Genomic DNA, 288,358 nt, shown 5'->3' on the forward strand with positions numbered 1-288,358 from the left:
TGAGTGACACACCCCACCACCGACCCCGGCCAAAAAGTGTTGCTTTTCCTCATACTTTCACACCCTATCTCGTTCGACTATAGAAAACAAAGTTTTTTGGAATTTCGGAAAACACATTTCCGAATTTCAGAGCCGTTCCCTAAGAGAAGTATCGATACTAGCAGCATTGAATGAACTTTTACTGCGTAGTAAAGGGATAATAACCCAAACATTATGACACATAATACTTAAAATATCGTAGCAAGTAGATATTCTTACCCCACTTTGATTGTTAATGAAAGCACAGACAGGAGAGGTGATTCAGCCAAGGTCACACAGTAAGTGGAGTTTTATACCATTCCTTGTCTAAATCAAGATATTAGACCGCCCCCCCCCCCACACACACACCAATTTTCTTCACACTTGTGCTAAACACTTGTGGAGGTGCTTTCTATTCCACCTCCACCACCATCTTTTGTTTTTTGTACTATAATCAGCCACGGAAAATGTCTGACTTTACATTTCAGCACAAATCACTTCTGAGCATTTTTTACTTCCTTAAGCAATCTTCAGCCCCCCCCCCCCAATCTTGGCAATGATGCACAGCTGTTTAAATGCTAAAGCGAACGAGGTCAGTGATTTCTGTGTCCTTCTGTTGGGGTGGTTTTTTTTTTATATTGTGATATCTAACCACACCAGAATTACTGTTTTCTAAAAGCAAAATTAGGTTTCTGGGGAGGTAGAAGGGAAATGATGCCAAAAAAAGGAAGGGGCGCTTTTAGCAAACTTTTTAAAATGAAGCCTTGAGGCTATGTGATTAAAAAAAAAATAGAGCGGGGCACATTCCCTAGCCTTTGAGCCAAAGATTTCTGCCTTGGAGTACTTTAACCCCTCAAGATGTGGACCATCTGGAGACAGACAGGCAGACGTGTACTACAGGCAGGAATCTTTCTTGGGCATGAAAACAAGGTGAATTTCTACTACATTGTCCCAAAGTAGCTTTCTGGAGAGGGAGAGAAGAGGTAGTCCTCCCAGAATCCATATCCTACAGGGGAAAAAGTCATCCCAAATTCAGTATGTATTATGGTTAAGGCAAATAATTCTACTTATTTATTTATTTATTTACTTTTGTTGCCCTTGTATTGTTGTAGTTGTTATTGGTGTCCTCATTGTGGATAGGACAGGGGTACAACTTCACACAGTTCCCACCACCAGAACTCCACATCCCATCCCTTCCTCTGATAGCTTCCCTATTCTTTAACCCTGTGGTAGTATGGACCCAAGATCATTGTGGGATGCAAAAGGTTGAAGGTCTGGCTTCTGTAATTGCTTCCCCAATGAACATGGGTGTTGACAGGTCAGTCCATACTCCCAGCCTGTCTCTCACTTTCCCTAGTGGCTATGTCACTAGTGTGATTTTTTTTAGGAAAGAGAACTGAAATTACAAATTGCCCTTGGATACCATGGATTCTACTATGCTACTATGTTTTTGTGTATATATACATATATATTTAATATATACACAAATATATATATGTTATGTTCCTTATATAATCATATGTGCATTCCTCATTATATTATATTGTAACTCTAAATAAACTTGAAAATTTTTATTTCCTCACTTTGCAGATGCAAAACAGGACACTTAGGAAAAAGAAGAAAATTGGAGGCATCACAATTCCTGGTTTTAGTGTATATTACAAAGCAATAGTAGTTAAAACAGTGTGGTATTGGAACAAAAATGGATATATAGACCAATGGAAAAGGATAGCAGGCCCAGGACTATACCTACATATGTATAGGCACACTATGTATGATAAAGGGGCCAAAATTGTCCAATGGGGAAAAGAAATCTCTTTCACAATTGGTGTTGGGTAATTTGGACAACCACATGCAGAGAAATGAAACTAGACCACCAGCTATAACACTATGCACCAAAATTAACTCAAGATTGATCAAATATATGAATTTTAGACCTGCAACTATAAAATACATAGAAGAACAGGTCAGTAAAACATTTCAGGACCTTAACATTAGAGATATATTTGGAGACTCCACCCCACGGGCATGGGAAACAAAAATAAAAATGAACAATGGGAGGACTATATCAAACAAAAAATCCCTTACATAGCAAAAGAAAAGTCCATAAGTAAACAGAAAACTCAGCAAATGGCAAAAGATATTTGCACACTACACTTCAGACACAGAGTTAATACCAAACATTACAAAGAACTCCTACAGATTAACAAAAAGAAAAATAACAACCCCATGGGGTCTACAGTTAACAATATTTATATACTTTTCCCATATTTGGGAGCTACTCTCTGCCCTGATCCAGCTTTCTAGTCCTATTTCCAGCTCTAATAGCACCTCTTCAGACAATACCTTTAGCCCGCCTGTATGTTAGCTGTTCATCCCAGGCAAAGATTAGTAAAGTCATGAGCCCCTTGGAATATACCTAAAAAAGGCTTCCTATCTTTTTCCAAAATGGAGACCCCCAAATCTCATCTGCTGTACTCTTACCTTTATGTTCCTGATTATTAAACATTTTTAATTTTTTTATACTTATTAATTTTCCCTTTTGTTGCCCTTTTTGTTTTTCATTGTTGTCATAGTTATTATTGTTGTTGTTATTGATGTCATTCTTGTTGGATAGTGCAGAGAGAAATGGAGAGAGGAGGGGAAGATAGAGAAGGGGAGAGAAAGATAGGCACCTGCAGACCTGCTTCACAGCTTGTGAAGCAAACTCCCCAAGGAGTCAGGGCTCAAACCAGGATCCTTATGCCGCTCCTTGTGCTTCACGCCACGTGAGTTTGACCTGCTGCGCTACCATCAGACTCCTGATTATTAAACGATTTGTTCTGCTTTATATCTTTATGCTTTTCAACCACCAAGTTGCAGTTGCTACGATGATGCCAACCTGATATCCCTGGGCACATAACCTCACCAGTGTGTCCTGGAACACCACCTTTCTAGAGCCCTACTCCACTAGGGAATGATAGAAACAGGCTGGGAGTATGGATCGAATTACCAATGCCTATGTCCAGCAGAGAAACAATTACAGAAGCCAAACCTTCCACCTTCTGCACCCCATAATGATCCTGGGTCCATACTCCAAGAGCAATAAAGAATATGGGACCTTCCAGTGGAGGGAATGGGATACAGAACTCTGGTGGTGAGGCTTATATGGAATCGTACCCCTCTTATCCTACAATATTGTCAATCATTATTAAATCAATAAAAATAGACACAAAAAGGAAAAAGAACAATCCAATTAAAAACTGGGCAAAAGATATAAATAGATGGTTCTCTAAAGAGATACACATGGTCTACAGACATATGTGGAAATACTCTAATTCATTCATCATCAGAGAAATGAAAATCAAAACCACATTGAGATTTCACCTCACATCTGTGAGTATGGACTCCATCAAAAAAATAAGAGAAGATAAGTGTTGGAGAAGACATGGAAAGAAAGGAACTCTACCACATTGCTGTTGGGAACGTAAACTAGTACAACTACTATGGAGAACACTATGGAGAATCCTTAAACAAATACAAATGGAAATCCCATACAACCCAGCAATTCTTCTACTAGGCATATACTCAAAGGATATAATAACAGTGATTCAAAGGTTATATGCACCCTCATGTTTATAGCAGCTTTATTTATATAATAACAAAAACCTGGAAACAAAATACCTTTCGACAGATGATTGGATAAAAGAAAGTTATGGGACATATACTCAATAGAGTATTATGCAGCAGTAATAAGGGATGGTATTGTGTCCTTTGGGAAAAAGTGGATGGAATTGGGGAAGATTATGCTCAATGAAGCAATTAAGGAGGTGAAAGACAACTATAGAATGGTTTCACTCATATAGACAATTGAATGTACAAATGGAGGGGAAAAAGTCACCCTGTTTTCAAGATTGTGGGAGAACTATAGTGATTATCTATAGGGATGGGGATAGGGACACAGACCTTTGGTGATGGGAGTGGTGATAAAGAAAGAAAGAAAGAAAGAAAGAAAGAAAGAAAGAAAGAAAGAAAGAAAGAGATACTGAATTGAAAGTGTAGAAACTAAGAAAATTGGGCATTGAAATTAGAGATAGTTGAGTTTAATCCTACTATCTACATAACCACAAATACAGAAATGAGCAAGTTTGTCTTTCCTCATCTGCTAAACATAATATGGTAATAAAAGTACATGACAGAGAGAGAGAGAAAGAGACAGAGAGAGACAGAGAGAGAGTATCATGCCTAAGGTCACATAGTTAAATAAATAGTACTTGTAGGATTTGAACTTGTTTGTATGACTATACAATATGTTTATACATATTGCAAATACAACCTAAACAAAACCAAATTTTTCCAATCTTTTCCCCAACGTTAGTTCTTCCTCTTGGTTTTCACAGTCTAAAACACCTGTGTTTACCAAAACGCTCAGGCTAAGAACACTGAATTTTACTTATTTTTCTAATTAATTTTATTTGAGGGATACAGTTTACTGTAGTTATTGACAAAGGATGCAGTTTATCATTTCCCCATGATGTTTGTCTGTGAAACACTCTCACCCCCAACTTAGGTTATTTTTCACCATCATGCATCAGGGACCCAGTGCCCTCTCTACCCCCCTCACATCTTCTCCTCCCAAGAGTCCTTTGCTTTGATGCAATATACTATATCCGATCTAAGTTTTACCTTGTGTTTTTCCATTTTCTCCTTGTTTCCGGAGTGACATCATCCAGTACATGCTCTTCTGTTTTTGATTTGTCACATTTTATGTGATTCATTTAAGATCCATTCAAGATGATGCAAAGAAGATGACTATCATATTTAACGGCTGAGTAGTATTTCATTATGTATATAACACAACTTTCTTGACCATTGGGCATCTGAGTTGCTTCCAAGTCTGGGCTGTTACAAATTGTTCTGCTATGATCATAGGAGGACACAAATCTCTTCAGACAGATCTTTTTGCTTCTTTTGGATAAACACTCAAAAAAATTGTTGGATCGTAGGATAGGTCTATTTCTTGTGTTCTGATAAATCTACAGACTGTTTTCCCCAAGAAATCTTCAGACCAATTTACAGTCCCGCTGGCAGTGTAGAAAGAATCCTGAATTTTAATTTTCTTACTCTCACCACTTCCACTGTCTCAAACGCACATGCCTCTACTTATTTTTCACAAGTAATCTCTTTGCATTATTGCTTCAGAGAGAGAGGGGTAATGGAGCCTCATATTGCTTCCTGTTAGACTATTACACTATCTTCCTAACTGATCTTTCTGCTTCTATTCTTGTTTTCTGATTTATCTAAGATGTACATTTATGAAAACAATGTTATGTCATACAAAGATGGATAATACTTCATTTGTCTTGAGGTCAATCTGCCTGCTGATTCAACCTTCAAATCATAGACTCAAATACATAAGTGAAAAGTGACTAGTAAAACCAAGAGACTGAAACTATGGCCCTAAATGAACATATCTACTTAACATGGTTCAACTGGGTTAGAAGAAAACTCCCCCATACCCTTGTGTCTGTAGGAATTGCGTTGCAGAAGCAGTATTTTACAATTGTTTCATTGAGAAATGATAAACATCTGAAACTCATACCCCCAACCCCTTTTCCATCTCCAGTTTTTGGGGGTGTGGGGACAAACAACTACCTACCTATTACAAGCTACCTACCTATTACAAGGAGTTGGAGGGAATCTCAACATGATCAAAGCCATATGATCTAATTGGCCTAAAGGCTCCACCCTCTTTGCCCCAAATTCATGCCAGTTTTCAAGAAACAGTCAAGAAAAAAGTTTTCAGTCCAGTGGTCCAGGAGGTGGCATAGTGATAAAACTTTGGACTCTCAAGCACATGGTCCCAAGTTCGATCCCCGGCAGCAGCATATGTGCCAGAGTGATGTCTGGCTCTTTCTCTCTCCTCTTGTCTTTCTCATAAATAAATAAAATCTTTAAAAAAAAAGAAAAAAGTTTTCAGTCCCTTCTACCCACATAAATATTCCCTGAGTCTGAGCATTTGCTCCTGCATATGTTGTACTCTGGACTATGGTAAAAAAAATCTTTGCCGTGTCACTGCTGTGACAGTGTCTGGCGTTCTGTGAAGCCAGGCAGTGGGCCTTCATTCTGCTTTACTAGGAAAATCCCAGTAATTATGACATGCAACGTCGGAGACTGTCAGTTACAAGTTTATGGACTTCTAAATTGAAACAAATTTCACAAGCTTCATTTCTGTTTTAAGGGTTTAGAGGCACTGAGATCCAGAACTTCTCACTGCCAGAGGGGTACCATTTAAAGTTTGTTACTCAGAATGGGAAACCTTCATTGGCAACATCACTGTCATCTAGGAGTATGCTAGAAATTCAGGATCATGGACACCATTCCAGAACAGCTGAACCAGAGTATTCCAGGTTAATTGTAAACACTTTAATGTTTTATATGCACTGACTGAAAGCAAAGTATGTTTTTGACCTGGGTCACTTTGAGCATTGTAATATCTGTGCTCAACCAGCTGCACCACTGACCAGCCACTTTACCTTTTTAATAGTTTAGTAGTTCTCCACTAAGTATATATACCACCATTTCTTTTTGGCTACTGTAAATAGTGCAGTTACGAATATAGGTGTATTGGTAATCTTTTAAATTCGTGTTTTGATATTCTTCAAGCAAATGTCTATGAGTGGTATTGTTGGATCACATAACATTTCTATTTTCATTTTTTAAAGGAATTTCCATGTAGTTTTATTTAGGGTTTCACATATTGACATTCTCTCTATAAATGTATAAGAGTTCCTTTTCTCCATATCCTTGCCAACATTTTCCCTTCTTTTTGATGTAAACCATTTTTATGGCTGTGAGGAGATATCTTCTTGTGGCTTTCATTTGCATTTACCTAATAAGGGAGTTTGAGCATTTTTCATAATGCTTGTGGGATTATTTATCTCTCATTTATAATATAGTACAATTTACCTTTTGCCAAACTTGCAAATAACTATCAGAAAACAACTCCTTAAGTTGGAGACCCCCTTTATTATAAAATAAGTAATCTTAGATAACCGGGAGGTAGTGTACTAGATAAAGTGTTGCTTTCAAACTTGAGATATCCAGTTCAGTCTCCAGCAAGGCACATGCAAGAATGATACCCTAATTTATTCTCTTTATCTCTCTCTCAAATTAATAAATATTTTAAAAGGAAATCAATTTATATTTTGAATATGAAAGTTATGGATTCAAGTTCTTATATTATCTTTTTTCATTACAAAAATATAGTAAAAATTCACAAGTGACATGGAACTCCTCTCTTTTCTATATAACCAAGACAATAAAAATACATCCACAAAAAGACTTCTGTGTAAATATTCATAGCAGCATAATCCAAAGTTACCAGAGAGTAAGAAGAAACCAAATATTCATTAGATGAAGAATGGATTCCTAAGTGTGGGGTATCCATTCAGTTGTGTAAATGAATGAGATGTCAATGCATGGTTCAATATGGGTGAACTTTGAAAATATTAATTAAGCTAAGTGGAAGAAAGCAATCACAAATTGGCATATATCACATAACTCATTAACATGAACTGTCCAGAATAGGCTATCTATAGAACTAGGTAGTTGTCTGGGGCTAGTAAATTGAAACAGAAGTTGACTGAACATAAGACTGAGGTTAACATTTTGGGATGGGGAATAGAAAAAAAATAGGTCACATGGATAGTGTGCTTCCTTGCAATATGTGTGACCCAAGTTTGAGCACAGTGCCATGGTACTGAAGGAAGCTTTGGTGCTGATATATTTTTAATTATTATTTTTAAATATTTTAATTTATTATTGGACAGAGACAGAAAGAAATTGAGAGGAGATAGAGAGGGAAAGAGACAGAGAGACACCTGCAGCTTTGCTTCACTACTTGTGAAGCTTTCCTCCTGTAGGTGGGGATTAGGGGCTTGAACCCAGGTCATTGAACACTGTAATGTGTGCACTTAAGCAGGTGTAGCCCCGCCTGGCCCCCTTTTTGAATTATTATTATTATTCTCTCTCTCTCTGCTTTCTATACCTCCATCTTAAATTTATTTGGAGGTTGATTGAGTGTTTTAAAACTGGGTTGTTCTAATCAAAGCTGCTTGGTACTGGAACATGAATAGACACACTGACCAGTGGAGTAGAATTGAAATGAAAAAATGCTTGAAGTCTTTGATTATCAGAGAAATGCAAATAAAGACAACAATGAGATACCACTTCACTCCTGTGAGAATGTCATACATCAGAAAAGGTAGCAACAAATGCTGGAGAGGTTGTGGGGTCCAAGGAACCCTCCTGCACTGCTGGTGGGAATGTAAATTGGTCCAACCTCTGTGGAGAACACTCTGGAGAACTCTCACAAGGCTAGAAATGGGCCTACCCTATGATCCTGCAATTCCTCTCCTGGGATATCCTAAGGAACCCAACACAACCATTCAAAAAGATCTCTGTACACATATGTTCTTAGCAACACAATTTATAATAGCCAAAACCTGGAAGCAACCCAGGTGTCCAACAACAGATGAGTGGCTGAGCAAGTTGTGGTCTATATACACAATGCAATACTACCCAGCTATTAAAAAAGGCAACTTCACCATTTTCAGCCCATCTTGGATGGAGCTTGAAGAAATTATGTTAAGTGAAATAAGTCAGAAACAGAAGGATGTATATGGGATGATCTCACTCAGGCGGAAGTTGAAAAACAAGATTAGAAGAGAAAACACAAGTAGAACCTGAACTAAAGTAAAAGACTTTGGGGGGGGAGAGTAAGGTCCAAAAAGGATGACAGAGGACCTAGTGGGGGTTGTATTGTTATGTGGAAAACTGAGAAATGTTACGCATGTACAAACTACTGTATTTACTGTTAAATGTAAAACATTAATCCCCCAATAAAGAAATTTAAAAAACTGGGTTGTTCTTATAGTTACAGAACTTTAAATATTTGGTGAGCACCACTGAAGTAAGTACATGTACATTTACAGTGGGTAAATTTTGTGTAAGTAAATTTTACATCAATACAACTAGTAAAAATGGAAAATGTTAACATACTCTTCTAATATAGCCTCTAAAAAGGTTGAAGTTGCTAACTCTCTAAGAAAATATTTCGGGTTCACTGTGTGGCTTACACATAAACATATCCCTGGCATATTGCCACATATGACGTATGTGCAGCATGGTTTGATCATCACAATTTTGACATGTTCTAAGCATGTGTTTTTCTTAATATCTACACACAAGAAAGATGCACTTAGCTCACTAACAGTATCCCAGAAATCATACTGTCAAGGAGAATACTGAACGAAAAGAAAGCTTTAAAATGGTAAAAAATGATACAAAAATGGACTAGCATCAAGGTATTTTTTCTAACTTTTTAAGTGGTCATCCTTATTATTTACCTTGATGACATTTTAAAAATAATACAAGGTAGATTAAATGACATTATAATGGCAGCAGTTTCTTTCTATGTAACAAAATGTGTAAATGTATCAAGTAATGCTTTAACTTTTATTGATTAAATATATGTTTCTATTTTACTAGTTGTTGTTGTTGCTATTATTATTATTTTGCACGCAGGGTTATCACTGAGGCTTGGTGCTGGTACTATGAATCCACTGCTCCTGCTGGCCTTTTTTTTTTTTTTTTTTGCATTTTATCAGATAGAAACAGTACGAAATTGAGAGAAGAGAGGGAGATAGAAAGGGAGAAAGATAGACACTTACAGACCTTCTTTGCACTTGTGAAGCATTCCCCAGGTAGGTTAGGAGCTGGGGACTCAAACCTGGATTCTTTTGCGGGCACTTGTGCTTAGTACTATGTGCACTTAACAAGGTTCACATTCCTCTGGCCCCCTCAATTACTATTTATATAGAATCATATTCCCTCTCAAAACTAAACCTATATGAGAAGCTAAAATATGATAAGTGCCAAATATAAACTTTTATTGGAATATTTTATTTACATTTTATATTTAAAGAGAATCAATACAAATTGAAACATATTTACAGCATTTTGAATCAGTTTACAAGAATGTAATGGTTTCATCCATTCTTCATTCTGCAAACAAAAATACATGTCTATTCTGCTTTTTGCCTAAACTTATTGAAATTTGCACTGGGAACAAAACACCGAAATCAAAGATAAGCCACACAGAATACATATAAAGTGCATTTTAAATAGCTCTATTTAACTTTGGTGGATGAAGCTTCAAACTTTATATTAAGGCACCTGGAAATCATCTCCCCCACCCCATTCATTTTTGAAAGCCAAAAAAATGCATTCATGAAAGTTATCGTTATCTGAGCAGCATTTTAGTTTACCTAATAAAATTTTAGCCCATTCAGGAAAAATGTAAACTCAGTTTTCAACGTCATCATTGGAAATTTTTTTTTCCTATAGACTAATTTCTGTAGACTAATTCATACACAAAGATCCACTGCCAGTTTTTGTGTAACTTGATCACTATAATTTCAAATAGTATGGCAATTTATATATTCTGCTTTTGAAAATTATACAAGTTTGAGAAATAGTTACATAGCATTTTTGTAACGAATTTTTTTTTTACCTATAGCCTTGTATCAAATTGGTGTATCAAATGATATACCAACCAATTAAGTCCACTGCATATTCTCTGATAACCTTATGCTTAAAACCCACACGAAATGCATGTAGCCTCATTTGAAAAAAACAAGAGTTAAAATGAGTATTTTGCTTCAATCTTAGTCTAAGAACTTAATGTAGCTTAAACAAACACTTCATGAAGTACTAGTCTAAGTCTGCATTGTTTGTACATTAAAATTCCAGATCAGTATAAGCACCTGGAGAAACCCCTGACACATATAGAGCCCAAGCTAAAGCAGTAGTATTTTTAATTAAGATATTCTAATAAAATAATCTGATTGCAGCCACTCCACATTTTAAAAGCAACAAATCTTTATAAAAAAGTTATTATCATGAAAAACATGACTACTCAGAGACAATTTTCAATTCTTAATGTTAAAAATGTTATCGCTAATGAGAGGAAACTTGCTTATGAAAACCATTACAATGAATTTGTGGAGAAAAGTTGTAGTAGGCTTTATATATATATATATGAATATATATATATATTTAAGCCATTATCTATAGCAATAATATTAGTCATCCCAGCACTTTCAGTTTGATTCTTATTTTATTACATTTATCCAGTTTAATAGTAAACTAAGCCCTGATTGGCATTTCTGTTATTACTAAATTTTCAAGTTTTCTATTGACACAGATTTATGTTTTGATTTCACGGACAGCAGTTTCTTGATCAGGAGTTTCGTCTTCTTCAAAGGTTGGGTTATCAACATGAGGAACAACATCCACGGCCAGGGAATTTGCTTCATGGTTTACCAGCTGTAAATTCTCATCTTTAAAAAAAGAAATGGAAATTTTAGAATGATTTCAACCCTCTCTTTTTTAGAACAGAAACCAACAGTTATGTCCAAGAAGACTTTTGGGTCTAATTCTCCTTATTACACTTATTCCCCATACCTTCAATAATTACATGGTTTATTCTGTGTTTTACAGAAAGTACATATGGCATTATTATACTGATTGTCATTACTCTTTCAATCACATATGCTCACCTATAGCTAGATTCTAGTTTCATAATCCCAAAAGTCATGCATTTGGTTTCTTCTCTATCTTAAAAATAATAGCTCTGATAACTAGCTTCAAGTTTAAATTACCTGGGAACATATAAAATTATGCTTTTCGGAGAACAGTCTGGAGAACTCTCAGAAGGCTAGAAATAGACCTGCCCTATGACCCTGCAATTCCTCTCCTGGGGATATATCCTAAGGAACTCAACACATCCATCCAAAAAGATCTGTGTACACATATGTTCTTGGCAGCACAATTTGTAATAGCCAAAACCTGAAAGCAACCCAGGTGTCCAACAACAGATGAGTGGCTGAGAAAGTTGTGGTATATATACACAATGGAATACTACTCAGCTGTAAAAAATGGTGACTTCACCGTTTTTAGCCGATCTTGGATGGACCTTGAAAAAATCATGTTGAGTGAAATAAGTCAGAAACAGAAGGATGAATATGGGATTATCTCACTCTCAGGCAGAAGTTGAAAAACAAGATCATAAAAGAAAACACAAGTAGAACCTGAAATGGAATTGGCATATTACACCCAATTAAAAGACTCTGGGGTGGGTGGGTGAGGAGAATACAGGTCCATGGAGGATGATAAATGACATAGTGGGGGTTTTCTTGTTAAATGGGAAAGTGGGGAATGTTATGCATGTACAAACTATTGTATTTACTGTTGAATGTAAAACATTAATTCCCCAATAAATAAATAAATTTTAAAAAATTATGCTTTTCACACAGATAGAAAGGAAGATAAGCACACTGACTAAAAATACAACTAGGAAGTCTAGTGACTCAAGGTGAGCATAATTATATTAAAATGAAATATAAAGGGCAAGGAAAATAGCTCACTTGGATATTGTACTACTTTCCCATATGTACAACCTAGGTTTGAACCTTGCACCGTCGTATTGAAAGAAGCTTCAGTGCTTTGATCTTTTTTTCTCTCCCCCTCTGTCATTCCCTCCTCTCTCCATTTCTCTCTGTCCTATCTAACAATGACAACATCAACAACAACAATAATAATAACTACAACAACAACAAAACAACAAGGGCAACAAAAGGGAAAATAAATTTAAAAAATTAAGTATCCTTCAAGTCCTTAAATATTTACTACCTGGCCCTTAATAGAAAAAAAAAAGGTTTGCCAAGTCCCTATCCTAGAACATATTGTAGTGCCAAAAATCAAGTGCTAATAAAAACTGATGAGGCATGTAAAAGAAAACAGAAGCCTCCTTGAGGGAGTTCCCAGGGACCGAATCTAGGCCCATTTAAGCAATGAATAAATGATGAGAATGGTACTACAGAACAGAAGAAATCTTTGATCTCACAATATTATAAATAAATGACGGAATAAATGAAGAAAAAGGGTTTTTCCTTAAAATAGAAGCTTGATTAATATGGAAAGATGGAAATAGAGAATCACCATTTGGCATACATTTCGGTAATAATTATGCAAGTGAGAAGCGTCAGTGATTTAGCTCTAAAATTAGTGGGTAAAGCATGATGAGAAAGAATATATGAGTTTCCAAGTATCTCTCCCCCCCCCTGCAGAAGACAATGATTGTGGAGGGATAAGTAGTAACTTTAAAAGGAAAGCTTGAGAGGGCTGTTGGTGGCACATTTGGTAGAGCACACACTTTTCCATATGGATGACCCAGATTCAAGTTCACTGTCCCCATCTGGGCAGTTAACTTCATGAGCAATAGAGCAGTAGTATAGGTTTCTCTCTTATTTTCTCTATCCTTCCCCACTTCCCCTTCCCTTGCCCCTCTCCTCCTCTCCACTTCTCTTCTGAAGAAGACACGAATAACAGGGAAGATAGTTCATATTCATTAATAAGAAGAATACTGATAAAATATATTGGTCCAGAGAGGTACAGCCCTGACTAAAAACAAACAAACAAACAAAATCACAGTTTTGGTTCAAAAAAATAACTATAACCATCAAAAGACATTTATACATTTAATGCAATCGCTTACTAATATTCTACTCACAATGACCATATCCACAGATAAAAAGAAAGCGTTCAATGGGGTGGGGGTAGATACTATAATAGCTATGCAAACAGACTCTCATCCCTGAGGCTCCATCAAGTCCCAGGTTCAATCCCCCGTTCAACAAGATCCAAATGGTATTTATAGTCAATTTTTTTTTTGTTATGGACCCCTCTGTGGCCCCTATAGGACCTTGCCCTTAATGTGGATTAACAATGGTAGAGAATGTTCCGTTCTCCTACCATCTGAAGAAGATGGGTCTTAAAATTAGTCCTGGAATGTTCCTAGCCGTGACCAAAGAATGCAAGCTGAGACCTACAGGGATGCAGAGGTTACACAGGCTCCTGTGCTGACTATGGGCCCCAGATCAAACTGATGGGGTTTATAGTCAATAAAATTTAGATACTTTTCCCTTATTTGGGAGCTACTCTCTTCCCTGATCCAGCTTTCTAGTCCTTTTTTCCAGCTATGACACCATCTCCCTAGACAATAACTTAGTCACCTGCATGTTAGATGTCAAGTTCAGACAAAAACTAGTAAGGTCATGGGCCCCTTGGAATATACTTAAAATAGATCTACTAGCTTTTTCCAAAACGGAGACCCCAAATCTTCACCTGCAATATTCTTGCCTTTAGGTTCATGATTAGTCAACAATTTGTTCTGCTTTATAGCTTAACTCTTTTTCAGCCACCAGGCTCCAGATGCTACCATAATGCCAACCGGACTTCCCTGGGCAGGTGAACCCACCAAGGTGCCCTGAAGCCCCACCTCCCCAGATCCCTGCCCCACAAGGGAAAGAGAGTGACAGGCTGGGAGTATGGATCCACCTGCCAAAGACCATGTTCAGTGGAGAAGCAATTCCAGAAGCCAGACCTTCCACCTTCTACACCCCATAATGACCCTGGGTCCATACTCCCAGAGGGATAAAGAATAGGAAAGCAATACAGAGGACCTAGTGGGGGTTGTACTGTAATGTGATAAACTGAGAAATGTTATGCATGTACAAACTATTGTATTTACTGTCAACTGTAAAACATAATCCCCCAGTAAATAAATTTAAAAAAACGGGACCGGGTGGTGGCACACCTGGTTGAGCACAGTGCACAAAGACCCGGGTTCGTGCCCCCCAGTTTGCAAGTGGTGAAGCATAGATGCAGGTGTCTCTCTTTCTCTCTCCCTCTCTATGTCCCCTACCCTCTTGATTTCTGACTGTCTCTATCCAATAAATAAAGATAATAAAAAAATTTAAAAAAAGAAATAAAAAAGAATAGGAAAGCTATCAGGGGAGGGGATGGGATATGGAGTTCTGGTGGTGGGAATTGCGTGGAGCTGTACCCCTTTTATCCTATGATTTTTGTCAGTGTTTCCTTTTTATAAATTAAAAAAAATTTTAAAAGAAGTTACATACAAAAAAAATGAAACTGTAACACTATCTCATACCATGACCTACAGTTAATTCTAAGTGGATGGAAGGTGTGAATGCAAATCCAAAATCACAAAATATATCAAAGAAAAGATTGATAAAACATGTTATGATTTTGCCTTCTGTGATGGATGTATTTGGAGACTTAACTGTAATAGTAAGGGAAGGAAAACAAAAATAAACAGTGGAACTACACTAAACTAAAATACACACAAATACACAGCAAAAGAAACTATCTGCAAAAAAGTAAGGCATCCTACCAGAAGAGAGAAAATAGTTGTACAACATAACTCTGACAAAATACTAATATCCAAAATGTACAAAGAACTCATACAACTCAAAAAAAGTGACCCCAATCAAAAATGGGGAAAAGTGCCAAACAGTGACTTCACTACAGAAAAGAAACAGATGGCTAATAAGCACAGGAAAAATACTCATTTCACTTTCTATCAGGCAAATTCAAATCAAGACAATGAGATACTACCTCATATCTTTGAGAATAGAGTACATAAACAATCCTGAAATAAAAAATGTTGATGAATGCCTGGAGAAAAGGGGACTTACACACACTTTTAGTGGGGATGCAAACTGGCCTAGGCCCTATATAATATGGGGATTTACAATATTTAAAAATATACTTGCCATATGATCAGCAATTTCAATCCCAGGTATATATATATTCATAGAACATAAATACACTGGTCTAAAAAGATACATGCATGATTGTATTCATGGTAGCACTATTTCCCAAAGTCAAGATTTAAAATCAATGCAAGTAACCAATCAAACATGAGTAGAGAAGCAAAACTGTGGGACATAAAGTAAATAGAATGCTGTTCAATTATAAGAAAATATGATATCTTTACTTTTGAATATAACATGGATAGAGAATTGGAGGAGATAATTTAAGACTGAAAGAAAAATACTAGATGATCTCACCCAAACGGTACTACATGAAAGAAAAATCAAGACAGCTGGAAAAGATAAACAAAAATTAATCTTTAATCTCTAACTATAGGTTTGAAATCATCAGGGAAGAGGTTCTAACAATCTGTGATGGTTAACTCTTAGATGATGAGCAAAGTGTGGTACTACATATTTTGCAGAAAACTGAAATTCCAGCCCGAATACACAACAGTCTTATAAACCAAATCACCGCAATAAATTTTTCCATTGATATTTCTCAGAAATACAACAAAATCTTGAAATTCACATAGAGCCACAAAACATTCTAGATAATCAAAGTACTACTGAGAAAGGAGAACAAAGCTGGAAGACTTACATTTCCTGATTTCTGAATTATAATACAAAGCTATAGTAATCTAAACAGCATGGGACTGGCAAAATAGATATGAACACTGACCAGGGCCTGGGCAGTGGTGTACCTGGTTGAGCACACAAAGACTCAACCCCCACATCCCCACCTGCAGGGGGGGGGAAGCTTCACAAGTGGTGAAACAGTGCTTCAGATGTCTCTCTACCGCCTCCTTCTCTCTCAATTTCTCTGTTTCTGTCCAGAATAAATTAAACTAATATAAAGTTTATTTAAACAAAGAAACACTGACCAATGGAATACAATTAAGAGCCAACAATAAACCAATGCATTTACATCGAGTTGACTACTATTTAAATAGGAAGCCAAGAATACTTTTGTGGAAGATAGTCTTTTTCAATAAACAGTGCTAGAAAAATGTGTAGCCTATTCACAATAGAATGAATCTGAATCCCTATAATACACCACTCATCAAAAAAATAACTTAATCAATTAAGGACTTTATTATAAGACTTGAAATCATAACAAATGTAGAAGAAAACCTGGGGATGGAACTTTGAGACTGCTCTTAGCAATGTGGGCTTTTATTTTGGTTTTGTTTTAATAATAGGAAAGCAAAAGTATAACCAAACAAAACAAAACATCAATAAGCAGGACTACATCTAAATATAAGCATATGCACAACAAATGAAGCATCATGGGTCCAGACATAACTCACCCATTAGAGCTTACACTTTACCATGTGTGAAGAGCTGCATTCAAACCCCTGGTACCACATGGGAGCATCATGCATTCGAGATGCTGTAGTCAATCTCAGCTACAGACAGACTATGACCCACATAGTCAACGACTGCCACCTCTCCAGATTCAAAGGAGGTCTCGAAACTTTACATCAGGCTCAACCTGACGCTGTTGACTGGCTACTGAAGAAGGGCAAACGCTAGAAGAAGAAGTCAATCTCTCTCTCTCTCTGTCTCTCTGTATCAATCTTGAATTAAAAGAGGAAAAAATAGAAAGACTCCTCTGAATAGCAGAATTTCACTGGTTCAAAGCTCTAGCATGCCAAAACAGACCATCAAATATAAACTACGGAATAGGAAGCTTTGAAAGCCATATAATAAATATTTGGTTAATACTATATATATGGAACTCATACAAATTGGTAGCAAATAAATAGTGCCATTAAAATTAGGAAAGGAACTGAACAGATATTTTGATCAAAGAAGATATACAAATGTCCAACAAGTACATAAAAGATGCTCAACACACTATAACAGTGGAAATTCCCTAGGCCTTTGGACTCCAATATACTAGAACTTAAACCAAGGCAGCACTAATGGAAAAGTACATACCCTACTGAGTGAGCTATCTTCCAGCCTCAACTGCATGTCATATTCTACTACATTTTATTTTATTGTGGTAGACAGATAACGTTTTTATGGTTATAAATTGAAGGTTTCTGGCAACTATAAAATGAAAAGGTCTGCTGGGTCCATTTTTCAGCAGTATGTGCCTAATTCATGCCTATGTGTCATATTTAATTAAAGCATATCCTTTTTTGTATATGATTTTTTTATTTATTTAAAAAGGAGACACTAAAAAAACCATAGGATAGAGGGGTACAACTCCACACAGTTCCCACCACCAGATCTACGTATCCTATCCCCTTGCCAGAGAGCTTTCCTATTCTTTAACCCTCTGGGAGTATGGACCCAAGGTCATTGTGGAATGCAGAAGGTGGAAGGTCTGGCTTCTGTAATTGCTTCCCTGCTGAACATGGGGGTTGATTGGTGGATCCATACTCTCAGCCTGCCTCTCTCTTTCCCTAGTAGGGTGGGGCTCTGGGGACTCAAAGCTCCAGGACACATTGATGGGGTTGTCTGTCCAGGGAAGTCTGGTCAGCATCATGCTAGCATCTGGAACTTGGTGGCTGGAAAGAGAGTTAACATACAAAGCCAAACAAATTGTTGAACTATTATGCACCTAAAGGCTGGACTAGTGCAAATGAAGTATTGGGGGGTTCCTCCATTTTGTAGATAGCTAGTAGGCATACACTTTAATGATGAATCTGATTAAGAATATTCCGAAGTATATGAGGAGAAAAAAGCAAGTATCTGAGTCTTTTGTTAACAGTGCAAAATGCACCAGCATCTGATAAAATTGCAATAATAAATGATTAATGCCAAGATAAGAATAAATAAAATTCAATAAAGACCTTTGCATGTCTTTTTTTTTTTTTTTAAGATGCTTGAGGGATACTGGTCCTGAAATGATGGCAGCCTAGAACATTTATAGTTTGACCATGGATTTCTAGCTCAAGACAGACAGAGACTCAGAGATTATACAGGCTCCTGTGCTAAATATGAATATATATAGGCCCTATGTCAGATCGATAGGGATTAACAGTTAATAGTAGTTATATACTTTCCTCATATTTGGGAGCTACTGTCTGCCCTAATCCAGCTTTCCAGCTCTATTCTCAACTCTGACACCATCTTCTCAGACAATATTTTTAGTCCACCTGTATGTTTAGTTGTTGTTTTCGCCGGGCTATGTTGTTTTCGCCGGGCTGGCTTCACGGCAGGTAACAGATGACCAGGGACTCATGGTTGAGCTGTAGGCAGTATCTCTTTATTCATGCAGGACGCAGCACAATCTAAGCCGAGCTAAGCTAAACTAACTAAAAACTACAATCTTGTCCTTATAAATATACTAGCCTAGTAGGGTAGGAACAGGATGCGACGCAGAGAGGGTGGAGAGAAAAGTGACTGGTGAAAATCTGGGTATGACAAGGAGAGGGGGAAGAGCAAAAACATATCATGAACCAGTGGGGATTGAACCAATGCCCTGGAGGGAGGGTGGTGCTTGTTAACAGCGGTTATGTAAATAGAATGAAGTGGTTATGTAAATAGAATAGTGTTAAGCAGGGGGGATTTAAACCAAATGAAACAGAAGGGGTTTTTAAAAGCATACCAACATTCAGTTATCAAACTCAGGGAATAAAATTAGTAAAATCAAGGGCCCCTTGGAACATACCTAAAATAGACTTCCTAATTTCATCTGCTCTATTCCTACCTAGGCTCCAGTTTATGAGACAGTTTGTCAGGTTTTATATCTTTTTCAATGTATTTGTTTTTTTTAAATTTTTTATTTATAAAAAAGAAACACTGACAAAAACATAGGATAAGAGGGGTACAACTCCACACAATTCCCACCACCAGAGCTCTGTATCCTCTTCCCTCCCCTGATAGCTTTCCTATTCTTTATCCCTCTGGGAGTATGGAGTGCAGAAAGTGGAAGGTCTGGCTTCTGTAGTTGCTTCCCCTGCTGAAAATAGGTATTGACTGGTTGATTCATACTCCCAGCCTGTCTCTCTCTTTCCCTAGTGGGGTGGGGTTCTGGGGAAGGGGGGCTCCAGGACACATTGGTGGGGTTGTCTGCCCAGGGAAGGCCCGTTGGCATCACGTTAGTATCTGGAACCTGGTGGCTAAAAAGAGAGTTAACATATAGAGCCAAACAGATTGTTGACTAATTATGAACCTAAAGGCTCAAATAGTTCAGATGAAGAGTTGGGTGGTGTGTGTCACCATTTTTTAGTTAATTAGTAGGTCTATTTTAGTTATATTCCAAAGAGCCTATGACTATGCTAGTTTTTTTTTTCTTTTTTTTCTGAGGCTGACATCTGATATGCATGTGGATCCAAGTTATTGTCTGGGAAGATGATGTGATGGCTGGAAAAAGGACCAAAAAGCTAGATTAGGGAAGAGAGTAGCTCCCAAATATGGGAAAGGTGTATAAATGTTGTTGATTGTAAACCCCATCGATTTGATCTGATCTGGGGCCCGTATTCAGCTTAGGAGAGTATATCTTACCACATTTCAGCCCCCAAATTCCAGACGCTACTATGATTCCATCCTGAATTCCCTGGGAAGACGACTTTACCAATGTGTCCTGAAGTCTCACCTCTCCAGAGCCCTAGCCCACTAAAGACAGAAACAGGTTGGGGGGGTATGGATTAGTATTCCCATTGCAAAAGCAATTACAGAAGCCAGAACTTCTACCTTCTGCAATCCTTAGGAATTTTGGTCCATACACCTAGAGCTATAAATAATAGGGAAGTTTCCAATGGAGGGGATGGGACACTGAACTCTGGTAGTAGAAACTATAAGGAATTGGACCCCTGTCATCTTAAAGTCTTGTTAATCATTATTAGTGTGGTGAGGGTGACTTTTAAAAAAAATATTTATTTATTTATTTCATTTTGTTGCCCTTGTTTTTTATTGTTGTTGTTATTGCTGTCATCGTTGTTGGATAGGACAGAGAGAAATGGAGAAAGGAGGGGAAGACAGAGAGGGGGAGAGAAAGACAGACACCTGCCGACATGCTTCACCGCCTGTGAAGCGACTCCCCTGCAGGTGGGGAGACGGGGGCTCGAACTGGGATCCTTATGCTGGTCTTTGTGCTTTGCACCACGTTGCGCATAACCCGCTGCGCTACCACCTGACTCCCTGGGGGTTAGTTTCTAACCTGGGTCAAACACATGAAAAGTCATGAGTACTACACAGGTGATCTATCCAGCTCTCTGTTGCATTTCTATACATTAAAAATAAGTTACAGGAAAGGGAAACCCATAAAATGACCCATTTATATTTGCACCCAAATATCTTGGAGTAAATCTAAAAAGGAGGTGAAATACCTATATAATAAAAGGTATATGTTATTTTTAATAGAAATAGAGGCACAGAGACATGCAAGGATGTGTCATGTTCATGTATTACAATAATACATATTGTAGGGGACCAGGTGGGAGTGTACCTGGTTAAGCGTACATATTACAGTGTAGAAGAACTCAGGTTCAAACTCCTGGTCCCCATATGTAGGGGCAAAGCTTCATGAGTGGTGAAGCAGGGCTGCAGGTGTCTCTTTGTCTCTTTCTCTCTCTCCCTCCTACCCTCCTCTCAATTTCTCTCTGTCTCTACCCAACAATAAATAAATAAATAAATAAATATAATTCTTAAGTTTGTTAAAACAAAAAAACTTGAAATTAAAAAATTATTGTTTAAAAGGCCATCTTACATGAATCACTTTATAGATTCAGTGCCACCCCTAGTAAAAGCTCAATGACATTCTTCAAAAACAGAACAAAAAATTAACATTTGTGTCTGTGGAGTCATAAGAGATCATTAATAGCCAAAGTAATTCTGAAAACAAAAAGAAAAGAAAAAATATGTAAGTATCACATTCTCTGGCTTTAAACTATACTACATAGGAATAGTGCTAAAACAGTATGTTATAGGAACAAAAACATGTATTCGGGAGTTGGGAGGTAGCACAGAGGGTTAAGCGTACATGGAGCGAAGCACGAGGACCGGCGTAAGGATATCAGTTCGAGCCCCCATCTCCCCACCTGCAGGGGAGTCGTTTCACACGCGGTGAAGCAGGTCTGCAGGTGTCTGTCTTTCTCTCCCCCTCTCTGTCTTCCCCTCCTCTCTCCATTTCTCTCTGTCCTATCCAACAATGATACATCAATAACTACAGCAACAATAAAAAATAAGAGCAACAAAAGGGAAAATAAAGATTAAAAAAATTAAAAAAAAAACATGTACTCAGACCAACAGAACAAAATAGAGAGCTCAGAAACAAGTGAATGGATGTATATGATCAACTAATCGATGACATTAGAGCCAAGACCATTTTATAAGTAAAGGAAAGCTTCTTTCACATATTGTGTTGGGAAGATAGGACAACCATAAGGAAAATAATGAAAGTCAATCATCACTTAACAGCACACACAAAAAATAACTCAAATGGGCTAAGGACTTGGAGGTTAGATACAAAAGCATAAACTATAAGAGGATCAGAAGACAGCATAATAGTTATGCAAAAGATGTTCACGCCTGAGGCTCTGAAGCTTCAAATTCATTCTTTGGCACAACTATAAGCCAGAGTTGAGAAGTGCTCTGATAAAAAAGAAAAATACATAGAGGAAAACACAGGTCCTCTCCAGGATCTTAACATCAGAGACATATTTGGAAAGTTACGACATTGGCAAAGGAAACTGAAACAAAGAGAAATAAATGAAAGTACATCATGGAAGGAAATTTTTACAAGCATAAAATAAAACACCTCAAAAAAGCAGGGTACCAAAGTAAAAACCCTGTGGTGAGGGGTAGGCATGCAGCTTCCTGGGCTGGTGGGGGGTGGGAGTGGGGGGGGTGGGATGGGACACAGTCTTGGTGGTGGGAATGGTGTTTATGTACACTCCTAGTAAAGTGTAGTCATATAAATCACTAGTTAATTAATATGAGAGGGGAAAATTAATTGTATGTCTCAAAGTTTTTAAAACACAGACTGAGTCTTTTTAATATATAGGCTGTGTATTTGATATGCGGACTCTCTCAAAAGCCTAGACCAAGTAGACCAGAAGCAACCGGTGGCACAGCTATATACAAGATACTGGATACTATACAGCAAACCCTAACAAAAGGACTTTTCAAAGTTAACCCAATTACCAAATAATGTGATGATAACAATAACCATCCATTGTCTTTTTGAACCCTAAGACAGCAGGAACCTCACATCTCCACTAGAGAGCCTATATTTCCCCCAGTGCTGGAACCTTAGGATAGGGCCCACTTTCCCGCATGCCTCTCCCAATCCTTATCAAATAATATTGCATCTGCCAATCGCAACCTAATCAACGCAACGATTGCCACCTCAACATGCTTCAGCTCAGACTGTGTCCAGAGACTTCACGTGTGGAATGACAACCCTTCAGCTTCATTACTCGGGTGAGACCTTTCCTTTCATAGTATTCTCTAATTCCATCCCAGGTGCTTCACTTTCTAACAAAGTCCCAAAACCTAGATATAGACCAGGTTCTGTGAGAGAAAGCATATGTTCACACGTATCCATAAACTAGTGCAAAATATATACCTGAAAGCAGAAGTACAACTAGAATTTGCAGTGAGTACCCCCTAAACACTTCCTCTCCACTATTCCAACCTTTGGGTCCATGATTGCTCAACAATTTGTTTGGCTTTGTATGTTAACTCTCTTTTCAGCTACCAGGTTCCAGATGCCATCAGGATGCCTGCCAGGCTTCCCTGGACTGAAGACCCCACCAATGTGTCCTGGAGCTCCACTTCCCCAGAGACCCACCCTACTAGGGAAAGAGAGAGGCAGACTGGGAGTATGGACCGACCAGTCAACGTCCATGTTCAGCAGGGAAGCAATTACAGAAGCCAGACCTTCCACCTTCTGCAAACCACAACGACCCTGGGTCCATGCTCCCAGAATGATAGAGAATGGGAAAGCTATCAGAGGAGGGGATGGGATATGGAGATTGGGTGGTGGAAATTGTGTGGAGTTGTACCTCTCCTATCCTATGGTTTTGTTAATTTATCCTTTCTTAAATAAAAAATAAATTAAAAAACACCTCAAAAGTGGAAGAAAATATTTGTATGTCACACATCTACATCTTACATGGGATTGAGATTTTAAAAATATCAGGAAAAGCATACTGCTCAGTAACAAAAGTCAAGCACCCACTAAAAATGATCAGAAATCTGAAGAGATAATTCTCCAAATAAGATATAAGATGGCCCAGAGGTAAATTAAAAAATGTTCCACATCACTAATAACGGTGACATGCAAATTAAAAACATAATAAGATGCCACCACAAACTGACAAGGATGGCTTACATAAAAAACATTGGAAAGTGAAAGTGTTGGCAAGGATGTAGAAAAAAAAAGAAAGAATTCTCTTACACCGTTGGAAGGAAATCAAACTAGTACAAACCCTATGAAAAACAGTATGGGTAGTCCTTAAAAAAGAAAAGTGGACCAGGTTCCAGATGCTACCATAATGTCAAACGGACTTCCCAGGGCAGATGATACCACCATGTGTCCTGGAGCCCCAGCTACCCCGATCCCAGCTCCACTAGGGAAAGAGAGAGAAAGGCTGGGAGTATGGATCCACCTGTCAATACCCATGTTCAGTGGGGAAGCAATTACAGAAGCCAGACCTTTCATCTTCTGCATCCCACAATGACCTTGGGTCCATACTCCCAGAGGGTTAAAGAATAGGAAAGCTATCAGGGAAGGGAATACAATATGGAGTTCCAGTGGCGGGAATTGTGTGGCATTGTACCCTTTTTATCCTATGGACTTGACAGTGTTTCCATTTTACAAATAAAAACTTAAAAAAAAAGTGGAAATACCAGTATACCAGCATACCACTCCTAGGCATATGTCCAAAGGACATGATAACATTAATTCAAAGGGACAGATACAACCCTATAAAAACAACCGCACTATTCATAATAGCCAAGTAGTGGAAGCAGCCTGAAAAGTCCACTAGCAGATGACTGGATAAAGACATTATAGATTGGAGTAGGGAACTAAAGTAAAATCTTTAGGTTGAGGGTGAGGGTGGATGTTCAGCTTCATGGGGCGTTGGGTGGGGGGAGGGAGGATGGAATGGGACACAGTCTTTTGGTGGTGGGAATGGTGTTCACGTACACTCCTATTAATTTGTAGTCAGATAAATCACTATTTAATTAATATGAGAGGGAAAATTGATTGAATGTCTCAAACTTTTTAAATCACAGACTGAGTCTTTTTAATACATAGGCTGAGTCTTTGATATGTTGACTCTCTTAAAAGCTTAGACCAGGGAGAACAGAAGCAACCGGTGGCACAGCTATATACAAATAATGTCAGAGGACATAAATTATGGCGATGTTGTGTATGATACAGCAAATCCTAACAAAGGGATATTTCAAAATTAACTCAATTGCCAAATAATGTGATTATAGCAATAACTATCTATTGTCTTCTTAAACCCTAAGACAGCAGCAACCTCCCGCTTCCTCTGTAGAGCCTATATTTCCCCCAGTCCTGGAAACTCTAGGGTGGGGCTCACCTTCCTGCATGTTTCTCTCAATTCATACCAAACGATATTTCATGCACCAATCCCAACCTAGTTAACACAACGAGTACCACCTCAGCATGCTGCACTTCAGACTGTGTCCAGATACGTCAGGCATGGAATGTCAACCCTTCACCCTCATTACTTGGGTGAGACCTTTCCTTTCATAGTATTCTCTAATTCCATTCCAGGTGGTTCACTTCCAAACAAAGTCACAAAACCTAGATATAGACCAGGTTCCGTAAGATAGAGCATATGTTCACATGTATCCATAAATTAAGGCAAAATATAAACCTGAAAGCAAAAGTACACAATAGTAGTTCACAATAGTAGTAAGTCAGTATAAAGTCTTAATGAAATAGTGTCTACTTAGACTTAGATTCCCTCCTCACCTACTTCCTATTATACTTCCCTCAGTCACTCCAAAGCTAACCTTATCAAAGTAAGGACTACAAAAGCTAAATAAGGACAAGAGAATGACATACTTTAATGATGACTCTTTAGTCACTATCAGACCACCCTGTCAGCTGGGGCCCAGGTCTGGGAATCATGAGATTCTCAAACAGACATGATGGGCCTAGACCTCGAATAAATCCCTCTCTCCATTATTATTGGTCATCTCTATCAGGAACAACACAATAGCTCCCTCTGTGAGCCCTCATGGGACCTTGCCCTCAATGTGGATCAAAAATCGCAGAGAAATAGTCCATCCTCCCTTTGGAGGATGGACAACATACTCTGTGTTCCACCTGAGGAAGATGGGTCCTGAAATTGGAGCAGCTTAGAACCTTTCTACTCATGACCACAGAATGTGAGCTCAGATTTACAGGGATGAAGAGGTCACATGGACTCCTAAGCTGAAAATAGGCCCCAGATCACATCAAATCGATGAGGTTTACAGTCAACAATAGTTATATATCTTTCCCATATTTGGGAGCTATTCTCTTTCTGGATCCAGCTTTCTGGCCCTTTTTGTAGCCATGACATCATCTCCCCAGACAATAACTTGGATCCATCTGCATATCAGATTTCAGGCTCAGGGAAAAAAAAAAGCTAGTATAGCCACAGGCCCTTTGGAATATAACTAAAATATGCCTACTAGCTATCTACAAAATGGAGACCCCCCCAACTCTTCATCTGCACTATTCTAGCCTTTAGATCCATGATTGGTCAACAATTTGTTTGGCTTTGTATGTTAACTCTCTTTTCAGCCACCAGGTTCCAGATGCTAGCAGGATGCCAACCAGACTTCCCTGGACAGACAACCCCATCAATGTGTCCTGGAGCTCCGCTTCTCAGAGCCCCACCCTACTAGGGAAAGAGAGAGGCAGGCTGGGAGTATGGATCAACCAGTCAACACCCATGTTCAGCGGGGAAGCAATTACAGAAGCCAGACCTTCCACCTTCTGCATCCCACAATGACCTTTCCCACAATGACCTTGGGTCCATACTCCCAGAGGGTTAAAGAATAGGAAAGCTATCAGGGGAGGGGATAGGATACAGTGTTCTGGTGGTAGGAACTGTGTGAAGGTGTACCCCTCTTTTCCTATGGTTTTGCCAGTTTTTCCTTTTTATAAATAAAAAATTTGAAAAAACAAACAAAAAAGAAAATAAGAGTTCTTAAAACAAATATAAATATCTATGATCCAGCAATACTACTCCTAGGCATATATCCAAAGCATAAGAAAATACTAATCTTTTTCTTCTATGAACAATTCTCCCCCTGATGGATTTTATCTGTTTCATCTATATTGAAATATGCATTCATTTTGTTGAGTACAGGCACATCCTGCATTGTGTCACTGTTTCTCAAATAAAATTGGAATGTGTTAATGGATACACAGGGAATCATTGCTAAAAGCAGGAGTATTCACCTTATTCTCATCTTGGATGGAGCTTGAAGGAATCATGTCAAGTGAGTTAAGTCAGAAAGAGAAGGATGAATATGGGATGATCTCACTCACAGACAGAAATTGAAAATCAAGATCAGAAGGGAAAATACAAAGAAGAACTTGGACTGGAGTTTGTGTATTGCACCTACTTAAAAGACTCTGGGGTGGGTGGGGAGAGGGTTCAGGTCCTGGAACATGATGGCCAAAGAGGACCTAATGGGGGTCGTACTGTTATGTGGAAAACTGGGAAATGTTGAGCATGTACAAACTATTGTATTTTACTGTAGATTATATACCATTAATCTCCCAACAGAGAATTTTTAAATTTATTTTCCCTTTTGTTGCCCATGTTGTTTTTTATTGTTGTTATAGTTATTATTGTTGTTATTGATGTCTTCGTTGTTGGATAGGACAGAGAGAAATGGAGAGAGGAGGGGAAGACAGGGGGGAAGAGAAAGATAGACACCTGTAGACCTGCTTCACCGCCTATGAAGTGACTCCCCTGCAGGTGGGGAGCTGGAGCTAGAACCAGGATCTTTACGCCTGTCCTTGAGCTTCGCACCACGTGTGTTTAACCCATTGCACTACTGCTGGACTCCTCAGAGAGTTCTTTTTAAAGCAGGAGTACTCAGCCACTTGTATGAAACACAACAGATCACTTGTGGAACACTCCTTGATCTCTGCCCCAGTGTAGTGCTTACTTGCTGATGGTACATGTTCCTCCAAAGGGGGTTCATCTGCTCCCTGGACTGAGGCATATCCAGATGATGCTGTCTCACTACGATTATCTTCTTCATGAAGAGAGGCACTATTGGGTATCTCGTTAGACACAGGGACTTGTAAAGACATGGATCCATCTTCAACATCCACCTTTGGAAAGCATTTGAATAAATCAGTGGAATTTCAGAGTGGATACTCTCTTGAAATATCATGGGAAACTTTCTGCATAGGGAACTTACTAGAGTGATGCTTCTTAACCATTTGAACCTATGAACCTGTTTGGTGATGACCAAAAATGTGTGCTGATTCTAATCCAAACAGTAGGAGTAACTAAGTCTAAATCTACCAATGATGTTACAGGTGAAGGATGTTACAGGATGATTGCCTTCTCATCTAACATGCTTATTTGGATTATATCCCCTTCCTTCCTTCCTTCCTTCCTTCCTTCCTTCCTTCCTTCCTTCCTTCCTTCCTTCCTTCTTTCTTCCTTTCTTCTTTCTTTCTCTTTTTTTTTGCCACCAGGGTTATGTCTGGGGTTTGGTGCCTACAGCTCATAGCAGCTTTTTTTTTTTCCTAGAGCACTGCTCAGCTCTGGCTGATGGTGGTTGAGGGGATTGAAACTGGGTCTTGGGAGCCTCAGGCATGACAGTCTCTTTGCATAACCATTACATTATCTACCCTCCACAGTTTTTAAAATTTGTTATGACAGAGAAAAATCAAGAGGGGAAGGGGAGAGAGAGAGAGAGAGATAGAGAGAAAGAGAGACTTGCACCATGGCTTCATAGCCCTTGAAGCTTGCCTTCTGTAGGTGGGGACCAAGGGCTTAAACTTTGATTCCTGCACATGGTAACATATGAACAATAATCCAGATGTGCCATTGCCTGTCCCTCCCCCAAGCATTTTGTAATACAATGCCTGGAACTCAAAAAGCATCCCATAATATTCCCTTGGGTAATTGAGAATCACTGTCATCTATAAATCTCCTTCAATCAGGGATATTTTGTTGAGTTTCACTTTGTGTTGTATGAATTGTTAATATGCAGTTTTTTTTAATTTACCAAATAGAATTTAACATTTATTATATTTTCTCAAACTATTCATGCTTTAGTAGCTATGTAATAGTAAGAAAGTAAAAAAGAAAAAAAAACTAAGGAGTAGTGTAATGGTCATCATTATATATTCTAACCAAACAATAAACACATTTGAGGAAAAGGAGGAAAAAAAAAACTAGAGACATCTAGCTGTCACTATGATATTAATATGCCCAATTTTCAGTATGAATTATAAGTCTATGACATTATATGGGTAAAAAAAAGTAAGGATGTTACATCCCTGAAGGCACAATTACATAAATAATACACTGTTAAAGTCCCTTCATATAAATAGGTTGGCAATGTTTACCTCAATTCCCAAAGCTTTGAGTATGTCACATTTGCACATGGGGCAAGTCCTATGTTCTAACAGCCATGGATCAACACATGCCTTGTGGAAAATATGGCTAATGAAGAAGAAAACACACACATAATAATCAGCTGGAAAACAGTAACAGTTTACCCAATATCTTAACAAGTGACATAGTGATTATACATAGCCTTTCAGTAGGTACCTTCTTTTCCTCTAAAGACCGTTATGACAAAAATGCTAAAAAGGAAGTCACAATAACAAAGTTTAGAAATTCCATAATATAATACTTAAAATGTGTAAGATTTATTACTCTTGAGTCAAAAATATGCTTAAGTACTCATTACTTGAAATAATGATTTAAGACGCCACCTGACCTAAGACTTTCTTTGGTCAGTATCTTAGATCTAAATTATCTTGTAATTCTCACATTATAAAAATGGTAGTTTTTCTCAACAATATGGTACTTACTATATAATACTGACACTTTAGACAATGTGATATATTCCATGTATACCACTGTCTAATAGCTAAAATAATAACTTTCAAGAGAAGAATAAAAAGCTAAAGATGTCTGATAGGCAATCATAAATTGACTTTATTTTATTCTTTGTAGGAATGTTAGAATTAAATTAAATTAAATTAAATAATCTACTGCTATGTGTATATAACTGTCATGCTAGGTAGAGTTTCCGTTTTAAATGAAACTGGATTCTAAAGTATACCAGATTATGGAAGCTTTCTTTATTTGCCTTATATATATTGCAACAATATTAAATCACTCTTTCTCCTATAGTTAGATAAAAATCTAATAGTTAATTCTTTATAACAACTATGAAACAGACAAAATAAGCTCCTCTTATTACAGGCATTATGTAAATTAACTATTTTAAATATATAAGTATATATGTTTATTTAATGAGAAAGAAAGAGCTGAGCAGCACTCCTAACTAGAATTTGCAATACTAGGAATCAAACCCAGGGCTATCTGTATGAAAGTCCTGTACTCTATATGCTGAGCCACATCCTCAGCCTAAATCAGCTATTCTTATTGATTTAAATGAAAATCAAACTCAGAGTCAGGAGTTGACTCAGTGACTAAAGTAGATCTCTTACCAGGTGGAAGGCTCTGGACACCTGATACTACAAGATAATACCACAGATAATGGAAGAGTACTTTGGTGTCTCTCCATCTCTCTTGGTCTCTATTTCCTATTTTCTCCTGTACGTCTCAAAACACAGAATAAAAATTGCAATGGGGAGGCTGCTCAGCATTATCACGCATGTGCAAGGTCCTGGTTACACCCTAGCACTGCTTTTAATAAGAAGAAAATCAAACTTACTTGCAGGTCAATATGCGTACCAAATCATTTGGTTTATACAGTTCAATACACACAGCACAACTATCTCCATCAGGGCCAATTTCCTATGAGTAAATAATTATTGTTATTATCGTAGCTAAGAAAAGGTATATTAAACTATAGAGCAAAGTCAAGTCAAACATCTGCATTTAAATTCCACTGAATGGACCAGCAACATATTACTAAATGATTATATGTCCATGTGCAATTTAAATATTTACACATAAATACATTCTTATTAAAAGCCAACGTAATCTATTGCTATGTGCATATAATTGTCATGCTTATTAAAAAGTTAAACTCATAGAAATAAAAAAGAGACAGAATAAATGAGACTGCCAGGGGCTAGATGGGCAGGTCTAAGAGAAATTGGGAAATACTAATTAAAAGATAGAAATGTTGAGTTTTAAGATAAATGAGATCTGAAGATATAACATAAAACATGGTAACTGTAGGTGACCACTACTATACAAGTGAAATTTGAAAATAAAATTATGTTGACTTCAAGAAGATATGAGACATTCAATCAAAAGGGGAACAGCACAAAGAGAAACCCGCACAACTGATTTGAACAGTTTCTACTGGTGTTAGAATTCACAAAAAATGCCATCTGTACAAGTTCTATGATTTAGAATCATAGCTATGATTTAACATTTAAAAATTAAGATGAATACAATATTCTCTTTTTTTTAGTGTACAATTTTACAAGTTTTGGCAAGCATATGGTCACTTAATTCCCTCTGTAACCAGAATTTCTATTACTCTAACAAATTCCTCTTTACCTCTTTGTAATAAACTATCTGGAAATTACTGATATGTTACTGATAGAACAGTTTGGGGCTTTTGAAGAATATATATGCATTCCTGGTTGCAAAATTAATTATTTGGAATTATGAATTAGATTAAAATGTTTAATAACTTCCTTTAAATATGTGTATAATGTTTAAACTATACTGGGAAACTTTCATTAAAATCTACCACATCTATGGAAAAAAACTGTGATTATGAATAAAGAATAGTGAACTTTTCAATAAAGGAGATGGATACAGAACTCTGATGCGTGGAATTATATGGACATGTACCACTCTTATCCTGCAATCTTATTAATTATTATTAAATCACTAATAAAATTAGAGAAGGAAAGAGAGAAAAAGAAAGAAAGGGAGAAAGAAAGAAAGAAAGAAAGAAAGAAAGAAAGAAAGAAAGAAAGAAAGAAAGAAAGAGTGAAAGAAGGGGAAATGAAGAAAGGAAAAAAGGGAGGAAGGTAAGGAAAAATATGCCTGCCAGGTCTGGTGGATTGATTATGTAGGCACTGAGCCACAGCAGTAAGTCTGATATCAATAAAAAGAAACAACAAAATAATTTTAAAAGAGAAATAGTTAGCTATCCTGGAAAATGTATTTTAGACTACAATGAACTTCTAGATTGTTTTCTAAACTGGTTCTATAGTACATTCTCACCAACAAGAGGCACAAGAGTTCCAGATTCTCACATTTTATCTTCTAGTATTATCAGCTGTAATTGTTTTAGTCACTCTAATAAATGTGGTATGTCACTCTAGTATTAATTACTATGGTTTTAATTAATCATTAAACTATTTCCTTAATGATTAATGATGTTGAGCAGCTTTTTAAATGTTTTCCTGGACATCTATATATTTTCTTTAGAAAAAAAATGTCGGTTTCACTTATTTTTCACTAAGTTTTCTTATGCTGGCTTTTGACTTGTTTTTTTAAAGAATACATTCTGAATACAGTCCTTTATCAGGTAGGTGATTTGTAAATAACATCTCCCAGTCTATGATTTGTCTTTTCATTCCTTTAAAAGCATTCTTCACAACAGAAGCCAGATCTTCCACCTTCTGCACCCCATAATGATCCTGGGTCCATACTCCCAGAGGGACAAAGAATAGGAAAGCTTTTAAGGGAGGGGACTGGATACGGAGTTCTGGTGGTGGGAATTATATGGAATTGTACCCCTCTTATCCTATGGTCTTGTCAATACTTCCATTTTATATATAAATTAATTAATAAAAAATGTTCAAGAACCTGGGTTTGACACCCCAGGCCCACCTGCAGGGGGAAAGCTTTGCGAATAGTGAAGCAGTATTGCAGCTATAACTCTTGTCTCTCTCCCGCTCTATTTCTTCCTACCCTCTCAATTTCTGGCAATTTCCAATAAAGAAAGGTAATTAAAAAATTAAAATTATTACCATAATAATTCTCCTAAGCATCTATTGGCATGCAATTTTTACTTTTAAAAGTTACTATTCTGATGCAACTTAAAGTCAAATTTCTCACTTGTACATTTATACAATTTCTCATCTCCCTATGACAAATGTCTGCAAAACACTTGGATATCTTCTACCAACATGCACTATATATATATATATATATAGTCCACAATTTTCTAAGCCATTTGTCTTTGGTTGGGCATCTGGGTTGCTTCCAGCTTTGGGCTATTACAAATTGTGTATATAGGTCTCTTTGGATAGGTATCTCTGTCTCCTTGGATATATCCCCAAGAGAGGAATTCTTTGATCATAGGGCAGATCCATTCCTAACATTCTGATAAATCTCCAGACTTTTTACCACAGGGGATGGGCCAATTTGCATTCCCACCAGCAGTGTATAAACATTCTTTTTCCACCCTCCACACCCTCTCAAATACTTATTTCCGTCCTTTCTGATGTATGACATTCTCACCAGTATAAATTAAATATAAGTATTATCTTTATTTTCATTTCTCTAATAATCAGTGACCTTGAGCACTTTTTCATATGCCTGTCGGATCTCTGGAGAGCTACTTAGGTGAAGATTCTGTGCAAGTCCTTTCTCTATTTTTTCATTGGGTTATTCATTTTTTATTGCTGATTTTGGCAGTTCTTTAACTCTCCGTTTATTTAGTTCTTTGATTTCTTTCTCTTTCACTAATGTTTTATAATTTTCAGCATACCAATCTTGTATATATTATATAAATTTTATACTGATTTTAATGGCTTGGGCAATACTGTAAATGGTGTTTTTTTCTTTTAATAAGCTCTGTAGCTATTTTTGATGCATGTTTTACATACCAATGATAGTTTTCAACTTTTCTAAATCTGAAAATAGAAGTTCAAGTAAGTTGTACTGAACCGCTGTATTCTTTTGCTAGTTTGCTGAAACAAATTACTGTAACTTAGTGGCTTAAAATATCACAAATTTACTATTTTATTGTTTTGAAAATGAGAAGTCTAATAGTAAGGTGGTAGCATATTAAGAAGTCTGATAGTATGGTGTTGCATTTCTTCTGGCAGATTTCAAGGATGGGGGTATGAATCATTTTCCCAAACTTTCCAGTTTCTAGAGTCTACAGACATTCCCAAATTCATGACCCGTTTCCCACATCATGCCAACCTCATGATTCCATTGTCGCATCTCTGACTGTATTATACTCAAATCTCCCTTCCCTTCCTTTTTTCCCCTTTTGTTATTTATTTTATTAGTGATTTAATAATGATTGACAAGATTGTGGGATAAGAGAGGTACAATTCCACACAATTCCCACCACCAGAGTTTCATATTCCCTCCCCTCCATTGGAAGTTTCCCTATTCTTTATCCCTCTGGGAGTATAAACCAAAGATCCTATGGGGTGCAGAAGGTGAAAGGTCCAGTTTCTGTAATTGCTTCTCTGCTGGACATGGGTGTTGACAGCTTGATCCATACCCTCCCCACTCTGTTTCTATCTTTCCCTAGTAGGATAGATCTGGGGAGGTGACCTTACACTACAAGTACATTTAGGAATCACTTAGATAATTTAAGATTATTCTCATCTCAAAATCCTTAATTGCATACGCAAAGTCTTTTTTTTTTTTGCCATATAAGGTAACAAGCACAAATTCTAGGATAGATATATTGGGAGTCATTATTCAATCTACTTTCACCATCAAATATTGACAGATTTTCAAAAGTCAACACAATTAAAACATTTTAAAATGAGACTTTGAGGGGCTGGGTGGTGGCTCTCCAGGCTGAGCAAACACATAACCACGACCCAAGACCTGGATTTAAGTCCCCAGTGCCCAGCTGCAGAAGGAAGCTTCACAGTGGTGATGCAGTTTGCAGGTGTCTTTCTTTCTCCCCTACCCTGTTTATCTCCGTCTAGTCATAATAAATAAAAATAATTTTAGAAACATTTAAAAATAAATAGAGTATTTTAAAATACAGTTTTAACAATGGCCTGGCTGTACTTTTTTAAAACTTATTTTCTTTTTATTGCCTCTAGGACTTGGTGCCTCCGGATTGTCATTTTTCTTTTTCCTCTTGCTTTCTCTTTCTTCTTTCTTTCTTTTCTTCCTTACTTCCTTGCATAGGACAAAAAGAAATTGAGAGAGAAGGGGGAAACAGAGAGGAATAGAGATACCGACAGACCTGCTTTACCACTCATGAAGTTTCCCCCCTGCAAGTGGGGAATAGATGCTCAAACCCAGATACTTGTGCATGGTAACATGTGTGCTCAACTGAGTACACCACTGCCCAGCTCCTGGTTGGAGAGCTTTAAAACAAGTATTATTTAGGGCCACTTGGTTGAACACACAAGTTACAGCCCCTGCAGGTATGTACGTGTGTGTGTGTGTGTGTGTGTGTGTGTGTGTGTGTGTGTTTGTGTGTGTGTTTGGAGTGGGGGGTGGCTTCACAAGTGGTGAGGCACTGCTACAGATGTCTCTCTCTCATCTTTATTTTCCCTCCCCCATTCATTATCTCTGTGTGCTATTAAAATAAGCAAGTTTTAGGAGTCAGGCGGTAGTGTAGTGGGTTAAGCGCACGTGGTGTTAAGTGCAAGGCCCAGCGTAAGGATCCCGGTTCAAGCCCCCGGACTCCCCCACCTGCAGGGGAGTCACTTCACAGGTGGTGAAGCAGGCCTGCAGGTGTCTATCTTTCTCTCCCCCTCTCTGTCTTCCCCTCCTCTCTCCATTTCTCTCTGTTATATCCAACAATGACAACAACAATAAAAAGCAACAAGGGCAACATAAGGGAATAAATAAATATTTTTAATAATTGGGAGTCGGGCAGTAGCATAGGGGGTTAAGCACATGTGTCACAAAGCACAAGGACCTGCGTAAGGATCCCGGTTCGAGCCCCCAGCTCCCCATCTGCAGAGGAGTCACTTTACAGGCGGTGAAGCAGGTCTACAGGTGCCTGTCTTTCTCTTCCCCCTCTGTCTTCCCCTCCTCTCTCTATTTCTCTCTGTCCTAACAATGAGAACATCAATAACAACAACAATAATAACTACAACAACAATAAACTACAAGGGCAAGGGAAAAATAAATTTAAAAAATAAAATAAATAAAATTAGTATATATACTGGAGATGATTATACTAAGTTAAAAAATCAACAAGGTGAAAGACAACTACCAGATGTCACTCATATGTGAAATGTGAAAAACCCAAACACATGAACTTGCAAAAAACAAAACAAGAAGAAGTAGACAAACCCTAAGATTTTGTGAGAAACTATGGTAGCCTATGGTGGGAGGGATGGGACACAGAACTGTGGGAGTGAATGTGGTGTGGAACTATATACCTGTAATCTTATAGTCTTGTAAATCACTATTTAATCAATAATTTATTGTATTGTATTATTCTTTTTACTAGAGTACTACTCAGCTCTGGCTATGGTGGTACAGGGATTAAATTTGAGAACTTGGAACCTCAGGCATAAAAACCTTTTTGCAAAATCATTATTGTATCCTCCTGCCCCAAATAAAAATTTTCAGTAAAATAAAAGTATTTTTACATCATAAATGTACCTTATCTCCTTGTTTCAGTGTACGCAGTTTAAGTCTTCCAATAGCTTTTTTAGCATCTGCCTTTAGTTGTCTCTGTAATAAAATAGCAGATATTAGAAAAAGTATTTCTATAGAAATACGATGAAAAGTAGAGATTAATAAATGTTTTCAATATATCTGGTAAATTTCAGTGTATTAATTTTTAAAAAGATAACATTTAACTAACAGTAATAAATGTCCCATTCTTCCATCAGGCAGAAATTCTCTAATATTGAACTTCCTTACTTTCTATGTTTCCTTACCTTATTATCACCTCTTTTTTTTTTTTTGGGGGGGTCCATCTCCAGGGCTTCACTTCAGTGGGATGATTTTTTTCAAAGAGGAAGGCAGTAAAAGACACCACAACACTGAAGCTTCCTCCAGAGTTGTGGGGTACAGATTCAAATCTGGGCTACTGGCATCAAGGCAAAGCAGATGCACTACTCAGATAAGCTATTTTGGTGACCCTCCCTACCTTCTTAAGTGGTAACTTTTGGCACTATGGTGAAGGGATATATCCCTACAACAAATGAATTCAAATGATAGAATTTCAAAGTAATATTATTTTCAAGCTTAGAGGACCTTAAGTTACAGCACTCCCAATTTAATTTTGAATCATACCTTGTCTGGTAGTAGATGTCTTAGATTCAAAATCTGATTTTGTCACATATAAAATCAATAATCCTAGACAAGTCAGAAAATCCTTGAGCTTATTTACCTGTCTTAATGAGAATAATAACAACCCAGAGTGTTGTTTGCCTTATAAAGAAGGCAAATTCTAGAACAGTACACCCTTTTATTTCTTTATTTTTGTTTCACTGAATATATGCTTAGGTGAGTCTGCTTATGCAAAGGCAAGCCTACAACTAAAAGGAGTGACTAAAATATTATCTATAGTTGAGTCAAAAGTGAAGCTTCGGTACAAGAGCAAATCAAAAAGAGGTGAGAGAAAAATGACAAAGAAACAAATCAATGAGAGATGATCTATAGAGAGCAAAAAAAAATCCTAAGTAGTATAAAATTTTATACATCAATTTGAAGTTGGTTTTGATGCTGTAAATAAATTTTCCCTTTCCTTTCAGTAAAATCTAACACATACACAACTTCCCTGAGTCACGATAATATGTGAAAATTGAAGAAGAGTCTGAGTTTCACACCTGGGTGATTGTTGTGTGGAACAGAGAGATAGTATGTGCAGTATGACAAGGTGATATGCAATTTTGCTATTTTGAACTGTAGAATGAACAAACTTAGAAATTCAATAATAAGCAAGCATTCCAAACCAGAGGCCATTGTGAGAATAGGAACAGCTTCCTCATTGCCCCTCTTTATTCCCACAAGGAGACTCCCCAGCTGTCATCTAAATTATGTGGAAAATAGAATGTGACTAAAGTATGCAGCACAATGTCTGGCAAATAGCAGACATTAACGAAGTGTTTCTTTCCCTTGTTTCCACCAAGGTTACTACTGGGGGTTCACTGGCCTGTATGAGGATTCATACAGGGAAGCCATTTTTTCATACCGGGAAGCCATTTTTTCATTTATTTCTGAGAGAGCTGCAGCACTGCTTAATCACTCATGAGGCTTCCCCCACCCTGTCCTCCCATAGGTGGGTACAGGATTTTGAACCTGTGTTATCACACATGGTAATATGTGTGTTCTACAGGGCATGCCAATACCTGACCCCTGTAAAATGTTTATTAAATGGAGATATGAAGTAACATTTATCAAAAATCATAATGAGTTCCTACAACATGTTTATACATATCTGTATCAAATATATTTTCAAAGAGAATAACCCATGCATATAAGCATGTGAAGTAATTCCTGAATGTCCAAACTTGGGTCTAATTATAAGATAGCACTTTGTGGAAAATAGTAGCTCTATGTCAAGGAGAATACTTGCCAAGCTATTTCTTTAAGGTCACAGGAAATGGAGAAACTTCTCAGATTGTAACCTGTGCAGCAAATGTAGCTTAACAGAAGCAGTTAATAGGGGAGTCGGGCAGTAGCACAACGGATTAAGTGCAGGTGGCACAAAGCGCAAGGACCGGCTTAAGGATCCTGGTTCCAGTCCCCTGGCTCCCCACCTGCAGGGGAGCCACTTCACAGGCAGTGAAACAGGTCTGTAGGTGTCTATCTTTCTCTCCCCCTCTCTGTCTTCCCCTCGTCTCTCCATTTTCTCCTTCCTATCCAGTAATGATGACAACAATAAAATAGTAGGGGAAAAAAAGCAGTTAATAGGAAGGTCTAGTTCTTAGAAGGAAATAGGTGCTGATCATGAATCTTTCATTTGTGCCTTAAGACTCACTTGAGAGCTAACTCTGCTCTATTGCGATATATCATTTTGAGCAAAAATATTCTTCTTTCTATTTTGCTCTTCGCATCATAGTGACAGGAAAAAACAATGAAACCAGGATCTTTAGAACTTTTTAAATATTTTACTTTATTTATTTTAATGAGATATATAGAGAGATAAAGAGAGGGGAGAGAGCGAAAGGGAGGAGGGGAGAGGGAGAGGGAGAGAGAAAGAGAATGGAGCACTGCTCAGCCATGGCTTATGGTGATTCTGGGGGTTGAACTTGAGATCTTGGAACCTCAGGCATGAGAACCTTTTGCATAACTGTTATGTTCTCTCCTCATCACTGGAAGAGTTCTCAAGAGCTCACCTAGTCTGATACCTACTCTGACAGGTTAGAAAACCAATGCACTATACAGCACTACCAGTATCAACTTGGGTCTTCCTCCACCAACTGTTCATTGGGTCCTCAACACTCAACTCAATCTTTTCCCCTCATGTCCTTGGTTTTGCTGCAACAAACCACATCTAGTCCAAGTTTCACCATGTTTTGTCTTTCATTCCTGTTCCTGAGGTTCCACATGTCAATGAGATCATCTTGTCCTCATCCCTTTCCTGCTAACTGATCTCATTTAGCATTATTTATTCAAATTCTTCCAAGACAAAGCAAAGGAGATGACGGACATTTTTCATAGTTGAGTAGCATTCCACTGTGCATTTATTCTACAACTTTGTTAACCATTCATCTGCCACTGAACTGAAATCTATCATTAAGTATTATTTTCCTGGTATCAAGGTAGTTATCTTTCTTTACTGTGGCTTGGATCAAGAAGCTAGTACTAGTACTTCTTTACATCTATATAGCTATTTAACAATTTTAAAATGAATACTTGTTTTGTTTTATTGAGATAGCCTTAGTTGACAACACCATGTAAGTTTTAGGAGTGTGAGTGTACAATGGTGATGAAAAACCTAAGTTGATGGTGGGATTGGTGTGGGGACACCTAGCATGGAAGGATGAGAAATTGTACCATGTGAGAGCAACTGACTTGTAAATTATTATTTCCATAAAAACATAATTTTAGAAAAGAAATTATTTGCAATATACTTCTGAAAGTAGAACTAATAGTATTTAGTTTCTGCCTTGGAAGAAAGCTAGAAGGAAGTGAAAGAAAGGAAGGAAGAAAGAAAGAAAAAAAAAAGAAAGAAGGAAGGGGCTGGGGGGGTAGTGCAGCAGGTTAAGTGCACATGGCACAAAGCATTAAGGACCAGTGCTAGGATCCTGGTTATAGAGTCCCTGGCTTCCCACCAGCGGGGGTGGGGGGGTTGGGGGACCGCTTCGCAAGTGGTGAAGCAGGTCTGCAGGTGTCTACCTTTCTCTTCCCTTCTCTGTCTTCCCCTTCTTCCTCTATTTATCTCTGTCCTATTCAACAATAACAAGGGAAACAAAATGGGGGAAAAATGGAGGCAAAAAAAAGAGGAAAGGACAAACTTTTTGCTGAAAACTAAACTACCTATTTATTTATAGTGTTAACATATTATTTTTCCCTTTTGGTTTGTAGTCATTACTTTTTCAGGCATGTACCTTCCCCTCAGGTTAGGCTACTTTTCAAATATTTGAATGTTAAATTGAAAATTAAATACAACTTAATTCTCAAAAAATGTTTTAGAAGTACTGATTCACATGACTTCAGATATTTTTATTATCTATCACCTCACTGAATCTTCAAAGAAGCCTCTGAAGAAGCTAACACTCCTGTTTTGGAAAACAAAACAACAACAACAAAAAAGCAAATTGTCCAAAAGAGCATGCAGCCTTCAAATTACAGAGCTGCTACTAGAACTCTGGACTTCCCATCCCATGATTCTATTAGAACACATCCATACATCATTTAGCTAACTTTTGAAGACATGCCAACTTCTGGCTACTATGGTCTGTTAAATTGTGATCAGTTCTAACTGAGGATGATTATGCTAAGTGAAATAAGTAAGAAACAAATGACAACTTCTAGATGGTTTCATTCATATGTGTACTATAGATAACAAACTTGTAACTAGACTGTCTTTTGTCTGTTTGTCTTCTCCAAGCCTCACCACTCCAAGATGACTCTCAAATAGAAAAAGAGAGCCAGACACAGAGAGATAGAGCAAAACAGGTGAAGATACCACAGTACCACAGTTTTCAAAGTGCAATGGGACATGGGATCCAGGCTTGAACCTGGGTCACATGCATAGCAAAGCAAGTACCCTTCACAAAGGAGATATTTTGCTGGCCTCCAGACTGTCTGTTCTACTGTGAGAACTAAGGTGGTTATCAAAGATAAAGGGGGACATTTAAACTTCGATGGCGGGTGTGACTATTTGTAAAGGCATATATGGGTGTGAAACTAGACTCCTGAAATCTTATAGATATGGAAACCAATGTTGAATCACTGATAATTGGGAAATAATTTCAAAAATTGTGGGTAGTTCTTACAGTGGACAGCCAGTATGACTACAGGGCCCTGGCTCTGGTTTACACTTCCAAATGTCACTATTTTCTTTTTTACTTAGATTATGAAAATGCAAATGACAAAAATATATAGCCAATGGAAGAAAATAGGAATAGAGAAAACATAGCTGATAAGTTTTTGACAGTCATTTTGCACACTGTCTTTAGAGCACTTCTGATTTAGGTTTAAGTAACAAGCTCTACAACACAACCAGGGAAATGTACTTACAAAGAAGTATATTTACATCTAAGTCTATATACTTATTTCTTCATCCAAAGTATTCATGTCAGCACAGTATAATTTGACTGCTTTATTTTTAACCAGAGCACTGCTTAGCTCTTGCTTATGATGGAGACAGGCAAGGATTAAATCTGGGACTTCAGAGCCTCAGACATGAAAGTTTCTTGCATAACTACTATGTTATCTCCCAACTCACCACAATATAAAAACTTGAGTCTCCAGGGGTGGTGTTTATCAAGCTATTATGAATGCATACTAAATTTCTTTGATAATATTTTAGACCAAAGCAAATTAATGAGAGTTAGTACTGAAGGCAAATTTTTAAATCTATGCCGTTAAGAATGGTAGAATTTGGGGCTGGGGAGACAACATAACGCTTATGCAAAAAGACTTCCATGCCTAAGGCTCTGAGGTCCCAGGTTCAATTTTTTTTTTTGCCTCCAAGGTTATTGCTGGGGCTCGGTGCCTGCACTATGAATTCACTGCTCCAGGAGGCTATTTTTTTCCCTTTTGTTGCCCTTTTTGTTTTATCGTTATGGTTATTATCTTTTGTTTTTAAATATTTTATTTATTTATGAGAAAGATAGTAGGAGAGAGAAAGAACCAGACATCACTCTGGCACATGTGCTGCCAGGGATCAAACTCAGGACCTCATACTTGAGAGTCCAAAGCTTTATCACTGCACCACCTCTTGGACCACTAGTTATGGTTATTATTATTATTGTTATTTATTTCATTGTTGGATAGGACAGAGAGAAATCGAGAGAGGAGGGAAAGACAGAGAAGGGAGAGAAAGATAAACACCTGTAGAGCTGCTTCACTGCTTGTGAAGCCACCCCCCCACAGGTGGGGAGCCTGGGGCTCGAACCAGGATTCTTGAGCCTGTCCTTGTGCTTTGCACCATGTGCGCTTAACCTGCTGCACTACTGCCCGACCAGCCCCCCAGATTCAAACTTTGGTAACCTCATAAATCAAAGCTAAGCAGTGCTCTGGCAAAATAAATAAATAAATAAATAAATAAATAAATAAATAAATAAACTCCAATAGTTCCTGGTAGTAGTTTAAAGAATAATTTTTGAATTTAGACAATAAAATTTTTTCATGATTGTTTTCATTTCAAGTCACAGTTATACACATTAAAATGCTCCATCTACTAGGATTATAAAAGAAGGGAATAAAGAACCTGTACTGTGCCTCTACCAAGCATTTTACATGTTTTATTTTGTATAATCATTAACAGCCTTATGGAATAGACATTCTAATATACAAGTTTTATAGACAAGAAAAGGTTTAGAAGCTGGACTAAAGTCCAGGCCGATAGTTTCTTGCAGAGTTGTGATTCAATCCAAGATTCTCTCTGGCTTGAAAGCCCATGATCTCTCCACTAGAGTACACTGCCTCCATTGTGTAACAGCAAAGAAGCCTTAAAAGGCTTCACATTCTTTGTGAAAAAGATAGATAAAAGAAATAAGAAAACAAAAAGAGGAAAAAAAAAACATCTCAAAGTCAGCTATTGTCCAGTCTTAAAATCCTTCCTAAATTGGTTGTTTACTATGTGAAGGATTATTTTTTAATTTTAGTTTTTTTTATTATCTTTATTTATTGGATAGAGATAGCCAGAAATTAAGGCCGGCGGGGGCATAGAGAGAGAGGAAGACACCTGCAGCCTTGCTTCATCACTCGCAAAGTTTTCCCCCTGCAGGTGGGGACCAGAGGCTCAAACCTGGATCCTTGTGCATAGTAACATGTGCACTCAACCAGGTGTGCCACTGCCTGGCCCCGAAGGATTCTTTTAAACAAATGTATCAACAGACTCTCTCCTCATCTTTCTCAGGGCTAAGCAATATCTGGTGTAACAGTATTAGCAGTATAACTGAAGATCAGTCTAAAGACGTTTGGTCAGTGACTGCTGGGAAATTGTGCAGATGCAGTCACATCTGCCATGTTCTCCCCTCAGGCTATTGCTAGTTCCCGCGAGAGTTGGGACATTCTTGAAACGCCTGTTCCGCCATGTTGTCCCCTCAGGCTATTGCCAGTTCCTGTGACAGTTGGGATATTCTCGGAGTGCCTTTCCCAACCAATCCTGTCCCAGCTTGTCACTCCTGGTTTTTGCCCTATAAAGACCTTCTTCTTCCGTCCCTCACTCTCTTGCCTGCTTTTCACTTCGGTGATTAGATGCAGGGAAGGTTGCTGCATGAGGTGGCCATTTTGGCTAGCTCCACATGGCCCAAACCACTGCGATCTCACTCAACTCTGAGGTGCCAGCGCAAATAAAGAATTGTGTTCCCTCTCCGCTCCAGATTTCCTCTCTCCTCTGTGTTGCAGCACAAGTAACCAACATTTAACAGAAGTGATTACTTTATTCAAAAGTTGGATTAACTCTAATCACTGAAGAATCCCAATTATATAGCTACCTTTTTACTTGTTTGTTCTGGCTCTGAGTAGGACTTTATTTAGACTGAAGAAAAATCCAAGTGAATTCATAACCTAAATTACAAAGTCAGATTTTTAAATTATAGTGAAATCAAAGATATTTTAGCAAGTTCATCTGTATCTTCAGCTTCAGTTAAGAGAAATAAGTGTCTCAGTCTGTCTGGTGATTTGCCTTGATTTTGGTCCTAAATTATTCAGCTTTTAGTTTAACTGAAACCAATATGAATAGCACTATGTATGTAGTCAAACCAAATGAAGGAAAGGGCTCAGAGCATGCGTGCGAGTGTGTGTGTACACACACACACACACACACACACACACACACACAATGGATGGTAGATAGTAAACCAGGTTTTTCTATATTTAAGTCAATGCTTTATTTATTTTAAAATATTTATTTATTAATAAGAAAGAATTAGAGCACTACTCTGGCAAATATGGTACCAACGATTGAACTCAGGATCTCATGCTTGCAAGTCTTATATACTACACTTTGTCACCTCATGCATTTTTTATCTTATTTTATTTTGAGTCACTGTGGAGCCACCATCTTGTGCTTACATGATTTCATAGCTCACAGGCAGACTTGTGTTGACAGAAAGAAATCAGAAGAAACACAGCACTGGAACTTCCCCCAGTGCAAGAGCACTCCCATATAGTGCTGGGGCTCAGATCTGGTCAGTGGGCAAAGAATATGCTCTATGCAGTGATCTTTCTGTTTTTCTATCAGTCACTCTTTAAAAATAACAGTTTTAAAACAAAAACCTGGTTTATAATATCTAAAAAAGGAATCCTTGAAATTGAGAATTATATTAATGGTTCTATATTCCTGTGAGCAAAATCAATATCTGAGATACCTAGCTGTTTAGATCTGAGAAAGGAAATAAAACTATTTTTCCAATAAAAATATGTGCACAGGGCTGAGGAGATAGCAATATTATTTACAAATAAGTTTCTTTTTTTTTTTTTTTACCAGAGCACTGCTCAGCTCTGGCTTATGGTAGTGCAGGGGATTGAACCTTGGACTTTAGAGCCTCAGGCATGAGAGTCTCTTTGCATAACCATTATGCTATCTACCCCTGCCCCACAAATAAGTTTCATGCCTGAGGATCCAAGATCCCAGGTTCAACCATCATAAGCCAGATCTGAACAGTGCTTTTGTGTAAAAAACAAACAAACAAAACCCCCCCACAACCTATTAATCAAAGTATTACTAAAGAAAAGAGGTGGTGAAGGCTATAAAACAGCTTCTCATAAGTCTAGGTAATTATATTGATGGGGATAAATAAGAATAGAAATCACTCCCATGAAAGTGATCTCTGTGAGCAGTATAAGGAAGTGTACTATAAGAGCAATGAAGAGAGCGGGAAATTTGACCCAGTTCATAGGTTATACCTCAAGATACATCATCCTTTCAAACACAGACAATTAGTTCTTTCAAATTAATGATACAGAGGGTCCCGAGAGATAGCTCACTCTGTAGGGTGAGAGCCTTGTCACACCTTCAGTTTAGTTCAAGACCTGGCACACATGGGAATACCATGGTGCCCGGGAAAGTCCAGTGTTATGATATCTCTCCTTCTCCCTGTACTTTATCACTGTCTCTAATTGAAATAAAAAGAATTCAAAATGTGACCCAGGAGTGGTAGAATCACATGTGTACAACTTTTGGGGTGATATAGTTATAAAATTAAAGTGAATGAATATACAAGCATTCTGAGAACCAGTATAAGAATTTTGTCTTGTTTAATGAGAAAGTTAGAGAAAGAATTTATATAAACCTAAGTCCAGGGCAGAGGGAGATAGCATAATGATTATGCAAAAAGACTTTAAATCTGCCTCAGGCACCATAGGTCCCAGGTTCAACCCCACCATATTCTAGAACTTAGCAGTGCTCTGGTGGGAAAAGATGTTTAATCTGTTTTTATATTAAAGTCATAAATATGGTTCAGTGCTAGACTGTGATTATCAACGGTAGGCAGCAATGGGTGCATACCTACCAGCACAAATATGTATATATTGACAATGCTACAGTATGCAGATACCTGATAAGTATTCTAGTTAGTTCCATGTGCTAGCCAAGAGAACAATAGAACTAGAGATATTTCAGATAACTTTCCCCATGTATTAAGATCGAGGACATAATTTCAGATATAAATGTAGCTTAGTATTTCCTTATCTGAGAATACATTGAAGGCTATCTCTTTGGCTCAAAGCACAGGGACAGATCTCTGCTCAGGGAGCCCAAGGCTCGGATGGGGAAGTTTTTCATTCTTTGTATTTTAGATAGAGATAAGGAAAGAGAGATAGAGACATAGAAAGGAGAGATAGCACAACACTTTACCACCCACAGAGCTTTCATCAGTGCTGTGCTTTCTCATGTGATACTGGGGCTTGAATTCAAGGTCAAACACATAGTAATACATATACTCTACTAGGTAGGTATCTACTGACCTTTGGAGAACAATTCGAGGACCATGTTTCTAGGGTTGATAAAGGATTAACTGTAGTTCACTGGAGACTTGCAAGGAGTTAGCAACTACTAATATGCCATGTTACCTCTTTCTTCTCAATCCACTCCCTTCCATTAATCAAGTTTTTTTAAAAAAACAAATCAGTTATTTGGGCTTCTCCAGTTAAGAGTATTATTTATATATAAGGTATAGTAAGAGCAACATAAGCATGCCTAATACTTTAAAACATCAAGGTGTGTCCAAACAGCTCATTTGGATAAAATACTGCTGCTTTGTATTGTGTGTGATTCAGGTTTGAGCCAGCCTCTACCACACTGAAGGAAGCTTCAATGTTGTGGTTTCTTTCCCTCTTTCTCTACCTTTCCATCTCTATTTGAAAAAGTCAGCCTGCAGCTGTGAAGACCCAGAGATTACAAAAAAATAAATAAAAATGAAATTGATTAATTAAAGCTAAAATGGTCCCAAAGAAGAAATAATTCTAGTCTGTAAGATCATTCTAAACAACTGTATATTGATATACCAATTTAATTATCTGTTTACTCCCTTTATCTATGGCCAGTTGAACTTTGTGATGAATTTACACAGAACTGCTTAATGCAATAATAAAGTAAGTCTGATTCTTTTTCAGGTTAATGACTCCACTGGCATTGCATCTTGGGGAGGTTTTATTTATTTATTTATTTATTTATTCCCCCCCTTTTGCCTCCAGAGTTATTGCTGGGTCTCCTTGCACCATGAATCCACTGCTCCTGGAGGCTATTTTTTTCCCTTTTATTGCCCTTGTTGTTTTATCGTTGTGTGGTTATTATTATTGTTGTTATTGTCATTGGATAGGACAGAGAGAAATGGTGAGAGGAGGGAAAGACAGAAAGGAGGAGAGAAAGATAGAGACCTGCAGACCCACTTCACTGCTTGTGAAGTGACCCCCTGCAGGTGGGGAGCCAGGGGCTCGAACTGGGATCCTTATACTGGGCCTTGCACTTCGCGCCATGTGTGCTTAACCTGCTGCTCTGCAGCCTGACCCCCTTGTGGAGGTTTTAATTAAATTTTCCAACAGGTTTAACATTGTGACTTATATAAGATGATTGACTCTTTCTAATAACACCAATAATAATACCATTTCATAATATAATTATGATACAGTTTGGTTAAAAATAAGTCAGGAAGCACCACAGAAAGTGTTTATTAAACCTTCCTAGAGGGGTTTGCTTTTGCCCACATGCCAGATAGTGTCATGGAAAAGTGTTGTTATCAGTGGTAGTGATTTTTAGGTTTCCATTTAGCTGACAATAAAGCCTATTATTTGTTTCAATTTTCTTTATGATATAATTAGAGATTTTCATTGATTGCCATACAGGATGTCTACTACCTTCCCATGGAAACACATGGGTATCAAAACAGACCATGCTGTGTCAGAGTTTATGTTCTTTTACAGTGTTAACATTTTTGAACATTATATGTCAGTGTGACTAGATTGCCAAAGTTTTATCATCTGTCTAAATGTATTCCTATTGTTTTCCTTCCCCTTGGAAGATGATTCCTTCCAATCTGCATATTTTAGTGAGCACATTTTTTTTCTTCTAGAAAGTTAATCTTCATTAAGAACTGGGGTTTGGGAGATAGCTCACTTAGTAGATTGTACACTTTTAAAAGACCTGGGTTCTCTTGCTATGCCTCTGGCTACCACACTACAGCACCACATGGAGGAGAAACTTCATGATAAGTAGAGCAGTGCTGTGGTGACTATCCTTCTCTCTTTGTCTCTCTATTGTTCTCTATTTGTTACCCTCTACCTAAAAAACAAACAAACAAACAAAATAAATCACCCCAAAACAGAGTCTATCAGAAGCAGTGAAGTCATGAAGGAACAAAGCCCAATGAAGACCCACTGGAAAAAAAAGATGTAAATAAAAATAAAATAATGAGAATAAGTATTGATAAATTCAGCATATTTATTTATACCTAGGTCAGTTCCTATTTCACCTAGACTCCTCTTTTACTTCACTAGCCAGTATTTAAGCCATTATATGCCTTGTTGACATTGAGTGTTAATTGGTTGAGTATAGTTAGGATAGTACACTCTACCCAAAATTGCTGGGTCTCCTATGCTAAAGTTAAGTATATAGTAGTCATCACTCCTCAAATTCAGGTTAGCGTGAACATGTCACAATACTTTCTCTAACCTTCTTTTTCTCAAGTTAGAACTGTTCCCAGTGGGAACACAAATCTACTACATAGTGTTTATGTTCCTTTCAGGCAACCATTTTTTAAATATTTTAGAGATTTATTTTCATGAGAGAGACAATAGGATGGAGAGAGGGAGAGGGGACAGAGACAGCCCAGAGTCTCCTCAACTCTGGCAAATGTTGGTGCTAGGGATCAATCCTGTGATCTCTGAGGCCTCAGGCAAGAAAGTCTGGTGCATTGTCTCTATGGCCCCAGACAACCCATTTATACTTTTCATAATGTTTAAATATTTTCCACCCACAAAACTGGGGATGGGTGTTCTTGTCTATCATACCATGATGTAGCAGCCATGCAGCTATTTAGTATTGCCCATTATACTTAGGCGTTTTGATTACCAAAATGTATGAGTATGCAATTATCAGTTTTCCTGGCATCATATATTATGTGGCATAACAGTTCAAAGGGAAAACATTTCCGATTATTCTAGTGAAGGTAAATTTCCATATAATACCATATCTACTGTAAAATGGGGGCAGTGCAGTTAAATATTTAGTGACAGTTATAACCATCATATGCATGGAGTTCTGTCTTTTAAAAAATAAACAGGAAGCCATGAAAACTAAGTGATCTTCTGGAATGCTCAGAGATTTACCAGCAAGTGAGACTGTAAATCATACATTCAGCTAAAGAGCTGTCACCAAAGGATAAGCAGATATAGAACATTAAGTCTTGAAAGAAGCCCTCTCAAAAACCTTCCCTCAAAGACGAAAGATTTTAATGTTTTTTTGACCATTTGTACAGAGAACAGTCTGTACATATCATAAATGATGAAAATTGCTTAAATGAATAAGCCAATGAAGTCTGTGTAATACCAACAGTTCTTTGAATCTGTATTACATGCTGACATAGTTCAAAACTATGTTAATAGGTTTGTTATGGTACATAGAATGCAGAAATACATATTCGCCACAAATATATGCAAACCAAAAACTCGTCATTGTGACTATAACCTTTGAATAGTTAGTCATATTGGATTCCAATTTCTTTCCAGCCACAGACATAAAAACTGCAAAATATACAAACATCAAATATTGACACAGTGTGACACTGCTGAAAGACCTGGCACAGGAATTTTAAACATCCTTTAAGCCACAGCTAGTAACAGGCTGAACCAGCCACTAATGTGATAAGCAACTTCTCTGAGGATAGAAGTCAATTAACTTTAAGCATTGAGATAATCCTCACTCATTACCATTAGCTGGTTCTGATGTTCATGAGGATTTCATAATACGATTTCAATTTTTCATCTGTTCCTAAAGTCAATTAACTTATTGTCATATTAAAATCCTCACTGCTGCCCCCTTGTTACCCTAGTGAAAGGGGGTCCTCTTTAATTGCTGAAGAAAGAGCACATGATGGGACTAGAAATTCATGGTCTTTGAATGGACTTCTCAGGAAATATAAAAACATTCTTTCCCCTAATATATCATGAGTTTAAGGCATCAAATCTCTACTAAATATTTGGGAGAAGTAGCACACCACTCTATCATTACTCTGAGAAAGCTAGAATGCTTTGGGGGGTGAGGGGTGCATAAAGAAATGGCAGTGGTGGTTTGAATAGCAATGGAAGTAAAGGAAGTGGTAAAAAGTAATCAGATCAAAGATCAGGAATGAAAGTAGAACTGACAGGATTTGCTGGCGAAATGTATGTGGGAAGTTGAGAGGGGGACAAAAGAGAAATGAATAAATGCACTGCATGCTTTCTAGCCTGGAATCAAGAGAATTCTTTAGAAAATGGTAACAGGAAGTCTGGAAAGACTCTATAACAGTTATGCAAAAGACATTCATGACTAAGGTCTGAGGTCCCAGGTTTAATTCCCAGCACCACTATATGCCAGAACTGAGGAGTGGTCTGGTTAAAAAAAAAGGAAATAATAATACATATTCATGTGTCCACAGTAACCGAAAACAAGGTAGAGAATATGAATGTAGACATAGGTACAGATAGCTGGGTAGATATAGTGGGAGCTTACTCTTCATTTCTTCAAATTTTTTCATTGGAATAAAATTCAAAATACATGTTGACAGTCAAATTGGAGGATGTGTTAGAGGTTTAAGGAGAAAAGGAATACATAATTAATCACCCAGGAAAACAGAGGAGGAAATGGCGAAGAAAACAACACAATTGTTGGGTGGCATTAAGGGTTTACTCTGAGTTGTAGTCACAAACGCATGCATGAAAGACCAGGGTTCAAGTTCCCATTCTCCACCTGTAGGCAGGAAACTTCATGGGCAGTGGAGTAGTGCTGAAGGTGTCTCTCCTCTCTGTCTCTTTCTCCCCTTCTCTTCCTATTTCTGTACTCACTCTATAATCAACAAATGTAAAAAATGGTGGCTGAGAGTGGTGGAGTCATCCTAGTGCAAAGCACTGAGATCCAACTATAACCTTGGTGGCAAACACACACACACACACATACACACACACACACACACACACACACACACACACACATAGCCATGGGTGGGTTTTTATAAGAAGTTTAACATACAGAAGGAACAAGCGGACTGAAAACATATCCCTGGGAGTGAATGACCACAGAAATTAAGCTAGGTAAGGAGAGATATTGAGGGGGAAAGGGGTAGGGGGTGAGGAGCAGTTAAAGGGTGCTAGAATCAATACCTCATAACCACAGAAAAGTTTTCTGTTCAGTGATACTTGAGTAATTTTGCTCTTATCATCTCTATACTTTTGACTTTTTATATATAAGCACTAAAATATGGCAGACGTAGTGAATCATCACCGTTTGGAGCACAACACTAAATTGTGTTTGATTAGATCTTTAATTCTACTTTTTCACGCTATTAAGCTTGATCTCTTTACAGCACTGTCACCACATGCAAACACCATACATGTACAGGTACTCACAAACATGTAAAATTGCAGGGGTCACTTTTTGGTGAATTTTTTGCAACTTTATAATTTCTGATTTTCTATATTAAGAAATGCTTTTGAATTTTTGAAAAGGTGTTGCATACCCATCTCTTATTAAATTCTGGCTTTGCTCTCTAATGAAATGTTAGAAGACTTACCCAGGGGAGTCAGGCATTAGCGCAGCGGGTTAAGCGCATGTGGCGCAAAGTACAAGGACCGGCATAAGGCACCGGCATAAGCAGCTCCCCACCTGCAGGGGAGTCGCTTCACAGGCGGTGAAGTAGGTCTGCAGGTGTCTATCTTTCTCTTCCCTTCTCTGTCTTCCCCTCCTCTCTCCATTTCTCTCTGTCCTGTCTAACAACAATGACATCAATAACAACAACAACTATAACGACAATAAAAAAGGGCAACAAAAGGGAAAATAAATAAATATTAAAAAAATTTAAAAAAAAAAGAAGACTTACCCAGGCGGGATTAAGACTGTAGACAAACTGGAAAAAATAAAAGACTTGAGAGGATAGAAGCTGACTTACTTTTTAAAGCTACCTGCTTTGTATAACCTGTGCCTGGATCATTGTCGAGAAAATGAAGTGTGCTAAAATGAATAACAGTGAACCTACTACAGTTACAATAGTTAAATAGTTAACTATTTTTTAATTCAAAGAAAAGGCCATTACATACCTGTTTCCTGCTTTGAGCTCTTGCATTCCGTAATCTTCGTGCAGAATAAAAAATAAAATAGCCAACTGTTGCTGCAGTGATGATAAAAAAGGACACCGAAACAAAGAAAATAGAATAGTGATTCACCCAAGGGCCATGCTTTTTTCCTACTTCAATGACCATTGTGACTTGTATGCCTCTTTGAATAGATTGAAGAATTTTTGTGCCTCTCAGGTTTCCAATCATGATTGCGACAATATCTTTTGCACCTGCAAAAGAGAAGGAATCCAGTGCTTAAGCAAGCATTCTTAGTTTAAAGATTCAACTATTATTAATTTGTATTTATATATAAGTTATATGAGATATAAATATTCAAGAGGTTTAGTTACTTATTTTTATTTATATTTTATTCTGGAAACAAGGTGTATACCTCTCCTCTTACTAAGTTAACTACTTACAGTTCAATAATGTGTTCTGGGTTCAGAACACATTGAGGGGTGTGTGTGTCACAACAACTCTCCACGATTTATGATGTTCTTCTGTGTGTTGCTGCTTTTTTGTGGTGCCACTGGAAACTGAAGATTCATGCATATGCCACCCCCTCAATTTTGTATCTTATATGAAGACTTTCTATCCTTTTTTTGAGATTTCTTTTTTTTATTATTGCTGTAGCTATATATTTTTGTTATATTGTTTTTTGTTTTTTTTATTTCTTTATTGGGGAATTAATGTTTCACATTCGACAGTAAATACAATAGTTTGTACATGCATTAACATTTCCCAGTTTTCCATATAATAATACAACCCCCATTAGGTCCTCTGTCATCCTTTTTGGACCTGTATTCTCCCCCCACCCACCCACCCCAGAATCTTTTGCTTTGATGCAACATGCCAATTCCAGTTCAGGTTCTACTTGTGTTTTCTCTTCTGATCTTGTTTTTCAACTTTTGCCTGAGAGTGAGATCATCCCATATATATGAAGACTTTCTTAAAGACAAATAGTGCCCTAGGCACTAAGGAATGGAGCTTACTTACTGGGGAATCTGAAATTTTATAAATATTTAAATATATATTTATCTATTCATAAGGTTGTTGATTGAGCACATTACTAAAATGTATAAGGATCTATATATCTGTATCAGTAATTTGAGACAGAAATGTTTACAGCTACAAATATGCAGTTAATATCTGTTCCTGTGCCATTTTTCTGTATCCATGAAAGCAATATTAATTTTTTTCAGGGTCCCCTAAGTATTTGATCAGATAAGCAACATAAGCACCAAGAACTGATTGGGAAGCATGTTTCTATACGGCATTAACTAAGGGCAATTCCAAAATTAGACTAAGCTTATTAATAAATGTCTTTGATACCTCCTTTTCCACCCCCAACTATATAAATCTTGGAGAAAGGTTAAGGACAGACATTATCTTTTCCAGTGTTGCGAAAATGTGAGTTTACTCATACCATTCCAATCCTTATCAAGGTTTATATTCCTTCTAGTTTATATAACTCGAGACCAGTAATCTTAAGCAAAGGAATAGAGTTCTTTGAATGTTAAGAGATTTCCAATCAGAGAAGCCACCCACTAATACCAGGGTAAGGTACTTAACTAGATTAATGTTCAAACTCCAATCTGAAATAAATATAAGAACATACATAGTCTATAAAAGACCATTTAAACAAAGAATCACAATATTAAACTAGCATTTACACTTTCAATGATCAAATTAGTATAAACTTTAAATGATGATATATGATAGAACTATCCAAGTAATTCTTCAAATTTATGATCCACAGTGGTAAGAGTCTTTAAAAGATAAAGAATTTCTCTTTACTTCAAGCTATTAATTAACAAATATATCCATCTATATATTATTATAATTTATTCATGCTCCTGAATCCATCAACTAGAGTAATACAGTTTACTAAGTTGTTTGACTACCATACGGTAACTTAACATTTTGACAGATAGCTAATGAGCTAAATGCCTTTGCAACTTTACTGATTCATTTGCTATTTGCTAAATTTGGAGATGTTAACAACTCACTCTTCTTATTTAGTTAGGAGAAAAGCTCAAGATAATGGGAAATGAAGGCCTCTGAAATGCCTTTTCTCTCTCTCTCTTTGCCTCTACCAGTACATCACAAAAACATTCCTGTTAAGTCTACAGAACTAGTTAATATATTTTTTTCTACAAGTCATTTGTAATGAGCACTCTGCATTAGGAAGTTTTAAATATATGAACTAGCATATATTCCTAACATTGTAACCTGTAGAATTTTTGAGAGCACACATAATACAAAAAATCAGATTTGGGGATATATTTTAATTTCCAAAATTTTGTTTTAAATTAAAGGTATATGTTTTAAAGGTTTCTTCTATTAATACAATGTTTTTTAATTTTTTATTTATAAAATGGAGATATTAAGAAGACCATAGGATAAGAGGAATACAATTCCACATAGTCCCTCCCACACACTTGAAAGCTCTCCTATTCTTTATCTCTCCGGGAGTATGGACCCAGGATTATTATGGGGTGCAGAAGGTCTGGCTTCTGTAATGGATTCCCCACTGAACATGGGCATTGGCAGGCTGATTCATACTCCCAGCCTGTCTCTATCTTTCCCTAGTGGGGCAGGGCTCTGGGGAGGTAGAGTTCCAAGACACATGGGTGGGACCATCTGCTCAAGGAAGTCAGGTTGGCATCATGGTAGCATCTGGAACCTGGTGGTTGAAAAAGTTTTGTTCTTTCAGAAGATACGATATAGGAGATAGGAACATACTAACTAGTTGACAAATGTACATTATCTACACATAAAGAAACTCTATTTTAATATCCATAATTCATATTAATATGTATGTATATAATATATTATCCAACTATCTAGTGCATTCAGTTCCCAATCATATAAAATATTTTTCCTAAACATTGTTATCTATTTACCCTTTCCCACAGTCTCAGATTTTTAAAAAAAAATACAACCTCTTTCCTCCATTGTTTTTGATCACAGGGAATCATGTCACAACCCTTCTGGTGCCTTGGTTTAGCAATCTCAGACTGGTTGAATCTCCACTATTAACCTAGTTAGCAGTATAGATCCTAGTTCCTTGATGTCTCCCACTGTTACACCCTTTTCATTCTTGCTGCTTTTAAAATACAGATTCACATTGTTCCCTTGACTGAATTATTTTTATTGGGGGGTTAATGTTTTATACTCAAAATTGACTAAATTATTTTAACAACCTCCTAACTGATCATTCTATTTATAATTGTACCCCTTTCCTTAAAGTCTAATTAGAATTTACCATCTAGAGGGCTCCAAGATAAACATAAGCAAAAACCAGCAGGATGATGGGTTTTGGAACTGAAAGAACACAAGCTGGATGGCAAATTGATAGACCCCAAAAGGGTCAAAGCTTTAAAGGGGAAAGAACCCCCAAAAAAGGTGTTTGTAGATGGATTGATTCCAGATACTTCAGAAGAACAAATTAAAGAATATTTTGGAGCCTTTGGTGAGATTGAAAATATTGAACTTCCTATGGATACAAAAACAAATGAAAGAAGAGGATTTTGTTTCATCACATACACAGTGAAGAAACTGTTAGAAAGCAGATACCATCAGATCGGTTCTGGGAAGTATGAAATCAAAGTTGCACAACCCAAAGAAGTATACAGGCAGCAACAGCAACAACAACAAAAAAGGAAGGGGTGCTGCAGCTGGTGGATGAGGTGGCACCCTGTTTCCAGCCCCCCATTTTGTTTTGTTAGATGTATTCTATGCTCTGAGGCTTCATTTCCCTGTTAATCTGGGGTTTCTGTCATGACAGTCTCCATGATAGAGTCAGTTCACAGTGTTGATTAGCAGAAGCACTCCTGTAGACCACCAGCCTTCTCTATTGCATTTAAAGGGGAATTTTGAATTTGTGGCTGTTTTGTGGAGTTACATTAAACTGCACAATCATGTTGACTTGTTTTATGGATGGAAGGAACCTTGTTTCTGTCTGTGGAGAATGTTAAATTTGCTTGGTAAAAGCTTTGGCTAACCATGCCACCATGATTTCAAATTGCTCTCTTGATGGAAATAATCCAGATGTTCACAGGGAAAAGGTGCTGTTAAACTAGAAGGAACTATGGTTTAGGAGTATCGAGTTACAACACAAGGATTTGGGCAGATAAATGTAAGGCAGAATTTTGAGTAAAAGGTGAATTTTAAAGGTTTAAAGTGGCAGAATAAATTAGGGTTAGTATTTTATCACAGCAAGCAATAAATAATTTTCTTCTAAGGCAGTTTTAGAAGATAAGCGTTTTGACATGTATAAGTTCTTGGGAAAAATAGTTTTAGAGATTTCATTTTAGTGCAAGAGCATTAGTTATGCATATCCATGTTGTGATATAGGAAAAGGTATGATTGCAGTCTAAATGGCTTATCTATTAAATATGACTTGAGTTTTGTTGCAACAGATAACTACTGATGCATTTTTAAAGTGATTGTTTCTAAATTTTGGAGTACTTACTGGGTAAATTCATGTAAGGTGTTTCATGTCTGCTGTAGTTAACAGATGTACATTTTTTTCTCATCCCCCCATGATTCCATGTTAAACTATTAGAATTGTTGGCATACATGTTCATGTGTAGAATAGCTAACTTCAAGTGAGTTTTTTATATTGGTGACCAACCCTTTTTATTTTTGTTTGGTTTCTACACCTTTGTCCCAATGTTTGTACTTGCTGGATTGTCAAATTACAAGGCTCTTGGCCTTCTTTTGCTCCATTTGCTCTTTGCCCTAGGGCAGGTACCAGTGTTAGTCATTAGGAAGGGTTCTGTTTATTCATAAACATAGCCTCTGCAACAGAGGGGAGATTCTTAGGTTATGTTGTCATACTCATAGATGTAGAGCCATAGGGCAATGAATCTTGTAAATTCAAAATTATGATTAAGGTGGCAAATTGACATTCTGTCCTTTCTCTGATCAAAAGTAAATAAAGACTGTTTAAACAAACAAACAAACAACAACAACAACAAAAAGAATTTACCAGATAGGCTGGGTAGTGGCACACCCAGTTGAGCACATGTGTTACCAAGTGTAAGGACCCAGGTTCAAGCCCCTAGTCTTTATGTTCAGGGAGAAAACTTAGCATGTGCTGAAGAAGTGTTGCATGTATCTCTCTCTTTCTCTATCTTCGCCTTCCCCCAGATTTCTCTCTGTCTCTATAAAAAAAAAATTAGAAAAATAAATTTAAAAAAGAATTTACCTTCCTAACTGTTTTCTGTCATCACATGGTTGGATCGTGCCTCCACCTTTGCTTAAAAGCCTTTAGCAGTTCTTTTTTATTATAATTCATTTTTTAAAATTCTTATTATCTTTATTTATTGGCTAGAGAAAGCCAGAAATCAAGGGAAATGGTGGCTATAGAGAGGAAGACAGACACCTGCAGCCCTGCTTCACTACTTGTAAAGCTTTCCCCCTGCAGGTGGGGACTGAGGGCTCAAACCCAGATCCTTGCACATTGTAATATGTGCACTTAACCAGGTGCACCACAACCCTCCCCCCTTTTTTTAACCCAACAAAATCTTGTCCTCTTGGTCTAGCATTAAAAGGCTTTTACGATCCCAGTAGACTTTGTGAGTTTGATATATATCCTTCACTACACCCTTACTTTTTGAACACTAATACCAAGCCACATGGGGCTGACTGGCTGTTGTTTTTCCAATTTCCATAAATATCTTTTTGTTTATTCTGTTCCATAAACCTAACATGTCCAGCATGCCTACAGTGTTTCACATCTGCTTAACACCCCCATCTTTCTGCCTCCTAGATTATTTCTCCAATTCCAAGTGAGAAGGTCAATAATCTGTTCCCCTCACTTGTCTCTTAGCCATTTTCATTCCACTTAAAGATATTATTTTTATTAGTGATTGAATATGGTTTACAAAATTATAAGATTGCAGAGGTATAGTTTCACATCCCCACCACAAACCACCATCATAGTTCTCATGAAGTCTTAGAAAGTTTGGGAAAACAGTATAGAGAACTTAACAAATAAAAATGGAAATCATGACAATGTACATTTGTCAACTAGTAGTATGTTCTTATCTCTAATATCATATCTTTGGAAATATATTTCAAAGAACAAGTCATTATTAGAAATGTATTAACAATTTGAATGCACCATTAAAATTCAATCTGATTACCAATTTGAAGTCTTAAGTGCTTAGACTGAAGGAGCATATACTTGTTCGTTGAAATACTGTCTCCAAGAAGCTTAGACCAGGGAGAACAGAAGCAACTGGTGGCATTACTTTATAAGATACAGCTATATATAAATAGTATAAAAGGACATAAACTATGGTGAGGTCTTGTATGATACAGCAAACCCTAACAATGGGATTTTCAAAGTTAACCCAATTACCAAATAGTTTGTTTATAGCAGTAACTATGTAATGCCTTCTTAAACCCTAAGACAGTAAGAAACTTCCCTTTACTCTATAAAGCCCATACATCTCCCAGTCCTGGAATCTCTAGGGTGGGGCTCACTTTGCTGCATGCTTCTCTCAGTTCATACCAACCGATACTGCATCTTCGGATCCCAACCTAATCAATACAACCAGTACCTCCTTAGCATGCTTCACTTCAGACTGTGTCCAAAGATGTCAGGCATGGAATGTCAACCCTTCAGCTTCACTACTCTGGTAAGACCTTTTTTAGCTCATAGGACTCCTTAACTCCATTTCAAGTGGCCTACTTCTTAACAAAACCTCAAAACCTAGTATAAGCCAGGACCCATGAGATAGGGTATAAGTATATGTATCCATAAGTTAGGGAAAAAATTTATAACTTAAAGCAAAAGTGAACAAGAATTTGAAGTGAGTCAGTAAGTGAAGTAAGATAAAAAGACACTTTAAAGGACCTAAGGTACAAAAAGAATGATAGAGGACCTAGTAGGGGTTGTATTGTTATATGGAAAACTGGGAAATGTTATGCATCTAAAGGCTATTGTATTTACTGTCGAATTTAAAACATTAATTCCCCAATAAAGAAATTAATATATATATATAAATAAATGTTCTCAATTAAAAAAAATAAAGTACCTAAGGAAATAGTTTCTACTTAGACCTAGATATCCTTCTTACCTACCTCATATTAAACATCCCCAAATCACTCCAAAGCTAACCTTGTCAGACAAAATAAGGACTACACAAGCTGAATAAGGGCAAGAGACTGGCATACTTTAATGATGACTCTTTAGTCACTACCAGGCCATCCCATTACCTGGAACCCTTGTCAGGGAGCCCTGGGGTTCCCACACAGACATGATGGCCTAGACTTCTAACAGATCCTCACGCCACTGTCACAGGTCATCTCCACCAGGAACAACATAATTGACCCCTCTGTGGGTCCCTATAGGACCTTGCCCTCAATGTGGATCAATAATGGTAGGGAATGCCCCATTCTCCAAAGGGAGGTAGGACAACACACTCTACCTACTACAAGAGGAAGATGGATCCCAAATTTAGTGCAGCCTGGAATATTCCTAGTCGTGACCACAGAATGCAAGCTCAGACCTACAGGGATGTAGAGGTTACACAGGCTCCTGTGCTGAATAAGGGCTTCAGATCAACTTGGTAGGGTTTGCAGTTAACAATGTTTATATACTTTCCTCATTTTTGAGAGCTACTCTCTTCCCTGATGAGGATTTCTAGTCCTTTTTCTATGACTACCATCACCCCAGAAAGTAACTTGGGTCCACCTGCATAGTAGATGTCAGGATCAGGCAAAAACTAGTAAAGTCATGGGCCCCTTGGAATATACACAAAACAGACCCACTAGCATTTTTCAGAACAGAGATCTCAAATCTTCACCTGCAATATTTGTCTTTAGGTTCATGATTAGTCAAGAAATTGTTCTGCATTGTATCTTAATTCTTTTTCAGCCACCAGATTCCAGATGATACCATGATGCCAACCTGACTTCCTTGGGCAGAGGACCCCACCATGTGTCTTGGAGCCCCACGTCCCCAGGTCCCTGCCCCACTAGGGAAAGAGAAAGACAAGGAGTATGGATCGACCTGCCAACGCCCATGTTCAGAGGAGAAGCAATTACAGAAACCAGACATTCCACCTTCTGCACCCTACAATGATCCTGGGTCCATACTCCCAGAGGGATTAAAAAAAAAAGAATAAGGAGGTTATCAAGGGAGGGGACAGTATATGGAGCTCGGGGGGTGAGAACTGTGTGGAAATGCACCCCTCTTACCCTAAAGACTTGTCAATATTTCCATTTTATAAATTAAAAAACCCAAAACTTTAATTCCCCCCCCAAAAAAATGGAAATCCCTTATGATCCAGCAATATCACTCCTAGGCACAAATCTAAAGGACATAAAAACACTAATTTAAAGGGATATATGCACCTCTATGTTCATAGCTAAATTATTTAGAATAGCCAAATATCCAAAGAGTGGAAACAATCTAAATGTCCATTGGCAGATTACTGAATAAAGAAGTTATGGGATATATATTCAATGAAATACTACTGTGCAATTAAAAAGGTGATATTTACTTCAGAACAAAATGGATGGAACTGGAAGTGACTGTACTTAATTTTTTTTAATTTTATTTTACATTTATTTATTTATTTATCCCCTTTGTTGTCCTTGTTGTTTTATTGTTGTAGTTATTATTGATGTCATCGTTGTTGGATAGGACAGAGAGAAATGGAGAGAGGAGGGGAAGACAGAGAGAGGGAGAGAAAGACAGACACCTGCAGACCTGCTTCACCACCTGTGAAGCGACTCCCCTGCAGGTAGGGAGCCGGGGGCTCAAACCAGGATCCTTCCTCTGGTCCTTGTGCTTTGCGCCACGTGCGCTTAACCCGCTGTGCTACCGCCCGACTCCCTGTACTTAATTTTTTAATAATTTTTATTTATAAAAAGGAAACAATGGCAAAAACCATAGGATGGGAGTAGGGTGGTAGTGCAGTGGGTTAAGCACACTTGGCGCCAAGCCCAAGGAGCGGCATAAGCCTGTTGTTAAAATTTTGACATAAACCCCCAATTCCCCACCTGCAGGGGAGTCACTTCACAGGGCTGAAGCAGGTCTACAGGTGTCTGACTTTCTTTCCCCTCTCTATCTTCCCATCCTCTCTCCATTTCTCTCTGCCCTGTCTAACAACAATGACGTCAATAACAATAACTACAACAATAAAAAAAACATAGGATAAGAGAGATACAACTCCACACAATTCCCACCACCAGAACTCCATATCCCATCCCCTTCCCTGATAGCTTTCCTATTCTTTATCCCTCTGGGAGCATGGACCAAGGGATGTTATGGGGTACAGAAGATGGAAGGTCTGGCTTCTGTAATTGCATCCCCAATGAACATGAGCATTAACAGGTTGATCCATACTCCTAGCCTGTCTCTCTCATTCCTTAGTGGGGCAGAGTTCTGAGGAAGTGGGACTCCAGGACACATTTGTGGGGTTGTCTGTCCAGGGAAATTTGTTTGTCATCATGGTAGCATCCAGAACCTAGGGGCAGAAAGAAGAGTTAACATATAAAGCCAAACAACTTGTTGACTAATCATGAACCTAAAGGCAGGATTAATGCAGAAGAAGATTTGGGGGTATCCATTTCATAGATAGTAGTCCTATTTTAGTTATATTCCAAAGGGCCCATGACTATACTAGTTTTTTTTTTTTCTGAGCCTGACATGTGATATGCAAGTGGACCCCAGTTATTGTATGGGGAGATGATGTCATGGAAGGAAAAGAAACAGAAAGCTGGATCAGGGAAGAGAGTAGTTCCCAAACATGGGAAAGGTGTATAAATATTGTTGACTGTATACCCCATTGATTGATATAATCTGGGGCCCATATTCATCTTAGGAGCCTATGTGACTCTGTATCCCTGTAGATTTGAGCTCACATTCTGTGGTTATGAGTAGGAATGTTCCAAGCTGCCCCATTTCAGAACCCATCTTCCTCAGGTGGAAGATAGAGTATGCTGTCAAGCCTCCCTTCGTAGGATGGCACATTGTTGTAGATCCAAGTTGAGGGCAAGATCCTATGGAGGCCCACAGAGGGATCTATTGTGTTGTTCCTGATAGAGATAACCAGTAACAATGGAGAGAGGGATTTATTTGAGGTCTAGGCCCCTCTTGTCTTGTTTGGGAATCTCGGGACTCCCCAACTAGAGGCCAGCTGATGGGGTGGCCTAATAGTAACTAAAGAGTCGTCTTTAAAGTATGCCAGTCTCTTGCTCTTATTCAGCTTTTGCAGTCCTTACTTTGATAAAGTTAGTTTTGGAGTGACTGAGGGAATTGTAATAGGAAGTAGGTGAGGAGGGTTATCTAAATCTAAGTAGACACTGTTTCATCAGGAACTTTATGGTGTCTTTTTAGGTGTTTCTACTTGCTTGCTGCATATACTGACTCACTGCAGACAGTTGTGCACTTTTGCTTTCAGGTATATATTTTGCTCTAATTTATGGATATATGGGAATATATGCCCTACTTCATGGGACCTGGTCTACATCTAGGTTTTGGGACTTTGTTGGGAAGTGAACCACCTGAAATGGAATTAGAGAATCCTATGAAAGGAAAGGTCTCACCCGAGTAAGGAGGCTGAAGGATTGACATTCCATGCCTGAGGTCTCTGGACACAGTCTTGTCGTTTTTGTTGGGCTGGCTTCGTGGGCGAGAGACAGAGATGACCAGAGACTCATAGCTGAGCTGAGAATGCAGTTCAATCTTTATTCATGAGTGGGGATGCGGTTCAACAAACTAATCTAATCTAATCGCAACCCAATTCTGTCCTGCATCGCTCTCCTCCAGCGGAAGAGTCAGAACAAGGGAAATATGTATGATAGGGGGTGGGGAGAAGGAAGAAGTGCGAATCAGCGAGGACTAAACCAAATGTCCCAGAGGAAGGGGGAGCGAGGGCCAAACCAACGTCCCGGAGGCAGGAGGAGTGAGGATTAAACCAATGTAACAGAATGACCATGTAAATAGACCACAACGTCAAGCAATGTAACAGAAGGGGTTTTAGAAGCAGAATTTAGAAGCATACCAACAATCCCCCCTTTTCTTTTTAACTAATAGCCATAGTATCAGGAGTGTAGGGTGAACAGAAACCTGTATCGTAGAGGCATTTTCAAAAAGACATGGAGGAACAAGTAAGAGAGCAGCAAGAACCAGTGTGATGCCAAGGGAAGGCCTGAGGGGGGCGTTTCTTGCCTCTGTGGGCAAGGCCTATCAGGCTAAAGAACATTTCCTGCCTCTGTGGGCATCTCTTGTCTCTAGGGGTGCTTCATGCCTCAACAGATGTTTCCTGCCTCTGTGGACATTTCTTGCCTCTGGGGGCATTTCATGCCTCAATGGGTGTTTCTTGCCTCTGTGGGCATCTCTTGCCTCTGGGGGAGTTTCATGCCTCAACGGGCGTTACCTAGCAAGAAGGGGGGGGGTGTGCCCTATAGAGTCCCAAGGCAGCTGGCTGCAGTCAGTCTTTGAGAAACCCAGCAGCGTAAAGGGAAGCTGTTGTAGAGTTGTGTACTAGTAAGTCCGATAGAAGTGCCAGTCCAAAGTAGATGACCATGGAAGAAATGTCATGGGGTGAAATGATGCATGTCTATCTCCATCAGGAAGTTCAGCAACTGGAATTCTGCTTTTCTGTAGAGAGTGAGCTGGAACCGCTAAAACATGACAGGCAAAGCAGAAGCAGGAAAGGCAGACAGGCAGTAAGAAAGTTATGTCCTTGGAGTCTGTGAATCAGGTTCTTCAGATGGCTTCAGGTGACATCACTGGTTTCCGGGGGGTGCATTGTCTGGCAGTGGCCTCTTGCCCAACTTCACCTCTAGGAAGTGCAGGGGTGCGATCACTGTACCAATGTCTGCATATTCTAGCTCCTCTGTCATCAGAGCCGAGCTGGGGATCTCGGCCAGGGGGCCCAGTCCCAGCAGGGAGCCCTCGGTCACCGGGGGGTCCAGAATCTGCCCAGACATCATAGCAGGAGGGCGGGCAGGCCAGCCATGTAGAAGGTGCGGGCCGAGGCGCCCCGTGGTGGGGGCCATGGTGGGCCGCAGCCCTGCCTGCCACCCTGTTCCTGGTGGCTGAACAGCACGGAGAGAGCCCGCGCCCAGTGCCCTGCACCCTGCGGCGGTGAGCAGGATCCGGAGGGTGGGTGGCAGGTGGAAACCAAAGTGTGGCTCAGAACGAAATGTTCCAGAGACAGAGAAACTGTCTCAGGAAGAAAGGGTGGAGGCTTTTGGAAACCTCTTCATAAGTAGAAAGCCAGGCCATGGAGGCTTTACTTATCTGGTCTCCTTTGGTCTGCTGCATGTGTGCAGAGCTGAGATTCTAGTCCCTGTTTGGGCACCATTTTGTAATTTTTGCCGGGCTGGCTTCGCGGGCGGGAGACAGAGATGACCAGAGACTCATGGCTGAACTGAGAATGCAGTTCAATCTTTATTCATGAGCGGGGATGTGGTTCAACAAACTAATCTAATCACAACCCAATTCTGTCCTGCATCTCTCTCCTCCAGCGGAAGAGTCAGGAACAAAGGAAATTTGTATGATGGGGGCGGGGAGAAGGAAGAAGCATGAACCAGCAAGGACTAAACCAAATGTCCCAGAGGCAGGGGGAGTGAGGACCAAACCAATGTCCTGGAAGCAGGGGGAGTGAGGATTAAACCAATGTAACAGAATGACCATGTAAATAGACCACAACATCAAGCAATGTAACAGAAGGGGTTTTAGAAGCAGAATTTAGAAGCATACCAACACAGTCTGAAGTAACGCATGCTGAGGTGGTATTTGTGTTGATTAGGTTGAGATCAGCAGATGCAATATCATTTGGTATGAATTGATAGAAGCATTCAGGAAAGTGAGCCCCACCCTAGAGGTTCCAGGACTGGGGGAAATATAGGCTCTATAGAGGAAGCGGGAGGTTCCTGCTGTCTTAATGTTTAAGAAGACAATAGATAGTTATTGCTGTAATCAAATTATTTGGCAACTGGGTGTTAACTTTGAAAATCCCTTTGTTAGGATTTGTTGTACCATATACAACATCACCATAATTTATATCCTTTGACATTATTTGTATATAGCTGTGTCTTTTTAATATTTATTTCCTTTTGTTGCCCTTGTTTTTTTATTTAAAGTTTTTTTAATTTATTCAATTATTCCCTTTTGTTGCCCTTGTTGTTTTACTGTTGTATTTATTATTGATGTCATTGTTGTTGAATAGGACAGAATGAAATGGAGAGAGGAGGGGACGACAGAAAGGGGGAGAGAAAGATAGACACCTGCAGACCTGCTTCACTGCCTATGAAGCGACTCCACTGCAGGTGGGGAGTTGGGGGCTCGAACTGGGATCCTTATGCTGGTTCTTGAGCTTCGTGCCCTGTGAAGCGACTCCCCTACAGGTGGGGAGCCCGGGGCCTGAACCGGAATCCTTCCACGGATATTTGTGCTTTGCGCCATGTGCCCTTAACCTGATTCCCGCCCTTGTTGTTTCATTGTTGTAGTTATTGATGTCGTTGTTGTTGTATAGGACCGAGAAAAATGGAGAGAGGAGAGGAAGACAGAGAAGGGGAGAGAAAAATAGACACCTGCAGACCTGCTTCACTGCCTATGAAGCGACTCCACTGCAGGTGGGGAGCTGGGGGCTCGAACTGGGATCCTTATGCTGGTTCTTGAGCTTCGTGCCCTATGCACTTAACCCTCTGGGCTACCGCCCGACTCCCCTATAACTGTGTCTTATAGAGGATAATTTCTGGAACCATCCGTTCCACCCCGGTTCCATGGCTGCCAGTTCTTAGCAACATCGCCCTGCCAGATATTTGTCGGGATGCGGCATCATCTAAGTTCATTTCCCACGTCAATATACGCGGATATCTTCGCCCACCCTGTCCAACGCTTGACGACTCGTCACCCAATCTGGTCCCCTATGCCTACACTGAACTTCTCTGTTCCAGTCTCTTGGAAACAGAGCTGGCAGTCAGCTGAGGTAAAGAACAAACACCTCATCAAAGACCCCTGCAAGCGTCAACCCGGCTTTGACCTAGCACGTTATGATCGGGCCCTCCTCAATCGCTATCGAACAGGCCATGGCCGGTGCGCCGCTATGTTCCATCGCTGGGGAGCCAGAGACGACCCGAACTGCCCCTGCGGCTCCAGACACTATGACCCACATAGTCAACGACTGCCACCTCTCCAGATTCAAAGGAGGTCTCGAAACTTTACATCAGGCTCAACCTGATGCTGTTGACTGGCTACGGAAGAAGGGCAAACGCTAGAAGAAGAAGAATAGAGTAATGCCACCAGTTGCTTCTGTTCTCCCTGGTCTAAGCTTTTAAGAGAGTCAACAATTCAAAGACTCAGACTATGGTCTGTGCATTAAAAAGTTTGAGACATTGAATCAAATTTTCCCCTCATATTAACTGGAACTGAAAGTGACTGTACTTCATTTTTATTTGCACTTAAAGTGGCATACTCTTTCCTTTAAATTATAATAATTTAAGGGCAGAGACTATCTTTTAATTAATTACATTAAAATTTTCCTTTATCTGATATTGTCAAGAAATTATGTGTTCCATGTAAGTAAAATTTCCAAGTAATAAAAAATTTCACACAAATAATTTAAATTGATTAAAAAAAAAAAACAAGAGCACTGCTCAGCTCTGGCTGGTGGTGGTATGGGAGAGTATACCTGGGACTTTGGAGCCTCGGGCACAAATCTGCATACCCATTATGCTATCTACCTTACCTCATAGATATTTTTAAGAGTAATAATATATACCACTGTATTTTAATAATTAGCATATATGACAGTGGATCATCTTTGTACATCATTATCTAATGTAGTAATAAGATTATTGCCCCCAAATTATTATTTTTTTACCAGAGCCATAGATATCTGGAGCTGGATAGAAATTAGAAGTCATTCAGTGTGACTCATCTTTGAAATGTCAGTGTACTACTCTTTGGTAGGAGGGAGGTTCTCAATTAACTTACTGCTTCTAGCAGCATCCTTATTCTACTTTTATCCTTCTAATCTCCTGTCATACTCTGAAAAGTCAACCATGGATCTAAGGAAATAATAAAACAGGCTCTTTTTAAGTTAAAATTTTAAACATTATTTTATTGGTGATTTACAAAATTACAAAATAACAGGGGTACAATTCCACATTGTTTCCACCACCAGAGTTCTGTGTCCCCATTTCCTCCAGTGATTTCCTTCAGGGAACTGCAGTGATTATCCCAAGTTCACAGATATGGATTGACATATGTCTGTCTGTCTGTCTGTCTGCCTGCCTGCCTGTCTGCCTGCCTGTCTGTCTATCTATCTACTTATCTATATTTTTGCCCATTTTTTCTATGGTCCTGTCTTCTCTTTCTTTTTAAGACACACCTATACCTAATTACTACTTCTAAATGTCTTTCCTTTTTTGTCTTCTCTCTCAGGGACCTGATAGAATTGGGTTTCAGAGCCCTCTGGTAATCTTTCCCTAACATTTCTCCCCTCTGGGAGTATGGAGCAAAATTCTTTTTTGTGGTGCAGAAGGTGGGAGTTCTGGCTTCTGTAACTGCTTCTATGGAGAGCAATTTGAAGGCTCCAGTGCAAGTACCCTGTGACATTTGTATTGGTTGCTTAGTGACATTTTTGTTTGCTTACTGAATCTGGGCTATTCTTTGGATACTTAAGTTGCCAGGTAAGTTTTATCTATAAACCAGACCTTTTCTATACATGTGCTATACATGTGTTAGCATACTTAGTCATCACATCAACCTAAAAAGGAAGGTATTTCTACTATCCCCACTAAAGGTAAGGTTTCTTAACTTGTCTAGGATAAAAGAAGCAGTAAGTACAGAATTTGGATCAGACACTTTGACACTAGTAGCTCTGATCTTCATCAGTTCTACACTTGTTTTATCGTCAATGAAACTTAAAGCTAGTTTGATTGTAAAGGTGCTGGGCAGTGGTATACCCAGTAGAGAGCACATATTATCATAAGCAAGGACCTTGGTTCAAGTGCCCAGTTTGCACATGCTGCAGGAAGCTTCACAAGCTGTGATGCTGTGCTTCAGATGCCTTTTTCTCTCCCTCTCTACCTCCCCGTTCTCTCTCAATTTCTCTGTCTCTATGAGAAAGAAAAAAGTAAGGAAAGAAAAAGGAAGTGGCTGGGTAGTGGAGCACCTGGTTGAGCACATATGTTACAATGCACAAGGACCCAGGTTTGAGACCTGGGTCCCCACTGCAGGGGGAAGCTTTTCAAGTTGTGAAGCAGTGCTGCAAGTGTCTCTCTCCCTATCTCCCTCTCCTCTCTCAATTTCTGACGGTGTCTATACAACAAATAAAGATAATTTAAAGAAGAAGAAGAAGGAGGAGGAGGAGGAGGAGGAGAAGAAGAAGAAGAAGAGGCAGAAGAAGAAGAAGAAGAAGAAGAAGAAGAAGAAGAAGAAGAAGAAGAAGAAGAAGAAGAAGAAGAAGAAGAAGAAGAAGAAGAAGGAGAAGAAGAAGAAGAAGAAGAAGGAGAAGAAGGAGGAGGAGAAGAAGAAGAAGAGAGGAAAATGGAAAATGGCTGCTTGGAGTGGTGCATTTGTTCTTTAGCCACCATGACCCAGTGACAACCCGGGTGGCAGAAATAAATAAATAAATAAGTAGATAGATAGATAGATAGATAGATAGATAGATAGATAGATAGATGAAATCAGGGGAGGGCAGAGTGGTAATATTTTTTTCTGCCAGAGTTATCAGTAGGACTCAGTGCTTGCACAAGGGCTTCACTGTTCTCAGTGGTCTTTTTTAATTTCTTTTTGATTATTTTTTGATAGAGACAAAAACAAAGTCAGAGGGAGAGAGAGACACCTGCAGCACTGCTCGACTACTCATAAAGTTTCCTCCTGAAGATGGGAAACAAGGGCTTGAATGGGGTTCTCAGGTATGGTAATGTGAGTGGTAAAGGTTTAACAACTGGCTCTCAGGATGAAGTCGGGCAAGGGGAGAAAACTTTGATTTGATGTGCCAGTTCCTCAGTTCCTATCCTCCCACAGCCATATGAATGTGAAGCTGATAAAATATGGGAATAATTACTTGACTTTAGCAGACCATTCAACATATCAGAGCCAAAACTAAAGTAAAAATAATGAACAATTCCGAACTTATAACTCAATTACCTTGTTTATTTATTTCACATAATCTTACCTATGCTGAAAAAAAAACACTGTTTATATACAAAATTAAATTAAATTAGTTTTTATACATGCTACTCTGTTGAAACTCACAGAAAGAGAAATGCACCCTTGTGGCCCAAGAGGTGACACAGCACATAAGGTGTTGGATCCTCAAGCATAAGGTCTGAGTTCAATTCTTGACATGGGATATGCCCAACTAACACTGTGCTTTCCCCCTTTCCATTCCTCACAAATAAATACTTAAATTTTTTTCTTGCCCTTAATAACAACAACAACAACAACGACAAAAAACCATCTTGCGTCTTTCTACATGTAACTAGATTTCACCATATAGAAAAGTTAATATAAAATACATCAAATATTTAGAAGTTTGATTAGAAACTGTCAGATACTTAGAGGAAAACACAGGCAGAACTCTCTTCCCTATAAGTTTTTGCAACATCTTCACCAATTCAAATTGCAAAGAAAACAAAAGTACAATAGACCAATGGGACTATATCAGAAAAGCTTCTGCATAGCAAAGCGAATCACTACCATAACAAAGAGACTCTCCATGGAGTTGGAGGAAAATCATTATGTGTCATACACTGGACAGATGATTAATAATCAAAATACACTATGAACTCACCAAACTCAACAATAAAAAGATTAACAACCCCATTGAAAAATGGGCTGTATCTTCTACAAAGAGAAGATCCAAAGGACCAAATATTATGAAGTGATCTTTTATGCAATACTGTGGTCAGAATTTAAAGGTATTATGTTGAGTGAAACAAGCCAGAAAGAGAAAAAAGAATGTAGAAGGATCTCACTTATAGGTGGAACTTAAGAACAAAGAACAGAAAGGAAAACATAAGGTTTGGACTAGGTGTGGTATATTGCACCAAAGCAAAGGACTCTGGGGTAGGAGAGTAAGGGATGAAGGGACATTGCGACTCTGCTGTGTCTCCTAGACAGTAATAAAGGGGAGATGAGAGGTTGTGCCTATGTGTTAAAGACCATACTGTAAACCATTAACCTCCCAATTCAAAAATAAATAAATAAATAAATAAACATACATCTTGAGCAAGACTTTTTTGTTTTTGTGCAAAAGAATTTTTTCCAGTCATGTGTTGTTAATCAAGTCTTTTTCTGCCTTAACTTTTCTTTCTAATTTATTATTACTGATTTAACATTGGCTTACAGAATTATAAGATTTTAGGAGTAACACAGCATCTACCATCAAAATTATATGCCTTCCTCCTCTTATAACCATCATAGTTCTCACACAGTGTGAGTTTGGATTCTACTGATTTTTTTTTTGCATTTTTGTTTATCTATCAAGTTAAAATTAGTGACTTTGATAGTTATCCTTTTAAAACATCACAAAACATATCCTGTATATAAAGTTAGCTATTGGGGGTCAGGCGGTAGCACAGTGAATTAAGCGCACATGTGGCATGAAATGTTCCCAACACATTAGCCATTCACAACTAAGAAGAATATAAACTTTGAGAAATAAACTGTACATATCCAATCACTGTCCAAAATAATACTGGGTTAATTTACATATTATTATATATTAATAAATATATATATTTATATGTAATAGAAAATTTCTAGTGATAATGTGGGGAAACAGAACACTGGTGCATTGCTGGGGCAATTATGAGCTGATGCAGTCCCTACAGAAAACAACCTTAAAGATTAAAACTGGATTTCTTTGTCTAGTTTCAATATCAAACTCTTATCAGATGTCTAATATGAAAATATCTCCCCAGAAGCAACCGGTAGCACAGCTATATACAAATAATGTCAAAGGACAAATTATGGTGACGTTGTGTATGATACAGCAAATCCTAACAAAGGGATTTTTCAAAGTTAACCCAACTGCCAAATAATGTGATTATAGCAATAACTATCGTCTTTTAAAACCCTAAGACAGCAGGAACCTCCCACTTCCTCAATAGAGCCTATATTTCCCCCAGTCCTGGAACCTCTAGGGCGGGGCTCACTTTCCTGCATACTTCTCTCAGTTCATGCCAAATGATATTGCATCCGCTGATGCCAACCTAGTCAACACAACAAGTACCACCTCAGTATGCTGAACTTCAGACTGTGTCCAGAGATGTCAGGCATGAAATGCCAACCCTTCACCCGCATTGATCAGGTGAGACCTTTCATTTCATAGTATTTTCTAATTCCATTCCAGGTGGTTCACTTCCTAACAAAGTCCCAAAACCTAGATATAGACCAGGTACCATGAGATAGAGCATATGTTCACATGTTTCCATAAATTAGGGCAAAATATATACCTGAGAGCAAAAATACACAATAGTCTGCAGAGAGTCAGTATAAAGTTCTTAGTGAAATAGTATCTAATTAAACTTAGATAACCTCCTCACCTACTTCCTGTTACAGTTATCTCATTCACTCCAAAGCTAACGTTACCAAAGCAAGGACTGCAAAATTTAAATAAGGGCAAGAGACTGGCACACTTTAATGATGACTCTTTAGTCACTATGAGGCCACCCCATCCTCTGGGGCCCTATTCAGAGAGTCCTGAGATTTCCGAATAGACATGATGGGCCTAGACCTCCAATAAATCCCTCTCGCCTTGTTATTGATCCTCTCTATCAGGAACAACAAAATAGACCCCTTTGTGGGCCCCCATAGGACCTTGCCCTCAACTTGGATCCACAACGGCAGAGAATGTTCTCCATGCTCCAAAGGGTTGATGGACAACATACTCTATCTATGTTACACCTGAGGAAGATGGGTCGATATTGGGGCAGCTTGGAATGTTCCTACTCATGACCACAAAACGTGAGCTCAGATCCACAGGGATGCAGTGGTCACATAGGCTACTAAGCTAAATATGGGCCCCAGACCAAATCAAATAGATGGGGTATACAGTCAACAATATTTATACACCTTTTCCATATTAGGGAGCTACTCTCTTCCCTGATCCAGCTTTCTGGTCCTTTTCCAGCCATGGCATCATCTCCCCAGACAATAACATGGATCTACCTGTATATCAGATTTCAGGCTCAGGCAAAATAATAATAATAATAATAATAATAATAATAATAATAATAATAGACACAGGCCCTTTGGAATATAACTAAAATATGCTTACTAGCTATCTACAAAAGAGAGATCCTCAAATTTTCATCTGCACTATATACAGCCTTTAGGTTCATGATTAGTCAACAATTTGTTTTGCTTTGTATGTTAACTCTCTTTTCAGCCACCAGGTTCCAGATGCTACCATGATGCCAACCAGACTTCCCTAAATAGACAACCCCACAAATGTGTCCTGGAGCTCCACTTCCCCAGAGCCACGCCCCACTAGGGAGAGAGTCAGGCTGAAAGTATGGATCGACCTGTCAATGCCCATGCTCAGCGAGGAAGCAATTACAGAAGTCAAACCTTCCACTTTCTGAACCCCATAATGATCCTGGGTCCAAGCTCCCAAAGGGATAAAGAATAGGAAATCAATCAGGGGAGGGGATGGGATACGGAGTTCTGGTGGTGGGAATTATGTGGAGTTGTACCCCTCTTATCCTATGGTTTTGTCAATGTTTCCTTTTTTAAAAAAAAATATTTATTTTATTTATTTATTCCCTTTTGTTGCCCTTGTTGTTTTATTGTTGTAGTTATTATTGTTGTTGTCACTGTTGGATAGGACAGAGAGAAATGGAGAGAGGAGGGGAAGACAGAGAGGAGGAGAGAAAGATAGACACCTGCAGACCAGCTTCACCGCCTGTGAAGCGACTCCCCTGCAGGTGGGGAGCCGGGGTTCGAACCGGGATCCTTATGCTGGTCCTTGCGCTTTGCGCCACCTGCGCTTAACCCACTGCGCTACAGCCCGACTCCCTAATGTTTCCTTTTTATAAATAAAAGAAAAGAAAAAGAAAATGAAACTCAGGTATACTGTTGGTGGGAAATCAAACTAGACAACAGTACAGAGCGTACTTAAACAAGTAAAAATAGATATACCTTGTGATTCAACAGTACCACACCTATGTGTATATCCAAAAGACATGCAAACATTCATTTGAAGTGATATATGCATCCTGGTGTTCAATGAACTCAACCTAAATGCTTATTGACAGATAACTGCATAAAAGAGTTGTATCTTTTGTGATAAAATGGATAGAATCGGAGGTGACTATGCTATGGTAAATAACAGAAGTACAACTGCTGGATAGTTTCACTCATTTGTGGAATAGAGGTAACTAAAGCAAACACATTTGCAAAAAATAGTAACCAAACTGTTTATAAGGCTCAGTGAGAACTTTGGAAATTATCAGAGGGGAGGGAAGGCACAGGAACTTTGGTGGAGGATGTAGTGATGTAGAGGTATATATGGGTGAAACTATACCAGTGAAATCTTAAAATGCTGCAAACCAATGTTAAATTCCTAATAGTAAAATATTTTATAAAAAATTAAATGAAAATGGGGATATCTTAACAACCTGCAGTGCCACTCTTAGATATATATCTAAAAAACATATTTGAAGGGACATAGACATCCATTTTCATAGCCCAAATATCAACCTTAATTTCCATCAATATATGACTAGATAAAGAAGTTACAGGATATATATATCTGTATTATACATACACTCAATGGACTACTACTACTCAGGCATTAAAATTATGACGTTGTGTCATTCAGGACAAAATGGTTGTAAGTGAAAGTAGTTGTGCAAATTTTCACTAAAGATGTGGATGATAACTGCCAGATGGTCTCACTCACATGTGGTATATACATAACTAAAGCCAACAATGAAAGACCAACAAATGAAAAGACAATTTTGTGAGAACTGTGGTAGCTATCTGAAGGAATTGGGCCAGGGGCAGGCAAGGCCAAAGGTAGGTAGAGGATATAATGCACAAGAACGTCATTAGTGTGATGAGTTATACACACACACATACTTACAGGTGTGAAACTATATTCCTAAGTGTTTATAGTACTGTAACCAATGTTAGTATTTTGAAAAAAAAAAAGAAAACTCAACTTCTTTCAATGTCCACTCATTTGCAAATTAACAAGTTGTAGTTATTATAATATTTATGAACTTGGTGGTATTATTTATTTTAAAATTGGCAACATGCACAGACTAGAGTCTGGGCCAGTGATGAAGCAACATAGCAATAAAAAATATATTGAAGTGGTTATCAGAAGACTGGGTTGCAAGTTTTGCCTGAATGAGGCAGAGCTGTACAAGATTTAGAAGTTTCTTTAATCAAGTCTGGCAAAGGAATATGACTATGATTATTCTATCTTTATGGAATTTACTAATCAATAATTAACTTTATCCTATTTTCCATAAAAAATCACAATACAGGTCCAAGAAGGATTCAGAGGACCTAGTGGGGGTTGTATTGTTATATGGGAAACTGGGGAATGTTATGCATGTACAAACTATTGTACTTACTGTTAAATGTAAAACACTAATTCCCCAATAATAAAAAAAAAGAACCAGAAAAAAAAAAAAAACACATATAGTTCAAGTTGTTTTTTTTTTTTTTTAGGAACATCATAAGTTTTTCCACAGGTTGAACCATTTCTAGGTATCTATTTGAATAATATGAATTGTACTAATTTGAAGAGCTATAGGTCCCCTTATATTCATTGTATTAACAGCACAATTCACAATAGCCAAGACCTTGAATAAACCCTAAGTCTCCACCAATAGGTGATTAGCTAAATAATATACTGTATAGGAATTTCTAGGTCATAGGGAAGGTTCATTTCTAGCCTTCTGTGAGTTCTCCAGAGTGCTCTCCATGGAGGTTGGGCCAATGTCCATTCCCATCATCAGTGTTAAAGGGATCCTTTGCCACCACGACCTCTGCAGCATTTGTTGTTACTGTCCTTTCTGTTGTATGACATTATCATAGGAGTGAAGTGGTATGTCACTGTTGTCTTTTTTGCATTTTTCTGGGACTCAGTGACTTGGAGCATTATTTCCATATGTCTGTTGGCTATTAGGATCACTTCTGTCCATATCCTCTCCCCACTTGTGGATGGGTTTGTTTGTTTTGTTGCTGAGTTTGTTGAGTTTTTGTATATTTTGGTTATTAACCTTTTGTCTAATGTATAGATTAAAAAGATCTCCCATTCCAGAAGGAGCTTCTCTATTTGGGTCACGGTTTCTTTAGGCATGCAGAAGCTTTTCAATTTTATATAGTTCCGTTGGCCAAAAACTATACTATAAAACATTAGCCTCACATAAAAAGTGAAAAAAAAGGATATTGCATAGGTTTATAATGCAAGATTTTGCTATGAAGAAATTTTGTTGTTTGCAACAACATGAATGGAGCTTGAGATAGTTGAGGTAAAATAACTAGGTTAAAAAGAAAAATATGAACTCTGATGACAGAACAATTATTATTTCAGGATCTGAATTTAAGCTAGAACTGTGTTTCATAGGTAATTGTGAATTTACTTACACCACTGTACTTCCTGTACTGTTAGATAAAATCACTATTAAAAACTATAAAACTTATTGTTAAATGACATATTGTTATATGACTTATAAAAATAAATTAAAGGTAGATTTTTTTACAGTGGGTTGTAACTGCCAGATGAATGTCTAAAGTTGATTAGCAGAGTAGGTTGTCATTTTTATAATTCTGGCAAAGAAGCACCACTTTATATTTGATATTATAGGAAATAAACATTAATGACTATTACAGCAAATAGACATTAGTACAGCTTAACTGTCAATTAAAGCAATGACTCTTACTGTTACAAATCATCTTTTGGAGGTATACGGTGACTGAGAAGATGACCAAAATCACCTTTTGTAATCATCATTCTTTCTTAAATATTTTTGTTTGTCTTTTACTTGTTTTTATTAGGGAAATGAAACATAGGCCATACAAGCATACATTCTATAGGAAACTGTCATTCTTCCTGGCCTGTACTCTCCAGATATGTGGTAATATAGTAGAATCCTCACTTAACACTGCAGATAGGTTCTTGGAAACTGTGGCTTTGAGTTTAATGACCTGTGATGAAACCAGGTGCTTGAATAATGTAGTTTTGTTTAATGAAGGCCAGATAGTCTTTCTTTGTCATTAACGTTACAGCAAGATAACAGTGAATGAAATGACTCCATTTGAGGATCTACTGCTGTGCTGCATTAGAGAATAGGTTGATTTAATATAGTAACAAAAATAATTTATTTTGCAGATGGAAAGCTCAAGAGACAACATATAAAACAGTAAAACAGTAATGAATCAGAAGCAGTACTGGCCAAAAGGCCACTGATGGATAATTTTTGGATGGCATGCTAAACTCATAGATAAGTGATTTGTATACTTATTATTGAAGATATATGAAGTCCAATATTTTGGTAGTACATATACTAAAACTGGAAAAGATTAGCACAGCCCCTGTGCAAGGACGTCATGCAAATGTGTGAACTGTACCATAAAAAAAAAAAAAAAAACAATTAGTCTTCCCCGGATTATTCTGAGCTCCACTAATAGTATATTTATTGAATTACTAAGAACACTGGGGTTAGGTCAGTATTTATCCAAGTTTTGAGTCTTAAGTCCCTGTCACATTCTTTAAAGTTATTGAAGAAGCCAAAGTACATTCATCTATATGTGCTACTTTTATTGATATTTACCATTTTACCATATTAGATAGTAACTAAGGTGTTCCGGAACATTAGGTACAATGTAGATTTTTTTTGTCATCTCCAGGGCTTTACTACTCACGGATGACTTTTTCAGATAGTGACAGACAGAGAGGCAGAAAGGAAGAAAGGAAAAGGAAAAGATGGGGCTGGGAAGTAGAGCAGTGGGTTAAGTGCATGTGGTGCAAAGTGCAAGGGCCGGCATAAGGATCCTGGTTCAAGTCTCCAGGTCCCCACCTACGGGGGGAATCGATTCACGAGTGGTGAAGCAGGTCTGTAGGTGTTTATCTTTCTCTCCCCCTCTCTCTCTCCCCTCCTCTCTCGATTTCTCTCTGTCCTACCCAACAACGACAGCTATAACAACAATAAGAACTACAACAAGGGCAACAAAATGGGAAAAATGGCCTCCAGGAGCAGTGCATTCGTAGTGCAGGCATGGAACCCCAGCGATAACCCTGGAGGCAAAAAAAAAGAAAAGAAAAGAAAACAGAAAATAGAAAAGAAAAAAGAAAAAGGAAAAAGGAAAAGAAACCACAGAACTGAACTGAAGCTTCCTTCAGTGATGTGGGGTTGGCTCAAACCTGGGTTGCTCACATGACCAAGTAGCACACTATGCAAATAAGCTATCTTGCTGCCCTAATGGAAGGAAGAATTTGAAACCATGTCCACACACTATTTATTTATTTATTTATTTATTTATTTATTTATTTATTTATTTAGAGGCAGAGACAAAGTGGGTAAGAGAGACCACAGCACCAAAGCTGCCTTCAATGCCATGAGGGCAGGGCTCAAATCTGGGTTGCACATATGGCTTACTTGGATAGTGCACTATCCAAGTAAGCCATTTTGCTGATCCATCCACACACTATTTATAGTTGGCTAAAGAAACTCCATGTATGTACTTTGCGTACTGAATGAATTTTTATTCTATGCACTGGATTTGCGTGCATTAGTCATTTCAGAAGGACTAGATTAAATTAGATGGACCTTACAAATCATGCCTGTATTGCAAGATAATACAATATAAAAAAATTTTCATTTTCAAATATAATCAGTGTCATAAGGAAGTCTAAGTATTAGGACATGGTTATGTTCGCCCTATAATTTTCCAAAATCCAAAACTCTTTTTTTTTTTTGCACACTTAATTACTGGTAATTGCTTTCCTTGAAAGAACTGCCTCAGTTCGTTCCTGAGAAAAGATTTTCAGTATATCTAGACCTAAGTAAGCATTGTTTCTCAGTAGTTATTTCAAGTTAAAAAGGAGTTGTTTGAAGAATGGAGCTAGTTCATTTCACATCCCATACATACACATGTGTTTCTTTCAGACAACTATCATACTTTGATATGCTGCAGTAATGCATTATGCCCTACACTTCACATGGGTTATACAAATAAAGCTGTGTATTACTGGCAGGGGAGAGATTTAATAAAATTACGATAATCCTTACTGATTCATCAAGGACATTTTAAAAGTGAAAATGACATTTCTTTTTACTGCAAATGCATGGGGGGGTAGAATATACTGATAATATAATGTCACGCTTCTGTCATAATTTTTCACCACTGCTTTTACACTATTCATGTGTTAACATAGTTAATCCTGCAAATATTGTCTATATATTATTATGAAAACAGTTTTGAGCCTACAAATCAATAAGAGTGTCTGGGGGGATTGATGGTCTCAGATCATATTTTGAAAACTACCGAGCTACTCTGATCATCCTCAGGTGTTAATTTATAAGAGAATTACTTGGGAAGCTTGATAAAACACTGAACTTCCCGGGCCCCATTTCCTGATTTGCTTTGTTTGAGCTGCAGCTTGAGAATCTTCAGGTTTAGCAAGTCTGGTTGGTTAATTTTCTGCATGTGGTCTGTGGCCCACAAGTTTTAGAAATATTGGGCTAGAGTTTGATTATAATTTGACTAATGTTATGGTCAGGGAGTTTCACAATAATGGTTCAGGCACTTAGGCTAGAAAAATGTTAGTTTCTTTTTACCATTCATACAAATAAACAGAAAAATAACAAATACATATCAAATAAAACTTCTTTCAATAGAATCATTTTTGTTCTTTTTAAAAAATATTTTCTTTTTATTTACTTATTTTCCCTTTTGTTGCCCTTGTTTATTTTTTATTGTTGTTGTAGTTATTATTGTTGTATTTATTAATGTCGTTGTTAGATAGGACAGAGAGAAATGGAGAGAGAAGGGGAAGACAGAGAGGGGGAAAGAAAGATAGACACCTGCAGACCTGCTTCACCACCTGTGAAGCAACTCCCCTGCAGGTGGGGAGCTGGGGGCTCGAACCGGAATCCTTAAGTTGGTCCTTGTGCTTTGCGCCACCTGCGCTTAACCCGCTGCGCTACCGCCCGACTCCCAATTGTTCTGTTTTTTTAATAAGTACTTTATGTAGGAAAATTTGAAAACTAGGAAACAGGAGCAAGTCTATTCTTTTCTTGTTATAAAGTATCTTCATTGCCACTATCATCTATCACCTAATTCCCTGTAAAAACCTCTGTTATTATTTTTACTTTTTTAAGGGGTTTAGTCCTTTTGTATGCAATAAAGAAGAGAGAGAGAGGAAGAGAGAGAGAGAGAGAGAGAGAGAGAGAGAGAGAGAGGGAGAGGGAGAAGGAGGAGGAGGAGGAGGAGGAGGAGGAGGAGGGAAACAGATATGCCAGAGCATCATCAGGAATAGAATCAGTAATATCAGACATGTAAGTTGAGCCATTTCACCAGGCCAGACAAGCTCTTCTGTTCCTCTCTTATTTCTATTTGGAGAATAAATTTAAGTCTTTATGTCTATGCAATACCACTGAGTTACCTCTCTGGCTTGATTATTTTTTAAAGATCCATTCATTTATTTATGAGAAAGACAACCAGAGGGTAACACTGGCACAGGCATTGCTGGTGATTGAACTCTTGAACCTCATACTTCAGTGTACCTCCTGGGACACAGATTTATTTTATTATGCATTTTTAAAACAGAGAAGTGGCATCAAAGAAAGCACTGCTCCACCACTCTTGGAATTCCCTTGGTGCCTTTCATGATTCTTCCATGTATTAATATTACCAGTGATGGAACCCTGGGCTCTACACATATGCACTTCATTTGCTGGGACATCTTCTGGCACCTGGCACCTGTCACAAGCTTTTAATTGTTTCCCAAGCTACCTGGTTTGTCCCTCCAGTCCATTCCCGTCATGGCTACCAAATGAATTTTCCTGAAATAAGAAAATGGGAAAGATTCTTACTGAGGCCCATTTCAACTACAGAATAAAACTCAACCACTTTTTAGAAGATCCTGACACAGGGGGTCAGGTGGTAGCTCAGCAGGTTAAGCACACATAGTGCGAAGCACAAGGACTGGTATAAGGATCCCAGTTTGAGCCCCTGGCTCCCCACCTGCAGGGGGGTCGCCTCATAAGCAGTGAAGTAGGTCTGCAGATGTATGTCTTTCTATCCTCCTCTCTGTGTCCACTCCTCTCCCAATTTCTCTCGGTCCTATCCAACAACATCAATGATAATAAGGGGAACAAAAAGGGGGAAAAATGGCCTCCAGAAGTAGTGGATTCATACTGCAGGCACTGAGCCCCAGCAATAACCCTGGAGGCAAAAAGAAGAAGGAGCAGGAGGAAAAGGAGGAGGAGGAGGAGAAGAAGATGATGATTCTGACACATAGTAGACACATATCCAGCATTTCCACTGTCTAGTGAAGATTTCCCTTGAAATTATCTTGTTTATCAGTTTCACTTAACTATAAACTCATTCAGGTTACGGACTAAGTCTTTCATCACTGTATCTATAATGTCTACTAGAGTGCCAGGCATGTAGCACACTTTATTTAACAACAAATGTCTAATAAATGTAACTTTAAAGTGCTAAAGTTAGTGATGAGTTGAATCTTGATTCAATCTGAAAAGAAATTCACCCTTAAAGATGACTGTAGTGGACAGTCCAAGGTGTAGCTCTTCTCTACATTTTAAGATGGTAGATATTTTTTAAAGTTTTTATATAAAAACAGTGATATTAACAAAACCGTAGGATAAGAGGGGTACAACTCCACACAATTCCCACAACCAGATCTCCGTATCCCATCCCCTCCCATGATAGCTTCCCTATTCTTTATCCCTATGGGAGTATGGACCCAAGTTCATTGTGGGATGCAGTAGATGGAAGGTCTGGCTCTCTTCAATAAATGGTGCTGGGAAAACTGGGTCGAAACATGCAGAAGAATGAAACTGAACCACCTCAACTCACCAGAAACAAACATCAACTCCAAATGGATCAAGGACATGGATATTAGACAAGAAACTATCAAATACTTAGAGGAAAAACATTGGTTGAACATGTTCCCACCTAAACCTCAAGGACATCTTTGATGAAACAAACCCAATTGCAAGGAAGACTAAAGCAGAAACAAATCAATGGGACTATATCAAATTGAAAAGCTTCTGCACAGCCAAAGAAACTATCACATAAACAATGAGACCCCTCACAGAATAGGAGAATGTCTTCACATGTCATACATCAGACAAGAGACTAATCACCAAAATATATAAAGAGTTCAGCAAACTTAGCAACAAAAAAGCAAATGACCCCATCCAAAAATGGGCAAAGGATACAAACAGAACATTCACTACAGAAGAGATCCAAAAGGCTAACAAACACATGAAAAATTGCTCCAGGTCGCTGATTGTCAGAGAAATGCAAATAAAGATGGTAGATCTTGACAAGCCATGTCTATCCACAGTAAGGACAAATCATACAGACACAGACAAGAAGGTAAATATTAATCTTACTCTATAAGCCTGGGGTTTAGTGTTAACGTGAACTGCCACATTCCTGATCCCATTGTAGTGACCATGCTGCCAAAGCAGCACTAATAACAGCAATAATCCCTTTCCAGCACTGGCCTTAACTACACTTCCCTTTCATGCTGAATTTTAGGAGCTAAGACAGATGCTATTTCAGCCCCAAGCCCAGATGAGAACTCAGTTATCCTGGGTCATCAGGAGACTAGGTGGTTTGGGCATTTCTGAGGAATTTCAGAGGGCACAGAGTGAACTCTGGAGGCAGTTGGAATGTTGGAATAGGTCGAATTTGTACAACATAAAATTTGCGCCAATACTGAAGAAGAGTAATAAATATAATAATGCTGTTGTGGGGCTAGGAGTACACACTTTACCATGCTTGTGGACCTGGGTTCAAATCCCTGGCACCACACTGGAGCACTATGCACAGCACCAGAGGAAGCTTCATAAATAGTGGAGTGGTGTCTCTCCTTCTCTCTTCCTATCTGAAATGAAAAGGTAGAAAACAGTCTGCCTAGAATGGTGTAATCATATAAATCTGAATTACTGGCACTATAAAAATATGTTTAAAGCTAATGCAGAAATTATAGTAGATATGTTATTTAATTGATAGGTCATTATGTAATTATATCAATTTTATGTTATTTTATTTTTTTAATCTTTATTTATTAGATAGACACAGCCAGAAACGGAGAGGGAAGGGGGTGACGGGGGAGAGAGAGACAAAGAGACACCTGCAGCCCTGCTTCACCACTTGTGAAGCTTTCCCCTGCAGGTGGAGACCGGGGGCTCAAATCTGGGTCCTTAAACACTGTAGCATGTGCGCTCAACCCGGTCCCATGTTAGCCTTTTCTATGGTCACTGTTTTTATTTTGTAATACTAATGTTTACAGACATCAAGCTAATCAATTAGTGCTATTTATTAATGTACTCCAAAAAATGCTAATCAGCAAACTTTACTGCACCAAGGAATTCAACCCTTTGGGATAATAAATTGTGCAATATTCAGAGATGTTCAGAACCTGATAATGATATTTTATGGTTAAAGGTGAAGCAATTACTGTAATAAGATATACATGTAGGAAATTAAATTATTATATTTTAAAATAGATACTTGTGGAAGCCAGGCAACTTGTCACCATGCATAATAACCCAAGTTCAAGCCCCAAACTCCCACCTACAGGGGGAAAGATTCACAAGTGGTGAAGTAGTGCTGTCAGCCTACTTGCCTGCCTTTCTTCTCAACTTCTTTTTCCCTATAAAATAAAATAAGTATATATATTTAAAATATATACTAGTTCAGTGGTAAAAAGGGGGATGTAAATAGGAGATTTCGGTCTTTCAGGAAAAGAAAACACACAAAAATTATGCACATTAAAATTATAGAGAAGCATCTGTCTTCTTATAATGGGAAACCTTGGGAAAGAGAATGCCACTGACTAAACTGTTTATAAGCCCCAGAGTAGGTCATAACTTAGAATGGAACTGGTATATGGCCTCTAACATTAGCCATTTTACTCTCAATCTTCAGGCCAGGTGAAACCAGTACATGAACACATAAGAATGGACATGCACTCTTTACCCTAAATTTTGTGGCACTGTACACAGTCCTATTTTGTAGACCCGAAAGTCCTACCTAAACTACTGTTTGATTGCTAGACTAAAATATTATTTAGGGTTGGGAGATAGGTCAACAAGTATAATGCACACTTTGCAATGCAAAAAAGGCCCTGAGATACTATACAACTGTTAAAAAGAAGTCATCTCTTTAGTCACATTGTGTACATAACTTAAAGGCATAATGTTGACTGAGATAAGCCAGAAAGAGAAGGATGAATACCAGATGATATCATTCATAGGTGGAACTTAAGAAGAAAGGTCAATAAGGAAAAACGCAAAGTGAAACGTGGACTGGGAGTGGTGTATTGCACCAAAGCAAAGGACTCAAAGGGTAAGAATGGAAAGTAATGGGTCAGAATCACTGGAGTCCTGGCACACGATGGTGAAAGAGGATGGGGGTTGGGGGTAAACATGTCTTGCAGACACCTACTACGAAGAAATGAAATATTGTACTTGTTAACAGCTGTACTGTGAGCTATTAGACCCCTCCCCCAATAAGACAGAGGGGGAAAAAGATTTAATTGGAAAAAATGAAAAGCGTGAAATTGTATAGCTTTTGGGAGGAAAGGACGATATCATTATTTATCTTTAGCTACTACTCCTAACACAATATCCAGCAGTGTTGGTAATAATGCAGTGTTTAAACTGTGAAATAGGAACTTCTTTTTTCACACATTTTCCCCAGGGATAGACTGCATTAAGGAAGTCAGATGAGAAATTGCATTTATCATTAAGTTAGGAGGCACATTAGGTAACAGGGCATTCATTTTGACTTGGCTCTTAGAACCAAGGGTACAAATGTTACAGAAATAAAATTAATCAGTATTCTATTAGATATACAAATCAGAAGGGGAAATAATTAGGTATGCTTTGGTAGAAATGTTGGCATCATTTAAAATAAAAACTCGTACAGATGAACATTGTACTAAGTGAAATAATTAAATTCTCTCCTGTATGATTTACTGCTAGAACTAACTTCTAACGTTCACACACTAATTATAAAAATAAGTTAAGAAGGTGAATAACTCCAGCCAACATGACTATACTTGTAAGTTATATTAATCTGTTCTAAAAGGAACCATATTGTCACAAAGCAGTATAACTAAAGGCTTCTTATCACAGCTGAAAACATTCTGTTTTTATCACTAGGAGGTAACATTACTGCCTTAGTCACTCCTTGACATTGATAATACTGATACAGTGAAAATAGGAGCCAGTCAAAACAGAGTTATTACATGCAACACAATCAGTGATGTGCAATGTACATTTCACATGCTAAGAATTTTGAAAGAAAAAAGTATTTATGGCTCACTTTAGCAAATAAAGTACAGGACAAATGGAAAAATTGTTCCCTTTTTTCAAAATTTTTTATTATTATCTCTATTTGATAGAGACAGCCAGAAATCGAGAGGGAGGGAAGATACAGAGAGCGAAAAAGACAGAGAGACACCTGCAACACTGCTTCACCCTGCAGGTGGGGACCAGAGGCTTGAACCTGGGTCTTTGTGAACTGTAATGTGTGCGCTTAACCAGGTGTGCCACCACCCGGCTCTGCAACATCGATTCTTTAGCATATCAGAGACTCCGAGATACTCTATTGATAATAAGAACTTCTGGTCTACGGCCATACCACCCTGAACACCCCAGATCTCCTCTGATAATAAGAACTGCTGGTCTTCAAGGAAACTGAAGGAGAAAATGTAAGTAGACATTCCTTTAATGAACCAGGCTCTGTACTAAGGGCTATATTTACATATTATATAGCTTAACCCTCACAATAACCCTAGGAGGTAGATAAAATTATAATACTTCTAAAGTAAGGACTACAAAAGCTGGATAAGGGCAAGAGACTGGCACATACTAATGATGGCTCTTTTGGTCACTTCCAGGCCACTCTGTTGTATGCTTTACATTGGTTTGTTCTAGCCCTCCCCCCCCCAAGAGAATTGGATGAGTCCTGTTAATTTCGCGGGCCTGCTTGGCCCTGCCCAAAGGAACCCAGAGAGAGGGTTCCTGAGTCCGAGAGTGACAGAGTGACAGAGTGACAGAGTGACAGAGTTCCAGAGTTCCAGAGTTGGAGAGTTCCTGAGTTCGAGTGTAAGAGAGTGCTTGCGCCGCCGACGCAATGAGACAGCCGAGTTCTGTTTGGTGATTAGTTTGTCTTAGTTTGTGAATCGTTGTTCCTGAATAAAGAAATACAGCTTCCCTGCCCAGCCGTTGTCTCCGCGTCTCTGTTCACCACCGTGAAGCTAACCCACCCGGCCAGAGCCTCCGAAATTTTAACAACAAATGGCGCCCACGTGGACCTGACCTGCACATCTCTCAGATAAGTAAAGACAATTTGGCTACCTATGCACGATGGCCTTCTCTTCTGCTTGTGAAGAGATCTCCAAAGGCCTCTGCTCTTTCTTCACGAGACTGTTTTTCTGTTTCTGGAACATTTATCTCTGGACCACTCTGTGGTGACCACTCTGTGGTTTCCACTCACTCTGGCGAACTCAGAACAGCCAGCGGGAAGAGCCAGCGGGTGGGAGGCGAGGCGCGGAGCTGCTGTTTCCACCTGGTTAAACAGCCAGCCAGCCGGCTGCGCCCAGACAACCCCGCACACTGCGCCCGCAGCCCCGCAGCCCCGCAGCCCACAGCCCCGCAGCCCGCAGGAGGCCTACGCCAGCACACAAAAGCCCCAGGAGCCCAATGCCAACATGCTGGAGCCCTATGCCAACACACAAGAGCCCGACGCCAACACGCAAGAGCCTGAGGCCAGCCCACAGGAGCCGGCTCTCCACCGCGTGGCGCAGGGCACTGGACGCGTGATCCCTCCACACTGCTCGGCCACTGCGAACAGGGCAGCAGACATGGCAGGGCCATGGGGCAGGGCCGCGGTGGCCTATCATGGCCGCCACCCCTGGGCACCTAGGCCCACGCCTTCTGCAAAGCTGGCCTGCCTGCCCTCTTTCTATGAATTCTGGAACCATCCCGGGCCTCCCAGACCCCCGGGCTCCCTGCCGAAACTGGGCACACGAGATCTCCAGCCGCCGGTCCGGTCTGAAGGCAGACAAGCTGGAGTACGCAGAGACTTGTGCAGAGATCGCAACCTGCAATTCCTAGAAGTGGAGCTGCTCGGGAATGGAGCTGTACGGGAAGCCACCTCCGGATGGTGAACCCCCCCCCCCCAACAACTAAGACAGTACAGACTTAAATTCGTGTTTAAAATGACATGTCTTCGTAACAAAGGTTTCTCTCCTTGTGTATTAATGACCATGTTTATGTGTATGTTTAAAGTTTGGTAAACAGTAGCTTTAAGGCTAAATTCTTACTAGTCAAAGTTAAATGAAAAAGGTTTTCAATATAATCCTCATAAAGATAAAAACTAACTTACATTTAAAGTCTGAGGTAAAATTTAGTTAACAATCAATATATTTTAACTAAGTTGGTCTAAACAAAAGGTTAAATAGACTTGTTGATATGTAAAACACTACCTTCTCTATTAGAAATGGTAGATCACACAATGGCTATGCTAATTATTCTCATGCCTGAGGTTTCCTCTCCGGCCCACACCTAGGGTGTGTCTCCATCTTGAATGGGTGTAACAAAAGGTTAAAAGACGTTGTTGATATGTAAAAGTCTCAAATTCCTTCTCTATTAGAAACGTTGGATCGTGCAGTAGACATGCTAATAACAAGTTTTGTTTCATAGTAAGTAAGTTGCAGCCAGCTGCCTGTGGGACCCTAGGCCGTTCCCCGCCCCCATGCAATTGCCCGTTGAGGCAAGTAGCCCCCCAGAGGCAAGAAATGTTTTTTTTTCAGATATGGCCCCTTCAGGCCTTCCCTTGGCAACATGCTGGTTTTTGTTATATATGTTTCTGTTCACCCCACACCCTTGATACTATAGTCATTTAGTTAAAAAGAAAAGGGGGAATTGTCGTATGCTTTACATTGGTTTGTTCTAGCCCTCCCCCCCCCCCAAGAGAATTGGATGAGTCCTGTTAATTTCGCGGGCCTGCTTGGCCCCGCCCAAAGGAACCCAGAGAGAGGGTTCCTGAGTCCGAGAGTGACAGAGTTCCTGAGTTCGAGAGTTGCAGAGTTACAGAGTAAGAGAGAGTTCCACAGTGGAAGAGTTTCAGAGGGTTCCCCAGTACGAGAGTTCCAGAGTTCCAGAGTTGGAGAGTTCCCGAGTTACAGAGTAAGAGAGAGTGTTTGTGCCGCCGCAAAGAGACAGCAGAGTTCTGTTTGTTTAGTTGGTCTTAGTTTATGAATCGTTGTTCCTGAATAAAGAAATACAGCTTCCCTGCCCAGCCGTTGTCTCCGCGTCTCTGTTACCCGCCCGTGAAGCTAACCCGCCCGGCTAGAGCCTCCAAAATTTTAACAACACCACTCCATCATCCAAGGCCTGAGCCAGGGAATCCTGGGATTCTCACATAGATACGATGGGCCTAGACCTCTAACAGATCCCTCTCTACACCATTACTGGTCATCTATGACAGGAACAACATCATAAACCCTCTTGTGGGCCTCTACAGGACCTTGCCCTTAAAGTAGAATAACAGTGGTAGAAATTGCCACACTCTCCGAAGAGGGGCTTGTTGGTCTGCTTCTAAATTCTGCTTCTAAGGTTTAATCTCTACTGGTTCTGGGACTGGCAGAGGCTGGGTCAACATACTCTGCCACAAGATCAGGAAGACTGATCTTGAAATGAGTGCAGCCTAGAATGTTTCCAGCTATGCCATGGAATGTGAGCTCAGAATGAAAGGGATTCAGAGGTTCTACAGGCTCCTGTGCTAAATATTAACAGACATGTGTCCTGGGTCAGACCGATGGGGTTTACAGGTAATGATATTTATATACATTTCCCATATTTGAAAGCTACTCTCTTCCCTGATACAGCTTTCTGGTCCTATTCCCAACTATTAAACAATCTTCCCAGACAATAATTTTAGTCAACCTGCATGTTAGCTGTCCAACCCAGGCAAAAATTAGGAAAGCCATAGGGCCATAGGAATATAGCTAAAATGGACTTTATTTAGCTTCTTCCAACATGTAAAACCCAAATCTCATCTGCTATATTCTTACCTTTAGATTCATGATTATTAAACATTTTGGTCTACTTTATATCTTTTTTTAAATTTCTTTATTGGGGAATTAATGTTTTACATTTGACAGCAAATACAATAGTTTGCACATGCATAACATTTCCCAGTTTTCCATATAACAATACAAATCCCACTAGGTCCTCTGTCATCCTTTTTGGACCCGTACTCTCGCCCCCTGCCCACCCACCCCAGAGTCTTTTACTTTGGTGCAATACAACAACTCCAGTTCAGGTACTATGTGTGTTTTCTCTTCTGATCTTGTTTTTCAACTTCTGCCAGAGGTGAGATCATCCCATATTCATCCTTCTGTTTCTGACTTGTTTCCCTTAACATGATTTGTTCAAGCTCCATCCAAGATGGGCTGAAAATGGTGAAGTCACCATTTTTAATAGCAGAGTAGTATTCCATTGTATATATATACAACAACTTGCTCAGCCACTCATCGCTTGTTGGACACCTGGGTTTCCAGGTTTGGGCTATTGCAAGTTGTGCTACCAAGAACATATGTGTGCACAGATCTTTTTGGATGGGTGTATTGGGTTCCTTAGAATATATTCCCCAGGAGATGAATTACAGGATCATAGGGTAGGCCCATTTCTAGCCTTCTGAGAGTTCTCCAGACTGTTCTCCACAGAGGTTGGACCAACTTACACTCCAACCAGCAGTGTAGGAGGGTTCCTTTTACCCCACAACCTCTCCAGCATTTATTGCTGTTACCTTTTCTGATGTATGACATTCTCACAGGAGTGAAGTCTATCTCATTGTTGTCTTTATTTGCATTTCTCTGACAATCAAAGACTTGGAGCATTTTTTCATGTGTTTCTTGGCTTTTGGATCTCTTCTGTGGTGAATATTCTGTCCATGCCCTCTCCCCATTTTTGGATGGGGTTATTTATTTTCTTCTTGTTGAGTTTGGCAAGCTCTTCATATATTTTGGTTATTAGACTCTTGTCTGATGTATGGCATGTCAAGATCTTCTCCCATTCTGTGAGGGCTCTCTTTGTTTGGGTAGTGGTTTCTTTTGCTGTGCAGAAGCTTTTTAATTTGATGTAGTCCCATAGGTTTATACTTGCCTTAGTCTTCTTTGTAATTGGATTCATTTCATTGAAGATGTCTTTAAAATTTATGCAGAAAGGAGTTCTGCCAATATTTTCCTCTAAGTATCTGACACTTTCTGGTCTAACATCCAAGTCCTTGATCCACTTGGAATTTACCTTTCTATATAGTGAAATAGTGGTTCAGTTTCATTCTTCTGTATGTTTCAACTCATTTTTTCCAACACCATTTTTTGAAAAGACTGCTTTCCCCATTTAATAGTCTGGGCACCTTTGTCAAAGATTAGATGTCCATAGGTGTGGGGACTGACTTCTGAGCTTTCAATTCTATTCCACTGGTCAGTGTGTCTATTCATGATCCATTACCAAGGACTTTTGATTACAATGACCCTATAATACAATTTGACATCTGGGACTGTGATGCCTCCAGTTCTGTTCTTTCTTCTCAACATTATTTTGGCAATTCCAGGTCTTTTCTGGTTCCAGATAAACATTTTAGCATTTGTTCTATTCTCCTAAAATTGTGGTTGTGATCTTGATGGATATAGCATTAAATTTGTAGAGGGCGCTGGGTAGTATACGCATTTTGATGATGTTTAGATCCCTCATATCTTTATTGATTTTCTGCCTGGATGATCAGTCAAGTTGTGAGAGTGGGGTGTTGAAGTCCCCGACTATGACTGTGCTGTTAATATATTGCTGTAGCTCTTTCAGTAGGTGTTTGATGTATTTAGATGGCTTCTCATTGGGTGCATAGATGTTAATAATTGTTAAATCCTCTTGATTGACTGATCCTCTGAGCATTAAGTAATGTCCATCCCTATGTTTTTAAATTTTATTTATTTTAAAGTCTATTGTGTCAGATAGGAGAATAACTGTTCCTGATCTTTTTTGTGGGCTATTGGCTTGTATGATATTTTCCATCCTTTCACTTTGAGTCTGTGTTTGTCTTGTTGAGTTAGGTGGATTTCCTGTAGACAGCATATTGTTGGGTTATGTTTTATGATCCATCTTCCTACTCTGTCCCTTTTGTAGGAGAATTCAGACCACTGACATTTATTAATATCAAAGACTGAAGATATTTTAACATCATTCTCATAGATTTTTAGAGTATTCTGATATATGGCATATTTATGGTGGTCTCATTCTTTATAGGAGACCATTCAGAAGTTCTTTCAGGGCAGGCTTGGTGATAGTTGGTTCTTTCAACTGTTGCTTGTCTGAGAAGGTTTTTATGCCTCCATCTAGACTGAATGACAGTCTAGCAGGGTAAGTAGTCTTCATTGAAAGCATTTTTCATTGAGCACTGGATAGATATCTTGCCATTTTCTTCTGGCCTGTAGGGTTTGTGTGGAGAAGTCTGCTGCTAATCTTATGGGTTTTCCTCTGTAGGTAACTCTTTGTTTTTCTCTTATATCCTTCAGGATCCTTTCTTTATCCTTATTCTTTTCCATTCTCAATATGATGACTCTTGGTGTTGTTAAGTATGAGTTAATTCTGTTTGGAACCCTGGGGGCTTCTTGAACCTTTATGTCTTTGATGTTGTCTGGACTAGAGAAGTTCTCAGCTATTATGCCCTGAAGATTGCTTTCTTCCCCTCCCTCTCTTTCTTCCTCCAGTAAGCCAATAATGCGTATATTATTTCTTTTTAAGTCATCCCACAGGTCTCTGTTATTGTTTTCAGTATCTCTTGATCTCTTTTTGTGATCTCTTACTTCTTATTTAGTTGTCTCTAATTCATCCTTGGTCATGCTACTTCTGGATTCAGCCTAATTATTCTATTCTCTCTCCACTTTACTGTTTTCTTGAGTTCATCTATTTTAATACCCTGTTCTGATACTGTTTTAGCTTGTTCAGCTAGCTGTGTTCTTAGCTCAGCTATTTCAGCTTTCATCTCTCTAATAACCTTGAGATAATTAGTGTTTTCTTCCAGAGTCTCATTTGTTGTTTCTGCATTTCTGATGACAATCCTTTCAAACTCTTTACTCACTCTTGTGATTATTTCCTTAACTGGTGTTTGGATGTTGGCCTCATTATTTTGTGCTTGAACCTTTGGGGGGGCTTTTAGCTGGAATCTTGTCCTGGTTCATTTCTCCAATATTTCTTCTTGTTGGTTTCACCATTATGCATAGTATGTTATGAGGTCCCTCTCTCAGTACTTTTCAAATTAGTGATCACTCTTGCTTGGATAGACTTGTGTCTAAGTAAGGTACTTAAAGGGTTCACAGTTGTGGAAACTGACATTTGTTTCAATAGTATTTTAATCCCCGAGTTGTAGCACAGTGGCTGATAAAGCCTCTTTTGTTCTTCTTCTTCCCTGTAGGCTATGGGAGCCTGAGGGCTTTTAAAATATAAGTAGTCTTGTTAGCTTAATCTTTCACTCCTGACCAAGAGATAAAGCAGGGTAGGGGAGATATAATACAATGGTTATGCAAAGAGACTCTCATACCCCAAGGATTCAAAGCTCCAGGCTCAATTCAGCTTCTCTGCCAAGCTGGGCAGCACTGCTGGGCCCTGTGAGTTTCTAAACAAGTCCCATTTATAGTCTGTAGGTTCTGAGGTATTCACTATGTTCTCATAAGGACAACAACATGGAAAGGCATCCACCACACAGCCCCACTGCTAGGCCACCAGCCACTGGGATGTAGCTCTTCTACTGAGTATCCTGGTCAGTTCTCTGTCCTTGGTGTCTGCACAGGGTCTCCCTCCTGCTGCTCCAGCCTCTGAGGGCAGTAGCAATGGAGACTTACAGTTGCATTTGGTGAGTCTTCAGGGAATCCTCTCCTCCCTTCAGCAGTCTTTTTGTTGGTAAAACAGACTGGAGGTCATGCCTCAACTGGTAAACTGCCATATTGTTACCAGCCACTTAATCTCTCCTTAGGCTCCTCTCTTTCCATGAGCAACACGTGTTTGCACTCACTGGTGATTTGGTGGGTTCCTAAAGTTGTGCTAGTCCTGCCATGTTGTGGTCCAAGATGATGTCCTTTGGTATTCCTACTTTATATCTTAATGCTTTTCTGCCACCAAACTGAAGATGCTACCATGACGCCAACCTAACTTCCCTGAGGATACCACCTCACCAATGTGTCCTGAAGTCCACATCCTCACAGCCCTACTCCACTAGGGAAAGATAGAAACAGGCTGGGCATATGGATCAACCTGACAATGTTCATATCCAGAAAAGAACCACCTTCTGCACCCCATAAAGATCTTTGGTCCATAATCCCACATGCGTAAAGAATAGGGAAGCTATCAGGGGAGGGGACAGGATATGGAACTCTGGTGGTGGGAATTGTATGGAATTGTACCCCTGTTATCTCACAATCTTATTGATCATTATTATATCACTAAGAAAATAAATTTTAAAAATTATCATACTTCAATCTGTACATGGAAAAAAAAACCCTAACTCTGAAAGAAATTAATTTGAGTAAGGTCATAAATCAATACATAACAGAGTTGGGAAACAAATTAAAAAAAAAAACATCTAATTCCTCAGTTCCAGCAAAAGGTCTGTATCTGTTTCTATTGTAAGACCATCACATTTTGATTTTATGGTTTAGTCGCTGCTTAAAATGGAAAATTTACCCAGGGGAGAAGGAGGACAAGATAGTTATTTCAGTTTGTTCTTGATTATGTGATTTTCCCTGCATGTCTTGGAAAATGGTCAGAAAAAGGTAACAATTTGGGCGTCACATTTTGTCTGCCTTTACATTTAACATAATTATATATTTTAAAATGTGGCAGTGAGCAGCTGTGAATCCCAAAGGAGAACTATTATATTTACTAATAAGATAGTTAGCAAAGTATCCATGGAAACAGTCCAAGGAATGTATCTCAGTAGTAAAGCACATGTTTCACCTATATGAAGCTCTAAGTTTGATCCCTAAAACCAAAAAGATTCAAGAAAACTAAAATTCCCTAAATATTTATGTTATGGCACGCTAAACATTTTAATATATCACAGAAAATGGACACTATTAGCCTGCTTTTTGTGAATAAGATAAATGAAATCAAGGAAAAGGATTTACTCAAGATCACATATTTACTAATAAGTAGGGCTGGAACTCAAGCCAAAGAACTCAAGGACACCTGTTCTTTCACTATAATAAGTTGTCTCCTGTTTTCATATGGAACACATTCAACTTTGGCAGAGTAGATTGAAATAAAAATAGAGCAATCAGGAAGCTTTCCTTACCATAGAATGGTAATAAGTAAGTTTCTAGTTACATTACCCAACGTAAGCCAATTTCCTTGTCTTGCTTATCAGTTCAACCAGAAAGCATGAGCCAGATAGGAACAGCAAAAATAGTGGGAGATCAGAGCTGGCTCAGACAAGGGAAATGACTGGAGCTTCTAGGCTTACCAGTTCCCATCTCTCTTATACACACTGTCCTCTTGAAAAACTGAAAAGATGGTGGTTAAAGTGTTTGGAACACCCTAATCACTTGAAGTATTTGGGAACCGTATTAAATATAGGTTGCTTGTAGTTTCATGAATGAAAACATTGCTCAACAGAATCAAATTTTTTTAGCCCTGATCTAGAGCTGTTTGATGAAATCATCTGAAAGTAAAATGATTCACTGACTCTAAAATCTATTAATGTCTAACTAAGTCACAAGTCAAAGTTAACATATAGTATAAAACATTTCAGAAAGTTTATATATGCTATCAAAAAATAAGTCAAATTCTTTTGAGATCATCATAAATTAATAAAACAACATGTAGCATTCTTAAGGTGAAACATATGGAAAGGGCAAAGCAGAGCTTTGGTCAACATCATAAAAGAGTAAATATGAAGAGAGAACTCTGAATCAGGCTGGTTGAGATGACTATCATAATCTATATTTAATAGGGCTGTCATTATGAATAACAACCACAACAGACTTACTATTTTTGTGTTTCATTCTTTCCTCCTCTTTCTCCACCTCTTCCTCCTTCCGCTTCTTCCCCTTCTCCTTCTTCTCCCCCTTCTTCTTCTCCCATGTCTTCTTTTCTTCTCCTTCTTCTTCTTCTTCCTCTTCTTCTTCTTCTACTTCTTCTCCTCCTCCTCCTCCTCCTCCTCCTTCTTCTTCTTCTTCTCCTTCTTCTTCTTCTTCTTCTTCTTCTTCTTCTTCTTCTTCTTCTTCTTCTTCTACTTCCTTCTCCTTCTTCTCCTTCTCCTCCTCCTTCTTCTTCTCCTTCTTCTTCTCCTTCTCCTTCCTCTTCTTCTCCTTCTTCTTCTCCTCCTTCTTCTTCTCCTCCTCCTCCTCCTTCTTCCTCCTCTTCTCCTTCTTCCACTTCTCCTCCTCCTCCTCCTCCTCCTCCTCCTCCTCCTCCTCCTCCTCCTCCTTCTCCTTTTTCCAGAACATGCTCAGCTCTGGTTTATGGTGGTACAGTGACTAAACCTGGGGACTCGGAGTCTACAGCATGAAATTCCTTTGCATAACCATTATACTGCCGCTTCTTAGGTTTGTATTTTGAATTTTAATCCACAAATTCGTGGTATTGAACTATAAACAACATATTTACCATAGTGATGCTGATAAATCGTCTTTAGGTTTCCAAATGAACACACAGATCACCAAATAAGAGCATACTTTGGGGAATAAAAACTGCAAAGAAAATATAAATTATTATTTAAACCAGTGTATAACAAATCTTTTCAGAAAAATATGTCTGAACCCTCATACCTATGTATATCTAATTTTTGATAAAGGGTTCCAAATTTTTAATGGAGGAAGGAGGGCCTCTTCAATAACTGGTGCTGGAAAAACTCGGTAGAAACCTGCAGAAGAATGAAATTGAACCACTTCATTTCACCAGAAACAAAGTCAACTCCAAATGGATCTGCAGTGGGGGTTGGGGGCTTAAACCCTTATCCTTGTGCATAATAACATATGCCCTCAACCATGTGTGCCACCACCCAGCCCTCTCCTGTCTTTATTCTAATAAAATGACTCCTTTCCAAGAATGGCAAATGCTAGCATCATCATATGAATAGTGTTTCAAAGACTGGCAATATATTGGATTCTTTATACTAATAGACTAAATTTAGCACTAACATAAAAGTATCACATAAGACTATTGAAAGGGGCTAGTAAGGGAAAGCAGGTCTCTGGTGCAAAAGAAAAAAATGTCAGAAAGAGAAGGATGAATATGGGATGATTTCACTCTTGGGAAGAACTTAAGAAACAACAACAGAAAGAGGAAAAACAAAGTAAAACTTGGACTGGTTTGGTGTATTGCACCAAAACAAAGAACTCTGGGGAAGGAGGACAGGGAGAGGGGTGAGAGGAGAACAGGTTAAAGAAGAATTCAAACAGTGATGTAGCTGGTAAAGAGAAGATAAATATTCCATATTATTTAGAAAAAAGTCATCCTTTCAAATACTTTAATATACCAGAATTATTTTACATATGAAGAAACCAGTTAATGAGCAACAAATAAAAATTAGTAAAAGTCTCAAAATATGGAAACTCAGAAGAACACTACTTAACAGCTACTGAGTCAAAGAGAAAATCAAGAAAGAAATTAAAATGTACATAGACTCTAGTGAAAAAAAAAAAGACACAAGCTATGAAAATATTTGGGACACAGCTAAAGTAGCACTAGGAGGGAAATGATGGTTCTTCGAAAGCATAAACAAAATTGACAAACCCTTGGACAGACTCACTGAAAAAAAAGATAGAATACTCAAATAAAAATAAATAGGATTGTAAATGAAAGAGAAGATATCAGGACGCCATAGAAATCCAAAATATCATGCATGAACAGATATATGCCACCAAGCTAAAACCTGGAAAAAACGGAAGAGTTCATAGAAACACATAACCTTCCAAAATTAATCAAGAACTTAAAAACATGAACAGGTCAATCACAGCTAAAGAAATTAAAACAGCTAATCAAGAACCTTCCAAATAGAAGCTCAGGACCAGGTGGTTTTACAAATGAATTCTACAAAAACTTCAAGGAAGAGTGAATACCTATACTTATTAAGCTCTTCCAAAAGATTGAGACACAGGAATACCCTCTTCCACTTTCTATGAAAATAACATCACCCTGATATCAAAAGCAGACAAAACAAAAAAAGAAAACGACATAAAAATATCTTTGATGGACATGGATGCTAAAATTACTGAACAAAATCCTAGCCAACCAGATACAGAATTATATTAAAAAGACTGTTCATCACGATCAAGTGTGATTTATCCCAGGAATGCAAGGCTGGTTCAACATCTGTAAAGTAATCAATGTGATTTACCACATCAGTAAAAGCAAAACAAAAAACCACAGTTACCTCAATGGATGCAAAGAAAGCCTTTGACAAAATCTAACATCCCTCCATGATCAAAATACTACAAAATATGTGAATAGATGGAAAATTTATTAAGATAGGGGTGGCCATTTACAACAAACCCACAGCCAACATCATACTCAAAACTGAGAAGCTGAAAGCATCCCTACTCACATCAGGGACTGGACAGGGCTGCCCACTATCCATCACTACTCAATAGTACTGGAAGTTCTTGCCATAGCAATCAGGCAAGAGAAAGGATTTTTTATTACTTTTTTCTTTCTTTTTTTATTTATAAAAAGAAAACATTGACAAAAACATAGGATAATAGGGCTACAACTCCATACAATTCCCACCACCAGAACTCCATATCTCATCCCCTCCCCCTATAGCTTTCCTATTCCTTATCCCTCAGGGAGTATGGACCCAGGGTCATTATGGGATGCAGAAGGTGGAAGGTCTAGCTTCTGTAATTGCTTCCCCACTGAACATGGGCATTGACAGGTAGATCCATACTCCCAGCCTGTCTCAAGAGAAAGGATTAAAGGGATATAGATTGGAAGAAAGGAAGTCAAACTCTCACTATTTGCAGAAAATATGATAGTATACATAGAAAAACCTAAAGAATCCAGCAGAAAGCTACTGGGATATCAGGCAATAGAGTAATTTGTCAGGCCACAAAATTAACATACAAAGGTCAGTGGCATTTCTTTATGCAAGCACTAAGCTCTCTATATTACCACCTTCCTTCTCAATATCTGGCTGTCTCTATCCAATAAATAAATAGAGATAACTAAGAAAATATCTGTAAAAAACCTATGTGTCACTATTCAAGGAGATAGAAAAAGATACAAAGAAGTGGAAAGATATTCCATCTTTACTGATGGGAAGAATTAGCATAATCAAAATGAGTATTCTACACAAACTTAAGGCAATCCTCATCAATGTCTTAACAACTTTTTCTTAAATAATAGAACCAAAGAAATAAAAGGTTATCTGGAACCAGAAAAAAACTAGAATCACCAAAAAATCTTGAGAAAAAAGAATAGAACTGGAGGTATCACACTCCCAGAACTCAAACTATATTATAAGGCCATTGTAATCAAAACTGCCTGGTACTGGAACAAAAATAGAAACACTGGCCAGTCAAACAGAATTAAGAACCAGGAAATAAATCCTCACACCCATGAACATATAATTTTTCCACATTATTAAATCTGGAAAGGAGAGTCACTTTAACAAATGATATTGGGAAACTTGGGTTGAAATGTGCAGAAGAATGAAACTGAAACACTATTTCACCACACAAAAAAAACCTCTAAATCGATCAAGGACTTGAATGTTAGGCAAGAAGCTATCAAATACTTAGAGGAAAATGGAACTCTTTTCCATCAAAATTTTATAGGTATCTTCAGTGATACAAATCCAATTGTAGGGAAGACAAAAAATAATAGTAAACTGATGGGATTACAGTAAATTAAAGTTTCTTCACAGAAGAAGAAACCACCACCCAAACAAAGAGACTCCTCAAAGGATGGGAGAAAATCTTTGCATGCCATACATCAGACAAGAGGCTAATAACCAAAAAATTTAAAGAGCTCACCAAAACTCAGCAAGACCAAAAAATGACCCCATCCAAAAATGGGTATAGGATAGGAACATAATATTCACTAAAGAAGATATCCAAAAAGCCATCAGACATATGAAAAAAATGCTCCCAGTCATTGACTATGAGAGAAATGCAAAGAAAGACATCAATGAGGGGGTCGGGCAGTAGTGCAGCAGGTTAAGCACACATGGTGTGAAGCTTATGGATGGGCGTAAGGATCCTGGTTCGATGCCCCAGATCCCCACCTGCAGGGGGTTCGCTTCACAAGTGGTGAAGCAGGTCTGCAGGTGTCTTTCTCTCCCCCTCTTTGTCTTCCCCTTGTGTTGGTATGCATGAGACCCCTTCTGTTTCATTTGGTTTAAATCCCCCCTGCTTAACACTATTCTACTTACATAACCACTTCATTCTATTTACATAACCACTGTTAACAAGTTCCACCCTCCCTCCAGGGCATTTGTGGTTCAGTGATAGGATTCTCACCTAATCTGCCCCCTCTTTGTCACACTCTGATTTTCACCAGTCACTTTTCTCTCCACCCTCTCTATGTCACATCCTGTTTCCACCTTACTTGGCAAGTATATATAAAGACAGCATTGTGAGTTTTAGGGTACTTTTACCTTGAGTTTAGCTTAACTCAGCTTAGATTGTGCTGCGTCCTGCATGAATAAAGAGATACTGCCTACAGCTCAACCATGAGTCCCTGGTCATCTGTTACCCACCTGTGAAGCCAGCCCGGCGAAAACAACATAACCCATCGAAAACAACACCCTCGTCTCTCCATTTCTCTCTGTCCTAACCAACAATGACATCAACAACAACAATAATAACCACAACAATGATAAAACAACAAGGGCAACAAAAGGGAAAAAACAGCCTCCAGGAGCAGTGTATTCATGGTGCAGTCACCAAGCCCCAGTAATAACCTTAGAGGCAAAAAAAAAAAAAAAAGACATCAATGAAGATACCACTTCATCCTTGTGAGAATGCCATACACCAGAAATGATAGCAGTAACATATCCTGGAAAGATTGTGGAGGCAAAAAGAACCCTCCTGCATTGCTGGTGTGAATGTAAATTGGTCCAACCCATGAGGAAAGCAGTCTGAAGAGTGCTCACATGGCTAGAAATAGATTTGCCTTATGGCCCAGTAAATCCCCTCCTGAGGATATATCCTAAGGAGTCAAATACACCCATGCAAAAATATGTGTATACTTATGTTCATAGCAACATAATTTGTAATAACCAAAACCTGGAAGCAGTCCAGATGGCCAATAACAGTTGAATGGCTGCATAAGTTGTGGTATATATATACAATGGAATACTACTCAGCTATTAAGAATAATTAATTCACTTAGTTCACCCCATCTTGGATGGAGCTATAAGGAATCATGGTAACTGAAATAATCTAGAAAGAGAAGGATGAATATGGGATGTTTCCACTCATAAACACAAGTTGAGAAATCAGAACAGAAAGGGAAACAGAAAGTAGAACTTGGGTTTAGAGTACTGCACCAAAGTAAAAGACTCTGGGGGATGGTGAACTATCAGGTCCACAGTAAAGGGATAGGAGTAGGGTATCAGAACTTTGGTGGTGGAAAGGTGTTAAACTATACTCTGATTAACCTATAATCTTATAAATCACTACTCAATTTGTTAGGAAGTAATAGATTGAATATCTCAATTTCTTTAACTGCCTAGATTTCAGTTCAGAGTATATATTCATTTAATCTTTTAAAAAAATTATTTTACTTATTTATTCTGGATAGAGACAGAGAGAATTTTAGAAGGGAGGGGGATAGAGAGGGAAAGAGACAGAGAGACAGCTGCAGACCTGCTTCACTGCTTGTGAAGCAACTCCCCTGCAGGTGGGGAGCCGGGGGCTTGAACCGGGATCCTTACGCCAGCTCTTGTGCTTTGCGCCATCTGTGCTTAACCTGCTGTGCTACCGCCCGACTCCTTATATTCATTTAATCTAAGAACTTCATGTTTCAAATTTATAAACTGAGAGAATTCTCATACTGGGCTTAAATTGTTAAAGCATTTATAAAAATAACTTTTTGTCAAATATTAAGTTATCTACAATGTTAGACCAGATAGAACAGAATCAGTTGGTCCTGTCAGTATCTAAGATATAGTTATTTGTAGATGGCATTAAATGACAGAAATCATGGTGAGGTCAAATATGGCATGGTCAATCCAATTGTAGGATTTTCAAAGTAAACCAAGCTCCCAAGAAACTCGGTTATAATAATAATTATCTACTGCCTTCTTAAACACAAAGCATGCAAGGAACTTTTCCCATTCTCTTTAAAATCAAGATTTCTCCCAGTCATGGAATCTCTGGGGTTTTGCTTGTATTTCTGGATGCCTCCTCTCTTGATCCTCTACCCTGTGATATTAAATCAATGCAGACAGTTCCATAATGCTACGTTATGCTTTGCTTCTGATTGTGTCCAGGGAAGTGAAGCCTGAGATGTCAACATCTCAACTCCAATAATCTGGTGAGACCTTTTTTAACATATGGGACTACGTAGTTCCATTTCAAATGACACACTCTCTAATAAAGTTATAGACCCTATATATAGGCTAGGGATTAGGGTACTGGGTTCATATCCATAAATTAGGATAAACTATATATTTCAAAGTAAACATGCTTAATAGTCCTCTGTGATTAGTCTTAGACCTAATAAGTACAGCAAGCAAGTAGAAAGGACTATAGAAGGCACTATAAATTGTCTAATCAAATATTTACTGCTCAGGCCTAGACACCTTCCTCTCATACCTTTACTTCTCTCAAATACTCTATCTACTCAACTAATTACACAAAAGAAAGTAAGGTATCTCCTAACCTCTTCTGATATTATCAGCATTATTACCACCCCTTGATAGTCTTTAGAAGAAACACTATATACAGTTGACCAAGAGGTATAATGGCAAATATATATCAACTGAAGGACAATTATTGTCCATGTGACAATTTTTTATTAGAATCACCTAACAAGTAAATTCAGTAAAACTTAAGGTTAACTTAAATCACAATAAAACCCTAGGTCTCCCATGACCAGATCCCATAAATGAGTTTGGATACAACAAATGAGAATCAATGCTGTAACAACCTGGAGAATGTCTAAGCTTATTAGATAAAGAAAAGACTACAAAAACTGGATAAGGGCAAGAGACTGGTTCACTTTGACAGCCTTTTGGGCCAATACTAGGCCACCTCCTCCTCTGGGGCCCTTGTCAGGGAATCCTTGGATCCACCAATAGACAATATGTGCCAAGATCTCTAATAGATCCCTCTCTCCATCATCACTGGTCATTTCCATCAGGAATGTCATTAAAAGACCCCTTAAGGCCTATCAAGGACCTTAGCTTACCACCCAAGGATCCCTAATCTCATCTTCTCTATTACTACTTTTTGGTTCCTGTTTATAGAACACTTTGCCCTGCTTTATACCTTATTGCCTTTCAGCTACCAAGTTGCAGATGCTACTATGGTTCCATCCTGATCTCTCTGGGCAGATGACCTCATCAATGAGTCCTGAATACCCACCTCCTCAGAGCCCTACCCCACTAGGGAAAGGCAGAAACAGACTGAGGGTATGGATTGACCTGCCAATGCCCATGTCCTGTGGAGAAACAATTACAGAAAGCAGAACTCCCACCTTCTGTACCCCATAAGGAATTTTGGTCCATACCCCCAAAGGGGAGAAATTCTAGGGGAAGATGATCAGATGACTCTAATCTCCAACTCCATTAGGACCTGGAAAAAGAAAAGTAAAAAAAGGAAAGTTGGAAGTAGTAATAAGTGTAGGTGTGACTTAAGAAAGGAAGAGAAGGCAGGACATAGAAAAAATAGTCATATAGATAGATAGATAGATAGTCATAATAGTCATAGAAATAATAGTCAAACCACATCTGTGACCTTGGGAGAACTACTGCAGTTTCCAGTGGAGGGTTTGGGGACACAGAAATCTGGTGGTGGGAACAGTGTGGAATTACACCCCTGTCATCCCATAATTTTGTAAATGGATATTAAATCACTAATGAAAAGAGAAACCAGTTAATATTAATAAGAAAGGACAATGCTTGGTATCATAGGCATTATATGTCTTTAAAAGGAAAAACCATTCTTAAATTTCCCTAGTAGTCTATAAGTAATTTTTATTATCAGATAGGCTTTGCTACTGTTGTTGCTATACACAGTATGGAAGCTTTCTCTGGGATTTATCAGCACCACTGGAGTATTTTTTATTTTTTAGATAACTGACTTCTATGGAAGATAGTTCTCCTAGTAGAGCATGCCTCTTAACACATGTTGAGCCCTAGTACACATGAGAGCACCAAGGATAGCAATTCACCATGGATGGTGAAGTGGTGCTGTGTTATCTACCCTTTCTCTCTGTCAGTCTCTCTCTTCTCTCTTCCTTCTTTCTTCCTTCTAAGAATGAAAACTTAACCTGGAGCAATAGTATTGTACATGTGTGAGTTCCTAGAGGCGCATTAAAAAGTAACTAACCTCTCATTACAAGTATATCATTACAAGATTTATGATAGGAGGTTTAGAAAATACGGAAAAATGAAAACTGAAAGAACAATAATCCTCCGTAATATCACTGGCCACAAATAACAAAGGCTAACACTTTTGTGTCTGTTTTCGTCATCACAACACTGCTGGGGTTTTGCACCTACAAAATTCTATTGCTACTGGCCTACTCTTTTTTTTCTTCCTTTTTTGCTAGGTAGAAGGTGAGAGAGAGACAAAGGGAGGGAGATATGGAGAGTGGGAGGAAGAGGAAGAGGGAAGGAGGGAGAGAGGGAGGGAGGGAGAGAGGGAGGGAGAGAGAGAGAGAGAGAGAGAGAGAGAACACCAGAGTCACACCACACTCCGGGTCACATACTAGATTAAATAAATCTTTATGCATATAAATTCAGTGCTTTATCTACTGCACCACATCCCAGGCTACTTGGTCCCTCTTTTATTAAGCATTTAAAATATTTATTAATTATTATATAGAGACAGAGAAAAAAAGTAAAAGGGAGGGGAGGACAGGGAGAGATCTAGAGAGACTCCTGCACCACTGCTTCACCATCTGTGATGCTCTCTCTCTACAGGTAGGGTCCAGGGGCTTGAACTTCTATCCTTGCACACTGTAATGTGAGCACTTTAGGTGAAACACTGCCTGCCCCACCCCTGCCATGGTCCCTCTTTTTAAAAGCTAAGCTTTTTAGTTGCAAATAATATTTATCTAAGTTACCTCAACATTTTATCTAAGATGATAAAGATTTTCAACCCTGGCAGATACACAGTGGGTGGATTCTCCAACTTACATGTATGAGGTCCCAAAATAATGCTCTGGTTCTCTTTCATATATATATATATATATATATATATATATATATATATATATATATATATAACGTATACACACATAAGAAGTTATTGTTAGCCATCTCTCTTCAAACAAGGCCAAAATAAATAGGGTTAACTTAAGAATCACTGATTTGGAAGCAACCAATAGCACAGCTATATACAAGATACTGGGTACTGTACAGCAAACCCTAACAAAAGGACTTTTCAAAGTTAACCCAATTACCAAATAATGTGATGATAACATTAACTATCCATTGTCTTTTTGAACCCTAAGACAGCAGGAACCTCACATCTCCACTATAGAGCCTCTACTTCCCCCAGTCCTGGAACCCTTGGATAGGGCCCACTTTCCCGTATGCCTCTCCCAATCCATATCAAATAATATTGCATCTGCCGATCACAACCTAACCAACACAACGATTGCCACCTCAACATGCTTCACTTCAGACTGTGTCCAGAGACTTCACATGTGGAATGACAACCCTTCAACTTCATTACTCAGGTGAGACCTTTCCTTTTATAGTACACTCTAATTTCATCTCAGGTGGTTCACTTTCTAACAAAGTCCCAAAACCTAGATATACACCAGTTTCTGTGAGAGAGAGAGCATATGTTCACATGTATCCGTAAACTACTGCAAAATATATACCTGAAAGCAGAAGTACACTAGAGTTTGCAGTGAGTGCCCTCCTAACACTTCCTCTCCACTATTCCAAGCTTTGGGTCCATGAGTGCTCAACAATTTGTTTGGCTTCGTATGTTCACTCTCTTTTCAGTCACCAGGTTCCAGATGTCATCAGGATGCCGGCCAGGCTTCCCTGGATTGAAGACCCCACCAATGTGTCCTGGAGCTCCGCTTCCCCAGAGACCCACCCTACTAGGGAAAGAGAGAGGCAGACTGGGAGTATGGACCGACCAGTCAACACCCATGTTCTGTAATTGCTGGGAAGCAATTACAGAAGCCAGACCTTCTACCTTCTGCAACCCACAATGACCCTGGGTCCATGCTCCCAGAGGGATAGAGAATGGGAAAGCTATCAGGGGTGGGGGTGGGAAATGGAGACTGGGTGGTGGGAATTGTGTGGAATTGTACCCCTCCTACCCTATGGTTTTGTTAATTAATCCTTTCTTAAATAAAAAAGAAAAAAAAAGAATCACTGATTTGTATCTAACTTGAGCATTCAAGCATTAAAACCAAGTAAATCACAAGTGGTCTCATTCAGTCTAGGCATAAATAACTAAACTTTCTTTCAAAAAAAAATCAAAAATGCAATAAGTCCTATGGCCAATTAAAGCAGCAACAATATATGATATGATGATATGATATGATATGATTTGATATATATGCAGAAAGACATACAAGCAAAAAAAAAAAAAGGACAGGAGACAATAACAACAAGAACCTCTGTGTTCTGCTCTTCCTGGCATAGACAGTGGGTGTTGTCTGCACAATGTGGTGGCTTTGAATTGATTTAGGGACTACATCAAAAGGTGCAAGTATTCTGTGCTTGGAAATAACGTCCTACCGTGTTTAACGAACAGTAACCAGTTCCAATTCAGTGAAGACCATTTCTGTGGTTGACTGGGTTCCTAGCACATGCCAGAAGAGGTCATTCTTTCAAGAGACAAAGCTGATAGCTAACTGCACAGTTACAAACAATCTTAATCATGGAGGCAAGGTAGTCTTTTTGGGTTTAGATGCTGTTCTGTTACTTGATCTGGGTTCACAGGAGTGTTCACCTTGTGTAAATTCACTGAGTTATGCATTAATGATTTCTTTATCCCCTCAGCATGTAAGTTATACTTCTGTAACAGTTACCAAAAGAAGAAGAAGAAGAAGAAGAAGAAGAAGAAGGAGAAGGAGAAGGAGAAGGAGAAGGAGAAGGAGAAGGAGAAGGAGAAGGAGAAGGAGAAGGAGAAGGAGAAGGAGAAGGAGAAGGAGAAGGAGAAGGAGAAGGAGATGGAGAAGGAGAAGAAGAAGCATTGAAATATAGGTGATATAGGTGGTGATCTACCAAGTAAAATTTTGGAACCCACCCCCAGCATGAGTTTACAGTTCATTAGTTAATATGAAAATGAACAACCATTTTAGTCAATCTATCCAAGCATCAAGAAAGGTGCAAAAGTTACCTGTGACTAAGATATCAGCTACAGAAATATGGTGGGAGAAAATGGGCTAAAGCATGAACAGTGATCAAATCATTCAAAAGACCAAGGCCACAAAAGGTCATGCATGTAAGGTCACATGTATCAATACTGAACCTATTTTTATGTAAAGCTGATGTAATCCATACATTTTTTTTTAAAAAATTCCAATTCAAGCCCATTTCCATCATCACTATTTCTTTTTTTTTATTTTTTTTTATTTTTAAATTTTTTATTTAAGAAAGGATTAGTGAACAAAAGCATAAGGTAGGAGGGGTACAACTTATCATCACTATTTCTATACTTCCTTTCTACTGGCCATGGAAGAGAGGTTCAGTCCCTGTCTCTCTAATCTAAGACAACCACCTAAACCTTAGAAAATAGCCCTCTTTCTATTTTTAATTACATGTGGAAATGCTTACAATAACAAAGAGGATCTATAATTATGTGTAGTATACAGTTATAATTATTTAAGCAATATGTATTTGAAACAAAAAAGAAAACAACAAAATACCCCTAAGTGTTAAAGTAGATATATATTCTTTCACTGAACTTTCTGTATTTTATTAACATTACATTAATACAAATGAAAAACATCTACTATGTTAAAAGTAGGATATAAAATTATACTTACTCATAAAAAGGGAGGAGGCAACAACAAGAGAATTTTAATGGTGATTTCTGCATTGTGAATTTATGGTTGGTTTTATATACTTTTCCATGCTTTCCAAGTTCTTTTGCAAATGGCATGCTTAATTCAATAATCATAATATTATTTAGAAATGTCTTTGTTATTTATTACCTTTTCTCTCCTCCATTTTACATCTGAGAACGGAAATTAAATGTGTCATTTTGTATGAGATAACACATCTTCCACTGTGTCATTTTGTATGAGATAACACATCTTCCAGAGACTGGGACAGTGAAGTTCTTTATATGCTTAGAAAAACAATTTGCTGATCAAACTATATTTCTCTCTTTTTAAAAAATATTTATTTATTCTCTTTTGTTGTCCTTGTTGTTTTATTGTTGTTATTGATATTGTCGTTGTTGGATGGGACGGAGAGAAATGGAGAGAGGAGGGGAAGACAGAGAGGGGGAGAGAAAGAGAGACACCTGCAGACCTGCTTCACCACTTGTGAAGCGACCCCCTGCAGGTGGGGAGCCAGGGGGCTGGAACCGGGATCCTTATGCCAGTCCTTGTGCTTTGCGCCACCTGCACTTAACCTGCTGTGCTACCGCGCAACTCCCTATATTTCTCTCTTTTGAAGTTTTTATGTTATGGAATGCTACATTCACCAACATGCTCAATGCAAGATTTTTTTTTCTTTTTGATAGGACAGAGAAATTGAGATACAGCAGGGACAGAGATGAAAAGAGAAAGACACCTGTAGTTCTGCTTCACTGTTCCAGAAGCTTCCCCAATGCAGGTGGGAACTGGGGTGCTTGAACCAGTTCCTTGCACATGATGATACGTGTGTTCTATGAGCACACTACCAATCACACCCTCCATGCAAAAATTTTAATTGGAGACATAAATTGAATATTGGCATAAATAGAGCTTTTAAAACATTAAAAAACAACATGAAAAGAAAATTAATGTGAAAGGTGCATTATTCTTTCCTTGTCACCTAGATCACATTGTCTTTAAAAACTAAAAAAAAACTAGTATAACCACAGTCCCTTTGGAATATAACTAAAATACGCCTACTAGCTATCTACAAAATGGAGGACCGCCTAACTTTTCATCTGCACTATTCCAGCCTTTAGGTTCATGATCAGTCAACAACTTGTTTGGCTTTGCATGTTAACTCAAGTTCCAGATGCTAGCAGGATGCTGATTAGACTTCCCTGGATAGACAACCCCACCAATGTCCTGGAGCTTCACTTCCCCAGAGCACCACCCTACTAGGGAAAGAGAGAGGCAGGCTGGGAGTATGGATCGACCTGCCAATGCCCATGTTCAGCGGGGAAGCAATTACACAAGCCAGACCTTCCACCTTCTGCATCCCACAATGACCTTGGGTCCATACTCCCAGAGGGATAAAGAATAGGAAAGCTATCAGGGGAGGGGAAGGGATACGAGTTCTGGTGGTGGGAATTGTGTGGAGTTGTACCCTTCTTATCCTATGGTTTTGTCAGTGTTTCCTTTTTATAAAAAAAATAAAATAAAAATAAATAAAACCTAAAGTGCCTTTCCTAGCTCAATTCCATTTCGGGTGGTGTACTTCCTAACAAAGCCACAGAACCTAGATATAGACCAGGGCACGTGAGATAGAACACATGTCCACATGTATCCATAAGTTAGGGGAAAATATATACCTTAAAGTAAAAGTACGCAGTAGTCTACAGTGACTCAGTAAGTGCAGCAAGCAAGTAGAAAGACCTAAAAAAGATACCATGAAGTACCTAATCAAATAGTTTCTACTTAGACCTAGATACCCTCCTTACCTACTTCCTATTTCACTTCCCTCCATCACTCTAAGGCTAACCTTGTCAAAGTAGGGACTATAAAAGCTGGATAAGGGCAAGAGACTGGCATACTTTAATGATGGCTCTTTTGGTCACTACAAGGCCACGCCATCATCTGGGGCCCTAGGTAGGGAATCCTGGTATCTCCACATAGACATGATGGGACTAGACCTCTAACAGATCCCTCTCTCCACCATCACTGGTCATTTTCATCAGGAACAACATAGTGGACACTCTTGTGGGCCTCTACAGTACCTTGACCTCAAACTAGAACAACAGCATTAGAAACTGTTCTACTTTCCAAAGGGATGTTGGGTCAACACTCGAGGAAGATGAGTCCTGAAATAAGTGCAGTATAGAATGTTCCTAGATGACCATGCAATGCAAGTTAACACTGGTGGGGGTGCAGAGGTTACACAGGCTCCTGTGCTAAATATGAACAGACATGGGCCCTAGGTTAGCTTGATGGAGTTTACAGTTAATGGTATTTATATACTTTTCCCATATTTGGGAGCTGCTCTCTGTCCTGATCCAGCTTTCTATCCTGTTTCCAACTCTGACACCATCTCTCCTGACAATATCAATAGCCCACCTGCATGTTAGCTGTTGGGTTCAGGCAAAAATTAATAAAGTCATGGGCCTCTTGGAGGAATATACCTAAAACAGACTTCCAAGCTTTTTCTAAAATGAAGACCCCAGTGCTGTGGAGTCTCAGTCTCTCTCTCTTTGCCTCCCTCCCCCACCCCTATCCTCTACTCTTTCTGCCTAAAATAAAGAGTAGAAAAACTGGTCTAGGTAGGGGGGAAAGGTGTAGCACAAAGATTATGTAAACAGACTTTCATGCCTGAGGCTCCCAGGTTCAATACTCCCGTAGCATCATAAACCAGAACTGAGCAGTGCTTTGGCAAAGAAAGAAAGAAAGAAAGAAAGAAAGAAAGAAAGAAAGAAAGAAAGAAAGAAAGAAAGAAAGAAATTGAGGAAGAAAGAAAGAATGGAATTCAGCAATGCTTGAGGTCTTTGACACACACACTAAAGAAGACCAATCTTGTAGCATTTGTATATAATCTTGCTCCTTCATTTTGCTAATAATTATTACATACATTCATACAAATAGTAGAGTATCTAGCATACAATAGATTCTGGATAAATTTTCAGTGACTTAAAGTCTCTATCATGTATTATTAATTTTTTTAGTGAATCTCAAGATCCTCTGGCATTAGAATTGAAGGCTCACAGAGCAAAAAGATGAGATTATTATAGTTTTGTTGTGGGCTATGATAAGAAGAGGGAAAGGAGGAATTGAGTGAGGCTTCAAAGAGGAGACATTTGTGTTTGGTTTTGAAATATGCACAAAGTTTTGACCATCAGAATTGGGAAGAAATAAATGCACACACAAAAAGAACCATAAGCGGGGCTGGGTGGTGGCGCACCTGGGTGAGCACACATATTACAATGTGCAAGGACCTGGGTTCGAGCCCCCAGTCCCCACTTGCAGGAGGAAAGCTTGGCGAGTGGTGAAGTAGTGCTGCAGGTGTCTCTCTGTCTCTCTCCCTCTCTATCACTCACTTGATTTCTGGCTGTCTCTATCCAGTAAATAAAAAAATAATAATTTAAAAAATTAAAAAATAAAACTTATATAAAATATATATTTAGGGAGTCGGGCGGTAGCACAGTGGATTAAGCACATGTGGCACAAAGTGCAAGAACCAGCATAAGGATCCTGGTTTGAGCCCCACCTCCCCACCTGCAGGGGAGACACTTCACAGGCGGTGAAGCAGTCTACAGGTGTCTATCTTTCTCGCTCCCTCTCTGTCTTCCCCTCCTCTCTCCATTTCTCTCTGTCCTATCCAACAATGACAACATCATCAACAACAATAACTACAACAAGGGCAACAAAAAGGAATAAATAAATATTTTTTTAAAAAAAAGAATAAAATATATATTTAAAAAAAGAACCATAAGCAAGGAATGTTAATAGTAAAACATAAATTTTCAATATCAACATGAGAGAAAAAGTATGTAAAACTTCAGGGACTGGGAGATAGAACACACAGTTCTATGTGGACCCAGGTTTGCTGCCCCCAGCTCCATATGGGAGCACTTTGCATGGGAGAAGTTCCATGAGTCTCCAGGAATTGTGGAGTAGTACTGTGGTGTCTTTTATTCTCTGTCTCCTACTTTCATTCCCTTTCTCTTTCTCTCTAGAATAAAAGGGAAAAAGAAAATGTCTTCTGGGAGCAGTGGAGTCGTACAGATATGAAGTCCCAGAAAAACCATGCTGGGAAAAACATGAACAAACAAAGACACTTCAAAGCTATCTGGGATTATATTACTAAGAGTTTTGTATGCACTGGTGTGATATCATAATGGTTATGTAAATAGAGTTTCATGCCTGAGGCTCCCAGGTCCCAGGCTCAATCCTTACCACCACCATAAGCCAGAGCAGAGCGGTGGTGTAATTTAAAAGTAAATCAATAAATAAACAAACAAATAAAATGTTCACTATACTGAAAAAGGTAATCTAAGATTCACAAGAAATTAATTTTGAACAGTGGATATATAGATTCAGAGCTGTGTTCCAATGGCAGCTCAGAAGAAGAAATGGACGGAAGAAATGACTGGGGAGACCAATTAGAAGGTTAAGCATTTGTTCCCATTGGTTCCAATTGTTCTCATGGGAAGAAACAGGAACTGAAAACAAGGTCAAAACAGTTGTAAGAAAGAAGGGAACATATGTGAAAATTTTAAAGTAATAGAATCAGCTGGATATGGTGGTCTTTTTAAATCAGAGAGAGGGTGAAGTACTGGGGGGTCTGTCTGTGGATATAAGGAAGAAGAGGTGCTAGCTAAATAAATTAATAAAACAACAGAAATGAAACAAAAGAGAGAGTATAGAAGCAAGAGACTTATTCACGTACAAAAAATTAAAAAAAAAACAGAAAAAAAAGAGGGCTCTAAAAGATGAGTGGGCAACAGTGGCACAAAGACCACTTCAGACATATCAAAGAGGATGCATGTAGGAACTGATTTTGGAATGGCATTTTTCCACTGGCAAATAGCCACCATCTGTGGTCTGGGAGGTGGCGCAGTGGATAAGGCTTTGGACTCTCAAGCATGAGATCCCAAGTTCAATCCCCGGCAGCACATGTACCAGAGTGAAGTCTGGTTCTTTCTCTCTCCTATCACTTCTCATGAATAAATAAATAAAATTAAAAAAAAATAGCCACCATCTAACTTCTCTTGTCATCTTTTGAATCTTTCCCTCTACTAAAAAGAAAGAAAGAAAGAGAGAAAGAAAGGAAGGAAGGAAGGAAGGAAGGATGGAAGGAAGGAAGGAAGAAAAGAAAAAAGGAAAAAGGAAAGAGAAAGAAAAAAGTTTTTGTTTCTTCAATGTCAACAGCCTGAGGAACTGGTCATGGGGGGTGGTGGTGGGGGGAATAATAAAGACTAAATGAAAGTAGTTAAGAAGGGTGATGATGTATTAGTGTAAAACACTACGCCAAAGTCATTTGTGAACAGAAAGAACATTAGAAGCTTGGGAGAAAAGCAGTTATTTGAGAAGGGATACAAATGACAAACACAGGTGGACCAAAGCATTCAGTCTATTTGTCATATTCCTAAAGGATTGAAGTTAGGGTTCTAAGTAATGTCAACTTTGAAGTATTCCAGAATATGAAGTAGTCTATTCAATGTTAAACTATGCACTACAAACACAGGATTTAATTTGTTGCTTTCTAAAATACACATAACTGTTTTAACTGTGATAAAAAAAATCAGTAAATTCCTACATGCTAGATATTACTTTGGAAACTTTACCTGTATTATTTAGTCCCAGCAACTTTATGAGGCACAATTGTTATTTTGACCATTTTACATAGAGGAAACTGAAATTTAGAGAAGTAAAAAAAAGTGGTTGAAATCTTAGGAAATAGTAAGTTGAGAGTCCAATAGCTCAATATGATCTCCTATATTTGAACAATGTACACAATTATCTGCTTAACATATTAGTCTGTATCCCATTAGAGACCACTAGATCATTAGCTTAAATTGCTTGGTTCCTTCAGTTTGCTTGTTTATGTGTTTGTTTTTTACAGACATTAGGAATAATTTTCCTCCTGTCATTTCTTTGAAGATGTTTCAAGTTCTTATAAATGTGTCATATATCATGAAGTTTGTAGCTTGGCACAGGCCTCTCAATAAATTCATGCCTGCACATGTTCACTCAAGAAATCTATTACAACCATGTACCTACATTACTTCAGGCCGTGGGCTGTGTTTGATCAGACAGCATGTAAAGTTCAGGCCCTTCTTCTTGGACAAAGCATAACAGTTAATTGTGCAATAATGGGAACATGTGTGTCTCCTTGTAACAATCCTACATTTTGGATGGCTTTTGTGCTTACTCTAAGCTTTGTCTGCCTCTTACTTGACCTTGAGATTTAAGAGAAGCTACGTAATGCAATTAAGTGGTAAACCAGAGTTTTCTGGATAAATTTGATTTAAAAATGTCCAGAGATAGCTGAATAAACTATTGTTAAGTATGTTATTTGCATTTCTGCATCCATATAAATAAGGGTTTTCTGAATAATTTGAAAGGGAAAATAATGTCAAGGAAGAAAAGAAACCATATGAGGTGGATCTAGGTGGAGGCACAACTGATATAGAACACATTTTGCTATGTGTAAGAACCTGGGTTCAAGTCCCTGTCCCTACCAGCAGGGGGGGGAAATTTCATGAGCAGTGAAGCAATGCTGTAGGTGTTTCTCTTTCCCTTCCCCTCTCTATCTTCCGTTCATGCTTAATTTCTGTGTCTTATCAAATAAAACAAAGTGAAAGGGGGATGGTCTCTGGGAGTGGTAGAGTCATCCTGCAGGCAGCAAGTTTCAGCAATAACCCGGGTGGCAATTAGAAAGAAAGAAAGAAAGAAAGAAAGAAAGAAAGAAAGAAAGAAAGAAAGAAAGAAAGAAAGAAAGAAAGAAAGAAAGAGAGGGGGAGGGAGGGAGGAAGGAAGGAAGGAAGGGAGAAAGGAAGAGAGAAAGAAAGAAAGGGAGAAAAAAAAACACGAAAGGAAACTACATTGGTTAATGCAAGGATACAGACACCTTCTACCACCACCTTATTGTTTAGTTCATTGGTCTTACATATTTTTCTCCAAGAAATAAAAGTTTGAAATAAAATATTCTAAACCAATTATGTTACTTGAAACAAGTGGGTTCTCCATGATTCCAAGACTCTGATAGTGAGTGTGTGGATGCTCACCATAAACTTGAACTCCGAACAAATAATTCAAGCACAACCTGGGTGAAAATAGGTGAAGGGAAATTTGTAAAGGAAAATGATTTTTTTCATTTATGGCTGATATATACTATGTTAAGCAACATTTAACCACTAAGATGCAAAGCTGGTCATTTTTGACTAAAGATGACAGCAAGCCCTACACTTATTCTCAGGAATGGGCAAGGTAAACACTACAACAGTTTGCAAATAAGTATTCAAAACTACACATGGATGCAAAGCAATGTCCCTCAGCTGAAAAGTAGTCTCTCCAGAAGTTCAAGGGGGAAAATGTGACTTCATGTAGCTATCTTGTGTACTAGTAAAGCTTGCTATAGTCATCAAATCTAATAAAAGCACATCTTAAAAGTATCAAAATACCTGTCTGAGTGCAGCTTAATTAAATGATCAATATGCCAGGCTGCACTTCTATACAAGAGCCTGAAACAAAGCAGATATAATTAGATTCCCAATGTAATTATGTCTCCAAATTGAGAGCTGTAGAAGCATCTATCTGTACATAAATCCACGCATCCTGCTCGTATTAGTTGATTATAAGGAATAACTTCAACTGAATGTTTGCTACCTATCAGGTGGTTTAACCTAAGGTATCCTTAATTGGCTCAACACTGTAAATATTGTGTCCATCTTACAGATGGAGAATCTGAAACAGTGAAATTAAAGAACCTGACCAAGGACACCAAGCTATTGTGTGGTAACCACCAAATTTGATCGTCACTGACTACAATTACACTGCCTGTGCTTTTCCTGCTACAGCACACTGTCTCTCAATAAAGTAGAAGTAATATGATTAGAGACTGCCTGGCACACAGTGGGACTTCAGCACAAATCAATGTTCCTGTGCCCTAAATCTATCAGAAAAATAGCTTACATTGTTAACTGAGGTAGGTCGTAATCAGTTTAGCAAGAGCTCTAACCAAAGAGCATTCGTCAATTCCAAATTCTTCATGCAAAGGAATATAATTTGGAAGAGACGAAAATCAAGCCCTTGAATTTAGGTAGGCAGCTGGCGGCGGTAGGCAGCAGAATGGTTATACAAAGAAACTCTTATATGTGAGAATACAAAGTTTTAGCTTCAATCCTCGGTACCACCATAAATAAGCCACAGCTGAGTCGTGTTCTGGTTAAAAATAAATAACTAGGGGGCCGGGCGGTAGCACACCAGGTTAAGCACACATAGTGTGTAGCACAAGGACCGGTGCAAGGATCCCAGTTCAAGCCCCCTACTCCCCACCTGCAGGGGAGTTGCTTTAGAAATGGTGAAGCAATTCTGCAGGTGTCTATCTTTTTCTTCCTCTCCTCTCTCAATTTCTCTCTGTCCTACCCAACAACAACAGTAATAACAACAACAATGGGAAGAAGAAAAGGGATGGCCGCCAGGAGCAGTGGATTCCTAGTGCTGGCACCAAGACTCAGCTATAACCTTGGAGGCAATAAATAAATAAATAAAAGTATGAAGTTCTTATTCTTCAATATTATTAGCCTTCAAACAGCAATTTCTTTTTCACCAATGGAATATCAGTTAGGAGAGATACTTTTGTTCAATTAATAAAAAACTAAGAATCACAGAGTTTTAGATCTGAAAGTTATCTAACTCGCGCAAAGCACAAGGACAGGTCAGGATCCTGGTTCAAGCCCCCGGCTCCCCACCTGCAGGGGAGCCGCTTCACAGGCCATGAAGCAGGTCTGCAGCTGTCTCTCTGTCTCTCTTCCTCTCTGTCTCCCCCTTTCTCTCAATTTCTCTCTGTCTCTATCAAATAACAAATAAATAAAGTTTTTAAAAAAAGAAGTTCATCTAACTCACTGTTACCTCTGTATACTCTATCAACTTAGCCTCTTCACTAGAGTTGGACTAGTGAGTGATTTATACAAGGTCACAATGCTCTTGGCATAGAGAAGGGGCTAAAAGAATCCAAATCTACTGAGTTATTTCCAATTCTCCACCGACTGCTCTCTTTGGGCAATGCTGTTCATACTATTTGAAGAACACACACACACACACACACACACACACACACAATTAAGCAACTCCATCTTTCCCAGTGACTCCTAAAAAACTCATCCTATCAGCTAGGCTTTAATACATGAGAGAATGATGTATTAGACTCTTTATGAGTTCTATTTCATTTCATCTTCAAGGCAAACCTGTGAGGGCAGTTCTCTCAGCTCTTTCACATTTGATTGATGGGGGAACCCAGACTCAAAGACTTCAAACAAGTTGCCCAAGGTCATAGGACTAGTAAGCAATGGAGCTGGAATTTAACCAAGGTCTGACTTGAGGCCCAGTTTTAACAACAATGATATACTGCAATTATGTGTCTTGCATTTTCTCAGAAAAATATACTTTGTTCTTTTGGGATTTAGGATCACTATATATATATTATATGGATACCTAGTCACAAAAAGGGGGGTGATGGTAGAGAATGTTACTGAAGGGTAACTGAAGATGGGAAAATAGAAACCCAAATTAGTGCCACAAATTCACCTACCTGGACACTGTGTCCAATGCCTAGACCTTAGTTATTCTCATGCATACACCTTTTTATCCAGCAGCATGAATCACCTGTTTCACAAATCAGTCATCAAAATCAAATTTAGTTTTATGGCAAACCAAGGCACTGATCTCAACAATCAATTAGGACCTGATACCTCTGGGCAAAGAAGGAGTCAAGAACTAAGCAAAGTTTGTACCAAACAGCAATGAGGTTAACAGGGCACAGTAACACAAGCTTATGCCTGATCATGGGAACCACGGAGGGAAAAACAGAGAAAGGAGGGGGAAATCTGGTGAGGGTCCCAGGTTGATAAACCGCTAGAGTGAAGACAGAATTTTCAGGTAGTCCCTCCCCCCACCACCACCCCCTCGCAGTCATTTCAGAGTTCCGTGCCCACCACCACTTCCTTCATGGCAAGGGCACCCCTGTGAAACACCAGCAAAGGAAAGGACCACATAAACAGCCCTCACAGTCCCAGCTACTAGCTCCCACACTTCATTTGTGTTATCCCTTTCCACCTGAGAGGTAAATTATGATGGGGTTTTGGACCAACCCGCACTCAGGGTTTATGGGGTGGGCTTTGGGGGCGGAGAAGGCCAGTGGTGGATTGGGAAGACAGGACCCTGCCTCAGAGGAGACAGAAAGGGTACTCATTTTCCTTTGGGGCAAGGAAGTGGGGGAGCACTGAGCATGGCAGAGCTGTGGACGGGCATAATTTAGCAGCAGCGGCACTCACCCGGGTGAGACATGGGGATGACCTCATTGCGGGTCCCTGCGAAGTTAAAGATGACGGCTCCCGAGGCCCCTCTTTCATAAGCCAGATGGATCTTATCAGCGAAGGTGCAGCCCCCACCGCGCTGGATGAGGGCCAACCAAGAGACTTGACTGGTGCTGCTCCAGCTCCCCGGGACCATGGGCACAGTGAAATTCGTGTGCGGGCTACAGGCATTCAGGGCACCGGGCCCATCCGGAGGGACCAGGACCCCAGCCACCGGCTCCAGTGGAGAATCTTGCCCGTACACACCCTCCTCGCTCAGTTCCCACACGGTGCGGTTCACTCCAGTGTTCGGGACCCGCCAGGACACGTTTAGGTACGCGGTCCACACAGCCTCGGCACTCCGGGAACACAGGGGATGTGGACTCAGCGCCAGAAGGAAACACCACACCGACAGTCGCGAGAAGCCGCAGCTACCTCGGCAAGAGCCCCCAGCCCCGGGCCGCGGCCCCATGGTGCTCACTCAAAGGTTCCTCGGTGCGTTGGGCACAAGCCCCCCGGGACTTCGGAGGACCCTGGCCTCGACTAGGCGCGCCTCCGCGAGGAAGGTGTGGCGGGGAGGCCCGGGAGCAAGGACCTGGCCGGCCCAGAGCCCACAGGCACGTAGCAGAGATGTTGCAGCAGACGCGGCTCAGCCAGCTCCAGCTCGCCTCGCTACTGCTGCGGCCCCGCGGGGCTCTGGGGCTTTTGCATGAAGCTCCGCCCAGCCGACTGGGGGTAGAGGTGGCTGGGAGAGAGGAAAGGACACTGCGGGATCCGCCTCTTAAAAGGGTAACAGGATGGGCAGGCATCCCAGTAGGCGTTCAGCCTGAGCAGCCAGGTGTGTCGCTTGGTGGGTTGTTTTTTTTTTTTGCATGTTTTGTTTTTTGGTTTTGTTTTTTATGAGAGAGAGAGAGAGAGAGAGAGAGAGAGAGAGAGAGAACCAGAGGCGAGGTACTAGAGAATTTGGGAACATAAAGCTCTCACATAGATTTTTTTTTTAATTTTGTTTTAATGCCAAGAATACATCCCTACACACACACACATGCACACACTCCTAACATCTGCCAGAAGAACGTTTCAGTATGGCACGCTGGGAAAGTACTTCTAAAGAACTCAGACCCAAAGGGTCTGAGAGTCCCATGTTGGAGAGTTGGAGAATTTGAGGAGTTGGGTGGTGTTGGAGGTGAAAGAGGGTGTAACCTGTTTCTTCCTGTTTTTCTCCTTCTTCCTTCTCCTCCTCCTTCTCCTCCTCCCCTCGTCCTCCTTTTCTTCCCTCCTCTTTTAACCTTTGTACTTTCCTACAGTAAATAAGGGTCATATCATTGTAGTTTCTTCCAGCACTTACTACATGCTCAATGCTCAACATGTTGCCTCGAGTGATCCTTATGGAAGTTACTTTAATCTATATGTATGTGTATGTGTATATATATGACTGTTTTCACATTCCTCAGACCTACACCTCTTTCCTTCACCTTCCACAAACTAGGTTTAACTAAATGGATAAGAATGCACCATTCCAGACCTTGACTACCAAATCTTTCTCCATAACCTACAGGTAGACTGACTCACCATGGCAATTCACTCATGGCACTATTACCTTATACTATCTCTGTAAGTATACCATCTTTTGTCTTCTCTGTGTACTATTACATCTCATGTGTGTTCCATAAACGTGCCTGGGATTGAACTGAATTAATAAACCTGGTGTCTGGTAGCTATGGATAGCTACTGACCTTGGGAGTCATCATCAGTCTCCTCATCATCATTAAAATGAGGATAGTACTTACAGAGTTGTACAGATGATCAGATATGCTCATGCATATAAAGCAATTAGAATAGCACTTAGCAGGATTTGAAAATTACTATCTGTTAATACTGTTGTTATTGAAGATGTTTGGAGACCGAACACTCTGAAAATGATCTTAAAGTTGTAACTTTTATTTGATAGTCAACAAAAAATATGTTCACGCCATTCAGTTGTAGCCATTTCTTCACTTCAAAGAGATTGAGTTCTCATCCAGCCCCAAACTTGTTAAATTAGTGACCAACCAACCACTCCTGGTTCTACATTTACTAACACCCCTCAAAAAATAAAGCATGAGGCAATTTGAAATTTGATACTCATCTGGTTTAACAGGAATATAGAGGAAATGAACAAAACAACCGAATAGCACCTAGAATTCAAATAATTGGGCAATTTCTTGAAACAGAATGCTAAAAAGAAATTTCACAGGCCAAGGAGGGAGGCACTGGGCAAATAGCATCATATATCTAACCAATAAATTTAATCACTAAGATAAAAATTAAGTTTTGGGAAAGAAAAGGGAAGGACCTCTAAGACATAATGCAATTCCATGAATAATATGAAGTTGGCAAAGAACTATGAGTAGTATTGCTGGATGAGAAAGTATTTCCATTTCTGTTTGTTTTCTTTTTTTAAATATTTTACTTATTAAGAGACAGATAGGAGGAGAGAAAGAAAGTACCAGACATCACTCTGGTATATGTGCTGTTGAGGATTGAAATCAGGACCTCATGCTTGAGAGCCCAATGGTTTATCCACTGCACCACCCCCTGGACCATAATTTTTATTTGTATTATTGGATAGAGATAGAGAGAGATTGAGAGGGGAGGGGGAGATAGAGTGAAGGAAAGAGAGAGACTCCTGCAGCCCTGCTTCACCACTCAAAGCTTTCCCCCTGTAGGTGGGGACCAGGTGCTTGAACTCTGGCCCTTGTGCACTGTAATGTGTGTGCTTACCCAGGTGCATCACCGCCTGGTCCCTCCATTTCTATTTGTTGAAGGATTCTCAATACTGTTGTCCATAATGGCTGCCCAAGTTTGCATTCCCACCAGCAGTGTAACAGAATTTCTCACAATAACCCAACTTTGGAAGCAACCTAAATGTCCATCGACAAATGATTGAATAAAAAAGTTACAGGGGTGGGGGCAGATGCTGCTGAACCTAGTTGAGCATACACATTATAGTGTATAAGACCTAGGTTCAATTCCCTGGGCACTACCTGCATGGGGATGCTTCAGGAGTGGTGAAGCAGTGATACAAGTGTCTCTCTCTCTCCCTCTCTCCCACTTCCCTGTCAGTTTCTCTGTCTCTATCCAAAATAAATAAAATTATTAGAAAAAAGAAGCTATGGAACATACAATCAAGGTAGAACTACTCAGCAGTTAAACAGAGAATAGGGCTGAGGAGATATTTTATGCATAATTGGAACCAGGGTTGTTGCTGGGTCTCAGCACCTGCAGAATAAATCTACAGTTCCTGGAGGCCAGTGACTCCTTCTTTTTTCCTTTATTTGATAGAACAGAGAGAAATTGAAAGGGGAGAGGGAGATAGATAGAGAGGGAGACAGAGAGACACCTGTAGTACTTGCTTCACCACTCATGAAGCTTCCTCCCATGCATAGACTTCCATGCAAAAGATTCTCATGTCATAAGCCAGAGCTGATCAATGCTCTAGGCGTCCCCCCTCTGTCGTGAAAGTAAATAAATAAAATATTTTTGAGAGAAAGAGAGTAGTGTGTCATTTGGGACAAAATGAATAAAACTAGAGATGATTATGCTTAGACAGTAAAGATGGTTTCAATTATATGTGGACTATAGACAATTGAAACACATGTATTTACAAAAGAAGAAGAGGAGGAGAAGGAGAAGAAGGAGGAGGAGAAGGGGAAGAATAGGAAGAGGAAGAAAGGGAAAAAAAGAAGGTAGCCAATCTGTCTCTAAGGCCTTGGGAGAGCTAAGATGATTATCCTTGAGTGGGAGGACATAGAACTTTGGTCATAGGTAGGGTGTGGAACCCCTGTGTTCTTATAATCTTTTAAATCACTATTAAGTCACCAATTAAAAAGTAAAAGAAAAAGGCCGAGTAATCTAACCAGGGCTTTGATGGAGAGTGATATAATCAGATCTGAAATTTTTAGATCATCATGACTCCTCTGTGAATAATGGAGTGGGTAAGGGCAAGCTTAGGAGCTGGGAGCAATGACTGGGGATTGGTAGAGTGCTCTACTTAAGAGACAAAACTGGTCTGGACCTGAGGCAATGGAGACCATGAGAAATGGAAATATTGGGAATGTGTTTTTGGAGGGAGATTGAACAGGACTCCTTTGGAAGATGAAAAGGGGGAAGAGCTAAACATTGTGCTAAGGTGTTTGGTTAGAAAAAAAATGAAATTGGGAGGCCTTTAATTAGGAGGAGAGTTTTAATTGTGGATAGGGTTTAGAGAGAAAAGGTGAGCTTTATTTAGACGTATTGATTTTTTAATTTTCTTTTTTTAATTTAATTTTATTTGTGTATTCCCTTTTGTTGCCCTTGTTGTTTTTATTGTTGTAGTTATTATTGATGTCATTGTTGTTGGATAGGACAGAGAGAAATGGAGAGAGGAGGGGAAAACAGAGAGGGGGAGAGAAAGACAGACATCTGCAGACCTGCTTCACCGCCAGTGAAAGGACCTGCCTGCAGGTGGGGAGCCGGGGGCTCGAACCGGATTTTTTAATTTTTCTATGACATACATAGGTGAAACTCTCGCAGGTAATTGACTTTTCTGATCACTGACCACCTCCTACTTTTTTTTTCCTGCCAAGGGCCATTTGGACATTTGTAACATCATTCTCAAGTCATACAAAATTATCAGCTTACAAAGTAGCACTTAATGTTGCTATGAAAATAACTGTGACTAACTTGGCAGGGCCAGACCAAATTATTTCATGAGCCTTATATGACCTGCAGGCTGAACACCCCCCATTCTTGATTTCCTAACTGCAAGGAATTGGAGAGGTGTGGGCATATAGAAACAAAGGAAATGGTACTCACTTCAATGAATTCACAATTTAGTGGGAAAGTCAGAGAAGTAAATAGACAGTAATAATACAATGTAATAAGTAGTAATAGTACAATGTAATAAATTTTATATCTGAAAAAAAGCATATAGGGCTATGGCAAAAAGGTATGCCACTGAATCTTTAAGAACAAACAGTTGGGAGTCTGGCGGTAGTGCAGAGGGTTAAATGCATGTGGTGCAAAGCGCAAGGACCAACATAAGGATCCCGGTTCGAGCCCCGGCTCTCCACCTGCAGGGGAGTTGCTTCACAGGTGGTGAAGCAGGTCTGTAGATGTCTATCTTTCTCTCCCCCTCTCTGCCTTCCCCTCCTCTCTCCATTTCTGTCTGTCCTATCCAAAAACAACAGCAACAACAATAACTACAACAGCAAGGGCAACAAAAGGGAATAAATAAATAAATAAAATAAATTAAAAAGAACAAACAGTTATACAAAAAGAGTGAGGAAATTCAGACATTATGTGAAGATAATGGAATAATTAGGGACCTAAGTTTCAGTACTTAGTATAGTTAGGTTGTAAGTCACAAAAGGAAAGCCAAGGGAAATGAAACTGATTAAGTAGACTGTGCTAAAACATGAAGAGTTTAGAGAACTTTGTTAAGGAGTATAGACTTGCATACATGAACATAAAGAGGTGGCAGGTGGCACACCTGATTAAGCAAGGGCATTACAGGATGCAAGGTCGCAGGTTCAAGCCCCTGATCCCCACCTGAAGGTGGGGAAGCTTCACAAGTGGTGAAGCATTGCTGCAGGTGTCTCTCCCTTTCTATCCCCCTCCATTCTTAATTTATCTCTGTTTTTATCCAGTAATGAATAATTAAAAATAAAAAGATTACATGCACAGAAAGTAAATATGGGGAAATTATAGTTGCTGATTATAGTGGTGAGTATGAAAATGCTAGTAGTACTACTGTTTCTCAACATTTATGTTTTTTAAAACCTTTTATAATAATTAATTTAAAATTGTGAATTTCTATTGAAATCAGCAGGGCAAATGAACAATATTATCATTTTTAGGTTCAAGAAGATTCTCTGGTGGCATAAGGGCAAGACAGAAGACAGAGACCGGTGAGGAGCAATCCGTCTAAAATAGCTCAATGACATGAATCACTAAAATTATCTCATGAACTGCCCTTGCCCTCAAGTCCATCCTCACCAAGCAACCTTCTTACTATCATTGAGCTCCTCATGTAAATATGTCTACAGGGAGATAATGCACCGATCAGTAAACACTGGTTCTGATCTACTTGGAAGTTATACATCTCATTATAAATTAATCAATTGGCATTCTGGCTTAGATATTGGTCTCATGTGAATTTGGTTAAGTGTGAGTCAGTCCCCAGGAGCCGAGTCTCACTTGTACTACCAATCAAATTTCAAAGCTTGAAAAGCCAAGAAGCTGAGTGTAGATCATGACTTCATCAAAGTCCTTTCACTCTATGGAGATTTGATTGGGGAGCTTTCTGACCCCTCCCCCAATCATATACTTTTGTTTTACTTAGACTTCATTTCTTCCCCTCTTTCTTCCCTCCCTCCCTTCTGCAAATAATAATAATAATGATAATGGGAAAGATACATGGGTAAAGAGAAAGAGAGACACACTAAAGCAATGCTAAACTCGAGTTTATGGTGGTTTATGGCTAGGGATTGAACCTGTGACCCTGGAGCATCAGGCGTGAAAGTCTCTTTGCATAACCGTTATGCTATCTCCCCAACCCTCACTGAGATTTCATTTCAAACTTCATGGGAACTTTGTTACTTAGACTGAGTTCTGTCATTTGGGAACATCTGCATTATCAGAATGCAAGTGAATAATGATGACTCTTATGTCCTAGACTAGACCTACTAAATCAGATTGTGTATTTTCATAAGAGTCTTAGGTGATATTGGTATACACATATAAGTGTTATAAGTTCTGGTCTATTTTTAATGGCTAGCCAGTCAGTACCCAATCTTTGCTTGAATGCTCCCTGTGATAGAACTCACCACTACACAGTTTTATATCTTGATTAGCAGTATGCTTTTCCTGTAGTGTTCACATCAATTTGATTTGACTTTGCCTTAGTCTTTCCTTGCCCATCCACTGGAATATTTCCAATACTATGCCTCCAGAGTTTCTGTGATACTTCCTGCCTATATTGCCATATCAGCAAGGTCTTCACTTGGCCTACTTTCCTTGTACCAGACTTCGCCTTACTAATTTTTAAAAATTTTTTTAGGGAGATTAATGGTTTACAGTGAATACAGTTGGTGGTACATATGTAAGATTTCTCAGTTTTCTGTAAAACACTCTGAACCCAGCCTAGGTCCTCCTCCACCATCATGCCTCAAGACTTGAAAATTGCTCAGTGCAGCCACCCCACCACCTTCCTTTCCCAGAGTCTTTTACTTTAATGTGATACTCCAAACCCACTCCAAGTTCTGCATTGTGTTTCGCCTTTCTTTTCTGATTTCTCAACTTCTTCCCATGAGTGAGATCATAAAATATCCATCCTTGTCTTTCTGACTTAACTCACTTAGCATCTTTCAAGCTTCATCCAAGATGAAATGAATAAGGCGAATTCATCATTCTTAATAGCTGAGTAGTATTCCATTGTGTATATATGCCACAATTTTCTAATCCACACATTCGTTGTTGGACACCTAGGTTGCTTCCAGGTTTGGGCTATTACAAATTGTGCTTGGTCTACCTTATTCTTTTATCTTGCCAAATATATTAACCCTATATGTATTACCTCCTAGTCTTACTACTTTTAAGGATAGTAACAGCTACTACTCATTGAGAATTATTATGAGTTCTACATACCTTATCTCCAGCCATCTATTATTATCTCCATTTTCAGAAGAGGAAATCAAATCAGGATAATTAGCAATCTGCTTAAACCCATATAAGCTAATAACTGAATCAAATTTCCAACACACCTGAGATTCTATTAATCACAGATAACAACTCATACTACTCTTTAGAGAGTGACATTCACAGGGGCTGGGTGGTGGCGCACTTGGTTGAGCACACATGTCACAATGTGCAAGGACCCAGGTTCAAGCCCCTAGTCCCCACCTGCAGGGGGGAAAGCTTTGTGAGTGGTGAAGCAGTGTTGCGGTGTCTCTCTGTCTCTGTCCCTTTCTATCATCCCCTTTCCTCTTGATTTCTGGCTGTTTCTATCCAATAAATAAAATAAAGATAATTAAAAAGAGAGAGATATTCACATTTTAGCAATGCCTTTTTACCAGAGAAAGTTCAAGTTAAATGTTTCTTGTATACATTTCAGCCCCCGTGACCAGTGAGGGAAGACTATTCAGGCCAGGAACTTATTTCAGTTCCTCAAATCCTACCACAAAGGGCAGCCCTGCCAAATATTTGTATCAGCAACACTGAACTGAAAGCTGTCCTGAGCTGAGCACTATCGAGTGATGAACTGACAAACACAGCAGTGTCCTGCAGAAACAACAGCAGGACAGCAACATGGCAGATTAAGTTTCTGATCACACTGGTTTTCTGCAGAGGCGTAGAAATGGACCGTGGTATTTAACATTTAATATTTCTACAACAAACGTGAGAGCCCATCTGACTTGTTATCATAAATAAGTGACAAAGCATCATCTGGGACAACTAGTATCCTGATACTGAAGTAACTTTGTGACTACACAGGTCAACAGTATACACATAGAAAATGTGTAGAAGGGGCCAGGTGGTGGCGAAGCTGGTTGAGCGTACATGTTACAATGCACAAAGACCCAGGTTTGATTCCCTGGTTCCCACCTGCAGGGGGAAAGCTTTACAAGTGGTAAAGCAGGGCTGCAGGCATCTCTCTGTCTCTCTCCCTCCCTATCATCCCCTTCCCTCTCAATTTCTACCTGTCTCTATCCAATAAATAAATATAGTTAAAAATTTTTTTAAAAATGTGTAGAGATTTCAACAAATTTCCACTCTAGGCTGCTGCTTTATGGGTAGCAAGAAGGAAATGGTGGGGTATGGGGAGAATGAATGGTAAAATGAAACTGAACAAAAAGCCAAAACATGATCCTGTGGCATAATTTCAAATATTAGGGCATCACTTGCAAATGCAGGTAAACATCAGTCAGGTCAAGTTGGGTATAGAACTATTAGGAAGAGAGAGGCAGACTGGGAGTATGGACCGACCACTCAATGCCCATGTTCAGCGGGGAAGCAATTACAGAAGCCAGACCTTCTACCTTCTGCAACCCTCAATGACCCTGGGTCCATGCTCCCAGAGGGATAGAGAATGGGAAAGCTATCGGGGGAGGGGGTGGGATATGGAGATTGGGTGGTGGGAATTGTGTGGAGTTGTACCCCCCGCCATCCTATGATTTTGTTAATGTCTCCTTTCTTAAATAAGTAAAAAAAAAAAAAAAAAGAACTATTAGGAAACAGGATTTGGGAATGGGGAGCCAGCATCATTATTATGCAAATAATTTTCATGCCTGAGACTCTGAAGTCCCAGGTTCAAACACCAGGACCATCATAAACCAGAGCTGAACAGCACTCTGGTCTCTGTATCTTTCCCTCTGTGTATCTCTTTCACTTTATAAAAAATAAAATAAAATATTTTTTAAAATGAGATTAAGTTTTTATTGTTATTAGAGATCTATTAATGGTTTATAAGATCATAAAATTGTAAGAGTAGAGTTTCATACCTCACCCACCACCATAGTTCTGTGTTCTCCTCATCCCCTTCTGCTCTTCCCCTAAGGGAAGAGCCATCATAGTTTTCACAGAGTATTAGAAGCAATTTGGCTACATTTTTTAAAAATAAGTTCATGTGTTTAAATTCTTCATATTTCACAGTTTGAGTGAAAACATTTAGGGTGTATTGCACCCAAGTAAAAGACTCTGGGGTAGGTGGGTTAGAGGGTTCAGATCCTGGAACATGAGGGCAGAGGACCTAGTGGGGGTTGTGTTGTTATGTGGAAAACTGAAAAAGTTATGCATGTACAAATTACTGTATTTACTGTCGACTATAAAACATTAATCCCCCAATAAGGAAATTAAAAAAAAAGAAAGAAAGAAAACACTTGGTAGTTGTTGTTCAGAGAAATGCAGGTCATTCATTAACAAATACAAACTATGGCAATGAAAGTGTTTGAACACAAAAGTTGAAGGATAAAACTCCTTGACTTTACCACTTCTCCCTCCCCCTTATTTTTTAATGCATAGCCAGAGGATGAGACTTAGCACAATCCTTATACAAGGGATGCTTATGCTTGAGACTCCAAGGTGTCAGGTTCAAACCCAGATACCTCCATAAACCAGAGCTGATAAGTATTCTGATGAAAAGGAGGATAAAAGAAGAAGAAAAAGAAAAGAGAGAGAGAGAGGAAGGAAAACAGTATCAGGGGATGAACACAAGGCCTCTTGAATACAGGACATCACTGAGCTGTCTCATGGACCCTACTTTGTTTTAATTTAATAAGAGAGTGGGAAAGGTGGGGGGGACAGTAAAGACACCACAGCACTGCTCCACCATACACAGAGCTCCCCTGGTGCCTCCCATGACATTCCCTTATGGTGTCAGGACTCAAACCAAGGTCTTCACATGTGGTAAAGCAAATGCTCTACTGTGCAAGTTGTCGCTGCCCACCCTCAGGACATTCTTACAAAAGTTTGTCCCAGAAAGACCATCTCATTCAAATGTAAATAATACTAAAAGTTGAATGTATAACACTCAGCAAGGTACAACATATTATAAGAAAAGCAGCAGCAAGTTCCAATACGTGAAGAAAACACACTAGAAAAAGTTGCTGTACAGTGGGTGAAATGTAGTACATAATGCTACAAAATGAACTTTAACTCATGTAAGAAGAAACATGGAAAATTAACAGTTCCATGCTGTCCCTCCCTCAGTCTGTCATTGTCTCTCTGAATGGAAAAGTGTCACTGGAACTGTGAAATTACAGATGTGCAAGACCCCCACTTCATCAAAAATATTTATTTTTACTTGAAAAAGAGGGATTGTGTTGATGGTGAACAATGCAGAAATTCTGAGCTAACTTCTATCTATTTGACTGCTACTGTGGGGGTCACATTACTTGTCCTTAGTTTAGGAAGAAGGTTAAGAGGATCCCAGCATGCTAAAGACAAAGGATGCGCATTACTGTGCCTTATTTAGTAACCTTTCTAACTGACCATCTTTTTTATTCTCCCCAAAGTTTTCTGTATTAACCAAGTATATATATATAAATAGAGAGAGATAGAGAGAGAGAAATAGGCCATAGCACCTAAGCTTCATTCAGTGTGGCTTTAGCCTGGCCCCACACATATGGCAAAACGGCATACTATCCAAGTGAACTATTCCACCACCAGCATCATATCCCACCCCACCCCAACTAAGCTATTTTAGAGGATGTTTAGGGCCATTTGGTGAAATTCTCAGAATTTCTGGATCTCTTCCATGTATATAGGATATATAGATGTGTTATTAATATTTTTTCTCTTCTTAGGAAAAAAGTAAGAGTGGGTGAGCAGGCAGAGATATGGCTCAACAGAACACAGGTCTTTCATGTGTGGGGGAGGAGTCTTAGATACCATTCCCAGCACAGTGTATGACAGAACTGAGTAGTGCTTTGGTAACTTTTCCCGTTTCTTCATAAAAATATAAATAAAATCTAGGTTTGGGGACTTTATTGGGGGAGTGGACCACTTAGAATGGAATTAGAGAATACTATGAAAGGAAAGGTCTCACCCAAGTGATGAAGCTGAAGGGTTGTCAATTCCACACCTGAAGTCTCTGGACACAGTCTGAAGTGAAGCATGCTGGGGTGGCACTCGTTGCGTTGATTAGGTTGTGATCAGTGGTTGCAATATTATTTGATATGAATTGAGAGAAGCATGCAGGAAAGTGGGCCCCACCCTAAGGTTCCAGGACTGGGGAAAATGGGACCCACCCTAAGTTTCCAGAACTGGGGGAAATATGGCTCTATAGTGGAAATGTGAGGTTCTTCCTGTCTTAGGGTTCAAGAAGACAATGGATAGTTATTGTTATCATCTCATTATTTGGTAATTGGGTTAACTTTGAAAAGTCCCTTTGGTAGGGTTTGCTGTATAATACCCAGCATCTTGTATATAGTGGTTCCACCGGTTGCTTCTGTTCTCCCTGGTCTAGGCTTTTGAGAGAGTCAAAATATCAAAGACTCAGCCTATGTATTAAAAAGACTCAGTCTGTGTTTTTAAAAAATTCTAGACATATGATAAATTTTTCCCCTCTCATATTAATTAAAAAGTGATTTATATTACTACACTTTAATAGGAGTGTACATAAACACCATTCCCACCACCAAAAGACTGTGTCCCATCCAACCCATCCACTCCCACCACCCCCACCCCCTGCCGCCCCGAGAAGCCGAATGTCCACTCTCCCCCTCACCACAGGGTTTTTACTTTGGTGCCCTACTCTCAATTTAATCAGATCCTGTTTTAGTTTCCCTTTCTGTTCTTTCTCAACTTCTGTTGATGAGTGGGATCATCCCATACTCATCTTTGTCTTTCTGACTTAGCTCACATAACATAATTCCTTCTAGCTCCGTCCAAGATGGGTCAGATAAGGTGGGTTCATTGTTCTTAATAGCTGCATAGTATTCCATTTGTATATATACCACAGTTTTCTCAGCCACTCATCTGTTGTTGGGCACCTGGGTTCCTTCGAGGTTTTAGCTATAATGAATTGTGCTGCTATGAGCATAGGTGTACACATATCTTTTTGATTGGGCATTATGGAATCCTTGGGGTATGTCCCCAGGAGAGGAATTACTGGGTCATATGGAAGCTCTATGTCTAGCCTTGTGAGAGTTCTCCAGACTGCTCTCCAGAGAGGCTTGACCAATTTACATTCCCACCAGCAGTGCAAAAGGGTTCCTCTGTCCCCACAGCCTCTCCAACATTTGTTGCTGCTATCCTTTTTGATGTATGCCATTCTCACAGGAGTGAGGTGGTATCTCAATGTTGTCTTAATTTGCATTTCTCTGACAATCAGATACCTGGAGCAGTTTTCCATATGTTTGTTAGCCTTTTGGATCTCCTCTGAAGTGAATGTTTTGTTCATATCCTCTGCCCATTTTTGATGGGGTCATTTGCTTTTTTGGTGCTTCTTCTTCTTCTAGCGTTTGCCCTTCTTCCGCAGCCAGTCAACAGCATCAGGTTGAGCCTGATGTAAAGTTTCGAGACCTCCTTTGAATCTGGAGAGGTGGCAATCATTGACTATGTGGGTCATAGTCTGTCTGTAGCCTCAGGGGCAGTTCGGGTCATCTCTGGCTCCCCAGAGATGGAACATAGCAGCGCATCGGCCATGGCCTGTTCGATAGCTATTGAGGAGGGCCCAATCATAACATGCTAGGTCAAAGCCGGGTTGACGCTTGCAGGGGTCTGTGATGAGGTGTTTGTTCTTTACCTCAGCTGACTGCCAACTCTGTTTGCAAGAGTCTGGAACAGAGAAGTTCAGTGTAGGTGTAGGGGACCAGATTGGGTGACGAGACATCAAGCGTTGGACAGGGTAGGCAAAGATATCCGCGTATATTGGCAGGTCCGGTCGAGCGTAGACGTGGGAAATGAACTTAGATGATGCCGCATCCCGACAAATATCTGGTGGGGCGATGTTGCTAAGAACTGGCAGCCATGGAACCGGGGTGGAACGGATGGTTCCAGAAATTATCCTCATGGTGCTAAGTTTGCTGAGTTCTTTGTATATTTTGGTGATTAGTCTCTTGTCTGATGTGTGGCATGTGAAGATCTTCTCCCATTCTGTGAGGGGTCTCTTTCTTTGTGTGATAGTTTCTTTGGCTGTGCAGAAGCTTTTCAATTTGATGTAGTATTGTCTCTATCATAATCAAGTTTGAAAGCATCAAAAGGGTGGTTGAGTGATGGTGCATCCAACTGTGCACACATAGGACCATGTGCAAGGATCCAAGACCAAGCCCCCAGCCCCATCTGCAGGAGAAGTTTCACAAGTAGTGTAGTGCTTCGAGTCTCCCTCTCCCTCTCCCTCTCCCTCTCTCTCTCTCTCTCTCTCACACCCTCTCTCTCACCCTCTCTCTCACCCTCTCTCTCCTCTCTCTCCCTCCCCCCTCTCTCCCTCTTCCTCTCCCTCTCTCTCTCTCCTTCTCCCTCTCCCTCACCCTCTCTCTCTTCCTCTCTGTCTCTCCCTTCCTTTTCAGTTTTTCTCTGTGTCTGTGAAAAAAGAGGGCAAAGTAACCTAGAGCAGTGAATTGAATTTACAGGCACTAAGCACCAGCTATAATCTTGGTGGCAATAGAAATATTTTTTAAAAAATGGGTAAGTCTTAAAAAATTAGACAACCCCACCAATATGTCCTGGAGCTCTGCTTTCCCAGATCTTCACCCCACTAGGGAAAAAGAGAGGCAGGCTGGGAGTATGGATTGACCTGCCAATGCCCGTGTTCAGCCAGGAAGCAATTACAGAAGCCAGACCGTCCACCTTCTGCACCCCACAATGACCTTGGGTCCACACTCCCAGAGGGTTAAATAATAGGAAAGCTATCTGGGGAGGGGATGGGATACGGATTTCTGGTGGTGGGAATTGTGTGGAATTGTACCCCTCTTATCCTATGGTTTTGTCAGTGTTTCCTTTTTATAAATAACATAAAAGAAAAGAAAAGAAAAGAAAAGAAAGAAAGAAAGAAAGAAAGAAAGAAAGAAAGAAAGAAAGAAAGAAAATAAAATAGTCTCACTTTGCCATGGGCATGACCTAGGTTCAAGCCCAGCCCCCACCAAATTGAAGGTAGCTCTTGGTGTCTCTGTCTCTATCCAAAAATATAAAAATAAACTATTCAGATTTTCTGCCCACTTTTAGAAAGAAAAATTAGACTTGGGAAGGGTCAAAGGCACTGAGGCATGAATGACCTCAGGGGAAAGTGGGGCAGAGAAGATTCTGAAAGAAAGGGCAGACAGAAGTCTCTTTCGGGAGTCGGGCAGTAGTGCAGTGGGTTAAGCACACATGGTGCGAAGCACAGACCAGAATAAGGATCCCAGTTCAAGCCCCTGGCTCCCCACCTACAGGGTAGTCACTTCACAAGCGGTGAAACAGGTCTGTAGGTGTCTATCTTTCTATACCCCTCTCTGTCTTTCCCTCTTCTCTCCATTTCTCTCAGTCCTATCCAACAACTATGACATCAATAACAACAATGACTACTACAACAATAAAAAACAAACAAAGGCAACAAAAGGAAAAAAAATAAATCAAAAAGAAGTGTTTTTCACCCTTCACTGTGGTATGAGGACAAAACAGAGGAGAAACTTATCTGGTCTCATGCAGTCTCCTTTCTTCTCTTTGCAGCTCTCTAGTGAAGATAAATATTTCAAAAGAATGAAATCTGTGACCAAAAGAGTACTATATGTATTGTTATTAAAAGAAAAAAATAAGAAGAAATAAGAGATAGGTAAAAAAAAAAATAATAAATTGACCGAAGGTTATTGTGGGATGCAGAAAGTAGAAGGTCTGGCTTCTGTAATTGCTTCCCTGCTAAACATGGGCGTTGACAGGTCAGTCCATACTCCCAGCCTGCGTCTCTCTTTCCCTAGTGGGGCAGAGTTCTGGGAGAAGCAGAGCTCCAGGACATATTGGCGGGGTTGTCTGTCCAGGGAAGTCTGGTTGACATCATGCTAGCATCTGAAACCTGGTGACTGAAAAAAGAGTGAACATATATAGCCAAACATTGTTGACTAATCATGAACCTAAAGGCTGGAATAGTGCAGATAAAGAGTGGGGGGGTGTCTCCATTTTGTAGATAGCTTCCACCTTATGCATCCCACAATGACCTTGGGTCCATACTCCCAGAGGGTTAAAGAATAGAAAAGCTGAGGGTCGGGCGGTAGCACAGCGGGTTAAGTGCACATGTCGCGAAGCTCAAGGACCGGTGTAAGGATCCCGGTTTGATCCTGGCTCCCCACCTGCAGGGGAGTCACTTCACAGGCGGTGAAGCAGGTCTGCGGGTGTCTGTCTTTCTCTCCCCCTCTCTGTCTTCCCCTCCTCTCTACATTTCTCTCTGTCTTATCCAACAATGACGACAACAATAATAACTACAACAATAAAACAACAAGGGCAACAAAAGGGAATAAATAAATAAATATTTAAAAAAGAATAGGAAAGCTATCAAGGGAGGGGATGGGATATGGAGTTCTGGTGGTGGGAATTGTGTGGAGCTGTACCCTTCTTATCCTATGGTTTTGTCATTGTTTCCTTTTTATAAATAAAATTTTTTTAAAAGCTAGTATAAAAAATAAGAAGCCAGACCTTCCACCTTCTGCACCCCGTAATGGCCCTGGGTCCATACTCCCAGAGGGATAAAGACTAGTTATCAGGGGAGGGGATGGGACACGGAGTTCTAGTGGTGGGAATTGTGTGGAGTTGTACCCCTCTTATCCTATGGTCTTTTAAGTATTTCCATTTTATAAATAATTATAATAATAATAATAATAAATTGTACCCTATAGATAGATATTGCCACCGATTTGAGATTTACTTCCAATCTGTTCATTCTACACACAAAGAAGAAAAGATCCACAGAACACTTCCCCACCCACCACCACCCCAGTCACTGTAGTTATTTTTAACTTTGCTACTGACTGGTTATGTGACACCGAGGAAATTTCTCTTTCTCAACTACAAAACAAGGGGTAATAATGATGAAAAATTGTATAGAAACATTTGAACCACTTCCTAGCCCTTTAGATTAAAGTCTAGCAAATCGGATAGTGTGCTAAAAGAATTATCTATGATCTTTCCAGTGCCTAAGACAAATGACAGAAAGCAGTAGAGGGTGTGGGCTTGGCAAGGATGCATAGGATCAGTTTACTCTATTAGGGAGGAGTTAGTCTTAAAAATTCACACGGGCAGGAAGCTTTCTTTCTTTCTTTCTTTTTTTAACTACAGACAGAATAGGATTTCTTTTAATAGGAACCTAATTTGATAATTCCTAATAAAGCTGGGGCTACTAGAAAGCAATTGAAGACTAAACATATTGCAGGGCAGTTATGATTACCTACTGAGGCCAAGACTTGCCCTTTAGAAGCTGAAGTCTGCCTGAGTGTGGGCAAAGGGAGCCTTTGTATTCCAAGAGACAGAGTCACAAAGTCACAGCTGCCAACTATATGCATTCAGATTAGCTGCAGTTGCCCAGGGCTCAAAATTGATCAATAACTGGGAGTAAGCAAGTATCTAGCAATAAGTGACCAGGTGCTAGCACATAGTTGAAACAATTGCAATCAACTAGTTTACCACTATGATTCAAAGTCATTAAGTTCCATCACATCAGAATTCAAAAAGTTATGGTTTTGTTGGTAGCAAGAAGAGATATGCAGGCCTTGAACTAGCTGGCGCTGTCTGACTACAAAAGTGACTTCAGTTTACTTTATCATAAATCATGTGGTATAAAGAACGGGAACATTATTTGGGGAAAATAGAGGAACATCAAAAGGAAAAACATGCCCAGATATATGGAACTATATAGCAAACTCTGGACTCCATAAAAAACATTTTCTTTGTTAGCTGATAGTTTTCCAGTTATGGGGGTAGTGGTGGTATATATAGTTTTTCTAAGTTGTCTCCCAGTAACTTTGGATGCAGATAACATCAATATACTTCATGTTGTTCATAGCAAACTAGTTCAGACAAAGAAGTCAGTGACTGCTTAATATTCTGGATGTTGACAACTGTGGAGCCACAGAAAGGCTTTTTACCAGAGGCAATAAAGTGGCTGAGTAATGTTTGCATTTCATGAGGTGGAGGGAGGTGGAGGGAGGTGGAGGGAGGTGGGGGGAGGTGGGAAGAGAGAGGAATAGGGAGAGAGAGAGAGAGAGAGAGAGAAAGAGAGAGAAGGAAATGAAAGTTTGAAGTTCTTGCTTGTCAAGTTTACCTCTGGTGATCCTACAATGCATTAAAATGTCTTCATTTTTCTTAGTGACAATGATTAGGTGTTTAGAGACCTGATGAGAGCATGTATTTTAAGCCCTCTGTGGAGTATAGAGCACAACACCCTGCTGATTTTAGGACCTTCTGTTTGAATGGATTCAAGAGAGAATGAAAATGTTTCAGCACCTACATATCAAATTTTAGGATACCTTATATCTGTGCTATTAATTATACCTTACATAAGGCATTTTCAGCAAAGGTTTTCAAGCTCCAAGACAGACAGAGGCAACAGTCAATTTTTAAAAAATTATTTATTTATTAGTTAATGAGAAAGATAGGAGGAAAGAGAGAAATAACCAGACATCACTCTGGTATATGTGCTGCTGGGGATCCAACTCAGGACCTCATGCTTAAGACTCCAATGCTTTATCCACTGCTCCACTTCCTGGACCACAACAGTCAATTTCTTAAAAGCAGTATTCTAGAAAGGGACTTTATACTTCTTGCTGTTATCCAGTTTTCATTTAAGATTATCTTACTCTGCTACTTCAGATGGTGCTAGCCAGTTAACAAGAAAAACAATAGGTCTCCAGAGAAATGTGCTGGACTGATCCCACCTGATTGATTACTGCAGTCAGTATACAAATTTGGGATTTTTTTTCACTAAACATGATCCTCTGGACTGTCTGATATACAGAATTGTGAGTAATGGGAATCAGTGAGCACACAGAAATTACATTTTTCTGTTTTGGGGTTTCAATGATTTAAAAAAAGATCACAAGTCTGGTCCCTACCTCATGGAAGGAAGCTTCAGTTCTGTGGTTTCTGCCTGTTACTATCTGAATACATATTAAAAAAATAAAAGGCACCCATTCTCCAACTTGTTCCTTAGAAAACTAATTTATTTCAATTTTCTGCAAGGTCTTATGATAGTTGCTAAGGAAAATAAAAAAAACACACACACACACAAAAAAAAAAAACGAGTGCAACAAAATCTCTCTATCTCAATCTACTAAAGTAAGTTGTACAAAGAAAATATGTTGTGAATCCTCTTTGCTGCATGCAATGAGATTATGACCAAAGTAAATTTTTTTAAAGTACCCAAGTTTTCCTTTAATAGAAAAATGATATTAATTTTCTCTTAAGTGGTCTTCTGATCTCCTGGCTTTTAGTCTCTTCCTCATGTGCAGGCATCCTTTGATTTGCTGTCATATTATATTTTCCAAAACATAGTCATCATCATGTCATTTCTTATTGCATGTTGAATAAAATACAAATTTCTTAACTTGGAAGATAATATCCTCAAAAATCTAGGTTCATCTAACTACTACCTCTTTTACACCTGAGTTTTCTTTATCTAAGGCATGCCTGTATACAGGTTATGTACAGCATCTCCCATACACTTTGCTGCATTTATTTACTTATATATCTAACTTCTACAATAGACTGAGCTTCTTGTGAGTAGGGACCATGTATTTATTTTCCTTCATTGTTGTTGCCCCAGTTCTTAGGCTGACATATTAAATTATATTTGAGTAACAAGTAAATGAATGGGCACAAGGGTAGATAACATAATGGTTATGCAAAGAGACTCTTTGGAGCCAAAGTCCTAGGTTCAACCCCCCCAACACCACCACCACCATAAGCCAGAGCTGAGCTGTGCTCTGGTTAAAAAAGTAATAATACAGTCAACAATATTTATACATCTTTCTCATATTTGGGAGCTACTCTCTTCCCTGACCCAGCTTTCTAGCCCTTTTTCTAGCCATGGCATCATCTCCCCAGACAATAATTTTGATCCACCTGCATATCAGATGTCAGGCTTAGAAAAAAATAGTATAGTCATAGGCCCTTTGGAATACAACTAAAAGAGAACTACTATCTACAAAACGGAGACCCCCAAATCTTCATCCAACTATTCCAGCCTTTAGGTTCACAATTAGTCAAGAATTTGTATGGCTTTAAATGTTAACTCTTTTTTCAACCACCAGGTTCCAGATGCTACCATGCTGCCAACCGGTCTTCCCTGGGCAGACTACCCCACTAATATGTCCTGGAGCCCCGCTTCCCCAGAGCCCTGCCCCATTAGGGAAAGAGAGAGGCAGGCTGGGAGTATGAATCTACCTGCCAACGCCCATGTTCAGTGAGGAAGCAATTCCAGAAGCCAGATCTTCCACCTTCTGCACCCCATAATAACCCTGAGTCCATACTCCCAGAAGGATAAAGAATAGGAAAGCTATCAGGAGAGGGGATGGGATACGGAGTTCTGGTGGTGGGAACTGGATGGAGTTGTACCCCTCTATCCTATGTTTTTTGTCAGTGTTTCCTTTTCATAAATGATGATGATGATGATGATGATGATGGGAGGACTAGTAAATGGATGGCAAGAACTGGAGGACAGGTTGGCTAGTTTTTTATTTTTGCTAATTGGTATGAATTTGTTTTCTTGTTTTTCTTAAGTGTTATACACACAGTAAAAGTTGTCCTTCTTAATATACAACTCTAATGTTTTAACAAATACAGCCATATATCCCCCTGTCACAAGGACAAAAAATAATGTTTTATTGCCCACCCCCCAAACTCTCTCATGCGTGTGTTTATAGTCAAGCCATCCCCCATTTTTAATCTATGGCAACCATTTTTTTAAATTTGTTTGTTTATTTCATTTTGTTTTTTGGTCCCTATACTTTTGCTTTTTCAGAGTGTCATATAAACGGGGTCATTCAGTATATAGCTTTTTGTGTCTGACTTTAGCAAGGTGCATTTATGATTCAACCATGTTATTACACTGGCATATCATTTAAACAAAAAAGGGGTCAAGAAAGATGGATTTTGTGAGGGAAGAACAAAGTTTCATGTGAGTATAAAGGCACGTATATTTCCTTATTACTGGAATTAGAGATTTCTGGGAGAAAGTAGTATGTGATCATGGCCCTGAAAAATAGATAGTTTTTTTTTTCTTTAATAGGCACAAATGGTGAAGGAAGTTATTTCAGTAAAAGGTACAGGAGGAACAAAAGTTAAGAGACATAAAGAGCACACTGGACCTGGGAAGAATATTATTTCAGTTTGTCTAGAGAACAAGAGTAGGAGTAGTGGGAGATGCGGGGGCAAGGTATGCCAGGGTTTTGTTGACCTTAAATAACACATTCAGGAATTTGTTCTTGAATTATTAGGTTGTGGACAGCCATCACGGGCCTTTGACTCAAGTTCTTTTTCAAGTAAAATAAATAAGTTCTGCCTGCAGGTAGTTTTGCTATCCTGCCTGGAATAAAGCAGAATGTACTCTGTCCTTATGAGCACACAACTGTGACTCTTAAAAAAGGCAGCAAGTGACAACAAAATATATCCAAAGCATGAGCATGGGGAGCCACATGTGCCCTCAAGGTTGCTATTGGCATGGCCATAGAGTTTATGTTAAAAGATGGTTCCTGGGTATCGGGCAGTGATGCAGCAGGTTTAGTGCAGGTGGTGCTAAGTGCAAGAACTGGCTTGAGGATCCCAGTTTGAACCCCCGGCTCCTCACCTGCAGGGGAATCACTTCACGGGCGGTGAAGCAGGTCTACAGGTGTCTTTCTCTCCCCCTCTATGTCTTTCCCTCCTCTGTCCATTTCTCTCTGTTCTATCCAACGACCACAATATCAGTAATAACAACAATATAATTACAACAATAAAACAATTAGGGCAACAAAAGGCAAGACTAAAAAAAAAAAAGGATTAGATAGTTCCTGCTTCCCTACACCTTAGAGTCTTTGTTAAAAGATAAGTTCTTTTTTCCCATGTATCACCCAGGACCTTCCAGATAATGGCTGACTACCATGACAAATAATATAAAATATAATCATAAATGAATAGGAAAGATACATCCCCCAATACTCAGTTGGTCAAGGCACCAAACCTCTTTTTCTATAAAGCATTCAAATCAGATGCCCTGCTAACCATGAGAAGCAGATTATTTGTGTTTCTTCCATAGGAATCCCAGAAAAAAAGCATCTGGACCCCTGCACACCCTGACATCACCCACTAGATGGCACGACTACAGTGGCACACCCCCCGAAACCCTAGATGTCACCTGACGCGATCTGAAGAACCTGATTCACAGACTCCAAGGACAGAACCTTTTTACTGCCTGTCTGCCTTTCCTGCTTTTGCTTTGACCTGTCACAGAAAAGCAGAATTCCAGAGGCTGACCTTCCTCATGCGACATTTCATCCCCTGCCATTTCTCCCCCTAGTCGCCTATTTTGGACTGAGACTTTTATCGGACTTGCTGGTATACCCTTTGGACACTTTAGACAATTTTACAGCAGCTTTCTTCCCTTCACATTGCTGGTTTTTCATTGACTGGCCCTGAGTAGTTCACAGACTTTACACACTGTTGCCCTGGGCATTAGATAAAAGGAAAGGGAGAGATGCTGGGAAATTGTGCTGATGCAGTCACATCTGCCATGTTGTCCCCTCAGGCTACTGCTAGTTCCCGTGAGAGTTGGGACATTCTCGGAGTGCCTGTTCAGCCATGTTGTGCCCTCAGGACATTGTCTATATCCCTGCGATATCTGGAGTGCTTTGGTCACTCCTCCCCCCTCCCATTCTCACGAGAGTTATCATCCTATCCTGGAGTGCTATGGTTACTCCTCCCCCTTCCCATTCTCGTGCAAGCTACTCCTATAAAAACCCTTTGTTTTCCGCACCTTGCTCTCTTGCCAGTGCTTCACTTCGGTGTTCAGACTCAGGAAAGGTTACTGCGTGAGGTGGCCATTTTCACTACCTCCACGTGGCCCAACCTGCTTCTCTAGCACCCAACTCTGAGGTGCCAGCACAAATAAATATTTGTGTTTCCTCTTCACTCTGGACCCTCTCTCTCTTCTCCACGGCCCGCGCACAACAACAATGAGCAGTGCTTCTTAGAAAATGCATTCACGAAATGACTCAATCCATTATCTACCAAAGGCTCTCTTTCATCTCACCATTCATTTGTTTTCTCTCAACGGTCAAGTTATCAGAAAGCTGGACTAGAAAAAAATAGCTCAGATAGATATTGTGCTGCTTTGTAGTGTACAGGACCCAGGTCTAATCCTGGCCCCAACCACATTGAAGGAAGTTTTTGTGTTGTGACTTAATTACCTCTTTCTCTGTGTCTCTCCGTCTCGATCTTAAAAAAGAAAAAGTATAAGAAAGCCAAGTACTTTCTGTGAGAGAGAGCTTATGTGCACACGTATCCATAAACTACTGCAAAATATGCACCTGAAAGCAGGACTACACTAGAGTTTGCAGTGAGTACCTCCCTAACACTTCCTCTCTACTATTCCAAGCTTGGGATCCATGATTGCTCAACAAATTGTTTGGCTTCATATGTTAACTCTCTTTTCAATCACCAGGTTCCAGATGCCACCAGGATGCTGGCTAGGCTTCCCTGGATTGAAGAAGACCCCACCAATGTGTCCTGGAGCTCAGCTTCCCCAGAGTCACACCCTACTAGGGAAAGAGAGAGGCAGACTGGGGGTATGGACCGACCAGTCAACGCCCATGTTCAGCGGGGAAGCAATTACAGAAGCCAGACCTTCTACCTTCTGCAACCCTCAACGACCCTGGGTCCATGCTCCCAGAGGGATAGAGAATGGGAAAGCTATCATGGGAGGGGGTGGGTTATGGGGATTGGGTGTTGGGAATTGTGTGGAGTTGTACCCCTCCTACCTTATGCTTTTGTTCACTAATCCTTTCTTAAATAAAAAATTATTAATTAAAAAAAATAAAAAAATAAAAATAAATAAAAAAGAAAGCCAAGTACTGACTTTGAGTATTATTTTACTAGCTTTTGGTAGCAACATCTTCACTGGAGTAAGTAAGAATCTTAATAGTTGGGAGTCAGGCGGTAGTGCAGTGGGTTAAGCGCACGTGGAACAAAGCTCAAGGACCAGCTTAAGGATCCTGTGTTCGAGCCCCCAGGCTCCCCACTTGCAGGGGAGTCCCTTCACAGGTGGTAAAGCAGGTCTGCAGGTGTCTCTCTTTCCCCCTCTCTGTCTTCCCCTCCTCTCTCTATTTCTGTCTGTCCTATCCAACAACAACGACATCAATAACAACAACAATAATAACTACAACAAGAAAAAAACAATGGCAACAAAAGGGGAAATAAATTAATTAATTTAAAAAATTATAAAAAAGAATCTTAGTAGTCAGTAAAATCTAACATCTATTTATTTTGTAAAACCATATTACCCACTGGCATTACTCAAATGCATATGTAAAAAGAATTCCTATATAGGGAGCCTAGTCAGGGGCTACAGCTAATGCTGTAGTGGTTCTTAAACTTCTCTTGGATCAGAAGTCCTTCTGAGAGTTTGCTGATGACATGCAGAATAAATGAACATATAGAACTTTGTATACAATTTCAAAGAAAGATCTGGACTTCATGAAGTATATCCAAGGATCCCATGTTAATGTCCATGTACTGCTCAGCACAATAATCAATAGGCTTATGTGGCTATTTAAAAATTAATTAATTAAAATGTCTGTTTACTAGGTGTGTTGGTTACATTTCAAGCATCCAGTAATCATGGGTGACTATTATGACATATTAGACAGCAAAAAGATAGAACTTTTTGTGTGTTATTTAATAATGACTGACAAGACTGTAGGGTAAGATGGGTACAAGTCTATGCAATTCCCATCACCAGAGGTCCAAGTCCCATTCCCTCCACTAGAAAGTTTCCTATTCTTTATCCCTCTGGGAGTATGGACACAGGATCATTATGGGATGCAGATGGTGAGAGGTCTGGCTTCTGTAATTGCTTCTTTTTTTTAACACTACAGAATATTCTATGGGACATACCTGCTCTTGAACATTTAGGATAATATTTGCTTTTTGTTTTGGAAAAGACAACTCCATCTATTTGTAATTTCACAAATACTTGAGAGCTGAGAAATGGTGAAGTGTTCAAACTCTAGCACCACAATAGAACATAACAAAGCACAGAGTGATGTTCTACAAATGGTGAAGCAGTGTTGTGGTATCTTTCCTCTCTGTTTCTCTTTCCTCTTTTCAATCTCTCTTTCTCTGAAATGTGTTTTATAATTTTTATTTTTATTGGGCTCTTAATGGTTTACAGTACAATTGTTAATGCATGGACACAATTTCTCATTTCCCTGTGCAATGTCTCTACAGAACACTCTCAGCCCCCCAACAACGTAGATCTTTTTCTACCATCATATACCCAGACTCGCTCCATCTCTTCTTTCCCTTACACCCCAAGAATCTTTTGCTTTGTTGTAATATACCTCACCCAAAATGAAAAAAAATTAAAGAATATTTCCTCTTCATAAACATTCACTATGGCCCATCTATGTAGTTCCAAGCACACCAGCCTAAGCATTTCATCTTTAGAGAGACTCTGTTTTGTCAACAAATGTCTTGTTTGTATTGAATTTAATTAAGTGACTAGCTTCTTTCCTTGCTTAAGTATGCTGTAGATTCTAATTTTTTATTGGTGCAAATACTCTGCACAAAGGCAGAAAAATATAGGACATACACTTGCAAATAGCAATAATCATTTCAAATGCATAAAGTATTTTTGAATGGGAACATTAATAAAAATGAATAGATATTTCTAGATAGCTGAGACAGGTTTATCTACATAACACCAAACCAATGGGCTAGAAGTGGAACTGTCAACTGTTTTGTCCAACTAGTAGCTTTTATTTATTCCAATGTCATGTAAACATATGTGATATTAACTGTGGACATATGTCATGTAAACATATGTGATATTAGCTGTTTCTCCAAAACAGAAGATTCCGGGTGCATCTGGGTGACAAATCTAGCAGATAGAGACTTGTCTTAAGTGGCCTCCCCCAGGGCTCTGTTCTGGCTCCTACTCTATTTAATATTTACATCAATGACCTCCCAGAAACTTCTTCAAGGAAGTTCATCTACGCTGATGACATCTGCTGTGCAACTCAGGCATCAAAGTTCGACATCCTCGAGAAAACACTCACGAAAGACATGTCTCTGATATCTGATTACTGTAAAAAATGGCGACTAATCCCTAGCACTGCAAAAACGGTATCATCTGTTTTCCATCTACACCATGCCTCGGCCTCGAGTGAGCTTAATGTGCAGCTTGGCGATACGAGAATCCGGCATGAAGCCCAGCCAGTCTAGCTTGGCGTTACTCTCGATTGCACTCTGTCATTTCACGAACATCTCATAAAAACTGCAGCAAAGGTGGGCGTGAGGAATAATATCATTGCGAGACTGGCCAGCTCCTCATGGGGCGCGAGCGTTTCCACACTATGATCATCATCTCTGGCATTATGCTATTCCACTGCAGAATACTGTCCCCCAGTATGGTTCCGTAGCCCCCATGTCCACTTGGTCGATTCCAAATTATATTCCTCCATGAGGATAATTTCTGGAACCATCCGTTCCACCCCGGTTCCATGGCTGCCAGTTCTTAGCAACATCGCCCCGCCAGATATTCGTCGGGATGCGGCATCATCTAAGTTCATTTCCCACGTCTACGCTCGACCAGACCTGCCAATATACTTGGATATCTTCGCCCACCCTGTCCAATGCTTGACGTCTCGTCACCCAATCTGGTCCCCTACACCTACACTGAACTTCTCTGTTCCAGACTCTTGCAAACAGAGTTGGCAGTCAGCTGAGGTAAAGAACAAACACCTCATCACAGACCCCTGCAAGCGTCAACCCGGCTTTAACCTTGCACGTTATGACTGGGCCCTCCTCAATCGCTATCGAACAGGCCATGGCCGATGCGCTGCTATGTTCCATCTCTGGGGAGCCAGAGATGACCCAAACTGCCCCTGCGGCTACAGACAGACTATGACCCACATAGTCAATGACTGCCACCTCTCCAGATTCAAAGGAGGTCTCAAAACTTTACATCAGGCTCAACCTGACGCTGTTGACTGGCTACAGAAGAAGGGCAAACGCTAGAAGAAGAAGAAGAACTGTGGCAAAGGTTAGTACAAAAGAAGAGGAGGAAAAAAAAAGAAGAGGAAGAACATGGTTTCACATGCTTTGGTGGGAAAGTAGCTTTCTGATAGTTTGTCAAATATTTAAGAGTAGAAGATATTCATGCTTGAAGTGGTAGTAATTTATGAAAGAACTGGTGATATTTCTTTTAATAAAATAATTATATCCCTAAAACATAAGCAATACCCTTAACTTCCTGGCTTTTTCTTTCATATATTGAAATAAACATTTTGTGGCTCAGTCACGGTGCACTTGGTAGGGTGCATGTTATCATGTGTGAGGGTCTGGATTAAATTCCCCAGTCCCAAGGCCCCAGTCACCATCTGTAGCGGGGGAAGCTGCACTTGTAGTGAAGCAATGTTGCATTGTCTCTCTTTCTCTGTCCCTCTCTGTTCCTTCTGCTTCTGTCTCTATAAAAAAGGTGGGGGGAGAAAGGGTGTGGGGGTGGGTGGGAAGGCACTGGGAGCAGTGGAATTGTCACATATGCACCAAGCCTTAGTGATAACTCTGGTAGCAAAAGAAAATAAATAAGGAAATGTAAGAAAGAAGAAAGAAAATCATCATTTTTTTTGCCAACACAGTTATCAATTCACAGTGCCAGCACAATGAATCTACCACTCCTGGTATTTTGTCTCTCTCTCCCTCTCTCTCTCTCCTCTCCTCTCCCTCTCTCCTTCTCTCTTTTTTCTTTCTTTTCTTTCTATTTTGTATTTCATAGGACATAAAGTAATTTAGAGGGAAGGGAGGGTAGAGAGGGAGATAAAAAGATAGATACCTGCAGACCTGCTTCACTGTTCATGAAGCTTTTCCGTGCAGGTGGGGATCAGGGGCTCAAATCCAGGTCCTTGTGAGTGGTAACGTGTGTTCAACTAGGTGTGCCACTGCCTGGGCCCCCAAACCACTTAATTTTCCACCAAAGCTTGACACATGCCAGAATTAATGTATAGAAGGTATAGTTATCTGAAGGTTGTTGTTTATTTGCCCCCAAAAGGGATTCACTCAGATCTCATTTTTAGAAACTAGTAGATGGAAAACAGTGATATAGAAAATACAAAAGCACAGCTAATCAAAGACACTTTGAGTTGACTTTGAAGTGCAATTTTCAGCACATTTTCATTTTGTATTTTATTCAAGCATTACTTGCAGACCCCTAAGAGGTGACTCAGAAAGATGTTGAATGATCAAAGGAAGTCAGTCTGAGATTTAAATACTGTCAGTACACTAGTTATATTTATATAATTAAGTTAATGGTGCAACTTAGCATTTACATTCTGTACATCACCTTACTCTCTAAAACATGAAACCAATAAAGCATAAATGCACTGGTCTTATTCATTCTAGGAAGTTAGTCACATCTTCAAGGCACTTGGTTTTCAAATCAATTAGACTGATTTCTCTCCTATTCAAATCCATTTGACTGAGTCTGATTATCTTAGTGTTCTCTCTTAATTGAAAGAGATGGGATGTAGTATCAGAAGATGCTGGAAATTTCGCTTTGGGTGCCATGATTGCAAGTTGCTCTTAAAATCTTTTTGAGATCATATCAATTACCTATAAAGTTGCTCATCATGCCCTCTTCTGGACTTTTATAAGGTTGAAACAGATAAGTGCTGTGTCATCTGGCTGCATAGTGAGTTGAGAGAAATTCCATTGTAACTCTCACATACAATGAACAAAATCCAAATACAAATTTCCAAGTCTTTCTGGCATGGCTAATTTTTTCCCACTTAACTAGTTTCAAAAGGAAGATTTAAAATGTTATGTACACCCAAAGAAACAAAAGCTCTTTTATGTGCTTAGAAACTCCCCCTGTGCTTTATGAAACCCAGTAATCTTAATATCAGCTAATCACACCATAAATATTCAAACCAGTTAAATAATTCTAAAATTATTACAGTTTTGTGTGAATGTAAATATTTTTATGTAAAGTAATTAATAATTCTGCCATAAGAGAGAATCTGAATGGAGAGTATAGTGGAATTTAGTATAAGATTTTTTGCAGGGTCCAAAAGATCTATTTATACCTTCTGCCACCATCCAGAGTTGTTTATCAAAAGGCTACTTTTATAAGTCAGCACATGTTCCTAAAGATGGTTTTGCTTATAAACATAATGAATTAGAGCAGCTGGGTTTCTTTCCTCTCCTCTCCCGGGTCAACAAGGAATACTAAAGAAGATCACCTGGGAATGCAACAAGGCAGGACTAGACTGACTTCAGGAACCCACCAAATCATTGGTAAGAGCAAACAAGTGCAGCTCATGGACAGAGACATGCCTAAGGAGAGATTGAGTGGCTGGTAACAGTCTGCAGTTCACCAATTGAGGCACCAACTCCAGTGTATTTTACCAACAAAAAGACTGCTGAAGGAAGGAGAGGACTCCCCGAAGACTCACCAAATGCAACTGTAAGTCTCCATTGCTACTACCCTCAGAGGCTGGAGCAGCAGGGGAGAGGCCCTGTGCTGACACCAGGGGACAGAGAACTAACCAGGAAACTCAGGAGAAGAGCTACACCCCGGTGGCCAGTGGCCTAGCAGTGGGGCTGTGTGGTGGGAGCCTTTCCATGTTGTTCTCCTTAGGAGAACATAGTGAATACCTCAGAACCTACAGACTATAAATGGGACTTGTTTAGAGACTCACAGGGCCCAGCAGTGCTGCCCAGCTTGGCAAATAAGCTGAATTGAGCCTGGAGCTTTGAATCCTTGGGGCATGAGAGTCTCTTTGCATAACCATTGTATTATATCTCCCCTACCCTGCTTTATTTCTTGGTCAGGAGTGAAAGATTAAGCTAACAAGACTACTTATATTTTAAAAGCCCTCAGGCTCCCATAGCCTACAGGGAAGAAGAAGAACAAAAGAAGCTTTATCAGCCACTGTGCTACAACTCAGGGATTAAAATACTATTGAAACAAATGTCAGTTTCCACAACTGTGAACCCTTTAAGTACCTTACTTAGACACAAGTCAATCCAAGCAAGAGTGATCAGTAATTTGAAAAGTACTGAGAGAGGGACCTCATAACATACTATGCAGAATGGTTAAACCAACAAGAAGAAATATTGGAGAAATGAACCAGGACAAGATTCCAGCTAAAAGCCCCCCCCCCAAAGGTTCAAGCACAAAATGAGGCCAACATCCAAACACCAGTTAAGGAAATAATCACAGGAGTGAGTAAAGAGTTTGAAAGAATTGTCATCAGAAACACAAAACAACAAATGAGACTCTGGAAGAAAACACTAATTATCTCAAGGTTGTTAGAGACCTGAAAGCTGAAATAGCTGAGCTAAGAACACAGCTAGCTGAACAAGCTAAAACAGTATCAGAACAGTGTAATAAAATAGATGAACTCAAGAAAACAGTAAAGTGGAGAGAGAATAGAATAAATGAAGTTGAAGACAGAATTAGCAAGATTGAGGATGAATTAGAGACAACTAAAAAAGAAGTAAGAGATCACAAAAAGAGATTAAGAGATACTTAAAACAACAACAGAGACCAATGGGATGACTTTAAAAGAAATAATATGGGAGTTGAGTGGTAGTGCAGCTGGTTAAGGACACGTGGCACAAGGCACAAGGACCATCCTAAGGATCCTGGTTCAAGCCCCTGGCTCCCCACCTGCAGAGGAGTTTCTTCACAGGCAGTGAAGCAGGTCTGTAGGTGTCTATCTTTCTTTCCCCCTCCGTCTTCTCATCATCTCTCCATTTCTCTCTGTCCTATCTAACAATGACAACATCAATAACAACAACAATAATTATAAGCAAGGGCAACAAAAGGGAAAATAAATAAATATAAAAAAAGAAAATATATAGGCATTATTGGCTTAACAGAGGAAGAAAGAGAGGGAGGGGAAGAAAGCATTCTTCAGGACATAATAACTGAGAACTTCTCTAGTGTAGACAACATAAAATACATAATGGTTCAAGAAGCCCCCAGGGTCCCAAACAGAATTAACCCAGACTTAAAAGACACCAAGACATACCATATTGAGAATGGAAAGGAATAAGGATAAAGAAAGGATCCTGAAGGCTGCAAGAGAAAAACAAAGAGTCACCTACAGAGGAAAACCCATAAGATTAGCAGCAGATTTCTCCACACAATCACTACAGGCCAGAAGGGAATGACAAGATATCTATTGAGTGCTCAATGAGAAAGGCTTTCAAACAAGAATACTGTATCCTGCTAGACTGTCATTCAGATTCAGGGAGGCATAAAAACCTTCTCAGACAAACAACAGTTGAAAGAATCAACTATCACCAATCTTGCTCTGAAAGAAATTCTTAAAGGTATCCTATAAACAGTCAGACCACCATAAATATGCCATATATTAGAACATTCTAAAAATCTACAAGAATGACATTAAAATATCTTCAATATTTGATATCAATAAATGTCAATGACCTGAATTGACCTAGTAAAAGGCACAGAGTAGGAAGATGGATCAGAAAACACAACCCAACAATATGCTGTCTACAGGAAACCTACCTAATTCAACAAGACAAGCACAGACTCAAAGTGAAAGGATGGAAAACTATCACACAAGCCAATGTCCCACAAAAAAGGGCAGGCACAGCTATTCTCATATCTGACATGATAGACTTTAAAATAAATAAAATTTTAAAAGATAGGGATGGACACTACTTAATGCTCAGTGGATGAATCAGTCGAGAGGACTTAACAATTATTAATATCTATGCACCCAATGACAAGCCATCTAAATACATCAAGCACCTACTGAAAGAGCTACAGCAATATATTAACAGCTACCCAGTCAGAGTACAGGGAACTTCAACACTCTACTCTCCCAACTTGACAGATCATCCAGGCAGAAAATCAATAAAGACATGAGGGAACTAAAGTAGGAGATAGATAATCTAAAACTATTGGGCATTTTCAGAGTCATTTATTTCAAAAAACTGGAATACACATTTTAACTTCACATGGGTCATTCTCAAGGATAGACCATATGTTAGGCCACAAAGACAGCATCAGCAAATTCAATAGCACTGAAATCATCCCAAGAATCTTATCAGACCACAGTGGAATTAAAGTAACACTTAATAATCAATAAGGAATTAGTAATAGTCCCAAAATGTGGAAGCTCAACAGTACAGTACTTAACAACTACTGTGTCAAAGCAGAAATCAAGGAAGAAATCAGAATGTTTCAAGAGTTCAATGAAAATGAAGACACAAGCTATCAAAATACTTGGGACACAACTAAGGCAGTACTGAGAGGGAAGTTCATAGCCATATAATTACACATGAGGAAACAATAAAAAGCACAATTGAACAACCTGATTGCATGTCGGGAAATTGTGAGGATGTGGTTGAGCTTGTCAGGGCTTGACCTAAGGAGTGCATCTATCATGTGAGTCTCTCTCTCTACCATAGGTTGAGCAAGGAGGGACAGTAGTAACCTCAAAGGTTTGCCCCAGTCTTATCAGACTCCCTGCCTCACAAAGCATCCAACATTCCTGATACTATGGCCATTAGATAAAAAGAAAGGGGAGACGTTGGGAAATTGTGAGGATGTGGTTGAGCTCAGCAGGGTTCACAAAGCACCTTGCATTCCTGATACTATGGCCTATCTACATAATTATTGTTTTGCCTGAAAGATCCCCACTCATTCCATTCCTTTGATCTATCTTCTTTCTACACTCAAGACCCTCCCTGCCTGCAGGGTAGTATTAATCCTACCAGTAAAAACCCTCGCTACAGTTGCTAAGGAAGTTTCTACCTTCCCGGGCCCCCTTTTGCCTTTCTCTGCCCCTTTCCTAGCCATTTCTGTTTCCGACTTGCCACTTCCGGGTCTGCCTTTTAAAAGCCTCTCTGATCAATAAAGATATTTAATTGCCTCGCACCACGTGTTTGGTTCCTGAGTCATCTTCCTCACATCACTGAGTGAGTAGCAGCCCAGGCTGGCTCCGGTCATGTTCTTTCCAACCCAGAGAGTATGCACCTGGGAAGAGGCACCCCCATGCTAGCCTGGCAATTGCACACCTTAAAGACCTAGAAGAAGAAGAACAAAGGAACCCTAAAGAAACCAGAAGGACAGAAATAACTAAACTTTGGGCAGAAATAAACAACATTGAAAATAAAACCACACAAAAGATCAACGAAAGTAAATGTTGGTTCTTCAAAAGAGTGAACAAAAGCAATAAAACTTTAGCCAGACTTACAAAACAAATAAAAAAAAATAAGACCCAAATAAATCACATCCTAAATGAAAGAGGAGATATCACAATAGACACAGCAGAAATTCAACATATCATGCGAGGCTTCTATGAACAATTACATGCCACCAAGATAGAGAACCTGAAGAAATGGACCATTTCCTAGGTACCTACAAACTTCCAAAATTAAATAAAGAGGAACTAGGTAATATGAACAAGCCCATCAAGGCTAATGAAATTGAAACCTCTATCAAAAACCTTCCCAAGAATAAAAGTACTGGACCAAATGATTCTACAAATGAATTCTACAAAACCTTCAAAGATGAACTAGTACCTCTACTTTTAAAAGTCTTCCAGAAGATTGAAGACACTGGAATACTCCCTGCCAGCTTCTATGAAGCCAACATCACTTTGATAACAAAAGCATACAGGGACACAAACAAAAAAGAAAACTACAGACCAATATCTCTGATGAACATAGATGTGAAAATATTGAACAATATTCTAGCCAACCGGATACAGCAGTATATTAAAAAGATTTTTTATCATGACCAAGTGGGGTTTAACATACATAAATATGTTTTAATATACATAAATAAGTCAATGTGATCGACCATATCAATAAAGCAAGACCAAAAACCACATGGTCATATCAATAGATGCATATCAATAGAGGCAGAGAAAGCCTTTGACAAAATAAAATACCCCTTTATGATCAAAACACCACAAAAATTTGGAATAAATGGAAAATTCCTCAAGATAGTGGAGTCTATGTATAGCAAACCTGCAGCTAAAAATCATACTCACTGGTGAAAAAATGGAAGTATTTCCCCTCAAATCAGGTACTAGACAGGGTTGCCCACTATCACCATTACTATTTAACATAGTGTTGGAAGTTCTTGCCTTAGCAATCAGGCAGGAGCTAGGAATTAAAAGAGAAGAAGTCAAACTCTCCCTATTTGCAGATGACATGATAGTATACATAGAAAAACCTAAGGAATCCAGCAAGAAGCTTTTGGAAATCTTCAGGCAATACAGTAATGTATCAGGCTACAAAATTGACATTCAGAAGTCATTGGCATTCCCTTATGCAAACACTAAGTTAGAAGAAGTTGAAATCCAGAAATCAATTCCTTTTACTATAGCAACAAAAACAATAATATATCTAAGAATAAGCCTAACCAAAGAAGTGAAAGACTTGTTTTTGTTTTTTAAAGATTTTATTTATTTATGACGAAGGAGGAGAGAGAAAAAAAACTAGACATCACTCTGGCACATGTGCTGTCCGGGATCGAACTCGGGACCTCATGCTTGAGATTCCAAAGCTTTACCACTGCTCCACCTCCCAGACCACAGAAGTGACAGATTTGGATACTGAAAATTATGAGTCACTACTCAAGGAGATAGAAAAAGACACAAAGAAGTGGAAAGATATTCTAGTTTCATGTGTTGGAAGAATTAACATCATAAAAATGAATACTACCCAGAGCCATATTTAATGCTATCCTCATCAAGATACCAACCACATTTTTAGGAGAATAGAAATAAATGCTACAGATGTTCATCTGGAACCAGAAAAGACCTAGAATTGCCAAAACAATCTTGAGAAGAAAGGACAGAACTGGAGGCATCACACTCCCAGATCTCAAATTGTCTTATAGGGCCATTGTAATCAAAAGTACTTACTACAAGAACATGAATAGACATACTGACTAGTGGAATAGAATTGAGAGCCCAGAAGTAAGCCCCCCACACCTATGGACATCTAATCTTTGACAAAGGTGCCCAGACTACTAAATGGGGAAAGGGGAGCCTCTTCAACAAATGGTGTTGGGAAAAATAGGTTGAAACATGCAGAAGAATGAAACTGAACCACTATATTTCACCAACCACAAAAGTAAATTCCAAGTGGATTAAGGACTTGGATGTTATATCAGAAACTGTCAGATACTTAGAGGAAAATATTGGCAGAACTCTTTTCCGCATAAATTTTAAAGACATCTTTAGTGGGGAGTCAGGCTGTAGCTCAGTGGGTTAAGCTCAGGTGGCGCAAAGCACAAGGACCGGCATAAGGATCCCGGTTCGAGCCCCGGCTCCCCACCTGCAGGGGAGTCACTTCACAGGCGGTGAAGCAGGTCTGCAGGTGTCTATCTTTCTCTCTCCTCCTCTCTGTCTTCCCCTCCTCTCTCCATTTCTCTCTGTCCTATCCAACAACAACAACAACAACAATAATAACTACAACAATAAAAACAACAAGGGCAACAAAAGGGAATAAATAAATAAAAATAAATATTAAAAAAAGAAAAAAAAGACATCTTTAGTGAAACATACCCAATTACAAAGAAGACTAAGGCAAGTATAAACCTATGGGACTACATTAAATTAAGAAGCTTCTGCACAGCAAAAGAAACCAGTACCTAAACAAAGAGAGCCCTCTCAGAATGGGAGAAGATATTCACATGCCATACATCAGACAAGAGTTTAATAACCAAAATATTTAAAGTGCTTGCCAAACTCAACAACCAGAAAAAAAATAACCCCATCCAAAAATGGGGAGAGGACATGGACAGAATATTCATCACAGAAGGGATCTAAAAAGCCAAGAAACACATGAAAAAATGTTCCAATCTTTGATTGTCAGAGAAATGCAAATAAAGACAACAATGAGATACCACTTCACTCCTGTGAGAATGTCATACATCAGAAAAGGTAACAGCAATAAATGCTGGATAGGTTGTGGGGTCAAAGGAACCCTCCTGCACTGCTGGTTAGAATGTAAATTAGTCCAACCTTTGTGGAGAACAATCTGGAGAACTCTTAGAAGGCTAGGAGTGGACCTACTGTATGATCCTGCAATTCCTCTCCTGGGGAATATATCCTATGGAACCCAACACAACCATCTAAAAAGATTTGTGTATACCTATGTTCATAGCAGCACAGTTTGTAATAGCCAAAACCTGGAAGCAACCCAGGTGTCCAACAAAAGATGAGTGGCTGGCATGTTGTGGTCTATATTCAAAATGGAGCACTACTCAGCTACTAAAAACGGTGGCTTCACCGTTTGCTGCCCATCTTGGATGGAGTGTGAAGAAATCATGTTAAGGGAAACAAGTCAGAAACAGAAGGATGAATATGGGATGATCTCACTCTCAGGCAGAAGTTGAAAAACAAGATCAGAAAAGAAAACACAAGTAGAACCTGAACTGGAATTGGTGTATTGCACCAAAGTAAATGTCTCAGGGGTGGTTGGGGGGTATTACAGGTCAAAAGAGGATGACAGGGGACCTAGTGTAGATTGTATTGTTATGTGGAAAACTTAGATATATTACATGTTCAAAATATTGTATTTATTATCAAATGGAAACCATTTTAATGCCCAAATAAAGAAAATTTTAAAAAGTAATGAATTAGATTCAGTGTCCTACCTTCTCTCCCTCTCCCTCTCCCTCTCTTTGTCTTCCTTCAGTGTTATCACTGGAGTTTGTTACTTGCACTACAAATCCACTGCTTCTGGTGGCCAACTTTTTTTTTTAAAAAAAATTATATATTTATTTTTATATTACAAAATTACATGTCAACAGGGGTTGAATTCACACCATTCCCAACTCCAGAGTTCTGAATTTTCAGTCTTCCCACTGCAATCCATCACAGTTCCCCTAAGGTTGTAGACATGGGCCAACTATCATTTCTACAAGTATCTGTCCGCATTTATACATAGTTGCTGTTTCTTTTTCTGATTTAATCTTCTCTTCCCCTCCAGTCCACTCACAACAACATAACTACCTCCATATGCCCCTATCCATTTCCTTCTCTCTAGGTACTGATGGAGCTGGAGTTCAGAGCCCTCTTTTCTTAATCCTATCACTACTCTCCTGCTGGGAGAAAAGATCATGGTTGGTTTTGGGGAGCAGAATGTAGGAGTTATGGCTTCTGTAATTGCTTCTCTTCTGAGCATGGGCATTGGCAGGTCGATCCATATCCCAGCCTGTTTCTATCTTTCCCTAGTGGACCAGAGCTCTCGAGATGTGAGGGTCCATGACACATTGGTGCGGTCATCTGTGGCCATCTTTTTTCCATTATTACTGTTGCTGTTATTGTTGTTGCTACTGGATAGGACTGAGAAAAATTGAGAGAAGAGGGGAAGACAAAGAAGGGGAGAGAAAGACACCTGCAGACCTGCTTCACAGCTTGTGAAGCTACTTCACTACTACCACCACCATTGCCCCTTGCACGTGGGGAGCCGGGTGCTGGAACTGGGATCCTTGAGTGGGTCCTTATGCTTTGTCCTATGTGTACTTAACTGGTGCACTACTGTCCGGCCCCAGATTCAGTGTTTTCTTGAGCCAACATTATCTGCATATTTGTTGTGGTTTGAAACAATCTACACATTTTAGCATCCCCAGTGGTAAAGTAGCAAGTATCTTATCAATAACTTCCTTGACAGTAGAATGGAGTTTTAGACAGTTGAATTGTATAAATTGCACGCATAACCACAATAGAGTTGAGTACATATTACTGTTTGTGGCTTTGGGAAAAGCAAATGAGGAACGTAGATGAGATTTGGAGAAACTACTGTTTCTGCTCTTCCCAACAACTGGGATTCAAAAAATATATAACTGACCAAAATATACAGGGTATTTTTAAAATATTTTTTCCCTAAGGCATAGGCATATAGCTCCAAAAATAAAATAGCTTTCATCTGATAGCACTGAACTTTCATCTTAATTTAATGCCCTCATTTTTCTCAATTGTTTATGCCATTAGAAAAATAAAAAATACCAGGTGCAAAAGTAATTCTTGGAGTATTGGAAATTTGCCTTTTGATATATATTAGTTGTAACTTCTTTCCTTTTGCTGCAGTTAGCAGTATAACAAAGACAAGACTGAAACTCTGAGCTGGGTGGTAGCGCAGTGGGTTAAGCGCAGGTGGCGCAAAGCACAAGACTGAAACTAACTCAAGGTCAGGAAAACAGTATTAAAGGATTTGGGTTTGTGTAGATTTTTTCCTATTTCCACAGAACTTGGTACTTTACTGTTTAGCCTTTCATAAATCTGAATATGATCTACATAAGTAATTATACTTATCTTCAAGTAGAGGGAGAACAGCATTTTATTTGGCTGAAGGCAAAGATGTCTTGACTTGTCTACTCTGAGTAATATTTTCATTCTGTTATGTGCAAATAGTATATGTGAATTGAGAAAACATTCTAAAAGTATGAACTATCTCTGAGTTCTTACTATATAGAAACAAATTCCTATCAGAAACCACAGCATAAAATGCCTCTAACAAATGTAAAATAAAACCCAAACATCTGAAACTTTTGTTTTAAAAAAATAATCATGAGTTAAGGGAATAGTTCAGTCCAAATGGAAACCTAAAGACTCAAGGACTCAAAGTTTGATAACTTTTACTAACATTTTGTTTACACTTTGTTGGGGAGGGTAACGGTTTACAGTACATTTATTGAAACATAGGTACAACTTCTCATCTCCCCAGGATACATGTCTGCATGACATTCTGTCCCCTAACCTACATCTTTTTCCATCATCATGCACCAGAACCCCAAGCCACTTCCATCCCATCCCTTCCCTCATTTCCCAGAGTGCCTTTGCTTTGATGCAAAACACCACACCCAGTTCAAGTTTCACCATATATTTCCTCACTGTCTTTGCTTCTTTAATCCTACCCGTGAATGAGATCATCCAGTACTTGTCCTGTTTCTGACTAATCTCACTCAAAATTATAATGTTGTTCCCAAGATATGGCAAAGGAGATGATTTCATAATTTTTTTTTACTGTTTAAAAATATTTTATTTATTTATTTATTTTTCTTTATTGGGGAATTAATGCTTTACATTCAACAGTAAATACAATAGTTTGTACATGCATAACATTCCCCAGATTCCCATTTAACAATACAACCCCCACTATGTCATTCACATTTTTCATGGACCTGTATTCTCCCCACCCACGCACCCACCCACCCCAGAGTCTTACTTCGGTGTAATACTCCAATTCCATTTCAGGTTCGACTTGTGTTTTCTTTTCTGATCTTGTTTTTCAACTTCGGCCTGAGAGTGAGATCATCCCATATTCATCCTTCTGTTTCTGACTTATTTCACTCAACATGATTTTTTCAAGGTCCATCCAAGATCGGCTGAAAACGGTGAAGTCACCATTTTTTACAACTGAGTAGTATTCCATTGTGTATATATACCACAACTTGCTCAGCCACTCATCTGTTGTTGGACACCTGGGTTGCTTCCAGGTTTTGGCTATTACAAATTGTGCTGCCAAGAACATATGTGTACACAGATCTTTTTGGATGGATGTGTTGGGTTCCTTAGGATATATCCCTAGGAAAGGAATTGCAGGGTCATAGGGTAGGTCTATTTCTAGCCTTCTAAGAGTTCTCCAGACTGTTCTCCACAGAGGTTGGACCAATTGACATTCCCACCAGCAGTGCAGGAGGGTTCCTTTGACCCCACACCCTCTCCAGCATTTGCTGCTGTTACCTTTTCTGATGTATGACATTCTCACAGGAGTGAAGTGATATCTCATTGTTGTTTTTATTTGCATTTCTCTGACAATCAGAGACTTGGAGCATTTTTTCATGTGTTTCTCTGCCTTTTGGATCTCTTCTGTGGTGAATATTCTGTCCAAATCCTCCCCCCATTTTTGGATGGGGTTATTTGTTGTCTTGTTGTTGAGTCTGGCAAGCTCTTTATATATATTGGTTATTAAACTCTTATCTGATGTATAGGATGTAAAGATCTTCTCCCATTCTGTGAGGGGTCTCTTGGTTTGGGTAGTGGTTTCTTTTGCTGTGAAGAAGCTTTTTAATTTGATGTAGTCCCATAGGTTTATACTTGCCTTAGTCTTCTTTGTAATTGGATTCATTTCATTGAAAATGTCTTTAAAATTTATGCGGAAAAAAGTTCTGCCAATATTTTCCTCTAAGTATCTGACAGTTTCTGGTCTAACATCCAAGTCCTTGATCCACTTGGAATTTACTTTTGTATTTGGTGAAATACAGTGATTCAGTTTCATTCTTCTGCATGTTCCAACCCATTGTTTCCAACACCATTTGCTGAAGAGACTCTGCTTTCCCCATGTAATAGTCTGGGCCCCTTTGTCAAAGATTAGATTTCCATACATGTGGGGCCTCATTTCTGGGCTCTCAATTCTATTCCACTGGTCAGTGTGTCTGTTCATGTTCCAGTACCAAGCAGTTTTGATGACAATGGCCCTATAATACAGTTTGAGATCTGGCAGTGTGATGCCTCCGGTTCTGTTCTTTTTTCTCAAGATTGTTTTGGCAATTCTAGGTCTTTTCTGGTTCTAGATAAACATTTGTAGCATTTGTTCTATTCTCCTAAAAAATGTGCTTGGGATCTTGATGGGGATAGCATTAAATTTGTAGATGGCTCTGGGTAATATATTCATTTTCATGATGTTAATTCTTCCAACCCATGAACATGGAATATCTTTCCACTTCTTTGTGTCTTTTTCAATTTCTTTGAGTAGTGACTCATAATTTTCAGTATACAAGTCTTTCACTTCTTTGGTTAGGTTTACTCCTAGATATTTTATTGTTTTTGTTGCTATAGAAAAAGGAACTGATTTCTGGATTTCAATTTCTTCTAACTTAGTGTTTGCATAAAGGAATGCCACTGACTTTTGAATGTTAATTTTGTAGCCTGACACCTTACTGTATTGCCTGATGATTTCCAAAAGCTTCTTGCTGGATTCCTTAGGTTTTTCCATGTATACTATCATGTTATCTGCAAATAAGGAGAGTTTGACTTCTTCTCTTCCAGTCTGTATCCCTTTAATTCCTTGCTCCTGCCTGATTGCTATGGCAAGAACTTCCAACACTATGTTGAATAGTAATGGTGATAGTGGGCAGCCCTGTCTAGTACCTGATCTGAGGGGAAATGCTTCCAGTTTTTCACCATTGAGTATGATGTTGGCTGTAGGTTTGCTACATATAGACTCCACTATCTTCAGGAATTTTCCATCTATTCCCATTTTTTGTAGTGTTTTGATCATAAAGGGATGTTGTATTTTGTCAAAGGCTTTCTCTGCATCTATTGATATGACCATGTGGTTTTTGGTCTTGCTTTTGTTGATGTGGTGGATCACATTGATTGATTTACGTATATTAAACCAACCTTGCATGCCTGGGATAAACCCCACTTGGTCATGATGAACAATCTTTTTGATATACTGCTGTATCCAGTTGGCTAGAATTTTGTTCAATATTTTCGCATCTATGTTCATCGGAGATATTGGTCTGTAGTTTTCTTTTTTGGTTGTGTCCCTGTCTGCTTTTGGTATCAGGGTGATGCTGGCTTCATAGAAGCTGGCAGGGAGTATTCCAGTGTCTTCAATCTTCTGGAAGACTTTTAAAAGTAGAGGTATTAGTTCTTCTTTGAACGTTTTGTAGAATTAATTTGTAAAACCATCTGGTCCAGGACTTTTTTTTGGGGGAAGATTTTTGATAACTGTTTCAATTTCATTAGCTGTGATGGGCCTGCTCATGTTATCCACTTCCTCTTTACTTAGTTTTGGAAGTTGGTAGGTATCTAGGAAATCATTCATTTCCTCCAGGTTCTCTAGCTTGGTGGCATATAGTTGTTCATAGAAGCCTCGCATGATATGTTGAATTTCTGCAGTGTCTGTTGTGATATCTCCTCTTTCATTTACTATCTGATTTATTTGGGTCTTCTCCCTTTTTTGTTTTGTGAGTCTGGCTAAAGGTTTGTCGATTTTGTTTACTCTTTCGAAGAACCAACATTTACTTTCATTGATCTTTTGTATGGTTTTCCTATTCTCAATGTTATTTATTTCTGCCCTAACTTTAGTGATTTCTGTCCTTCTGGTTGCTTTAGGATTCCTTTGTTGTTCTTCTTCTAGGTCTTTAAGATGTGCAATCAGGCTGTTTATTTGTGCCTTTTCTTGTTTCCTAATGTGTGCTTGTATAGCTATGAACTTCCCTCTTAGGACTGCTTTAGCTGTGTCCCAAATATTTTGATAGCTTGTGTCTTCATTTTCATTGAACTCTCGAAACATTTTGATTTCTTCCTTGATTTCCTCTTTGACCCAGAAGTTGTTAAGAAGTGTACTGTTGAGCTTCTACATTTTGGGACTGTTACTAATCTTTTGTTGATTGTTAAGTGTTAGTTTCATTCCACTGTGGTCTGAGAAGATGCTTGGGATGATTTCAGTGCTCTTGAATAGGCTGATGCTGTCTTTGTGGCCTAACATATGGTCTATCCTTGAGAATGATCCATGTGGATTTGAGTAAAATGTGTATTCCAGTTTCTTGGGATGAATGACTCTGAAAATGTCCAATAGTTCTAGTTTATCTATCTCTTCATTTAGCTCCTTTATGTCTTTACTGATTTTCTTCCTGGATGATGTGTCAAGTTGAGAGAGTGGGGTGTTGAAGTCCCCTACTATGATTGTGTTACTGTTAATATATTGCTGTAGCTCTTTCAGTAGAAGTTTGAAGTATTTAGATGGCTTCTCATTGGGTGCATAGATATTAATAATTGTTAAGTCCTCTTGATTGACTGATCCTCTGAGCATTAAGTAGTGTCCATTCCTATCTTTTTTAATCTTATCTATTTTAAAGTCTATCATGTCAGATATGAGAATAGCTGTTCCTGCCCTTTTTTGTGGGCCATTGGCTTGTATGATAGTTTTCCATCCTTTCACTTTAAGTCTGTGTTTGTCTTGTTGAGTTAGGTGAGTTTCCTGTAGACAGCATATTGTTGGGTTGTGTTTTCTGATCCATATTCCTACTCTGTGTCTTTTAATAGGTGAATTCAGGCCATTGACATTTATTGATATAAAAGATTGAAGATATTTTAATGCCATTCTCGTAGAGTTTTAGAGTGTTTTGATATATGTCCTATTTGTGGTGGTCTGGTTGTTTATAGGAGACCTTTCAGAACTTCTTTCAGGGCAGGCTTGGTGATGGTTGCTTCCTTCAACTGTTGCTTGTCTGAGAAGGTTTTGATGCTTCCATCTAGTCTGAATGACAGTCTAGCAGGATATAGTATTCTTGGCTGAAAGCCTTTCTCATTGAGCACTCGATAGATATCTTGCCATTCTCTTCTGGCCTGTAGTGTTTGTATGGAGAAGTCTGCTGCTAATATTATGGGTTTTCCTTTGTAGGTGACTCTTTGTTTTTCTCTTGCAGCCTTGAGGATCCTTTCTTTATCCTTATTCCTTTCCAATCTAAGTATGACATGTCTTGGTGTCTTTAGGTCTGGGTTAATTCTGTTTGGGACCCTCTGGGCTTCTTGAATCTTTATGTCTTTGGTGTTGTCTAGACAAGAGAAATTTTCAGCTACCATGGCCCGGAGAATGCTTTCTTCCTCCCCTTCTCTTTCTTCCTCTGGTAAGCCAATAATGCGTATATTGTTTCTTTTGAAGTCATCCCATAGGACTCTGTTGTTGTTTTCAGCATCTCTTAATATCTTTTTGAGATCTCGTACTTCTTTTTTAGTTGTCTCTAATTCATCCTCAATCTTGCTAATTCTGTTTTCAGCCTCATAGATTCTATTCTCTCTACCCTCTACTGCTTTCTGGAGTTCATCTAATTTGTTGCCCTGCTCTGATACTGTTTTAGCTTGTTCAGTTAGTTGCCTTCTTAGCTCAGCGATTTCAGCTTTCAGCTCTCTAATAACCATGAGATAATTAGAATTTTCTTCCATTTTCTCATTTGTTGTTCCTGCATTTCTGATTACAATTTTTTCAAATTCTTTACTCACTCCTGTTATTATTTCCTTAGCTAATGTTTGGATGTTGAACTCGTTGTTTTGTGCTTCACCCTCTGGAGGACTTTTAGCTGGACTCTTGTCCTGGTTCTAGTCTCCAATATTCTTTCTTGTTGTTTTAACCATTTTATATATGTTAACAGTTTTTTCAATCCCTGAGTTGGAGCTCAGTGGTGTAAAAGCCTCTTTTTTTTTTTCCCTGTAGGCTATGGGAGCCTGAGGGCTTTTAAACTATCAATAGGCTTCTTAGCTTAATCACTGACTCCTGACCAAGAGATAAAGCAGGGTGTGGCAGAGATAATCTAGTGGTTATGCAAAGAGACTTTCACAGCCCCTCAGCTATGCCACCGAGGTATAGGTCTTCTCCTGACTTTCCCGGTTAGATCTCTGACCCCTGGTGTTCCTCCCTGTTGCTGCTCCAGATTCTGAGGGTAGTAGCAATGGAGACTCAGAGTTACACTTAGTGAGTCTCTGGGGAGTCCTTTCCTCCCTTCAGCTGTCCCCTTGTTGTGGAGCAGACTGGAGGTGGTGTCTTCACTGATAAACTGTTGAACTGTTAGCAGCCACTTAATCTCTCCTTAGGCCCCTCTCTCCTCTCTGTCACCAGCCACGCGTGTTTGTACTCACGGGTGATTTACTGGGTTCTTGTGGTCATTCTAGTCCTGTCTTGTTTCGGTCCGGGCGGTCTCCTTTGGTATTCCTAGTTGATCCGGGAGAGGAGAGGAGAGAAAGCGATCTGCTGCTCGTAGCTCTGCCTCTGGAAGTCGAATCCTTTCATAATTTTTTAACATCTTAGTGGTATTCCATTGTGTATACATATCACAACTTTATAGCATTTAAGTACCCACAGGTTGGAAGTTAAAGGGTCATGGAGATCTGCTTTTGCAGAGTAATATTAACACATTAATAGTATCGCTAGGGGGTCGGGCAGTGGCACAGTGGGTTAAGCATATGTGGCGCAAAGCGTAGGGACTGGTGTAAGGATCCCGGTTCTAGCCCCCGGCTCCCCACCTGCAGGGGAGTCGCTTCATAGGTGATGAAGCAGGTCTGCAGGTGTCTATCTTTCTCTCCCCCTCTCTGTCTTCCCCTCCTCTCTCCATTTCTCTCTGTCCTATCCAACAACGAACAACATCAACAATGGCAATAATAATAACCACAATGAGGCTACAACAAGGGCAATAAAGGGGGGGGAAATGGCTTCCAGGAGCGGTGGATTCATGGTGCAGGCACCGAGCCCAGCAATAACCCTGGAGGAAAAATAAAATAGTATCGCAAATAAATTCGACAATTTTTCCAAAGGAACACCATGGATATTCGCTTAGATTTAGCTTTCTCTATGGTACAGTGTCTAGTACAAGCATGCAAAATAAATAAAACAGAAATGCAAAAGTATGAAAGTGTTCTTTTTCACCACATCCTTGTCAGCATTTGTTTCTTTCATTTTTGATGCATACCATTCTCTCAGGTGTGTGATGGCCACTCACTGTTGGCCCAGGTCCCATAGAAAACAGTCTGGAGGGGACCTGGTGGTGGCGCACTTTGTTGAATGCACACAGTACAGTGTGCAAGGATCTGGGTTCAAGCCCCTGGTCCCCACCTGCAGGAGGAAAGCTTTGCAAGTGGTGAAGCAGTGTTGCAGGTGTCTCTCTGCCTCTCTCCTTCTCTGTCACCCCCTTCCTTCTTGATTTCTGGCTGTCTCTATCAAATAAAGATTAAAAATTAAAATTTCAAAAAAAAAAACCAGTCTGGAGGCTCCTCAAAATACTAAAAGGGGACCCACCATACAACCTGGCAATTCCCCTGGGGTTATCTATCCAAGAACGAACACACACACATGCACACACACACACACACACACACACACAAGCTTATTTTTTTTAAAGATGATTTGTTCATACCTCTGTTTATTGGAGAATTATATGTGATCTGAAACAAGATCTGAAACAACTCAAGTGCCCATGGACAGATGGGCAGATAAAAAAGTGGTGGTATATAAATGCAGTGATATAACACTTAGTAGAAAGACGAGATGAGGGAGTCCGGCAGTAGCACAGTGGGTTAAGTGCACGTGACGCAAAGCTCAAGGATCATTGTTAAGGATCACGATTCAAGCCCTGATTCCCCTCCTGAAGGGGTGTCTCTTCACAGGCAGTGAAGCAGGTCTGCAGATGTCTATCTTTCTCTCCCCTTCTCCGTCTTCCCCTCCTGTCTCCATTTCTCTCTGTCCTATCTAACAATGACAATAACAATAACAACAATAATAACTACAATAACAATAAAAAACAAGGGCAACAAAAGGTAAAATAAATAAATAAATACATTTAAAAAGAAAAAAAGAGGAGATGAGATTTTCTCTTTTGCTACAACATGGATAGCATTAGAGTGACTCTCATGAAATAAAATAAGCCAGAAAGAGAACAATGTCAGATGCTATCACTAGTAGGTGAGTCTTAAACAAAACAAGGGGGTTGGCAGGTGGTTCAACAGTACATTACCATGAAAGAAAACCCAGATTCAAGCTCCAGATCACCACAAGAGTGTGGAGCAGTGCTGTAGTGCTCTCTGTCTCTCTCTCTCTGTCTCTCTCTCTCTCTCTCTCTATCTATCTATCTCTCCTATCTAGATGAAAGAATGGGGGGAGGAGCACTGAGGGTGGGGGATATCACATAATGGTTATACAAAAAGAGTCTTAAGCCTAAGGGCCCAAAGTCTCAAATTCAGGTTCAGTCCATTAAACCACCATATACCAGAGCTGATTAAAAAGAAAGAAAGAAAAGGAATAAAGAAAGAAAGAAAGAGTCAGTGAATGAATGAATGGCGGGGGCTGGGCGGTGGTACACCTGGTTAAGAGCACATGTCACAGTGCACAAGGACTGGGTTCAAACTCCTGGTCCATAGTTGGAGGGGAAAAGCTTCATAAGCAGTGAAGCAGGGCTGCAGGCATTTCTCTTTCTCCTCCTTTATCTCCTCCTCCATTTCAATTTCTCTGTCTCTGGCCAACAATAAATAAATATATTTTTTAAAAATGGCCATTGAGAATGATGGGTTATGCAGGCAATGTATACTAGAAATAACCATAGTGGAAACAAAAAAAAGTAAAACAAAATGAAATGAAATGAAAAAGAAAAAAAGAAATATATCAAGGAAAAGAAAAGGTTAAATGTTAATAAATTGTGTTCTATTTTTATCAAACTTAAGAATTCAAAAGAGGGAGGTAAAAACTGGTTGAAAGGGGATTAGGGTATCACTTCCTTACAGTGAAGGAAAAGGACAGTTTGGTGGTTTGTCAAGTGTGCTGACACTTACCTTAAGGATATATGAAACCGTACCCCTGTGATAAGAGTCTTATGAACCAACATTTCCTCAATAGCCAAATAAAGAAAATAGATCAGCAAGGTCTGAAGAGAGCTCACCCTTTGTTTTATATGAGGTCTTGGGTATGAGCAACAGCATCTATTGGGCATAACCATGAGGTTGGGGCTGTGCTGCGGTATCTCTCTTTTCTAACTCTTCTCTCATCTCTTTCTCTTTCTTGGTGTCCCCTTCCCTCTCCTTTCATAAAATAAAAAGGATGATATACAGTATCCCAGAGAGGCTGTTCATCAGTATCCCAATCAGGCTGTTCACATGTATAAGGCCTTGTGTTCATTCCCTGGTGTGGCATTAAAAAAGAGAAAGAACCATTGAGTATGATGTTGGCTGTAGGTTTGCTACATATAGACTCCACTATCTTCAGGAATTTTCCATCTATTCCCATTTTTTGTAGTGTTTTGATCATAAAGGGATGTTGTATTTTGTCAAAGGCTTTCTCTGCATCTATTGATATGACCATGTGGTTTTTGGTCTTGCTTTTGTTGATGTGGTAGATCACATTGATTGATTTACGTATATTAAACCAACCTTGCATGCCTGGGATAAACCACACTTGGTCATGATGAACAATCTTTTTGATATACTGCTGTATCCGGTTGGCTAGAAGTTTGTTTAATATTTTCGCATCTATGTTCATCAGAGATATTGGTCTGTAGTTTTCTTTTTTGGTTGTGTCCCTGTCTGCTTTTGGTATCAGGGTGATGTTGGCTTCATAGAAGCTGGCAGGGAGTATTCCAGTGTCTTCAAACTTCTGGAAGACTTTTAAAAGTAGAGGTATTAGTTCTTCTTTGAAGGTTTTGTAGAATTCATTTGTAAAACCATCTGGTCCAGGACTTTTATTTTTGGGGAGATTTTTGATAATTTTGATTTTTGACAAAGGTGCCCAGACTATTAAACGGGGAAAGCAGAGTCTCTTCAACAAATGGTGTTGGAAACAATGGGTTGAAACATGCAGAAGAATGAAACTGAATCACTGTATTTCACCAAATACAAAAGTAAATTCCAAGTGGATCAAGGACTTGGATGTTAGACCAGAAACTGTCAGATACTTAGAGGAAAATATTGGCAGAACTCTTTTCCACGTAAATTTTAAAGACATCTTCAATGAAATGAATCCAATTACAAAGAAGACTAAGGCAAGTATAAACCTATGGGACTACATCAAATTAAAAAGCTTCTTCACAGCAAAAGAAACCACTACCCAAACAAAGAGAGCCCTCACAGAATGGGAGATCTTTACATGCCATACATCAGATAAGAGTTTAATAATCAACATATATAAAGAGCTTGCCAAACTCAATAACAAGACAACAAATAACCCCATCCAAAAATGGGGGGAGGACTTGGACAAAATATTCACCACAGAAGAGATCCAAAAGGCCGAGAAATACACGAAAAAATGCTCCAAGTCTCTGATTGTCAGAGAAATGCAAATCAAGACAACAATGAGATATCACTTCACTCCTGTGAGAATGTCATACATCAGAAAAGGTAACAGCAGCAAATGCTGGAGAGGGTGTGGGGTCAAAGGAACCCTCCTGCACTGCTGGTGGGAATGTCAATTGGTCCAACCTCTGTGGAGAATAGTCTGGAGAACTCTCCGAAGGGTAGAAATGGACCTACCCTATGACCCTGCAATTCCTTTCCTAGGGATATATCCTAAGGAACCCAACACATCCATCCAAAAAGATCTGTGTACACATATGTTCTTGGCAGCACAATTTGTAATAGCCAAAACCTGGAAGCAACCCAGGTGTCCAACAACAGATGAGTGGCTGAGCAAGTTGTGGTATATATACACAATGGAATACTACTCAGTTGTAAAAAATGGTGACTTCACCGTTTTCAGCAAGTCTTGGATGGACCTTGAAAAATCATGTTAAGTGAAATAAGTCAGAAACAGAAGGATGAATATGGGATGATCTCATTCTCAGGCAGAAGTTGAAAAACAAGATCAGAAAAGAAAACACAAGTAGAACCTGAAATGGAATTGGCATATCACACCAATGTAAAAGACTCTGGGGTGGGTGGGTTGGTGGGTGGGGAGAATACAGGTCCTTGAAGGATGATAGAGGACCTTGTGGGGGTTGTATTGTTATATGGGAAACTGGGGAATGTTATGCATGTACAAACTATTGTATTTACTGTTGAATGTAAAACATTAATTCCCCAATAAAGAAATAAAAAAGAGAAATAAAATAGACACCCCCACTTTCATTATGAAATTATTTCTCCAATTGATTAACATATCATACTTGCTTAAAGCTTTCAACTTTTATAATTATTTTGGAGAAAAATGACTAATTCTCTGATTAAAAAATTACACTGTATATACTTCTTGTTGTGAAGGTAAAACATTTTTTTTGACTTCAATATCATTTCATTGAAGGAATATTGATGTACAGGATTACTGTTATCACAAGGGTACAATTTCACATTTCCCCAAAGTAAAGCAATTTTGGACTGGTAATTAAAGTGATTTATATCATTCTTTGGAACAGATTTCTTTTTTAAAATTTATTTCTTTATTGGGGAATTAATGTTTTACATTCAACAGTAAATATAATAGTTTGTACATGCATAACATTCCCCAGTTTCCCATTTAACAATACAACCCCCACTGTATCATTTATCATCCTTCATGGACCTGTATTCTCCTCACCCACCCACCCCAGAGTCTTTTATTTGGGTGCAATATGCCAAATATAGAACAGATTTCTATATTTCATTTGCTTTCATTGCATTACTGTATGTATCTGAAAATATTTTCAAAATATTCTTACATAGCTGAAACTTCCTGTCAAAGAGGAATTCCTCTTGAGCTTGTAACAAAATATAAAATGTAACTTTATTATATTCAAGTAATAAATAATCAAATGAAATTTTACTAAAATGATATTAAGGAGTAGCACTGATAATCTTTTTTTTCTTTTCCAAATCACTTTATTGACGTAATAGTGATTTACAAGTGAGTAATCACTTTTGTCAAGTGAGTACAATTATTTCCCCATGATAGATGACTACTCACAGCCCCTACCCTCAACTTAAGTCTTCCTACCCAACTGGTCACTGGGTCCCTCAACACCCTACTATCTCTCCCCTTTAGAGTCTTTGGCTCTGCTATAATTCATCAGAGCTACCTTTAATGAAAAGACAAGATTTCATAGGAAAATAGTCCCTTTTATATATTACATAAAAAGTTTCTAGGGATGGAGAGATAGCTCAACTTGTTAGCACGTGCTGAGACTCAGAGGTTCCAGATTTAATCTCTGACACCAGAGCTGAGCAGTACTTTTTTTCTCACTCACAACTCCCCCCTAAAATAAGTAAACATTTTTTAAGTTTCTATTCTCTGAAGACAGGCAATAATTTTTCCCACACTAAGTTCCAAATCTACCTTTTTAACTTAGGTGAAACACTGGTGAGAATGAAAAAGATTTTATAATACTCTACCCACACTAATGTAAGTATGATGTGGATCACTACATCTATAAGAGCTTATGCAAATAAGTGAAAGAGTAATGCTAATTCCACAATGCTAGTTCAGCAAAACAAGACCTGGAGTAGAATCTGGTTCCTTCACTTTGTGTGGGTGTAAGTACTCTGTATAGGTGTGTGAATCACTGGTGGTAATCTAGGTATGTTTGCCAGAGCTTTATATAGAAGCCTAACGAAGAAGTCATGTCCCTGATTCATGGCTGGCGGTGATACGTAGCTGGCAGTAAGACATCAAATAACTTTTGGGAGAGGATATAGAGATTAAAAAAAAAGAAGAGCCTATGTGACCTCTGCATCCATATAGATCTGAGCTTACATTCTGTGGTCATGAGTAGGAACATTCCCAGACAATAACTTGGATCCACCTGCATATCAGATTTCAGGCTCAGAGAGAGAAAAAAAAAAACTAGTATAGCTACAGGCCCTTTGAAATATAAAATATGCCTACTAGCTATCTACAAAATGGAGGACCCCCCCAACACTTCATCTGCACTGTTCCAGCCTTTAGGTCCATGATTGTTCAACAATTTGTTTGGCTTTGTATGTTAACTCTCTTTTCAGTCCCCAGGTTCCAAATGTTAGCATGATGCCAACCAGACTTCCCTGGACAGACGAACCCACCAATATGTCCTGGAGCTCTGATTCCCCAGAGCCCCACCCTACTAGGGAAAGAGAGAGCCAGACTGGGAGTATGGACCGACCAGTCAATGCCCATGTTCAGCGGGGAAGCAATTACAGAAGCCAGACTTTCCTTCCACCATCTGTATCCCACAATGACCTTGGGTCCATACTCCCAGAGCGATAAAGAATAGGAAAGCTATCAGGGGAGGGGATGAGATACGGAGTTCTGGTGGTGGGAATTGTATGGAGTTGTACCCCTCTTATCCTATGGTTTTGTTAATGTCTCCTTTTTTAAATAAATAAAAAAGCATTATATACCAAAAAAAAAAAAAGAATACTCTGTTAACAGACAGCAAAGTTGTCATTAAACTGAGGAACTAAACATTTCTGGTGTTACCACACTCTGCTACAGATAAAATAACGAAGTAGGTAATATTTGTGCGGGAGACTGACATTCATTCATCATTAAGGGCCTAATGTTAGCCACTGGGCTAAGTACTATGTATCCTGAGATGTAAGAAACAGAATGTTAAAATAACCATAATTAGCTAAATCATTATACAGGCCACGTATAATCTTTATCAAAATCCCAATGCCATTTTCCACAGAAATAGAACCAAAAATTCCTAAAATGTGTATGAAAGACATAAAATAGAAAAAATAAAAGAGAGAAAATGAAAGAATGACAACAATAAAATGGAGGTGTTGCACTTAGTAATACCAAATCATATTTCAATTAACAGTGGTCAAAATAGTGTAGTTTTGGAATAAAACAGATACACATATCACTGAATAGAATCAAAAGCCAAATAATAATAGACATATCTGAACTACTAGGTTATGACAAAACAGGTAAGAAGATAAAGTTGAGAAGTGAATGTCTTTTCAGTAAATGCTATGGGGGGCAAGTGGTGGGGAACCCACTTATGTACACAAGTTACCATATGCAAGAACCCAGGTTGAAGCCCCAGCTCCTCACCTGTAGTGGTCCACTTCACAAGTGATGAAGCAGGTCTGAAGGTGTCTATCATTCTCTCTCCTTCTGTATCTCTCTCTCCCCTTTCAATTTCTTTCTGTCCTAAACAAAAGGAAAAAATAGGGAAAAAAGGAAAATATAGGGGGAAAAAAACAGGCTACTGGAAGCAGTGGATTCATAGTGCCAGCACCCAGCCCAAGCTGTGGCAAGAAAAAAAATGGTATCAGGGAAACTGGACAATTGGATGCGAAAGGAAATAACTGGACCACTTGTACACCAAACATAAAATTTAATTCAAAATGAATTGAAAGCTTGAACATAACACCCAAACCATAAAATACATAGAAAAAAAATAGGCAGTAAGTTCTTTGATGTGATATCTTTGCTGACTCACCTGCTGTGGCAAAAGAAGCAAAAATAAACAAATGATAATTTAAAAGTTTCTGTCCAGAGAAAGAAACCATCACCAAAATGAAAAAAATTAACTCTGTAAATAGGAGATATTTGCAGATGAAATACCTGACAATGAATTTTAAAAATGTCCAAAACATATAAATACTAAATCCAGTCAAGCAATCAGATTTGGGCAAAGGGTCTAGACATTTCACCAAAGAAAATGTGAGGTTGTCCAACAGACATTTGAAAAAAATGTGCATGATACCATATCAGGGAAATGCAAATCAAAACCATAATGAAGTGCCATCTCCACCAGTTATAATGGCTTTTATTAAAAATAGAATTAACAACAAGTGATGACAAGGTTGAGGAAAAAAGGAACATTTGAACAGTTTGAGAGAATATTAATTGGTGCAACCTCTACAGAAAACAGTATATAGAAAGAAAAAAAAAGAATAGAAATACTATGTTATTTAGCTATTCTACTTCTGGCTATATACCCAAAGTATATAAAAATACTTATTTAAAAAGATATATGCACCCTTATTTTAATTTCAGCATTATTCATGAAACCTCCATATAGTTTCAAATCAGTGTTACTTGAATAAAGTGGGGGGGGGGGAGAAAGACTTCTGATAGGGAATAAATTTTACCCAAGACTTTAAAATGAGAATGCATGGGGGGATTCTGGAAGGTGGCAGAATGAGAAGCTGCTAGTGGCTTGAGCTCCAACTACATCTACTGGAAACGGTAGGATTTTTTGCTTTTAGTAGGACAGTCAATAAGGGGTCCTAGCGGTAACACCAAGGAGTGATTATAACTCAATTTGGGTTAGAAAATAGAGTAAAAAGAAAGGAAAAAAAAATTTTAAATTATTATTCCTGAAGCGCACCCCCTCTTGCCTCCCCCCCCCATAACCAGTCCCTGGGGACCAGAGATCTGCTCCTAGCAGGCTCCCCTGCTCAGCTTCTTTCTTTACCAAGATTCCTGTCCCACCAGTGGGTGTCATTCATTCTAATTCTATTCCTTTCTGAAACCTTTGGCCTTTTCTCTTTCTAAGTAGCCAATTCCAGATACAGATATTCCATCAACCAGAGTCTTACTCAGACAGGGAAAGACCATCAGAGGTTTTTTTTTACCTTATTTTCTCAACAATCAGCTGCCTCTGCTCAGGGGGCCTGAGGCAATCTGGAGCCATCCAAGCTGAAGAAAGGACAGGTTTTTTACTCTGTTCTATTTTATTATCAATACAAGATAAACACGTATCCCTTTCCCCCTCTCCTTCAGGTTGACCAGAATTAACTCTTAGTGTATTCTCCATTGCTAGAGGACTCGGTATCTTATTCACTGCTAAAGTAACTTGTTTCACTCTGTCTACTGCCCCTACGCATTCTCTCCCTCCCCCCACTGCGTAGCTAATTAAATAATAAATAAATAAATAAATAAATAAAAACTCTTTCCTTTCACTGCTCATTTATTACCGCTATTTTTCTTATCTTTTCCTTTTCTCTCTCTCTTTTTTCTTCTTTTTCTCATTCTTGTAATCTTTTCTTCCTTCCTCCTTCAGCTTTCTGAATTCACTGTTACACGTTTGTGAATTATTTTAGGGAATAAAGCTGACCCAGAGTGGACTCTCTCTGCATGTATCTCTGCTCTACTTACCTTTCTTCTCTAGCTACCCCTAGAATATACAGTGGATAGTAGATTTGCATAAATGTCTATTCCTGCTATTCTTGTCTAGTCCTGAGGGGTTTTTTTGTTTGTTTGTTTTACTTTCTTAACAATCAGCTGCCTCTGCTCAGGAGGCTTGAAGTAATCTGGGACAGGTTTTTTACCCTGCTCTATTTTATTATTAATATTATATAAAGGTGAATCTCCCCCCCCCTTTAGGTTGACCAGAATTAACTCTTAGGGTATCTTTCATTTCTAGGCGACTGGGCATATTATCCATTGCAAGAGGAACTTGTTTCACTAATCCTACCTCCTCTACAGACTCTCCCCTTCTCCCTCCTCCTAGCTAATTAAAAAATAAAATAAAAAATAAATTAATCAATTAAAAAATTCATTGCTCTTTTATTACAGATCTTTTTCTTATTTTTTCTTTTCTCTCTCTTGTTTCTCTTTTTATCTTGTCTTCCTTTCTTCCTTCCTTCTTCTTTGTCTTTCTGAATTCACTGATATTCATTTGTGAATTATTTTGGGGAAGAAATCTGACTCAGAGTGGACTCTCTATGGGTGTATCTCTGCCCTACTCCCCTTCCCCCTCTTGCTACCCCTAGAATATACAGTGGATAGTAGATTTGGATAATTGTCTATTCTTGCTATCCCTTCTTTCTTTTATCTATCTTCTTCATTTGGACATGGCGGCTATTTTTTCATGGACTGGAAACACTGTTTGGCTAACTGGTAGTGATTAAACTGCTTCAATCCTTGTTTCATTTGATATTGTAATTTCTGAGGTTGATGATTGCCTTTGTCATAAAGGTATTTAGAACAGTGTTGCTTGTACTTAAAACACAAAACTGAGGAACAACATAACATAAAAATAAGAAACACATAAATTAAAAAATGGGTAGATCAAAAACAAATAAAGCTGTTACTCCAATGAATGAAGACAAGAGCCCAGAAGAAACTACAAATCAGCTAGAAGTAACCATAGATAAGAAAAGTATGCAAGCAATAATAAACTTATTAAACACAGAAATGGAAACAACATTGGAGGAAAGGAATGGCAGTACTAGGGAAACCACAGTTGAGACCCCCAAGAAAAATACTGATTATCTTGAGGCAATTAGAAAACGGAAAGCTGAAATAGCTGAACAGTGGAAAGAAGCTGAGGGAAGGGAAAGCAGACTAACAGAAGCAGAAAACAGAATTAGTGAGACAGAGGATGAGTTAGAAAAAACTAAGAAAGAGGTGAAAGAGCTCAAAAAGAGATTGAGAGACACTGAAAAAAAACAATAAAGACATATGGGATGATCTCAAAAGAAGTAACATTCTTATAATTGGCCTGCCAGAGGAAGAAAGAGAGGAAAGGGAAGGAAACATTCTAGAGGAAATTATAGAAGAAAATTTCCCAGACCTGAATAACAGAAAGGACATCAATATTCAAGAGTCCCAGAGACTTCCAAACAGAATCAGACCAGACCTAAAGACACCAAGACACATCATAGTCACAATGAGAAGAAGTAAGGATAAAGAAAGGATCCTAAAGGCTGCAAGAGAGAAACAAAAAGTCACATACAGGGGAAAACCTATAAGACTATCAACAGATTTCTCCACTCAAAACTCTAAAATCCAGAAGAGAATGGCAAGATATCTATCGAGCCCTGAATGAAAAAGGGTTGCAACCAAGGATAATATATCCATCTAGACTTTCATTCAAAATAGATGGAGGGATCAAAAACTTCTTAGACAAACCATCACCAAAAAGGCCCTGAAAGAGGTTATAAAAGACCTCTTATAAACAATAACATCACTATAATACTTGCAATATATCAGAGCAAATAAAAATTTGTTAAACAATGGCACTAGAATACATTAAATCCATAATATCAATAAATGGCAATGACTTAAACTCACCCATCAAAAGGCACAGAGTGGGGGGATGGATCAGAAAACATAACCCACCCATATGCTGCTTGCAAGAATCCCATGTGACACAACAAGATAAACACAGACTTAATGTGAAAGGATGGAAAACTATCATACAGCTAATGGACCACAAAAAAAGGCAGGAACAGCCATTCTCATCTCAGACACGATAGATTTTAAATTAAATAAAGTAATAAAAGATAGGCAAGGACATTACATAATTATTAGAGGATCAATCAGCCAAGAAGACTTAACAATCATTAACATCTATGCACCCAATGAGGGGCCATATAAATACATCAAGCACCTACTGAAAGAACTTCAAAAATACATCAATAGTAATACAATGATAGTGGGAGACTTTAATACCCCACTCTCACACTTAGACAGATCAACAAAGCAGAGAACCAACAAAGATACAAGATAATTAAATGAAGAGATTGACAGACTAGATCTCTTGGACATTTTCAGAGTCCTTCACCCCAAAAAACTGGAATACACCTTCTTTTCAAATCCACATAACACATACTCAAGGATAGATCACATGTTAGGCCACAAAGACAGCATCAATAAATTCAAGAACATTGAAATCATCCCAAGTATCTTCTCAGACCAGAGTGGAGTAAAACAAACATTTAACAACAAACAGAATATTATTAAAAGTCACAGAATTTGGAAACTAAACAACATACTCCTTAAGAACCACTGGGTCAGAGATTCACTCAAGCAGTAAATTCAAATGTTCCTGGAAACAAATGAACCTATCACAACCTATCAAAATATTTGGGACAGAGCTGAAGCAGTATTGAGAAGGAAACTTACAGCCATACAATCACATATTAAACAACAAGAAAAAGCTCAAATGAATGACCTTACTGCACACCTCAAGGACTTAGAGAAAGAGGAACAAAGGAACCCTAGAGCAACCAGAAGGACAGAAATCACTAAAATTAGAGCAGAAATAAACAACATCGAAAATAAGAGAACCATACAAAAGATCAATGAAGCCAAATGTTGGTTCTTTGAAAGATTAAACAAAATTGACAAACCCCTAGCCAGACTCAACAAACAAAAAAGAGAGAAGACTCAAATTAATAGAATTGTAAACAATGGAAGAGATATCACAACTAACACCACAGAAATCCAGAAAATCATGCAAAACTTCTATGCAGAACTATATGCCACCAAGCTAGAGAATCTGGAAGAAATGGAACAATTCCATATGCCCTTCCAAAACTGAACCAAGAAGAACTACAAAACCTAAATGCACCAATGACAGACAAAGAAATTGAAACAGTTATTAAGAATCTCTCCAACAACAAAAGTCCTGGACCAGATGGCTTCACAAATGAATTCAACAAAACTTTCGGTAAGTACCTATACTTCTTAAACAGTAAGTACCTATACTTCTTAAACTTTTCCATAAGATTGAAGAAACAGTTATACTCCCTCCACCTTCTATGAAGTCAACATCACCCTGATACTAAAAGCAGATAGGGCACAACAAAAAAAAGGAAAACTACAGACCAATATCTCTGATGAACATAGATGCCAAAATATTAAACAAGATCTTGGCCAAGCGGATACAACAGTACATCAAAAAGATTGTTCATCACGACCAAGTAGGATTCATCCCAGGAATGCAAGGCTGGTTCAACATCCATAAGTCAATCAATGTCATTCGCCACAACAATAAAGGCAAAGCCAAAAACCACATGATTATCTCAATAGATGCAGAGAAAGCCTTTGACAAAATTCAACACCCATTCATGCTCAAAACTCTACAAAAAATTGAAATAGATGGGAAATTCCTCAAGATAGTGGAATGCATATATAGCAAACCTACAGCCAACATCATAGTTAATGGACAGAAGCTGAAAGCATTCCGCCTCAGATTGGGGACCAGACAGGGCTGTCCACTGTCACCATTACTCTTCAACATAGTATTGGAAGTTCTTGCCATAGCAATCAGGCAAGAGAAAGGAATCAAAGGAATACAGATTGGAAGGGAAGAAGTCAAGCTCTCACTATTTGCAGATGATATGATAGTATACATAGAAAAACCTAAAGAATCCAGCAGAAAACTACTAGAAGTTATTAGGCAATATAGCAAGGTATCAGGCTACAAAATCAATGTTCAAAAATCAGTGGCATTTCTTTATGCAAGCACTAAATCTGAAGAAGAAGACATCCAGAAATCACTCCCATTTACTGTTTCAGCAAAATCAATCAAATACCTAGGAATAAAGTTGACCAAAGAAGTGAAAGACTTGTATACTGAAAAATATGAGTGACTACTCAAGGAAATAGAAACTGATACCAAGAAATGGAAAGACATCCCATGCTCATGGATTGGAAGAATAAATATGATCAAACTGAATATTCTCCCACAGCCATATACAAATTTAATGCAATACCCATCAAATTTCCACCAAGCTTCTTTAAGAGAATAGAACCAGCACTACAATAATTTATCTGGAACCTGAAAACAGCTAGAATTGCCAAAACCATCTTGAGGAAAAGAAACAGAAATGGAGGCATCACATTCCCAGATCTCAAACTATATTATAAAGCCATCATAATCAAAACAGCATGGTACTGGAACAAAAATAGGCATACAGACCAGTGGAACAGAATTGAAAGCCCAGAAATAAATCCCCATACCTATGGACATCTAATCTTTGATACGGGGGCCCAAAGCATTAAATGGAAGAAGAAGGCTCTCTTCAGTAAATGGTGCTGGGAAAACTGGGTTGTAACATGCAGAAGTATGAAATTGAACCACTTTGTCTCACCAGAAACAAATCAACTCCAAATGGATCAAAGACCTGGATGTTAGACCAGAAACAATCAAATACTTAGAGGAAAACATTGGTAAAACACTTTCCCACCTATACCTCAAGGACATCTTTGATGAAATAAACCCAATTGCAAGGAAGACTAAAGCAGAAACAAACCAATGGGACTACATCAAATTGAAAAGCTCCTGCACAGCCAAAGAAACTATTAAACAAACAAAGAGACCCCTCACAGAATGGGAGAAGATCTTCACATGCCATACATCAGACAAGAAACAAATCACCAAAATATGTAAGGAGCTCAGCAAACTTAGAACCAAAAAAGCAAATGACCCCATCCAAAAATGGGCAGAGGATATGAACAAAACATTCACCTCAGAGCAGATCCAAAAGGCTAACAAACATATGAAAAACTGCTCTAGGTCACTAATTGTCAGAGAAATGCAAATTAAGACAACACTAAGATACCACCTCACTCCTGTGAGAATGGCATACATCAAAAACGACAGCAGCAACAAATGCTGGAGAGGCTGTGGGGACAGAAGAACCCTTTTGCATTGCTGGTGGGAATGTAAATTGGTCCAGCCTCTGTGGAGAGCAGTCTAGAAAACTCTCACAAGGGTAGAAATGGACCTTCCATATGATCCAGTAATTCCTCTCCTGGGGTTATACCCCAAGGACTCCATAACACCCAATGAAAAAGAGGTGTGTACTCCTACATTCATAGCAGCAGAATTCATAATAGCTAAAACCTGGAAGCAACCCAAGTGCCCAACAACAGTTGAGTGGCTGAGAAAGCTGTGGTACATATACACAATGGAATACTATGCAGCTATCAAGAACAATGAACCCACCTTCTCTGACCCATCTTGGACAGAGCTAGAAGGAATTATGTTAAGTGAGCTAAGTCAGAAAGATAAAGATGAGTATGGAATGATCCCAGTCATCAACAGTAGTTGAGAAAGAAGATCTGAAAGGGAAACTAAAAGTAGGATCTGACTAAATTGAACGTAGGCCACCAAAATAAAAACCCTGTGGTGAGGGGTAGTCATGTAGCTTCCTAGGCCGGTGGGGAGTGGGTGTGGGTGGGTGGGATGGGACACAGTCTTTTGGTGGTGGAAATGGTGTTTATGTACACTCCTAGTAAAGTGTAGTGTTATAAATCACTAGTTAATTAATATGAGAGGGGGGAAATTAATTGTATGTCTCGAAGTTTTTAAAACACAGACTGAGTCATCTTAATATATAGGCTGTGTATTTGATATTCGGACTCTCTCAAAAGCCTAGACCATACATGTGGTGCCTCATTTCTGGGCTCTCAATTCTATTCCACTGGTCATTGTGTCTGTTCATGTCACACGTATGGACATCTAATCTTTGACAAAGGGGCCCAGACTATTACATGCGGAAAGCAGAGTCTCTTCAACAAGTGGTGTTGGAAACAATGGGTTGAAACATGCAGAAGAATGAAACTGAATCACTGTATTTCACCAAATACAAAAGTAAATTCCAAGTGGATCAAGGACTTGGATGTTAGACCAGAAACTGTCAGATACTTAGAGGAAAATATTGGCAGAACTCTTTTCCACATAAATTTTAAAGACATTTTCAATGAAACGAATCCAATTACAAGGAAGACTAAGGCAAGTGTAAACCTATGGGACTACATCAAATTAAAAAGCTTCTTCACAGCAAAAGAAACCACTACCCAAACCAAGAGACCCTTCACAAAATGGAGAAGATCTTTACATGCCATGCATCAGATAAGAGTTTAATAACCAATATATATAAAGAGCTTGCCAGACTCAACAACAAGACAACAAATAACCCCATCCAAAAATGGGGGGAGTACTTGGACAAAATATTCACCACAGAAGAGATCCAAAAGGCAGAGAAACACATGAAAAAATGCTCCAAGTCTCTGATTGTCAGAGAAATGCAAATCAAGACAACAATGAGATATCACTTCACTCCTGTGAGAATGTCATACATCAGAAAAGGTAACAGCAGCAAATGCTGGAGAGGGTGTGGGGTCAAAGGAACCCTCCTGCACTGCTGGTGGGAATGTCAATTGGTCCAACCTCTGTGGAGAACAGTCTGGAGAACTCTTAGAAGGCTAGAAATAGACCTACCCTATGACCCTGCAATTCCTTTCCTAGGGATATATCCTAAGGAACCCAACACATCCATCCAAAAAGATCTGTGTACACATATGTTCTTGGCAGCACAATTTGTAATAGCCAAAACCTGGAAGCAACCCAGGTGTCCAACAACAGATGAGTGGCTGAGCAAGTTGTGGTATACATACACAATGGAATACTACTCAGCTGTAAAAAATGGTGACTTCACCGTTTTCAGCCGATCTTGGATGGACCTTGAAAAAATCATGTTGAGTGAAATAAGTCAGAAACAGAAGGATGAATATGGGATGATCTCACTCTCAGGCCGAAGTTGAAAAACAAGATTAGAAAAGAAAACACAAGTCGAACCTGAAATGGAATTGGAGTATTACACCAAAGTAAAAGACTCTGGGGTGGGTGGGTGGGTGGGGAGAATACAGGTCCATGAAAGATGATGAATGACATAGTGGGGGTTGTATTGTTAAATGCGAATCTGGGGAATGTTATGCATGTACAAACTATTGTATTTACTGTTGAATGTAAAACATTAATTCCCCAATAAAGAAATTTAAAAATAAGCCTAGACCAAGTAGATCAGAGGCAACCAGTGGCACAGCTATTTACAAGATACTGGCTACTATACAGCAAACCCTAACAAAAGGACTTTCCAAAGTTAACCCAATTACCAAATAATGTGATGATAACATTAACTATCCATTATCTTTTTGAACCCTAAGACAGCAGGAACCTCACATCTCCACTATAGGGCCTATATTTCCCCCAGTGCTGGAACCTTAGGATAGGGCCCACTTTCCTGCATGCCTCTCCCAATCCATATCAAATAATATTGCATCAGCCGATCGCAACCTACTCAACGCAAAGATTGCCACCTCAACATGCTTCAGCTCAGACTGTGTCCAGAGACTTCAGGTGTGGAATGACAACCCTTCAGCTTCATTACTTGGGTGAGACCTTTCCTTTCATAGCATTCTCTAATTCCATTCCAGGTGGATCACTTTCTAACAAAGTCCCAAAATCTAGATATACACCAGATTCTGTGAGAGAGAGCATATGTTCACACGTATCCATAAACTTGTGCAAAATATATACCTGAAAGCAAAAGTACACTAGAGCTTGCAGTGAGTACCCCCTCAACACTTCCTCTCCACTATTCCAAGCTTTGTGTCTATGATTGCTCAACAATTTGTTTGGCTTTGTATGTTAACTCTCTTTTCAGCCACCAGGTTCCAGATACCATCAAGATACCGGCCAGGCTTCCCTGGACTGAAGACGCCCACCAATGTGTCCTGGAGCTCCACTTCCCCAGAGACCCACCCTACTAGGGAAAGAGAGAGGCAGACTGGGAGTATGGACCGACCAGTCAACGTCCATGTTCAGCGGGGAAGCAATTACAGAAGCCAGACCTTCTGCCTTCTGTAACCCACAATGACCCTGGGTCCATGCTCCCAGAGGGACAGACAATGGGAAAGCTATCAGGGGAGGGGATTGGATATGGATATTGGGTGGTGGGAACTGTGTTGTTGTACCCCTTCTATCCTACGGTTTTGTTAATTTATCCTTTCTTAAATAAAAAGTAAATTTAAAAAAGAAAAAACTGAGAAAGCATGGGTTGGAGAGACAGCATAATGATTATGCAAAGACTTTCATTCCTGAGACTCTGAGGTCCAGGTGCAATTCCCAGCGCTACCATAAGCCAGAACTGAGCAGTGTTCCTCTCTCTCTCTCTCTCTCTTTCTCTCCCTCTCCTTCTCCCCGTCCTTATGTTTCTCTTATTTCAATAAATAAACAAACAAGACATAAAATAAAATGAGAAAGCCACATGGATAAGCATAGAAGATGAAGGATAAACTGAGGAGTATGACTGTATTAGCATGATCTTATTCCACTTTTTGAGTGTTAAAAATACATACCATGGTATGTGCTTTCTATACATGTTATTTCATTTAATACTTAAAAAGCTCATAACAAAGTAGTACTACTAGCATTCCCATTTTACAGATGTGATGACTGAGATTAGAAGACTACGTTAGAGAAGTTAAAAACTTGTCCAAGATTACAGCTAGAAAAGAATCAGCCTTGGTCCGGGAGGTGGCACAGTGGATAAGGCTTTGGACTCTCAGGCATGAGGTCCAGAGTTCAGTCCCCGACAGCACATGTACTAGAGTGATGTCTGTTTCCTTCTCTCATTCTCATCATTCCTCATGAACAAATAAATAAAATCTTAAAAAAAGAAAACAATCAGTAGATCTGGGATTAAAATTCAAGTCTGCCTCCCTACAAAGCACATGCTCTTTATCACTGATGTATCCCTCTATTTATAGAAGTCATGATGTTTGCCTTAAGGCTCATAGAAAGTTATGAAATGTAAAATTTTGGAAGAGAAGAAAACTAATTGGTAAATAGCTGTTTCAAGATCAAGTAAAGCCTTGCTTTTTAGTTGAAAAAATAAACCATATCTTAAGTCTTTTATTTCTCTTTACTCTCCCAAAGAGCTTTCCTCTTAGCCCTGCAGAATTTCCCTCTATCCAGGCCAAGGATATGTAAACAAGAATGAATAGTACCCCTGGCTTTATACCTTAGAGTTTAACTGCATCTTTTACATCCCATGTGGGTGAAGTATGCGGTAGCATGCATCAGATTAGATACCTAGTAATTTGGGGCCTTCTTTAAGCTTTTCTTGTTGATCCAAAGGACTGCATGTTTCAGGAGATAAAAGATGTAGTTCTTGAAGGTCCATATGCTAGGTGAAATGAGTAGAGAGGTGAAAGACAGCTACCCAACAGTTTTGCTCATTAGTGGAATATAGATAATTAAAGCAAACAAACTTGCAAAAAATAGTAGTCAGTTTTCTCTTGGTGTTTACGAAAATTGTGATTGTTACTTTAGAGGGAGGGGAACATAGGATCTTAGAGACCTGAGCATGTACACACACACACACACACACACACACACACACACACACACACCAGTGTAAAACTATACCCTTAAAATCTTATATGACTTTTTAAATCACTAACAATTTTTTCAAAGGATGAAATTATTTGTCAAAATAGTTGAGGAAATTGCATTTTCCTTGAACTGGAATGTGCTTTACCCCTTGCTCCATTTGAGTTCTAACCTCAGAGTTCTCTACAACATCTTTTGATAAGTTTGAGCTTTTTAAAAAAACTAATTTTCTGAATGTATCTGCATATATGGTTGAAAAGGTATTAAATTTCTCAGGATTAACCACTATGACCTCCACTTGCAGGCAATCATACTATAAACTACTGTGCATTTAGATACTTGTTATGTCCCAGATGAATCTAATAAAAAAAGAGGGAAATTATTTTCTTTCTATTTTATTTTATTTTTGAGAGAGATGCAGACAGAGAGAGACACAGAGAGAAACACCAGAGCACTGCTCAGCTCTGGCTTATGGTGGTATAAGGGATTGAACCTGGGACTTTGGAGCCTCAGGAATGAGAGTCTGTTTGCATAACCATTATGCTATCTCCCCCACCCAAGGGAAATTATTTTCAACAAATGGTTATTTGAACCATGTAAGCATTCTCAGAACTAAAATAATGTTAAATATCCTACATGATTCTATCATACTCTTCCTATTTCTTGCATTGACTGCTTTGAAGAAAACAACTCAATTTACATTTCCATTTGAAAGCTAAAAATACACACAAGTAAATGTAGATTGACTTTAATTCAATTCTGGAATGTAGAGCATCCAGACATTTAATGACTACTGTTTTGATATTCTAAAACTTTGCCTAAATTTCTACCAGTATCTACTAAAATCCTAATCTCAGTGCAGAGATAAATAATATCAGACATAAAAGACCAAATCATTTCCCAGAACATTTTGTTGATTAAAATAGCCCAGATGAATTTTGCCATGCACTCATTCTTTATGAAGATTTCACATTTTATGCAATTCAAGCCCCAGTTTGCATGATTTAAGACTTTAAAACAGGTACATTTGGAATCTCAGGGCTGGTTAGTTTTCTATTCAGGTCATTCAGTACCTATTACTCTTCTATTCTCAAACATGAACATGCCCCCCTCTAATTTTTATAATCTACAATCAAAGCTCTGGGAACAAATGCTTTTGATCTGGAGTCTTCATATTTTCATCTCTAATCTATTCATCTTTGCCTTTCCCGGTTCCTTCAAGAATGCCTGCTCTCTTGTGATTAATTCTCTGCTGTTTTAAATATTCTGGCAAACTTTCTACATTGCTAAACCAAGTCCTATGCTTGTCTGAGGCAGCTCTTTATTTCCAGAGTTTCATTTAAAATCGTTAAATTAAAGCCCTCTGGCATCACTTTGTAGTCACCTTTACATTATTGTCTCAAAAGGAGACTAATTGGGTTAATACTCACTTTGGTGCTCTCCTCTCCATACTGCTTATTACTCTTTGCTTCTAGTACACTTTCTACAAAAGTTTCCACAGTGTCTTCTAGAACTCTGGTTACATGATAAATGCCTAATTTATAAAATTCTTCATCTTCTCTTCACTCAGGATTCTACTAAGGTTAATAATATTTCTTTTAAAACTTTTGTTGGGGGATTAACAGTTTACAGTAAATATAGCTGTTGACACATTTGTTAAACTTTTCAGTTTTCTGCAGAACACTTTCACCCGCAGCCTAGGTCCTCTTTCACCATCCTGCACCAGGGCTTGAAAGCCTAGCCCCTCCCCCAGAGTCCTTTGTTTTGATGCAATACACCAAACCCAGTCCAGGTTCTACTCTGTGTTTTCCCTTTCTGTTCTGATTTCTCAAGTTCTGTCCATGAGTGAGATCATCCCATATTTATCCTTTTCTTTCTGTCTTATCTCACTTAGGCTCCACAGCCCACCTGACCCCTGAGGACATCCCCTCTCCTTCAGTAGAGGCAACTCACCATTTGATATCACACATATTTCAGGGTTTCAGGAAAGAGCCACCTCTTTCCCAAATGGTTGTTTCCAGGACATTTCTCCCTATCCTCATGACAGTCAAGAGACTCATAGGACTTGGTTTTATTACCTTCTATTCTTTACCTCTCTGTTTGCTCATAGATCAATCTCCCAATCATTCCCCCACATACATTCAGAAAGTCATTTAAATCACAGTCATCCTTCCTATCATAGTCCTTCCATCACCTTACATTCTGGTCTCTTTGTGATTAATCTTTAGAGATCATTCTATCTACTGCACTTTAGTTATCACACTCTCATGGTTATATTCTGGAATTATAGTCACTCTGATCTGCTTAGCCTCTGAAATATTGACAGAAATATTCCACTTTCTGATTGATTATCTTTTTTAATTTTTATTTATTTATTATTTTGCCTCCAGAGTTGTTGCTGGGGCTCAGAGCCTGCACTATGAATCCACTGCTCCTGGAAGTCATTTTTCCCATTTTGTTGCACTTGTTGTAGTTGTTATTGTTATTGTTGTCATAGCTGTTGTTGTTGTTGGATAAGACAGAGAGAAGTCCAGAGAGGAGGGGAAGACAGAAAAGAGGAGAGAAAGATTGACACCTGCAGACCTGCTTCACTGCTTGTGAATCGACCCCCTGCAGGTGGGGAGCTGGGGGATCCTTACCGGCCATTGCTTTTAGCCCACTGTGACCAGCTCCTGATTGACTATCTTTTAACCCTTTCATTATACATCCTTTCCTCTCCTAATACTCCATCTCTATGCTATAACCTCTGTAATTTAAACACACATGTTGATAACCCTTCCAACACTCTGACCTATTTCTTCATCTTGTCAGTTGCTTTCATATTCTGCCTTCTACAACTAGTTGGAGAACTATCAACTTTTCCTATTACATTTTCCCCTTCAAGAGAAGTGGCCATGTCTTTGTACTGTTTCTGTAGTGTGCTTAGCATTATACATGCACACTAGCAAGGTAATACTGTTTTTCGATTAATGGTATAGATTCTGGAATCAGAATATTAGGGGTCAAATTCCAGTTTTGCAACTTATTTGCTGTACCACCCTGGGGGAGTTAACCAATCTCTGGGTCTCAGTTTCCATATCTATATAAAAGGGGGGTATTAAGAGTATATACATAATAGAATTGCTGGAATTATGTAACTTGGAAGAATGCTTAGATAACAGAATACTTACTACTAAGAATTACTTTGTAAAGGGAAAGAAGAAATAGAGCTTTTAAACAGGATTTAGGTGTAACATTGGCAGGGGAAAAATAACTTCAAATATGATGAATATGATGAATTACACAGAAACAAACGTTCAAAATAGAAACTGAGGGCAACACATTCAGTGAGGAAGCAAATACAGAAACCAGACCTTTCACCTGCACCCCATAATGACCCTGGGTCCATATTCCCAGAGGGTTAAAGAATAGGAAAGCTATCAGGGGAGGGATGGGATACAGAACTCTGGTGGTAGGAATTGTATCCTTTTATCCTATGGTTTTGTCAGTGTTTCCATTTTATAAATAAAAATTTCAAAAAAAAAAAAAAGAAAATCAAGACAAATCAATTACTAAGCAAGGGGCTGGATGGTGGCAAATCGCATAGAATATACATGTTATAATGCTTGAAGACCCAGGTTCAAGCCCCTGATCCCCACCTGAAGGGGAAAGAGTCATGAGCAGTGCTGTAAGTCTCTGTCTCTCCCTCTGTTTATTTCTCTCTGTCTCTATCAAATAAATAAATAATTTAAATATTATTAAGTCAATTTTAATTTCCCTCTATTTATATTTTCCACTAAGATGCCAGTGTATTCATTCTTACCAAAGATTCGTTTATTTGCCCACATGGTGTCACTAGCATTGCATGGTGGAGTCATCAGATGGTCATCCTGTTAAACATCTTGGTAGAATTATAATATTCAGGGCCAGGTGGTGGCACACCTAGTTGACTGCACATGTTACAATGCGCAAGGACCCAGGTTCGAGCCCCTGGTCCTCACCTGCAGGGGGAAAGCTTTTCAAGTTGTGAAACAGGGCTGCATCTGTCTATCTTTCTCTCTCCCTATCTCCCCCTACACTCTCGATTTCTGACTGTATCTATCCAATAAATAAAGATAATTAATTTTTTTTAAAAAGAATTATTATATTCATCTACAAATCTAAAATATTTTATACTCCTATTATATTGTTAAACATTTATGTTGTCAAGACAGAACCCGAGTCTAGGTAAAATAGGTCATGACGTGATGAGGGGTGGATGCTCTGAAATACTGTTTCCCCAAATTTATTCCTCTACTATTTTGTCAAAAGTCCTGATATTATAACCTATTGGAAATAAGAGTTTGTTTCCTTCGATCATGTTGTTACCAAGTGCAACAAATAAAACTCTCCTGAGACTATGTTATCAAAATAGTTCCTAAGGGCTGGAAAGATTGCAGCAGCAGTAGCACAGTAATCTGTTGTGCCTGAGGCATCAGAGGTCACAGGTTCAATCCCCTACACAACCATATTATGCTGAGTAATGCTCTGGCCCTCTCAAAGACAAAACAAACAAACAAACAAAATATCTTCCTGAATATCTATCAGTTCCTTAAGTGGGGACACAGTGCCTTCAGGTTTAGATAGAGCTTTTCTGTCTATAAAAGATAGATCTGTATGAGGGAAGAGGGATATCTGGGGAAAAAGGAATCAGGAACTGGCAGTTACTGAAAACAAAGGGAGAGGGGGCCCAGTGACGGTGCACCTGGTTGAGCGTACATGTTACAATGTGAGAGGAACTGGGTTGGAACCCCCGGTCACCATCTGGAAAGGGAAAGCTTTTCGAGTGGTGAAGCAGGGTTGCAGGTGTCTTTCTGTGTTTCACCTTTTGTATCACTCCTTTCTCTCTCGATTTCTGACTGTCTCTACCCAACAAATAAATAAAGATAAGAAAAATTATTTTAAAAAAGAAAAGAAAGGAAGAGAGTACTTAACAGGAACTAGCCTATTTTATACAATCCTGTTCAGCGACTTGTCTACATTTACACACAGTCTCTCTCTCTCTTTTCCAACTATTAGTAATACTTTGCTGGATAGGGGGATGAATATTCTGCTAGAAAATTATAGTCTAATAAAATATTTAGTACACACATATATATGCAAATATAAATTCACATATATGCACATCTGCATTTATATTTTAGCTTGTCAATAAGAACAACAAAATTTCTATATTAGAGTCTGACCTCCATCCACTACATTGGAAGACGCTTTGGTGTTGTGGTTTTCTCATAACTACATTGCTGTCTCTCTAAAAAAAAAAAAGTCAGCTTGGAGTGGCGAAGCCAAGTAATGACTAAATAAATAAATGAAATGTATGTATATGTGTTCAATCTGTGTGTGTGTGTGTGTGTGTGTGTGTGTGTGTGTGTGTGTGTACACATGCTACTGAAATTCTGAACCTTGACGAATGGGACTCTCTCAGAAATATCCTTCTTTTAAAAAATCATATCTTAGTTGAGAGGTTAATGGTCTACAATACAGTGGTTGACACATAGACACAATCCCCCATCTTCCTGTGAAAGTTCTCTGCAGAACACTCTCACCTACAACTTGGGTTCACTTCCATTATCATGCAAAAAAAAAAACCCTCAGAAGGTCCTTGTCACCCCCCTCCACTCCACTTCCTTCCCCAGAGTCCTTTGCTTTGGTGCAATATACCACACCTTGTCCAGGTTTCACTTTCAAACAGCACACTTAATGGTGAAACAGTGAGAACTCTTGTTATAATTGCTAGGGCTTTACTGTGTGTGTGTGTGTGTGTGTGTGTGTGTGTGTGCTGCATGCTCAATGTCAACTGTTTCCTGTTTTTAAACAACTTATTTATGAGAGAGAGGGGTGGGGGAGAACACATATACTAGAGCATCATATAACATCATTCTGGCACATGGGAATCTGGGGACTGAACTCAGAACCTTGTGCTTCCTAGCCTAGCATCTTTCTCACTGCTCTACCTCCTGGGCTGTCAACCACTACCTTTTGTATTGGAAGTAACTGTGGTCATCTAAATATGATATGTGAAAGAGTAGCGTTGAGAACAACTCAAATTCATGAATAGAGAACTATTTAAATAAGCAACACAATACACACCATAGAATAGCTAAAAGAATGAATCAGATCTAAATGTAAATTTATTGACATGAAAATCACTGCAATTCTTATTACTGAGTAACCAAATCAAGCTAGAGAATAACTTTAAAATCAAACACAAATCGTGTATTATATATGTATATATGTTCAATCTGTATGTGTGTGTGTGTGTGTGTGTGTAAGCATGCACTTGTGAACATGTGTGTATGGAAATTAGTAGCAAAAGTCTAAAAGATCACATACTGAGAATTTATCTACTGAAAGGGAATTGAGGTTGGCAATATTAGTAGAGGGTATTTTAAATATATATATTTTTAAATTAGAATTTATAGCTTACATAAAAATAAAAGTGATTTTAAACTCATGAGTCTTCTGAATTTGCTTAACTAATTTCATTTAACTGTGTCCATATTTTAATATATAAAAGGGAATTTCTTTTTATAATAATTTACAAAACTTTCATTTAACAACTAGTGAATACCACGCAGTATGCTCAGACAGCGGAGACAATGGCAAACATAACAGACAGTCTCTGTCTGCTCTTCTGGACTTTACAATCAAGTGGGAAACAGTAAAATAATTACCCATTGTAAGAGATTCAAGCAGACATCAGTTTTCAATGGGAAGTAATGTGGTTAGGGAAGACATTTTAGAAAGAAAAAAAGAACAACAAACGTTTAAACTGGGATTTGTAGACACAATTGTGTTTGATCATGTGCTGGAAAACGGACAAAAGCAAGCACATAGCCTCATGTATTGGTGAAAACACCTATTAGGTTAGCATGACTCAGCATTGTAAGGGAGAGGGAGACTGTAACAGACAGGAGAGGTAGGCAGAAGCCAGATCATGTACATCCTTTTAGGCATGGTAAAGTTCAGATTTTTTAAAAACTATATTTATTTATTAAGTAGAGACAGGCAGAAATTGAGAGGAAGGGGGAAAAAGAAAGGGAGAGAGGCAGAGAAACACTTGTAGCACTACTTCACCACTTGTGAAGCTTCCTCCTGTAGGTGGTAACTGGGGACCTGAACCCAGGTCCCTGCACATTGTAATGTGTGCACTCAACCAGGTACACCGCTACTCAGCCCCTAAAGTTCAGATTTTATTCTAAGAACAATGGAGAGCACTGGGAGATCTTGAGAAGAGTGATGTTAACAGGCCTTTATTTTTAGAAGATCACTTTGGCTGCCAAGTGGAGAAAATATGAAGTAGACAGCAAGAACTGAAAGAGCCAAATTTAGAACCCATTTTCAGTCAGTGCAAGAGATGATACTAGTCTATAGTAAGTCAACTGGTAGTAGAGCACATGGTCATAACTTCAGAGGCAAGTTTATGTGAAAATATGAAACAGGCATTATTCAAAAACAAGGAAACACCAAGTGCAAAAAGGTTTCTTGTGTGTGTGTGTGTGTGTATCACTGGGGCTTCACCACTACAGGTCAACTTCTTCAGAGAAAAAGAAAGAGGAAAAGACAGAGAGAAAGGCACCACAACACCGAAACTTCTTTTAGTATTGTTGGGAGTGGCTTGAACCAGGATTGTGTGCATAACAGAACAGGATCCAAGTAAGTTTCCTTGTTGCCCCTAGTCAGAATTCTCAACTGGTTTAGAAACAGAAAAAGCAAATAAAAAACAGTCTGGCTCAGGCAAAGTAGAAGTAATATAAATGACAAGAAATTTCTGACTATACAAGGTCTTACAAGATATTACATGAGATCTGGATTCTATTCTATTTTTTGTGTGAAGATCCTTATTTCTATTTGATTCCATGAATTAACATGTGATTGAGAAGTTTTTGGCAATATCACTGCATGTGTTTAACTTACATATGAATTGGCTTTGCTTCATATTCCAAAGTAAAAACCATAACATGATAGTATTCATTGAACGTATCTGTGAACTGTGACTGAATCGAATGGTTTCTTTAGAGCTTCCTCTAACATCTTTGCTGGTTGCATATCATTGCTACTGAAACCAAAATATTGCATTTTCATTTCCCTGATAGTCTGGATTTTATCCTAACCAGGACTAAACCACATTTTCCACGTGATCACCCTGGCTACTGTATGAAAGATATGCTCTTTAGAGGGGCAAATGTAGTAGAGAGAGAAAGGCCAGTAGGGAGGTTACTGCTGTAGTCCAGGTGAGAGACAATGTTAGCTTGGGCTTTTATGAAAGCAGAAGAGGTGGGGGAAGAAATATTTGTTACCTTGTGGAAAGACCTGGGTTCAAGCTCCAGGTCCCTCTCTACGGAAAGAAGGCTTAATGAATGTTGAAGCAGTCTTGCAGATATCTCTTTTTCTTTTTTCATTCTTTTTAACCTCCCTCTGTCCTATCAAATCAAATCAAATCAAATCAAATCAAATCAAGGGAAGGGAAGGGGAAGGAAGGGAAGGGAAGGGAAGGGAAGGGAAGGGAAGGGAAGGGAAGGGAAGGGAAGGGAAGGGAAGGTAAAATGTTTGCCAGGGGCAGGCACTGAGCATCAGAGATAACCTTGGTGGTAATTAAAAAAATAATAATAAAAGAAGAAAAAATGCTTGAGGGGCCAGATGGTGGCACACCACCAGAGAGGATACACACGTTACCGTGTATGACGACTAGTTATAGTTTTCATAGCAACATTTGCTTTCTTATGCTTGTCAACAGTATCATAGAACATTTTTTAACATTTACTGGTCTAGACACTTTTCCTTCTTCCTTCTCTTCCTTCCTTCCTTCCTACCTTCCTTCCTTCCTTCCTTCCTTCCTTCCTTCCTTCCTTCCTTTCTCCCTCCCTCCCTCCCTTCCTTTTTTTCCCTCTTTCTTTCTTTTCCTTTCGTTTTCTCTATTTTGCTGCCAAGGATATACTTGGGTCATGATGTCTGCAAGACAACTCCACCATTCCCAGCAGCTTTTTTTTTCTTTTCACAAAATTATTGTGATTGTAGAAAACTCTACTCATTGCCTTTTGTAACATGTTCTGAATGTTACCAAAACTTTTTGTTTTATATATTTTTATTTGATTTTAATGAGAGAGAGAGAGAGAGAGAGAGAGGAGACACAGAGATAAAGACCAGAGCACTGCTCAGCTCTGGTCTTTATATTGGTGCTGGGGACAGAATATGGGACCTCAGAGGATCCTCAGGCATGATAATCTTTTCCAGAACAATTATTCTATCTTCCCAGACCATATTTTCTATATTAGGAAAATTTATGGAAAGAACTCCAGTGACACACTAGTTGGTGGGTCTTACAAATGTAACCACTAATCCACATTTTTAATTATTCTGGGTCACTCTTGTTCAACATTAAAGAATAATATATATATTAAGTAAAATAATTCCCACACAATAGTCTCTTGTATACTGTAAATGACAATGAATATTAACAATCACAATTACTTTCATTATGCCATCTTTAAAAGTTAAATTAAAAAATTAACAAGAGAGAAATTAAGAAAGGAGTAGAAGATAGAGAGAGACAGACACACAGAGAGAAGTGCAGCTCTGCTTCACCATTTATGAAACTTGCCCCATGCAAATAGGGACAAGGGCTTGAAGTTGTATCCTTGCACACGGTAGCATGTATGCTCAACCAGGTGCACCATTGTTCAGCCATTTTTTAAGGGTTATACTATTTAAAATATTTATTTATTTATTTATTTATTTGAGAGAGAAAGATAATCACAGCATCACTTCAGCATATGTGATGTGGGTGATTCAACTCAGGATTTATGCAAATGGAAGTTCTGTGTTATCTCCACTCACCTGACTTCTACAGTCACTGAAATTCAACTTTACAAATCTTTTTGAAGATGATTCTTTGATTATTTTGAAGTACATATCAGATGGCAAATGTAACTGTCATGTTTTTTTTTTAAATTGCTTTTTTACTTTGTGTATATGTGCTTTGGCAAGATTTCTTAAAAATGACCTTTATTTAAGCTTTTGTTTCTTTAAAGAAGTTTTTATTTCTTTAAATTTTTTATTAGTGATTAAGCATTGTTTTACAGAACTGTCAGATTTTTGGTGTTTTTCATACCCACACTTGGTACATACAAGTCACCACATCCCTCACCAAGCAACACTTTAGTGTTCTCCCAACCTGGAAAAAAATTACAGAGAGAGAGAAAGAGAGAGAGAGAGAGAGAGAGAGAGAGAAAGAGAGAGAACACACAACTGTACCACTCTGGCACATGTGGCACTAGGGATTGAACTCAGGACCTTATCTTTGTGAGTTTAGTGCTTTATCTACTATATCACTTCCCAAGCCATGGTAATATTCTCTCTCAATTCAATAGATTGGTACTGATATTCCATTAGATGTTGGCCTCTTCTGTGGGGGCCAAAGAAAATTTTGAAAATGTTTAGTTCTATTAGTCTGATCCTGTTCATACTTTGAAACACTAGGAAGTGGTAAGCTAGAATGTCCATAGCATGTACAATTCTTGAAACTTCGTGTGTTCATAACCTCTAAGTTGAGACATAAAGGAAGTAGGTTCCTTAGAGCAAGTTTGATTTCTTATTTTCATCATAAATGGGCCTCATTTTATTTCTACAAGAATAAAAAAATCACTTGTAAAAATACAGGAACACGAGGGGCAGGGGTAGATAGCATAATGGTTATGCAAACAGACTGTCATGCCTGAGGCTTCTAAGTCCCAACTTCAATTCCCTGCACCACCATAAACCAGAGCTGATGAGTGCTCTGGCAAAAAAAAAAAAAAATACAGGAACACACAAGGAATGCTTATGAAATGAACTTAAAAAAATGTAAGTGCTTGAGTTATAATAATGTCCAGAAGATTTTATAAAAGGCATCTAGTGGAGTTTTGTATATACACAATAATTACAATAATTTTGTACTACTAAGAAGTCATTATACTGGGGCTGGGTGGTTGTACACCTGGTTAGGCCTACATGTTACAAGGATCCAGGGAAAAACTTTGTGAGTGGTGAAGCACTGCTGCAGGTGTCTCTCATCTCTCTCCCTCTCTACCACCCCTTTCCCTCTTGATTTCTGGCTGTCTCTATTCAACAAATAAAGATAATAAAAATGTACATATATAAAAAGGATAAATTTTTAAGGCCATCTTACTTGATTTTTTCTTATACTGAAAGAAACAAGAAGTTTGTTTCTCCAGCATTAGTGATGGATCGCCATACTGTAATGTACAACCTACAGTGTTTACTGTTCTTAACACAAAGTTGACTTTCTCCTTTGTAATTGTGAAATGTATTCAATTTACATTAAATTAATTGCATTATTTAATTGTCACAAAGGCCAAATTTGGTGGTGGTGATACTGTGTTCTGTCAGCTCTTACCTTGTGTGGGATTATTACCATAATTTCTTTGTCCAAATCTGGGGCCCAGAATGCTCAAAACCAACTCATAGTACAAAACATACGGATTAGAAGTCTGCTTCAGCATTGGTGTAATACGTCTTATCTTTAAAAATTACACGCTTTGCAAAATAAATAAAATGTAAATAAGAACTCTCAAGAGTAAATTCCTTTACAAGGTTAGTAAATTAATGGTTCTATTTACAGAAGTCATAAGTAAATATTTCTAAGTGAAATCTTTAGTTAAGAATTGCAATGTTCTTCTGTAACTGCTATATCCCTTTTTCAACATACTCCACAGAAGAACAGTTTCTATATGTTACTCCCATAGATTCTGATCTTACATGCATTTATCAAGTAATTTAATTCTTACTTCAGTAAACATTTGGCACACTTACAATATGCTGCTATTTAATCATAGTAAATAATCAGTTTTCCGACTAACCCATGCTTGAGTACATAGGATCCCTTTTGCATGAGAAAATGAATCGAACTGAAAATGCACAATAACAATGAAGTCAGAATATGCTTTCTTTAATGTGTAGAGATAAAAACACAGTTATTAAAGAGTAATTATATAGTGCACACTGAGAAAACTGATACATCTAAGAAATCTCTGTAAGAAAATAAGGACCACTTCTTGAATTGCTATTGTTCTGAAAACAACTTAATTACAAATATGAATAGTAAAGTAATTCCAAATAGTGACAGGCAAGAAAATTTAACGGAAAATTATCCATCCTACAACATCATTACCAGACCGTAGAGTAAGTCTAGATGGAAATACCATTTTATGATAAACAAAGACATAGACACTTTTGAGGAATCAGTTATTACTTACCAAAATTTGCCATCTGAATCGTCTGGTTACCAGTATCGGCAGCATTGTAAACCACAACAGCATTTGCATTTCTTCTGGCTGCATTTTGAATTTTTTCTGAAAATGTACAATTGCCTCTTTCGATAAGTGCAATCCAGGGCTTTTCGGTATTAGTAAACAAAGTGTTGGAGTCACAGGCTTGGTAGTTGTCATTCTTAGGGATGGCCACCACCCCCATAGCATTCGCTACTGGTGAGGCTAATCCATAAACACCACATTCACATGCTTCTATTGTAGTGTAGTTGCTGGTTTCATTGTAGTAAGTTACAGTCACATAGGCATTCAGTGAAAAACACTCCATGATTTTCAACAAAAAGATAAAAAGTGCAAGCGGCCGGAAACAATTGTGCTTATTCTCCTGGTTCATTTCTCGCTCATTTGAACATAAAATTTAAGATGTCTGCTGATATTTCCAAATATCAGTCACCATTTGTCCATTTCAGGTCCCTGCAAAGCAGAAGTCTGAAATTTCAGTTGCAAGCAGGTAACTGATCTCACCTCTAGCAACATAAGCTCTGAATACATCAGCTCTGCTTCACTTTAGTTATCTACATTCCCTTTCCCCAGCCCCTCCTACTGTACACACACACACACACACACACACACACACACCCCTTAGCCAGGACTACCTTAGCGATAAATAACACAATCAACTTTATTCTACATGTGAACTTATCAGGACTGGATAGCTTCCTGCACTGACATTTTTTTTTTTCCTTACAGTTGCAGCCAATGCATTTTCATAAACATGGAGTGGATTGGAATGAGGAACTGGACTCTTGGGAATCCCACGTGACAAGGCTGAAAGTCACCTCTCCCCGACTATCTAAAACACCAAACTGGTTTCCCAAGCCCTGCTAAAATATGCCATCAACTGGTTTATTTGGGAGTACATTAAGATCCAAAATTTCCATTGCTAGAGCATTAGTGAAATTGATTTTTACAGCCTTGCTTTCTCTAATTACTTTGTGAAATTTTCTTAGCAATTTCCCCAAGGATTCTTTTCTGCCACCTTGTTTATTCATTGAAAAGTAAACATAATTCAGTACCTAGAGATGAAATATTTGTTTATTGACTGATACCTATGAGTTGCTATATTCCATTAATTTTTATGTCACAGTTGCTATACTTTCACAAAAGGTTGTTCAAGGTTTAATTTCTAACATTCACAATTTTAAATTCAACAGTAATTGAATGTCTAATCCAGTTTTGATTTATTTTTTTGCCTTTTTTGTTATAAGTAAGCTCTGCTTCTAATAGGGAGTGCAGTGGACACTAACAGAACTAAGACATTCATTGCTATGGGGTCAACTGGTTAGGATAAGTTCCTGGGAGAAGAAGATAGTGATGTATGCTAAGGGCTGGTGAAGGAGGAGATGAACTGACAGACAACAGGTCAGAAAGAGATATCAACAATCTGATTGGGTCAACAGTCAGCAAACTAGACAAACGGGCAACAGACTGTAAAAGAAGCAGAAAGTCACCAGGTCAGAGGAAGTCAGGCACAATGGCAGTCTGAAATTAAAGGGAAGTAGCCTACAATCAGGAAGACTACTAGAATCAAGGGAACAGGAAAATGAAAACCAGGAAAATAGGAGATATTGTTGAAGAAAATTAATGAAATGATTTCTATTTTTTACTTACTGTCTCGGAGCACTGGAGTGGACACTGTAGGTGGGAACCACCAATTAAAGCCATTGAGAAGGGGGAGTTTTCAGAATACGAAGAGTAGAATCTGACTGAATAAATCTAAATAGGTCAATAATGCAAATACAAATCATTTTAGCATATTAAAGGTGTTGATTACCCACTCATCTATGCACCTTCTCCCCCTTTCAGTGCCTGGTATTAGTAGCAGGTGATACATAGTAATCAGCATATTATTACTAATAGAGTTGAACTTTGAAAAGTTTAAAGGTCTTGTGTATTAGTTTATGGCCTATTTAAGGTGCAGACACAAGTACTTTATTATTTTGCTTAAGAGAACTTCCATTTAATGTTAAAATTCATAACAATAAAATTCAAAAGGAAGCTGGAAGTATTAATCAAACTTCATCTATGGGTGAAAGCTTCATAAATGGTGGAACAAAGCGCAAGTTTTTGTTCTTCTCTGTGTCTCGCTCTCCTTTTCTATATCTCACCTTCTGTCAAAAAGAAAGAAAAAGGGGAAAATGGTCATGTAGGCACAGAGCCCCAATGATAAACCTGGTGGCTAAATAAATAAATAATTTTTAAATGACAACTGTTCCATAAAACTATAGCAGTGATGGTGCATTAAAGATAACTTTATTAAACTATTCAAACTTTTTTTTTTTTTGCCTCCAGAGTTTAACACTGGGGCTCAGTGTCTGCATGATGAATATACTGCTAGACTCTCAGTATTTATTTTCTTCTTTATTTTTCTCTTCCCTGATCCGGCTTTCTAGCCCTCTTTCCAGCCATGACATCATCTCAGACAAGAACTTGGGTCCACCTGCATATCAGATGTCAGACTCAGGCAAAGACTAGTAAAGCCATGGGGCTTTTGGAATATACTTAAAATAGAACTACTAGCTATTTCCAAAATTGAGGCCCCAAATTTTCATTAGCAATATTCCAGCTGTTAAGTTCATGATTAGTCAACAATTTGTTTGATTTTATAAGTTAACTCTTTTTCAGCCACCAGGTTCCAGATGCTACCATGATGCCAACCGGACTTCCTTGGACAGATGACCCCACCAATGTGTCCTGGAGCCCTACTTCCCCAGAGCTCTGCCCAACTAGGGCCCTTTAAAAATATTTTATTTTAAACAAATATTTTCTTTGTTTTTATATTTATTTACTTCCCTTGTTTTTTATTGCTGTTGTAGATATTATTGCTGTTGTTGTTAGATAGGACAGAGAGAAATGGAGAGAGGAAGGGAAGACAGGTAGGGGAAGAGAAAGACAACTGCAGACCTGCTTCACCGCCTGTGAAGCGACTCCCCTATAGGTGGGGAGCGGGGGGCTCGAACGGGAATCCTTACGCTGGTCCTTGCACTTTGCGCCACCTGCGCTTAACCCCCTGCACTACCAACCGACTCTCTGTCTCCCCCTTTCTGTCTTCCCCTCCTCTCTCGACTTCTCTCTGTCCTATACAACAACAACAATAACAAGGGCAACAGAATGGGGGGGATGGCCTCCAGGAGCAGTGGATTAGTAGTGCAGGCAGTCCCAGTGATAACCTTGGAGGAAAAAAAAATATGAGGATCTGAATAGATACTTTTCAAAGAATACAAGTAGATTATCAGTAGACACTAGTAGATGGTCATTATCACTTATATTAAGGGATATGCAAATAAAACCCGCAATGAGATATTACCTCCACCAGTTAAAATGGTTATTATAGGGAGTCGGGTGATAGAGCAGCGGGTTAAGTGCACTTTGCGCAAAGCGCAAGGAACATTATAAGGATCCCAGTTGGAGCTCCCCACTCCCCACCTGCAGGGGAGTTGCTTCACAAGCAGTGAAGCAGGTCTGCAGGTGTCGTTCTCTCCCCTTCTTTGTCTTCCCTTCCTCTCTCCATTTCTCTCTGTCCTATCCAACAGAAACGTCAATAACAACAACAATAAAACAACAAGGGCAACAAAAGGGAAAATAAATAAATATTAAAAATTTAAATGGTTATTATAAAAATGTTTTTCTGGAGCTGGTTGGGGGTGCACCTGATTGAGTGCACATATTACAATGCACAGGGATCCGGGACCAAGCCCCTCTTCACCACATGCAGGGGGAAAGCTTCATGAGTGGTGGAATAGTGCTGCAGGTGTTTCTGTTCTATTTCTGTTTCTTCCTATCCAATAAATAAATTAAGATAATAAAAAATTAAAATAAAAAATAAATTACACGTGTGGAATGACAACCCTTCAGCTTCATTACTCGGGTGAGACCTTTCCTTTCATAGTATACGCGAATTCCATCTCAGGTGGTTCACTTTCTAACAAAGTCCCAAAACCTAGATATACACCAGTTTCTGTGAGAGAGAGCATACGTTCACAAGTATCCGTAAACTACTGCAAAATATATACCTGAAAGCAGAAGTACACTAGAGTTTGCAGCGAGTACCCCCTCAACACTTCCTCTCCACTATTCCAAGCTTTGGGTCCATGATTGCTCAACAATTTGTTTGGCTTCGTATGTTAACTCTCTTTTCAGCTACCAGGTTCCAGATGTCATCAGGATGCTGGCCAGGCTTCCCTGGACTGAAGACCCCACCAATGTGTCCTGGAGCTCAGCTTCCCCAGAGACCCACCCTACTAGGGAAAGAGAGAGGCAGACTGGGAGTATGGACTGACCAGTCAACGCCCATGTTCAGCTGGGAAGCAATTACAGAAGCCAGACCTTCTACCTTCTGCAACCCACAATGACCCTGGGTCCATGCTCCCAGAGGGATAGAGAATGGGAAAGCTATCAGGGGAGGGGGTGGGATATGGAGATTGGGTGGTGGGAATTGTGTGGAGTTGTACCTCTCCTACCCTATGGTTTTGTTAATTAATCCTTTCTTAAATAAAAAAGAAAAAACAATTTAAATAAATAAATAAATGAAATAAAAATAAAAAATAAATGTTTTCCTGCACTATAGTTTGCAACATAAATTCATGAACATTTGTCCACATTTTATACTAGAGAATGAATTTGTTTATGTTATTATCAGGATATTAAATAAACCATACCATGATTATATAACAGTTATTAAAATATGACTGTAAAATTGAATTTTTGAAAAATATTTAATAAGATGGGGAAATTTTCATTTTTCCAAATGGTAAAATGTAGGCTGTAAAATAGTACCTCAGTAATATAACTTCATTTTTGTGTTTATTTTGTAGTACACATTAACACCTGTATAGAATAAAATTTTGGAGATACAAATATCTAATGATTGGTAGGATTGTGGAAAAGACACATTTTTTCTTTTCAAATTGGTGTTTTATTTTGTGGAGTAGCTATCTACAATTGGCAATTTTGGATCACATGATAATTCTATTTATAAAATATTTATTTACTGGACAGAGAGAGAGAAATTGAGAGGGAATGGGAAGATGTAGAGGGAAAGAGAAAGAAAGACACCTGCAGCACTGCTTCACCACTTGCAAAGATTCCCCCCTCCCTCTCCCCACCCCTGCAAGTGGGGACCAGGTGCTTAAACCCAACCTCTTTTACATGGTAACATTTATGCTCAGCCAGGTGTTTTGATGTACTTTAAATGTTCAAAGAATAACTCTATGAAATCTCAACTTTCTTCTTAAAAAAATAAAAAAGACAAAACAGACCAAAATTGTTCTTTTGGATTAAACATTCCATGATCGCTAGTTTGAAAATTGCCATGGAGATGAGAGAGACAAATATACAGCTATAGCCAGGAGAGAACTCACTTGGTAGAGTGTACACTTGATGGTATGTGTGAACCTGTACTTGAGTCCCTGGTCACATGAGAGGACCTGCGTAGGGGAAACTTTATGAGTGGTGAAGCAAAGCTGTGGGGTATCTTCTCCATTCTTCTTCTCCCTCCTCCTCCCCCTCCTTCTTCTTATTGTGATTTAATAATAATTGACGAGATTGTAAGATAATCAGAGTACAGGGGGTCAGGCAGTAGCACAGCAAGTTAAGTGCTCGTGATGCAAAGCACAAGGACTAGCCTAAGGATCCCGGCTTGAGACCCCGGCTCCGGACCTGCAGGGGAGTCACTTCACAAGCGGTGAAGCAGGTCTGCAGGTATCTATCTTTCTCTCCACCTCCTCTCTCCATTTCTTTCTGTCCTATCCAACAATGATGACATCAATAACAACAACAATAATAACTACAACAACAATAAAAACAACAACAAGGGCAACAAAAGGGAAAATAAATATATTTAAAAAATTTTTTTAAAGATAACCAGAGTACAATTCCATAAAAATACCACCACCAGAGTTCCATATCCCATCCCCTACATTGGAAGTTTCCCCATTCATTATCCCTCTGGTACTGTGGACCAAAATTCTTTATGGGATGAAGAAGGTGGAGGTTTGTCTTCTGTAATTACTTTTCCAATGGACGTAGATGATGGCAGGTCGAACCATACCCCCAGCCTGTTTCTACCTTTCCCCAGTGAGATATGGCTCTGGGGAGAAGAGGTTCCAGAACACATTGGTAAGGTCGTCTGCCCAGGGAAGTTTTTTTTCTTTAAACTTTTGTCTCTCAAATGGTATGCTTCTAATATTTGCTATTTTTTAAAATATTTATTTATTCCCTTTTGTTGTCCTTGTTGTTTTACTGTTGTTATTGATGTCGTCATTGTTGGATAGGACAGAGAGAAATGAAGAGAGGAGGGGAAGACAGAGAGGGGAAGAGAAAGACATCTGCAGACCCGCTTCACCACCTGTGAAGCGACTCCCCTGCAGGTGGGAAGCCGGGGGCTCTAAACTGGATCCTTATGCAGGTCCTTGTGCTTTGTGCCACTTGCGCTTAACCGCCTGGCTACTGCCCCACTCCCATAATATTTGCTATGTTATATGGTAATTTAATATTGTCTTAAAATTAAAAAAAGAAACAGCAGGTATTGACAAGGATGTTGAGAAAATGGAACCCCCATACTCTCTTTGTGGGAATGTATTGGTGCAACCATTACAGAAAACAGGATAGAAAGGATGCCGGCCAGGCTTCCCTAGACTGAAGACCCCACCAATGTGTCCTGGAGCTCCGCTTCCCCAGAGACCCACCCTACTAGGGAAAGAGAGAGGCAGACTGGGAGTATGGACTGACCAGTCAACGTCCATGTTCAGCGGGGAATCAATTACAGAAGCCAGACCTTCCACTTTCTGTAACCCACAATGACCCTCGGTCCATGCTCCCAGAGGGATAGAGAATGGGAAAACTATCAGGGGAGGGGATGGGATATGGAGATCGGGTGACGGGAGTTATGTGGAGTTGTACCCTTCCTAGTCTACGGTTTTGTTAATGCTTCATTTCTCAAATAAAAAAAAGACTTCTCAAAAGAAAATAAAGACTAGCTAATTTAGACCGTTTAGGTCTTTTGCCAAGTGAAAGTCAATTTTCCAGTGGTTTCACTCATATGTCGAATATAGATGACTAAAGCAAATGTACTTGCACAAAATAGGCAACTTAAATGTCTCCTGGATGTTGTTAGGACTGAAATGGTTACAGTGGGAAAGGAGTTTGGGTGGGTGGGTGGGGAGGTGTAATGAATTTATCATCTGTGTACGTATGAAAATACTCCTGAAAGCTCATAATCTTGTAAAAGAATGTTAAGTTACTAATAAAGTCATGAAACTAACTAGAAAAACCACTATTCAGCTATTTAATTCTGAAGTGTTTTCTTAAATATCAAATAAACTGTTTTAAATTGTTTTGATGGTTAAAGCAGATGATATCATATGCGAACCAGTCTTGTGTATATGTACTTTCATGTTTTTTCTAGACAGCATAGCAAATATTATTTATTGCAGCATTATGTTTTTTAAAAAGTGTATTTATTTTTATGAGAGATATATAGGAAAAAATGACAGAGACTAGGGCACTTCTCAGTTCTGGCTTATGGTGGTTCTGGGGATGAACCTGAGACTTCAGAGCCTCAGGCATCAAAATTATGTTTTCTTTTACAACTTTCAGAGACTTAAAATTTACAAAGTTAATTTTATATTAATTTCTTTGAAGTTACATCAGTTTTGTTTTGGAACAATTATAGCCATCACCATATATTTTCCCTGTTAATTCTTAAGGTAGTTTTCTAGAGGCCTATTTCTTATTCAGCATTTTAAAAATTCCATCTTCGAACACCTAGATTAGACTCATTTGGAAGTACCTTAAAAATGTTAACTCTTGTATCCCTCCCCCAGTTATCCTGAATCAGAAGCTGAGGGGGTATTTCTAGGAATATACCTTTTAAAATAGACTGTCCATGTGATTTTTATGATTTTACAATGTAAGAACTTTAGTTCACACAACTTGTGCATGATCAACAGTTCCTGTTTTGACAGATTAGTTGCTGCAATTTTATTTGAGATTCAGTTTAATCTTCCAATCCATAAAAGAGTGCTGGTTATTTGCACAGTAAATGTTCCTCTGAATATTATGAAATATCTTACAAACCAAGTTTGCACAAGTATTGATTCTGCAATAACTAGTATTATACCTTTGGGAATAGAAAAATCTTACCAGAAATTTTCCTTTATTTACACAATAAAAGAGGTTAAACTATATAATTTTTAAAACTTTTTGTTATCTTTGATATTTGGATAGAAACAGCCGCCAGAAATCAAGAGGGTAGGGGGAGATAGAGAGGGAGAGAGACAGAGAGACACCTGCAGCACTGCTTCACTGCTCACAAAGCTTTCCCTCTGCAGGTGGGGACCAGGGGCTTGAACCTGTGTCCTTGTGCATTTCACTCAACCAAATGCACCATCACAGGCCCCAACCACAGAACTTTATAAGATCTTTTCTAGCTATGACACGTCAGAACTATACAAAAATGAAAATGGTCTACAATATATAATCTTTCCTAACAGCACAATTCATAATGAAGTTTAGTTAAGAACTGTAGCATCTAAACAGGTCAAGTTTGAGACAGTATTATATTGTAATGGTTTTCAAACTTGCCTGCATAGCAGAATCACTTGAAGAGCTTTTAACCACCTTGATACCCAAGCTACACCCTAATCAGAAACTTGGAGATGACACTGAGACATGATATATATATATATATTGCCTCCAGAGTTATTGCTGGGGCTCAGTGCCTGCACTAGGAATCCACTGCTCCTGGAGGCTATTTTTCCCATTTTGTTGCCTTTGTTGTTGTGCTTCTTGTAGTTGTTATTGTCATAGCTGCTGTTGTTGTTGGATAGGACAGAGAGAAAAGGAGAGAGGAGGGGAAGACAGAAAGGAGGAGAGAAAGATAGATACTTACAGACCTGCATCACCGCTTGTGAAGCTACCTCCTGCAGGTGGGGAGCCTGGGGTTCGAACAGGGATTCTTATGCCGGCCCTTGCACTTTATGCCATGTGTGCTTAACCCGCTGCACTACCGCCGGACTCTCGACATGATAATTTTTAAACCTCCCTAGTTGATAGCACTATTAAACCAAGTCTAAACCTAGTGCTGTACTAAATCAAACAGTTAACACTCTTAATTTGTTGATTATATGTAGCTTAATATTAAGTACTTTACTAAGCATTAGATATCTCATCAAAGATACATGATATTAATAAAGGCAAAGAGGCAAATTTTCATCTTCAATTTTTTTTTGTCTCCAGGTTTATAGCTAGGGCTTGGTGGCAGCACTGCGAATCCACTGTTCCTAGAGGCTGTTTTTCCCACTTTTGTTGCCCTGTTTATCGTTGTTGTTATTGCTGTCTTTGTTGGATAGTACAGAGAGAAACTGAGAGAGGAGGGGAAGACAGAGAGAGGGAGAGAAAGACACCTGCAGACTGGCTTCACCGCTTGTGAACAAGCGACCACCCCCCCTGCAGGTGGGGAGCCAGGGCTCAAACCTAGATCCTCAACCTGATTATTGCGCTTCGCGTCATGGGGACTTAATCCGCTTTGCTACCGCCGGGTCCCCAAATTTCATCTTTTTAAAAATATTTTTTACATTTATTTTTTATTCCCTTTTGTTGCCCTTATTATTTTATTGTTGTAGTTGTTGTTGGATAGGACAGAGAGAAATGAAGAGAGGAATGGAAGACAGAGAGGGAGAGAGAAAGATAGACACCTGCAGACCTACTTCACTGCTTGTGAAGTGACTCCGCTGCAGGTGGGGAGCCGGGGGCTCGAACCAGGATCCTGCCGGTCCTTGCGCTTTGCATGGCCACATGTGCTTAACCTGCTGCGCTATCGCGCAACTCCTCCAAATTTCATCTTTTAGGCAAGGAACACTTCAATCCCCCCCCCAAGTGACTGAACAATAGCTATGATAAACCTACCATTTAAAGATGAGGAAGCATGATGTGTTTCCTAGATAATACAGTAACCTTTGATTATTCACTTCTGGTCTGGGTGACTTTAACTTCATGTTTGCTTAAAGGGAGTAAAAAATAATTTTTTGAGTCCTTTTATTTATTTATTTATTTATTTTCCCTTTTGTTGCCCTTGTCTTTTTTTATTGTTGTTGTAATTATTGTTGTTATTACTGATGGCATCGTTGTTGGATAGGACAGAGAGAAATGGAGAGAGGAAGGGAAGATTGAGAGGGGGAGAGAAAGACACCTGCAGACCGGCTTCACCGCTTGTGAAGTGACTCCCCTGCAGTTGGGGAGCTGGGGGCTCCAACAGGGATCTTTATGCCAGTCCTTGCGCTTTGCGCCACATGCGCTTAACCAGCTGCACTACCACCTGACTCCTGTAAAGCGAATAAAAAGTCCTGGAGCTCTGCTTCCCCAGAGACCCACCCTACTAGGGAAAGAGAGAGGCAGACTGGGAGTATGGACCGACCAGTCAACGTCCATGTTCAGCGGGGAAGCAATTACAGAAGCCAGACTTACACCTTCTGCAACCCACAACAAACCTGGGTCCATGCTCCCAGAGGGATAGAGAATGGGAAAGCTATCAGGGGAGGGGATGGAATATGGAGATTGGGTGGTGGTAATTGTGTGGAGTTGTACCCCTCCTACCCTATGGTTTTGTTAATTAATCCTTTCTTATATAAAAGAAAAATAAATTAATTAATTAAAAATAATTTTAGCATGAACCCAAGTCAAATAAAATCACAGATCTGATTCTGTAAGAACATTTGATGTCCAAAGTAAAATATGCCTATGACCATATGTGACAGAAAGATATCTGAAAGCAACATACATTTTTTTTTTTACCTCCAGAGTTATTGCTGGGGCTCTGCCTGCACTATGAATCCACTGCTCCTGGAGACCTTTTTTTTTCATTTTTATTGCCCTTGTTATTATTATTACATAAGACAGAGAGAAAAAGAGAGAAGAGGGGAAGACAAAGAGGGGGAAGAAAGACACCTGCAGATCTGCTTCAGTGCTTGTGAAGCGACCCCTTGCAGGTGGCGAACCGGGGGCCTGAACCCGGATTCTTACACCATAGGCATATAGCCTGCTGCTCTACCACCCGGCCTAGCAAAGTACATTTTAGCAGCTTACTAAGCTAACACCTGTTTGTGGCTTTTGGAGGAAGGCTTGTTTGATACACACACATATATAAATACATATATAATTTGTACCATGTAAAATACATACCATATGTTATGTGTTTTGATATGGATATACTGATATATCATGAAATATGATAAAGATATCATGAATAAATACACATAGATGTATTTACTGTGCTATTTGCCATGAATGAAGTAACTGGATCTGGTCTTTATCAGTGGGTAGGGGCCATGGAGCTATGGTGGTGGATACAGTGTGAAACTATACCACTGTGATCTTATAAATCATTATGAAATCACTAATAAAGAATGAAGTGGATTGTTAGAATCAGGTAGGATCATCAGGAACAACATCATAAAACCTCTTGTGGGCTTATACAGGACCCTGCCATCAATGTAGAACAACAATGGTAGAAACTGCCCCATTCTGTGAAGGGAGGCTGGTTCATCCTACTCTGCCAACTTGAGGAAGACTGATCCTGAAATGAGAGCAGCCTAGAATGTTCCTAGATGACCACAGAATATTATGAACTCTGACTGATAAAGACGCAAAGGTTATAGAGGCTCCTGTGCTAAATATGAATGTGAGAATGTCAACCATCAAAAAGGACAGCAGCAACAAATGCTGAAGAGGTTGTAGGGACAAAGGAACCCTCCTGCACTACTGGTGGGAATGTAAATTGGTCCAACCTCTGTGAGAGCAGTCTGGAGAACTCTCAGAAGGCTAGAAATAGACCTCCAATATGGCACAGTAATTTCTCTCCTAGGGATATATCCTAAGGACTCCATAACACCCAACCAAAAAGATATTTGTACACCTATGTTCATAGCAGCCCAGTTCATAATAGCTAAAACCTGAAGGCAAACCAGATGTCCAACAACAGATGAATGGCTGAGAAATCTGTGGAATATTTACACAATGGAATATTATGCAGCTATTAAGAACAATGAACCCACCTTCTTTGACCCATCTTGGATGGAGCTAGAAGGAATTATGTTGTGAGCTAAGTCAGAAAGACAAAAATGAGTATGGGATGACGCCACTCATAAACAGAAAACAAGGAAACACAAAGATATATTTAGTAGATTAGAGGAGTCATAGAACTGAATGGGACCATTATTGTTGCCAACATCGCAAGAACAAGCAAAGTGGCTTTCTTTATTGTTCCCCAGGTGTTTGGATATGGAACAGTGGTGACTTTACATCTATTTTCTAATAATCTGCTGTTAACTTTAGTATGAAAAAAAGTAAAAATTAAGCTAGAAGTGGTATCAGTAATAGGGAACTTAAGTGAAACTATGATCCTCTGGCATACTATATTTAATAATTTGTTTTTAACTTCTTTATTGGGGGATTAATGTTTTACATTTGACAGTAAATATAAGTTTGTACATGCATAGCATTCTCAGTTTTCCACTTAACAATACAACCCCCACTAGTTCCTCAGTAATTTGTTAATATGGAGATGACATCACATACAATGTATGTGTGCTGCTCAGGAATGAATAATCACATATTCTCATATGAATATTAAGTTGTTCTGAGAGTAGAGCTTTGCTACTTTTAAGAAAATGCCACAGTAACTATTTGATTTTGTAATAACCAGAAATGTGGACACCGACATTTACTGCTGAATATAAACATTATGATATGGGAGAATGCCTGCTTTGCCTTGCATATGACCCAGGCTTGAGCCCTGCCTCCACAATACTGAGGAATGCTGTAATTCTGAGCTAGCACTCACAGTCTCTCCTGTATTATATCTGAAAGAGTTGGCATGAAGTGGTGAAGCCCCAGTGATCTCACACACACACACACACACACACACACACACACACACACACACACACACACACACACATACACACACACACACACACTCTCTCTCTCTCTCTCTCTCTCTATCTTGCTCTCTCTCCCTACAATGATACAAACTAAATTGCCAAGAATTTTTTTCCAGAGGTAAGATATAAAACACAGGATTTCATCACCAATAGTCACCTTTTCATCCAGAGAGAGAGAAAGAGAGAGGGAGAGGGGGAGGGGGAGAGGAGGGAGAAAGAGTGGGAGAAGGGAAGGGGGAGGGGGAATGGGAGGGAGGGAGAGGGAGGACAGGAAAAGATATTACAGCTCCATAGACTCACTGAGTGCTATAGCCATGGGCCCTCCTATGTGGTTCCAGGGCATGAACCTGGGCCCTGCACATGACAATGCATGTATCTTACACTGGAAGCTATCTCTCTGGAGCAGGAAAGTATGTATGTATGTATGTATGTATGTATGTATGTATGTATGTATGTATTTTGGATAGAGAAAGACACCCGCAGCACTGCTTCAAGACTTGTGAAGCTTTCTCCCTACAGGTGGGGACTGGGGGGCTTGAACCTGGTTCCTTGCATATTGCAATATGTGCATTCAACCAGGTGCGTCACCACCCGGCCCTAGAAAGTTTTTTTTTTAAATAGCCAAGTTTTAAAAAACTAGTTCATAAAAACTAGTTCATGGGAGTTGGGCTGTAGCACAGCGGGTTAAGCGCAGGTGGCGCAAAGCGCAAGGACCGGTGTAAGGATCCCGGTTCGAACCCCGGCTCCCCACCTGCAGGGGAGTCGCTTCACAGGCGGTGAAGCAGGTCTGCAGGTGTCTATCTTTCTCTCCTCCTCTCTGTCTTCCCCTCCTCTCTCCATTTCTCTCTGTCCTATCCAACAACGACAACAACAATAATAACTACAACAATAAAACAACAAGGGCAACAAAAGGGAATAAATAAATAAGTATAAAAAAATTTTAAAAAAACTAGTTCATATTTACCATGTAGTGTGAAAAACAAGAAATTGTACCTGCTAAAGTTTTTAGTTACGAAATCTCAACCTGAGGTTTTTTAATATATATATTTATTTTATTTATTTTCCCCTTTGTTGCCCTTGTTGTGGTTATTGATGTCGTTGGATAGGACAGAGAGAAACGGATAGAGGGGAAGACAAAGACAGACACCTCAGACCTGCTTCACCACTTGTGAAGAGACTCCCCTGAGACGGCGAGCCGGGGGCTCAGCCTGAGTTTTTTAGTTAATTTTAATTTAAGTATTCATTTTTCTCTTCTCCAAAATATATGACACTGAACATTAAAGTGCTTTTTAAAGTTTGGAATAGCTTGATACCAAAACCCAGATTCTATTTCATAATGCCAATCTATCTGGAAGAATTGGACTGATTCACTGTCAAGTATATGCAGGTCTATTTTAGTGCAAACAATGCAGAGGAAAGACATCAGATTCATTCCAAATGAGGTAGAAGACCCAAACACTTCACTGCATTTTTAAATTCTTTATTAACACTGAATATTTAGTAACATGGAAGGGTTTTCTAATTAACACAATTACTAAGAACAAAATACTGAACATGTTCATAAACAAACAGGAGCAGCTATGTTCATGTTTGCGAGCTGCCTTACACAGTTAAAATGAATAGCACATGAAGTTACGTAACCCATAGGCACAGAAGAAAATCTCACAACGTAACAGTTTAACTACAGTCGGGTTCATCTTGATATAGACCAATTTTTAACAAATGTGATAGTCATTGTGGCTTATCTAAGTAGCCACACAGATGTCAGTCAACAACAGGGCTTTATAAAGGTGGAACAGGTATTAAGAGTTAAAACGGAACAGAACAGTCTGAATAAAATGAATTTTCTTAATACATTATACTTTCATTATGAACAGTTAAAGTTCCAATACGAGATAAGATTTTGCTATTTTAACTCACATCACATATACCAAATTGCACATGAATACTTGAAAAAAATACGGACATAACAGTATCCTTTGGCTCTAAGATCATACACTGGTCAAAACATTTGTAAGTTTAAACGGCATGAAGTTACAATACAAAACAGAAAATACTAATGAAAGATCATGGTGACAGGATTATATCAATCCATGTGTACTTTTAAAATGAGAAATTCAGGCTGATCCCTTTCAGGGAATTTAATCTAACACTGGCACTTAAATTTCTTATTTCTCCTTAGATGTGAATGAAAGTGTTAAGATGCTAAATCTTCATGGAAATTCGCTCTTGTAAGTCAGGATGCCTTGTGTTTAGGCTTAAGAAGAAAAGTACACTTTGCAAATAGAACAGTAAACATAGATTTTTCACAAGTCAAGATACTATTAATAGATCTTAAGACAGATTTCCTTTACACACAAAATAGTTTTGATGAACGTTAACAAATTTAACACGAAGCATGCTAGTTCCAAATCTAAGATGAACAGAAATTCACTTAATAAATTTATAGCTTACGTAATATTTTTGCTGAAAAGATTATCGAAATTGTCAAGAAAATGATAAAACACTGTAAAACAGAAATGTTTTAGTAACCGGTAATAGTTCTATCTGTCAAAATTTTAGGAAGTATTCTCTGGGCTATAAATTTTATGCAAATAGACTTCTACTTTATTATCACCTAAATTGCAGATATCCAGGACACCAACGATATGTACTCTATCCAGTTCAATTATTGCTTTCATAATATCACCTAAAGGTAAGAAAAAAAAGTTATTTTATAAAGCAGTTAAATATTGACTTGAATTTAGTATCACATAAAATGACACTTTTTCTTACAATATTAAAACTGCCCCTTCCCTAATTTCCTCTAATTCATCACACATATTCATCAGAGTTATATTACAATGACTTCTGCAGACAACAGATAAAAGTGAATACATGAACCAAACAGATTCTACTCCTAATAGCAAGATATGGGTGGCACTCCAAAGCTATACTATAATATGCTTCTTATTTTTCTGGTGGAATATCTATATATATATATATATATATATCAAGGTATTTATATGGTGCCAAGTAAACAACTTAGACTTTAACAAAGTGCAAAAGTAAAAATATCTATTTTGAATTTTTTTGTTATTGTCACAGTGACTTCATTACTCCCAGCTGGCTTCCAGATAAAGCTAGGAGAAATTTACAACAGTACCAACACCAAAGCTTCCTCCAGTATGACGGGGACCAGGATTGAATCCGAGCTGCGCACATGACAAAGCAAACAGACTATTTAAGTGAAAAAAAATTTTTTGAATTGTAAAGATGTGTTTATGACAGAGAAAGAATGCCCAGAATCCTCAGAAAAGAAAATGAAGGTTAAGATAGAGTTGTAAATAGTCTGGCTTGGTATTGAAGAGGTATCACAACACAGATGTGGCCTGCAAAAACTAGAGAATATGAAATACACACACACACACGCACACACACACACACACATATTAGTCCCAGGTATTTAAAGAACCTCTTTCAAAAACACCGACAACTACTAAACCAATAGGTACAAACAACGAAGAGTTGATCTTAAATATGAGATAATTAAAACACTTAAGAAGTTAAACAACTTAAGCAAAGTGATACGGTGATTCCAATCCACATGACTTTTACCCTTTTATGCTAGAGTGACGTTTCAACAAAACTGTGTTAAGAGACAGCGGTAGATCTAGATTTTGTAGGCCCTGAAACAACCTAATATGTGGGGGCCCTTTTCTATGAAAAAATAATACAAGAGCACCTAAAGTGACTTGGAAGGCGAATCTATACAGGTGATGGCTCCCCACGCCTCAACTTTCTCAGTAAATCTACCTCTGCTAGAAACAACACAAAATCTAATGAATGAGTTTCAATTACACAAGTTCACTAATGCACAGTGGATATAAAACAACTGCTAATACTCTGTGGTTTTCTCCTTTGAGCAGGATGGACTTCAGTTTAATGCTTCTATCTGTAATTCAAAACAATGATATAACTATTAATAAGCCCTCTAATTACTGATATACATACTAAGGCATACTGATTTCGTCAAATAGTGACTTACACAATACCTCTTTAGAAAACAGCCTATGGAGCCAGATGGTGGAACACCTGGTTGAGTGCACATGTGACAATGCACAAGGACCTGAGCTCAAGCCCTCTATCCCCACCTGCGGAGGGAAAGCTTTGCAAGAGGTGAAGCAGTGTTGCAGGTATCTATCTCTCTGTGTCTCTACCTCTCCACTCCCTTCTCAATTTCTGTCTCTTCAAAAAATCAATAAAATAAGAAAACTGCCTACATGTGCAATGCTATGAGCAAATGATAACATCTCTGTGTCTCCATCTGTTTGTCTAACTACATCACAGGATGCAATGAGGATTTACATATAAGCCACAAATGCTCAATTCAACATCAGTAATGACCGCTTTCTAGTTAAGAACGGTTATGTAAATAAAAGAGAAACCCTATTAAAAGGACTATGATTGTATCTATAAAATGGCCTTCTCTACATTTAATTTAAACTCATAGAATGACAAAATTTGTACATTATTAGAGACATCATAAATGCAAATGGTGAGTGTGCTTCACTTTATCTCTTCTTCATAGTCCCATGGGTAGAGAGCATCCTGTCCTTCCTTGGAGCTTGGTTAGATCATTCAAGTAAGTACTGGAATATGTTAATGGCAGTTAAAGTGATGTGCCTCTTCTAGGCCACCAGAAGTAAAAACCAGTGTCTCCTCTTTTTTCCCTCTGCTTAGACAATCCTAAAAGTCATTTGTTTCTGTTGGGGTTGCAACAAAATGGACACAGGGCAGTCTGCTTCCTTAATTACTACTTCGGAAAAGTGCTAATTGCTCATTGTAACAGAAACAAATTGAGCAAGAAATAAACTTTTATTGTGCTAAGTCACTGAGACTTTGGAATTGTTTTCTAACTGTAGTAACTGCAACTGCAGGTCAATCTGTATTATACTATAGAATTTTTGTCTCTGAAAATTATATGGAAAACTCTGATTACCTATATCAAAATATTGTTATTTGTTTTTGTGTTAAAACCATTCCAGAACATGTTTTGTTTTTGAAATGCACAGAATATAAAAGGTTCTGTCTGTCTGCCTGACTGCCTGTCTGTCTATCTGTTTACTTCACAGCCTAAAATGATAACTCCTACACCCATTGACAACTAATAGTTGACAAGGAGGCCCAAAACATTAAATGGATGACAGAGAGTCTGTCTCTTCAACAAGTGATGTTGAAAAAATTGAATTGAAACATGCAAAAATGAATGAAACTAGACCAACACGTATCACCATGTACAAAAAGTCAATTCCAATTGAGTCAAAGACATGAACATTAGACCAGAAACTATCAAATACATAGAAGAAAAAAACCAACTTTGTCAGAACACTTCATGATCTATGTTTCAAAAAGTTCTTCAAGGGGGCCAGGCGGTAGTGCAGTGGGTTAAGCGCACATTGTGCAAAGCACAAGGCCCAGCATAAGGATCCTGGTTCAAGCCCCCCACTCCCTACCTGCAGGGGGGTTGCTTCAAAAGCAGTGAAGCAGGTCTGCAGGTGTCTATCTTTCTCTCCCCCTCTCTGTTTTTCATCCTCCTCTCTCAGTTTCTCTCTGCCCTATACAACAACAACAGCAGCTATAACAACAATAACAGCAAGAGCAACAAAATGGGGAAAGTGGCCTTCAAGAGCAGTAGATTTGTAGTGCAGGCACCGAGCTCCAGAAATAATCCTGGAGGAAAAAAAAAAAAGGAAACAAAAAAGAATCAGGTTACTAAAGAGTTACAGGAATACAAAAGGTCTCTTCACCAGTTGAACTGATGATATTCAGCCAAAAATCCTGTGTAAAAAAAAAGTCTTCAAAGATTCAAGTTCATCAGCAAAGAAATAAAAACAAAAATAAATCAATGAGACCACATCAAACTGAGGAAGCTCCTGCACAACAAAGGGTACCACCACCCTAACAGAAAGACTTCCTACAGTGTTGGAGAAAATCTGTACACAACATACATAAGATAAAAGACTAGTAACCCCTGGCTCCCCACCTGCAGGGGAGTCACCTTACAGGCGGTGAAGCAGGTCTGCAGGCGTTTATCTTTCTCTCCCCCTCTGTCTTCCCCTCCTCTCTCCATTTCTCTCTGTCCTATCTAACAATGACGACATCAATAAAAACAATAATAACTACAACAATAAAACAACAAGGGCAACAAAAGGGAATAAATAAATAAATAAATATTTTAAAAAGACTAATAGCCAAAATACACAAAGAGCTCAGTAAACTTAACACCAAACAAACAAACAAACCCAGAGAATCCCATTAGGAAATGGGGAAAGGGCATGGGTAGAAACTTCACCAAGGAAGAGATCCAGGGAGCCAACACAAACATGAGAAGGTGCTGAAAATGTCTGATTATCAGGGAAATGCAAGTAAAGACACTAACAACAAACGTTGGAGAGGATGGGGGTAAAGATAAATTTCTGCACTGGTAGTAGGAATATAAGTTGGCCCAACTCTTGTGGAAACAGTCTGAAGATTTCTCAAAACACTAGAAATGGAGCTCCCCTATGACCCAACCATTTCTTTCCTGGGAATTTATCCAGAGGAAATGAAAGCACCTATCAGAATAGATCTATGTATATATATGTTCATAACAGTACAATTTGTAATAGCCAAAACTTGGAAGTAACCCAGATGTCCAAGGATAGATGAGTGGATAAAAAAAAAATGTGCTAATGGACATGATGAAATACTACTCAGTTGTTAAAATGATAGTTATCTCCTTTGCATCCTCTTGGATGGAACTTGAGGATATCATATTAGGTGAGATAATCCAGAAAGAGAAGGGCTAATACTGAAGGATCTCACATATAAGAAGACAACAAACGGGAGCCCAGTGGTGGTGCAACCAGTTAAGCACACGCAGCAGGTTAAGCGCACATGGCGCAAAGCGCAAGGACTGGCGTAAGGATCCCGGTTCCAGCCCCCCGGCTCCCCACCTGCAGGGGAGTCATTTCACAGGCAGTGAAGCAGGTCTGCAGGTGTCTATCTTTCTCTCCCCCTCTCTGTCTTCCCCTCCTCTCTCCATTTCTCTCTGTCCTAGCCAACAATGATGACATCAGTAACGACAACAATGATAACTACAACAAGAGCAACAAAAGGGAATATTTTTTTTTTTAAAGAAGACAACAAACGGACAGGAAGGGAGAATACAAAGTGAAACATGGACTACACAGGGTGTATTGCACCAGAGCAAAGAACTCTGAGGCAGGAGTGGGAGGGAGGGGAGGCAGAAAAGTTTGGGGGCCTGATGCATATGGAAATTTTATGCATTTGTCAATGACTGCGCTGTTCCACATTAATCCCACAATAAAACATGATGGCGATTAGAAAGTCAACTCAGTAAGCATTATTTAGTAAATGGTTTGGGACATATGACTAACCAACTGGGAAAAATAAAACTAGATCACTTCCCACTATGTTACAGCTAAAAAGTGTTACAGCGCCAATGTGTTACAGCTCTAGGGTGCAGCAGCTTCAATGGACAAGTGTGAGGCCAAAACTGAGTAGAGAGCAGGAAGATACTTTATTTTATGCCAGAAGAATCTAGAGGACTCCTGCCATGCTAGACTGTCTGCATGATTTGGAAAGCCGCTTACATTCCCTTCCAACTGAGCTCAAAACAAGCTGATTGTTTACAGGGAGGTCTTGGAAAAGGTACATTTTGACTGGTTTGTACAAGGTGCACCAATCAGGTGTGCTCAGGTGGGTAATGTGTGAATGGGTTGGTCACATTGTGAGTCATCAAGGTACATGTAAGCCTGTCTGTACATTGTAGAATTGGGGAACATTTCATTTCAACTATACCAAATGGATCCCAAATGGGTTAAATTTGGTTGGTATTGGGGAGAATGTAGGAAAATTGGAAGCCCGATGCATTGCTGGTGGGAATGTAAAATGTTTTGGTTGCATTAAAAAAAACGCCAAACAACAACAACAACAACAAACATAGTTTCTCCAAAAGTTAAGTATAGAATTGCTACATTATGGAGTAATTCTACTCTGAGGTACATTTCCAAAAGAACTGAACACAAGGATTCAAACAGATCTTTGTATATGAATGTTCACAATGGCAATATAGCTATAGCCAAGATATGGATAAAATGCAGGTATCTATCAACAGACAGATGGATAAACAAAATGTTGAAAACAAAACAAAAAAAAACATGATGTTTATAACGCATCTATTTATAACACAATGGGAGTGCCATAGGAATGGGCAAAGCTCCAGTGCTGTGAAGTCTCTCCCTCCCTTTCTCTTTTTCTAGCTGAGTGAATGAGTCAGCCTGGATGTTACTGGACTGTATGGTGACTTACACATACCATGTATAGGTGTGAATTTAGACTCCTGAAATCTTATAATTTTGTAAAGCACTGTTAAATCACTAATACAAAAAAGTTTTTAAGTCAGCTGGAAACACTGAAATCGTGTATGCACAAAGACCTGCTTATGCAAAAATGAAACAAAAACAAAAGTATTGTTTAACGGTACAGAGTTTCTGTCTGGGATGCTGAAAAAAATTCCCAAAATGATAACTGTACAAGATTGTGAATGTATTTAATGCTGTTAATTTGTATAAGTAAAATAAAGTGATGGATTTTGTTTTACAACAATAAACATTAGATGTAATGATTTTTTCCCTCTTATATAAGTTATTTTAAAAAACAGGAAAAAATACCTAAAATAAAATATCTTGAACTGAGTGATGTCTTTCTGATTGTGATATAAAACAGGTAGTCACAAAAGTAACACTGGTGGGAGCCAGGTGGTAGTTCAGCGAGTTAAGCACACATGGCACAAAGTGCAAGGACCTGCATGAGGATCCTGGTTCGAGCCTCCGGCTCCCCACCTGCAAGGATGTTGCTTCACAGGCGGTGAAGCAGGTCTGCAGGTGTCTATCTTTCTCTCCCCCTCTCTGTTTTCCACTCCTCTCCCCATTTATTTCTGTCCTATCTAACAATGACGACATCAATAAAAACAATAATAACTACAACAACAATAAAAAACAAGGGCAACAAAAGGGGAAATAAATAATAAAAAATTTTAAAAAGTAACACTGGTATAGTTGAGTACATAAAAGTAAAATTAGAATATTTAAACAAGTCTCCTATTGAATAAATGTCAAACTGCTTGAAAGTAGTGTTAACACATGATAATGGCTGATTTCATTAATATATAAAGGGAAATTTAAGAAAAATAGAAAAATTAAAACTAGTAGGGACAACATTGAAGGTATTATGGTAACAGAGGAATCTATGGTGCTATGTTGACTCTCGGAGTGAGAGATGTCCCAGAACAGTAAAATTATCTGTTTATGAGGAGCTGGTACCACAGAAAAGTAAAAGGAAGGAAAAGAAAATTTGGTCCCAGGATCAATCCCCCAGCACCATTGCATGTACAAGAGCAGTGCCTTGGTCTCCTCATAAAATACATAAATCTTTAGGGTCAGGGAGGTAGGTGGGTGAGTGGGTAAAGAATATGCCTTTTACTCATGAGGTCCTGAGTTTGATCCCCTGCCAAAGACAGTAATAGATGGAACTCCATGGATAGTAGAGCAATGTTATGGGATCTCCTTCTCTCTATCTCTCTCCCTCTCTCGCCCCTGTCCCTCCATCCTTCTTTCCATCTCTCTCTCATTCTCTCTTTTAAAATATATATAAAAAGGATTTTCAGTCCTACAAGTACAGCAGTAGACAACAGGGCTAGCAAACATGAGTTCCTGTTTCTTTCTTTCTCTCTCTTTCCTTAATAAATAACTTAAAAAAGAGAGAAAGAGTTTTGTGATTTCTGGAAGTCTAAGGAACTGTAAAGTAAGAAGAAATACTGGAAGTTAGCAAACATTTATTTCATTTCTGAAACAGACTGTGTGTGGGGGGGACCTCTTAGCTTATAAAATTAGACATTCAAGTTTAGTTTTCAATAATCATTACTGCCATAAGTTACTTCATTATCAGGCCAAGCTTCTAAGACTTGTTTAAAAACAACATACTCACAAGTATTTCATCAGCTTAGAAAGACCCAACACAAAATCCCAAGATAATTAATGGTTTCTCTAATGTTCTTTTTTAAAAAGCCCTCTTAAAAAACTTAGTAGAAATTCCTATAAATTTTATCAACAACTTAGAAAATAGAAATAACAACAGAAAGGGAACAGGATGTTTTAATTTGACACACAATTTTTACAGGAATGTAGAAGTAATTTAGCGTTCAGTAGTAGTCTAAATAATTAGTTGAAGGGCTTCACTATTGGGACTACATGCACTCCTAGCAGTCCTCAAGGAATTTACTGCATAGCACTTGAATAGCTACACACTTATAAGACAAAACAATTGCACTGTAATATACTATGGAGATATTAAAATTTAAGAGATGAAAATTATACGGTAAAGGAACACATTCTCACCTGAGGTAAAAGGGGAAAGATTAGACTTTATACTGTTCCATACACGTACCATTCAGGTGTGATGAATACTTAAACATTTAGAATTGTATTAGTAGAGAACATTCTTTTATTTATTTATTTAAGAAAGGAGACATTAACAGAGAATGGGAAGGCTATCAGAGGAGGGGGTGGAATGAAAAGAGAATATTCTTAATGCATGACTGCAACAGGAACCATTATATTTATTCAATTTTATTTTAAAATATATTCTAATTTTTAAGTCTTGAGGTTCATTTACCAGATATATGATCCTTGGAATTAGATTGAATGGTAAGGATAGGTTGAGATTAGGACTACTTACAATATTAATGAGAGTTTTCTGAAATGCATACTGAGTTTGTCTTACCTGCAATTGCTCTTGGACCTGGCACTCTTTCACTGCCAGTTACTTCCTGTGGATACACACAGCTGTAATTCATGCAGGTTAGTAGTGTATCTATTTGAGATGCTCGGAGATCTTCTGAACAATACATGGGTAGGAATGCAACATCAATTGCTATCTCATGATTCAGACCTATTAGAGAATAATTGCACTTCATTAAAAATCGAAAGCTAATGAGACCAATTTTGCTGACTTGATCCTAATATCTGGCAAATAGTTTCCTATCTGCAAAACACTTTGAAAATTGAGGATTAAACTTTAAGTATCCTATCATTTATGAGTGCACACTATTGGTTCAAACTCCTGGTCCTCACCTGCAAAGGGGAAGTTTCATGGGCAGTAAAACAATGCTGTAGGTCTCTCTCTCTCTCCCATCTCAGTATCTGTTTCTATACAATAAGTAAATAAATAAATGAATAAAGATATCCCATATATACCACTGTATACCACTACTGCTTGATATTGCAACCCAAAAGTTTTTCTTTAATGAGGGAGGGTAAAATATCTCAATATCCAGAGGACAGTTGGATGTGTGTGTGTTTGTGTGTGTGTGTTCTTGGTCATTCAATACCAGTCCTGCCATCACATGCACCTACCTACCCACAAGGATAGGGAAATTCAGAGATGACTATAGGTTCCCTTATTGCCATTTGGACTTAACAAGATATGACGAAGAATAACCGGGGTATGGTAGTAACCAGGCCCAATCAGTCAATCCCTCACCATCTGAGCTATAAATATTATAGTAGAGAAGAAACTATGTGTGAAGAACAAAAGTGAAAAATGACCTGTGATTGTCATTTATTTATGTGGGTCAATGCCAACTTGGGTTGATAAAAATGGACTCCCACAGTAAAGAGTCTAAGCTGGGTACTAAAGAATAAGTAGCATTTCAATAGAGAGGAGAATAGTTTATACAGAGCAGGGACTAGCCAAAAATATAAATTAGTGTAAGGAGTCCATCTTGGCTACAGTAAATGTAAACACAGAGCACAAATGTAACGTTATGAATTTTCCCAAATCAAAAACCTTCAAGTTATCCTTAACTCTCCATCTAGTTCTTTCCTGATAGTAAGTGAATCCTAGTGTCCATGTAGTTATAGTCATTCTAAGTACTCTAGGGCCAAAGATGGATACATAAAGCTTGTTAAGGAGTAAACTGATCCAGAAATACAGTCATTCATTGCTTTTTTTTTTTTTAGGAGGGGTCGGGGTGATGGAAGGAGGCAGCTGCCTAGGACAGAACTCAGAGCCTCATGCACAGGCCTACATAGGGAGCATATGCTATACCACTGAGCAACATCCTCGGTTCCTAATTATTTTTATGAGCAAATGGCACTAAATCTCATATCCTTTATTTAACATATGACGATGGGATGCTTATAACTTTTTAAAATTTTGACTTTTTAAACTAGAATGTTTACATATTCATTTATTTATATGAGAAAGGAGAGAGGAAGAGGAGAGAAGCCAGAACCTAGGTGTTGTCATGAACCAAACTGGCGATCTTGTACATACAAGTCCTGTGCTCTACTGCTAAACTCTCTCGTAGGCCGTATGTAAGCATTTTTCTTTTAGTTGAGGATTACAGAACTCTGGCATTCATAAACTAAAATAGTGATGATGTTTAGAGATTACTGATGGAGGCCAGGCAGTGTTGCACCTGGTTAAGTGCACAGATTACAGTGCCCAAAAAATCCTGGTTTAAGCCCTTGGACCCCACTGGGAGGGGTATGCTTCATGAGTACTGAATCAGTACTGCAGTTGACTCTTTTTTTTCCTAACCCCCCTTTCCCTCTTGATTGTTCTCCATTTTTAGTCAATAGATAATTTATGGAAATCTCTAAAACATATTTTTGTTGCATATAATGTCTCATTTAATTTTTTTAATAATTTATTTCTTTATTGGGGATTTAATGTTTTACATTCAACAGTAAATACAATAGTTTGTACATGCATAACATTCCCCAGATTCTCATTTAACAATACAACCCCCACTATGTCATTTATCATACTTCATGGACCTGTATGTAAACATATTTAAGAAGAACTTACTGAAGATTTTAATTCACTATAATGGGAAGTGTAGCTACCCCATAGCTCTTAGCAATCTGCAAAAAAGCTTTTGAGTGTACATTTTATTTTTGCTTTAAAACTAAATTTAACTTCACGTTTATTTAATAAATTTTGAATTAAAAAAGGGGTGCATTCTAATTCGTAAATATCAAGAAGAAACTCTATATTAGATTTGGAAAACTATCGGAGGTTTGCAATCTTGGTATTTTCATGAAGGTAGACTGATTAGTATATCACTGGTATTATTTTGAGCTGTATTCAGACGTTGAAAATACATACTACACACTTAGCTTCAACACTAGCAGTAGAATCTGTCATGACTTTAGTTCCAGTTAGACTTCAGAATACAAATGTTTAAGCAAATAGGCTTCTTGGCCCTTGTACTTGCTTTTCCTGTGCCTAGAATACCCCCTTTCCCATAGAACCATATGTTTTATTCCTTTAAGTTCATCAGGTTTATAGTGAAATGCTCCTTTCTCAGAGACTTACTCTCAATACTCGGTTGAAAATGAACCCTTTCCTACAATACTTTCCAAGCTCTTTCTTACAGTAGTTATCTTACTTTAATATAGATTATTTTTAAAATTTTTTATATTTATTTATTCCCTTTTGTTGCCATTGTTTTATTATTATTGTGGTTATTATTGTTGTTATCGATGTTATCGTTTTTACATAGGACACAGAGAAATAAAGGAGGGGAAGACAGAGAGGGGGAGAGAAAGATAGACACCTGCAGACCTGCTTAACCACCTGTGAAGCGACTCCCCTGCAGGTGGGGAGCCAGAGGCTGGAGCCTGGATCCTTATGCCTGTCCTTGTGCTTTGTGCCACCTGCGCTTTACTCGCTGTGCTACCACCCGACTCCCCTACAAACTGTAAATTAAATGTGTTTTAAAGGAAACAAATCATATGAATAATTTTTCTGAAAGATAGCTTCATACAGACAATCTACAAAAGACGACAGTTTTGATAGTTTTCCTTAGACCATATTCATAGTTACTTGTATCTCTTGACTTTCAATTGGCAAAAAATGGCCCTCAGAGATTTAGAAAAGCTGGCTAAATTATGGTTCTCTTTGTCTAGTCAAATGCAAATTCAAGAGAGGGCTATTAAGGATTGGTTGACTCATAGGATTTTCTGGAAAACTAAATCAGTAACTAGTTAGCATTGTAATAACCTTCAAATCCAATCAAAGTTATGAAACTGATTTCTTATACTTAAAGTAAGAAACAATTCTTTTTTATTTTATTAGTAATTTAATAATGATCAACAGGATTGTGGGATGAGAGGGGTATAATTCCATAGAGTTCCCACCACCAGAGTTCCATATACCCTTCCTTCCATTGGAATGATCCCTAATCTTTATCCCTCTGGGAGTGTGGATCAAAGATTTTTAAGAAGTGCAGAAGTTGGGAGGTCGTGCTTCTATAACTGCTTCTTCACTCAACATAGGCGTTGACAAAGAAACATTTCTTAAATGGGCCAGGTAGCAGCACACCTGGGTGAGTGTACATGTTATCATGTCCAAGGACCAGGTTCAAGGCCCCAGTCCCCACCTGCAAGGGGAATTATTCATGAGTAAACATTTATGTAAGTTCTATAACTATTTCTCAGTTTTGAACAAACTGAGGAATCAGCTTATTTGCTATTACCAGACTTAAAGTGTGTTCACTGTCTTCTTTTTGTTCAATCTGAATTATTTAGTTATTTGAGAATTTTATGTTCTTCAAAGGCTATGCAAGAGTTAATTAGTGCCTTGTTGTTGCTAAGTTATAGTTTACCCTTTAATGTTTAAGTTGCACTGAGAAAAAGACAGACAGTGTGAACAAAAGGTGGTGCTGGGGGAGTCGGGCGGTAGCGCAGCGGGTTAAGCGCAGGTGGCGCTAAGCACAAGGACCAGAGGAAGGATCCCGGTTCGAGCCCTCGGCTCCCCACCTGCAGGGGAGTCACTTCACAGGCGGTGAAGCAGGTCTGCAGGTGTCTGTCTTTCTCTCCCCCTCTCTGTCTTCCCCTCCTCTCTCCATTTCTCTCTGTCCTATCCAACAACAATGACATCAATAATAACTACAACAAGAAAACAAGGGCAACAAAAGGAATAAATAAAAATAGAAAAAGGTGGTGCTGGGAAAGGGAATCAAATTTAGAAGTAGTCAGTAGTTAAGGATGAGAAAATGCCCCATGTTTCTCATTCTTCTCTCCCCAAACAATTCCCAAGGCCATACCAATGTTTGAAAGCCCACAATTAGAATGCAATGTTTTCTAGACTCAGTGGTTCATTCCTTTGGTTGGTCTGAAAACAGGAATTCTCCTTGGTTTATTTACTTGGGAGCATGGGGATGATTTTTATTTATTTATTTTATTTTATTACCAGAACACTACTCAGCTCTGGCTTATGGTGGTGTGGGGGATTGAAGCTGGGACTTCAGAGCCTCAGGCATGAGAGTCTCTTTGCATAACCATTATGCTATCTGCCCCTGCCCCAGAGATGATTCTTAAAAGTAAAATAATACCAGTTATACTTAACATGTTAAGTCAATTATGCTCAAAGAGAAGAACAATGGCTTACCTAGGATAGTCATTTCAAAATATCCAAGGCATCGGGCACTTTTGAAATCCTCAAGTTTTGGGTCAACTGCTTCTGGTGGTGTGTATTTTGAAGGTTGAGAATTAAACTGCTGAATAAGAAACTTCCTGTGCTCTAGATCAAATTTCCTTGGAATACTTTCAGGGTGAACAGTGCTGTAATGTAGGTGATCCATCAAGCCTAACTTTTTCTCTTTCCACAGCTGACTTTCCCACTTATCAATTATAGTTTTTCTGGCTTTTCCTTGGTAACTAAAGTTTGTGCTTGCCCGATCTGTTAAAGAAACAAGGAGATAAGACAGAATGATCATATAAACTAAATGAAGTGATTCACTACCAAAAAAATACACAGACTTCCACATGAGTACAAACATGCAATAGTGGTCTTTCATCTCTTTTTTCACTAAACATAATCACTTTCAGTTCCATCCATGAACTTGCAAGAACAACAACCACAATAGAAGCAAACGGACAGTAAGACTTTATGAGAATTATGGTGGTTATCTTTGGGAGGTGAGAATATAGGGACACAGAATTTGGTGGTAGATATAGTGTGAAACTATAATTATAATCTTACAATTTTGTAATCCACTCCTAATCACAAATTTTTTAAAAATATTTATTTTATTTATTTATTCCCTTTTGTTGCCCTTGTTTTTTTTATTGTTGTAGTTATTATTGTTGTTGTCGTTGTTGGATAGGACAGAGAGAAATGGAGAGAGGAGGGGAAGACAGAGAAGAGGAGAGAAAGATAGACACCTGCAGACCTGCTTCACCGCCTGTGAAGCGACTCCCCTGCAGGTGGGGAGCCGGGGTTCGAACCGGGATCCTTATGCCGGTCCTTGTGCTTTGTGCCACCTGCGCTTAACCCGCTGCGCTACAGCCCGACTCCACCACAAAATATTTTTTAAAAAGCACAGATTAATGAGAAATAATTTATTTTTGAAATTCAAACAATCACCTACAAAATCCAAGTTTAGTACCCCAATGATGATTTTATTAAATCAAAAAGAAGTAAATTAATGTGGAAAATACATTTACTACACAGATTAAATTTTGACAATGTTTTCTCTGTTTTTGAAATTATAAAGATGTAGGATTATCTTTTAAATAGCTTTTCCACGTTTAAAATATCTTATTTATTTTGTAGAGGCAGGATAAAATGAGAGGGGAAGAGGAAATCTAGGAGAGAGACACAGAGACACTTGCAGCACTATTTCACTTATAATGAAGCTTCCTCTTACAGGAACAGGGAGCTTGAACTCAATCCTTGAGCGTTGTAACATGTATGCCCAACAGAGTGAGTCATCACCGAGCCCCTTGCTTTTCTATATTTTCTAAATGCTCTTAATTACATGTATATTCTTTGTGTATTCACTGAAGAAATCAAGTTAAGTCAACTTCAATAGAATAACTTTTATTTATTTACTCATAGAGAAATTGAGAGGGAAGGTGGTTAGAGAGGGAGAGTAGGGAGGAGGGAGGGGAAGGGAAAGGAGGAGAGGGAAAGGGCAGAAGAGAAAAGGGGGAGGGAGGAGCTGCATCACTGATTCACCACTCATGAAGCTTCCTCCATGCAAGTGGTGACCGGGGATTTAAACCTGGGTCCTTGAGCATGATAATGTGTGAGTTCTACCAGATACGCTACAGCTTGACCCTCAGAATAATAAAAGGTTGAATGGAACACCACTCACTAATGATAGAATTTGAACTTATAAATAAAAATTAAATTAATAAATAAATAAAATTTGAACTTAATATTATGTTAGTCTCTGCTACAAGTAGTCTGAACTACCTTTTAAAAATAAAACTCTTCCAAAAGGACCATTTATTTATTACATATGATAATACTTTTTTTTTCTCTATTTGACTCCAGAGTTATATGCTGGGGCTTGGTGCCTGCACTACAAATCCACTGCTCCTGGAGGCCATTTTTTTCCCATTTTGTTACCTGTGTTGTCATTATTGTTGCATAAGACAGAGAGAAATCAAGAAAGATGGGGAAGACAGAGGGGGAAGAAAGATAAGATACCTGCAGACCTGCTTCACCACTTGTGAGGTGACCCCCCCAGTAAGTGAGGAGTCAGGGGCCCCAACTCGGATCCTTATGCCGGTCCTTGTGCTTCATGCCATGTGAGCTTAACCCGCTGCGCTACCACCCAACCCCCATGATAATACTTCTTTCAGATACAAATAACATGGAAAGCAAAGAGGGAACTAAAGTGAGATAAAAGACTCCTTAATCTTGGTTGTTCTCTAATCATCAAGTCAACTGATCATTTATGTACAATTTATCTCACACGTGTAGTTTCTAAGGCAGAATATAATTTCTTCTCTGCACAGATAATACCCACTCAGTAAATATGTATTAAGCACATTTTATCTTTTAAGATATTCAAATATTATGCTAAGGAATTTATAAAACTGTATTTCAATTAAATAATGCAATATGCCCAGGGTACTGAAGACAACATACCCAGGGAGGAATAAGGAAAAAAAATGTTTTTGGAACAAGACTCTTACGTTGTCAGTTCTTTTATCTGAAACAAGCTGACCATTCTGTTCTAGAGTTGCCCAGGGTTATTAGATTGCCTCCTTGCAGACTGCATGTCAGTATTCATTGTCATTCAAAGCAATGAAGCTAAACAAATAAACAAAAGCTTGCAAAGACAGAAGGATATTTCAACAGAAAAGTTTTAGTAAGGTTAGTATATCAATTCTTTTTTTCAAATTTTATTTTATATTGCCAGGATAAATTTTTGGTTTCTTAGTTCTTACCAGCAATCTACTGAAAACACTATGGGACCTATGATCATACCACTCTGAATGTGTCTAGTGTTGTTGGAAAATTTATTATGAGGTAAAATACTAGGTTGAATTATAAGAGAGAATGAAGTCGTATACACATTTCTTTTTCTTTTCTTTTATATGATATAATCGATTCGACCTTGATGGCTTTGGCCAGGGTCAATGGAACAGGCTCTAGGTCTATTTATTTATTTATTCCCTTTTGTTGCCCTTGTTTTTTTTATTGTAGTTAGTATTATTGTTTTTGTTACTGAAGTCGTCATTGTTGGATAGGAGAGAGAGAAATGAAGAAAGGAGGGGAATACAGAGAGGGGAAGAGGAAGTTAGACACCTGCAGACCTGCTTCACCGCTTGTGAAGCAACACCCCTGCAGGTGGGGATCCGGGGGTTTGAATCCAGATCCTTAAGTCGGTACTTGCACTTTGCACCACTTGCGCTTAACCTGCTGCGCTACCGCGACTCCCATGTATACATATTTCTTACCAAGAATTCAAATTACAGTATTACAAAATGTATAACTAAAACTTCAGTGAACATACCTGACTTTCTGTAACAATCCTTGATGAAAAGAGTAAATAACCTAGTCATAGATGCAAAAGAATCAAAGAAAGTCTATAGAAAAAAATCCAAGTAAGACTACACTAGGGCTAGGCAATGACTTCCTTCTTCTATAAATAAATCTCTCCTTCCCAAACTAACAGAAGTACCTAATCAGAACAGCAATAAATAGCTACTAAGATGACTTAAGTCATAGCGAAATTTCTTTTTTTTTATCTGTTCTAGCATCTAGCATACCAGAAACGACTTATAAACTATTACTATTTGATCTGATTTTTGCCATGGCAAGGAATTCACTATTCCAAGTCAACTTTTTTCATATATATATGAGAGGGCGAGGGAGAGGGAGAGAGAAGAAAGGATGCCAAAAAGACAGGAAGACACTACAGTGCCAAAACCCCCTCTCCACCATAGGTAGTGTACTCCCACGTGATATATTGCAATTTCAAACTTCGCATGTGCCTAGCAAAGTAGGTGCCCTTCCAGATGAGCTAGCTATCTCACTGGCTGCTTCTTCTTCTTCTTCTGCTTCTTTTTTTTTTCATTAAGTAACCATATCTACTTTATAGAAGAAAAAAAACATGCTAACTAGTTAGAATATTTGCTCTGGCCTGTTTTCTTGTTTGAATGTTAATATCAAGAATTGTCAAGAAGGGGTCGGGCGGTGGCGCAGTGGGTTAAGCGCGTGTGGCACAAAGCTCAAGGACCGGTGTAAGGATCCTGTTTCGAGCCCCCGGCTCCCCACCTGCACGGGAGTCGCTTCACAGGTGGTGAAGCAGGTCTGCAGGTGTCTGTCTTTCTCCCCTCCTCTCTCCATTTTTCTCTGTCCTATCCAACAACGAACAACATCAACAATGGCAATAATAATAACCACAACGAGGCTACAACAACAAGGGCAACAAAAGGGGGAAAAATGGCCTCCAGGAGCGGTGGATTCATGGTGCAGGCACCGAGCCCAGCAATAACCATGGAGGGAATAAAAAAAAAGAATTGTCAAGATATAAATGTTTACATAAAAATTCCTCTGAAAAATCATTGCTCGCTTATCTCAGTAACTTCTGACTGTAATAATCCCAATTATATGTACATAAGTAATACAAATGGGCATGGATTCAATATGAGACATTGGTAAGCACCAGCTGTGAATAAATAGTAAGATTGCAAATGCAACAATTAGAAAAAAGACAAAATATATTCAGTTCAGATCTTTCAAAAATTATATGCAAAATTATGAAATAAAGTCATGTTGCAACTCTAGAATTACCATATTAAATAAATTATTTTTATACCTAATGCATAACTAAGATACATGGGTTCGTTATGTTGCAAAGTTGTATTTGTGTATATATATATATATTATGATCACTGTTTTTATGATTCATTCCACCTTTATTTCTGGTGAGAATGCTTTTTATGTTTTAGTGAGGAAAGTTTTCAGAAGACACATTTAGTTTCTGAGGTAAAAAAATATATATACAGTTCTGTTGCACAGTGGTGGAGGAAAACCTAGGCAGGGTGGTTAGCGTGTTTTGCAGAATCTGAGAATTTTTTTTAAAAGATTTATTTATAAAAAGGAAACACTGACAAGTGTTTTTTTTTTTTTTAGCAAGTACAATATTTTTTCAGTGGGGGGATTACTGGTTTACAGTAAATCCAGCTGCTCATACATGTGTAACACTTCTTAATTTTCTGCAAAATGCTCACCCCCAGCCTAGATCCTCCTTCAGCATCATGTACCAGAAAGACTCCCTCCTCCCCAGAAATTTTAAATAACCAACTGACAAATCAATTGAACACATTTTTAGACACAGACAGAGGCAGAGAAAGAGAGTAAAAGAGCACCAAAGTTTCCTTCCTTCAGTGTGTTAGAGGACAGGCTCAAACCTGGGTCACTCACATGGCAAAGCAATGTACTATCCAAGTGAGCTATTTCACCAGCCTGACCATATTTTCAAATTCTGTTCTACTGCAAAGGCTGAAAAGTAGCCAGAACAATATCAGTGAGTACTCAATGTACCTGCAGAGGGAAAGCTTCACGAGTGGTGAAGCAGTGTTGCAGGTGTCTCTATGTCTCTAACTCCCTTCCCTCTTGATTTCTGGGTGTCTCTACCAAATAAATAAAGATAATTCAAAATTTTTTTTAAAAAATAAAAAAATCACACTCATAGCTAAAATCTGGCATATTAATATTTTATCTACTTTTTAACCAGAGTACTGTTCACTTTGTGCCAGTGGTGTTGCCTGAAACTGAACCTGGGACCTCTGAGCTTCAGGCAGCAAAATCTATTGCATTGTGCTATGTTCCTGGTTAAGTGTTTACATTATTATGTGCAAGGACTTGCTAGGGGAAGATTCACAAGTGGTGAAGCAAGTACTGCATGCCTCTCTCTCCTTTCTACCTTCCCTGTCCTTTCAGTTTCTTTATCAAATAAATTTTTAAAAAGATGAATAAGAAGTTGTTGTTAAAATTCGGAGGCTCTAGCCGGCCGGGCTAGCTTCACGGGTGGGTAACAGAGACGACCAGAGACATACGGCTGGGCAGGGAAGCTGTATTTCTTTATTCAGGAACAACGATTCATAAACTAAACCAAGCTAATCACCAAACAGAACTCTGCTGCCTCTTTGCTGCGGCGCAAGCACTCTCTCTCTGCAACTCTCCAACTCTGGAACTCTGGCGGGGTTCCTAGGGGCGGGGCCAAGCGGGCCAGCGAAACTAACTGGACTCATCCAATTCTTTTGGCAGGGGAGAACTAGAACAACCCAATGTAAAGCATACAACAAGAAGTGGAAAGACATCCCATGTTCATTAATTGAAAGAATTAATGTCATCAAATTGGAAGAATTAATGTTGTCAAAATGACTACATCCAGAGCCATATACAGCTTGAATGCCATCCCTATCAAGGTTTCATCAAATTTATTTAAGGGAGTAGAATAAAACATACAAAAGTTTATCTGGAGCCAAAATATACCCAGCTGACCAAAGCAATTCTGAGAAAAGATCAAGAATGGAGGCATCATGCTTCCTGACTTCAAAACATACTACAGGGTCACTATAACAAAACTTGTCTGTATTGGAACCAAACAGACAAATAGGCCAGAGGAATAGAATCTAGAGTACAAAAATAAGCAAACCACCACCCCCCTTTCCACATACACACAGACATCAAATTCTTGACATGGGAGCCCAAACGTCAAATGAAGAAAGGAGAGTTCAACAAGTGATACTGGGAATATTGGGCTTAAACTTGCAGAAAAATTAACCTGTGTACGAAGTGCAAGGAACAGTGTAAGCATCCCGGTTTGAGCCCCTGGCTCCCCACCTGCAGAGGAGTTGCTTCACAGGTGGTGAAGCATGTCTGCAGGTGTCTATCTTTCTCTACCCCTCTCTGTCTTCCCCTCCTCTCTCCATTTCTCTCTGTCCTAGCCAACAATGACAGCATCAATAACAACAACAATAGTAACTACAACAACAATAAAAAACAAGGGCAACAAAAGGGGGAAAAATTAACCTGGATCACCACATTTTACCACGTACAAAAGTAAGTTCCAAATGGATCAAAGATTTGTATGTTAGACCAGAAACCATCAAATAATGAGAGAAGCACATTGACAGAACTCTCTTTGATATAAGCTTTAAAAACATCTTTGATGGTTCAAATATAATTTCAAGAACAAAAAGAAAAATTAATTAATGGGACTACATCAAACTAAAGAGCTTCAGCAAAGCAAAATGAATCACCACTGAAAGATAAATTACCCATGAAATATGAGAAATTTTTTGTTCCATACATCAGACAAAGGGCTAATAGCCACAATATACAAAGAACTTGCCAAACTCAACAATAAAACTAATAACCAACCCCATTAGAAAATGAGGCAAGGAAATAGGCAGAATTCTCTCCAAAGAAGAGATCACTTGAAAAATGCTCAAAGTCACTGATGATCAGGGAAATGCAAATAAATACAACGAGATACCACTTTACACCTGTGAGAATGCTCTACATTTTAGAAAAGTCACGGGAGTCAGACTGTAGTGCAGCAGGTTAAGTGCAGGTGGCGCAAAGGACCAGTTTAAGGATCCCGGTTCGAGCCCCTGGCTCCCCACTGCTTGTGAAGCAGGTCTGCAGGTGTCTATCTTTCTCTCCTCCTCTCTGTCTTCCCCTCCTCTCTCCATTTCTCTCTGTCTATCCAACAATGACAACAACAATAATTACAACAATAAAACAACAAGGACAACAAAAGAGAATAAATAAATAAATATTAAAAGAAAAATCACAAACACCAACTGTTGCAGGAGCTGTTGCAGGGGGAAAGGACATTTCCTACATTGCTGGTGGGAATATACACTGGTTCAACTCCTGTGGAAAACAGTATGGAAATTCACAGAAGGTGAGAAATGGACCTACCCTACAACCTAGCAATTCCTCTCCTGGGGATATACCCAAAGGAAACAAAGACATTTATCCAAAGAGATCTATGCACATTTATGTTCATAGCAGCAGAGTTATTAATAGCCCAGACTTGGAAGGCACCCTGATACCCAGAGATAGATGAGTAGCTAAGAAAGTTGTGATATATATTCAGCTGTTAAAATTAATGAAGTCATTTGGGCAGAGCTTGCAGCTATCATGTTAAGTGAGATAATCCAGAATGAGAAGGAACAATATCATATGATCTCACTCATAGATGGAACTTAAGGTAAAATGGTAGTAAGGGTGAAATTTGGACTGGGTATAATGTATTGTACCAAAGCAAAGGTCTCTGGGTAGGAGGGTAAAGGACAGGATGGAAGGTTATTTGGGCCCTGGGTGTATTATGAGGGAAAGGACTTAGACTGTGGAAGTGTCTTCCAGACCCTTTGACAGCTATCATAGGGAGATGAGGGGTTGTACCTATGTGTGAACAACTGTACTGTATGCCATTAACTTCTCAATAAGTCACACACACACACACACACACACACACACACACACACACACACACACACACACATTATGGGCAAAACACTTGAATAGACTGTCTTCTAAAGAAGATATAATGACCCACAGACACGAAGAACATGGTCCATTTCACTTACCACTAGAGAAATACACATTATAATTACATCAATATTCTATTCCTTACGCCTGTGAAAATGGTCTACATCATCAAAACCAGAAATGACAAGTGTTGATGAAGATGTGGGGGGAAAAGGGTAGCCCAGCGCACTGTTGATGGGAATGCAATCTGGTATAGCCATTATGAAAAACAGTATGGGGACTCCTCAAACAAGTAAAAATGGAAATACCTCATGATCCAACAATACCACAATCCAACAATATGAATATATCCAAAGGAAATGAAAATACTATTTAGAAGGGAAAGACCCATATGTTCACATATGCATTACTCATAAGAGCCAAGGAGTGGAAGTAACCCAGGTGCCTATCAACCAACAACTGGGTAAAGAAGTTACGAGACGTATACTCAGTAAACTACTACTCTGCAACTAGAAGATAAAATTTTATCTTTCAGGACAAAATGGATAGGACTGGAATTAATCGTGCTATATCATTTAAACTGTGACCGAACTGCCATGCTGCAGTCCTGAGACTCCAATTTCTCTAAGATGCTTTTCTTACCCATTGCCCAGGCCTTCATAATCTAGCTTTAAGTTAGCTCTAATGATATGATTTGGTGTCTTCATTCTATGTACTTTCTATAACTCAGTCTATAGTCACTGGGGACTCTGTGTGGTTTTGAGATGATCATCAGCAATTTTAGTTACAGTTTTTCTGATTATTAAGTTTAGAGTTTAGATTATCTTGTTTCTTGTACCCGAGAATATTTCGTTCTTGTTGTGAGCTTTTATATATATATTTATTCATTATTAACTTATAAATTTATCTTTATTAAGGAAATCTTTTACACACTTCACATCTCCCCAAAACATGTACCTGCACACCTGTCTTGATTATATATTTAAATTATAATGCTTGCTCCTTCATTTTTTGTTTTATACTTTTTGTCGATTATGGGCTCCAGATCCATTTGTGAGTTCTTTATCTGTTATAAGAACACAGAAGTTAACCTTAAAACAACAGTCACACACACACACACACACACACACATGAGATAGTTTAAATAGATGGCCCCCTAAAGCTTAAAGAAGGCATCATAAATTTTCTAACTGATCAGACTTACACCAAATAAGCTTGGCAATCTAATGAAAAGGCCCAAAGAAAGCAGATCTCATAAACCTAATACTGGTTGGATATACCAGATGACATCCAGTGCTTTGGCAACTGATAGAAGGTCTAAGCTCATCAGATAAAGAAAGGACTACAAAAACTGGATATGGGCAAGAAACTGGATCACTTAATAAAGACCTTTTTGATTAATACTAGACCATGCCATCATTTAGGGTCCTAGTTAGGGAATCCTTGGATTTCCATGCAGATTTGATGAGCCTATATTTCTAATAGATCCCTGTCTCCACCATCACTAGTCACTTCCATCAGGAATATCATCACAAGCCCTCTTGAGGGCCACTCCAGGAACTTTTCTTCCCTTTGAAGTACTAGTGGTAGGGAGTGTCCCACTCTCCAAAGGGACGCTAGGTCATCCTACCCTGCCACTCAAGGAAGACTGGTTCTGAAATGAGTGCAGCATAGAATGTTCCCAGCTGTGACCATGGACTGCAAGCTCAGATTTACAGAGATTCAGAGGTTATATAGGCTCTTGTGCTAAATACAAATATTATAAATATGGGCCCTAGGTCAGATTGATGGGATAAACCGCTAATTTTATTCATAGACTTTCTTAAAAATTGGGAGCTATTCTCTGCTCTAATCTAACTCTGTAGCCTTATTCTCAACTCTGACACCATCTTTCCAGACAATATTTTTGTCCAACTCCAAGTTACCTATCAAACTCAAGCAAGAACTATGAAAGTCATATCTCCCTAGGAACATACCTAAAATAGACATCCTCACTTCTCTCTATCGTAAGATTCCTATTCTCATCTGCCCATTTCCTTTTCGGTTCCTGTTCACTACTCACTTTGTCCTGCTTTATATCTATATTCTTTCAACCACTAAATTTCAGATGCTATCATGACTCCATCCTAACTTTCCTGGGCAGATAGTCTCACCAATGTGTCCCAGAACCTCACCTCCCCAGAGCCCTATACCACCAGGGAAAGAGAAACTGTCTGGGCATATGGATTGACCTGCCAGTGGAGATGCAATTACAGATGCCAGAACTCCCACCTTCTGCAAAACAAAGAATTTTGGGCTATACTCCAAGTGTGGGAGAAATAATCAGGGAAGATGACCAGATGGCCCTGAACTCCAATTCCATCAGGACCAGGAGAGAAAAGAAGAAAAAAGGAGGGACATTCGGAGGCAGTAGTTGGTGACGGTGTGACTTGGAAAGGAAGAGAAGACAGGACCATAGAAAATGGGCAAATATATACAAATGTAGACAGTTGTAGAAATAATAGTTAACTCATATCTGCAATCTTGGGAGAACTACTGTAGCTTCTAATGGAAAGAATGGGGATACAGAACTCTGGTGGTGGGGATAGTGCAGAATTATACCCGTTAGCTTATAATTTTGTAAACCAATATTGTCACTAATAAAATAAAAATAAAAAATAGATGACTCCTACCTAGATATACACCAGTTTCTGTGAGAGAGAGCTTATGTGCACATGTATCCATAAACTACTGCAAAATATATACCTGAAAGCAGGACTACACTAGAGTTTGCAGTGAGTACCTCCCTAACACTTCCTCTCCACTATTCCAAGCTTGGGATCCATGATTGCTCAACAAATTGTTTGGCTTCGTATGTTAACTCTCTTTTCAATCACCAGGTTCCAGATGCCACCAGGATGCTGGCCAGGCTTCCCTGGATTGAAGACCCCACCAATGTGTCCTGGAGCTCAGCTTCCCCAGAGACACACCTTACTAGGGAAAGAGAGAGGCAGACTGGGAGTATGGACCGACCAGTCAACGCCCATGTTCAGCGGGGAAGCAATTACAGAAGCCAGACCTTCTACCTTCTGCAACCCTCAACGACCCTGGGTCCATGCTCCCAGAGGGCTAGAGAATGGGAAAGCTATCATGGGAGGGGGTGGGTTATGGAGATTGGGTGGTGGGAATTGTGTGGAGTTGTACCCCTCCTACCTTATGTTTTTGTTCATTAATCCTTTCTTAAATAAAAAATTTAAAAAAAAATAGATGACTCCTTATAAGAGTTGATATAAATAAAATTGTTCAAAAGATATTGTACCAAATCTAATCGTGCTATATATCACTTCCGAAATAAATTCCGAATTCAAACCAGCTCACCACTATTAAAGGAACAATAATTTTATGAAATACTACCACAATGACAGCTTTTTTATGCTCTTCCTATATTGTCAAGTAAAAATTAACTGCTACCAAGTACTTCACCTGATAATGTTAAAATGTTACATCTGAAGGAATGTATTACTAAAGAGTCTCATAAAGCATGTTTGTTTACATTTACTTTAACTTAAGGATGGTAAACATTTGTTTTACAGATAGGGCGAGTAGTTCTAGGAAGAACTTAATACTAGCATAAATAAAATTCAGGGGGACGGTTGGTGCTGCACCTGGCTGAGCGCACATGTTATAATGCACAAGGACCCAGGTTCGAGCCCCTGGTCCCCACCTGCACAGGGGGAAACTTTGCTGGGAAATTGTGCAGATGCAGTCACATCTGTCATGTTGCCCCCCCCCCTCAGGCTCTTGCTAGTTCCCTGTTCCCTCAGGGCATTGTCAATTCCCCGCATAGTTGGAGTGCTTTGGTTACTCCTCCCCCCTTCCCATTCTCAGGAGAGAGCTATTCCCATAAAAGCCCTTCTTCCACATCTCACTCTCTTGCCAGCCTTTCACTTCGGTGATTAGAGCAGGGAAGGCTGCTGCGCTAGGCGGCCATTTTTGCTACCTCCACGTGGCCCAAGCTGCTTTTCTCTCACCCAACTCTGAGGTGCCAGTGCAAATAAAGGATTGTGTTCCCTTTCTGCTCCCAACCTCCTTTTTCTGCGTCCCACAGCCGCAAGTGACAAAACTTCACGAGCGGTAAAGCAGTGCTACAGGTGTCCCTCGGACTCTCTATATCTCCCCTGCCCTTCTTGATTTCCGGCTGTCTCTATCCAACAAATAAAGATAATAGAAAAATTTAAAAATAAAATTCAGAAGAAAAACAAAGTAGTGCTACATCTATTCAAAGTGCTTATATTAAGCTAACAGCAGGTACAAAATAATATACAGAATCAATTCAAACGCAATCTGTATAAAATGGTACTTCATAAAGATTTCATACTGCTACTACTAATATAAAACAACATACTTGCACCAAAGTAAAAGACTCTGGGGTGGGTGGGTGGGGAGAATACAGGTCCATGAAGGATGATAAATGACATAGTGGGGGTTGTATTGTTAAATGGGAAACTGGGGAATGTTATGCATGTACAAACTATTGTATTTACTGTTGAATGTAAAACATTAATTCCCCAATAAAGAAATAAATTTAAAAAAAATAATAAAAAAATAAAAACAACATACTTGGGATGATGCTTGGTGAGATGCCTCGCATGCCAGGTTTACTTCCTCTCTCTTGTGCAGAAGCTTTGGGCTGAGATACAGGAACTCTACAAATGGTGAAAAAATGATAATAGTTATAAGAAGAGACCTGCCTTCATTTATGATTCATTCTAATTCAATATACTTTGAAAAGATATAGGTTATTTTCATCTTAAAGTAATGCATTAAAAGTAAGGAAAACAGGAGTTGGGCCGTAGCACATCGGGTTAAGTGCAGGTGGCGCAAAGCGCAAGGACGGGCGTAAGGATCCTGGTTTGAACCCCCAGCTCCCCAACTGCAGAAGAGTCGCTTCACAGGCGGTGAAGCAGGTCTGCAGGTGTCTGTCTTTCTCTCCCCCTCTCTATCTTCCCCATCTCTCTCCATTTCTCTCTGTCCTATCCAACAACAACGACATCAATAACAACTACAACAATAAAACAAGGGTAACAAAAGGGAATAAATATGTAATTTTTTTTAAAAAAAGTAAGGAAAACAAATTCACATTTTAATCAAATATCCCTATATGGCAGGATGTAGGTACTTTAAAGAACATCCCCCTTTCCCATATTAGGGAGCTACTCTCTTCCCTGACCCAGCTTTCTGGTCCTTTTCCAGCCATGACATCATCTCCGCAGACAATAACTTGGATCCACCTGCATATCAGATTTCAGGCTCAGGGGCAAAAAGAAAAAGGAAAAAAAAATTAGTATAGCCACAGGCCCTTTGGAATTTAACTAAAATATGCCTGCTAGCTATCTACAAAATGGAGGACCCCCCCCAACGCTTCACCTGCACTATTCCAGCCCTTAGGTCCATGATCGGTCAACAATTTGTTTGGCTTTGTATGTTAACTCTCTTGTCAACCACCAGGCTAGCATGATGCTGATCAGACTTCCCTGGACAGACAACCCTACCAATGTGTCCTGGAGCTCCGCTTCCCTGAGCCCTTCCCCACTAGGGAAAGAGAGAGACAAGCTGGGAATATGGATCGAACTGTCAATGTCCATGTTCAGCAGGGAAGCAATTAAAGAAGCCAGACCTTCAACCTTCTGCATCCCACAATGACCTTGGGTCCATACTCCTAGAGGGTTAAAGAATAGGAAAACTATCAGGGGAGGGGATGAGATACAGAGTTCTGGTGGTGGGAATTGTGTGAAGCTGTACCCCTCTTATCCTATGGTTTTGTCAATGTTTCCTTTTTATAAACAAAAAATTTAAAAAAGAACATTCCATGAAAGGATGATGCATTAAAATATATTAAATATCAACTGAAAATGGGTTTATTTTCACTGCCTATCTTAGGACTTTAAACATCAGTTCATATGGTGGCTATGGAGAGCACATAACTTTGGTGCTGGCGTCAGTGTGGAACATATACCCCTCTAATCTCAGAACCTTGTAAACTATTATGAAATCACCAATAAAATTACACTTTAAACATAAATTCAATTGTCTATTTTCATATTTTCTTTGTTCAAATAGTCTGGGAAACAATATGGCATAACTCTCCAACCTCACTTATTTGCCTACAGCAATTTTATGTTTCTTTTCCTTTGCTTAAGTTAGCCCTTACTGTTCTAATTTAACTCAGACATTACTTCCCACAAGAAGCCATCCTTGATGTCTAGCCAAATGTTATCACTCTTTGTATATACTATGATAAAAGCATGAATTAACTTCTAACACAGTGTTCATCACATTGTATTAAAATAAATTTATCACTCTTCCCCTTTTCAATGGATTCTGTTATAAGCTGTGCTAGACTTGATTTATTTTTGAATCGCTGCATAATATGTGCTCAGCAAGTCTATTGAACTGAAATAAATAGCGGGAAGGGGAAATACTTTACTGTGAAACTGAGGATAAATCAACTTTTATAAGACAATATTTCTATTGTATGGGCTTTTAGTGTGCTCCTGCAAGTTTACTCTATTGTATTTATAAAACCACAAACAAATGAAAATAGACATTACATTGTAGAATATTACATAGTTGCTTAACTTAATTTGTTTTCCAGTGGATTTGTGTCTTATATGTGCAGTATTCTTCATTTCACTAGTGAGTTACTAATGAAATAAAGCATGGCTTACCCACAATTAGGATGCATTCATTTACCTAACAAATCTTTAGCAAAGAAATAATATTTCATAATCATAGTTTAATTTTTTCCTAATTATTGAAGAGATGGTATCCATAGGAATCAATTGGTAAAGTGAAAACATCAGCTCTGAGAAAAATCTAAATAACTGACACTTGTTAGGTTCATGTATTGGATACGCTTAAACAACACATATATACTTGATAATAAAATGTATGACTATATCATACACCAGAAAAGGTGGCAGCAATAAATGCTGGAGAGGCTGTGGGGACAAAGGAACCTTCCTCCACTGCTGGTGGGAATGTCACTTGGTTCAGCCCCTGTGGAGAGCAGTCTGAAGAACTCTCAGAAGGCTAGATGTGGACTTTCCTCATGACCCTGCATTTCCTCTCTTAAGTAACCAAACACACCCATCCAAAAAGATCTGTGTATACCTATGCTCATAGCAGCACAATTTGTAACATCCAAAACCTGGAAGCAGCCCAGGTGTCGAACAACAGTTGAGTGGCTGAGAAAGTTGTGGTCTATATACACAATGGAATGGTGTATATAAACCAGCTACTAAAAATGGTGATTTCACTTTTTCCACCTCATCTTGGATGCAGCTTGAAGAAATCATGTTAGGTGAGATAAGTGAAAAATAGAAGGGTGACTATGGGATGATCTCACTAATAGATAGAAGCCGAAAAATAAGAACAGAAGGGAAACCATAAAGGAGAACTTTGACTGGGTTTGGCGTATTACATCAAAGTAAAAGACTCGGGGTCGGGGTGGGGGGCCTCAGATGCTGGAACATGATGGCAGAGGAGGACCTAGAGGGGGCTGAATTGTTATATAGAAAACTGAGAATTGTTACACATGTGCAAATGAATGTATTTTATTGTTGACTGTAAACCATTAATCCCCCCAAAAAAGGAAGAAGAAAGAAAGAAAGAAAGGAAGGAAGGAAGGAAGGAAGGAAGGAAGGAAGGAAGGAAGGAAGGAAGAAACAAGCAGCAACATTCAACAGGGGAAGAATTAGGACTATGATACAGTCTCAGCACTGATTAGGTCAACCTTTTGGGGACAATGAATTTATGATGTCCTTTAAAAGATATCCTGAGATAAGAATTCTCATCTCTTAAATAATTCTTTATTCTCTTTATTTACCAGTTATGGGTTCTGGACTGTACTAGAGAAAAATGAATGATTTTGTGCAAGGCAGACCACTCCAAGCTGGGTAATTTTAGAAGAGTGTCAGCATCTTCTAAAATCTGGATATATATTTAATGTTTTTTATTTGAGAAAAGTATTTCATTTATTTAAAAATAATGTTTAAATTGAGGAATATTCAACATCTAACTTTGTTTTTCCCTCAAATATAGTTTCATAAAGTTTGCCTCTCTCCATATAAACAATGTATGACTATAAACTCATTATCCCTACCAAAAATTAGAATAAAGTCTTTAAAACTCTAATATGTTGCTTAGAATTTTAAAAAATATAGCCTAGAAAATACTCACTATAATATATAATATTGCTTTTGTATGACTTAAATGTCTTAAAATTGGGTTAGACAGGCTAAATGACTGAAATGGACATCTGTAATATCTGTAGGTGCCAAGTGAGGAAAAATGAAATAAAAGAAAGGTGGAGAGTAAAGAGATAAGAAAGATAGAAGGAAAATTAAGGACAGAAATGAAAAATACGTCTACAAAAAGAAAAGATAAAGATGCGTATGGTGGAGTCGGGCTGTAGTGCAGCGGGTTAAGCGCAAGGACTGGCATAAAGCTCCCGGTTCGAGCCCCGGCTCCCCACCTGCAGGGGAGTCACTTCACAAGCGGTGAAGCAGGTCTGCAGGTGTCTTATCTTTCTCTCCCCCTCTCTGTCTTTTCCTCCTCTCTTCATTTCTCTTGTCTTCTCCAACAATGACGACAATAATAACTACAACAATAAAACAACAAGGGCAACAAAAAGGGAATAAATAAGTAAATTTAAAAAAAAGATGCATATGGTAGATTCTGAAGGAATATTATAAAATTATGCTAGACACAGAAGGCTGTAGGTTAGCTTTTGTCTTACAACAATTTATTGAATTTAAATAAAAGCCAACAAGAGATAGATGTAGTGGTATATAATTCCCTTATTGATATAAGATTATAAATTTATATTATTCCAGCCTATAAAATAGTTTGCGATCAGAAAGCTAGAACTGAGTGGGAATGGTGTGTGTCTTGCCACATGGTCAACCCAGGTTTGAGACCCAGCATCACACTGAAGGTGCCATAGTACTGGAGGAAGCTCTGGAGCTGTGGTCCCTCTGCCTCTCTACCTGAATGAAAAAGAGGCCCGAGAGTAATGAAATCGTCCAGGTGATGTGAGCTCTTAACCAGGTGCGCCGCCTCCTGGCCTCTATGAAATCATGCATGTGTAAGGAGGCCCAAGTTCTGTAGAAAATAACTATTTTCATACAGTGAATTAAAAGCACTGAAAATGAATGCACACAATAATCTTATTTGTATACTTCTTTAAATCTCACATTCCCATTTAAAAAAACCGAGATAATTATCCCATGCTTCTCTCACTGAGATGCTGAAGGCTAAATCTAGAAATGTAAGCGAAGGACCGGCGTAAGGATCCTGGTTCGAGCCCCTGGCTCCCCACCTGCAAGGGAATTGCTTCACAGGTAGTGAAGCAGGTCTGCAGGTGTCTCTCTTTCTCTCCCCCTCTCTGTCTTCCCCTCCTCTCTCCATTTCTCTCTGTCCTATCCAACAATAATGACATCAATAACAACAATAATAACTACAACAATAAAACAAGGGCAACAAAAGGGAAATATATATATATGACAATAATATATTTTTGAGAAGTTGATAATGTGAGAAAATTAGAAGTAATGTGTATGGATCAAAATTACTAAAGTCCTGCGTGGTCATGAATTCAAGTTAGCAAATGCGTTTTTTTTATAAATTTCTTTTTTTTTAAGTTTTTTTTAATCATCTTTATTTATTGGATAGAGATAGTCAGAAACTGAGTAGGAAGGAGAAGATAGAAAGGGAGAGAGGGAGAGAGACACCTGCAGCCTTGCTTCACCACTAGTAAAGTTTTCCCCTGGCAGTTGGGGACCGGGGGCTCAAAACCATGTTCTCATGTACTGTAACATGTGCGCTCTACCAGGTGTGCAACCACCTGGGCCTGTAAATGCCTTTCAAGCAACAATTACTACTTAAATAATTCCTATAGTACCTTCTGATTTACTTAGAAGGAGGCACTGAAAATTATTATTTTTTACATTTTATTTATTTTATACAGATACTGAGAGAACTTGAAGAAGGAGTAGAGAAAATGAGGGACACCTCAGCACTGCTTCATTGCTTGTGAAGCTTATCTCCTGGAGGTGGGGGAAGGACTTGAACTAGGGTCCTTATGCATTGTATTATATACACTCTACTGGAGGCACTGCCACTGACCCACGCCCAAAAAAATATTTTAAAGGATTGATTTAATTGTGACATGGTTAACTTTCTCTCTCTATGGGCAAATATTACCAAGGGAATGCAATGGAGAAGTTACAACGTCCAATATTTTATTTCTTAGTGTAAACTTTTGATATTACTTTACAAATTCTGACTATATTTTTGTCATTTTCAGATAGAAAAAAAGAGAGACAGATACACAGAAATAGGGTGGGAAAGACATCACAGCACCAAAATTTCTTCCAGTGTAGTAGTACAGGGCTTGAACTTGGGTAAGGCACATTTTTTTTTTTAATCTAACAGTACTATGGCTCACGACTACATGAACTGTTATGTGTAATGTTAGTTGATAAAAAGCTTTTAAGTGGTTATATTTACAGCCAGTCTACCACCAGAAGCCAACTGACAGGTGATCCAGAAACTGAAGTTAACAGGGTAGGCTTTAAAACCCAGCGATTGCTCTAGAAGTTCCTGAGTGTGTAGTCTGTTGTTTCAAAGTGAGTGACCTGGGGATAAAATGTGGCTAGTGTCTGAAGTAAGGGTAGATGTGTGGAGGACTTAATCCAAAGAGTGTGATGTTAACTCTGGGTACTTAAGTAGCAGAACTGAATCACAGTATGGCCAACTGTAATGTACACAGAACAAGAACTCAATGAACCCAACTGTAGTTTTGTTTTGCCTCCAGGGTTATCACTGGGGTTCAGTGCAGGTACTACAAATCCACTGCTTTTGGTGGCCATTTGTTTCTATTTTATTGGATAGGACAGAGAAAAATTGAGAGAAGAAGGGTAGATAGAAAGAGAGGGAGAAAACAGACACCTGCAGATCTGCTTCACCGCTCATTAAATGTGGTCCCTACATGTGGGGAGCTGGGGGTTCGAACTTAGATCCTTGTGCTTTGTACTGTGTGTTTAAGTGGGTGTGCCAGTGACCAACCTCCTCTCCGCTCCCCTGCATTCTAGTTTTAATAGCAGACTACATGGTAAAGGAGTAAGGAGAGAGAAAGGTCAAATATATAATAACAAAGGGGAATCTGGTAGAGTGCACACACTACCATCCATGAGGACCCTGGGTTCAAGCCCTTGGTCCTGACCTATGTGTGTAGGAGAGAGTAATGCTGCAGGTGTCTTTTTTTTTTTCTCTCCCTTTCTTAACTGTCTCATTTCTGTCAATCAAAAAAAGAAAGGAGGGAGTGTGGATCGACCTGTCAACACCCATGTTCAGCAGGGAAGCAATTACAGCAATTATACCTTCCACCTTCTGTATCCCACAATGACCTTGGATTCATACTCCCAGAGGGTTAAAGAATAGGAAAGCTATCAAGAGAGGGGATGGGATACGGAGTTCTGGTGGTGGGAATTATGTGGAGCTGTACTGCTCTTATCCTATGGTTTTGTCAGCGTTTCTTTTTTATAAATAAAATTTAAAAAAGAAAGGAAAAATTAGTGGCTGCTGGGAGCACTCTGTAGGCACTGAGTCCCAGTGATAGCCCTATAACCATAGTGGCCAAAAAAAGTTTTTCTTCGATTTGCACTGCATTACAATTGATGAGTTTCTTGAATTTGTTATGGATCAAACTATGTCTCCTCAAGCTGTATACCCTAAATACTAATATGCCTGCTAGTATGTAACCATTACATCTCTAATGATCCTCAGAATGTTAGGCCCTTGAAGAAGGAATCTGGTAAATTAAGATTAGGTCATACTAGATTAAAGTGTGGCAGTATTCCAGAGTGGGTTCTTAATCCAAGAAATTTAGGCAAAGATATATACACAGCATGCTATGTAAAGATGAAGTTAACCATCAAGGGTAGGGCTAGGGTCTCTCATCAACTACATTTCAGGTAAATCAGATGCTAACGGAGAGGTAAGAAGCAGGTCCTTCCTCATAGCCTTGGGAAACAACCCATCCTACTGGTTAACTGGTACTTGTACTTCTAGCTTCAAAAATGGTGAGACATTACATGTCTATCATCAATATATATTTTTTCAATTTCAGGGAGACAAGACGTTTATTGAAGTAAAGCAGGGATAGGTTAAAGAAAAATGCATGCATAGACACGTGTGTGTGTGTGTGTGTGTGTATGTGAAAGAGAGAGAGACAGAGATTCCCAAGTTTCTTAGTCCTCTTATTTTTATTTGTATTTTTAAAATTTTATTTATAGAAAGGAAACATAGACAAAACCATAGGATAAGAGGGCTACAACTCCACACAATCCCCACCACCAGAACTCCTCTCTCCATTGTTACTGGTCACATCTATCAGGAACAACAAAATAGACCCCTTTGTGGGCCCCCCATAAGACCTTTCCCTCAACTTGGGTCAGCAACAGTAGAGAATACTCCATCCTCCAAAGGGAGGATGGGCAACATACTCTATGCTACACCTGAGGAAGATGGGTTGATATTGGGGCAGCTTGGAATGTTCCTATTCATGACCACAGAATGTGAGCTCAGATCTACAGGGATGCAGAGGTCACATAGGCTCCTAAGCTGAATATGGACCCCAGATCAGATGAAATCGATGGGGTTTACAGTCAACAAAATTTCGACACCTTTCCCATATTTGGGAGCTACTCTCTTTCATGATCCAGCTTTCTGGTCCTTTATGTAGCCATGACATCATCTCCCCAGACAATAACTTGTATCCACCTGCATTTCAGATTTCAGGCTCAGGGAAAAAGAAAAAAAAAAACTATCATCAATATTTACACCATAGTAGTGGTACTTCATTACGGCAATCTTTGAGATGTACTACAACTTTTAGTACAGTTGTTCATTTAATGTCACAGAGATAAACAAAACATAGAAGATAAAGATTATTTACAGTGTGCCATATGAGCTGTCCAGAATTCTTTTCTTCTTGCTGGGGCTCAAACATGTATATGTAGCTGGAATACATTGAGAAGTTGTAGGGACATCATCTCTATATAATGCACCGCCTCTTTCTTGAGTTTGGCTTTCTCTTCTGGCTTCTTCGGATGCTGAAGGTCGGTTAGCTTTCTAAAACCAAAAATTTAGAGAATATATTTTAAAATAATTCAGAAGTTACTTCTCTGTAAAAAAAATACTGCAAAAACGATTTACCCTTATTACCTTAAGAGCTGTGATAAAACTCTGCAATTACAGAAGTGTGTAACAAAGATTTATCCTAATACATATTCTATTAAATAATTTCAGAGGACTACAAAAATTCTATATTATTATTACAAAAAAGTTGTATAAGATGCTTATTTGCATAAGAATAGTAACTTTTGATATAGCTTTCAAAAGGATAAATTGATGGCAAAAATTAAACTTCTCTGTATAGAATGTGCCCAGACCCCATTTATTCTGTAAGTCATTGTTATAGACTCTTGTAGAATCTAGGCAAGACCACAGAACTTCCTGTAGAAGCAGAATCACCCCTAGTCCTATTCCTGGCATGGACAAAAAGTTTGGAAAAGAATAAAGTCATATATACCACCTGGGAGTTTAGGTAAAGATAATCAGAACGGATATGCAGAAATAAAAAAACAAGACATCAAGCTTTTTATAGGCCTGGGAAAATACTCATTTGTGACCTTCAGCCTAACCTGCTCTATAATAAATGACAGAAAAAAAAGAAAGACACAAATAAAAAAAACATGCTTTTTTTTTCCTCTTAGGTTTACATCATTAAAAATCAATGCACATGGTACCAATTGTAATTAAGATGACCGTGCTTTCAAATATTACACTTTTAATCCTCTGGCACCATACCCGAAGTGTTTCTGATGAGGAGGCACTTTCAGTTGTACTGCTAGGGGGGACATACTTTATAGCAGTAATTATCCCCTGAATTGCAATGCGCTTTTGTTCCCTATACTGCAAGTCTTCAATCTCCTTCCTCACTTCATTTATAGCTGTCAAGAGCGACTCAACTGGAAAAGAGTAATCCAAGTTAACTGTAAGTTTTAAAGAACTGAAATGATAGAATAACAGTTAGACTTGTAGTGTTATTTCACAACATGAAATCATACACTTGCTACATAACTTAAATTTGCAAGGCATTGTGTTTGACATCCCATTATGTATTCTTTGTAAAATAGGCAGAGCATATCTATTAGTGAAAGTGTGATACAAATTTTACTCTGGAGTATTCATTTGAAACAGGAATTTTGCATGTTGGATGTTATTCATATACCATCTCTTAAACTATCAAGTGCTGCTTAGCCATTACACATAAACACGTTTGACATTTTCAACCAGGTTGCTATTTTTATTCCTATATTGCCAGCATTATGAAGTATAAGAAAATGCCAATTAAGGTCAATAGTTCAATGTTTCTATTTTTGCCCTATGAAATGATCCCACAGCTTAAAAAAAATACACCTAGGTTAAGTTTTCAGCTACCATGTCATGGTAGTAAAATTAGAAAGAAAAAAAGAAAAAAGAAATACTAAAAATAAATTAATGTTAGTTCTCTCATTAGCACTAATTCTGCATCTCACTTGTGTCAACGATGTTTATTAAAATGTAAAGGATATGATGTGCAGTGCATCATTCCACAAGAGTAATATAATACAGTTGTCAGTATGTTGATATTAAATTGTTCAGTCATCTTTAGTTTTGGTTTATCTCAAGTGTCATAGGAGTGATTTGCTAGTCATATTTGATCTTGATATTAACATGAAGGCATTAAATTGAGTGAGACATGCCAGAAAAGAAAGAGTAATTCCAAATGACCTCACTTATAGGTGGAACTTGAGAATAAAGAACAGTAATGGAGGGCATAAGGTGAAACTTGGACTGGATGTGGCACATTGCACCAAACCAGAGGATTCTGGGGCAGGAGGGAGATGTACAGGATTAAGGGACATTGGGGTCTTGCTATGTCTCCTAGACACCAGTCAAGGGGAGATGAGAGGCTGTGCCTATGTGTTAAAAACCACACTGTAAACCATTAATCATATATATATATAAAAGGTATTATCTCTTAGGGCCACAATGGAAGAGCAAAGGTTTTACATATGTAAAGTCGTGGGTTCAATTCCTTGATCCACATAAAAAAAAAAAGATAAAAATAAACAGACATAGTAAGTGGTGGAACGGTACTCTGGCATCTCTCTCTCCTGGGCAGAGGACCTCACCAATATGTCCTGGAACCCCACCTCCCCAGAGCTCTACCACCTAAGGAAAGACAGAAACTGGGGGGGGGGGGTTATGGATTGACCTGTCAATGCTCATGTCCAGCAGAGAAGCAATTACAGAAGCCAGACCTCCCACCTTCTGTACCCCATAAACATTTTTTTCTTTTAGAAGTTCATGGGTTTTTTTTGTTTTGTTTTAATTTTTTATATTTATTTTCCCTTTTGTTGCCCTTGTTGTTTCTTATTGTTGCTGTAGTTATTATTGTTGTTGTTATTGATGTCGTTGTTGTTAGATAGGACAGAGAGAAATGGAGAGAGGAGGGGAAGACAGAGAGGGGGAGAGAAAGACACCTGCAGACCTGCTTCACTGCCTGTGAAGTGACTCCCCTGCAGGTGGGGAGCTGGGGGCTCCAATCGGGATTGTTACACCGGTCCTTGTGCTTCGCGCCACATGCTCTTAACCCACTGCGCTTCCGCCTGACTCCCATAAAAATCTTTGGTTCATATTCCCAGAGGGATAAAGATTAGGGACTCTTCCAATGGGGGGGGAATATAGAACTCTGGCGGTGGGAATTGCATAGGATTGTAACCCTCTTATTCCACAACCTTGTCAATCATTATAAAATCACCAATAAAATCTAAAAAGGATATTAATCAGTAAATATCATCTGTTTGATCTTCCAATCTAATAAAATAAACCCATAGAAGACATGGCACATATTCTAGTGTCTTTATAGAGACAAAATCATCATCAGAAAATGGTGCTACACATTGGCTCATTCCTAAAAACTAAGAGGAAACAGACAACTGGTGTGCACATGTGGCATATATATCATGTGGATGCGTTAAAAGGGACTAGTATTTACATTAGTACCTTTAAGAGATCTGCTATACTTCAAAAATGTCTCTGGCACTGGTGGATAGGGATAATAGCCACCAATAACAGTATTCTTCTCTTCGCCAGAATCAGCCTTTGCTTTAACCCACTGAATAAAGTTTTTCACTTTGTGATCAGTGATATATGGCTGGCTTCTATGACCTGTATGCAAGAAAGATAAAGTATAAAGATGAAAAAATAAGACAGAAAAAAATTAAACTTCACCATAGTAGGCTGCATAAATTTTTGTATAAGTTTAAAGTTAGAACAATAACTCTTATGTCACCAAGATGGCAAGTTCACCTACTGACTTTATTACAGTATATATCAAAGATAGTAATAAAATCTCACATCAAGAAGGAAAAAAAACAGTAGAGTTTAAATGAACTAAAATTGTCTAAAGTAGTCTTTTGATACACTAAAAGACTACAAAGAAGAAAACAAATAATCTGAATATTTAACAATTCAAATGGTGACAGTCTAGTTTAAAATCATGTGCTATCCTCAAGACATGGCATCATATGCCAAATCAACTGCCCATGAATTTAAGTCAGTATGCAAATTTGTGTTGCAAAACATATTTAAAAGTGCCATTTACATTTGATATTATTGGCACAGACTTGCACTTGATATTAGTATACCAAAAATAAGGAATTAAAAAGATGTGTATTACAGCTTTCCTAGAGCCCTTTCTTAGAAAACATTTCTGACTAGATCAATCATTGGGAAAATTTCCTCTGAATTGTTCTGACCCTATTATTAGAATAATAGGTAAGATAAAATAGGTAGTGAGATTCTGCTTTATATTTAAGTAAAATGTGAGATCGAGAGGTTCAAATTTGACACATATTTTGAAATACTGATAACCGAACCCATACTGAGGCAGAAAGCCTAACAGTTTTCACTTTGTCAAGCAATTTGTGATTATCTATTTCTGCCACAAGCAGGAATTAATCAAAATGCGTAAACACACTTCTCCATAAAAACCACAAAATCGTTGCTTTAATTGAAAATCATCTGGAAACAAGTAGTCGTTTCACAGACTAAGTAATTTTTATTACAATATTCTTACGGTGATAAAGGAGGTCAAAGTAAAGTCATCCTGTGGTTGAATTTTGTACTGTACAAATTCATTTAACAAAGAGAAAATACATGTTAAAGTGTGTACAAATTAATTGCTCACCAGTAATAAACACTCGGCTCTCATTTGTAGTGGTGAGGTAAAGCAGGTTAGGTATGAGAGTGTTATTTCTGACAACTTTCAATTGTGTACACACGAAATACATCACTGTAGAAAAAGAACACGCTCGTGAAATCACTTCTGTATTTCAAAGAGGACATACAACTATGAGGATCTAATACAAAGCTTCTTAAACTTAAGTGAGCATGTAAGACTCAGCTGGGTCTATTGACAAAATGCAAATTCAGACTCCCCAGTTTTTGGGTGAGAGCTCGGATTTCCTGTTTCTAATAAGCTCCAAGGTCCTATTAGTACTGTTTATCAGCTGACCACATTGAGAGCAACAGTGTTCTAACACTTTTACTTCAGAAAAGACAGTGGATGTACCTAAAGTCACTTCTGAACAGCTGAAAAGCACAAATATCTTTCTAATCAGGCATAAGATTGTGAAGTTATAATTCTCAAGAGGAAAAGTCTAGTCTGTTCATGATACTTTAACATATTAACCCAGTATCACACTGATCCCTGGATTACTCTCTTTACACCAGTTAGGGCTAAACAATATCAATCTGAATTTGCATATGAAGCTGTTTTATATTTCCCACGTGTTTTACATTATAAGTGCAGCCTCTGTGAAAGACTGTACAGAAAGTCCTTAAACAAATAAAAACGAAATGACCTTATGATCCAGAAATTTTACCCAGAAAATTAAGCACATAGGTGTTTCCCTTTATTGGGTATTATAAATAATTGAAGCATTTACCCAAAGGACACTCAAACACTAATTTGAAGGGACATATGCACTCCTATGTTCATAGCTGCATTATTAACAATACTCAAGGAGTGGAAGCAGCCTAAATGTCCAGCGACAGATGACTGCATAAAGAACTAAAGAACTTATGAAATATATACTTCGAGAATTATTCTTCTGTAATGAAAAAAAACATGACTGGATAAATAATCTATGAGATAATACACTTCATGAAATATTATTCTGCAATGAAAAATTCTATTGTGTTCTTGGGGACAAAATGAATGGAACTGGAGGTGATTATGCTTAGTGAAATAAGTAAAGAGATAAAAGACAACCACCAGTTTCAGTCATTCATATGTGGAATCTAGAAAACTGAAACACATGAACTTGCAAAAACAATAAGACAGAAACAGACTCTCAAAGACTTTGTGAGAACTGTGGTGGTTATTGTTGGGAGGGTGGGGCACAGAAGGTTGATGGTTGGTGTGATGGGGAAATATACCCTGTAACCTTACATTTTGTAAAGCACTATTAGTCATAAATGAAAAAATGTATGGGGATGCTGGGTGGTGGTGCACCTGGTTAAGTGCACATGTTACAATGCACAAGGACCCAGGTTCAAACCCCCAGCCCCCACCTGCAGGGGGTAAAACTTTGCAAGAATTAAAGCAGTGTTGTGGGTGTCTGTCTCTCTCCCTCTCTAGCCCCCGCTTCCTTCTTGACTTATGGCTGTCTATCCAATAAATACATAAAGATAATTTTTAAAATGTATGGAGGGGGAAAGAGTCAATTACAAGACTTATGATACATTTCCTTTCCTATTCAGCCAGCTAACCAACCAGATATTTAAAAAGAAACCATAAAAACGAAATTACAATGTCTCCAAACTTCAATTATTTATAATACCCAATAAATGGAAACAACCTATGTGCCCATAAATGCATAAATGGATAACGATGTGGAATACATACATAGTGGAATTCTATTCATTATAAAAATGATAAAACCTATGGGCTGAATAGTGGTGCACCTGGTTAGAGTACATATGAAACCATGCACAAGGACACAAATTCAAGCCTCTTGGTCCTATCTGCGGAGGGGAAGCTTTATTACCAGTAGAACAGTATGCAGGTATCTCTCATTCTCTATCCCCAAAGTCCCCCTCTCATTTCCTATCTTTATAAAACAAACACAAACAAACAACAACAACAACAAAGAGTAAAGTCTTATCTAGCCTAGAGAGAGTTCTCCAGACTGCTCTCCACAGGGGCTGGGTCAATTAATATTCCCACTATCAGTACAGGAGGCCTGCTTTACCCCTGCAACCATTCCAACATTTATTGTTACTATCCTCTCTGAAGTATGACATTCTCATAGGAGTGAAGTTGTATCTCACTGTTGTCTCTATTTGCATTTCTCTGAGCATCACTGACTTTAGACATTTTATTTTTTTTTCAGATGGCTGTTGGCCCTTTTGACTTCTTTGATGAATATTCTGTTCGTATTCTACCCCTGCTTTTAAAATGAATTTTTAAATGAGTTTGATGATCTCTTTATTTTGGTTATCAGCCTTTTGTCTGATGTATGACATAAATAGATCTCCTGTGGGCGGAGGAGCTAGCATAATAACTTTCATACCTGAGGCTCTGAGAAAGTCTCAGGTTCAATCCCCTGCACCATCATAAGCCAGAGCTGAACAGTGTTCTGGCAGAAAAGAAAAAGAAAAAAAAAAAAAAAGAAGAAGAAAGGAAAAGATCTCCTGTTAAGGAGTCTTTCTACTTGGGTGACAGTTTGTTTTGCTGTACAGAATCTTTTAAATGTGATGTAGCCCCTTTGGCTTATTTTAGTTTTTGTTTTACTTGATAATTGATTTGAATCCTTTAATATGGCCTTAAAACTTGGGTCAAAAATAATTTTGCCAATGGTTTCCTCTAAATATTTGAACACACCCATTCAAAAAGATTCATGAATACCTATGTTCATAGAAGCACATTTTGTAATAGTCAAAACCTGGAGGCAACCTAGGTACCCAGCAATAGATGAGTAGTGGTTAAGAAAGTTATGATATATATATATATATATATATATATAGATATAGATATATAGATATAGATATATATGATGGGATATACTACTCATCTATTAATAATGATAAAATCCCCTTCTTCACCTCACTTTGGATGAATCTTGAAGGAATCCTCTTAAGTGAGATAAGCCAGAAAGAGAAATATGAAAATGGGATGATCTCATTCATGGGCAGAACTTAAGACACACAAATAGAAAGGGGAAAACATAAAGTAAAACTTGGACTGGTTTGGTGTATTGCACCAAAGCAAAGCCACTGGGAAAGGAGGATAGGAATAGAGGTGGCAGTAGGGAGTGGCTTTCAGGTCCTGATACATGATGATGCACCTCTCTCTCACGGTGAGATGAGAAATTGTACTCATGTTCCAACAACTATACTGTAGACCATTAATGTCCCAATAAAAAAAGAAAAAAGTGAAAAAGAAAAGCAAATTGAAATACAAAATTCATAAAAACACTGACTGTGCTTGCAAAGACAGACAAATTTTCTAAATTTTATACTAGTAATCACATAGAAACATGATTGACTACAAAGATGCATGTAGAAATGATTTTCCATCACTTCTACTTTTGCACATACAAGTTATACGTTCTACTATCTATTCTAATAAATGTATTTCCAATATTAAAATGCACTAATAATAAAAAAAAAAAACGAAATTGGAAGCCTTCAGTAGTGGATTTCTTGTGTAGGCAATAAAGCCCAGTGATAACCATGGTGAAAATAAAAATATTTTTTAAAAAGGTAAAAAGGAGGGGTAGACAGCATAATGGTTATACAAAGAGACTCTCATGCCTGAGGCTACGAAGTCAAAATTCAAACCCCCGCACTACCATAAACCAGAGCCCAGCAGTGCTATGGTAACAAAAACAAAATTGAAAACATGAAACCATGCCATTTACAAGGATATCTATCTATATGTCTCTATCTATCTGCCTATCTATCTATCTATCTATCTATCTATCTATCTATCTATCTAATGCTTAGTGAAATAGCCAGGGAAAATAATCATATGCTGTCACCTATATGTAATGTGTGGAGAAAAAAAACATATGAACTAAGTAAATGGTAAAATAAACTTTTAGATTATAATATCTATTAATGATCAAGAGAAGGGTAATGAAAGAAGGGTGGGCAAATAGGGGCAAAGGAAAGGGAACAATCATATAATGAAGGTAAGAACTAAACTTTGAGTGAAATCATGCATATATATGTTGACTTTCAATGATGCATACCTGAAACTTATGGTGCAATGTTAGGTCAGTTAAAAAAGAAAAATATACAACCCACAACGACCCTGGATCCATACTCCCAGAGAGATAGAGAATGGGAAGGCTATCAGGGGAGGGGATGGGATATGGAGATCGGGTTATGGGAATTGTGTGGAATTGTACCCCTCTTATTCTTTGGCTTTGTTAATGTCTCCTTTCTTAAATATCAAATTAATTAATTAATTAATTAATTTTAAAAAAGAAAAATAAAGGTGCCAGGACTGGTAGATTATACATATTACCATGCATGAGGACCCAGGTTCAAACCTCTTTTCCCAGCTGCAGGGGAGAAGTTTCATGAGCAGTGGAATAGTGTTGCAGGTGTCTTTCTCACATTTCTCGCCACCCCTTCTCTGTTTTTCAAAAAATAAAGAGAAGAAAAGGGGGTAGGGGAGGAGACTGGAAGTGGTGAGGCCATCATGCAGGCAGTGAGGGTCAGTGATAAGTCCAGTGGCAGAAAAAAATATATGCATATATTGTTCTTATTTGTAATATTACTTAAGTGAACTTTCCTTAATCCATCATTTCTATTTCAACTAATAACTGGATAAGATAGTTATGGCCCTAACAAACTGAGAAAAGAAGAAATACGTAAATATTCGTATTCTCAAAGTAATAGTTCCATGTGATAATAGGTATCTCCCTACAGCATCACACCTAGAAATCTATGTCTTATATCTCATATATACTAGATGTTGTTTTGTGGTAATGGATGTAAAGAAGACCTGTTAAAATGACTAAGAATAATTATCTTAATTTACATTACTTTTTTTTCTGTATTACAACTCTGCAAACATGTGAGTACTCATGTCTACAGGTTTTTGAAAAGAACTCCTAATTTTTATTTCACAGAGATAAAAAAGAGACATTTAGACCAAATATTTTCTAGCATCATGGAATACTGTAAATATTTAAATTCATTGAACCTTTTTTTCTCATCTATAGATTTTTTTTTTAAAAAGTACATCTCGGGAGTCGGGCTGTAGTGCAGCGGGTTAAGCGCAGGTGGCGCAAAGCACAAGGACCAGCATAAGGATCCCGGTTCGAACCCCGGCTCCCCACCTGCAGGGGAGTCGCTTCACAGGCGGTGAAGCAGGTCTGCAGGTGTCTATCTTTCTCTCCTCCTCTCTGTCTTCCCCTCCTCTCTCCATTTCTCTCACACACCTGTGTGTGGGGGGTTGATTCACAGGTGGTGAAGCACGTCTGCAAGTGTCTGTCTTTCTCTCCCCCTCTGCGTCTTCCCCTCCTCTCTCCATTTCTCTCTGTCCTATCCAACAACGACAGCAATAACAACAATAATAACAACTATGATAAATAGCAAAGGCAACAAAAAGGGGGAAAATGGCCTTCAGTAGCAGTGGATTTGTAGTGTAGGTACTGAGCCCCAGTAATAACCCTGGAGGCAAAAAAAAGAACTGAAGAGATATATCAATAACAATATAATAGGGAGTCGGTGTTAGCGCAGCGGGTTAAGCACACGTGGTGCAAAGCCCAAGGAGGACCAGCGTAAAGATCCCGGTTCGAGCCCCGGCCTTGCTTCAGGCCGTGAAGCAGGTCTGCAGGTGTCTGTCTCTCCCTCTCTCTTCCCCTCCTCTATTTCTCTCTGTCCTATCCAACAACAATGACAACAATAATAACTACAACAATAAAACAACAAAGAATAAATAATTTTTAAATAACAGCAACATAATAATATGGTGCTTAACACTCCACTATACCAAATAGACAAATCAGCCAGACAGAAAATAAATAAGGAAACAAAAAACTTAAGTGATGACATAAATAGATTAGATCTATAGACAACTTCAGATATCTTCATCCCAATAAAGTAGAATACATATTATCAAGTCTACATGGAACATTCTTGAAGATAGACTATATACTAGGCCATAAATATAGCATCATTAAATACAAAATCACTAAAAACATTCCAAATGTATTTTCATACCACAGTGGAGTTAAACTAATCAAGCACTAAAATGAAGATCAAGAAAATCCAAAAGTATGGAGACTCAACAGCATGTTCCTTAACAACTTTTAAATCAAAGAGGAAATGTAAAAAAGTCTGGAAACAAATGAAGACAAAAACTACCATAACCTTTGGGACACCTACAGACCTGCTTCACCACTTCTGAAGTGCCCCCCCCACACATTGGTGAGGACCAAGGGGCTTGAACTGGAATCCTTGAGGCAGGTCCCTGTGCTTTGTAATACGTATTAATCCTGTGTGTCACTGCCCAGCCCCTGCTTCACACTTCTTTACCTCACAGTATACTACAGGATTACTGTGATCAAAACTTCTTGGTACGGTAATAAAAATAGACACAATGATCAGTGGAACAGAGCTAAGAACCCACAAATAACCCCCTACACCTATGGGTAACTGAGTTTTTACAAGGGACCCAAAACATTAAGTAGAGAAAGACAGGCCCTTCATATAGTGCTGGGAAAATTAGCTTGAAAATGTAGATGAATGAAGCTGGACCACCATATATCACCATGCACTAGTCAACTTCAAATGGATCAAAAACACAGACATTAGACCAGAAACCATCAAATACCAAAAAAAAAAAAAAAGTTGACAGAACACTTCACAATCTATACTTCAGAAATTGAAGATGAGTCCAATAGCAAGGAAAACAAACAGAAAAATAATTTAGTAACCTAATATCCATAGACAGATGACTGGATAAAGAAGTCATGGGGCATACATTCAATGGAGCAATACTCAGCAATTAAAAGAGATGACATTACATCCTTCAAGACAAAAATGGATGGAACTGGAGGTGATTTATTCTTAGTGAAATAAGGAACAAATTAAGACAATTACTGAATGGTTTCACTCACGTGATTATAGAGAATTAAAATGTATAAACTTGAAAAACAAGTAGTCAGCCCACTTCTAAGCTCTTGGGAGAACTATGGTGGTTATGTTTGGTGGTGGAAGTGGTGTGGGACCATACCTCTCCTATCTTATAATCTTGTAATTCTCTATAAAATTGCTAATAAAGGGGGCCTGGGCAGTAGCACAGAGGGTTAAGCTCACATGGCACGAAGCCTAAGGACCAGTGTAAGGGTCGCTTCACAAGAGGTGAAGCAGGTCTGCAGGTGTCTTTTACTCTCCCCCCTGTCTTCCCTTCCTCTCTCCATTTCTCTCTGTCCTATCCAAAAACGACAGTCATAACAACAATAATAATAACAACAGCATGGGTAAACAAAAGGGGACATAAATAGCCTCCAGGAGCAGTGGATTCGTAGTGCAGGCACCGAGCCCAGCAATAACCCTGGAGGCAAAAAAAAGCTAATAAAAATGAATGAGACTACATGAAATTGTAACGTTTCTGCACAGCAAGTGAAGTATAATCAATCAAAATAGAAAGAATCATCTCCTATAGAATGGGAGATGATCTTTACACATCATACATTAAAGACTAATAACCAAAATATTAAAATAACTCAGTAATGAAAAAAACAAATTAAAAATGAGGAGAGAACTTAGGCAGAATCTTCATAAAAAAAGGAAGGAATGAGGGAATGAAGGATGGAAGGAAGGAAGAGGGAAGGATGGAGGGAGGAAGAAAGCATACAGTCACTGATTATCATAGAAATGCAAATAGTTAACAATGAGATACTATTTACATCTATGAGAATCATATATAAGAGATAAATAAATATTCGGGGCAAATGTAACCCTTCTACACTGCTGGCAGGAATGTAAATTGGTCCAAACCTTGCCTGGAGATTTCTCAGAATACTAGAAATAGACCTACCCCATGACTCAGAAATTTATCACCTCATATATTTTTTATTATTTATTTATTCACTCTTACTGCCCTTATTGTTTTATTGTTGTAGTTATTATTGTTTTCATTGTTGTTGGATAGGACAGAGAGAAATGGAGAGAGGAAGAGAAAGATAGACACCTGCAGACCTGCTTCACTGCCGCCTGTGAAGCGACGCCCCTACAGGTGGGGAGCCAGGGGCTCTAACTGGGATCCTTACTCGGTCCTTGTGCTTTGTGCCACGTGCACTTAACCTGCTGCGCTATCGCCCGACTCCAACCTCATATTTACCTAAAGGGAATGAAAACACCTATCTAAAGAGATCTATAGATAGACCTCTGTTCGTAGCAGCATAATTTGTAATAGCCCAAACTTGGAAGCAATCAAGATGCTCAAGAACATACAAATGGCTTAGAAAGTTGAAGTAAAAATGAAGTCATCTCCTTTGCCTTTTCTTGGATGGAATTTGTAAGAATCATGTTAGATGAAATAAGTTAAAAAAAAAAAAAGGAAGGATAAATATGGGATGATCTCATGTATAGGTGGAACTTAAGGAACAAGATCAGAAAGAGAAAACATAAGGGGAAACTTGAGTTGGGTCTGGTGTATTGCACCACAGCAAAGGACTCTGGGGGGGGTAAACGAGGGAGTGGGGATAAAGGAAGGACTTGGGTCCAGATGCATTCATGGTGGAAAAGGATGTATGTTGGGAATGAGAGCATTCTGCTGGAGAGGTGAGAAACTATGCCCATGTGTCAACAGTGGTATTGTAAATATTTAAAGAAGTTGGGGGTCGGGTGGTGGCGCACCTGGTTGAGCACACAAGTTAAAATGCTCAAGGACCTAGGTTCGAGGTCCCGGTCCCCACCTGCAGGGGGAAAGCTTCACAAGTGGTGAAGCAGTGCTGCAGGTGTCTGTCTCTCTTCCTCTCTATGCCACCTTCCCTCTCAATTTCTGTCTCTTTCCAATAAATAAATAAAGATAACAAAAAAAATTTAAAAATTAAAGTAGCTAGAGAGAGAGAGAGAGAAACCTGACCATAAAACCCACCTAAAATGAACTAATGGGTTTGTCACTGGAATTCATCACTATCAGTCCTTTATGCCCTAAGAAAAGTTATATGAGATGTTATATCCCCCCTTACCTAGGAAGTCCATGACTTGGTTATTGTCAAGGTTTTTTCCTCTCCTCCAATAACTAGGTTCATGTTCAATTATATTAAAAATTGTAATCGTGCCAGCAGAAGGCAGGATCAAGTGAACCAATAACAGAATGCTGTGTAATATTCATGTGCAGTGGAGAATATAAAAAGTAGAACAGCCCTGTAGAGTCTCTAGGTCACTGAGTGTTCTACTACAATTTCAAGTTTATTTCTGGTTACAAAAATTACATGCAATCAAAACTGGGGATTTTCCCAGTGTTGGAAAGCACCAAATAATGGGTACTTTATTCCTATGATCATTTGGAAATAGTATACTATCCTGAAAGAGCTTTGTGCTATGAATTGAAATAAGAAATAATTCACTGAAGTTGTTAAAAAGCAATACCTATATTTTTTCTTATTTAATAAATATTAAGACTAATTTACTTTACCAAATAAAGACTAGGGAATCCCTAAAATTGTTTGTAAATAAATAAAATCAGTGGGAAAATACTTATATATCAGAATGAATTGGGGATGGGAGGCAGCACCAAAGTATGTTAAATACTGACCAGCTGGTATACCACTATCAACCAACCAATAATTTAATATTTAGACAGAATCACAAAATTGTCTTTATTTAATTACAGTTTACCAATCCTCTACCAATTGATTCCACATTTGTAAAGGCTTCAAAATCCTTATTCATTTTTATAGGGTGCTAAGGAATGCACAGGGGCTTCATATTATACTCTGGTCTTCAATGACGTCAACTTAGTCAATTCCAAATAGATACTAAAGGAAGTAACTGCTTATGTTTTACTAAATCTCAAGTATTTGCATCTGAAATGCTAATGATGAAAACTGATAAAAGCACCTGTTCTTGGAAAAGATTGATTTTGTTGTTGTTGTTGTTTTAGAAAAGATTAGTTTTAATTACAAATTAAGCCTGAAAAGAAACTAGAAGGTGGTTAACATCTGCACTATCAAGTGTGAAATTAATTTTGAAAAAAAAAAATAACCATGCTCTCAAATTGCTTGAATTTGCTAACTCATTGTCACATAACTCTATCAATCAGTTTAAACTATCATTTAAATTAATGCCACTTCCAAAAATAAAGAGATAAAGACATTAAAACTGAGTACTTGGGTAAATATTTTCAAAGATTTCTGGCTGAGATGTAGAAAACAGTTCCACTATAAATGGTAGGTCTGAAGTCCCATCAGCAATGTGAATCCAGCGATATGAACAAAAATCTTCACGGCTTTCTATATGGACAGAAAATTAAAATAAATGGAGATAATTGATTATACACATATAGACATAAGAACACAAGAGTTACCATTGAAATACGTTTTATGACTTTCACTTTTCAAATCATACCTTTTTTCTTGCTCCTTTGAACTCTTCCTACAAAGACTAAGAGGCCAATAACATCACAGATAGAATTTTCTGACATATCATCCAGTTCTGATCTACAAAAAAAAAAAAAAGACAAAATTGCTTAATAGACATTCTATCTTTAAACTGAAAAAATGTGTGTTGATATAATTGATAAAGCATAACTTTTATCAATGTGTAATAACTAGTTTCAGTGGTTAATAATAAAAATTATATTTAGGTTATTTTATGAGAAATTTTACCTTGTAATAAAGCGGTGACTTAATGCTGGCAATCTCCATTCTGGTTTCTCCTGATTTTCTGGAATGATAATTATATTAGTTGGAGGATCCCGGAGGTTCAGGCAAATTTCTGAAAAACAAACACATTATTTTAATATGACATACAAAAGAATATATATGTATATAAATTATACTGCATAACGATAAACTGAAAACATTTGAACTTACCACTGTACCTGTGAACTTGACCATTAGCAATATTATTCTTCAACTCCCATTATCATATACAATTGTCTTCCTGGTCAAAGTTAATACTTTAAATGCTGCATACAGCATTTCAGGGCTACTTAGAAAATAAATCATTTGTCTTGGAATCATCATAAAAGCATGAATATAATTTCATTGTTTGTCATTAAAACTTCAAGCATGAAATGTGTATAATTCTTTTTGCCTGTCTACTCTTTTGCAAAAATGAGATGCACAGATTTCAGTTTTCTGCTATGAAAAACGATGTAGTGGCAATTTTATAAATGTTATTTTCTAATTTTTATCGGAGTGAGAAAATAATTAAAGTTATTACTGATTGCCTATCACTTCAAAAAAATCAATATCACCATGTAAAAATTCCATGTAGCTTCATATAGCAGGTTCTTTCTTGTATTACATTGTTGAATAATATTCCAGAGCATAAATCATTTATTTACCTGCGATTGTAGTGTTTGACATCCTAGATTATTTCTAGTTTTTGCTATTACAAATTAGGTCACTACAAATATTCTGTAGTCCCCCTGGGTACACAGTAATTTTTCTATTTTTAAATTTTTTTATTATTTATTTTCTCTTTTGTTGCCCTTGTTGTTTTATTGCTGTTGTAGTTATTATTGTTGTTGTTGATGATGTTGTCACTGTTGGATAGGACAGAGAGAAATGGAGAGAGGAGGGGAAGACAAGAGGGGGAGAGAAAGACAGACACCTGCAGACCTGCTTCACCCCTATGAAATGACCCCCCTGCAGATAAGGAGCCAGGGGCTCAAACCAGGATCCTTGTGTCAGTCCTTGTGCTTCGTGCCACGTAGCGCAACTGGCTGCACTACTGTTCAACCCCCTCACAGCAATTTTTCTAAGATATTATATCTCGGAGGGAAACCCTGGATAGTTTAATATGTAAAGATTCTACTCTACAGGATAATTTCAAATTATTTTAAGTAATGAACATATTTATATAATTCTGCTAGTAAAGTGTAAAAATCCCTATTATATTTTTAAAATATTTTAACTAGTTGCTTTTTTTAATCTTTTATTTATTTATTAGACAAATACAGAGAATTGAGAGGGGAGCGGAGATAGAGAGGGAGAGAGACAGAGAGACAACTGCAGCTCTGCTTCACCACTTGTGAAGCTTTCCCCCTGCAAATGGAGAGTAGGGGCTTGAACCTGGGTCCTTGTGCATTGTGATGTGAGCGCTTAACTAGGTGTGCCACCTCCTGACCACCCAAATCCCTGTTATCTCCGAATTTCAGTATTGCTAGTTTTCTTGCTTTCTTATTTCTCTTCTTCCTTTCTTTTCTTTTTTGCCAATCTAGTGAGATAAAATGACAATTTGATTTGTTGTGGCATTATTTTGGACTTTCCTTATTCCTAATTAGGCTACTTATGCATCATACATGCCTTCCTTCTTGTGAAATACCTGTTTGTATCTTGTCCATTTTTCTACCGGGTTGTCATTTTTCATATTTACTAGAAGGGCATGCATGTAAGTGTTTGCGTCTATGTGTGTTATATGATATATACAATAGATATTAGTCCTTTGATGATTTTATTATTGCAAATATCGTCATCCAGTTTTGTAGATGCTTCTTTCATTATTTCATTGTGTCTTTTGATCAATAAATGTTGTTAAAATTTGGAGGCCTCTAGCGGGCTGGGCTAGCTTCACGGGCGGGTAACAGAGACGCGGAGACAACGGCTGGGCAGGGAAGCTGTATTTCTTTATTCAGGAACGATTCATAAACTAAACCAAACTAATCACCAAACAGAACTCTGCTGTCTCTTTGCGGTGGCGCAAGCACTCTCTCTTACTCTCGAACTCTCCAACTCTGGAACTCTCTCTTACTCTGCAACTCTGGAACCCTGGAACTCAGGCGGGGTTCCTTCGGGGCGGGGCCAAGCAGGCCGGCGAAACTAACTGGACTGATCCAATTCTATTGGCGGGGGAGAACTACCCAATGTAAAGCATACAACAAATAAAAGTTACCAATATAGGGGACCAAGTGGTGGCACACCTGGTTGAGTGCACGTATTACAGTGTGCAAGGACACGGGTTCAAGTCCCTGGTCCCCACCTGCAGGGGAAAAGCTTTGCAAGTGGTGAATTAGTGCTGCAGGTGTCTCTCTGCCTCTCTCCCTCTCTATCAACTCCGTCCCTCTTGATTTCTGGCTGTTTCCATAAAAAAAATAAAGATAATTAAATAATTTTTTTAAAGTTACCAATATAAATGTTTTATATGGTATAGGAGATGAGAAATGCATGCTCTCTAGTGAGGAACCAACTCTAACCCAGTTTTTTTAAATTAAAAATATATAATTAGATACATATAGTTAAATAGATATAGAGACACAGTAGTCTAGGAGGTGATGCAGTGGAGAAAGTGTTGGACTCTCAAGCATGAGTTCCTGAGTTTGATCCCCAGAAGTACCTGTACTAGACTGATGTCTGCTTCTTTCTCTCTCCTTCTCTTATCTTTCTCAATAATAGATAAAATATTTAAAAACATATAGGAACACACATATCTGGCTATATATGTTTATAATTATATAGTGAGAGAGAATATGCAAAACACTGCTACACTATCCATGGATTTCTGGCTGTAACTTTTTTTTTCTTTGCTGTTCTTATGTGATGCCAGGAACAACCCCAGAGACTTATGCATGTAAGAAAGGCACCATAGGGAGTCAGGTGGTAGTGCAGCGGGTTAATCACACGTGGCGCAAAGCACAAGGACCGGCATAAGGATCCCAGTTCGAGCCCCCAGCTCCCCAGCTGCAGGGGAGTCGCTTCACAGGCGGTGAAGCAGGTCTGCAGGTGTCTATCTTTCTCTCCCCCTCTGTCTTCCCCTCCTCTCTCCATTTCTCTCTGTGTCTAACAAGGATAACAACAATAATAAATACAGCAACAATAAAAAAACAAGGGCAACAAAAGGGAAAATAAATTTTAAAAATTTAAAAAGACGTTTGAAAAAAAAAGAAAGGCACTAAAAAGTTTATTAATCCTTTCTTTCATTGTGGTAGCCAGTTTAATAATGCAAATTCACTGACTGAATTCCTCTCTGTGACTTCCCCACCCACTTACTTGGTGTCCCTTCCAAGTAAACTATTTGCATCAAAATTCTGAGGCTGGACCAAGTTGCAGATGCTACCACGATACCATCCTGACTTCCCTGGATAGACGACCTCACCAATGTGTCCTGGAACCTCACCTCCCCACAGCCCTATCTCACTAGGGAAAAATAGAAACAGGCTAGGGGTATGGATGGGAACTGCCAAAGATAATGTTCAGCAGAGAAGCAATTACAGAAGTCAGAGCGTCTACCTTTTGCACCCCACAAAGAATTCTGGTTCATACTCCCAGAGGGATAAAGAATAGGAAAGCTTCCAATAGAAGGGATAGGATATAGAACTCTGGTGGTGGGAACTATGTGGAATTGTACCCATCTTCCCCTACAATCTTGTTAATCATTATTATATCAATACAAAGTAAAAAAGTATTTTAAAATTCTGGGGCTGGTAAGATAGCACAGTGGTTATGAACAAATACTTTCATGCCTGAGGCACCAGTGTTGCCAAGTTCAACCCCCAGCACCATCATAGACCATCATGGTAGCAATGCACTGGGAGAAAATGTTTTAAAGTTCTTGTCTGAGGATCCACTTCTGGAGAATACTTACACTAAGAAAATGGTCTCACACTGTTTATTAATCTTTTTTTAATATTTATTTTATTATTTATTTCCTTTTTGTTGCCCTTGTTGTTTTTATTGTTGTTGATGTCGTCATTGTTGGATAGGACAGAGAGAAATGGAGAGAGGAGGGGAAGACAGAGAGGGGGAGAGAAAGAGACACCTGCAGACCTGCTTCACTACCTGTGAAGCAACTCCCCAGCAAGTGGGGAGCCGGGGCCTTGAACTGGGATCCTTAGGCCAGTCCTTGTGCTTTGCACCACGTGCGCTTAACCTGCCACAGTACCGCCTGACTCCCGTTTATTAATCTTTATGTTTACCATTTCTTGTGTTCTAGGCAAAAGCCCTTTCTCTATGTGGGCTGCTGCTCCGGATCCCCTGACTCCCTGGCCACTGGCAGCGAAGGTCTGAGCAGTCCACTGGGAGTCCTCGGGTAGCTCCACATGGTGAGGGTAAGTGTGACTCAGAAAGACAAAACGTTAGCTCTGGGAGAGCCTCAGTGGGGCAAGTCGTTTATTAAGGGAGAAAGTATGAAGATATACCCATTGCCCAGGGAGAAGGTTAAGGTAATCGTTAACCCAAACACAAAGCAACAAAATGCATAGTCACATTTTGACCTACAAACTATATTTGATCACAAGTGAAAAGTTACCATACAGGGTTTGATCACAAGCTCACAATGCAATTTTCCCTGGGCATAAATTACAGGCACTTCAGAGGGGGAGGAAGGGGGCAGTTGAGTAACAGAATGTTTGCGGTGGTTTTCAAGTTTGGCCAAACACAATACACAGTAATTCATGGCCTTTGTTTTAAGGGGAGAGGAGGAGCATGTGCAAAAAAGTAGCTCCCATCTGGAGAAGCCATCCTGTCATTAGTTCATGAGGTTGGGGGAACCTGCAATTATCTTGACCCCGCAGGATGGGGGAGAGCCTAGGGTCTACCCACTTGGACCTCATGGAAACAACGGCCTGGACTTCCCGGGCAGTGGGACCACTCTCCAACATCTATATCAACATCAAACATATAATTTTTAATTATTTTATTTCATTTTTTTGCCTCCAGGGTTTTCACTGGGGCTCAGTGTAGGCACTCTGAATCTACTGCTCCTGGAGGCCATTGTTCTCATTTTGTTGCCCTTGTTGTTGTTATTGCCACTGATGTTGTTGCTGTTGGATAGGACAGAGATAAATTGAGAGAGGAGGGGAAGACATAGACAGGAGATAAAGATAGACACCTGCAGACCTGCTTCACCACCCGTGAAGCACCCCCCCCCCCTGCAGGTGGGGATCCGAGGACTCACACCGGGAGCCAGGGACTCAAACTGGGAACCAGGATCCTTTCACACCATGTGTGTTTAACCCACTGCACTACTGCCCTCAAACATACTTTTTTTTAAAGATCTTATAAAAGTTTTACTTGTCACAATTGAAGTATTTCATATTATCAAATTGATTTAAATGGGATGAGACACGGATATAATATATCACTCATCATTATTACTGTTGTTATTAGTTTTATTATGCTTCTAGGGCTACTGCTGGGTGCTGGGGCCTGACGAATTCACTGCACTCAGCGGCCACTTTTTCCCTTTCTTGTCCTTTATCTTGTTTTTGATAGGACAGAGAGAAATTGAGAGGTTAGAAAGAGAACGAGACGGAGGAAGAAAAAGACACCTGCAGCATTGCTTCACTGCTCATAAAGCTCCCCTGACACTCCAGCAGGCAGGGCTCAAGTGTGGAACCTGGATCCTTGCACATAGAAAGGTGTGCTCAATGGGGTATACCACCTACCAGTCCCAAGGACCATTTAAGGCTATGCACAAGATACTCATATAGAGTCAAAATTAAGGTCTACTTATACATGTAATCTTGGCAAACTACAGTCTTCACATAACTAATTTTGTGAATAAACTTCTACTGTAACAAAGTCATGTTCCTTTATATATTGATATTATCCCTGGCTGCTTCCACTCTATATAAACAGATCTGATAAGTTGTAGCATAGGTCATATTTACTGTACAGCCTATAATATTTTATTTTCTGGTTCTTTACATAAATGGCTTACTAACCACTTAAAATAGAAAACTACTATTGTTTATCAAAAAGTATTTTTATTAGTCCATTCACCATTAAAATGGACTAATGCTAACACTTAAAAACAAAAGGCATAGTTTCAACATATTATCAAAATTCCCTTTTTAAAAATAATTTTATCGGGGGCCAGGCAGTAGCTCAGCAGGTTAGGCACACATGGCAAAGCACAAGGACCGGTGTTAAGGATCCCTGTTCAAGCCCCCGGCTCCCCACCTGCAGGGGGTCGCTTCACAAATGGTGAAGCAGGTCTGCAGGTGTTTGTCTTTTTCTCCCCCTCTCTATCTTCCCATCCTTTCTTGGTTTCTCTCTGTCCTATCCAACAACAATGACAGTAATAACAATAATATTAATAACAACAATGATAAACAACGAGGGCAACAAAAAGTGAAAAATGGCCTCCAGGAGCAGTGGATTTGTAATGCAGGCACCGAGCCCCAGCAATAACCCTGGAGGCAATAATAATAATAATAATTTTATCAGAGGCTAATGGTTTACAGTACAGTTATAAGACTTGCTTATTTATTTTGGGGACCTAGTGCATGATAATGGAAGAGGACTTAGTAGTGGGAGTGATGTGCAAGTAAATATCACAAGGAGATAAGAAATTGTACTCACATGACAACTCATGTTTGCAAGTCCTGTACTCTTCCAAAAAATATATCTGTACTTGCAATCATTTATGTCAAAGTGTATATGTGTATTCTCATACCTTTCAGAGAGGGTTTGCATTATGAATATCTGGCCATATAATTACAGCAGAGGTAGGATAGTGCCTGTTTCAGTTTAGTGGCTGTTTGTCTGACTTCAAGCTATAATACCATAATAATGTAGAATTGTGAATTGGTTTCCACCTGCCAACATTTGCTGCATTTTTTTAATCAACTAAGCCTCACTATAAATTTCTCACCTGTCTGCAATAAAGAATAATGAGAAAGGGGGCTGGGTGGTAACGCAGCGGGTTAAGCACGTGCAGTATGAAAAGTGCAAGGACCTGATCAAGGATCCCAGTTCAAGCCCCGGGCTAAACACCTGCGGGGGTGGGGGGTGTCGCCTCACAAGTGGTGAAGCAGGTCTGTTGGTGTCTATATTTCTCTCTCTCCTATTCCCCCACACACAAAAAAAAAGAAAAAAATTGGCCACAGGAGCAGTGCATGCATAGTACAGGCCCTAAGTCCCAGTGATAATCCTGGAGGCAAAATACGATAATAATAATAAAAATGACATGGAACTAAGTATATAAATCATCTAGGTAATTACTTGTTCATCCAGTAAGTTGTAACATCTAACATATATTTAAAATGTTAATATAGGTGGTCTGGGAAGTAGCATAGTGGGTAAATCATTGGATTCTCAACCATGAGGTCCTGAATTCAATCCCCAGCAGCACATGTACCAGAGTGATGCCTGGTTCTTTCTCTCCTCCTTTCTCATGAATAAATAAATACTTAAATTAATGTTAATATATAATTAATTGAGGTTTTCCTAGTCAATTACATATCATATATCCTATTTTAATAATAGTCCTGTAATACATAGTAAAATTCTCTTCAGGAAATATACACTGAAATATTACTGAAATACTTAAAAGAGATAGGTTTACATATAACGGTTGGTATTCGTTTGCATAATGGCTCAGAGACTGTGTGTGCATACATACACGCATTTATGTGTATATGTAGAGAATGAAAGAGAAAAAGAGGAAATAAGGAATTTATACAGCAAAGGTAAATATTAACAGCTACTGAATTTGTGTGAAGGTTATATGAGAATTATTTGCATTATTCTTTCAACTTTCATGTAAGTCTGAAATTGTTTAAAAGAAAAACATTGACAAAAGTCCTTTTAAATAATACTCTGCAGTAACAGAGAACTATATGCAAGTCTTAAACTATTATATGACAAAAAATAAAATGAAGCAAAAAGTAAATACTTCCTGACACTCAGCTTTTAGCCAATAATATCATAGATAATTTTTCTTAATTAATACATTACTAAGTAACATATTAAGTGATTGAAATTTGTATGACTAAAGGAATATAAGTTTCATAGATTCTAAAGTCTCCAGCAATTTTAAGGGTCTCTGCCTGATAAGAGACTTTGCAATTTTATATCATACAAGTTATATAACAACAAATTTTATGAATACTTAACCGATTGTAGAAATCAGTTTGATCTGTGGGTCCACAGGGAGAGGCTGTATTCTGAATGGATAACTCCTTTTAACAGAATAATCTCTAAGTAGAAGAATTAAACCAGTGCGCAAACTTTTATACCACTCTGGACATAGAGCATTCCACATAATCACTGACACAGTGCCTGAGCTGTCAGCAACTTCCAAAAAGGTCTAAAAAAGAGTGAGTAAAAGCACACACAAATATATTTGTCACTTTAATTACAGGACATTCATTAAACGAATTTTAAGAATGAAGCCAAAGGGACAACAAGCATATGAAAAACCGTTCTAAGTCATTGATTATCAGAAAAAAATACAAATTACGACAACAATGGGATACCACTTCACTTCTGTGAAAATGTCATACGTCAGAAAGTACAGTAACAAGTGTCAAAGATTTTGTTGATAAGTAAATGGAGGACAAGTGAAAATGTCTGGTGTAACCTACATCATCAAAGGAGTCTGCCTATAGAGAAAGAAAAAAAGGAGATCTGAAGTGAGAGAAAATTCACTTAAAAAAATGGAATGCCAGAGTGTGCATTTAAGCTGAGGTAGGAATACAGGAAGAAGAAAATGTGGAAGATACACAAAAAGGTGTATCTTCAGGTAGAGCAGAAAACTAAAGGGAGCCAACACAGAATAAATTTCTTTTTGGGTATTACAGACATTGCATAGAAAAAAATTTTAATATATATGTCTTACAACTTAATAAACTGAATTTACAGTGTTACTTAAAACAATCCCAGAGTAGGTAAAGTCTGTAAATTATAACTTAAAGATTAACATATCAAAGCTTATAATTAGTGGTACCTGGTATGGCTCGACCATCTTCTTATCAGGTCTTCCATAATACCGGAGTTTGGATTTATACAAGATTCTTACAAGCAGTGCGGGAAAAATCCTTCTGTTCTTCCAAGTCATTTCAAGGTGAGAGAGGGTAATTATTTTGGTGTCTATAATAGAAAAAGAGGTGGGGTAAAATTTTTGATATGTTCATTTTTTTAAATTTTTATTTTTTAAAAAAAGGAAGCACTGACAAAAACCATTGGATAAGAGGGGTACAACGCCACACAATTCCCACCACCAGAACTCTGTATCCCATCCCCTCCCCCTGATAGCTTTCCTATTCTTTAATCCTCTGGGGGTATGGACCCAGGGTCATTATGGGATGCAGAAAAAAAGAAAAAAAAAGGGAGAGAGACAGGGAGACACCTGCAGTGCTGCTTCACCATTCCTGAAGCTTTCTTCATGCAGGTGGGGACCAGGGGCTCGAACTCAGGTCCTTGCGCATTATAGAATTGTGCTCAACTATGTGTGCCACTACCCAGCACCTATGAGTGTTTTCTATATTCTAGATATTAGTCCCTTTTCAGAATATGACTTGAAATTTTTTTTCTCCGAGTCCAGACAGAGTTTTCCTTTTCTGTGTAAAAGCTTTTTAGCTTGGTGTAATCCCAATATTTATTTTTGCTTTTGATGTGTGAGTTGTAGGCGTTTTAGTAAAAAAGTGAAAAAAATCGTTTAAAAATATGTTCATTTCAAAGATCTTGTTTTTTTAATGTGATGTCAGAAATTGATTCTGGAGTACCGCTGAGCTAGTCTACTTTTAAAGAGAGAGACAGGAAATAGCACAATACGCCATTCCACCACTGGTGGCGTTTTGATGCTCCCAACTGGGCCTCCAGGGATGGGGAAATCCAGCCCAGAAGGGCATGCTCACAGGATGGCTGCTGCACTGCTGAACCACCGCCCCATCTGATAAAGATCGACCTTAAATGGTTAACAATGGTAGACGGATCATACCCAAAGCAACAATTTTCATCAGTTACACCAGTAACATACTGGTATACAGTCATATATAAGGTATATTAATATGCATATATAAGACTATATTATATACGTACATAGCATACATAAATTATACAGTACTACAAGTTACACAAGTCAGTATACTTCTCTCATTTAAATTTTAATTATATATACTCTTCTCTATAATAATTACAGCTAAAATACATAAAGGACTTACAGTGTTCTTAGATCATAGGTAAACACCTATATTAATGTGATGCTCCATTCAAAATGCCCTTCACCTTGGCAAACTGCATAATTACTTCCTGAACGACTTGGATCTAAAGCCACATTTCTGAAGAAATGTAGGAAACAACTCAATGTCACAGAATTTTACTGTTTTATTTTATTGTATTTATTCACTTTATTAAGGAAATGCTGATCTATATGACGATTATATTATTACTGCAAAGGCACATTTTTCCTACTATTGAGCACTTATATATTTAATTGATGATAATGTTTTGTGACATAGTTCTGTAATGCCTTCAGTTTAGTTTCATATGGGTAAGTTTTATCGTCCTCAAACATACTAGACATGGTCTGTAACACTGACTTCGCACTTGCTGTTTCCTCTGTAGGGAATGTTTTCCTCTTAGATACCTGTGTGACTTCCTACTTCGCGTACTTCAAATTTTATTTTAAAGGTCATCCGTGATGTTATCCCTAAAACTACAAGTAGTCTCTTTCCATTTTTTGGCGTTGCACTTACCATTGCATATATCAAATAATTTACTTTGTTTTGGGAGGTTGTTTATGTTGCCTCCGGGGATATACTTGGGACTCAAGTGCTGGCACTATGAAGCCAGTGGTCCCTAAGGTCATCCCCAGCCCTCCCCCTCCCCCCTTTTTTTTGCCTCCAGAGTTATCACCAGGGCTTGGAGCTTGCACTATGAATCCACTGCTCCTAGTGGCCAGCTGTTGTCGCAGGTGGGGAGTGAGTGGGAATTCGAACCTATGTATGTACACTTAACTGGGTGCACCACCCGCCCCCCCATCCAGTCAAATAATTTACTGTGAAATAATTTTATCTCCAAGTGTGCTAGCAAGGAGAACAAGTAGCCACTTACAAAGTAGCTATTCAGTTCTTTAAAAGGATTAACATGTGTTCTGTTTTCCTGTTCCCTTGAGTTAAATGGGGTTCTATCAGCAATTCTTGCCACATATTGCTCTCTCATAGCCTATAGTCTCAACTTTTAAAATACACATCTGATTTTATTCTAGTATTTATTTGAACAAAGCACTCATTTTAATTTATATAATGTACTAGTCCCTTAAGATTTTGTCATGAAAATTATACTTATAATTTATTTTAAATATGAGTTTATATGGTATTTTATTGCTGAAGCTGGGTAAGGACACTATGAATCCCCTTCTCAAAGCGGTCATTTTTCCACTTTATTGGCTAGGATGGAGAGAAACTGAGAGAGGAGGGGGAAAACTGAGGGAGAGAGACCTGTTTCACCTCTTACTAAGCGGACCTGGTGCATGTGGGGATTCGGTCCAAACCCCAGTCCTTGTGCTTAGGACTATGTATACTTAACTGGGTGCACCACTTGCCTGTCCCCTACAAGGTATTTCTTTCCCTCCAGGATTATTGCTAGGGCTGGGTGCCAGCACTTCCAATCTGCTCCTGGCGGACATTTTTCCCATTATTTTATTGGATAGGGCAGAGAGGAATTCAGAGAGGAAGGGGAGATAGAGAGGGAGAAAGATACACCTACATGGTATTTTCTTTTTTGTTTTTATATTTTATCTTTATTTATTATGAATAGAGACAGAAAGAAATTGTGAGGGAAGGGGAAATAGAGTGGGAAAGAGACAGAGAAAGACCTGTAGACCTGCTTCACCACTTGTGAAGCTTTCCTCCTGCAGGTAGGGACCAGGGGCTTGAACCCGGATCCTTGAGCACTGTAATGTGTGTGCCTAACCAGGTGCACCACCGCCTAGCCCCCACATGGTATTTTCTAACTATACTTGTGCCAACCTACTATTTTAAGTATTAGTATATCTTTATTAATTTTCCTTCCAGATGTTTATTTTTTGAAATATTTTACTATCTTTATTTATTAGACAGGGACAGCAGAAACCAAGAGGGAAATAGGTGATAGAGAGGGAAAGAGAAAAAAGACACCTGCAGCACTGCTTCCACACTTGAAACCCCCCCCCCGGCGGACCAGGGGCGCAAACCAGGGTCCTTCTGCATTGTAACATATGTGCTGAACCAGGTACAGCCCCCAGCCCCCAGATTTTTCTAATACATTACTTTTATTTTAATAATATATTTGTTTGGACTGGGGAGAGAGCATAAAGGTTATGCAAAAGTTTTTTCTTTCTTTCTTTTTTAAAATTTTTTTTAATTCTTTATTTTATTTTATTTATGTGTTATTGGATAGAGACAGAGAGAAATTGAGAAGAAGGGGAGATAGAGATGGAGAGAGACAGAAGACACCTGCAGCCCTTCTTCACCACTCGTGAAGCTTTCCCCCTGCAGGTGGGGACCAGGGGCTTGAACCCTTGTCCTTGTGCACTATAGTGTGTGCTCTTAGCCAGGTGAGCCACCACCTGGCCCCTCTTTCTTTTTTTTAACTAGAACACTGTTCAGCTTAGATTTACAGTGGCTCTGGGCATTTAATCCTGAATCTTTAATGGCTCATGCATAAGTCTTTTTATTACATAATTATTATGCTACCTTCCAAGTCCTCTCCAAAAGACTTTCATGCCTAAGGCTCTGAAGTTACAGGTTCAGTCCCTAGCACTACTATAAACCAGAGCTGAACCAACTTGTTCAAACAGAAAGAAGAGCTGAAAAAAAAAAGAGAGAGAGAGAGAAAGGTGTGATAACACAAACATCTAAGATTGCCCCAGTGCTGTGGGACCCAGGGGCTCAAACCTAGGTTATATACATGGCAAAGTGAATTTTAAAAACATTTTTAAATATTTATTTATTCCCTTTTGTTGCCTTTGTTGTTTTTTATTGTAGTTATCGTTGTTGTTGTTGTTGGATAGGACAGAGAGAAATGGAGAGAGGAGGAGAATACAGTTAGGGGGAGAGAAAGATAGACACCTGAAGACCTGCTTCACCACCTGTGAAGCAACTCCCCTGCAGGTGGGGAGCCGGGGGCTCAAACCAGTACCCTTATGCTGGTCCTTCCAATTCGCTCCATGTGCGCTTAACCCACTGAGCTACTACTGCCTGACTCCTGAAAAGTCAATTTTTAAGACAGAGACAAGAGAGGAGAGAGAGAGACAGACAGAGAAAGACAGAGAGAGACAGAGAGAGAAAGAGACCACATTACTTAAGTTTCCTTTAATGCGATGGAGGCCAAGCAGGAACCTGGGTCACACACATAGCAAAGCAGTACACAGTCCAACTTACTTTGCTGGCCCTCAGTATTCATTTTAAAAGACCTCTGAAGTAATATGACTGCCAAGTTACATTTAAAAAATGCCACCAATGCCCACTAAAAGACAGCAGAAGTATCTGATAGGTATCAGAAAAAGTAGAAATCAAGGAAAAAGGTGACCAAGTGATAAAATCCATACTGATAATAAAACTCACCAATAAGTCATGAGTAAGTTATGAAACTTTACATATTATAACATCTAAATTAAAAAGAATCATAGATATAAAGAGAATAGGACAAAACTACCATCATAAGAAGCCAATATTGCTTTCAGAAAATTTATCAACTAAAATATATTTTAGAATAAGGATAGGAAATATTATAATTGAAAGATACGTATTTTTTTTTTACCAGAGCACTGCTCAGCTCTGGATTATGGTGCTGAGGGGGATTGAACCTGGGACTTCAGAGCCTCAGGCATGAGAGCCACTTTGCATAACCATTATGCTATCTACTCCCATCCAAAAGCTAAAAGTTTATATAATACAGAAATTCAAATCAAATAAGTAGACTTTGGGGGGATTAAAGAGGAACTTAAGAGGGTCCAGTGGTGGCACACCAGGGTTAAGCTCACATAGGACAAAGCACAAGGACTTGAGCAGGGATCCTGGTTTGAGATCCTCGCTCTCCACATAGAGGGGTGTTAAGTTGTCTACCTTTATCTCCCCCTCTCTATCTTCCTGTCCCCTCTCAATTTCTCTCTGTCCTTTCCAATAAAAGGGAAAAAAAGGTGTCTGTTCTGGTCTATAACACTTGGCTTTGCCACACAAGCAACCATAGTAACATAGTAAGCATGAGAATGAAAGGATTTGGCTATGTGATAATAAAAGTTTATTTTTAAAACCAGGCATCAAGCTGAATGAACCTTGGCTAATGGATCATAGTTGTTGACCCTTGGTCTACAGAAGATGTTCTCTTGTCTAATCTCTGACTCCTCTTTCACACCACTTCATTTCAGTGATACCTGCCTTGTTTTTGATCCTCAAACCTATAAATTCATTCTTGCCACAAATATTTTGTACCTACCCTTCCCCACTTTCTAGAAAGTTCCTTTTGAGCCTGGAGGTGGGGCACCCAGCTAGTGCACACTGTACCGTGTGCAAAGACCCAGGTTTAAGCCCCCGCTCCCCATGTGCAGCACAGATGCTTTGCTAGTGGTGAAGCAGATCTTTCTCCCTCTCTCTTTCCCCCTTCACTCTCAATTTCTCTGTCCTATCAAATAAAACAGAAAAGGGGGGGATGGCCATTGGGAGCAGTGGATTCATAGCGCTGGCATGGAGCCCCAGTGATAACCCTGGTGGCAAAAAAAAAAAAAAAAACCACTTAATTTTCAAATCAAATCAAAGATATATGTAGGAAGCAGCAGTGGGGTTACCAAACCTGGGAATATAGTTAAAGCAGTATATCCATGGCAAATTTTTTATTTTTATTTATTTATTTTCCTTTTGTTGTCCTTGCGTTTTCATTGTTGTTGCAGTTATTGTTGTTACTGATGTCCTTGTTGTTAATTTCTGATTTTTAAAAGCTTTTTAGATAAAAAACTCAAACATCCAACCCAAGAAGGTAGCGAAAGAAAGAAAGAGAGAAAGAGAGAAAGAGAAAAGAAAAAGAAAAAAAATACAACTTAGTGGTGGGTGAAGTATACCAATAACCGTTTTGAGGAGATACTATTGTAAATCAGCATTTGGCCAATGCAGTGGTATAACAAAAAGCAGAGGAAGTAGTATAATGAAGTAGAGATAGGGGCAGAAATAAAATTTTAAAACTATCTCCCTATAGAATACTAGTTAATACGTAGTGTGTGTGTGTTTGTTTGTTTTAGCAAAGTCCTGGCAAGGCAATATTGAAAAATGGATGAACACAAGAACAATAGTAATCTATCTGGGACTGGCATGATAGTTCACTGGGGTGCCTGCAGTGTCAGACATATGGCCCAGGTTCCAACACAGCCCCCACCTCAGCAGGGAAGCTTTGGTGCTGTAATCTCTCCTCTATGTCTAACTCACTGACTGAAAAAGTTGGTGCAGAGCAGTGGAGTCCAAGAGATAACAGCAACAATATGATGTAACGGGGTCCAGGCAGTGGCGCACCCGGCTGAGCCCACATTATCAAGTGTGATATAACTAACAAAGCAAATATGTAAAAAATGCAGATGGCTACATTCAGTGTTGCGATTTCCTAGTGAAATATCAAGAGTCAAAAATGGACTCAAGAAAATGAGAGGTGATATAGCAGTAGAATTCAGAGCTTGTAAACAGAGAGTCCTGGTTCAACTCCCAGCTCCACAGACACCAGAATAATGTTCAGGTTCTCTCTGTGTGTCTCTCTCATAAGTCAATAAATAAGTAATAAATAAACAAATAAATGTTTTAATGAAAAGAAGTATTATTGGTTTCATTATTTTATTTTTTCCTATAAGTATCTGAAATGGATTCTGTTCTCTCAGTTCCCAATCATGACTCAACGCCCCAGGTTCAAATTGGTCTGGGGCAAATTTCACTATCCTCAATGAACACATGATTTCTAAATCACAGGAAACAGGAAAGTCTCCCAACCCATTCTACTAGGTTAATGTAAATTACCTGATATCAAAAGCAGATCAAAACAGCAAGCCCCCCCCCCCCCCGCAAAAAAATAACCTACAGATCAAATTCACTTGAATAGCTAGAAAAGTAACAGCCATGACCAAGCAAAGATATAAATATGGTTCAGGGTTAGAAAAGCCATTAATGTATTTTGGTTCATTCATTCCTTTACCGATAAACACTTAGTGAATGCCCATTATATGCTAGACATTATTCTCAGTATAGGGGAAATTGCCCACCACGGTGAAACAGTCCTTGACTTCAGGAATTTAATAAACCAGTTTGAAGGAGAAAGAAAACAAAACAATTTGTGTTAACAATTCTGGAATGGCTATTTTGCATTGTGATGTTTAGTACTAAGAAGGGAAGGAACACATATTTAAATGGCTTTTAAAAAACAAACTTTGTTTTGGGGGCTGGTCAGTAGCACACTGGGTTAAGTGCACATAGTGGGAAGCACAGACCTGCACAAGAATCCCGGTTCGAGCCCCAGGTTCCCCAACTACGGGGAGGGGGGGTGGGGGGGTCTGCTTTGCAAGCAGTGAAGCAAGTTTGCAAGTGTCTATCTTTCCCTCTCCTTTCTCAATTTTTCTGTCCTATCAAATAAAACAGGAAAAAGCCAGGGTGGGGGAGACACTGGGAGCAGTAGATTCATAGTGCAGGCACTGAGTCCCAGTGATAACACCTGGGCAAAAACAAACAAACAAACAAACCCTTTGTTTTATATATTTGACCTGAAACCTAACAATGGGTAGGAACTTTTTTTTTTTTTGCCTCCAGGGTTATCACTGGGGCTCCGTGCCAGCGCTATGAATCCACTGCTCCCAATGGCCATCCCCCCCCTTTTCTGTTTTATTTGATAGGACAGAGAAATTGAGAGTGAAGGGGGAAAGAGAGAGGGAGAAAGATCTGCTTCACCACTAGCAAAGCATCTGTGCTGCACATGGGGAGCGGGGGCTTAAACCTGGGTCTTTGCACATGGTACAGTGTGCACTAGAGCTGGGTGCCCCACCTCCAGGCTCAGAAGGAACTTTCTAGAAAGTGGGGAAGGGTAGGTACAAAATATTTGTGACAAGAATGAATTTGTAGGTTTGAGGATCAAAAACAAGGCAGGTATCACTGAAATGAAATGGTGTGAAAGAGGAGTCAGAGATTAGACAAGAGAACATCTTCTGTAGACTAAGGGTCAACAACTATGATCCATTAGCCAAGGTTCATTCAGCTTGCTGCCTGGTTTTGAAAATAAACTTTTATTATCACATAACCAAATCCTTTCATTCACATGCTTACTATGTTACTATGGTTGCTTGTGTGGCAAAGCCAAGTGTTATAGACCAGAATAGACTCTCTCTCCATATATATACTGTCCCTTTACAGCAAGATTGTGTGTAATAAGACCCTGCAGATTCTAGTAGGTCAGGGTTATCATCAAGTGCAAGTGGAAGAGAGTGCCGGAGAGTGGTGAGGTGTGATTTCAATTCCTTTTCCAAAAGTTGTCTTCAAGATAACAATTGGGGTTGCCTTTGGGGAAGGGTACAGATCAGGACACAGCATGATGGGGGTGTTTTAGAGCACTTGAAAGATGCTGTGGCTTGTTCTAGTGGGTAAGGTTAGACAGATGCACAGACAGAAAACAAAATTAGGAAGCTATGTTTCTTTTTAAATATTTACTTTTATTGATTTATTCCCTTTTATTGCCCTTGTTGTTTCTTGTTGTTGGAGAGGACAGAGAGAAATGGAGAGGAGGGGAAGACAGAGGGGGGGGGGGCTCGAACCAGGTCCTTAGGCAGGTCCTTGTGCTTTGCGCCAGTTGCGCTTAACCCTCTGCGCTACTGCCAGACTCCAGGAAGCTATGTTTTTAAGACTTTTTTTTTGCTGAATGAATGCTGTACCTTATTAGGAAAAAAATTTTTCAATGTAAAATAAAACTAAAGAAATTTAAGAGAACAGGGACAAAATGTGAGATAATAATCTGCAAAATATGGTAGATATAAAATTCTAATTCCCAGCAGCAAAAGCATTCCTACAAATTAATCAGAAGTGAAAAGCTACAATGAAAGAAAACCATTATCTATTAAATCAAAAATGTCGATTATTCTTTCAGCCAATAATTTCACTTCTAGGACTCCATCCAATCAACAGAAATACCTGCACAGAGTGAACAAATAAATGGAGATCAAAAGTAATTTTCAGCACTGGACAAAAACCAATGATAAGTGCTGGAAATAATGAAAATTACTCCTCTCTCCCAGGCATGATCATGTAAATGATGACACATACACACTACAAAAGACTATATGTACAGATGTACATTAATATGTGGAACTTAAGAAATATGAGCAGAAAGGGAAAACACAAAGCAAAACTTAGACTGGGTATTATGTACTGTACCAAAGCAAAGGATTCTGGGGAAGGAGGGAAGGGAAGTCTAGAGGGACTTAGGATCCTGGTGCCTGGTGGTGGAAAAGGACCTAAAATTGGGTGTGAATGTTTTACAGACACATTTCACAGGGAGATGAGGAACTACATAATAGAACCCATGCGTCAACAACTGTCCCATAAACTGGAAATAAAAAATAAAATAAGATCACTGAATCAGAATAAGGCAAAAAAAAAGCTGCTTGAAGCAATTATGAATATAAAATAATGCAGCACAATACAAATCACATTTGTTACAAGATACAGGTCAAATCACTGATAATTGGGAGTTTTGAGAGGCTACCCAAACACACAGAGATAAGGAGAAATGAATTTTTCACCCCACACCATTTTATTAAAGTTTCAAACTGGCAAAAAATTTGAGCACTATATTTAGATCTTTTAACACAGAGACATTGCAGTCCATGGTGAGCATTTCAATAATGAGTGCATTACTTTCAAATATGAAATATTTGGAAAATGAGTTGTTTTGAAATGAAAGATAATTTTGCAAATTATCATTTCCCTCTCAATTCTCAAGCACCAAGTTTTCATTTACATATTCAACAGTAAAACTTAATGAGAAACATTAAAAAGCAGTAATATAATGCTGCCTTGTTTCATTCTTGAGAGAAAAAAATGTCATTATTTCATACCTGAAAGGACCATCTTACTTTTAGAGCTTAAGTTATTTAAATCATGCTGAGTCACAATTTCTAATTCTTATTTGTTCTATAACGAGATCAATTCAATCCCCCTGGTTTTATTATTTTTTTAGGCAGTTATTTCACTTTCCAGCCTGTAGCTGTAACACATCACAATGAGACCATCTATGCTCTAGCATCATGACAATGTGGAAAAAAAAACATGAAAAGTAGTATATACAGAAATAATCATAAATTCTCCCTCCAGAACGCTAGCTTTATAATTCTTTCCTTCTTCTTCTTCTTCTTCTTCTTCCTCTTCTTCTTCTTCTTCTTCTTCTTCTTCTTCTTCTTCTTCTTCTTCTTCCTCTTCCTCTTCCTCTTCTTCTTCTTCTTCTTCTTCTTCTTCTTCTTCTTCTTCTTCTTCTTCTTCTTCTTCTTCTTCTTCTTTCTTTATTTTTTTTTTTCACCAGAACACTGATTAGCCATGGCTTCTGGGGATATGGGGGAATTGAAGCTGGGGCTTTGGAGCCTCAGGCAAGAGTCTCTTTGCATAACTATTAAGCTATGTATTTCTGTCCTAGCTTTTTAATTTTTTATGTCTCTCTTTCTCCTCCCCAGCGTCTTGAACATATGCATGCTTGTACTACTATTACTCCCGCCCCATTCCATTTGTGACAGGAAAACTATTGAGAGCCATTGCTGAGAACAGATGTTATTTTCCGGTAAATTTCAGACTTCTGAAACAGAAGAACTGAACTTCTGAAGTCAGCATTGTTCATTGCAAATAAGAAACACTAAAAGAGAGAGAGAGAGAGAGAGAATTCCAAGCTTCCCCAAGTGAAAAAAAATATCACACATGCAAAAAAGTCGATATTCACTTAACCGCTACACATTAAAATGCCACTTCATTAATGTAGTTCATTAATGGAAAAAAGCATAATCATGCTCTCCAGAATGAAGGTTGAAACCTGCAACCCCCCTCCCATTTTTTTATTCACGCTGAACTAAATTCTCAGCACTCTCCGACGGGCACTGACACACACACACACACACACACACACACACACACACACACACACACACACACACTTATCCTCACAACCAGATTAAGAATAAAAGTAAGAGAAATTGAAGTCAAATGTGTCACGAACAGACAAGGAAAAGCGATCGCAATATCAACACGTTGGCCCGACTGAATTCAACAGGAACACAGGAACACGCCGCAATCCAAGCAACACGCGGGCCACGGACAATTTTTCATTAACAAGGCGTGTATCTCGAAAACTTAGCAAACTTTTCCCGACTCTCACCAACACCCAAACACATTTGTTTCTTTTCCCATCGACGCCAGCTCCTGAAAACTTTTTTTTTCCCCACACGCCCCCATCCCTCCAATTACTTACCGGTAAAATCGTGTTCCTCAGGTGCCTTGTTGGTTAGCCAGATGTCCCCATAAGGATCTTCGTTATTCCAGAGCGGCAGGTAGTGACTTTTTCCGCCTCTTAAAGGCCTCTCGGGAATCTCCTGATGGGCACTATTTCTAAAGGGAGTCTCTAAAGGAATTGTGCCCAGGGTCTTCCCACAGTGGACGTTATCTATGCACACGATCCCCTGGCCTAACCGTCTCTCATTGTACAGACACGAAACTCGGGAAATTCTTATTTCAACGCCAACTCTCAGAATATTTTTGTATACGAGAAAGTTCAATCTGGGGTCCAGGTAGCACTTTTCCCGGTACACCCCGTCTGAGATCGTCACATCGAAACAGTAAAAGGGACGCTTACGCATTTTAGGCATCTTGTCCCGTGGCTCATTCTCTAACAGATACCTTTGAACGGCCACCACAGCGACAGGTACCACCTCTGAGGGGGTGACCCACTGGAGAGGCGAATCAGTTATCTGCTCCAGAATCTTTTGAATCCACGACCTGGGCCCATGGCCACCGGCCCTTCGGATCACCCCACCTGGGACCCCAACCCGACCTCTCTCGGGGTTCGGGTTTGGCGGGTCATGCCCGGCATGTGAGGGTCCAGCCTGAGGCTGGTCTAACTCACCCAACATCGCCGGGCAGCTGCTCTATTGCCTACTTTCCACACTTTCCCAAAGCTACTTTGATCGGCCCTCCGCTAAAAGATTACCCCACCGCGCCCTGGAGCGGCAGGAGTGGCAGACCTTAGTTACTTGGTCCCCAAGGGCTGGCTAGGTTCCGCCCTGTGGCGAGGCTACTACAGATTACGCTTGCGCACGTGAGCTCTTGCGCGCCGCCCCTTTCTTGGCTTCTTTCCAATTTGGAGCCTCCGTTACTAGGCAGTCCCACGTAAGCGCTCGCTTATGTAGCTGGTCCTCCAACGCGATGCTTACTCTGGAGGAAGGGGGAGGCAAAGACTTGGTCGCCATAGTTCCCGAGCACAGCAAGTGGGAGGGGGCAGAGCCCCTGTGAGTCTTCTTGAAAGGCAGGTGCCTAGAGGCAAAATGCAAAATGCAAAAAGTGGCTATAAGTGGGGTGTGCACAGTCACAGTTCCTGCTGTTAGAGGGCTAAGGGCTTTGCCCTTACACCAACAAGATTTAAAGTATTTTAGTCTTGATTAGCATACATGAATGTCTCCATGGCGGTCTCCTATAGCATGGAAATCCAGGTAAACGTTTACCCAGCCTTCAGGGCAAATGCTGAGACAAGTCTTGCATAAAGGTTAGCTGAGGTTAGCTATTAGCTTGACAGCAGTTGTCTATAGTGTTTCCCTGAGTGCAGGCTGGATGAACTAGTGATTACATGCAGTTGAAAACACATTTCTAAACCTACCTGGTTAAACTCTGTTTTTTTTTGGAGGGGGTTATAATAACATTTCTTACATTTTTATTAGTAATTTATTATTGATTTACTAAATTCTAAGATAACAGGAGTATAATTGTGCACCGTTCCTACCACCAGAGTTATATCTCCCCATTCCCTCCATTGTGTATCCCCTCCGTTGTAGTAGCCCATCCAAAATCACAGATACGGGTTGACTATTATTTCTATAACTATACATGTGTACAAATATATCTATTTTTCTATGGTCATACCTTCTCAATTTATTATCTTTATTGGATAGAGACAGTCAGAAATTGAGGGGAGGGGACATAGAAAGGATGAGTGACAGAGCATTTCTTCACCACTTGTGAAGCTTTCTGCCCCCACCCCTGCAGGTGGGGGCTGGGGACTCGAACCTGGGTCCTTGTGCATTGTATCATGTGTTCTCAACCAGGTATGCTACCACCCGGCCCCCTTCTCTTCCTTTCTAAGTCACTTACTACTACTTCTGAGTATCTTCCCCCCACCCCTTCTCTCTTAGTCATGATGGAATTGGAGTTCAGAGCCCACTGGTCATCTTCCCCAAACATTTCAACCCCTCTGGGAGTATGGACCAAAATTCTTCATAGGGTGCAGAAGGTGGGAGTTCTGTCATCTGTAATTGCTTCTCTGCTAGACATGGACTTTGGCAGATCAGTCCACACCCCAGCCTGTTTCTATCTTTTCCTAGTTGGGTATGGCTCTGAAGAGGTGAGGTTCCAGGAAGCATTGGTGAGGTCATGTGCCCAGGGAGGTCAGGATGGAATCATAATAGCATCGGCAACTTGGTGGTTGAAAGGCAATAAGATATAAAGCAGGACAAATTGTTTAATGCACAAGAACCATACAATAGGAATAGAGCAGATGAGAATAGGGATTTTAGTGTGGATAGAAGCTAGGAAGTCTATATTAGGTATGTTCCGTGGGCCCCATGACTTTACTAATTTTTACCCAAGCTTGATAACTAACCTGCAGGTGGACTAAAAATACTGTTTGGGAAGATGGTGATAGAACTGAGAAAGAACTAGAAAGCTGGACTAGGGCAGAGAGTAGCTCCAAAACTTGGCAGAGTAGGATGACCTAATCCTCCCTTCAGAGATTGGGGCAGTCCTCACCATTGCTGGTAAGTGAAGGTACAGTCCTGAGGAAGCCCACATGTGGGCTTATGCTGATGTTCCTGATGGAACTGGCCAGTGATGGTAGAGAGAGGGATCTATTAGAGGTCAAAGCCAATTGCATCTATGGGGGAATCCAAGGATTTCCCGACTAGTACCCCAGGCGATGGGGTAGACTGGCATGGATCAAGAAGACCATCATTAAGTGAGCCAGTCTCTTCCCCTTTTTCAGCTTTTGTTGTCTCTCCTTTACCTGAGAAGTTTAGGCTTAACAGTTGTTAAAGAGTTGAGCATCATTTGTTTTATCCAAACTGGTATTAGGTTTATGGTGTCTGGCCTGAAGTTAGGGAGGAAATACACCTGGGACTTTAGTGGGATCTAAGCTAAACTTCAGTTTTATTGCATTTACTTGTTTTGTGATTTTTGTAAAGGTTGTTGATAAGTACTTTTTGCCATAATATTTTTGACCAACTGCATACAGTACTTCTTTTTTAAATTTTTATTTATAAAAAAGAAAACACTGACAAAAACCATAGGGTAAGAGGGGTACAACTCTATACAATTCCCACCACCAAAACTCAGTATCCCATCCCCTCCCCTGCTAGCTTTCCTGTTCTTTTTTAAAATATTTATTTACTTTCCCTTTTGTTGTTCATGTTGCTTTATTATTGTAGTTATTGTTGTTGTTGTCTTTGTTGGATAGGACAGAGAGAAATGGAGAGAGAAGGGGAATACAGAGGGGGGAGAGAAAGAGGCACATCTGCAGACCTGCTTCATTGCCTATGAAGGGACTCCCCTGCAGGTGGAGAGCCGGGGTCTCAAACCAGGATCCTTATGCTGGTCCTTGTGCTTTGCACCATGTGCACTTAACCCAATGTGCTACTGCCCAACATACTCCCTCTGGGAGTATGGACCCAGGGTCATTATGGGGTGCCGAGGGTAGAAGGTCTGGTTTCTGTAAGATTATTAGGTGGTGATAATAATGCTGATGTTGTCAAAAGAGATTAAGAGACGTATTTTACTTACATTATTTTGTGTAATTAATTAAGTAGATAAAGCGATTGAGGAAAGTGAGGTAGGGGCTAGGGGAGGAGGATGTCTAATCCTAACAAATACTTGATTGGAAAATGTATGGTTCCTTCTTTAGGTCTTTCTAATATATTGCTGAGCTAAATAGTTCTAAATCTAATCACAGAGGACTATTTTTTAAAATTTTTTATTTATTTTCCCTTTTATTGCCCTTGTTGTTGTTTTATTGTTGTTGTTATCGATGTCGTTGTTGGATAGGACAGAGAGAAATGGAGAGAGGAGGGGAAGACAGAGAGGGGGAGAGAAAGACACCTGCAGACCTGCTTCACTGCCTGTGAAGCGACTCCCCTGAAGGTGGGGAGCTGGGGGCTCCAAAGGTATCTTTCTGCAGGTCCTTGCGCTTTGCACCACGTGTGCTTAACCCGCTGCGCTACCACTGGACTCCCCACAGAGGACTATTAAGCACTTTTATTTTGAGGTATATAGTTGCCCCTGATTTATGAATACGTGTATGCATGTACTCAGTCCCCTAAGCCCTAGACTAAATGCTGCTTTTAAAGTAATGTTTTAAAGTGCAGGTGATTTTACACAATTTGATTTGACATTTTACTAGGATATATAATTTCAGAAACTGCACTTCTAAACAGTAAGGAACATATATAGGATTAACAGGATGAAGCAAGTGGGTATGAGTAGTCAGAGTTAGACAGAGGAAATAGCTTTTCTGTTACAACACTAGACTTACATGCCTGAGGTTCCCTGGTTGATTCTCACTACAGCACAGACCAGAGTCCTGTTGTGGTTTCCCTCCCTCCCCCTCCTGAAGGAGGGGAGACAGCACAACAGTTATGCTAAAAGACTTTAAATGCCTGAGGCTCTAAGTCCCCACCACCATCATAAAACAGAACTGAGCAGTGGTCTGGTAAACAAGAATACTTAAAATAACAAAGCAGGGAGGAGGGAAGAGGACAGAACACCACCTGGGAACTCAAAGCTTCAGACATAAAAGTCTTTTAGCATAATTGTTGTGCTGTCTCCCCAGACCCCCTTTTCTATCTCTCCTGTCAACTTCTCTCTCTGTGGCTCTCAATGTGCAACAGATAAAATAGATATTTTTTATGAATACTCAGAAGATCTGGGCAGTCATGTTATAGTGTGCAAGGAATCAGATTCAAGCCCCCTAGTCCCTACTTGCAGGGGGAAAGTTTCCTAAATGGTGGGTGGAGCAGAGCTACAGGTGTCTCTTTTCTTCTGTGTCTATATTCCCCCAAGAGCTCAATTTCTCTCTGTCTCTAGCCTAGATAAATAAAAAATCAACCAATTGATAAAATATTTTGAAACACTCAGAATTAAAAACAAGACTCCTAAATGTATGCACATTTTCCAGTAGATACAAAATGTAGCAATTATAAGAATGCTTAAGGGGGGGGCAGTGGTGGCGCACCAGGCTGAGCACACATGTTACAATGTGCAAGGACCCAGGTTCGAGCCCCCAGTCCCCACCTGCAGGGGAAAAGCTTCACAAGTGGTGAAGCAGTGCTGCAGGTGTTTCTCGCCCTCTCTATCCCTCCCTTCCCTCTCGATTTCTGATTGTCTCTATCCAATAAATAAATAAAGGTAATAAAAATTTTAAAAAGAACACTTGAAGGAATTATGGGCTTCATTTGATTGTATTACTCTCCCCTTAGGTCTCTATTTTGTACTTTTTTGTTGTTGCTGCTGTTGACCCAGGCTGGGACTTTCCACATTCCCCACCCCCATCCCCTATCACTTTTTCTTTCAGATGGGGGGGGGAAGAGAGAGAGAGGAGAGAAAGACAGACAGACAGACAGACAGACACCACAGCACTGGAATTTCACCCACTGCCATAACATTTATGTGGTGCTGGGGCTCAAACCAGGGCTGCCAGCATGGCAAAATACATGCCCTACCCAGTGAGCTTTCCCTGCAGCCACAAATTTGTCATTCTTTTTTTTTTTTCACCTTTCATGCCCTTTTTGTTGTATGTGAAATCTTGTGTATATTGTTCATTTAACAGTAATTAGAATAAGAACTTATAACACATGTAGCTTGTCCCTAACTAAACGTTTCTGAACCTATAAACACGACTTCTTTTGGTGAACATTAATAATTGAGGGACTGTTTTTTTTTTTTTTCTTATTTTAGATAGGACATAGAGAAATTGATTGAGAGAGGAGGGGGAGAGAGGAAGAGAGAAAGATAGCCACAGACCTGCTTCACTATTTGTGAAGTGAGCCCCCCCGTGCTTGGGGGGGGCTGGAACAGGGATCCTGGCGCTGTTCCTTGAGCATTGTACAATGTAAGCTTAACTGGGTGCACCACAGCCCAGCCCCAGAAGGACTGTCTTATGTACTGTAGGTTGCTTAACAGAATCCCTGATCTCCAACCACTTAAGTTCGCATCCACTCCCCTTAAAATTGTGACAACCAAAGAAAAAAAATGGCCAGACTTCGACAATGTCCCCTGGGGATATCAGGATGGCACACTTGAATGAGTTTGTTTTACCAGGCACATGACCCAGGTTCCAGCCTGGCCCTCACCACACTGAAGGAAAGCTCAGCACTGTGGAGTCTGTTTCTTTATCTCTTTGTTTTTCTATCTGAAAATCTGGCCTGGAGCAGTAAAGCCCCAGTAATGGCTAGGAACCACTAATGTAACTAGACTGTAAGACTTTTGATAGCAGAAATTGGTTCTTTGATTTGTTCCTTTGTTTCCTGGAGTTCTCTTATTACTGCTATACATAAAAGGCAATGAAATATTTTTATCTACTTTACTCCCCCCAGGGTTATTGCTGGGGCTCAGTGCCTGCACAATGAATCCACTGCTCCTGGCAGCCATCCATTTCCCATTGTTGTTGTTATTGTTGCTGTTGTTGTTGGATAGGGCAGAAATTGAGAGAGGAGGGGAAGACTGAAGGGGAAAGATAGACACCTGCAAACCAATCTCACTGCTTGTGAAGCTGTTGAAGGGTTAAAGTTAGGAACAGCCTCTGTCCCCATTCTGAGAGTTCTGTCATGTCTTATCTTAAGAATGAATTGATACGAGAGCATGATTATTCAGGTAAATTAAACTTTTTAAAATTTTTATTTATAAAAAGTAAACACTGACAAAAACCATAGGATAAGAGGGATATAACTCCACATACAATTCCCGCCTGGGGCTCGGGAAAAAAATATTAAACTTTTATTGAAAACAAAATATATCTGGTAAAGAGAAAATGAGAGAGAAGAGGACTCACTTATAAGCTTTATGGTCACATGGTGGTCCCAGGAGTGAGTGGGCACCAGTGCCCCCAAGGGTTCACCTCTTTTTTAAAAATTTTTTAAAAATATTTATTTTATTGATTTATTCCCTTTTGTTGCCCTTGTGGTTTTATTGTTGTAGTTATTATTGTTGGATAGGACAGAGATAAATGGAGAGAGGAGGGGAAGACAGAGAGGAGGAGAGAAAGATAGACACCTGCAGACCTGCTTCACCACTTGTGAAGTGACTCCCCTGCAGGTGGGGAGCCGGGGTTCGAACCAGGATCCTTATGCCGGTCCTTGTGCTTTGCACCACCTGCGCTTAACCCGCTGAGCTACAGCCCGACTCCCAAGGGTTCACCTCTTTAAAGCCAAAGGCCCCTACCTACATCTGCAACCATTCCCATTTCTGGGTGGTGCCTTCTCTCCCTCAACAAAGCAAACACCCCCCCCCCCCCCCCCCCCCCCCGCTGCAGGTGAGAAGCCAGGGCTCGAACTTATGCTTCTTACTATGTACGCTTAACTCCTTGCACTACCCCCTGCTTTTCCTTTTTAAAGATTTTTTTATTATTATTGACTTAACAATGGTTTACAAAATTTAAACACTTCAGGAGTGTCGCTTCAAAGCCATACAGGTTATGTGTACAATTCATCATACCCAAGACCACAGTTCTTTCCCAGTCCACACCCACCTGCCACACCACAACTACCAAAGCTCTCAGGAAATCTGAGACAATTTGGTAACTTTTGTTTTTGCAGGCTTAATTGTTGTACTTATTCCCCATGAGTGAAACTATTCCTTGCTTTCCTTTTACCTCTTTAATTATTTCACCTAGCATAGTCACTTCCAGTTCCAATCTTTTAGCCTCATATCATTACACTATCTTCTTTTTAAGAGTCTCAAGCTCTACCGACTGAGCTAGCCGGGCTCTACTATCTTCTTTTTTATTTTTTTTAATGTTTGTTTATTTATTTCCTCTTTTGTTGCCCTTGTTGTTTTTTATTGTTGTAGTTATTATTGGTGTTGTTATTGATGCTGTCGTTGTTAGATAGGACATAGAGAAATGGGGGGGGTAGACAGAGAGGGGGAGAGACAGATAAACACCTGCAGACCTGCTTCACTGCCTGTGAAGCGACTCCCCTGCAGGTGTGGAGCCAGGGGTTCAAACCAGGATCCTTTCACAGGTCCTGGCGCTTTGCTTCACGCCATGTGCGCTTAACGCTGCGCTACCACTTGACTCCTGACTATCTTCTTTTTAAATCGATTACTATTCCACTGATTATTCCTTCAGATTCTGAGTATTTTTTAAAAAATATTTACTTCTTTCTCCTTTATCTCCTATAACTATTGTGAATAATGGAACTATGACCATAAAGGTGCATATAAGTTTTAAATTATTGTTTTTTTTCTGTTTTACTAGGGGATTAGTAATTTATAATATGGTTGTTGATGCATTGGGTACATTTTCTTATCTCCCTATGGTAGCTGTTTGCAGAATACTCTCAGCCCCTGCTTAGGTCCTTTCCATCATCATACACCAATACTAAGAGGTCTTCTTCAGCCCCTCCCTCCCCTATTTCTCCAGACTCTTTTGTTTTGGTTCAGTACATTTCACCCAGTTCAAGTTTTGCTTTGTGTTTTCCTTTTTTGTTGTTGTTCCTTAAGTTTCGCCTATAAGTGAGGTCATGTCACATTTGTCCTCCTTTGGGCTTATCTCACGTAACACGATGTCTTCCAGTTCCATCCCAAACGAAGCAAAGGAGGTTACTTCACTGTTAACAGTTGATTATATATATGTATATATACATATATATTACAACTTTCTTAACCACTCACCTGTCATTGAGCATCTCAGCTGCTTCCAATTTTGGGGTTATTATGAATTATATTGCTATGAACACAGGTATACGTAAATCTCTTCTGACAGGTGTCTTTTTTCTTTCTTTTCACATTTAGGGTGATTATTGATAAATGCAGTTGACTTATAGCCATTCTGATGTCTGTTTTGAGGTTGTTTTATGTTCTTGTTGATTTTATTCTGCTTCTTACTTTACTTTTTTAACTTTTTTATTTTTCTTTTTTTAAGTTTTTTTATTATATTTATTTATTTTCCCTATTGTTGCCCTTGTTTTTATTGTTGCTGTTGTTATTAGATGTTGCCATTGTTGTATAGGACAGAGAGAAATGGAGAGAGGAAGGGAAGACAGAGAGGGGGAGAGAAAGACACCTGCCGACCTGCTTCACCACCTGTGAAGTGACTGCCCTGCAGGTGGGGAGCGTGGGGAGCGTGGGGAGCGTGGGGAGCGTGGGGGGGGGGTTCCAGCCGGGATCCTTACTCTGGTCCTTGCGCTTTGCGCCACATGTGTGTAACCCGTTGCGCTACCGCCAGACTTCCTTGCTTCTTACTTTTTGCGGATGATTTTCTATGGTAGTCTTGCCTACTGTATGTTTCCTATTTGTTTCTGTGCTATATTTTTGGTTTTGCGTTGAACTTACAATATCTACAACTGCCATTTATTTTCTTATTTATTTATTTATAAAAAAGGAAACATTGTCAAAACCATAGGATAAGAGGGGAACACAGTTCCCACCACCAGAACTCTGTATCCCATCCCTCTCTTTACCTCGCTTCCCTTCTCAATTTCTCTCTGTCTTGTCAAATAAAAATAGAAAGAAAAAGTATGGCTGCCAGGAGTGGTGGGTTTGTAGTGCTGGCACTACAAATTAACCCAACATTAACCAGTGTGGCAAAAAAAAAAAAGACATTCATAGCAATACCGGTACACATTAACAAAGACCTCTAATTAACAATATAACA

At 38.9% G+C, this 288,358-nt stretch overlaps 2 protein-coding genes and 1 pseudogene across 3 annotated transcripts; 1 reads left to right on the forward strand and 2 right to left on the reverse strand.

The window, feature by feature from the left end:
* Positions 1-9,942: 9,942 nt before the first annotated feature.
* RNF128 (ring finger protein 128) lies at positions 9,943-193,874 on the reverse strand. 2 transcript variants are annotated; one of them, XM_007530615.3, is made up of 7 exons: positions 193,300-193,874; positions 52,181-52,428; positions 36,425-36,496; positions 30,618-30,700; positions 29,275-29,371; positions 27,855-28,023; positions 9,943-11,402 (listed from the first exon to the last, which is right to left on the reverse strand). In XM_007530615.3, the coding sequence occupies exons 1-7, from the start codon at positions 193,703-193,705 to the stop codon at positions 11,269-11,271; spliced, it is 1,209 nt and encodes a 402-aa protein (XP_007530677.1). In that variant the 5' UTR covers positions 193,706-193,874; the 3' UTR covers positions 9,943-11,268. The 2 variants fall into 2 exon arrangements, with proteins under 2 accessions (XP_007530677.1, XP_007530676.1); XM_007530614.3 differs by lacking the exon at positions 193,300-193,874 and adding an exon at positions 116,974-117,720.
* On the forward strand, positions 76,698-76,790 carry LOC132536036 (U6 spliceosomal RNA; annotated as a pseudogene).
* Positions 193,875-207,773: 13,899 nt separating the features above from the next.
* Positions 207,774-279,477, reverse strand: RADX (RPA1 related single stranded DNA binding protein, X-linked). Its single transcript, XM_060183023.1, has 14 exons — positions 278,705-279,477; positions 267,207-267,349; positions 266,375-266,567; positions 258,197-258,305; positions 257,937-258,028; positions 257,699-257,821; positions 247,522-247,626; positions 246,336-246,500; positions 244,092-244,252; positions 243,178-243,353; positions 234,777-234,862; positions 221,814-222,104; positions 217,137-217,304; positions 207,774-208,998 (listed from the first exon to the last, which is right to left on the reverse strand). The coding sequence occupies exons 1-14, from the start codon at positions 279,360-279,362 to the stop codon at positions 208,868-208,870; spliced, it is 2,601 nt and encodes an 866-aa protein (XP_060039006.1). The 5' UTR covers positions 279,363-279,477; the 3' UTR covers positions 207,774-208,867.
* Positions 279,478-288,358: the final 8,881 nt, after the last annotated feature.

The sequence above is a fragment of the Erinaceus europaeus genome, chromosome X (assembly GCF_950295315.1).
Source record: "Erinaceus europaeus chromosome X, mEriEur2.1, whole genome shotgun sequence".
In the NCBI taxonomy this organism is placed as follows: Eukaryota; Metazoa; Chordata; class Mammalia; order Eulipotyphla; family Erinaceidae; genus Erinaceus; species Erinaceus europaeus.

Coding starts and splice junctions, on each gene's coding strand:
- RNF128 (XM_007530614.3), bottom strand. CDS start 117,466: ATGGGGCCGCGGCCCGGGGCTGGGGGCTCTTGCCGAGGTAGCTGCGGC. Junction 52,429..116,973: donor CATCCCCATGTCTCACCCGG/GTGAGTGCCGCT, acceptor TCTCTTTTGCAG/GTGCAAAAGATATTGTCGCA. Junction 30,701..36,424: donor CACTGAAACAAGGAGATAAG/GTACATTTATGA, acceptor ATTTACTCATAG/GAAATTGGCCCTGATGGAGA.
- RADX (XM_060183023.1), bottom strand. CDS start 279,362: ATGTTGGGTGAGTTAGACCAGCCTCAGGCTGGACCCTCACATGCCGGG. Junction 266,568..267,206: donor AGATGGTCGAGCCATACCAG/GTACCACTAATT, acceptor ACTCTTTTTTAG/ACCTTTTTGGAAGTTGCTGA. Junction 243,354..244,091: donor CCTCATCAGAAACACTTCGG/GTATGGTGCCAG, acceptor TTTTGGTTTTAG/AAAGCTAACCGACCTTCAGC.